At 42.9% G+C, this 236,684-nt stretch overlaps 2 protein-coding genes across 2 annotated transcripts; both read right to left on the bottom strand.

Annotated features, from left to right (window-relative positions):
- Window positions 1-10,568: 10,568 nt before the first annotated feature.
- On the bottom strand, window positions 10,569-139,254 carry LOC124796095 (sodium-coupled monocarboxylate transporter 1-like). Its single transcript, XM_047260181.1, has 13 exons — window positions 139,179-139,254; window positions 102,479-102,760; window positions 96,871-97,030; window positions 88,208-88,325; window positions 84,650-84,717; window positions 74,176-74,330; window positions 65,670-65,810; window positions 65,233-65,341; window positions 56,668-56,777; window positions 44,783-44,966; window positions 42,565-42,651; window positions 27,063-27,238; window positions 10,569-10,839 (listed from the first exon to the last, which is right to left on the bottom strand). Exons 2-13 carry the CDS (start codon window positions 102,697-102,699, stop codon window positions 10,569-10,571), a joined length of 1,800 nt encoding a protein of 599 aa, XP_047116137.1. The 5' UTR covers window positions 102,700-102,760; window positions 139,179-139,254.
- Window positions 139,255-154,742: 15,488 nt separating this feature from the next.
- LOC124796094 (sodium-coupled monocarboxylate transporter 1-like) lies at window positions 154,743-217,388 on the bottom strand. Its single transcript, XM_047260180.1, has 12 exons — window positions 217,168-217,388; window positions 210,957-211,116; window positions 209,632-209,749; window positions 200,954-201,021; window positions 194,781-194,935; window positions 189,677-189,817; window positions 183,120-183,228; window positions 178,222-178,331; window positions 171,840-172,023; window positions 166,218-166,304; window positions 163,716-163,891; window positions 154,743-155,013 (listed from the first exon to the last, which is right to left on the bottom strand). The coding sequence occupies exons 1-12, from the start codon at window positions 217,386-217,388 to the stop codon at window positions 154,743-154,745; spliced, it is 1,800 nt and encodes a 599-aa protein (XP_047116136.1).
- Between the last annotated feature and the right edge of the window lie 19,296 nt (window positions 217,389-236,684).

Raw genomic sequence — 236,684 nt, 5'->3', positions numbered from 1 at the left:
TCCATAGCATAATACAAGGACCGCCATCACTTTACAGAACTTCACAATTGTCTCTTTTTTGTACTTCATGGCGCACTATTGTGCTAATAGTACAACAAACTGCTTGGAATTTGTGTATTTTATTCACAGTGGCAGAATTAAAAATAAAAGGTTTGAGGGATTCGTTCTAAAACTGAATTATCCAAAACAAATTTTTAATGTGACTGGATATTTTCCTCGAAATGTTATTTTCGTTTTATCACTAGAAGCTTCGTCAAGATTTATTTCTGGCATATTCCGGCCAGCTGGTACACTGATCTTTGGACATGTGCAATCACAAGAACATTCAGATATTCCTCATTCGTTATCTTAATTCCTTTCTTTACTTTACATTTCGATTTAGATGAATGATATCAATGTAAACATTAAAAAGGGTAGGTAGTAATCCTCCCAGGTGACTTACACCTTAGTTAACAATTACTTCCTTTAATTTACTTCTATCTGTTTATTACAATGGGTGTATTTTTGTAAAGACTTCTACCTCTATTAGTTGATAAAGATATGCACATTGACACCGTCTTCCATAGTCTGTCGTGACTCACACGGTCAAAAGCCTTCTCGAGGTCGATAAAGGCGATATGAGTTTCTGCATTAAATTCTCTGCATTGGTCTATAATGTTCTTAATTTCAAACACATTGTCTGTGCTTAAACGTCCTGATCTAACCCAATGTTGTTCTTGAGAAATAATAGCGTCTGTGATAGTGATTGTGTAGTTTGTAACTAGTGTTTAGAAGGCTGATGCCATAATGGTTTCGACAGTTATTGCGTTTCCTTTCTTGAAAATGGAGATAAAGTCCGCTATATACCAAGTGCCTGAAATCTAGCAATTACTCCAACATTCATTTATTAACTGTGACATTGTCTTTTCTAGAGATAAGGCTCCATATTTAATTAGTTCTACATTTATTCCATCTATTCCAGTAGCCTCCTTATTCTTCATGCATTTCAAAGCCTTTTGCAACCCCTCCATAGTAACTGCATCTACTGTTTCATTGTACATACTTTCTCCAGCGTCATCTTCGGACTTTCACGTACACCATAAGTTTGTATAATGATTTATCCACTGTTCATCGGGTAAATGCTCAGTTACGAAGTGTCTCTTTCTTCTTTTATATGGGCTTTCGAGACGCTGTTTGCACATCGTTGTTTACCGTGTACGCCGTGTCCTAAGGCTCTTATGACCAAGTTCCACGGCTTTTGGTGTGCTTTTCGCACTATTCGTTTCGCAGCATTCCTTTTTATTTTGTGTGTTTCGCATCTCTTTCACATTTCTGTCTGTAAAAACTTTAAATAACCTGCTTCTCTTTCTTTGACGGCTTCTTTAATTTCTATATTTCTCTTTCCTTCCATTTACCAAGTGATTCCAAGGCTGCTTGCATGATGCAGGTCTTAACATTATTCCATTCTGTATAGATGTCTTTATTGATTGGAGGTGAAGAAAGCTTCCTTGGTGTCTATACTGATACAGTTTCTTATTACTACTGTATATTCCGACAGAGATGTACTTTGAACAACTCATGTTGTAGCTTCTTTTAGAGTTTTTTTGCTATTTTACATTATCTTACTGCCTAAAATGAAGCAGTCGTCGCCTAGTCGCTTCTTCTATAAATACGTATATCTTGCATATGCTGCATATCTTGCATAACATTCCTCCATTTACAATTAAGTAGAATATTAATTACAGACCATCACACTCGTGCACTTCATGCAAACTTGGGGATGTCTATCCTTCGGTAAAATGTGTTAGTAATTTTAAAATAATTAAAGCAGGAAAATTGGCGCAGCTCCTGTCGATTAGTGCAAAGTCTTCCCTTCAAATAATCCTAATGTTGGGGGTATGGGCACATTTCCAACACTTGCGTTACAGTCACCAGTGATGTCAGCATGGTCGAGCGTGTTAATTTTGTTCGCTGCTTTCTGTAGATCGTTTTAGAAACTGGTATCAGTATCATCGTTCGTGTCTCTTCTGGCCCGTACAGTCCTATAATGGGTTCTTACAATTTGAAATATATCATTATTCTTTCAATTATGAAGGTACATTCATGAAAATTTCATCTCCATGTGTCACTGACTAAAAATGACACTCAAGCACTAGCTCCTTTTGTTTGTGGGACGCCTCTGTAAGCCGTCTAGTAATCTGTCAAATCTTTTCTTCCTGTTAGATTTTTCTTAGTTTCTGTTATTATTTGCAATGTCTGCTTTCCTTTCTTTGAGCAGCTGACCTTACTCGTTCCTTTGTTGGTCAATCCTCGAAAATTCAAAGTGTCCAGAGACGTATAATCCGCAATATCATTTCGTTTGTCTTTTGCGATTTTATCCAGTCTTGTACCCAAGGCTGATCGTGAGTTGGCCAGTAATTTTACAACCCCCGGGCCGCATTACGAGCGCTGCGCAGTTTAAGTCCCATGATGGAGCAGCCACCTCCTGGCAGCGCGACCTGCCTGATTTTCTGTCGAGGTTGTTTCCCTTAAGGAAGCTGTCTTCCCCACGCTTCTAGAGCACTCCCAGCCCTATGTGTCGGACACACTTTGTCTGGCTCCTCAGTCGGGACCATTCCAGCTTCGATGACCGTCCCAGTAGCTATGCTACCGCCGGAAGAGTTCTCGACTTCTTCGAAGCACTATATCCCACCCACCCGGCACTGAAGGTCCCTTCTAAAAAGCGGCATCCCTGGGAGGTGCTAACGTACTCACTGGGCCAAATTTGACCATTTGGGTTACCAACATGAAAGGGCAGAACTCTGACGAGAAGAGCGGCGATATGTGTGTCGCCACATGTGTATGCAAATTGTGTTTGTATACTCGCTTTCGCGCGCACACACACACACACACACACACACACACACACACACACACACACACACACACTAGTCGAGAAAACATACAGGTTGAAAAGCTCAGGCAATATATAGGAGAAATAATGAAAAAGTAGCACAATGTAAGACTTTTTCCATTGTCAAAGGTAATCCAAATTGATAAGTGACAAGATGAAGCGGGCGATTTGTGTACTCCGTTGCAGGGTGGCAGAAGCCTGAACTACAATATAGTCGTGTTCCCACTACAGTTCTGGAGAGTATAGAGCCAAGAGACCAGGGGTGAAGCCTTAGAGGGGCTTAGAGGTGGGGAGAGCCCAGTTTAGGTCGCTTTCCTATAAATGTTAATACATGCAGGTATCACAAATACACATATCTGAACATAAATATTTCAGTATATGCGTCCTGAAAGCGAGCCTGTTTTAACTGTTGACACTGGACGGTAGAGAGGTACGGTCGGTGACGAGAAGACTGGGGTTTGATGTTCTTAGTGAGGACACGAATAAAAAGTGTAAGTAGGAATGTGTGCCATATCGATATGAACTGCACAAACACAGTGATTACTGTCGAGCAAACTGTGAACCGTGTACTGTGTGTTTTATTCCTGACTGAGCGATGTCTGGTGTGTGCACGATGTCTGATTTGAACATTACAAGAACTGTTCTTTGATGTGTGTAAGTTTTTAACAGTGTGTTTAAACAAACTGAAACTGGTTTGCGAGTGCCACGGACCAGGATGTCGTATAGGCTTGTGCACATACTGGATTTCCAGTTCCGCGACATCAGATTTCAGAAGTCAGCTGCGAATGTGAGGGAATCGTAACGTTATCGCGTTATCTCGTCAACGCTCAATTTTGCGGCCTTGCAGTGAGGTGAGACGTGTTGTTGTTTTGTTTGCGTGACATCTGAAGATGAATATATATATTCGTGACGAAACCCAGGGTTCTCTTTGCTCGAACAAATTGTAAGTAACTTTATCATCGTTTCAAATTTGCAATCCTAATACTATTTTACAAGTGATGACTGCACATTTTTTGCAGTGAAATGTGAAATGAAACTCAAACTAGTTACATCTAGTAAAAAAAAAAAAAAAAAAAAAAAAGGCTATGTAATCCACTAGTCCAAAGGAATATGAGAGCGTAAGCCATCGTAACATGGTGTCGGAGGAAACAAAATGTGACTGAACCAGGTAATTGTTTTAATTCATCTTTTATTATCCAACAGTCACGGTTTCCTACGTGGACGACATGAATTTCGACCTCCTGATCCACATTTATAAGCTTAATACAGAGGAAACTGGATATGCTCGTTACAATGTCTGCTGGCATTCATAGCCGTGGTAGTTGAAGGTCCGTTTATTCATCTTGGTTGTTAGGGCGTGTCATAACCCCCTCCAGTTTCTTCTCATAGGATTGACGTTTCGACCCCTCTCCTATGATCTATTTTAGGTGTTTGTGGTGCGTCCAGTCCGCTGAACCTCCTGTCTAGCTTTTACGACATTCTTCTAAGTCACCGTAAGTTTTACTCTCAATATACGCACAGCATTCAGTTCGTCTCTCTCTCTCTCTGTTTGTGTGTGTGTGGGGGGCGGGGCGCGGGTGGGGGGGGGGGGTTATGTGTGTGCGTTTTTGATTTTATGAGAGCAGATAAGACCTAAAAGAAACTAATCACCATATCAATTGCTGTTCCCTCTACTACGTGAAAATACATTCTCTTCCCAACAGGTACCAAGAGTACTGAATCCTGCTGCGATAATTACTAAGAAAATTCCTTTTATTTCAAAGTATATGTGATGTATCGCATTCTCATTAATTAATAATACCTATATACGTATAACCGCTACCGTTCGTTGCGGTTAATTAAATAATTCTCATTGTTTTCTCTACTGTTTCAGGTAAGCGCAGTTCGTTCATTCCAGAATGGCGCGAACCTCAGTTTCCTAGTTGTTTTCGGTAAGTGACACTCCACGCTCGTTGATACTGCCTGCGCCGTCCGTGTCTGACTAGCATTCACTTCTTGCCAGGTGACGCTGCTATCGCTTCGACGGGTTTATATTAATAGCACGTCGGTGGTCGATAGCACGGAAAACCTGAAGTACTGTCATTGCATACATTGTTCCCGGAAATAGCATTAGTAAAAGTCACATCTACCTTCAGATCTCTGCATCTTATCTTGTTGTTGCGCTTTCTCCTTTAATCTTTAATGTTGATGTTATATATATATGCTCCGTAAGTATGAGACCAACGTGTTCTTCTTACTTTACGGCAATGGACATTTTGTTCGTGAATCTGTGTTCTTTTGTTATGAGGATGAGCGTCTGTGCTCTCATATATTTAAAGTTACTGCTTTTATTTGCTTGTGTAACCAATAACATGCAATTTATGGGGTTCCTATGTGTATTGTCTGGTATTAATGTATTCCACGTGAATGTTTGATTTTAATGACGTGTCGTTGTAAATGCGTGCAAGTATTTTAACGATGGGTCTTTGGTGAGCTTATTCGGAATCTTTGTCTCATTGTGAATAATCTGCAGGTCATAGTTAAAAATAAAATCTATTACTGTCAACTGATTTCTTTCTATACGACGAAATTTATATGTTTTATACCTACAATTTGTCTCTTGCTCCGTTGCGAAACTCATGTCATTGATTGTAAACTTCGATCTACAAGATAGATATTATCTGTCTGTGCATCACATTACGCTGAAATACTGGAAGAACACAGAATTTGGACTGCATATCATGGTTTTGTGTTCTACTGGATCCTTCGATTCTTTGTTGTTCTGTGATTCCTGCCCAGGTGGTGCTGGAAAATCCGCTTTTCATACATGATATCATGAGAATATCTCTGTTATAATACTTGGGATAGTTGCGATGTATTCGGGGAAGTACATCTAATGGATATCCCAAGAAAATTTCATCACTCAATTTTACTAAGAATGTTACAGTATTTGTTGCAAAGGCAGCGTCGATGTAAGGAATAACACTATTTCATTAATTCGCAAACAACAATTACAGAGGTTTTCCGTAAGGGCGAGTGTCTTTAATTGCTACCACAGGTACATAAATTTCAAAAAATTCATTGTTACGTAGAGAAAAATATAAGTGGGAACAAACTAAAACTTCTGGTAAGAAAATGAAGTATGTTCATTATCTTAAACTACCAATTATTTTTGTTATGAGGGACAAAGTTTCGTGTGATTATCGTTGTCCAAAATTATGGTGTTTCGAACAGAAGACAAAAGTGACGCAATACACACTGATGTAACCAAGCTACTTCTTTAGAATACCAGTTTGTTGGGAAATAAAGCTCAACAGAAATTTAAATTTAATGTGTTATTATTTAACTGTTGACAACAGCACGTCCTTTCCGAAGCGGCGCGACACGTATGTAGAGATACAGTCATGTCGATTATTTTTATGGAGTTCAGAGAGCTGTTAAGCCGATGTAACATGCGACAAGATTCTTGATTGTTTTCATCTCGTCGTAATAATCTAACGTACATCTGTCTTTTACAAGAAGACAGTGTCTTTGTCTGCATTGTCTTCCAAGGGATTCTGGGTGTTCCTATCGAGCTGGAAATCTTAAGAGACGCAAGAGGCAACGGTTGACAAATGAAGTGGGAGCACATCCGATCTAGGGACGATAGAATTCTCATTAAAAACGTATCGCTTTACGAGTAGACGAGGGCAAGGAGGAACATATAACATCGAAGAGAAAAATATTGTTTCAAGGGGGTGTTCCACGTGACCCACAATTCTTTGATATTTCATAAATAATCTAAGCTATCGAAGTGAGTTACCAGAAAATAAGTACGAGCAAAGGAACGGTCCCTTCACTTCCTAGATAGTGCTGTAACTTTTTAACTTGCGGGATACTAAACTAGAATTTTCTAGTTAGGTAATTTTTAAATGAATCTTCCAGCGCAAGGTAAAGGAGTACTACGATACAAGTTGACACTCTTCTCTGCAGAGTTGGGCAAGCATTGGCAAGGACAAGTGTTCTTTAAGTGCGCTAATTCCTAAAAGATAAAATGCATTCCGTTAAAAGGAGGTGTACAGTTCCATTCATTCAAAATGTTTGCTCATCATCTAGGCAGGGAATTAGTTTAGGATTAAAACAGTAACCTCTTTGCGCACAACACATTGCCTTTACCGCTCTATTGGTTTTCTATCCGTAAAAGCAAAGCGGCAAGTTCCATTTCTGACCGTTTGTAGATTCTGTATTTTCTTAACCAAATATCAGGCTATGTGGATGGAAGCATAGGGAATTGCTATTGATAGGTTTGGAACGTGATTTCAATTAATCACATAACCGAAGGAAACCTTCAGAAAACTTTGTCAGTACTGGCGGATGGGAACTGATTTAATTCTGTGCATTATGGCCTCTTAGGTGCATGTCTGGGAGAGTTTGGTAACTGTGCGCAGTAGCTGATAGTAAGCACTCAGTACTTGAAGTTAACGATAAACACAACAAATTCCGACTATATCTACCTTCTGATACTTGTAACAAATCGAAATAAGAACAGAGGTGACATCTGATTTGTGGACTGCATATAAGACAGTTAAAACTGTCCAGAAAAAAACTGAGAACGGAAGCTTATGTTTTCATGATTTATTATTATCTGCATATGTTATTAAAATCTGCAATTCACTGCTACATTGCAAGGATTTGCTTTCTAAATGCAACAGTTTACAAACACAATCTGCTCACCATAGTATGTAATGACAGACTGTGGTAACGGTGAAGAAGAAGGTAGAAGACACTGAAATGTAGAAGCAATTACGGACTGAAAAGAAACAACAAAATGGATTGAAGAATAAGAATGGACCAACAGTAAGAGGTGGTTTACTGAGCAGCCAGAGAAATGAAAAAAAGAAAGAAAACCAAAAGTAAGGAGGAAAAACCAGTCACTGGAAATTTTGGATGTTCCCACCCTTTCTGAAGATGACGTTGATGATTAAGACTGTGAATCTACAGACGCATTGAAATCAGTACCACATGTGATATAGAGCGAAATGAGTTGCACCGCACCTGTAGAGGAGTAGGTGAAGACAAAGAGTTGTGCTACAGATATGTTCGACGTTCTGATTGGAAACGTGGAGAAGACACAGAAAAGCTGTGTTTCTGATGACTGCTTATCCAATAAATGCAAATCCTAGTTTCTGAAGTGTGAAAATTATAGTTATTACAAATTTTTGCTACTTTCTAAGTATAGTTCAATATTCGAGTTTGCTAATAGAAATCGGCATATGATTTCAGTAAAGGAAACAAAAGAAAAATTCGGAGTAGGTATTAAAATCCGTGGAGAAGAAGCAAAAACTTTGGGGTTCGCCGATGACATTGTAATTCTGTCAGAGACAGCAAAGGACTTGGAAGAGCAGTTGAACGGAATGGACAGTGTCTTGAAAGGAGGATATAAGATGAACATCAACAAAAGCAAAACGAGGATAATGGAATGCAGTCGAATTAAGTCGGGTGATGCAGAGGGAATTAGATTAGGAAATGAGACACTTAAAGTAGTAAAGGAGTTTTGCTATTTGGGGAGCAAAATAACTGATGATGGTCGAAGTAGAGAGGATATAATATGTAGACTGGCAATGGCAAGGAAAGCGCTTCTGAAGAATAGAAATTTGTTTGTTAACATCGAGTATAGATGTAAGTGTCAGGAAGTCGTTTCTGACAGCATTTGCATGGATTGCAGCCATGTATGGAAGTGAAACGTGGACGATAAATACTTTGGACAAGAAGAGAATAGAAGCCTTGAAATGGTGGTGCTACAGAAGAATGCTGATCAGATGGGTAGATCACATAACTAATGAGGCGGTATTGAATAAAATTAGCGAGAAGAGAAATTCGTGGCACACCTTGACTAGAAGAAAGGATCGGTTGGTAGGACATGTTCTGAGGCATCAAGGGATCACCAATTTAGTACTGGAGGACAGCGTGGAGGGTAAAAATCGTAGAGGGAGACCAACAGATGAATACACTAAACAGGTTCAGAAGGATTTGGGTTGCAGTAGTTACTTGGAGGTGAAGACGCTTGAACAGGATAGAGTAGCATGGAGAGCTGCATCAAACCAGTTTGAGAACTGAAGACCACAACAACAACAACTACATATGATTTAAGTGCCGACTATTTTTACTCACATATATTTGATATAAGGTTCCCTTCTGAAGAGCAAATTGGCACAGCCAACGCAGATAATTACCCCATGGGATCGGAAACCTTGAAAAATCACGTCTTGGTGATATCTAGAGCAGGTCTATTGTTTTCTAGGGTTCCGTACTTTAATCTGTAACAACGTAACCATTATAGGATCACTTTTTACCTGTCCGTATGTCTGCCTGTCTGTCCGTCTGTTAAAAACCATTTTCCTCAGGAACGGATAGACCCATACAATTGAAATTTATGTGACATACTAAGGTCTACGGTTGCTTGGCGATATAAAAGATTTGAGCTTCCAAGTCAATGCAGTGAAAAGATACAACTACTTAGGTCGCATATTTTGATACTCGGAAATTCATTTATCAAACCCTATCGGGTACTTGCTGTTAACGTATAATTACGAAATTTCGCAATAAGCAGAGTTTCCTAGCATAAGTAAAGGGAAAAATCCGAAAACGTTAAGTTGTTATTGCATCACATGAAAAAAAATTATTGTTCATGTCAGTTCATTATACGATTGTCTGTCTGACAACCTGTTAAGACACCTTCTCTCAGAAACCCATAGACGTATCAGACTGAAATTTATGGTCAAAAATTTAAGATGATACATCAATGCAGTCAAAATATCACGGCCATTTGTGTCACATATACTGATGCCCGCAATCTCACTAAAAACCTACAGACTATTTCCGGTTGACCTAGAACCACGAAATTTGGTGTGAAGCGAGGGCAATATTCATTAGTACAACGTCTGCTTTAAGTTTCTACTAGAATTTAAGTTCCTGGACCTAATTTAGAAATTCACTGTGGTTTTAAGTGAAATACCGGACATGAGAATGTATTATTATTATTTAAAAACATAAGTGAAAAATGAGCACATTGGATTGCAATAAATTACACCCTATGATCTCTAAACTTTCATTCAGCTATTTCAAACAGTATTCAGTAATATGACTCCATAATGAGTAAAATTAATGAAAGATTACTGTGGCAAATGCAAAATAAACACAGAAAAATTGAAATTTAAGTTACAGTTGAAACATTCTCTAAAGCTTTGGAATTCCTCGGATTGATTTCTTACTAGTGTCGATACCTACAACAGGCAATAATTGTCGACATTCTAGATTCCCAGGATAGATGAACTATCTATATATATAATTTGTACAGAACCCTCATAGTGCGGGTCCTACTCGCACTTGGACAATTTTTTTTCCATTTATATTGATTTAGCGCAGTAATAGTAGGGAAACTACACCACTTTCTCTCAACGTGTAGCTGTGTACATGCAAACATAAGACTACTTGCTTCACTTGTGCAGTGTACATATCTTGATGATGATCGAGGAACTCACGCTGCGTGAATGTTGTACCAGTATCTTGAAATGTTTATGAAATATTAGAGGGTGTCCTGGTTATGGGTAGAGAAGTGGTCCTCTTTGAAACTTATTTTCATCACTTGAGAATGGAGACATGTTAAGTTCCACAGGTCGGGAAACCGTTTGGTAGAGGAAGGCATTTCTGAGTGAGATCGTCGCCCCTTGTCGTGGCTCTAGGCGGCCCCCTGCGTCTCTGGCTGGTGCTTCGTCTGCTGCAGCAGCTCCACACGGACTGCCGGCTCGGCGTCGGTGGCGCCATCTTCCCGGCGCCGATGTTTAGGGCGGACCATAGGCGCCAGCAGCGAGGGCTCCACGTCCCCCGGCCTTAGAGGGCCCGTCAGCCAGCTGACCGTCCAGCCCACCGTCACCATGACAACGGCGCCCACCAGCGTGTAGTACAGGTACGACAGCCGGAACAGCAGCGGCACGTCGTCTGTCGCTGGGCTGTGGACACAGAAACTTCACTCAACACCTGTGGCCGAAAATTACACTAAATCGAAAATTTTTACCAGAAGAAAAAAACAGTGAATAAATTTCAGAATTTACATACAATAAAATGTTTGAGTCGATCGAGAAAGAAATTAATTAGAACCCAGAAGTGGTGTAGAACATTGTAATGTCACATGATGTTGGCGTACATGTGTCCTGCTCTGAACTTGCTCCCCCACCACCAACTCTTCTACCCCTACCTACTAGTAGCACTCATCTTTATGAAATCTGTAAATCTCTAACCGCGAGCAGCTGCCAAACGAAATTCAAACCTAAAAGCAACAGAAACAATGTCTCCTCAACGCCAAAGGGTGCGGTAGTAGCATGTGTTGCTACTTTGATGTTTATTACTAAGATCAGGCACTGTCATTGCAGGCTCAGTAGGCCAGACTTGGAAATGAACCTGTCAGGTTTGAAACTAGTCGCCTAATATAAATAGTGTAACAGAATACTTAATAAACGCCTTAAGAAATTTAATGAAGTTGATGCTTGCTTGTCAACAGAACGTTGAAACTGAAAAAAAGTGGTATATAATCTCCAGAATGAGATTTTCACTCTGCAGCGGAGTGTGCGCTGATACGAAACTTCCTGACAGAGTAAAGCTGTGTGCCGGACCGGGACTCGAACTCGGGACTATACTTTTATTATATAAGCTATTTATAAGAGCGCACCATGATCAGGTTCTGTGATATGAATTACCATATTGCGTCATTATGGACTGAATGCAGCGCATTGCTGCCACAGTGATTTTTGTGACGACACAATTGCCGGATGAAGTTAGCATGCAGTGACCATAAGGCAGGATGCCCAATTTCTACTTCCACGTCTGCCCTCTTCAATCACTGTTACGTCTGTAACAAAGGGTTATTTTTTCACAATGTAATTATTAGCGTTTCTTCTGTTCCACACATCGATGCACTGTGGGAGAGGTGCCTGCTTGCAGGCCGCTTTGCGAGCCGTTATATTATCTGCGGTGCAGATACGCAGCCGTCCTTGAAATATGCATTTGGAGATTTTTGTGCATATCTGAAACATCTTAGCAGACCTGCACACAGCGTCACACTGGAAAATAATGTTGAAACGATTATTAGGCCTGGAAGCTAATGATCGCACCATAGACCAGTTTGCCCCTGCGTAAGTATTTTCTAACAGCTTACATCTCTAGCAGCAGGTAAATACGAAGAATATTTGCTGTTAACGCCTTGAAAGATGCATCGTGAAGTTTTTTGTGCATATCTGAAACACTTTAACAAAACAGACAAGCGGTTTTTTTTTTTTTTTTAGTTAGCGTCACAGTAGAAAACATCTCTTAAGTCAAACTTCTCTAATTCGCTAGGGCCGGCCGCTGTGGCGCTTCAGTCCGGAACCGCGCTGCTGCTACGGTCGCAGGTTCGAATCCTGCCTCGGGCATGAATGTGTGTGATGTCCTTAGGCTGGTTAGGTTTACGTAGCTCTAAGTTCTGGGGGACTGATGACCTCAGATGTTGTCCCATAGTGCTTAGAGCCATTTGAGCCATAACACGCTGGTAGCAGATAACCACGAAAGAAATCTACATAATTATACAGCGAAACGGTACAACTACCACCTTCAAACTTCAGCCCGTTAGCAGAGTATTATTTTATTTCATTTTACGTATGAGTCCATTTCTTTTGTTACAGGCAGCCACCACCGGTGAGTGCTAGTGCAGAAATTGTGAACTATTTCAGAACAGAACAGCTGATGTGTCCATCGCATGGCAAAAAGAGAGTCGATAACTGCTGTTTAATGAGCATCCCGCACAAACATCCACTACGAGACACCCAGTAATCTCCATTCATGTCCGGCACGAACAGTTTGAAGAAGAGCCCTGCAACCGCAACTGCAAATGCAAAAGTGCTAGTCGGTCTCCTGTGTCGAAGCAAAATGTTGATCTCGTTCGGGCAGCATTGTAACGGAGACCACAGAATTCATCACGTCGAGCAATTCATGAGATTCAGACTGCAGAACCAACAGGTCAAATATCCCGCGTAAACGCTTGCACACGAAACCTTGCAGCTAGCCCAGACACTCAGTCCACGAGATTATGCTGCTCGTTCTGAATTCTGCACCGAGATGTTGACAAGCAGGGAGAATGACGACTCGGCGACGAGGTGAATTTTTAGTGAAGAAGCAACGTTTCACAGTGATTGCAGAGTTAATCTGCACAATATTCGTTTCTGGGGAACAGAAGACCCCCTATTTCTAGATCGAACACGAACGAGTTTCGCCAAAGGTCAATGAGTTCTGGGTAATATTGAGGGAGAAGATTTCAAGCGCGCTATTTTTCATAGAAATACTCTTTACAAGCATTTGCTAATTCGACGTGGTTCGTTTGTGGCTTCTTCTTCAATTGCGAGATGACTCCATCGACTTCTTCTTGCAACATTATTTTGCGCCTCCTCATTTGCACTTAACTGTACAGGAACACCTAAACAAACAGCTACCTGGACGACGGCTTGTACATGTAGATGCTAATGATAACGCGTGATGTAGAGAGCCACGGCGACAGCCAGAGTCAAGCCCTCGTGAATATTTCACAGGGTTATGAGAAAAGAAAAGTGTTTGTCCCACCCCTGTCACAATACTTTCCACAGCTACGGCAGCGAATCGAAACAACAGTAGAGTTTATCACCACCTACATGCCGCAAGAGGTTTTCCAAGATTAAAAGTATCGTCTCGACGTTCTGTGTGTGACGCGAAGAGTGTATTGAGACCCTGCAACACGTACAAAAAAATTACCTGTGATATTCTATTAACAGTAAAATGTTGGAAGCGAATAAATTTAACGTTTCGTTTAAACGAATTTTTGTAAATATAAAGTTCTTTTGCTTTCAGCCTGTATATTAACCTTCAGACAAAAGGTCCGTTTTAATAGAATGGAATCAAAGGAGCGGTAATGAGTGGAATTTGATGAACAAGTGCGAAACAAATCTTCTTCTGTGCAGAGTAATAAGATCAAAGGAAGCGACGTGCGAAAGTATTATTCACACGCAATAAATTTATACTCGAAGTAGTTTGAGCTAAATGCACACATGTCCACCAAATCTCGTGTATGGTTCGCCCTAGAACAAAGCATTCGAGAACGAAGGATACCTCATTCTAAAAACAAAATCACAAAGACTACTTTTACTTATTAATTCCGAAATAGCATGAATAACATGTTATTCTCTAAAAATTATTCTCTAAAAATAACATGTTAACTCTAAAAATTGAATCTCCAGATGCTCAGTCGCCTTCTACACACATACATATAACGGAAGCCTCTGTGTTCCATATCTAACAAAATAAAAACAATTGGTCAAATACTTATAAATTCTAAGGAAACACGAAGGCATCCTTTTTCGTAAAAGGAGCACAGATTTCTCATTAACCATTCCCTGGTAAGACAAAGGGTTTGTCGATCACATGTGGTGCAAATTAATCTGTAAAATGTACCGAACCTACCACACATTTCAGCATAACAAAACCGTAAACATTTACGAAATATAAGACCAAGAAGCCTCTACAGTAAAACACTTGCATTCACTCAAAGGACAATGACAAGAAATTCCGACCAACGTCTCTTAACTCGGATTCAAGAAATATTACAGGTACTTAACAAATTATAATAAAACATTCCAAGGCAAAGCGATTTATGTGATGAATATGCAACGTAATATACGGTAATAAATGACTAGTTGGCTGAGGGCCACATGGCTTGGAATAGGCCTTAAAGAAGAAACTTTTTAATTAACAGTTTCATGAATCAGTATACGAAAGGCGACTCAGAGAATAAACTGCAGAGATGTGTAATGATAAAAACAATGGGAACCTCTCTCTCTCTCTCTCTCTCTCTCTCTCTCTCTCTCTGCGTGTGTGTGTGTGTGTGTGTGTGTGTGTGTGTGTGTGTGTGTGTGTGTGTGTGTCGTGCAAGCTCTACGTGGCTAAAGCAACTGCACCCGGGTTATCCATGCAGTGCCGGTAAAATCTCTCTCTAGCGGTACCCTCCACGCAAGTGACTGAGCCACACACATTTCATTCTCACGCTTCCGCCTAAAGAAGCCCTTCACCTGGGAACCTAACGTAAATCACTTCCGTTTAGTCACAGATTCACCTGAGATGGACAGTAATTTGTCTTACTGGGACACAGCTAACGTGACATATTAGACCAACAATAACGCCACACTATACAACAAAGCCACAGTATATGTGTTATGAATCTTCGGTAGGACTCAACATTGGTTTCTAAAACAATAATCGTAAAAACCCAGGTCGGTCTGCTCGTCCACGAGACCCAGAAAGCAGTAGATACAGGGGCTCAGGTAGATGCCGTGTTTCTTGACTTTCGGAAGGCGTTCGATGCAACTCCGCATTGCCACCTAATAAACAAAATACGAGCGCCTGGACCAACTGACTACCAAGCACAACATAGCAAGTCTTCAGACGTGAAAATAACTTTAGGCGTATCTCAGGAACGCGTTATAGGACCAGTATCTTTCATAATATACAGGGTTATTGTAATTAAATTCCAGATGTATCTGTGTGAAATCTTATGGGACTTAACTGCTAAGGTCATCAGTCCCTAAGCTTACACACTACTTAACCTAAATTATCCTAAGGACAAACACACACACCCATGCCCGAGGGAGGACGCGAACCTCCGCAGGGACCAGGCGTACAGTCCATGACCGCAGCGCAATATACCGCGCGGCAATTAAATTCCAATTCCAAACGCTTTAAAAGAAGAAACACTGCTCAGAATGACGTCAAATTTGAATGGAATATTATAAAGAAGGGGAAAACATTACAAAATAAAAAAATCTAACGAAAATTTGCCCATTACATTGGGCTGCAAGCGTCGTAGCTTAAATGGGTTCGGCTACAAAGAACAGATAATTCGCAATTGCATTACAAACCAACCGTACTGTGTAATGTGCATGACAGCACAAGTTTTGGCACTGTTACTTAGGTAATCTCATCCATCAGGCCAGGGTCGTGCCACATTGGATGGGAAAATTCGGTTTTTTACTGTCCTGAGGCCAAATACCGCTTAAAAGCAACAATGAACAACCCTTTTAATTGCCTTGAGGCAAACTGAGGAACAGCCGTATACCTTCATGTTTTATTTTGCATATTGAGCCACCTACAGCGTCGTTTATTGGAAAATTTTCATTGATTTTCCTGTTTTGTTTCCTCCTTCTTCGATAATATTCTCTACAGTTCGACGTCATTGTGAGCGCCAGTTCTTTTACAATAGTTTGAAACTGGAATTTCATTTATAATCACCCGGTATACAAATGACACAGTAGATAACGTTGGAAGTTCCGTGATATTTTTCACGAATAATGCAGCTGAACGCACGGAAGTCGCAGTGGTAGAAAGTTGTAGCGAAATGCAGGAAGGCGTGTAGAGAGTCAACATTTGGCCCAGGGAGTGGCAAAAAAACCGCAATATAAACAAATGTGACGTATTGCTTGCACATAAATAGAAAGGTCCATTACTGCATGATTACACGATTGCACAACAATCACTGAAACCAGTTACTTCTATAAAATATCTATGAGTATGTGTCGGAAGATGTTTAAATGGAACTACCGCATAAGAGAAATCTCAGGTAAGGCAGACGCCAGAGAGACTCAATAAGAGACTCCTCAGGAAAGGTAGCCACCAATCAACAAAGGAGGTAGCTTACAAAATCTTTGTTCGACCAATACTTTAATATTCCTCGTTACTGTGGGATACATACCAAATAGGTTTGATAGAGGAAATAAAGAAGATCTAAAAACGAGCAACGCTTATCATTATGGCTTCATTTAGTAAGCGTTAAAGCGTAACGGATTTGTTCAGCCAAATCCAGTGGCAGACGACGCAAGAGAGCTATTCTGCATCACTTGTGGTTCAAAGAACTAACGTGGCTAAGAGAGTTAATCGGTCTATTGCTTCCTCCTACGTATATCTCGCGAGAAGCTCATGAAGATAGGATAAGAGAGATTCGAACCCGCACGGAAGCTTGCCAGAAGTCATTTTTCTCGTAAACAGTTCGTGAGTGGAACAGACAAACGGGGAAGTGATAAGTGGTACACATCGTGCCACTTCACCTTAAGGTAGATTGCGGCGTATAGATATAGATGAATACGTAGAAGTGTAGAAGTGAAATAATAGTTTGTGATACATGGAAGGCTCTCTTTCTCTCTCTCTCTCTCTCTCTCTCTCTCTCTCTCTGTCTGTCTGCTTATGCATGCCATATACACATGTGACTTGTGTTAAAATACGAGGGCTATCCACAAAGTACATTACGTTTTGGAATTAAAAATAAATAAAGTATTGGAATTTTTTTTATTATATACAGATGAAAGCCACACTTAAATACTACTTTTCTACATAGTTGCCATTTAAATTATGGCACTTATCGTAGCGATGGACGAGCTTGGAAATTCCTTCGTCGTAAAATTCGGCCGCCTGCGCCTTCAACCACGTAATGACTGTCTTTTGGGACAGAAAAGGTATGATTTTTGTGGATTTCCTGGAAAGACGCACTGCAATAAACTCTCAAAGGTATTGCCAAACTCTGCACAACCTCAGAAGAGCAATGAAATACAAGCGCAAGGGAAAGTTGGGCTCAAAGATCTTGCTGATTCACGACAACGCCCGGGCCCACACGGCAAATGCCACTCGTGAAGTTCTCGAATCTTTTAAGTGGGAGTTGTTTCCTCATCCGCCGTACCGTCCAGACCTGGCACCGAGCGACTTCCACTTATTCCCAGCAATGAAGAAGTGGTTGGCTATGCAGCGTTTTGATGACGACACACAGCTTCAAGAAGAGGTAACCACGTGGTTGCGACGAAGGAATTCCCAAGCTCGTCCATCGCTACGATAAGTGCCTTAATTTAAATGGCAACTATGTAGAAAAGTAGTATTTACGTGTGGCTTTCATCTGTATATAATAAAAAAATTTCCAATACTTTATTTGTTTTTAATTCCAAAACATAATGTACTTTGTGGATAGCCCTCGTAAATAGAAATATATCACATAAAAATCTAAATCTAAATATACACTGTTACTAAGCTAGCCTAATATCGGAGAAATCCTCTAAAATGAGAGTATCAAATGTGAAAAATGCAAGTTGAGTTTCACATGGTCCTTGTTTTTGGAACTTATACTTATTTGCATGAAGAGGTTACTGGTTCCAGGCCGTTAGCCCTATTTGGACTTGAAGCATGTTCAGCTTTGTAAGTGATATGGAGCGTAGCAATATCAGTAGTCAGCATTTTTTTATGTAGAGGACTGTTACTTGCCGCTTTCCCAGTCACGGGGAATATGTCACAGTTCAAAGAATCTGAGCCGTCCGGTTGCTTTTATCAATTTCTTTTGCGGTAGTTCTGCTGCTCCTTCTAACTTCCTGGATAATTCAATTGTTCTCTCGAAATTTTGCCTTCAGAGGGGGCAGAGAGCACGAGACTGTTTGGGATCGTGCGCTCTGCCGTGGGGCTCGCTTCGAGAGTGTCGTCGTGGCCAGGCGGCCGAACTCACTGCTTTTGTATGTCTGAGGTGGCTGTTACGTGTGTAGCAGCCTAGTCCGGCTCGCCACTGCCAGAGGCACGCGCGTCTCGGATGGCTCTATGAGCACCGTAAAGAGCAGATAATGAGCGGGTATGCTATATTTGAATTATATGAGGGGGGCTCTTGTGGAGTGTGCAGTGAATTCGTGACGTTGTGGCAGACTATAGTGGGAGTCTTCTAACTGATCTAGAGAGCTAAGCTATGTGCCGATGGTTTCCTACTAACAAGTCCTCCAGAAGGCGGTGAGAATTTTTGTACTACTTACAGTGTTCCCGCACCCTGGTTACATCTGACATCCGAGTTACATTTATTCTCATGTCAACGTTTGAACACTGCTGCTACCTCAAGTTAGTCGTATTTTTCTTTCTTTTTTTTTGTACATTCTAATCAATTGATGTTGCGGGTAATATGTGTATGTTTTGGTTGCGTTGGTTGCATGTGGTAATTAATCTATGTTTCAGGTGTTTCTACCAGAATGTTCCTTGCTAACGCCTTGCAAGTGTGTTGGCCCAGGCGCCCGAACACACTGCTTTTGTATGTCTGAGGTGGCTGTTACTTGATCGCTGATGTTTTGTGTAAAACGCAGAAAGAAGCCATGTGACAGTGAGGCTTGTACCTGTGTGTTATTAACTAGAGCCAGACTCTTAAGTATTCTGGGCTTTAATATGCCGTGTTGCAAGCTAGGCATTGTTTTAATTCGACAATCCGTAAGCTAGTCAATGGTAATTATTACTTGGTGTTAGTTACAGAAAATTGCCATTTAGTTCTAAGCTGTCATTGTTTCTTGGAACTACCACTGTTTCTGGTGAGGTACATCCTGTCGGTAGATACTGCTGTACTTGAGATTTACGTTATTCGGTACTTACGTATTTGATCTTTAAATTTTAATGTGTTCACTGACTCAAATTGAGTAATTATTGTTTATTCTTTTAAAATCTATCCACTGCAGCAATCTTTGCTGTAACGCCTTTCGCAAGTTTCAATAATTTGGATGGTAATTGCAAATTCTTTCTTCTGTAAATGAATTACGTGAAAGCGCGGACAAGTTTTCTAACTCAGGCTTTAAGTTGTGTAGTTGTTGGCTAGGGTCTACGAAACTGATGCCAAATTTGAAACCTTCTTTCTCCTGAGCTATAGTTAGTGTGTGAAGTATGTGGTTTCATCTTGGTTTCAAGTGGTTTGCAATTACACCGTCAAACTGTTATTATTCGTAGCACGATGTCATCATAAATTGCGTTATTCACCCTGTGGAAGTTAAAACAAGGTTTTTGTGTTTTAGTATAGAAGTTTGAATTTCTGTGTAGTAAATTATTTGAAGCAAAAAGTGTAATGTTATTTCCGTGCAGCATCCAACCACTTCCTCTTCGCCTCTACCACTTCAGAACCTACGGTAGATCATAGTCAAGGATAGAGCTAATTCACTTATAAATTCAGTATAAAACTTGACATGCATTTCATCGTGGTCTTGCACTATATTGCGGTTCAGTGATTTTAACTGTGTTTCAGCCTACTAGTATTCCAGGATGAATTTTTCATTCTGCATGTGGGAGTGCGCTGTTTTGTAATTTCCTGCCATATTAAAACTGTGTGTTTGACATAGAACCTGGGCATCTTTTTTTGAGGCCGTGTCCACCGAAGGCAAATTTCGAGTAATTCTCAGGTATACGCCTTCGAAGTGACAGGATATGGCAACCAGTGGGGTTTCTATGTCACTCGGCCCCGCTATTAAATGATGGGAGGGTTCTTTGAATTAACTTTTTATAAGAATGTTTGAATATTCAATTCATTATTTCAGATTTTGTTTAACTTTTCGATACTTCGGGCACTATCTTCTTTACAACTTCGTGGAATTAGTGTGCCGCCAATATCCTCAACAAATGAATCAGATTTCGTAGTCTTGTGAGACAGGTCAAGAGATAAAATTTTGCTACGATAGTTATTGAACACTTCGCGCGTCTTACATTTCATACAAACACACGTTTCATGTTAGATCTGACTATCCAGTGATTTTTGCTCTATTTTAAGCCGGCAGACGATGTTCCCTCTCAAGTGTCCGGTTGAATATCAGAAAGAAATTTACCATATTTAATGATTCTATGTGGTTCTAATTTTCTAGAGCTTGGCCGGGTATTCGCTTGAACTTGATCCACAGTTGAACTACGCGCCTGTGGCGCAGGCACCACCGTCATACATATAAAGCATGCACACACTTATGGGGACCTGGACGTGAAATGACTGAAATTTTCGAAAACATTTTTTGTCGCCATCTGAAATAATTTTATCCCGTCTCAAAAAATGTAATTTTTATCTAATTTTCAGTTGTTGATTTAGTCTTAAACGCTCTTTGAACAAATGTCTGCAAACCAGCCACGCTCATGCGACAGGCAAGGAATATCACCATAAACATTTCTTGCCTGCCACAGTCTTGGAAACAATAAAGCCAATATACACGGACCTTGCAGATACAAAATTACTTAGCAAATATCTATATGGCCGTACACAAAACCCTAATGAGAGTTTCAACAGCTGCGTTTGGCACCGAGTACCAAAAACAATGTTTGTTGGATATACAGTACTCAAAATGGGTGTGATGGATTCTGTCATCTGTTTCAATGATGGTGTAAAAGCAGCAGGACAAAAGTAATGGACAATTTAGGCATCCAGCTAGGAAATAATATGATAGCTGTTCTGACTACCATAGATCGTCAGCGACTAGTCGAAGCTGAAAGGGCTGTGGAAGCCACCGCTAAAGAATCCAGAGTAAGGGAAAGGCTCCTGAAGAATTCTACAGGGGATAAAGAAGCAGGTGGCCAGCAAGATTATGCTGCTGGAATATTCTCAAAAACAATGTGAACATTCTTTTCTCATAATCTCGAAACTACATTTTCAGAATATTAGGTACATATAACATCACAATGGTTTTATCAATTTCACCAAATTTCTCTCAAATGAAGAAAGGAATACTCTTTGTGTTATGCCCAATACATAGGAGAAATGATCTATGTTTGTCATTCTGTATAATTTTAGCGATATTTTTAGACAAAATATTAATGTGGTATAATGAGGGTTTTTCTGTTTCCTCAGATGTATTCCAAACTACAAAACAAGAGGCATGATGTGTTTCTATGAATGTTGACAGCAGCTTGCCACAGTTTGAATGCTATTATACTGATGATGGACCAGAAAATGTACCAAAATAGGAACGTGTATTATAAAAACATCTGTTAGCCAAAATAGTGTAATTCTTAAACTATAACAGATGGTTCAAATGGTTCAAATGGCTCTGAGCACTATGGGACTCAACTGCTGTGGTCATCAGTCCCCTAGAACTTAGAACTACTTAAACCTAACTAACCTAAGGACATCACACACATCCATGCCCGAGGCAGGATTCGAACCTGCGACCGTAGCAGTCGCACGGTTCCGGACTGCGCGCCTAGAACCGCGAGACCACCGCGGCCGGCTATAACAGATATTTCAATAAATTTCCTTACGCAGTTTGAGTTAACTTCATTGTTGGTAGAAAAACCACAACTTCCTCCGCATTGTAGATCAAGACCAACATGCACTGAGAGCGAGGTCTAAAGATGCAGCCCGTTCACGTCCAGGTCCCCTTATTATTTCGTTAGAGATTGAACGAAAGCAATACTGTATTTTTCAAACTATAAAGCGCTAAGTACAATAAGACGTATCTTAATTTTTAAGCAATTTAAAAAAAAATAGTGTTTTTAACATTTTTATTAGTTTGTAAAGTCAGACTAATAAAATCTTAGTTTGTAAACGTATCTTTAAAATCCATAAAAATTGACATCTGAACTTTCTTCTTCTTCTTCTTCTTCTTCTTCTTCGTCGTCGTCGTCATCGTCATCATCGTTGTCCTCTTCATATTTAAGATGGTCTTCATTGCCATCGAGAGGTTACTTTTACCGCACTTCTTGAACGATTTAACGGTATTGCCTTTCATCACTCCGGGCCACGACTGTATTTTCCACTGACACACTTGTTTTTTTGTAAGTTGTTTCAAAGTTCCTTCCGGCGTGAATTAATGTTGGGTTCCATTCATCATCCATTTGTTCCATTCCTCTCTCATACACACTTTACATGGTTTATTTATCGAGATATTAAGTGGTTGAAATTCTGAAGTAAGTTCTCCCGGAATAACAGCAAGTCCTGTATTTCCCTGTCTCAGTTTCTCTCACGCAGGATTTTTCAAATGACTGCTAAACTGATCTAGCACAAATAGAGAACCCTTCAATAAAGCACCTTTGCTCCTCTCCAACACCCGGTTAATTTCATACCAGCCTCGTCCATCCCACCCTTGTCATGTACGTGAACTACAACACTTTGCGTGTTTCAGAAGGTTTTGGCACTGTTTTGCGCTTGAAAATGATCATTGAATTAAGTTTAGACCGACAGCACAACATGAAAGGACAACCGAGTAGTGCATTTTTTCATGTCCCCTTGTTTTTATAGTTAGGTTTTAGCACCTTTCGTGGCAACAGTTCTGTTACTCGGAACGTCATATGTATCAGAGGAGTTTCGTCCATTTTCGCTACTTGGCTTAGTTCCACACTGGTTTTATTTTGATGTTGAATAACAAAGCGATGAAAGATAATATTTTCTCTTCATATCCTTGCGGCATTTTCTGAGATATTTTGGTTTCCGTTTTCATGATAAATCCATGACGCTTGATAAACCTGTAGCACAAACAAACTCCACCCTTAAAGTCTGTTAGGTTCCACTGTAGAGTTAGCTTACGAGCTTGTATTTGAATTTGTTTTGTGTTGAGTCTCGTGCCATTTTGACGTTGCCCTTGGATCCATTTCAATACTTCGTCTTCTAGTTTTGGCCATTTTGCATTCAGTTCTTTACTTGCACATTTAGTCCTCCTCGTTTCTCCAGTTCTTCTTTACTGGCCCACCAAATACGTATGATTTTTTTCTGTTGAAGGTGGGCCGAAATGTGGTTCAGCTACTCCGTTGATATGTGCTTCTGCATAAGCTATTACTTTTAAGTTTATAGCCCGCATCATATGAATACTTTCTATTTTTTTCCATTGGTAAACTAGCTACTAACAAAAATATTCTACTGTTAACAATGACACAAAGCACTTTCAGTTCAAGTTCACTGCCACTTTCGACTTCAATGACGCATCGTAGGCTAAACAGAGTTCTGGGTTGGTGATGGCGGGACGTGAGGGAGACAGTTTTAGCAAGCTTGTGAATCCACGCTACCCATTTTCATTACATCAGTGCATTGCTGCTGCCAGTTGAATTCAATATTGTCAGGTAGGAATAGGTTTCCCGCGGCATCGAGTATACGGCCATTTTTTAAGTCTGGCTGTGATTTTAAATAAAACACCGGGCATTTTTACATTGCTTGTTTTGTAAATAAAATCGCCTTTCTTGCTGCAGCTTAATTTATTTTTCCAAGACGCGTTTCGCCATTTTCTTGCCGTAAGGCATCATCAGTAGGATCTGTAACGATACAGTTCTGTTTTTTAGATTATGAAACAAATCACGTCCCAAATTTTTATGTAAATTAGTAATTACTTACGGTTTGCTGTGATCTGCGTTTCCTCTTATCTGCGTTTCCTCTTATCTGCTCTGGAGCCTCCACTGCCTCTTTATTACTGACACATAAGCACAATTTTCTATTCCAGACGTTTTCACATTGTTCACCGTGCTTCTCCTTCTTGTGTACTATTATTCTTTTGGCACTCGATATAGCTATTTCTTCCGACACTGTGCTATTAACAACGTACATACTGTAACTTCATTACAAACCAAAGAGGAGGAAACAAGTAATGAAGTTACAATATTTACGTTGTTCAAAACACAATGTCCGAAGAAAGTTATATCCAGTGGCAAAAGAATAATAGTACGCCACAAAAAAGGATAAACATGGTGAATAGTGTGAAAAAGTTCGGAATACAATATTGTGTTTATGTGTCGGTAATAAAGTCGTAGTGCGATATCCAGACGAGATTCCACGCAGATCACAGCAAACCGTAAGTAATTACTTATTTACACAATAAATCGCGACTTGAACTATTTCATAATCCAAAAATAACGAAACTGAATCGTTATAGATCTCACTGGTGATGCCTCAGAGTAAGAAAAAGGTGGAACGCGTTTGAGAAAAGTAAATTAAGTTGCAGCAAAAAAAGGCTGTTATATTTACAAAACAAGTATTTCTATGCTTGCTGCGGAGGATGGCCACGCAAAAAACTTGTTATTTTTATATTAATTTCGAGTATAAGACGCTCGTGAATTTTGGAGGCAATTTTCCGAAGAAAAAAGTGTATCTTATAGTCCGTAAAGTGCGGCATCAAATCACTTCCCTTAATATACAGATAGTACTACAGTGTGTGATTTCCACAATGTTCTCAGCAATCGTTACGGGAATGTGGGACTTGAGTTACTGGACTGCATATTGGCTACTGTTATGTTTTCTTATACTGTATTACAAAATATGCCTGAATGCATTATGTTTTGGTGTTTTTCATAATACTTTCGGGTCTTTCAGTTCAACAGACAGTGCTTACATAAAATTCTCTCGCTGTCTCACTGAAGATGCGCAGCAACTTCAGAATATGTGCCCATTGTACATGAGTACAAAGAAAATGAGCCAACATCAGATACATGTATTCTGTCACAGTGGATCTATGGAAAGAAAACAGTGTTTTCGAGCTGACATAATAGTGGAACGAATGCGTCAGGGAGCTTTCACAATGAATGTCGAATTTCATAAGTGTCGATATCACAGGAATACAAGCGTTCATGAAACAACTGAGACAATAACATGCTTTCTGCACAGACAGTAAGCTGTAATCGCGTCTTTATATAGACGTGTCAGCACAAAATTTATCATATCGACAAAGTAAGAGCTATGTTATTTTAGATGCGGGAACTTTCGACTCAAACGTTAGCGGGCGCGGGGTCCACGACTCTGATAATTAGTCCTTCTCCACCTCCGTCCGTCACGCAAGCATTCTGTGTTTAGGAACAAATGAGATTCTTGTTTATCACTGATTTGCCAATGTAATTCATCAATCTACCATATGACAACATTCCAGAATGCAGAATTTGGAGTTCACTGTGTCAGAAACTTTTTGACTATTAATCGTTGTTTCCCAGTAATTGAATTGAAGCAGTTTTTAATAATGCCGTTTTCCGAGCGACTGTATATTTCCTCATATAAGTGTATCATAACAAAATTAGAAAGATAATGGGAGAAAATGAGTGAAACTGACTTTGTGCCATATTTTAAAACTAGTTCATGAACCCATCATTGCCCGGGAATTAATTTTGACAATTTTCTATTACAAAGGAAAACAAAAAGGTGGTGTGTTGGAAGTGTAATAAGGAAAAAATTCATTTCCACTAATTCGTTAAAACACTTTCCAAACAGAGAAACTGTCGTACGTAGAAATGCACATAATGCACAAATGTGTAAGTACAGTATCACAATTAAGAAACGTAGTATGCAAAATACAAATTCTCTGCAATGTTTATTTAACTCAGAACTTGATTATAAACAGTATTTCTAGTTACACATTCACAGACAGCTTGGCGCAGCTGTTTCGCGTGTCTAAAATGGGATTTTGTAAACGTACATGTGGCACCATCTCTTCATAGCTTATAGAAGCCTATTGCTTTCGCAGTTAAAGCTGTCAAAAGCTCTACTAGGTGTCAGGAATTTCGTTAAGCTGAGTCAACTGTAAGAGTGTCTTAGCAAACAAGAACAAAGTATTGAAACTTCATTCATGATTCAGCATTTTATCACGCACCCCCACCAGTGTTCATGACCTCATCTCTCTTGGACTACATGTCGTACCATGATGTAATTTTGTAGTTACATTCAACAGCGTATATGGACACTGTCTGAGAAATTAATATAATAAATCTGAACGTCGTGCGTGATGTGGAACTTCTTCACGTATCTCATTGTTTATGACGTCATATCTTCTGAACTTTGGTAGGTAGGTGGTTCTTATCACACAGTGATTATTGGCTGAAAGTGAGGGGTACGCGTACTAAGTTTGGTTGAAAATGGTGCAGTAGTTTAGGAGGAGATGTGGAAAGCACACACACACAAACAAAAGCACACACACACACACACACACACACACACACACACACACACACACACACACATGTGCGCGCGCGAGCATACTTGCATAAATTTTTATAATATACATACTTATACAGACTCCTCAATTTATCCAAATCAAATCCTGCCTCAAGCGAATAACTCGACCAGTCGTCATAGACCAATATACAGCCTCATCGTAATATTAGATGACTTATGCATTTCTGTGAATTTTGGAATCGTGACAGAGAACTATATAATTCACACTCCGTATATACGTGGAACAGAATTTATATTTGACGCTAAAAAAGCTTTTCTAGATGCTACCATCCCCCAAAAACCTAAATAACCTGAGTTTGAAAGTGATATATACGACATTTATACGCATAGAATCCTTAATGCGTCAGAGGCAATCTTCACTAAAGACAAGTCTTAATTAAAAATAATTATCTCTATATATACACGAAATTCAGCGAACTGGTGTTACCACTATTGTCTGGAGTATCGCTGAAGGAATTAGCTTACCTTGCGGTACCTGTCTGAGCTACAGTTTCGATGGTAGATGTGAAATTCGCCGCGCATCCTTCGACGGAGGTGGGTAGCGTGGGATACTTCATGCGGCCCGTGGCAACGGCGTGCTGCGCCCCTGATAAAATAACTGCCACAGCCGCCATACCCAACAAGCTGCCAACAACAGCACCCTGTAATAAAAGTAGTAATGAATTGCATGAATCAGTTAATTCAATCAGCAGAACTGTAATATATAATTATGTTGACCAATGGAAATGCTGTTTCGATATGTAAATGTTCAAAAATCCGCTTCCATTGCGTTGAATCAGTTGGTGTGTTATGAGAGATGCAGAACACATCTGCTAATCTACATAAATAACAAAGTAAACGTTAATTTTTTCAAAATAGGGTGAATCGCCTATTGCAGATATTGCGGAAATGTAAAGTGCTACTGACAGGTGGTTTTCACAGAATGGATTCGCAGTCAGGGGCTCGAATTGTTAGCCAATAAACTGAAAGTGTGTATTTTTTGTGCAAACATACTTTTTTAAGTGGAACAATGCCTTTTGATATTAACGAACTAAAAGTAGGATAAATTAGAATTTCAGTGGAGTTTGTTGCAGGGTTATAGTGGGAGTCCTTTACTAGATATGGTATTTTGAAAAAGTTTCCACTCCTACACTTGTTTGTGCCATTCAACCTGCGTATTCGCTAGTTATGATTTTGTTGTGTTGGCTTTCAGTGCCCTTGTGAGTTCCTTGAGAGCACTGCGACTTGCTAGTCGGTTAGTGTGTGACAGTCCAAGCATCAGGTCGTCAGTAGACTATGGGATTTATCAATCCGGTAAACGCTGACATGCTCATGGTGTATGGAAAGAGCAAGAAGAATGCAGTTCGTTCTAGTAAGGTGTATGCGACCAGACGTCAACCATCTCGGCAGTTACTTGTGAGCCTCTTAAACCAGTTACGTGATAGTGATTGTGTAACACGTAGACAACGTAACAGAAAAAAACAAGTGACGACATAAGCGGGGGAAATTAATTTCCCTGCTGGTGTTGCAGTTGATCCGCACGTCAGCTCCCACGCAATCGCTCGAGGAAGTGGCATGAATCAGGGAAGTGTCCTACTCATTGTCCATCAACATAGATTCCATCAGCATCACATTTGTCTCCATCAAAAGCAGCATCGAAACGATTATGAGAATCGTGTTAACGTCTGTACATGGGCATTAAGACAGGATACTCCAGATGTACTATCATGTAACTTGTTGAGTGATGAAGCTACATTTACCAACCATGGCCAGGTAAACCGCTGAAATATGCGCTACTGGTCTGCTGACAATCGCCATTTGCTTCGTCAAGTGGAAAGTCAGCACCCATGGAGGGCAAATGCATGGTGTGGTATAATAAATCATTAGTTCATAAGCTCATAGGTCTGTTTTTCGTAGGCAGAACACTGAACGCGCACAAATATTGAAGACCATCTTCCACGGAAGCTAACAGACGTACCTCTACAGACTACGAGTGGCCTATGGTACCAACATATGATGGCGGAGGAGGTTCGAGTCCTCCCTCGGGCCTGGGTGTATGTGTTTATCCTTAGGATAATTTACGTTAAGTAGTGTGTAAGCTTAGGGACTGATGACCTTAGCAGTTAAGCCCCATAAGATTTCACACACACATCAGTGCACGAAGTGGAACAACGTGTGTTCACGAATTGTTTCCATATCGTTGGAATCGACGCAGAGGTCCTATGCATTGGCGGGCCAGATCTACAGATTTGATGTCTGTAGGCTTTCTTCTGCGAGGAAAGCTGATACACGGTGTCTAGAAGGACACACCATCTACACCCGATGATATGCAACGACGTATTACTGCAGCCTGATCGGACGTTTCTGCTGGAATGCTAGCACGTGTGCAGCAGTCGTGCCATACCTAACTGAAGGCGTTCACTGCCGGTGCCATTACTTATTTTGCACACAACCTGTGATGGTCAACTGCCTCGCTACTTCCCAGAATACACATAACTAATGTATGCACTTGTTGTTCATTAGAACAACAAGTACATATCGTGAATGACAAGTGCATCTCGTCAATGACTGGCACTACAATCCTGCAACCAACACCACTGACGTTCTATGTAGCCTACTTTTAATTTGTTAACATCAATTAGCATTATTCCATTTAAAAAAGTATGTTTGCCCCAAAAATGCGCTTTCTAAGCATTGTTACAATCTGGTTATTACCTAAAAATACGAAACCTTCACAACCAGTTCAAACAAATTTCGGGCTCGCAGCCGGTCGTCGTTCAAAAATTTTAAAATTCACAACTTCACAACCAATCCATTTTCCGAAAATCGCAGATCAGTAGGACTTTACATTTGCGCCATATTTGCGATACAAGTTTTAGGTTATTTGTCCTGTCTATACAAGGAATATCTGAAATGACTGTAGAAAATGAAAGGACAACCCATGTCCGCATCCCTTAGCGTCCGACGCTAGGCGTCACTGAACAACGTCACGCGCCGCCAAGATTTTTGGCGCACAATATACCATCCCAGGCGTCATGGTAGCAGGGGTGCAGGGCAAAGTTTTCAATGTATTTGTGGTGTCGAGGTAAATGAGAAGTCCAGACGAAGTTTCAAAACTTTTATTTGAAAATAGCTGCAGAAAGTGCTCCAAATTACGGTCTCCCGCTTGATTGCACTCCATGCAACAACGCTGGATTGACTGTTGCATTGTTTCAAACATTCCTGAGAGAGTGTAAATTGGATGGGAGGCTGCCATAATGTGCGCTATCAGCTCTTTATCATTTTCAATGGATGTTTAATGGACAACTGCACTCAGGTGGCCCCAGATGAAAAAATCTCTGGCGTCAAGTCTGGGGAACGTGCAGGGCATCCCACCAACCCACAGCGCCTTATCCAGTTCTCATCAAAGGGTTCATCCAAATGCATTCGCACTGGACGTGCGAATTGCGCCGGGGCGCCATGGTGTTGGCACCAAATTCGCTGTCGCTCGTTGAGGGGAACTTGTTCCATCAACTCTGGTAGACTTTCTCGTAAAAGGATTAAGTGTCTGTTTGGGTTCAGTCGTGTGGAACCAGATTATCGCCTACCGAGTTGATCTAAATGTTGACTGCGAAGCGATCTTGGTGTCCACGAACAAACGCGGCATGCGAATTTTCCCGTGCCCATACGTGTTTATTGTGGTTGTTGAACAAACCCTCTCATGTAAGGGATGCCTTATCTGGAAAAAGTACATGGTTCGGAAAGTCCGGTTCAATGGTAATCCTTCGTGAAATCCGCTAGCAGAATGCATTTCGACGTGGAAAATCGTCTGGGGGCCGAGCGGTTCTAGGCGCTTCAATCCGGAAGCGCGCGATCGCTACGGTCGCAGTTTCGAATCCTGCCTCGGGCATGGATGTGTGAGATGTCCTTAGGTTAGTTAGGTTTAAGTAGTTCTAAGCTCTAGGGGACTTATGACCACAGCAGTTGAGTCCCATCGTGCTCAGAGCCATTTGAACCATTTTTCAAGACATAACTGAAGCGATACGGGCACTCGTAGGGACCTGTGGATGGCAGTAATTATGCGTGGATGTAGCACTCAACGATTCGGAAAATGTCCAAAGTAGTTGGGTAGCGTGAGCGTTTCTATCTGCCGCCCCGTAAGTTCAGCGCATGTCTGCCTTTCCTTCCAAGAACACCACTCTATTTCCTGTCCGCTCCACACCGTGAGAAACACAAGAGTGTTCCCGTTTGATGACAAACTGACTCAGGGTGAACCAGACGCCGCAGAGTGCACAGGTGCTGCCCTCTATGCGACACCTATCAAACAGGCTTTAGCACAGCCAAAAACATCGCATTCACCTCTCAGTAAGAGGCGCAAAACCCGTACTGTTATCCCGCCTGGAATATCCGCAATCACGTCGACTACAGCGTTTGCAAATAAAGGTCATAAAATTTCAATCCGACGTCCCTTTTATCTTTAGGTCACAAATACCCTGAAATCGTTGCCTTGCAGGCCTGCTACAATGACGGCTCGCATGGCATGTTGTGTGCCTACTGTCTTGGCGGCGCCTGACGCTGATCAGCGAAGCCTAGCGCCTTACGCTAAGCGATGCGGACATGGATTGCTATGACCCACTACCACACAAGTCCTATATTTTCTACAATATATATATATATATATATATATATATATATATATATTTATATCTCAGTACAACCTGCCCTGCAACATCCCTACATATATATATATATATATATATATATATATATATATATATATATATATATGTGTGTGTGTGTGTGTGTGTGTGTGTGTATATATATATATATATATATATATATATATATATATATATATATATATGCAGGGTGATCAGAAAATGTCTGAAACGCTTGTAGGGATGTTGCAGGGCAGGTTGTACTGAGATAAAAATGTTAAGAAACAAATTCAATACGTTCTGCCGTTTCATAGTTATTTAGCATTGAAGTTAGCCAATCAGGTCGTTGCGCGCGCAAATCCAAGTTTTATGTAACCAAACAAAGCACTCGTTGCGCAACACCGCTCCTGGCAGGCCGCTTGAATGTGAGCGCGCGATGCCCCCATTGGCTCGTTTCAACGCTAAATAACTCTGAAACGGCGCAACGTATCGAATTTTTTTCTTAACATTTATGTCTGAGTACAACCTGTCCTGCAACATCCCTACAAGCGTTTCAGACATTACTGACCACCCAATATATAAAGGTCTGTAAAAATATTCGAGAACTTTGTCTACAAAAAGTTTTCTGCGTTTACTTTTTATTTATTGTGCATCGTCTCCTTCGAAATACTCTCCTGCGCAATTGATACACCGCTCCCAACGCCGTTTCCGCTTCCGGAAGTAGTCTTGGTACGTATCTAGCTGGATCGCGCGAAGCTCCGTCTGCAAATTCTCTTTTCTCTCGTATACCGTTGCAAATCTTCGCCCTTTCAACAGAGCATTCAGTTTTGGAAATAAAGAAGTCCTCAGGGCCAAATCTGAAGAGCACGGAGTATGAGGCATCAGAGTGATATCGTTTTTTGTGCAATAGTCACGCACCAACAGGGATGAATGTACGGGTGCGTGTCGTGATTCAAGAGCCAAGTATTGTCGCTCCACATTTCAAGCCTATTCCTCATCACATTTTCTCTCAGGAGTCACAACACGTACCGATCGTACGATCGATTAACAGTTTGTCCCTGTGGCACGAATTAATGGTGAACTAATCCTTAAGAGTGAAAGAAAACTATCAGCATGGTTTTTACACCTGAGCTGGCCTGACGAGTTTCTTTTGGTCTTGGAGAACCTATCCCGACCCATCATGGAGATCGTAACCGTAGACCCACGTCTCATCACCAGTTCTGGTTCTCTTAAGGAACATCTCGTTCTTACTTTCGTGATCCAAAAGCACAGATGGCGAGGTGAATCTCTCTCTCGTCTTCACTCATGAGCCATGGGATGAACATGGCGGCAACGCGATAGATTCCAAGATGCTGTGGAAGGATTTCGTGACATGAGGCAACTGAAATGACACACTCTTCTGCAATCTTTCGAATACTCAGTCTTCGATTGGCAAGCACAGTTTCGTTTACGTTCTCGACATGAGTGTCGTCGAGGGGCGTGCTGAACGAGGATGATCCTTAACCTCTGTCTCGCTGTTTTTAAACAGTGTTGACCATTCGTAACACCGAGTACTGCTTAAACACTCATCACCGTGGGCCTCCTGCATCTTTTGGTATGTCTCTATAAGGGTTGAGTTAAAATTTAATGCAGACGCGTTACTCCTCTAACTCCGCCATCTCTAAATTCGCAAATTATGCCACACAATGTCCTACTCAATACAGCGCTGAGCAGTAAGAGATATACTAGAGTCGCGCGGAGTGCCCGCGCGGTTAAAGGTGACATGTCATGTATTGCGCGGCCCCTTCCGCCAAAGGTTCCAGTCCTTCCTCGGGCATGGGTGTGTGAGTTGTTCTTGTTAGTTCAAGTAGTGTGTAAGTCTAGGGACCGATGACCTCAGCAGTTTGGTCCCTTAGGAATTCACACAAATTTGAACGTTTTTGAAGGTACAGCAATGTAACTTCCGGCAGCTATACAGGGTGACAGTTACTGAACTACATGAAATCAAATCGTCATAATTTCTGAACGGTTGGCCCAGGGCGAGATGGGAATTAGTATGCGCATTGTATGGTTTGGTTTACCGACGAAGCCCACTTTCATTTGGATGGGTTCGTCAGTATGCAAAATTGGAGCATTTGGAGGACTGAGAATCCGCATTTTGCGATGGAGAAGACTCTTCACCCTCAACGGGTGACTGGAAGATGTGTAAAGTCCAGTCACGGAATAATCGGTGCGATATTCCCTGATGGCACTGTGACTACTGAAAAGTACGTGAAGGTTTTGGAAGATGATATCATCCCCATTATCCAAAGTGACCCTGAGTTCGACAATATGTGGTTCATACAAGACGGGGCTCGACCCTCATCGAACCAGGAGAGTGTTTGATGTCCTGGATGAGCACTTTGGGAATCGCATCCTGACTCTGTGGTACCCAGAGGCCACTGGCATTGGCCTCGATTAGCCGCCATGTTCTCCGGAAGTGGACACATGCGACTCGTTTCGGTAGGGTAATATTAAAGACAAGGTATACAGCAGTAACCTCAAAACCTTTGCTGTGCTGAAAACAGACATTCAAGAGGTCATCGGCAGCAACGATGTTCCGACTCTTCAGCGGATTACGTAAAATTTCGCTATTCGTCTGCACCACATCATCGCAAATAATGACAGGCATATCGAAAATGTCCCGAATATCTGTAGTGGGGTTTACATGTTAACTAAAGGATGTGGACGCCGTAGTTTGTAATTAATTTAAGTTTATTTCACATATAGTCCAATAAGTGTCACCCTATACATTCAACATAGGTATTTTTCTTCAACACGAGGTCTTTTAAAAAAATCCATATATATATATATATATATATATATATATATATATATATATAGAGAGAGAGAGAGAGAGAGAGAGAGAGAGAGAGAGAGAGAGAATTTTCCAAATTTAAGCCGATATTTATGAACAGCCTGTGGATCAGTAAAATTGAGCCATCCGAATGCATTGCCATCTGCCAAAGAATATCAGCAATTATTTAATCCGTAATATCTTTGTGTATTCTTTTCGTAATTTCATGGTCATCTAGCCAGTGTGCAGACCAAGTGGTCAAACTCGGTATGGTTGACTGAATTAGATTGGGTTTTTCATCCTTCTCGGTTGTGTTGTTGCTGTGGTCTTCAGTCCAGAGACTGGTTTGATGCAGCTCTCCGTGCCACTGTATCCTGTGCAAGCTTCTTCATCTCCAAGTACCTACTGCAACCTACATTCTTCTAAATTTGCTTAGTGTATTCGTCTCATGGTCTACCTCTACGATTTTTACCCTCCATGCTGCCATCCAGTACTAAGTTGGTAATCGCTTGATGCCTCAGAATATGCCCTCCCAACCGATCCCTTCTTCTAGTCAAGTTATGCCACAAATTCCTCTTCTCCACAATTCTACTCAGTACTTCCTCATTAGTTACGTGATCTAGCCATCTAATTCCCTTCTCGGTATCGGCACTCAGTAAGATTATTCAATCCATCCACTTTGATTTGGTTTAATTTTCCAAACTGTCGACTTCTGATGGACGTTTTCAAACATGTTTGTATTCTGAACCATTAAATTTTGATAAATTTTGATTTAGTACATGTAATGTTTGTCTTTCGGGTTTATGGCTGTCCAACTAAAGGGTTTTGTTGCAAATTGTGCAAATGGCTTTAGATAAATGTTTTCTCATTGTTGTGACATGTGTTACCTAAAACAAGATTAAACCAAGTTCGAGAAAAAGTAAACTGAACTAGATATAGCGACCACAAAATATTGCCCATCATGTTAAAATATTAGAGTCCTGAATATCTTCTTGTAGGAAGATACTCTTAAATCCTCTATAAACCTTCCAAGTAAATACTACGAAATGCTGCAACTTGGACATTATTAATCGCGTATCATACCACAGTACAAAATACACGTAAAGGAATAATTTATTTGCTTACATAAGTAGAAATTGAAATTCCTTTCTTGACAGCGCTAGCATCATACGGCCATCTTCACTTGCGTTTTTGCAGTCGACAAACAACGTGACTTATCTTCTACTTTTGTTCCTAATAACGTAATGCATAGTAGTTAGTCAGAAAACCAACTTCAATCAGTGCTGCGGAAAGTAGTTCGAAAATTAACGTCACAGTTCCGACTAACAGCACGATTGTTGTCAGAGTAAATCTACTCAAACTGAAAAGGAAAAGCAGTGTACTACATAAGGCTGTTTTCTATACCCATGTTGGTTATTAGAAAAAGCCCCTCGTTTTCGAAAATAATCAGTAATAAATATTTTCACCTTAACAGCATGATAACTCATTGCATTAAGTACAATACTGAGTAAGTTCAACTGTTATTAACTAAGTATAGGAATATCACTACTAGATACGATTACGTTAGTTTTTGATTAACAACAAAATACACTTTTTACGGGTGAGGAAAGACTTACTTAATAAGTTAAACTTACCCCGCCAACTCGAATCTAGCACTATTATCGACTGAATCCATTCCGAACGCGAACCGACTTTGCCCGTGACTTCACAAAGCTGGTTTCGACTAAGCCAGGGATTCGGTTGATTTTTGGCCGAAATCGAAACTGTGGCTGAAACCAATACTTTCGGTCGAAACTGGTGGAAACCGAAATTTCGGACGGTCCTATACAGATATAGGGCATATGTTACTTGAAAATCTTAAACTCCGAAAGTTCTTCACCGAGAGGAGATGGACAGGGACAGCGGCTAGGTGGAAATGGACGGAGGGTAGAGGTGAAGATAGACATAGAAATGAGGAGGAGGAGATGGAGAGAGGGGGGTGAGGAAGTGGACAGAAACATGGAGGAGGAGATTAGGACATATATCCAATTTCCATACGTTTTTGGTAGTGTGCTTTCTCATTTTTTTTTCCATTCAACCAGACTGAGCCACAGGAACGCGTGGCTGGGAGCAGGTAGTAGTTATATAAACGAGCATAAAACACGTGTTGGAGACAGAGTTCGCGAAAAAGTAGCATGTTGTCACAAATGTTGATCGCAGCGAAAATTCCGCTATAGAATAGAAGTATGTCTCTCAGTGATGTTCTTTAGGCCGGGAATAATTTGTCACTCCCCCACATTCCTTTCTCTTCTCTAATGACGTCATCGCTGACGGAAGATAAAGCTCTGATCTACGTTCCTACATTTCTGGAAACATTTTAATGGATAAGATTTACCTTTTCTCTCTACTGTAGTAATCGCTATTGAGTTTATTACATATTGACTGAATTGAATAGGCTTCTTATTTTGACAACATTTGAAATCGTGAAACAGGGGATGAGAAACATGTGACGTTAGAGAAGAAAGTTAACGATTCACGTCCTGCACCACACAAATAGTGTACTTAGCACTTCTCAAAGCAAGTAACTTAAAAATACAGTGCTGGAACAACAAAATTTATATTTCGATGAATTAGTTAACTATATTTGAAAAAGCAGTAAAAATGACAGGGCTATAACTGCAAACACGTAGTCACGCAGGCCCAGAGTATCAGGCGAATCACCATTCTGATGGGTTACGACGAAGCGTTAAAGTAAGTACCTGACCGGGGGAATATTAAATCAAATATAGACAAAAGCGACGTGGGGCAGATGAAAACTGTCAGAAATCAAAATAACGGGTCCAGAGCAAAATACCATAATTATACAAATTTAGATTAACGTTATAGTCGATAATTACGGGCGGTTAAGTAATAGCAGCCACTGATGCTATGAATCAAGTAATAATCTTTATAAATTAATGGGTGTGGAAATTTTAATATTAATTGTATATTGTTTCGAGGATGGTCGAGATAATGCTAATATTATGGTATTCTGCAGATATAGGAAAACTTTTCCGTAATATTGGCGATTCGATAAATAACTGCGTTATGAAGTTATAAATTATCGCCAAGATGGAGATCTCTGTTATAATAAGTGTTTGTGGAATAAAAGACTGCCTTCGTGTACAGTAAAACACATGCAAGATTAACTTGGTGGTAAAACGTCGCCAGACTCTATCAACCTAACGTCTCAAGAGGTCCTTTCAGAACTTTTTATGTGTCGTTGTTACATTGGCCAAAGAAAAGTAGTGCCACTTTGGCAGCACAACAGTTTTTCTCGAGGAAGAGGTTTTAAATAGGGCCGGTGAAGATTCACAATTTAGCAGATCTTCACTAGAACAACACACGATTCAATGATGTATACAGTCAGAACCAGGATAAACGATTTGAAGTTACCTCCCTCGCTGGCCTCATTTCTCGTGTCTCTACCTACTTCTTGTAATTTGTATACCGCAGTTAACCGAGCAATGACTGCCAGATTTATTCTACATACATCCAAAGAAGTTTTGCATCACCTCGGTTCCGAAAGTTCCGGAACCTATAGAGAAAATTGGAATAAAGATCGACATAAACATCATTTCCGCCCTTTTTATTGCTTAGGGGAAACAACACATTGCATGTTGTACCACCATACAGGGAGATCTTCAGAGGTGGTGGTGCAGACTGCTGTACGCAGCGGTACCTCTAATACCCAGTAGCACCTCCTCTTGCTCTGATGCATGCCTGTATTCGTCGTGGCATACTATCCACAAGTTCATCAAGGCACTGTTTGTCCAGATTGTCCCACTCCTCAACGGCGATTCGGCGCGGATCCCTCAGAGTGGTTGGTGGGACACGTCGTCCATAAACAGCCCTTTTCAATCTATCCCAGGCATGTTCAATAGGGTTGATGTCTGGAGAACATGCGATGTCGTTATCCTGAAGGAAGTGGCTCACAAGATGTGCACGATAGGGGCGCGAATTGTCATCCATGAAGACGAATGCCTCTCCAATATCCTGCCGATATGGTCGCACTATCGGTCGGAGGATGGTATTCGCGTATCGTTACGGCGCCTTCCATGACTACCAGCGGCGTATGTCGGCCCCACATAATGCCACCCCAAAACAGCACGGACCCTCCAACTTGCTGCACTCGCTGGACAGTGTGTCTAAGGCGTTCAGCCTGGACGGGTTGCCTCCAAAATCGTCTCCGACGATTGTCTGGTTGAAGGCATATGCGACACTCGTCGGTGAAGAGAACGTGATGCCAATCCTGAGCGGTCCATTCGGCATGTTGTTGGCCCATCTATACCGCAGTGCATGGTGTCGTGGTTGCAAAGATGGACGTCGCCATCGATGTCGGGAGAGAAGTTTCAAATCATGCAGCATATTTCGCACAGTCTGAGTCGTAACACGACGTCCTGCGTCTGCACGAAAAGCATTATTCAACACTGTGACGTTGCTGTCAGTATTCCTCCGAGCCATAATCCGTAGGTAGTGGTCATCCACTGCAGTGGTAGCCCATGGGCGGCCTGAGCGAGGCATGTCATCGACAGTTCCTGTCTCTCTGTATCTCCTCCATGTCCGAACAACATCGCGTTAGTTCACTTCTAGACACTTGGACACTTCCCTTGTTGAGAGCCTTGCCAGGCAAAAAGTAACAATGCGGACGCGATCGAATCGCGTTATTGACCGTATAGGCATGATTGAACTATAGACAACACGAGCCGTGTACGTCCTTCCTGGTGGAATGACTAGAACAGATCGGCTGTCGGACCCCTTCCGTCAAATGGGTGCTGTTCATGCATTGTTGTTTACATCTTTTGGCATGTTTAGTGACATCTCTGAACAGTCAAAGGGACTGTGTCTGTAATACAATATCCACAGTCAACGTCTATCTTCAGGAGTTCTGGGCACCGGGGTGATGCAAAACTTTTTTGATGTGTGTATGTTCAAAACGAACGACTAAAGCATTTTTTTTTTTACTTGCTTCGGTGCGACTACATTTGTAAAACACTGGGCGCCTTTGTGTTTTTCATCGAATACTTCAGTGCACCTCTTTATGTGATTTTGAGTATTATTGTAAGCTCCACAACTGTCCTTTGATTCTAGAAGTAGCCTTAATCATGTTCATTGTACCGTAATCAATGAAAGTCTAGAGTTAATTAGTCCTGTCAGTAGTAAACGAAAGCTGATATCAAGGACGCGATGGAAAAGAGAATCTCTCGGACACTTTTCCAGTTTTTCAGTTTCCAACAGCGCGGAGGGGAGAATACTGTCGATTACGGAACAAAATATGTATTCTGTGAACATTGCATCCAGATTTTAACGTTCGTCATAAACTGCAAAGTAATATGACACTGTAACACGATTACTGTGACTGTCAACGATTAACAACAGTTGTAATAGATGTGCACTACCCAGCTATTAGCACGCTACATAGAGTAACGACGCCACTCGTTGGACGTCAGAGCAATAAAAGCAAAATATATAGACAGTTGTAAAATGGTTTCAGCAGCTTTTACGACACTGTAAATCCGGTTCTCAACAGGACGCCGTTGCAACCTACTTGCATGGATGTGTGAAACGTTCCTTTGAGAACAGGGCTGTTGTAATGCTGTTAATGTTTGCAGTCCTGACAGGGCAAGAAATGAGGCACAATAAAGTAATTGTAAGAGCAGGTTACTGCTTTGAATAAAGTAATCATAGGAATCTAAAATGGTCTGCTTGATCGTGAATACTAAAAAATTCCAATAAAATTAATAAAATCCATAAACACCCAGTTTTACCCACTGTATTTTTTACATTTTTTTCTCAACACTGCTTGAGGCGGAAACTTTAAATAGGTTAACTAACGGATCAACTGCAAAAGCTATAGTTGTTCACATACACACATAGGGAAAAACGGTCTTGAGAAATATATATACGCTGCAATGCAGGTCTCTGCACTTAATGGGGGACTAAATGCGTCATCTGAACATGTTTCAGTAGCCAATTCCAATCTAAAATTCCAACTAGCTCTGATCTTTACCTTTTCAATTGGTAGTATCTGGATCTAGTACGCGACAATCAGGGACCCGAAATCAAATTCTAGTCTAGAACATAACTTTAACTATTTATAAATAATGAAATTATGTTTCATGAGAAGACAACAGAATAACGTTGAAAAGTCAGTGATAGTATGATTCGGTGATTTCTATAGTATCTGTATGAGCAACCTGTGGATACGTTTCTTCCAGTAATTTATCTAGTTGTCATATCTATCGCGTTATTGCTGCATTATGTCGAGGTATCCTCATCCTCATGAATTTTCGTGTGCAGCTCGCATTATTGACATCAATATCGTGCATTTGTCGTGATCTTTACGTGGGTAATAAAATAGAATGTGCTCTTCAACAGTTACAGTGTTTAACAATATAGATCTCATTAATAAATTTTCCAGATTTTTACCTCTTTTTTCCTTTCTTTGGTATTCAAATTTTCTTTAATGAGGAATAGAAACGGGATAACAGAATGGTTAAAACTAACAATGGAAACGTAATTCGAGTTTGACTGAGAAATGTATGCTAGCAACTGCTGTTTCAATAAGTCGTTCTCTCATTTCGCCGCGTCAAATGTGTTCACCGACCTTAGTATTACTGAAATACGTTCATCACTGTACAACGTTGACTGACTGTTTTCACTGTTTCGTAATTTCTATTAACTGTGGCCACTAAAAGACCAATCCCATTAATAATACGTCAATTGTATTCATGTTTTTCAGCTATTTTTCTTTATTTCTTTCCCTGACGTGCACTACACATGCAGCTTACGTTACACAGTTCTACACTCCTGGAAATTGAAATAAGAACACCATGAATTCATTGTCCCAGGAAGGGGAAACTTTATTGACACATTCCTGGGGTCGGATACATCACATGATCACACTGACAGAACCACAGGCACATAGACACAGGCAACAGAGCATGCACAATGTCGGCACTAGTACAGTGTATATCCACCTTTCGCAGCAATGCAGGCTGCTATTCTCCCATGGAGTCGATCGTAGAGATGCTGGATGTAGTGCTGTGGAACGGCTTGCCATGCCATTTCCACTTGGCGCCTCAGTTGGACCAGCGTTCGTGCTGGACGTGCAGACCGCGTGAGACGACGCTTCATCCAGTCCCAAACATGCTCAATGGGGGACAGATCCGGAGATCTTGCTGGCCAGGGTAGTTGACTTACACCTTCTAGAGCACGTTGGTGGCACGGGAGACATGCGGACGTGCATTGTCCTGTTGGAACAGCAAGTTCCCTTGCCGGTCTAGGAATGGTAGAACGATGGGTTCGATGACGGTTTGGATGTACCGTGCACTATTCAGTGTCCCCTCGACGATCACCAGTGGTGTACGGCCAGTGTAGGAGATCGCTCCCCACACCATGATGCCGGGTGTTGGCCCTGTGTGCCTCGGTCGTATGCAGTCCTGATTGTGGCGCTCACCTGCACGGCGCCAAACACGCATACGACCATCATTGGCACCAAGGCAGAAGCGACTCTCATCGCTGAAGACGACACGTCTCCATTCGTCCCTCCATTCACGCCTGTCGCGACACCACTGGAGGCGGGCTGCACGATGTTGGGGCGTGAGCGGAAGACGGCCTAACGGTGTGCGGGACCGCAGCCCAGCTTCATGGAGACGGTTGCGAATGGTCCTCGCCGATACCCCAGGAGCAACAGTGTCCCTAATTTGCTGGGAAGTGGCGGTGCGGTCCCCTACGGCACTGCGTAGGATCCTACGGTCTTGGCGTGCATCCGTGCGTCGCTGCGGTCTGGTCCCAGGTCGACGGGCACGTGCACCTTCCGCCGACCACTGGCGACAACATCGATGTACTGTGGAGACTTCACCCCCCACGTGTTGAGCAATTCGGCGGTACGTCCACCCGGCCTCCCGCACGCCCACTATACGCCCTCGCTCAAAGTCCGTCAACTGCACATACGGTTCACGTCCACGCTGTCGCGGCATGCTACCAGTGTTAAAGACTGCGATGGAGCTCCGTATGCCGCGGCAAACTGGCTGACACTGACGGCGGCGGTGCACAAATGCTGCGCAGCTAGCGCCATTCGACGGCCAACACCGCGGTTCCTGGTGTGTCCGCTGTGCCGTGCGTGTGATCATTGCTTGTACAGCCCTCTCGCAGTGTCCGGAGCAAGTATGGTGGGTCTGACACACCGGTGTCAATGTGTTCTTTTTTCCATTTCCAGGAGTGTATAAGAGAAAGTGATAAGGCAAAATTTGTACAATGATTTATTATGTGTTTTACTTCACACTTTTTTATCACTGCCAGTGGAACAGAGATAATGTCTTTAGATGGAATTTGGATTCACATTCCTGCGTTAGCTAATCAGAAAAATTGAAAATTCCATTGATCGCTCGTCATTGATATCCCATCATATACGCTGTTCATAGCATTTTCGTATTACGGTTGCTTTTCAGTATCTTAGGTTTTAACCAGAGAGAGGTGTAATGAAATATCTGTAAGTGTAACGGCAGCTTCTTACCTTGGTGTTTGCTGACGGCACAAGCATGCCAAGCGTGAAGAGACCCAACAGGGCACCGTTGGACACGCCACCAATACTGTATCCCAGCTGTGGGCATTTAAAACGTTTGTTTCAGGCACACAAATTAAATGACACTTTTTGGCATTTTTAATATATGACTGCGAGTAAAATACAAGTTTTTGAATGTTACTTATTTATTTACTGAAATGACTGACTTTCGGCGTGATGTATTATCTCTTGACGTCATATCGATCACTTTGTGCCGCGAGTACCTCTTGTAATTAGTCTCTGACATCTTTCAACTGACGTACTGTGCCATGTTTACATTGTTGAAGGAGATGAGATAGGAAGGAGAGGATGAAATAGTTCGTAGTCTGGTTCTCTCAAAATAACACCAAGGACGGCAATGAGATTGGAAATGCGAAAAAGTTTGGATTAACTCTGCTATTCGCACATAATTTGGGGCTAGAAACCATAAGTCACCACCTCTCCGTCATTTGCTGGGCAAAAAAACCCCAAAGCAAATTTCCTCTGTCGCCAGTATTCGGTATCTGTATTGGCAACAGTCGGTAGCTACCTACCAGTCGAAATTGTACGAGGTATTGATAGAGACAACCGCATCCGATTATTCCAAAAATGTGGACGTGCGAAATTTTAAATTTTCACTCCCTGTCGAAATCGGAATCTTGTGCATACATACACATCCTAATAAGGGGCGAAGAAAAATAGAAAAAAAGCTAATTTAAAACAATTCGTTTAAAAAAGAAACCACTGCTGCCAAGCATCGGCTTCTAGTACCGCGAAGAGTCTCAAAACTATATGTGTGAAACACACTCTTTATAAAAGAGAAAGGTGATAGAAATTACGCAGCTAAATTGTTGTTTTACAAAGAAGTGTGTTTCCATTCGAGAAATTTACCAATGGTAGCAATTATCTGATGAGATTTGGACGTACCATCCCTGGCTTTGGTGAAATCCTCTTCTACGGTTTATCTCTTAAGTTAGAGACCCAAATTCACGTCTTTGCTTACAGTGAAGCATTATTTTAGTAAGAACTTTTAAGATCGTTAAGGAACTCAGCGATCGTAATTAACGCCGAAATAAAATGTAGCAGTCGAGATTACAAAATTATGTTCTATCCAGTGATGGTTTCGGTAATAACGACCAAACAGACCGAAGGTGTAGGTGGTGAGTCGAGCGAGTGATCACGACCTCTACGTGGTACCAGCTGCTGTCGGTCACCAACTGCTCCAGTGACAGATACTGGCTCTTATCACTCACCCCCTCTCCATCTGGAGCCACAGTCTGAAAATGATAGTAATTACCATAAGCAGTTACCAACAAAGGCGTAACATAAATTTAATTTGTAAGTAGGCTGTTCGGGTTTTTTTATTGGTAACGCCACGTAGCGATCTGTATGAAAATCACTGGCTGTGCTGTGTGCAGTCTGTGGCTGGTTAGCATTGTTGTAATATTCGCTATTGTAGTGTTGGGCAGTTGGCTGTTAACAGCGCGTAGCGTTTCGCAGTTGGAGGTGAGCCGCCAGTAGTGGTGGATGTGGAGAGAGAGATGGCGGAGTTTTGAGAGTGGATGAACTGGACAGAGACAGTAAATTTGTAAGACTGGATGTCATGAACTGATATATATATATATATATATATATATATATATATATATATATATATATATATATATATAATGGCTATTGAACACTATTAAGGTAAATACATTGTTTGTTCTTTATCAAAATCTTTCATTTGCTAACTATGCCTATCAGTAGTTAGTGACTTCAATAGTTAGAATCTTTATTTAGCTGGCAGTATTGGCGCTCGCTGTATTGCAGTAGTTTGAGTAACGAAGATTTTTGTGAGGTAAGTGATTCATGAAAGGTATAGGTTACTGTTAGTCAGGCTCATTCTTTTGTAGGGATTATTAAAAGTCAGATTGCGTTGCGCTAAAAATATTGTGTGGCAGTTTAGTGTTGATCAGAATAAGTAAAGAGAGTAATGTCTGAGTACGTTTAGTTTTGCTCAGCTGTTAGAAAAGCAAATAATGTAAGAGGTTTATCAGCACAGTCATTCATAAATTTTTCTAAGGGGACGTTTCAAATTTTGTATTTTTATATTATTTTAGTGGTAAAATTTGTGGTCACTTTTGCCTCAAGAAACACAGGTACATTGTTAAAGATTCAATTTTCACTAGCTGGCAACGGATCTCACCTCAAGCACGGTGCCCAGCTTCTCTACTACAAAGACCAAAGCTATGGTGATAGCTCCCACTACAAGCACGATGCTCTGCATGATGAGGTTCACCACGATGTCGGACTTCTTCCCTGGCATCAGAGGAAGCAAAAAGTCCTCGTAGATGGTCCCAGATAGTGCGTTAAGGCAACCAGACATGGAACTGAAAGGACAGGAAAAGTTTCGAAAACAGTCCTTTTTCTCTGACATGGAACATGCAATTCATCGGCAAATGTTAGCTAATTACACTCAGTAGAAAGATCAAGTTTAACTATTCACTTACCATTACGTAATTTTCTTCAGTATAATTACTTATCATTTGAGATACATACTGATGTTGCACGAAGACAGACTTCACATCTTGATTGGCTATTCCTCGTCATCGATTTACGCAGTTATGTAATTTCTCTGGCTGTGTAGCTCTCACGTAGCAACGTCGTCACGTATACAAATGTGGAAGGAGAGTCGTCTACTAAACCTGCTTGTAAACTGCCGAAAGTGTGTTCTATGATTTTTGGTGGAGTACAGATAAGCAGTCCCCATCACTTGTCTTGGTGAGTGTGAAAGCCATACTCAAGTTTGGAGTCGTACTACAACAATATCAAGTTAATTCGGTGGACTCAGCTGCTTTATCTACCTGACTCACGAAGCGGATCATTGGGTATTATGTTGTAAAGGGAGGTAGCCTATGTAACCCACTCGTATCAGTTATATTCAGTATATCCCTCGGATGATTCCAGTTCCTAAAACATTCACAATTGGATCAATTTTCTGCCTGTAACAGCCCTGCTAATTTGTAGCTACTGCATTAGAACATCACTTTTTACCCATGTGTCTTCGATTTTTCCCGTATATTAGGAATGCTGTCCGAAGAACGGACAGCGAGACCGCATTATTTTAATGTAACGTCTTGATTAATGAGGTAAGGTACATCATACAGGAAGAAAACTGTCCATAAATGTTGCTACTTTGTATTAGCTGGACGCATCAAGTATCTGTACAACTTGTAAAATTTTATTTGATACATTTACAGTTACCAAACGTCGAATATGTTACAAAACAATTACATCCCTGCTTTAGAGCACTGAGCACTAGAGACTGACCAACCATTAGTCAACTTTTTAAAGCAAGTGCACTGGCTAACTACGGGTTAAAGTAAGAAGAAAAAAAATTTATAACTATGGTATTAGGACTAGCAATAACCGAGACTGTATTTAATATCGCTGTGAATCAGGAATTTAGGAAAAACTGGAACTTATCGTGAGCTGTCCCCTAGGAATTTGTAGTTACTGCCGCCCATCACGGTTTGCAACAAAAAATGTACGTTCGTCACGCATACGTAAGAATTGTATTGCGTACGATATGTATAGAAAGGCTTTTCAGCTCTGCGCTAGTCATGAAATGTAATGAATTTTCAACTTTCAAAGCCTCTTGTCAGTAGCTTTCTTTGGCAGCTATAAAACGATGTAGAGTGGGTCACTTTACGTGCCACAGATACATGTTTAGCTTGTTTGTATGTTGACCTATTGGCCATCTGTCGATCACTAAACACTTCTGTGCCTTAAATTTAGTACACAAGACAGATTATTCTTTGACTGTACTCACGTTACTAGAGAAACGTAATTTGATTTAAGAAAAGAAATAGTATCGTAAATCAGTTTCAGAAATAATTTTTAATCAGACCATAGGAAAGAAAAAGGATTGTTGGGGTAGGTCTCGTAAGTCTGAGAGTGTACTCTGCGAAATTGATTAGTATTAATTTGTTGTGGACGTGTTGTTGGATGGGTATCAGATGGGTCCGTCCAGTTCGTTTTCAGTCGATAGTTAGTCCAAGATATTTTGATGTTTTAGTAAGTTGGATGAGTTGGATAGTGTATAAATCGGGACGACTAAAGTGACTGGTGGTAAATCCATTGATCTGATGGGATTGATTTTAACGCACCATAGGTTGCGCGCCCACGTGAACTTACAGCAATGGTTATGGACAAACTACTGGGAACTCTGAAGTACTGGGTGTGGGTAGGGAAGGTGTCTTGAAGCAGACAGTACGGAGCAGACTGGTTTGGCGCCAATCCTGAGACTACTGCTGCGGCTTAAGTGCGACTCTGCTGTCCGTTGCCATCCACTCCTAACGAACTTCGGCTGCCTACTTGGCTACAGATTCAGTTTATTGCAGCTGCTATAGTAATATGAGCATGGGTATTAGATTTATAAGCAAGTATTGCAAAAGGTTACTGGTTGCAGTTTTCTGTTATTATTCAAGAAAGTGAATGTTTAACAAACGTATTTAAGAAACATACAGTTCCTCGTCGTATGTAAAATAACACGCTCAATGGAGAACTTCATCGAAATATGTATATAGTTCTCCATTGCGCGTGTTGTGGCCGTGGCTGTCAGTATAAAATCTTTGCTTGTTGACAATCAGCTGGAGACCAGTTATTTTTATGGTGAGAGACAGTGGCAGTAGCGCTCTCGACGAGGAAAGACTGAGCCACGCGTCCATAGGGCATTCGTCGGCACTGCTCGGTAACAGTCTTAATGCTTTTATAGCGTTTCAGTACCGCGATCGCTCTTTGCTTACGCGTCAGCGTGGAAGCGACCCATAGCAAATTGTGGCATGTGGTTTGAAATGCTGAATGTTGGCAGAAGTGTTAACGTTTACTGAGCGTTTGGGTAAATTATAATTCATGACCTCTCAACAATCGATGTTCGCACTTGAAACAGTCATCATAGAATCCCTGGAGGAATTATTAAATGGGATTAGCTACAAAGAAAGTTTGTTGGAAAAGCAACGAAAGACTGCGGCCTAATATGGCTGGGGGGGAGGAATATCAACAACGACGTTATAACCATTGGTATCGTAACTTTGTCCAGCGACAGTTAAATTACAACATGTCATGACTCTACATATAGAAAACTTCTGTCAAGTGATTCTGGAAGCGAAAGCCTCAGCAAGTGTATCTGTAATTAGACAGAAGGCAAAACCAACCTGAATGAAAGCAATGACTCACAGTTAACAGGAATTTCCACAGAAACAGCAATAACATGAAATCCTAACGATTGCCTCTGAATTTACGATGATTTCAAGCACGGAAATACGCTATACCACTGTCGCCAAGAAGATGCACACCTCATTCTTCCCCAGAAATACCAAGTAAAACTTCAAGCTGCCGAATATTATTCACTGAGACTTAGCTTCCATTACAGAAGAGAAAGGTCACAGATAAATGTAGTACCTAATATTCCTATCGTAATAACATTTTTTGTGGCTAGAGCTGCTGTAATTTATCAATGTTTTTTACAACAAGTAGTGTAACTGATTTCACTCTATACTAATTTTCGTGGTGATTAGTCATTGAAAAGTCCTGCCAAGATTATAAAATCATAATATCAGGCGGTATTCCGATCCACACTGAAAATTAAATGCGTAATTTTGTTGGTTTTTTTATACATATTACGTAAAAGTCATATATTGTCCATGTCCTATAGTGCTGAAGAGGCAGATATGCTGTTCAGTCAAACATACCTACAAGATCTTCAAGCAGTGCGAGGCAATATCAGTCGAGCTGCAAGTGTATTCCCAGAACCTCCCAGATGTATGTACCTTTCAACCATATCGGTAAGAATGGATTGCAGTTCCAGTGGCCTAAACAATACGAACACACTTTTGCTGTGTACCAGACCCATGATTAGTAACTTTTTCGGTGGGTAAGCCAATAACCTACAGGAATTGCCTTTGGCTAGTTATCAAAACATCTTCTCTCCCGTGTTGAAAACAATTCAGCTCTCCCTTGCCACTGGGGTGGGAAACTGCCCCTAACGGTGGAAGAATCAGCAATGATCAGAGGCATGATGATGCAGAAGGTAATGAAAACCACTGTATAAAAGACACATAATACGTAGCGACAGGACAGGTGGCGGAAGATTCCGCTCTAGTCCACATTTCGGAGCTCCTGGAGGGGACTGCCAATGAGGAAATGACCTTTCGAAAAATAATGAATAATCAATGAAAGTATAACGTTCACCGAGTCGGGGCGTGGAATGTAAGAGGTTTGAACGTGGTAGGGAAGCTAGGAAATGTGAAAAGGGAAATGGTGAGGCTCATTCTAGATACGAGGGGTCGTTGAAGTGAAATGGAAAGAAAACAAGGATTTCTGGTCAGATCAGAATAGGTAATATCAACAGCAGCAGAAAAGGGTATAGCAGTAGTAGGATTCGTTATGAATAGGAAGATAAGACAGAGAGTGAATTACTGTGAACGGTTCTGTCATAGAGCTGTTCTCATAAGATTCACAGCAAACCATCACCGACAACAGTTCAGGTGCCGAAGTCGTAAGCCGAAGATGAAAAGATAGATAAAGTATATGGCGATAGTTAATGGGTAATTCAGCACGCAATTGGATATGAAAATGAAAATCTAATACTCATGGGGGACCGAAATGCGGTTGAGGGGGAAGGAGTAGGAGAAAGGGTACGAGAGAATATGGGCTTGGTATTAGGAATGAGAGAGGAGAAAAAGTAATTGAGTACTGCAATAAATTTCACCTGGTAATAGCGATACTCTGTTCAAGAACCACAAGAGGGAGAAGTGTACTTGAAAAAGGCCCAGAGACACTCGGCTACATTACGTAAAGGTGTGGTATAAATTCTGAAATGGGATACTGGATTGTAAGACGTACCCAGGAGCAGATGTGTAGTCAGATCACACTGTAGTAGTGATGAAGTGTAGGTTGAAGTTCCAAAGACCAATCAGGATGCATCAATGCAGAAAGTAGTGTGGGATACGAAAGTACTAAGGGATGAAGACACACACTTGAAAATACTGCGATAATGTCCAGTAGGAAGTTCCGTTGAAGAGGAACGGATATCTCTAAAAAGGGCAATAACAGAAGCTGGAGAGAAGATTATAGGAACAAGAAAGGTAACTGAGAAGAAACATTGGGTAACAGAAGAAATATTTCGGTTGGTATACGAAGGAAAGAATTTCAAAAATGTTCGGACAAATTCAGGAATACAGAAATTAAAGGCACTTAGGAATGATGTAAATAGGAAGTACAGGGAAGCTGAGGCGAAACGGCTGCATGAAAAATGTGAGGAAATCGAAAAAGAAATGATTGTCATAAGGACCGACTCAGCATACAGAAAAGTCAAAACAGCCTTCGATGAAATTAAAAGCAAGGGCGAGAAAATTAAGAGTGAAATGGAAATTTCACTGTTAAATACAGAGGAGAGAGCGAATAGATAGAAAAACTAGACTGAAGGCCTCTATGAGGCAGAACAATATACGTAATAGAAGAAGAAAAAGGAGTTGATATAGAAGAGATAGGGTATTCAGTACTTGAGGTGAAAAACATAGAAGTAGATATCCTCGGTGTACAAAGCATCTTAAATCATTTAATAAAGGCAAAGCCTCCGGTCCAGATTGTATTCCAGTCAGGTTCCTTTCAGAGTATGCCGATACAATAGGTCCTTATTCAACAATTATATACAACTGCTTGTTCGCAGAAAGATCAGCACCTGAAGACTGGAAAATTACTCAAGTCACACCAGCACCCAAAAAGGGAAATACGAGTAATCGGCTGAATTACAGGTGCGCGTCACTAACGTCGATTTGCAGTAGGATTTTGGAGCATATACTGTGTTCAAATGTTATAAATAGGTAATAGAAAACGATTTATTGACACATAGTCAGCTCGTATTCAGAAAATGTCGTTCTTGTGAAACGCAAACAGCTCATTATACTCATGAAGTAATGAGTCCTATCAACAGGGGATGTCAAATTGAATCCAAATTTCCATATTTCCAGAAGGCTTTAGACACCGTTCCTCAAAAGCGTCTTCTTAACAAACAGAGTGCCTTTGGAATATCGACTGCGTTGTCTGACTCGATTCGTGAGTTCCTGTCAGAAAGGTCACAGTTCGTAGTAATAGATGTAAAGTCATAGAGTAAAACAAAAGTAATATCCGACGCTTCTCAAGGAAGTGTTATAGATCCTCTATTGTTCCTGACCTATATTAACGACATACGAGACAATCTGAGTCGCTCTCTTAAGATTGATTGCAGATGATGCTGTCATTTACCGTCTTCTCAAGTCATCTGATGATCAAATGAAATGTAAAGTGACTTAGATAAGATATCTGTATGGTCTGAAAAGTAGCAACTGACCCTGAATAAAGAAAAGCGTGAAGTTATTCGCATGAGTACTAAAAGAAATCCCCTAAATTTCCATTACGCGATAAGTCACACAAGCCTGAAGGCTGTAAATTCAACTAAATACTTAGGGATTACAATTTCAAATAAACTAAATTGGAACGATCACACAGATAATGTTGTGGTTAGAGCAAACCAAAGACTGCGATTTATTGGCAGAACGCTTAGAAGGCGTAACAGGTCTACCAAAGAAACTGCTTACACCACGCTTGTCCGCCCTATTCTGGAGTACTGCTGTGCAGTGTGGGATCTGCATGAGGTGGGACTCACTGATGACATCGAAAAAGTACAATGGAGGGCAGCTCGTTTTGTATTATCGTGAAACAGGGGAGATAGTGTCACAGACATGATACGTGCATTGGAGTGGCAATCATTAAAAGAAAGGCGTTTTTCGTTGCGACGGGATCTTCTCATGAAATGACCAGTTTACTCCTCCGATTGCGAAAACGTGCTGTTGGCATCCACCTACACATGGGGAAATGATCATCACTTTAAAATAAGAGAAATCAGGGCTCGAACAAAAAATTTAAGTGCTCGTTTTTCACGCGCGCCATTCGAGAGTGGAACGGTAGAGAGACACTTTTAAGGTGGTTCATTGAACCCTCTGCCAGGCACTTTATTGTGAATAGCAGAGTAATCACGTAGATGTAGATGTAAGAGAGCTTTGTATGACTTAAGAACAAATGAGGCACAGTGAATAGATAACATTCCATCAGATTGTATGAGTCTGGCGACACACTAACTGTCTTTCGGAAAAACATCATGCACAGAACACTGCAAGAGCCGGAAAGTGCGACAACTGAAGCACAATCACGTTGATGGATCATACATCCAAGTTGCTGACAAGAATATTATACAGAAGAATGGAAAACGAAACTGGGGATGGGCTAGATGATGATACGTTTGGTATTAGGAAAGGTAAAGGTACCAGAAAGACAGTTCTGACGTTGCGTTTTGATAATGGAAGCATGACTAATTTGTCGACCGGGAGAAAACGTTTGACAATGTCAAACGATGCCAGATTTTCGAAATTCTGAGAAAAATAGGCTAGACTGTAGGGAGAGAAGGTTAAGTATACTATATGTGCAAGAGCCAAGGGGGAACAATAGGAGTGGAAGACCAAGAACGAAGCCTAGAAAGGATGTAAGACAGGGATGTAATCTTTCGCCCCTGCTGTTCAATCTGTACTTTGAAGAAACAATGACCGTGTATGACGACGGAATTTTGTACACCTTAGATGTCGGGTGCCTCAGTTTTTCGTGTCGTTTATAGTGTTGCAAGCCACTGGTTTTTCAACATGGGATGGGTTTTTGTATGTATGTTTCACTTGTTTGATATTTAATACACGTGGCATCGAGAGCGACGAGAATAACTCCCTTATGTAAATTTGCATGTTTAAGTTAGGTAGAAACAGGGGAAGCCAGTTTTAGTTAGCCACGCTGCGACACAATGGCCTGCAGAGCCGCAGCCTAGTCAAGGTCAATTGCAGGTGACGGGCACGGCAGAAAACTGGAGGAAGATCAATATATCACTGAGCGGCGCGTGAGGACGTAACTTACCACTCTTCTGGATGATGGAGTGTTAATAAGGGGGTAACATACCTGGCTGTTCACTTGAAAACCAGCCAACTGTACGACACTGTACTTTTTATGCCATTTGCTGATTGGGCAGCCACCGCTACTAGCAAAGAAAGAGCGACTGCCATTGGCTGTTCCATCCAGTGTCCAACCCCACTGTAGAGGTCAGGGAAGCTAGGCTGAGGTGACAGACACTTTCCTTTGAGACGTCGTCAAGTGTGGTCAGAGGGCATCCTTCTCTGACATGACGACGGGGAAAGGAGATACGTTGATGTGAACACTTTGTTCACCCAGTTCCAAAATTCAGACAAGAGCTGGATGAATGCTTTTCCTAAAACTCCTCTGCGGAGAACGAAAAGAGCCAATACAGTTAAATTCTTGCAAGAACAACGAGGACAGAGTAACACCCGGCGCTCCAGCCTTGCGCGTGTGTTTAGCCATTAAAAGTAGACTAGAGTGAAGTTAACGTTTTTCACTTCAAGAAAACGTAGGGCAAGTCTGTTAATATAGAATAAGCCACACTAAGTATAGGATCCTGATAGATTTACAGATCAGACGACACATGGTAGCAGCCAAGCCGACGACGCTGTGAAACACAAGGTAAAGAACGCAGCTTGCCATGAAATGTAAATGTCGTGTCACAAGCCAGTTTTTAGTCCAGTAAACCGAAAGTAATGTTATGTAGCAGAAACGAGAACAGAAAGGAGGACTAAAAAAGCAGATTAGCACTGGTAAAAAGTGCATTCCTGGCCAAGAGGAGTCAACTAATATAAATATAGGCCGTATTTTGAGGGAGAAAACCCACCATAGTGTGGTAGTGGAACGTGAAATATGGAAAAATGTGAACAGAAGAGAACTGAAGCATGTGAGATGCAGTGCTACAGAAGAATGTTAAAAATTACGTAGACTCATAAGGCACGCAATGAGGAGATTCTCTGGAGAATCCTTGATGAAAGGAATATACGGAAAATTCTGGCAAGAAGAAGGGATAGGTTGGTAGAACGTAAGTTAAGACATCACAGAATAACTTCCATTCTAGTAAAGGGACCTATAGAGGATAAAACTGTAGAGGCAGGCAGAAATTGGAATACATCCAGAAAGTGACAGAGGACATGGGTTGCAGGTGCTACTCAGATGAAGAGGTTGGCAGGAGAAGAATTCGTGGTGGGCCCCATCAAACCAATCAGAACATTGATGTCTAAGACGTATTGGACGACCTGGCCAAACGCAGAAACGTATGATTTTAACATAAAAGACGTTGACAGCAGCACGAAAGACCCAGTCAGCCTAAGAATAATTCGCTCCTCTGTTTTCATATACAAGTTACATGTAATTACGATGAACAAAATGGCGATGGCTTTCCTTCTGCCTCACCTTCTGTATCCGTCTGCCCCCCCCCCCCCCCCCCCACCCACAGATGCCCTACCATTTCATCAAAATCTTTCACCACCTCAAATTCGTAATTCATCACTGTAGATCTTACATATGTCGTAAGGTTGAAGACGAAAATTCTTCTGATTGCTTTCTAACCAAAGGATGCAATCTCACCTAGACCAACGCATCCACGATCGTTTCCATGCGTCTCAACGCACACTGTAGCTCATCCCAACGAAACTTAAAAAGGTTCCCCTTTCTTGACTTTCAATTCTGTAGCGACATCTGCCGCGCGGGATTAGCCGAGCGGTCTCGGGCGCTGCAGTCATGGGTTGTGCGGCTGATCCCGGCGTAGGTTCGAGTCCTCCCTCGGGCATGGGTGTGTGTGTTTGTCCTTAGAATAATTTAGGTTACTTAGTGTGTAAGCTTAGGGACTGATGACCTTAGCAGTTAAGTCCCATAAGATTTCACACACATTTTTTTTCTTTTTTTTTTCGTAGCAACATCTATCAACAAAAATGGAGTGCTCTCTGATTTTTGCTTTCGTGAAACCTCCAGTAGCCTGTTCAAATTTATAATGTCACAGACCAACATCCATTCCTCTCTGTTGAACTCACATCTCTTACTCATTCGTTTCGTGCTATTCAACAAGGATGCCATTCATTTAAAACTGTAACCTCTAATCTTATCTGAAATCATGTTGGACAGAAGAGTATCAATATTGGCTGTTGGCAATAGTCTTTCTCCCCTCCCCTCCTCACCCTTAAACTGCATTTGTTTCCTTTATTTACTTTACATATACCTGATATATGTAAGTGACAAGAGAAATTAATTGAACAAGTAAGAAATCAAAAAATTTGTTCACGTAAGTGGATGTGATCGCATGGGTGCAGGAAGTTTCTTTCTATAGACGACTGCTGACACTTGGTCTGAAACACAATCATAGCTACACATAGACAATCAGGCGCACTGGAAACTGGCAGGAGGGAAAATGGCCACGCCCATCATTTGCTAATAGTGTCCAAGATATATCGAAGTTCAACACAATTTCATCAGAGATCCTATGCCATTAGGTACTTTTGCTTTTCAGGTATGTGTAGCTGTTAATTACTCCTGATGGTACATTTTTTCAAGCTAAGGACAAACAGAAACAATTGCTAAGCTTTTGCAAACAACGAAAAGTCGCACTTTCTTTTATCGAACGATTTCGCTCTTCAGATGATCAAGAGCATGATCAGACTATACAATATAGAAGATACAAATTGAGATAATACAGGAAGCTTAAATCGACAGTGCGTAAAGTACATATTCTACTTCCAGTATGACAACTTACATTTAAAGTTGGTTGATAGCTTTAAAGACAGCATTTAAAGTTGTATGACCGCTCTAAAGATTAAACTGGGTGTACACATTATTTAACTTACGTTTAAAGTACCGTAAGCAGTAAATGATGACGTTGACAGCGCCAAATATGCAACTGACTGCTCAACAGTACCTGTAACGTCCATGGCATAGCGTATAATTTACAACTACAGCAAATGGAATTTACATTTTAATCTCCTCTTTTTTGGGTGTGTGTGTAAACATCTCATATCTGTGCGTATCTGCGTATCTTTCAAAACACAATATAAAGTACATATTTAGAAATTATGTGCAAAAATTCATTCAAAACTAGGGTTTTATCTGCTTATCTTTCAAAAAATAAGAGTACATCAGTAAAAATTAAAATATGTTTCGATACTGCCGTTTTTTAAAACATTTCTGGTAAGGTAATATCACAGGTATTGTATTTTGATTGCTTATCAACAGCACTTCATCAAAAAATTGGAAGAACCCATTTACAGTCAATTTAACCTTTGGCGCTGTCAATGTCATCATTTACGACTGTAAGTTTAATTGCTATAGTACAAACAGTATAATCTTTAGAGCCGTCAGCCAACTTGAAACGCAATCGTTCACGCTGTCAGCCAACATTAAACGCGAGTCACCATGTTGTTTTGTTGTTGTTGTAGTCTTCAGTCCAGAGACTGGTTTGATGCAGCTCTCCATGCTACTCTAATCTGTGCAAGCTTCTTCATCTCCCAGTACTTACTGCAACCTACATCCTTCTGAATCTGCTTAGTGTATTCATCTCTTGGGCTCCCTCTACGATTTTTACCCTCCACGCTACTCTCCAATGCCAAATTGGTGATCCCTTAATGTCTCAGAACATGTCCTACCAACCGGTCCCTTCTTCTTGTCACGTTGTGCCACAAAATCCTCCCCAATTCTATTCAATACCTCCTCATTAGTTGTCAGATCTACCCATCCAATCTTAAGCATTCTTCTGTAGCACCACATTTCGAAAGCTTCTATTCTCTTCTCGTCCAAACTATTTATCGTCCATGTTTCACTTCCATACATGGCTACGGAACGGAAGTATAATATGTACTTTACGTAACGTCAGTGTAAGCTTTCCGTATTACCTCAGTTTGTATTTTCTACAGTGTATATTTTGTTGATGCTCTTGTTCATTTGACGAGCGAAACCGGTCATTAAAAACACAAACTGCGGATATGGCTGTTTTCAAAAACTTCTTTTTAACAGTCGCTCCTCCTGCAAGGAATGCCTGTCCTTGATAGAAAATATTGCTGTTTCATGGTGAAATTGAAATAGATATGGAATCCAATTGGTAGTTATCTCACTGCCCTGCTGTTCACCTACCTTAGGGCAGCTCCAAATATTCCAGCAACGAAGAGCCCCGGCAATCCTGGGACGTGTCCAGCCACACTCATCACGTAGAAGGGCAGCAGCTGGTCTGGACGAGACACCTCCTGGAAAACATCAGCACAATCTCAGTGTCACGTCAGCATACGACCTCTAAAGAATTAGCGCTGCAGCAACGTTATTCCAGGTGAGTGCAGCACTGATGAATGCACCATTCTTAGTAAACGGCTGTACGGATTAGTATTCAGCTCCTTTGTTGTCTTCTCCTAATACTAGGGCCCAACGATGCATCCTCTCACGACTGCACGTTGTAAAATGGGTGGTCATCACGACGGTACGATATGACGTGGAGGAAGCGATACGGTGCCGGCGAGAGCTGCATCGTACAGATGGACACCGCTGGGATAGACGGTAAACCGGAAACGCGGCCAGTGCTTCAACTGACGGTTGCGAAGTAGTACATAGCACCATTAATGCCTGTGGCAGCTAGATATCTTTTCAGTATAAATAAGTTTGTTTTTAGAATGCAATATGACGGAGTGGTTAGCACACTGGACTCTCATTCGGGGAAACGACGGTTCAAACCTACGTCTGGCCATCCTGGTTTAGGTTCCCATAATTTCCTTAAATCGTGTAAAGCAAATGTCTGAATGCTATCTTCGAAAGGGAACGGCCGATTTGCTTCCCTATCCTTCCCCAGTCAGAGCTTGTGCTACGTCTCTCATGATCTCCTTGTCGATGAGACCTTAATCTCTTGCTAGTATTATCAATAATACTGAACAGAAGATTCATGGTGAGGTCTATGTTGTATAATGGTAAGCACCGTATATAAAGAGTAGATGGGAACTTACTACCATAGAAGTGTTCTTCATCTCCCCATATTTTACATGGTTCTTGTTTTTTGTTGTCTTTTACTTTGTGAGTCTTTTACAGAAACATAAATAAAGATCTCTGTAGACAGGTAACACTCATCAGTTTGCGTTATTCAAAGCGCAGCATTGACCTTTTCTTTTAGTACATGAAACTTGGGTCAGTGAGGTTCACGACTGTGTGCCAGTGGTGAGAAGCTGCTCGTTGTTTGAGGTAGCAATTTATACCATGCGTTAGGCGTCATGGAGAAAAGTATTTTGCAACTATTTCTCAAGTAATATTGGAAATGCCATGTGGCTAGGACCTCCCGTCGGGTAGACCGTTCGCCTGGTGCAAGTCTTTCGAGTTGACGCCTCTTCGGCGACTTGCGCGTCGATGGGGATGAAATGATGATGGTAAGGACAACACCCAGTCCGTGAGCAGATGAGCAGAGAAAATCTCCGACTCAGCCGGGACTCGGACCCGGGACCTTAGGTTCGACATTCTGTCGCTCTGACCAATCAGCTACCAGGGGCGGACTCAAATAATATTCATCGTAGGATAGCCTGACGATGGTGCTTGAATCCGAAACCGGTAGACGTTAGATAAACTAAACAATTGTTTCTCTGCTTGTAGTGGTCGCCGAACCAGCCGACATTATGTCATGAATAGGTGAGTTAGTGCCTTTTCTAATAGCCTCGGTATAAAAAAGAAAGCTCTGATGACGATGTTGGCGTAATTTCCTTAATTACGCCTAACTTGTGAGTGTTCCCCCCCCCCCCCCCCCCCCACCCACCCACCACTCCATTGACCCTTTCCTCGTCGTGTGTGAGTTGAGGAATTGAGTGTCTGTTGAAAAAATGGTTCAAATGGCTCTGAGCACTATGGGACTTAACTACTGAGGTCATCAGTCCCCTAGAACTTAGAACTACTTAAACCTAACTAACCTAAGGACATTACACACATCCATGCCCGAGGCAGGATTCGAACCTGCGACCGTAGCGGTCACGCGGTTCCAAACTGACGCACTTAGAACCGCACGGCCACACCGGCCGGCGAGTGTCTGTTGAGAGCGAATGACAGTGACATACGTATGTGGTGAGAGAAAAGGGTGAAACCCGGTAACGGCACATAGCCTACTACTCTCGAATAAGGTGAGTGGCTCCGCCAAGATCAACGCCTGCACCCCATGGAGGGATCACCAATGAGTTGCACGTCCTCACTGAACTAGACAGTGTGGAAAGTTTTGGAATTTAACGAAAGACACTGGCGCAAAGACAAGTAAACGCGGTCTACGCTAACTTCTCTCTCCCATTTGATGGTCAAATACTGTCTGTGCAAATTTCTTCTACCGTCAGAATTCAAACTGGCCACCTCCGATTTCCGCAGCACGCTGCTGCATTATTGGCGTCTACTACGGAGAGCTTGGGAAGCCTAGTTTCTCAAACTCCGAATCGTCCACTGGAGCTGTTTTGCAACAGCAGTTTAACCCCGTCCTCGACTCGAGTCTGCAGACATGTACGATTCCCTTCACCCTCGGTATTTTGTATTCTCCCTTTCTGGGATATTGCTAATGAAAAGGCTTTCAATGTGGGATGCGAAAATTTTGTGAGAAACGGAACAATGACACCACCCGACAAAACCATAGTCCCAAAATTGGATGCACGGTCGAGTAGGACCAGCAGGTATTTGTCCACCTTTTGCGGTTCACTTGCATCCAAAACTATTACCGGGCTATGATGTAATCCCTTTACACACTATACGGCATTCGCTTCAAACACTGTCCGTGAAATCCGCAACCCCATAAATGTAGATAACTGCGGTATGCTGACAGCAGAGATACTCGTAAGGGGTAAAAAGTAGCCATCCTTGGCGGTGATTTGCTAACACTTATATTACTGATACTACTTTGAAATGTGCCTATTTGATACTATTTGAGGTCCTTTCGGGACCACAACGTCGCCAGTGAACGTACTGCATAGAGTTTCCCCTGCAGTTCTCTTGTTGTTGCAGTGACCTTCAGTCTGAAGTCTGGCTGAGAGGTCGCTCTCCACGCAACCCTCTTCGTCTCCAAATAGATGCTGCAACCTACATCCAAGTGAACTTCCTTACTGTATTCATCCCTTGGTCCCCCCCCCCCCCTCCCAAGGTTTTTACTTCCCATGGTTTCCTCCATTACCAAATTCAGGATACTTTCATTTTTCACGATGTGTACTATCAAACGATCCCATCTATTAGTCAAGTTGCGCTATAAAATTCTTTTCCCCCACTTCGTTTCAATACTTCCTCTTAGTTACTTGATCTGCCCACCTAAGCGTTAAAACTTTTCAGTAGCACTATACTCAACACAAATGCCTTCAGAAAAGACTTAAATTTTTATTAGAGGTTAACACGTTCCTTTTCTTAAAAAAAAAATGTTTTTCGCGCTGTAGCCAGCCAGAATTTTCACATATTCTGTACTTGAACCACCATCAGTTATTTCACTGTCCAAACCGAGCAACTACCTTTAGTGTCTCATTCCCTAATCTACTTGCCTCAGAACTACCTGAATTAATTCGACTACATTCTACTGGCGTACTTTTACTTTTATCGATGTTCATTTTACAATCCCCATCCCATTCAATTACTCTCACAAGTCGTTCGTTGTCTATGATAGAATTGCAATGTCATCAGCAAACATCAACGTTTTTTTTTTTCCTTCTCCCTGAACTTTAATTTCTCCTCCAAATTTCTTCTCTGTTTACCCCTCTGCTTCCTGAATGTACAGGTTGAATGACACGGGGATAGGCTAAATTCAGTTTCACTCCCTTGTGAACCACTGTTTATCTTTCATTTATTTGTTCTATTTATTGTAACCGCCGTCTCATTTCTGTGCAAGCGGCAAATGACCTTTCCCTCCAAGTATTTTACCTTTGTAATTTCATAATTTCAAAGAGTATATTCCAGTAAACATTGTCAAAACCTTTCTCTAAATCTACAAATGCTATTAAGGTAGGTATGTCCTCCTTTAACGTTTCTTGTAAGATACGTCGTAGGGAAAGCATGGCCTCGACAGTTTTTATATTTCTCCGAGATCCAAACGTAAATTCCCCGAGACCTGTTGCTACCAGCATATCTGTAATAATTCTTGTCAGTTATTTACAAAAAACAAAAAACAAAAAATGGCTCTGAGCACTATGGGACTTAACTTCTGAGGTCATCAGTCACCTAGAACTTAGAACTACTTAAACCCAACTAACCTAAGGACAGCACACACACACCCATGCCCAAGGCAGGATTCGAACCTGCGACCGTAGCGGTCGCGCGGTTCCAGACTGTAGCGCCTAGAACCGCTCGGCCACCCCGGCCGGCAGTTATTTACAACCTTGACTTATTACACTGCTATTTCGGCAATATTCATATCTGTCGGCAACCATCGTCTTTGAAATTGGAATTATTCCATTCTTCTTGGAAACAGAGATTGTTGTTGACGCTAGGTGGACCAATTTTGTCATGGCTAGCTCTCCGAAGAAGCTCAATTATTCGTCTGCTCCAGGGTCCTTGTGTCTGAGAAACTGGAGTAATCAAAGCTCTCAAGAAGACAGATCTGTCAACGTTGGCCTCTGGTTCCACCCTCACTGGGACCGCGTTGTTAGGAAGCACCAGTGGCACATGGTTCCCATGACCCTTGTTCAGTGCATAGCTGTTTTACTATTGCTGGCCAAGATGTAAATTACTCCCCGTCGGAGGTTTGCCCCAATGAGAGGTTTGTTTCCACAGTGGTGTCTGGTGCCGGTCGTGGGTACTCTACAATTGACTTACGACGTTCCCACAGAAAAATATGTGGTACATATTATTTAGGTAAGGCATGATACAAATGTTTAACAGATGAAAGAACAGAAATAACAATGGAAAGGAAGTCCTACTGCAGTAGAGTACAGTTTTACTTCTGAAATAACACAAATTCTTACATAGAGATAACTCCCGTAAAGTACAGTCTGGTTATAATTGAACTTTCGCTACTTGAATCGGAAAAGAGGGAAATCTATTTACCGTATGGGTACCCAAATTTTTAGGGATGATGTTCAGACTATGCGTTGCAGAATTTGCGTTTCAGTAGTGTTTTTTCACTAGCGACGTTAGGCACCAGTAGTGATACGATGACGTAGGTTTGAGACACAAACATCGGTGTGCATTACAGCTGCAGGCAGTCTGGACAAGGTGAACAGGGCTCTACTCGTAAAGCTGTTTTATCAAAACAACAATAATACAGCTGCCGCTCTTAGAAAGCATCGATGCGTCAAAGGAAGAGTTTCTCTTTCCACACCGATGCTGCAGAACGATACAGAAGTATTAACGGACAATTTGGGAATTGCGCCTGGAAGAGGCCGACGGCTAATAGTGCACAAACTGTGGAAGTTACCGCTGCCGTGGCTCAAAATGCTGGAGACAATGCGCGGTCTTAAGTAGAGCACAAGCTGTGTCATGACTGCTCAATATTCCATGAACTGCGGTTCAAAAAGTTCCGCGACGAACAACGAAATGGTGTCTCTTGTGCGGTTCCAGACTGTCGTGGATGCAAACGGTCCTCACATTGAGCAACATTGGTAACCTAGAACGTAAACATTATATGCCATCAACAGATGATTCCCTTTCGTGTAGAAATTAAATTGTTATTCTTTCAATTGATTATTTCTCTCCCGCGTGCCCTTACAAATATTTCCACGAAGCTTCACTATTCTGCGGCCACTCTTCATTTTTTGGGGGCCCTCAAAAAAGCAGCGAAAATTTAACCATCACCAAAAGGTATTTTTTCTGCTTCATATAATGTACACTTATTCAGCATGTGAAATAGCTTTCGACACGAAATCTCATACAAGGTATAGTTCGAAATAAATGAACAACAGAAAAATTACGATAATTGCTATTTACAAGGGGCGTTCAATAAGTAATGCAACACATTGTTTTCTCTGGAAAAAAATGAAGAATATGTTGTGGGATGTCGTGGAACGTTTCCTCTTGAGCCCCTGTATTTCCGTGAAGTACCGATAGGTAACGACGTCATACGTGGCCTTCAAAATGGCATCTCGAACGGAGCAGCGTTCCAAGGAGAGAGCTGTTATTGAGTTTCTTTTGGTGGAAAACCACAGTATTGCAGATATTCACAGGCGCTTGCAGAGTGTCTATGGAGTCCTGCCAGTGAACAAAAGCACGTTGAATCGCTCAGGGAGGCATCTGTCATCATCGCAACGCCTCTCATAAAAAACAACATCTCTATCTTCATAATACTAATTTCTGCCCACAACAAAAATATTTTCGTTTTCATTTATTTAGTTACTAGTCAGACGAGTGAAGCTCTGTACCGTTTGAAGTTAATTGAATTAAGTCTCGATTGACATGTTCAACTCTTACTCGTAGTACTTACCTACGTTACCAATTTAACTAGAGCTTGATGCCTCAATATTTTTCATAATAAACTATCCTACTTTGCCTGGATGTGCTATAATGCTTCGTTCTTCTAAACTCTTCCTCAAAATTCTTCTTGTGCAGTACCATATTTCAAATACTTCAGCTCTTGGTATTTGTACAGCTTAATATCTATGTTTCGTTTACTTATAACACCACACTGCAAACGTTTTCAAGAAAGACTTCTTAGCACTTCAATTTATATTCACAGTCAACATATATCTCTTTTTCAAAGAACGTTTTCTTGCCATTGGTAGCCTACATTTTATATCCTCTTCACTTCTGCCCGCGTCACTTACCTCGTTGCCCAAATAGCAAAATTCGTTTACTGTTTTCGGCGTCTTATTCCTTAACCTAATTTTCTCAGCATAAAGTGACTTAAATCGACAACAGTCCATTACCATTCTTTTACTTATATCCACCTTATAACTTCTTTTCATTCCGTTCAACTGAACTGCTTTGCCGTCTCTAATAGAATTACAGCATATTTGGCTAAGCTAATTTCTTTTATTTCTTCTCCCTCAAATACAATTTCCTTTCCAAACGTGTCCGTAGTTTCCATTACTGATGACTCAGAATTCAATTTGTATGATTTGTAAGACAGCTTACGACGAAGTTTCTTTCTTTTCTCAGTTACTGCCTTTTTTCGTGTCATTTTGTTACTTCTTTCGTGTTTATCACAATTTTTAGATAAACTTCCCCTCCGTATATACTGATACCTTCACATTTCCAGCGAGTGTATTACATGAACATTATAAAAATCTTTTGTAATTCTACAAATGCTATAAATGATTTACCGTTTTCAAAACTATCTTCTAAGCCATGTCGTAATGACAGTATCGCTTCACGTTCTTTTGATTCATTCTATTTGTTATCCCTTTGTTACTGTCAAAATATTTTAACATGAGTGAAAATTCCTGTAAAATTCTGTCTCAAAAACGCAGAACACGAAAAAAAAAGAAAAAAAACGCAGGAATGTGCTTATGTACAGATCCACACATACTGCGACGAATTTGCTGTCACTGCAAGAATAACTCAGGATAGTCTCTTTGCGCCGTTTTCGTTTTTCCTTTAATGACCCCACACACGAGAAGCATATTGGCCAACTCTTCACCAGTAAGCCTATCCGTACAGCAATTCATCATTTTTAACGTGCAAATAATATTACCGCAAAAACAAACCTGAGACAGAACCATGCATTACTTCTACAAACTTGAGGGCGAAGATTAAAGTACACATTACTGCCGTGAACAGCAAATACCGTGAGTGTATGGAACACGTTTGTTTCCAAACAAGAAACACAGTGCATTCCGTTGACATTTGCTCTGTTCTGCAGGCATTTTCAGTATAATGCCGATACAAAGGTGAATGTTATCAAACGAAATCCAGTTACTGTGTAACAGGTCATCGGAGGCCAACGGCATCTTATGCGGCAAAGCTCAGAAATTATACCTGAAGAACGTCTGAAATTTTGTCGATGGTGTTCGAGTTCACCGTGTAGATGTAGATACAGGTATAGAAATAGATATACAGGTTGTTATGGATACAGGTGCAGATATTATTATTGTTGACTCAGGACAGTGTTCTGAGCACAATTACAACAGTATTTACTGACCAATAATTACAGCTATGAGGATTACTATGTTTAGGTTGATTAGTACGTCGAAGTGTAATTGACAAGATAAAGTCATTCATGTTTGTGTTACCCTGGGCTGCAGTTCAGGTGCTGAAGTGTGGATTTGTGGATGCAAAACGAGAAGTCTATGTCGACAGGCGTAGTTCACTTAGTGGTGGAGTTATGACTGTGCGGAAAATAAGCAGTAAATTATGTGACATGTTCGCAGAAAGGTCGTTAGATGCAGAATAAAGCAACCAACACACTGAAATGGCTACACATTAAGGTACCAAAGATCACAAGATCGCCGGCCGAAGTGGCCGTGCGGTTAAAGGCGCTGTAGTCTGGAACCGCAAGACCGCTACGGTCGCAGGTTCGAATCCTGCCTCGGGCATGGATGTTTGTGATGTCCTTGGGTTAGTTAGGTTTAACTAGTTCTAAGTTCTAGGGGACTAATGACCTCAGCAGTTGAGTCCCATAGTGCTCAGAGCCATCACAAGATCTGTCCTTATACCGCTAACAGCCTGTGCAGGTAGAGATGTAGATATAAATAAACAGCACCGCAAACCTAAAGAATTATGTGGTAATTCATTCTAATTTCACCTTCATAGGGCTAAAGTTGTTATTGGCTTTCTGCGTTGCATGGTACTTACTTTAGTCGCAATTGGGTCGCAGTCGTGATATGCAGCGTACAACAGGAGGCCGCAGAAAATGCTTATGACGTTCATAAGCATCAAGCCGAAAGTGAACCCCATCAGAGACCTGTTGAACGTGGAAGTTCCTCAAAAGAACGTGCTGAGTTCAAATATAATATGAAGAAACTACAAAAAATAGTGCGACAAAGAATAATCAACTGGCACTATTATGAAGGGACAAGTGGTTATGAATAGTTGTGGCAAAATAGGTGAAAGATAGAAAAATTATCTGTCTTCCACTCTGAGTTGAACAACGTTCCTAAAACCAACGTAAAATTTAAAAGCAATACGCTGGCGCTTCGTTGTCATCAGCTGATAAAGTAATTACTGTACTCAATGTAGCCCCGCGGAATTGCAAAAGGGATGGTAGTAAATACTTGACAATGATCACTTACTTTCGAGCAGCCGTCATGCTCGGCAGCGCCAGGAACTTCTGCACCATCCCCTGGTTGATCGAAATTCCGCCCACACAGGAAACTGTTGCGCCCACCACCACGGTCCAGAAGGAGCTTCGTACGAATGGGTCTGGAGTCATCCTGTGGCCAACACAATGTCTCAGATGCATTCCTTGGCACCATCTGTGTCTAATGATAGGAGAAATCATCAGGCACCAACTACCAAAATAATTGTTATCTCTGGCGACTTACACAATTATCAGCAGTTAGTGTTGCACTACGTGCATAAAGCAACGATTTCATTGGAACATTGATTAGAAGGAAACTGTAAAACGGTCAGGTGAGGTGTTGGTGAGATATAGATGACGGCATGGTGTTGCCTCGCCCTTCGAAGATGTCTGTAGGAGCTCTTTTTGTTCATAATTCAATTAAGACATGAACCACTACATCTGGGGTTCTAACATACTGTAATACTTTCATACTTAGATAAGGCACTCAAAATAAGAACAATAAAGATGTTCTGTTGCTATTACACTTCAGTCACCGAAATGTTTTTTAATGAACACAACGCAATTTGGCAATAGTCAAACGGCGGTGTGTTCATTTAAACACAATTTATGATTGTTGCTCAGCAACATCAAAAATCAGTTACAGTAGCTTCCACTTGCACTGTTACATTGTAGGCTACGCGTGTACCCCTCCACTTTGATTGCTATTTTTCCATATTTAGTTTTAACAGTAGCAATGGCTTGAGTATACAGTTTTCATACTTAAATCGCATGGTAACACATTTTATGTAGTCAACTGTAGAACATTGTTTTGGGTCTAGTGAAGGACAGTATTAAATACACACACTGTAAATACACACACTATAAATACACAGAGTGAAACAAAATCATACACACTTCGAGCGTTAGCAGAGGGTAGTGAAGGATACATTTTGAGCTTACGAACATACGGTACGTTTCAACGGAACTCTAAAATCACGAATTTTGCAGCTTCCCTTTTACACATGGCATTTGCGAAGATAATGTCAATTACAAAACAAATTATTAAATTTCTTTTAGACATGGAAATTTAAATTGCTTGCACAGACGAAACCTGAAAGGAAAGAAGACAGTCAGGTACGTAGGCAACGTATCTGTGTCATTGAAAGTTAATAAAATTATGTCGTAAGAAATGTACAAACAAGATCCCATTAAACAGAAACAAACATAAATATTTGGTAAACATTAGGTTTACTTCCATCATCACAATCGGATAAAATAACGACATCATCATCAAGGTTTAAGTTAAAATTCCAAACGTCCCATCATTTCGTCCACCATCACAATTATTATTTGGGGCTTGGTCAAAATCCCAAGCTTTCGATTATTGCTTCCATCACAGTTGTCACAGACAACGTCTGATCTAGGCCATGATGGCGACTATGCGGAATATCACACAAAATTTCGGATTGTATCCGAATCTGATGCGACGAGTTAACCGATAACATTTTGCCTAAGACCTCCAACAGGAAAGACTTTGTGGTGTAACCGAAAACTTGAAATGGGATGAAACCCACAGCCTACACTTATTACTAGCATTCTTTTTATACTCTGGAAGGGACAACTCGAAACGTGCAGACTAGTCATAACTGTTTTATAAACTACCTAATTTCTATTTCTTACCATGAGATAAGAAGGAAAGCGTCAATTACCGAATAATACGACAGGCATATCGGTGAGCGAAGACTGAGGAGAACTAAAGTTGCCGGATTGCGTTCTTCACTGTCATAAGGGCTCACCACTTACATTGCTGAAGGGCACACAACACGATCACCTATGGTTCGTAAAACCAATAATTTGGAATGCAGCCATTTCATTTATGCAGTAAACATAACCTGAGACTGTATGTAGCCCATTATGTCCTGAACTAACTCAATATATACGGTTATGAATTACTTATAAATAAAGGAGACGACTCACAGAAAGACAGAAGCATTGCATTATCGATAGTCACACAAACAAAATGTATGGAGCTCGGCTAGCTTTCGGGATGCACTTCATTTTTCTAGCTGTAGGAAAGACATGCACAGAAACACAAACACATGCACAAACACACACACACACACACACTTGACTCCCTGCATTGTGCTCAGTCAACTGCCAGCTCTTTACTGGCCCATAGTGAGTGTACAGGCATGAGGTGGTGTGGGGTGTGGTGAGAGGTGGGAGGCAAGGAGGGGGTTTGGGGGGGGGGGGGGGGAGTGTCTAGCGACTCATGGCAGAGTGGGTAGAGCCATCGGTGGACTAGTTACGGGTACAGGAAAGGGGGGGGGGGGGGGGCAAACAGCTGGTACACAAACACATACACACAACACGTGTGAAAGCAGCCATATTATATCCCAGCTCTGCTGTAACCACTGCACAGTGTTTCACATTAGTATGATAACCAACCAGTTGTCAACTAGAATGAATGGCCACTGCCAAACTGTTGCCAAAAACAAGGTAGACCACCCAGTGGCACAGTATGTGAGATTTCAATGGCTGCTTCACAACTCATGCCATCTGGATCCTCACCACCACCATCAGCTCTTCTGAGCCATGCAGATGGCAGCTATTCTTACAGCACATCCTTCACTCGCTTATCCTTCCAAGCCCTAACCGAAGGTAAGCCCTCCCCTTGCCACCAAATAGCCGGTGTGTGTGTGTGTGTGTGTGTGTGCGCCAGCTGTCTGCCACCTGCCCCCTCTACCTGCAGCCCTAGCTAGCCCAGAGACAGCTCCCCACTCTCTCCATGAGCCACTAGACGCTTCCCCTGCGAATCCCCTCCTAGCCTCCCACTTCTCCGCATCCCACCCCATACCCGCACCTCACCACAGTATACTCGTTGTGGGCCTGTAAAGAGCTGCTAGTCGACTAAACACAATGCAAGGAGACAGGCGTGTTTATATGAGTGAGTGTGTGTGTGTTTCTGTACATGTACATTTTTGCGACAGATTTTCTTGGCAGACTGTCTGCAAACGCTGTATGCACCATAGCTCTCTGGGAACATGTTAACTGGGAACAGGTAGAGGCTGTGGCGGCGATGCTGCACTCTGTTGCCCTGTGTCGATAGTGGCAGCTACCACTCATCGCTCTGGACAGAATAAAATGTTGTTGAGTGATGCTCCACCAAAAAGTGTAAGATTTGCATTTCACACTCGACAGCAATGGAGAGAAACTATCCGTTTTAAGATGATGAGTATTGTATACATTAATATGTACTGTATGAAAATGGATAAAAATGAATTACGTAAATTGTGTTCAAATCGCAATACCTCACTAAGTGTTTAATATTATTATTAATGCTTTACATCTCGTTTGTTTTCCTCTTAAAAGCGATTCTTCATGTGCTTTTTTCCTAAAGAATTCGCTTGTTTTCTTCAAGCAGCAGTGAGTAACTGTAGTGTAATGACGCATAAAATATTCCGCATTAACTGTCAAAATACTTTTATTAACAAAAGCAGAGACGCATCTTCAAGCGCTAGATTTTTTAAAAACCATGGAGCAGCAAAGTAATTATTTAGAGCGAAGTCTCATCGTTGATCATCGAAATAGAACCGGTATCATGCTAAAAGCAGTTTTCTATGCTCTAACTGACTGTGATCGCACGGAATCTCCAAGTGACAGGAAGCTTCTAAAATACGTGGGTGATGAGTTGTACTGTCCTTTATGGTAAATGAGTATGATGAAGTTTGTGAAACTCTTCCAGTGCGGGATCTATAGGAAAGCACGCACTCCGCACATTTTGAGATCCATGTATGGAATCATTGAGTACTTGATGCTGATCCAAAGTGATATTTAAGATATTCAATCGGATTTAAAACAACAGAATTGCCCATTTTTAAGCTACCCATAGTCGAAGGAAGTTGCTAACACAGGTCTCAGTAAACGTCTACAGGGTTACCTAATTGCTGCTAGAGATTTAGAACAGGGCAACGATATTAATCAGTACGTTCGCGTCATAATTATTCCTTGACATATGGGTCCTACGTGACGAACAAATATCAAATTCCTATCGCTGACGGGAGAGTCGAAGCTCTTCAGAGACGCTCGTATAGTGATCCACCCTGGTGCTCGTAAAAGACACACCTGTGACCATTAACACGGCGAGCATGTGAGAGGTCTTAATGAGCAGAAGTTTTCCTTAATGTCTGATAAAGAATTTCTTCTAGTAATTTCCTACTAAATTATATAAAAAAGAAAGTAAGAACTTTAGCTGCACTTGGCTGTACCGCGATTAAACTGACGTCTCCCACCGCCCTTGAATCGCAGTAATGTGCAGTACCACTGAGCTAAAGAAATGCTGCTGCGATTAGGTCTCTCTCATCGCAATATGGGTTGCTGAGCGTCATAACGCAACGTTTAAGATTAGATTAATTATTGCTCATATGAAGTACGGTATTACTGGAGTCCAAGAACTAAATTTTCTGTCTCAGGGTCTGATTTTACCAGAGCATCATGTAACATAAGTCATCGAAGTGGAAAGGGAATTCCAAGTGAATGTAGTGGAACATTTAAGGATCACAAGCGGAAGTAAATGCACTATCATACGGCTACTAAAAATTTGCAACGATGTTGCAGATTCTTAGCTTTACTAGGCATAGCTGTGAGGTGAAACGCTTGTTAGTGAAATGCTTGTCGTGATCATCCTGTGCGGACGATCAGTGGCGAGGCGCGTGCGTGTTTGGTTTTGATGCAACGATATCTTCCGACACCTTCTAACGTCGCTTTTCAAGCTGTCTTTCTTTAAGGCATTCAATCAGATTCATTGTAGAATTCCTCATTTTTTTAAGCTTTCCAGCGTGGGAGAGGGCTGTCAACGCAGGGGCTACTTAAATTCAGTGCAATGATGGAAAAATGGTTCAAATGGTTCTGTGCACTATGGGACTTAACTTCTGAGGTCATCAATCACCCAGAACTTAGAAGTACTTAAACCTAACTAGCCTAAGGACATCACACACATCCATGCCCGAGGCAGGATTCGAACCTGCGACCGTAACGGTTGCGCGGCTCCAGACTGTAGCGCCTAGAACCGCTCGGCCACTCCGGCCGGCAATGATGGCAAAGTTAGTGATATTATTTTCAGCCAATGCAGCATACGGCATGTGGCGTATCTAATTTTCTATTACGGTTGTAATTTCATCAAGTGCAAGCGAATAAATTTCTTACGGCAGCAGTTGGCAAAGAAAGCTTATTTCCATGGGATAAAAACTAATTGCAAATCATCCTTGCTCCACATACCACAAAACTGGAAGATATCAAAAACTTCGCACTTCGAAATCGACTGTGTCTATCTGCAGTCTTGTGACACATATAAACAGAATTCCACTTGCCGGCCGGTGTGGCCGTGCGGTTCTAGGGGCTTCAGTCTGGAATCGCGTGACCGCTACTGTCGCAGGTTCGAATCCTGCCTCGGGCATGGATGTGTGTGATGTCCTTAGGTTAGTTAGGTTTAAGTAGTTCTAAATTCTAGGGGATTGATGACCTCAGATGTTGAGTCCCATAGTGCTCAGAGCCATTTTAGAAATCCACGAGAATGTGGAAGTATGTTGATGGGGATGGGAGGAAGAAGAAACGCAGTCAACAAATTATTCGATGGCACGCAGGAATTTTTTGAGGATTCAGAAGAGAGGAAACTGAAAATTATGTACATTAACACAGCAACTAAAATGCAGATGTAGGCAATATCCAGTTCTACACTTTCATACTTTTTACACTTTGGGATCAATACATACAGCGCATTTCTTTTGTAATTTTCTCCCGGTGTTTCGTCTCTATTTGATGAAAAGAATCTAAACCCATTTCACTGATAGTTTCTTTCGAATCTTTCCAGTAACTAATCATTTGTGTTGTGGCTTGGTATTAGTAAAATGGACTACTACTCCTGCTTACAAGAGCTATGTGACCGAGGCTGCCATAATGCTTATGAATAGTAGTCGAAATATGTCACAAGTGGAACACGCATTTGATTACCCGGAATTTCCGTGTTTGTTTGGGTAGCTATATAAAAAAAGAAAGAAGGAAACCTAATTTGTCCATCGGCATAACTCATTCGAACAGCAACAGACAAAATTATCGAAGATAGTATTCCATTTAAATTTGTAACGCTGTAAGCAGCAGATGTTAAATAATACTCCTCCCGAACAGGCCATGAAGGCCCAAAGATACCGACCGGCCGCCGTGTCGTCCTCAGCCCACAGGCGTCACCGGATGCAGATATGGAGGGGCATGTGGTCAGCACACTGCTGCTCCAGACGTATGTCAGTTTCCGAGACCGGAGCCGCTACTTCTCAATCAAGTAGCTCCTCAGTTTGCCTCACAAGGGCTGAGTGCACCCCGCTTGCCCACAGCGCTCGGCAGACCAGATGGTCACCCATCCAAGTGCCAGCGCAACCCGACGGCGCATAATTTCGGTGATCTCTCGGGATCCGAAATTACCACTGCGGCAAGGCCGTTGGCTTAAGCAGCAGCTGAGTTAGTGGTAAACCATGGCCGTGGCTTCAAATTCCAAGCTTTCTGTAGCTGTGGCAGAGTCTGCACCACGTATTCTATTGTTGAGTTATAAGCTATGACGCGAATGTATCAGTTACCACCGTATTAAATCAACAGAAATTATTGCAGAGTTCTGACTGAGTCTCCGGCCTCCAGTTTTCGTCTTTTGTTTTCTTATTGGGCTTCTTATTGCCCTGAAAACGCTGAGGTAAATGTGCGTATTCCGTGTGGCGTAACATCCATCATTCCATTCTTCCTGATTCAACCGACATGTGCATTGGTAGTAAATAGTGGCTACAAAGTTCTTGCAAGTGAACGAATAGCAATGATAATTGTAACGATAACAAATTAATGATCTATTAAGTTTGTTGCATTACAGAAGAAGGTTAACGATGAAAAATAGACATCAGTAAAAACAGCTGATCGTGCAGTTGGTGCATTGTGGCTATTTGCAGAATAAAAGGAAAAATTGAAACGATACATATCGGTAGTCCACTAAGATCAAAATCAGCTTTTACCATTGCCTTCGGTCACGAGACAAGCATGGCGGCATGGAGCAGACATGCTTCCATTAGCTCTCCGTCATTGCCCTGGTTATCATTACTGTAGGCATTACAGAACATGGTAAACAAAACCAGCAGAAATTTAAAAGTGCAATGATCTTATTAAGGTCGAAATATTAAATTTTCTTATAAACGCGACAACTGTTCAGATTATTTTGTCAGGGTGGCCGGGGTAGCCGAGCGGTTATAGGCGCTACAGCCTGGAACCGCGCGACTGCAACGGTCGCAGGTTCGAATCCTGCCTCGGGCATGGATGTGTGTGATGTCCTTAGGTTAGCTAGGTTTAAGTAGTTCTAAGTTCTAGAGGACTGATTACCTCAGATGTTAAGTCCCATAGTGCTCACTGTCATTCGAACCATTTGAACTTCGTCAGTATGAAAAAAGAATATAACGAGAATTTACCAGAATCGCTCAGAAACAATCCCGAAAGTGAGTGAACTATCATGACCACCTAAAGCGTTTAATATTGAACACAGCGATGAGCGGTAGCTGGCGCTTTCGATAGAGGGCGAGAGAACGCATTGCCGCTGCCATAGCCGGTAGCGGTTGCCTGCTAACACGACCGGACACGTCTGAAGCATGCAGCGTTCACAGGCAGACAGTCTACCAAGTAATCTATGGCAAAAACGTTATTACACGGAACTGTTGTTGTAGGTGTGTCTGGAAGTGAAATACGTTGTAGCTCTGCTACGATTACACTCATTACTTTAATATTCACACAAAAGGCGCTATAAAAATTTAGCCAGTGAATGGTCTCCCTAGCCAAATATTGCATTCACAAGACGTGCAGTTTACCGCCAGACCAGGGGTGTAGTTCTAAGAGAATGGCTCGAACAGAAGACCACACTTCCTCCAGAAACTGTCGCCGGTTACAGCGTTGTCACTTTGTGCAGACAACCGGACTTACAGAATTATGAGAGTTGCGACATTATTTGATCCACATCTCGATCGGCACCTACTTAGGCTCTGTGGCTGCCGGCCGCCGGCCAGGTTTTATGCCCAATAGTATGTTGATGATGATGAGGTCCCATACTCCGAGGAGCGTAGGGGACGATGCGGGAGACCCGCACCGCCGATAGGCAAGGTCCTAGCGGAGGTAGTTTGCCATTGCCTTCTTCCGACCGTAATGGGGATGAATGATGATGAAGACGACACAACAACACCCAGTCATCTCGAGGCAGGAAAATCCATAACCCCGTCGGGAATCGAACCCGGCACCCCGTGCGCGGGAAGCGAGAACGCTACCGCAAGACCACGAACTGCAATAGTATACGTTAAGCAAAAGACCTGAGTTGCACCTGTATGTTCTTCCATTCCCCTTCATATCGCATCTTAACAATTCCGCTCTTAACACTGAACTGGGACGTTGTTTTGGGATCCTTCGTCCCGTTACTCGGTGATAATCGTGACAGCGACGGTACTCACTCGAGGATGTCTGCCCGTCCGCCTTCGCTGGCCGCCCGCCACACCTCCGAGAAGCCGCCGGCGCCCACCAGTCCCATCACGAGCACCGCTATGAAGGCCGCCAGCGTGATCCCGCTCTGCAGGAAGTCCGTCCACACCACCGCCTTCAGGCCGCCCTGCCACACCACTAAGAAGCTGCATTTCTCACTTCAAAAACCAGCAATGTATGCTTTCTGGGGGATGAACACCTCTAAATTGCTGTATGCTAGTGCGGTCTACACAAATACAAACTCCGTAACGACCAGTTCAAGGTCAACATCGTCCAGGACGGTAAGTAATACTGTAGCAACAAATGACAGAGCGTGTTCAGTAGAATTGAGTGATAAAATATTTGTGTCTGAATTGCCTGGATGTTGAGCTAATAATGTACAGGATGTTCCCGCAGCAGTGGTCGGTATTCAGGGATATGACAGTGAAAGCTATGCAGGGTGGTCCATTGATAGTGACCGCGCCAGATATCTCACGAATCCTGCCTCGGACATGGATGTGTGTGATGTCCTTAGGTTAGTTAGGTTTAATTGGTTTTAAAGTCTACGTGACTGATGACCTCAGAAGTTAAGTCTCATAGTTCTCAGAGCCATTTGAACCATTTTTTGAATATCTCACAAAATAAGCATCAAACGCAAAAACTGCAAAGAACGAAACTCGTCTAGCTTGAAGGGGGAAACCAGACGACGCTATGGTTGCCCCGCTAGATGACGCTGCCATAGCTCAAACTGATATCAACTGCGTTTTTTTGAAATAGAAACCCCCATTTTTATTACATATTCGTGTAGTACGTAAACAAATATGAATGTTTTAGTTGGATAACTTTTTTCGCTTTGTGATAAATGGCGCTTTAATAGTCACAAACGTATAAGTACGTGGTATCACGTAACATTCCGCGAGTGCGGACGGCATTTGCTTCGTGATACGTTACCCGTGTTAAAAAGGACCGTTTACCAATTGCGGAAAAAGTCGATATCGTGTTGATGTATGGCTATTGTGATCAAAATGCCCAACGGGCGTGTGCTATGTTTGCTGCTCGGTATCCTGGACGAAATCATCCAAGTGTACGGACCGTTCGCCGGATAGTTACGTTATTTAAGGAAACAGGAAGTGTTCAGACACATGTGAAACGTGATCGGCAACAAATGATGTTGCCCAAGTAGGTGTTTTAGCTGCTGTCGCGGCTAATCCGCACATCATTAGCAGACAAATTGCGCGAGAATCTGGAATATCAAAAACTTCGCTGTTGAGAATACTACATCAACATCGATTGCACCCCTACCATATTTCTGTGCACCAGGAATTGCATGGCGACGACATTGAACGTCGTGTACAGTTCTGCCACTGGGCATAAGGGAAATTACGGGACGATGACAGATTTTTTGTACGCGTTGTATTTAGCGACGAAGCGTCATTCACCAACAGCGGTAACGCAAACCGGAATAATATGCACTATTGGGCAACGGAAAATCCACGATGGCTGCGACAAGTGGAACATCAGCGACCTGGACGGGTTAATGTATGGTGCGGCATTATGGGAGGAAAGATAATTGGCCCCAATTTTATCGATGACAGTCTAAATGGTGCAATGTATGCTGATTTCCTACGTAATGTTTTACCGATGTTACTACAAGATGTTCCATTGCATGACAGAATGGCGATGTACTTCCAACATGATGGATGTCCGGCACATAGCTCGCGTGTGGTTGAATCGGTATTGAATAGCATATTTCATGACAGGTGGATTGGTCGTCGAAACGCTATACCATGGCCCGCACGTTCACCGAATCTGACGTCCCCGGATTTCTTTCTGTGAGGAAAGTTGAAAGATATCTGCTAGCGTGATCCACCGACAACGCCTGAGAACATGCGTCAGCGCATTGTCAATGGATGTGCGAACGTTCCGCTGTTGAGAGGAATGGCGTTACATGTATTGCCAAATGCACTGAGGTTGACGGACATCATTTTGAGCATATATTTCATTAATGTGGTATTTACAGGTAATCACGCTGTAACAGCATGCGTTCTCAGAAATTGTAAGTTCACAAAAGTACATCTGGTTTCCCTCTTCTAGTTAAACAAGTTTCGTTCTTTGTAGTTTTTTTCGTTTGACCCTTATTTCGTGAGATATTTGGCCCGGTCACGATCAGTGGACCACCCTGTATACACAGTGTAAATTAATTCACGTTTTGTGAGAAAATATCATATTGAAGCAGAGATGGTCAAATGTAGTATCGATTGTGTAGTAGCGTCGCTGCTCAACAGCAATCGCTGATTCAAGGTGTTATGGGTAATGTGTTACAGTAACTTTACATCGAGAGATGTATGGAGGACTCTGAAGTGTAAGGACGTGTCGTATCTGATTTGTGCTGAATATATACTTACTCGCTCGCGCAGTAAGGATTGTTTCATTTGCAAGATACTATGATATTAGCTAAATGTAAAAGGAATCTCAACAGAAGTTGGAACTCATTAAGGTAAAGAAAGCTACTTTTTTACTAATGCAATTCGCGTATTCGTAAGTGATGATTGAGACAATGTATAGCACACTTCCAATGATTTTGGAGAGCTAACTGTTACTGTATAATAAGTTTATTCAGTGTGTTAATTGAGAGCATTATTAATTTTCAAAGAGTCAAAACACAAGGTTCAAAGTTACTGCCATATTGTTGCTTACACCAAATCAACACCATTTCCTAGATCTATGTCATTTTTGATCAACTATTTTTCTCAAGAAGTTATTGTGTCATTCATATTCGATTTAATTAAAATGCCTGTTAAACAACAGCCTTGCACAATAGCTGTTTGCTAACTATACAATTTAAAGTACTAACAGAGAGCAGTGCGAAGTGCGTTACCATTGCGCAGATAAAGATAAGAAATTTCCTTACTTCACGGATAGCATTCATTAAGCACTGGGACCATTATTTTCAAAATTATCAAGTTTTGTTTTATTACCAAAGTCAATTTCAAATCAATAGTGTTGTATCTGATTCCGTTTTTGTTATGTAAATTCATGCGGATTTGGTTTGGTTTAAAGTTATTGACGGTTTATTCTTGCAGCAAAATTAAATTTACATTCTCACAGTCAGAAAAGATCAGTACAGGGCAAAGCGCATAAGAGACGAGATAAAATACACGTTCACATATCATTCCCATTCTAACAGTTGTGTTTCAGACTACTCTCAAGTTACGTAATTTCAGTCACATTTCAAACGTACATGTTTCAACAGGAACGATCATTCCAGCTCTAAAATGCATATCTTAAAAGCTATGAGCACTTCTTCACTTTCTATACAGTTAAAAGTATCTCTTTTACTGTATTATCTTTGCCTTCCATATGCTCAGAGGCGGCAGTATGGACCAAAATAAGACACAAATGGTCAGTGAACATGGGCTCTAAAGTACGTATCTCAAGATCAGTGAGCACTTGTTTATCTTAGATATTGCGAAACACATCTCTTCTAGTGAACAAATGCGCATAGTTCTTAAGGTGTAAGTTTTGGAGCGCATGTTTACTAGACAATTTTGCCTTATTTTGGTCCATACTACCGCCTCTCAAAATATGGAAAGTGGACAGCTCTCAAAAGAAGAGATTTGTTTCGCATTTTAAATCCAATGTTTACCAGACTTTTTGCTTCGTATGATCGTTCCTGTTAAATGTCTGAACACTGATCGTTTCTCCTCGCAGGCCTTATAGTTTTATGTACAAATATAAGGGTAGACATAAAGTTATAGTTATCACCTTAAAATAATAAAATAAAGTTACGTAATGAACTTATTATTTCAAGACTGCCAGAGGGTTTCAATTTTTTGCTTGTTCTGACACACAAAATCGGCGGGCCGTATTATGTGCGACACAGAGCCACATTCCAAGACATGTGCATTAGCTCTCTCCAAGGGGAAACACCAAAGAAACTCATAACAATTGATGAAACTGTGTTTTATATTCCTGTGCAATATTGATCCCGCCCTTGCGATCAACTCTCGGGTTTCTTTCATTTTTAATCTTAACTTTATTCTAAGTACACTACTGGCCATTAAAATTGTTACACGATGAAGAAATACAGATGATAAGCGGGTATTCATTGAACAAATACATTATACTAGAACTGACATGTGATTACATTTTCACGCAATTTGGGTGCATAAATCCTGAGAAATCAGTCCCCAGAACAACCACCTCTGGTCGTAATAACGGCCTTGATACGCCTGGACATTGAGTCAAACAGAGCTCGGATGGCGTGTACAGGTACAGCTGCCCATGCAGTTTCAACACGATACTACAGTTCATCAAGAGTAGTGACTTGCGTATTGTGACGAGCCAGTTGCTCGGTCACCATTGACCAGACGTTTTCAATTGTTGAGAGATCTGGAGAATGTGCTGGCCAGGGCAGCAGTCGAACATTTTCTGTATCCAGAAAGCCTGTACAGGACCTGCAACATGCGGTCGTGCATTATCCTGCTGAAATGTAGGGTTTCGCAGGGATCGAATGAAGGGTAGAGCCACGGATCGTAACACATCTGAAATGTAACGTCGACTGTTCGAAGTGCCGTCAATGCGAACAAGAGGTGACCGAGACGTGTAACCAATGGCACCCTATACCATCACGCCGGGTGATACGCCAGTATGTCGATGACGAATACACGCTTCCAACGTGCGTTCATCGCGATGTCGCCAAACACGGATGCGACCATCACGATGCTGTAAACAGAACCTGGATTCATCCGAAAAAATGACGTTTTGCCATTCGTGCACCCAGGTTCATAGTTGAGTACACCATCGCAGGCGCTCCTGTTTGTGATGCAGCGTCAGGGGTAACCGCAGCCATGGTCTCCGAGCAGATGGTCCATGCTGCTGCAAACGTCGTCGAACTGTTCGTGTAGAGGGCTGTTGTCTTGCAAACGTCCCCATCTGTTGACTCAGGTATCGAGACGTGGCTGCACGATCCGTTACAGCCATGCGGATAAGATACCTGTCATCTCGACTGCTAGTGATACGAGGCCGTTGGGATCCAACACGACGTTCCGTGTTATCCTCCTGAACCCACAGTTTCCATATTCTGCCAGCAGTCATTGGAGCTCGACCAACGCGAGCAGCAATGTCGCGATACGATAAACCGCAATCGTGATAGGCTACAGACCGACCTTTATCAAAGTCGGAAACGTGATGGTACGCTTTTCTCCTCCTTACACGAGGCATCACAACAACGTTTCACCAGGCAACGCCGGTCAACTGCTGTTTGTGTATGAGAAATTGGTTGGAAACTTTCCTCATGTCAACACGTTGTAGGTGTCGCCACCGGCGCCAACCTTGTGTGAATGCTCTGAAAAGCTAATCATTTGCGTATCGCAGCATCTTCTTCCTGTCGGTTAAATTTCGCGTCTGTAGAACGTCATCTTCGTGGTGTAGCAATTTTAATGGCCAGTAGTGCATATGTAGTTGTTCATGCAGACATCCCTCTGAAAGAAAATTCTGAGAATAAAGAGATTATCGCAACAATATTCCTTACATACTGCAAGAACAGTACCCAGATATCTAATCTGATACGATCATGAGAAAACCGAGTCAATCCAAAATGGTGACAACCGTTAGAATCCGCTGAAAATTTGAAAGGCTCCTTTTTCTCAAAAGAGGCGCCTTGATACAGGTAAGGTCCTGTTTTGCATTGGTTGGCATTTAAATAGTATGGCAAAAAATCTGTGGAACAAAGGCATTATCTGCTTTCTCTCTACCCAGAAGGTAGATCTTTGCCACTGCCTTTCTCAGCGATTGACAAAAGACCTCTTTCTTTCTTTCTTTTTTTTCGGAAGACACTAGCGGTTTTTCGCTTTCAGGTCTAGGCACTTCACGCCTAGAGTCTTGTTTCAGTTTTGCTATTTATTACTTTGAACAGAAACTGTTATTGTTGCCTGCGATACGATACCACCGTTTCAACGGTGCGCGAACAGCTGTTTCAGGCAGGAGTGTTGTAAGAGTCTGTTGTATGTTGCAAGCCACCTTCAACGTCGCCTGAAAACATTGCAGTAACTCCCATTCATCCTATCAACCGATTTTTCATGAGTGCAAAAGGTCTGTTTGATCTCTCTCTGGTCTGTGTGGCTTATAAAGAGAGATTTCCCCGAGCAACATCTGCAGAATTGGAGCTACATTCAGCTTTTTCAGTAACGGCATGTTGTGACAACTACATGTTTGGTAACACATTAATGGCAACTGTTTCTTTTTAAGTTTGTATTGTTCTTATGTTTGACTCCAATGAATTCTTGGTTGAGCCCGTGCTTTTGTGAATGATGTTCTCAGTACTGTGAGAGTTGTTTAGTCTAATGTACGAGTATATTAACGGTAACCTTTTCCACTGCATGCTGTAATCTCTGTCCACCTCCTTAGTTTCTCAGTTAAAGAGTTTAGAATCCTTAACGAGTTCTCACAAGTTCGTTTTCCTTATGTAGTAAAATTGAGACGGGACTTATAATCAATTTTCCTGCTGATAGGACCAAAGTGGAGACATCTCTCTCCTCTTATGTCTACTCTAATTTCAAGTACCATAGCACTCCCCTGGACTACGAAAAACAAAATTTCAATGAATGTTTCTTGTGAAACATCATGCAGGAAGCAAATAAATTCAAAATTTTAAATGGTACACACTGATTCCTGGAAAAGAGTTTCACAGAAAAACGTAGAAAAAAATCAGTGAAAAGATTCAAAGACAGTGGATGAAAAAGAAAGGAAGCTCATCAGGTAATTAAGCAGTATGCTAGTAATTCCCTGTTTTATTACTACAATGAAGAGTTACTGGGAGTAAATGCTTTTCAGTTTATTTAAGCCATATTCAGTGGTCAGTTTTGTTTTCTGCTCTTACATTATTATTACAAACAGATTTTCAATTTGTAGCACACTGCACTGCACAGCCCTGACGTATAATATTTTCACGTTTACATTTATTTTCTGTTGAACGTCACCCCATATACTAGCGCGCGATCAAAACAAGGTACTCGAAGTGAATGTGCATAGACAATACCATGAAACCGAGAAACTTCTCTACGTCTGTAAATCGAACACGTGTGCGTAGAAGACCCAGTGAAAATAACGCAGGAGCCGAAAAAATGACCATCGAAATTTCCTTAAATAAAATCGAAACGCTATTGGTCGACAAACGACCTTAATTAGCCACAAAAATCGAAATAGCCCCCATGTTACTTCCAAAACTAGGACTGCAGAAGGGAAACCTTAAAAACGAAAGGGTCATGGCGACGTAAATAAAGATACTGCCTTTTCTTTTTTCTTTTTTTCCTTTTTTTGAGTCATCAGTCTTCTGACCGGACTGACCCGCCACGAATTTCTCTCTGTGTCAAGCTCTTCAGCTCTGAGTATCACTTGGAACCTATATCTTCAAATATCTGCTGGATGTATTCGAATCTCTACGTCTACAGCTTTTGCCCTCACAGCTCCCTCTAGTACCATGGAAATCATTCCCTGATGTCTTATGCTACGGTCGCAGGTTCGAATCCTGCCTCGGGCATGGATGTGTGTGATGTCCTTAGGTTACCTAGGTTTAAGTAGTTCTAAGTTCTAGGGGACTGATGACCACAGCTGTTAAGTCCCATAGTGCTCAGAGCCATTTTGAACCTGATGTCTTAACACACATCCTATCATTCCGTCCCTTCTCCTTGGCAATGTTTTCCACGTATTCCTTTCTTCTCTGCTCTGCGCAGAACCTCCTCTTTCATTACCTTATCAGTCCACCTAATTTTCAACATTTGTCTGTAGCTCCACATTTCAAATGCTTCGATTCTCTTCTGTCCCTGATTTCCCACAGTCCATGCTTCACTACCATACAATGCTGTGCTCCAAACGTATATTTTCAGAAATTTCTTCCTCAGGTTAAGGCTTATGTTTGATACTAGTAGACTTCTCTTGGCCAGGAATGCCCTTTTTTGCCAGCGCTAGTATGCTTTTAATGTTCTCCTTCTTCTGTCCGTCATTGATAATTCTGCTGCCTAAGTAGCATCTACTTCAGTGACCATCAACCTGATGTTAAGTTTCTCGCTGTTCTCATTTCTGCTATTTATTACTTTCGTCTTTCTTCCATTTACTCTCAGTCCATATTCTGTACTCACTAGACTGTCCATTCCATTCAGCAGATCACGTAATTCTTCTTCACATTCACTCAGTATAGCAATGTCATCAGCGAATCGTATCACTGATACCTCTTCCCCACGAATTTTAATTCCACTCCTGAACCTCTCTTTTATTTCCATCATTGCTTCTTCGATGCACATATTGAACAGTAGGAGTGAAAGACTACATCCCTGTCTTACACCCTTTTTAATCCGAGCATTTCTTTCTTAGTCGTCCACTCTTACTATTCACTCTTGGTTCTTGTATATATTATGTATTACCCGTCTCTCCTTATAGCGCACCCCTATTTTTCTCAGAATATCGATCATCTTGCAGCATTTTACATTGTCGAACGCCTTTTCCAGGTCGACAAGTCCTATGAACTTTTCTTAATTTTTCTTTAGTCTTGCTTCCATTATCTTATCAACCGCAACGTCATAATTGCCTCTCTGGTACCTTTCTTAAAGCCAAACTGATCGTCATCTAACACATCCTTAATTTCCATTTCCATTTCCATTCTTCTGCATATTATTCTTGTCAGCAATTTGGATTCATGAGCTGTTAAGCTGATTGTGCGATAATTTTCGCACTCGTCGACTCTCGCAGTCTTCGGTATATTGCTAGACTCATACATTCTACACACCAACGTGAATATTCGTTGTGTTACCACTTCCCCTAACGATTTTAGAGATTCTGATGGAGTGTTATCGATCCCTTCTGCCTTATTTGATCTAAGTCCTCCAAAGCTCTCTTACATTCTGATTCTAATACTGGATCCCCCATCTCTTCTAAATCGATTCCTCTTTCTTCATCTATCACATCAGATACATTTTCCCTCTCATAGAGCCCTTCAATGTTCTCTTTCCACCTTCCCGCTCTCTCCTCTGCATTTAACAACGGAATTCCGGTTGCACTCTTAATGTTACCACTCTTGCTTTTTTCATGCAGCCATTTCATCGTAGCTTCACTGCACTTTCAGTTTATTTCATTCTTCCGCCACTTGTATTTTTGTATTCCTGAATTTCCGTGAGCATTTTTATACTTCCTTCTTTCATCGATCAGCTGATGTATTTCTTCTGTTACCTTCTTTGTACCTATGTTTTTCTTGCCAGCTTCATTATTGCGTTAAAAAGTAATGTAATCGCCATTATTGTGAACTGTTCCTGGAGCGAATTTAAATGTCGTTTGATGAGTAAAGGTTGTCCTAGTAGCAAACGAGAAAAATGCGTTCAACTGCGGAAACGGATGAAGCACTTCCATCCAAATCAGTTGAATATGGACTTCGAGGCAAAGTGTAAAATTGGTTTGGTACAGTAAGAAGTCCAGCAACAGGTTACTCACGTGCGGGAGAAAATGTATTATGTTTAAGGTACGGACAACGCACGGACAACGTACGACAAAGTCGAGGCGGTCCAAACTACCTCAGCTTTGCCAGTCTCTTCAGTTTCACTTAATATCTTCTATTTTCTGCACATACTTCCGCTCTGGTACAATCGCGATACATTTACATCTGTCATGCACCGGCGTATCTTTCGTTGCTACTTCACGATACAATCAAGAGGTCACGATCTTCTTCAGTAAGACATCGCAATGGAATGTGTTCAGTGGTTTGCCGTAAAATCCAGCATAACAGGGAGAAAGAGATTATCTTCTACGAAGAACGTATTAATGTTGAGTGGGCTTCTTATCCAAGATTATGTCGTTCTCTCAAGCGAAGTTACTCCGTATGACTATACCAGCTACACTGTATAGCCAGTCGTAGAAGTGTGGAAGAAAGCATTCGTATTCGCTTGTACGGAACCAGTCAGAGCTTTATTCTTTGGGAGTTTAAATTCTGTATCCACGAAATCCAGACAGTACGATCTACACATATGGCGTCAGTGTGGCGTCAATGTGACATCAACAGTCTTTAACATATTAACAGTCTCAAAACTGTTATGCAGTTGTTGCACCATGTAGTAACGCGCTTATCTCGTGATAGTATCTACAGTGTGTGAACTGATGAGAAAGTACAAATCTATGTATCATACCAGAATGAAATATTTCTTTCTTTAATACTTACTAAGCTATGATGAACTGCTCGGAACTGTAAATGGACCAGGAAGCAAAATATCGTGTTTGATAACTGGTATGGCGTGCAATAATAATCAGTTTGAGCAGTTGGTATCGTAAGAACGTTTCAGTGACTCCATTCTATAAGCTCTTTCAACACAGAATTTCTGTATGAAAGTGAAGGATTTATGACTCGAAAGCAACAGCTGTTGAATAGAAAGTACATTCATCTTTCTGTATTAGAGACTTAAAAGAACAAATACTGTTGTTACTTACCAGCATTGTGTAGAAAATGCATACTGCGCTGACAAGTGGAGTGATAAGGTGGACATTAACTCCGGAAACTGAAAACAGAGGAGAAGGAGGGTTTATGTGTCAGTATTTAATCAGTCGAAGTACTCATATTCATATGAGATTAAAAATAATGTATGGAAAGCAGGTTTTTTCTCTACTTCATTGTCTCCAAAGCATTTCTTTTATTCATTTCCAATTATTTCTGCGCTAGTTATGTAGACGTCATGAAGATGAGTGGACCTATGAGTAATTACAACCCATAATCATATTAATTACCGAGCACTAAGTGACTTATTTTGTAAAACTAATTTAAAGACATTGCTGTGGATTTACGTTTAAATTGTTCAGAACCTACCGCGCGGCAGTGGAAGTACGGTAGAATTAATGTACGACATTTCAAGGGATAATTAGATGACTACATCTAAAGAGGAGAAAAACTGAAATATGTAGGGAACAAAACAAGTCTGAAATGTCTGAAATTTTAATCTCTCCACTTGCGCCATTTTGTGAAAATGTTACGTCATGTACGTTGCCCTTCAGATGCAAGCTGATTGCATTGTCAGTATACATACAGAAACTTTGACTTGAAAACTAAAGCTGAACGGTTTCTGCTCGTGGCAATCATTTTCATACCAGCGCTTGACGTATAATTTACGTTATCCTCTGATAAACTATACTGAAGTCACGCTGAAACATCAATTTCTGCTCACATTCTGAACGTCGTGACTGGAGAAATGATACTTTGATTTCCTTTTGTAGAGTTTGCTACATACCGAATATCCATTGGATGTTCGCTTGTTGTTTACTTACAACTGCAAGGTAGCTGATTATCGTTGGAATAGATACTCACTAGCAACAACATCAGTCTGAAGATAAGGAAACGTATCATGAAAGGTTTCGTTTGGAATGTGGCCTGATACGGATGTGAAACTAGTACAATTGGAATAGAAGAGAGAAGACGGCTAGACGCCGTGGAGATGTGATGCTATAGAAGGATGATGCAGATCAGCTGGAGAGACAAAGCAACAAATAAAGAGGTGCTTTGAAGAGTACAGGAAACCGGACCTCTGTAGAGGTACATCCAAACAAGAAGAGACAAACCTGTAGGGCACATCCTACGACACAGTAACATCATTGGAACAGTAGCAGAAGGGGCTATTGAGGGAAGGAATCGGCGGGGGCGACCAAGGATATCGAACATACAACAGATCATGAATGACGTTGGATGTAACACATACGCGGAAATGAAGAGGAAGACAGACAGAAGAGAGGAATGGCGCTCTGCTGCAAACCAACCCCAGCGTTGAACACTAAAAGAAAGAAAAGAAGATACCTTGAATATCACACTTTCATTGTTGCCGTTATTCACTGCCTGATTCATATTTTAATGATTGTACTTGAAATCAAATACAGTTGCTTGTTTAGCTGTATTCACACCCAAAGATCATAAAATGGTTACATGAACTATTAGAATAATTATTACTTTCTTTCTGGTAGCATTACGTAAAGAACAATTTTGTGAATTAAAAACACTTTTCAAGGGCTGGATGTAAATGTTGTTTATTTGTATGACTCGACTAAAAAGAAATTATGGTCCGTAGTAATCTTTCCAGCTATGTTAGTCGTACAATTTACCTGAATAATGCTTATTTCCCACTTGATTATTTGAATGTATTTATACCATAATTTTGAAATAACGAGCTAAATCAATTACGCTACATTTTAGTTCATTTAAATTCACCAGATTAATCCTGCTGCGCACGCTGGGCGAATTGCGAGGCTCGTATTTCATGTGTGGAGCCGCTTTGTGGTCACCTGGTAATCTAACGCTTCGTTAGTGGTGGTAATCATTTTCAAAGGATAGTCAGCACTAGTGTTATTAACTAAGTTACGCCGCTGTCGCGGCTAGAAATTTGATACATACTGTGGTAAACTTAACGTTTACACTTGTCACACAAAGCACAACAAGCGTCTGACATAACGGCAGAACTATGTTCCTTTATTTTAGGTTTTGTCTTCTAGAAGGATCTTAACTTGGCAAGTTGCAGTAGACACTACGTATTTTGCACTGCCCAAGAATGTAGTGTTAATTGAATGAATCCCAAGATGTCTGCCACTAGTGGTATGGTCACATTTGACATAATTCTTAACGCAAACCTTGCACCTTGTAGAATATTAAGTCATTGTCATGTATGCTTTCCTCAACAACTTTGAATGCCGTATCATACCGCTCCGCGTAAGGGTGTTATTTGTCATTAGATCTTACTCAATAGTCCTAGAAATAGTTAAGAAATAAATCATTGCCACATTATGTCACATCTGTTGTTCCTGTGCATGTGACATGATTACACACAATCTTTTTGCCCTCAGATGCCAACAGTCCTTTCCCATTTAACATGTAGTTTTCGCAAAGCATAATAAACTACCATTAATTACCGAGTTACGTGTCGAGTGATACGAAATTTAGCTACATGTAAAATTCGTCTCATGACACAAGAAAAACGTAAAGACATATCTGCCAAAAAAAAAAAAAAGAAAATTTGGCGTGAAATGTACAAAATGTGACATGTTAGTAGGACGTGGCGGTCTGGAGAAAGCGTTTGACAATTCAGAATGTGGAAGATTCAGAGAAAAACAAGAATCATCATGTGCAAGATACAAGAGAGAACAATAAAAATGAAGACCAGAAACTAAATCATGGATTAGAAATGATGTAACAGAAGACAGTAGTCGCTCGTCCCTACTGAGCAACCCACACATCGAGGAAGCGATGAACAAACTAAAACGAAAAGAAAGTTTCAGCAACGGGATTAAAATTCAGGGTGAAAAGATGCCAATTATGATTCGCTGATGACACTACAATCAGTGAAACTCAAGGAGAATCATAGGATCTGTTGAATGGAATAAACAGTGTAATGAGTACAGAATATGGATGGAGAGTAAAGCGAAGAAATATGTAACTACAGAAGTGTACCAGAAATGAAATTAGCGATAAACTTAACATCGAGGTTGCTGACCACTAGGTAGACGAACGTAAAAAATTCTGCTGCCTTGGAAGCAATATACATGACGGACGCAGTAAGTAGGACATAAAAAGCGAATTACCAAAGACCAAGAGAAGATGGCTGATTTAAACCATTAGTCTTAATCTGTGTTACAAAAGGAATGTAAGTTTGGAGCACGGCATGCTACGGTAGTGAATCATGGACGGGGGAAAATCGGAAAAGGGGAGAATCGAAGCGTGTTAAATGTGGAGCTAAAGAATGACACTGAAAATATTAAATGGACTGATAAGGTTAGGAATGAGGATATCCTCTGCAGAATCGGCGAACAAAGGAAAATACAGGAAAGACTGACAAGAAGAAGGACAGGCTGATAGGGCATGTGTTAAGAAATCAGGGAATAAATTACGTGCTATTAGACAGAGCTGTAGAAATTGAAACCAGAAAAGGAAGACACAGATTGGAATACATCAAACAAATAATTGTAGAATGTGGTCAAAAAAAGAAGTGAGTGGCCATAATCGCTTAACTTTCACACCTTGGCTTAGGGCGATGGCTGGCATGTAGACGTACAGCGGCATATGGAGCACCAGGCCGATTGTGAAGAGCGCCGACGCCACGACGCGGATAGTCCGGCTGAAGCGGCGTTCCAAGTACTGAAACACAAACAGGCTGTAAGCGGCCGGAAACTGTCGGTGGTAATAAAAAGTACAACATAGCCATTCCTCTAGAAATTAAGGATGCCTTAAGCCTCATTAATGAAATGGACATGATATTGCTAACACAAAAAGAGAACAACGCGTTTGCACTATTTTCTGTGTTCTTGGTTTTCCCTTGCCATTAGGATTGCCACTTCATTTCGTTATTTCAGTAACAATGACTCTAGTCACATTGACACCACCACTACTACTACTACAATGACTACATTTAACTCTGGTACGCAACAGTGAAAGCAGCGCCACTTTCACATTTCTACACCAATATGCCGAGTCCACAAAGGCAACAAATAATTTTCTTTTCTGACGGCGACCACTCAGTCTTCTCTTTTCTGGTGATGGCCTCCACTTTCTGTTCTCTTACTGAGCCAAGCGACAGCGAAGATATTGGCTCAACTATCTAGTGTACACACACACACACACACACACACACACACACACACACACACACAGATCAGCCAGCCGGCTTGTCCGTCTTTGGCACGGATAACATCGACAACACGTCATGGCATGGGAGAAATGAGCCCTTGCTAGGTCACTGGAAGGAGCTGGCATTACATCTACACACATGAGTCACCTAAATCCTCTAAATTCCGGGGAGGGTGGGAGGGGGAGCGCTGAGCTATAACTCCATGTTGAGCCACATCCCAGATGTGTTGGGTTGGGTTCAGATCTAGTGAGTTGGGGGGCCAGCACGTCAATTGGAACTCGCCAATGTGTTCCTCGAACAACTCCATCACACCCCTGGCCTTATGCAATGGCACATTATCGTGCTGAAAAATGCCACTGCCGTCGGGAAATGTGATCGTCATAAAGGGGTGTACGTAGTCTGCAATCAGTGCACGATACACCTGGACGAGCTCCACTGGACCGATGGATTCCACACATGAATGTTCCCCAGAGCACAACGGAGCCGCCCCCAGCCTGTCTCCGTCCCGTAGTACAGGTCTCAAGGAATTGTTTTCCTGGAAGACGACGAATTTGCACCTTCACATTTGCATGATGAAAAAGGTATCGGTATTATCAGACTACGCCACGCCCAGCCAATGCGCCAATGCCCAGTCCCCATGGTCATGTGCCCGTTTTAGTCGTAGTCGTCGCCGATGCTGACGTTCTCTTTATTCCTTGAACTATGAAGGCCCATCGTTAGGAGTGGTTGGTGCACTGTGTGTTCAGACACCCTTGTTTTTTGCCCACCTTTTATGTCAGATGTTAGTTCCGCACACTTCGTCACATGGTCTATATTACCAGTCTTCGACGTCGTACACCTGTAATGTGTTGTGGCCGCCCAACCCCCGCCGTGTGTTCGTGGTTTCACCTTAGTTTCGCTACGTGTTAAAGATAGTCACGACGGCACTCTTCGAACACTCAAGGTGTCGTGCGGTTTCCAAAATGCTCGTGCGCAGCCTGCAGGCCGTGGCAGTCTGCTGTCGATGAAGCTCGGATAGACATCGTGCCTTCCCCGTTCTACACACCGACAGCACGCTCACTGACACTGTATGCACCGTGCGTGTGTCTGACTAGCAGTCATTCCTCCCCAGGTGATGCTGCTACAGCCTGTACGGGTTTATATCAACAGTAGGTTGGTGGTCATAATGTTCTGGTTTATCAGTATATTACATAGCGTGTAAGTTATCTGGTAGGCAGAGCTGCTGGTCCAAAGAACACAGAAACTGGACAGTCGTTAACTGGAGTGTGGTCTGAAGAGCAGCAGTTTTGCCATGAGGCAAGCCGCCGAGAACACCAACGGCTGAATGAGGCGTTAGACCCGCAGTGTGTGCAGGGTGTTCTTCAGCCTGGAGGTGGTACCTATCCATTTTCTCAAACTTAAATTTTACTGTAACAGATAGTTGGAAAAAGCATATTAATTATCATGTGTGTCTAAATGTGGTTATTGCTTTACTTCTGCGCTTTTCAAGTAACCGTTCGCGTTTCAAGTTGTCATTATAGAACTGACAATGATTTTAATTAAAATATATTGAAGGTCCATAACTTTGGACACTACGTCAAGCAACACTATCTCTGGGTCCAGATGGACCACAAGTTGCTCTTCCACTATCATGCGGAGTATGTCACCAACAAGGGGCAAAGGCTAACCAGGGCTTTGTACCCGCTCTTTCGCAGTAGGTAACTTAACCTGCATACCAAGCTCCGCATTTACCGAACAGTTATCCTGCCTGCCCTCACGTATGGATCTGCTGCATGGGCCGCGATTAGTGTCACCAGGATGCGGGCGTTGCAGCGCCTGCAGAGCAACGTTCTGAGACAGGTTTTTATGTTACAATACAGCATCGCCGGTCTATTGCGGTCTAACTGTTGGTGAGGCATTAAATTTCCGCAGATGGACCACAAGTTGCTCTTCCACTAACATGCTCTTCCACTATCATGCGGAGTATGTCACCAACAAGGGGCAAAGGCTAACCAGGGCTTTGTGCCCGCTCTTTCGCAGTAGGTAACTTAACCTGCATACCAAGCTCCGCATTTACCGAACAGTTATCCTGCCTGCCCTCACGTATGGATCTGCTGCATGGGCCGCGATTAGTGTCACCAGGATGCGGGCGTTGCAGCGCCTGCAGAGCAAGGTTCTGAGACAGGTTTTTATGTGACAATACAGCATCGCCGGTCTATTGCGGTCTAACTGTTGGTGAGGCATTAAATTTCCGCAGGGCATTGGCTGCGTCGCTGCAATTTACTTTGGGGGTGTGGCGGTGGGACTTATAGTCCCGTGCCGCCCTCCAACGGTGATAGTGCTGCATGAGTCGGCCAGAAGAATTTCGCCTAACATCGGCGGGTGGGGGTGTGGCGGTGGGGCTTATGGTCCCGTACCACCCTCCGACGGTGATAGTGCTGCATAAGTCAGCCGGAAGAATTTTGCCTAACATGGGGGGGTGGAGGTGTGGCGGTGGTCCCGTACCACGCTCTGGGGACTTGTGGTCCGGGGTGATATGTTACAATACAGCATCACCGGTCTATTGCGGTCTGGTTGTGTTGGTGGGGCGGTGGATTTCCAGAGGGCGGTGGCTGCGTCACTGCAATTCGGTTTGGAGGTGTGGCGGTGGGACTTGCGGTCCCGTGCCACCCTCTGGCGGTGATGGTGCTGCATGAGTCGGGCGGTGCGATTTGGCCTAGCGGGGGCGGGTGGGGGTGTAGCGGTAGGGCTCACCCTCCGCATGCCACGCTCTGGGGGAGCCGTGGCGAGATATTTGAAGCATACTCGTGCTCAACTGACTGCGAGAAAGCAGCATTACCGCTGACGCCTTATTTATTCCTTGAACTAAGAGGGCTTTGGTTCGATGTTAACTATTGTAAAAAGATGTAGTCTAGCTTCTGATCTGTATGAGTATGGACGAATGTGTTACGGCTTAAGAGAGAAGACATTGTTGCGAGACCTCCATCTTTAACTGAAAGGCATTTTCTGATTTTGTGCAAGAATAATAAGCTAATCTGACTCTCTGAAAATGCTGCTTGAAAATTCTCTTTACCGAAATCTTTTACTGGTATTAAGCTTCAGAAATGATATCGATATTTTCACAAAAACACTCGGACAGTCACTGTGCCTTACAATGGACATGATGTTTGATGGTAATTAAATTTATTGGCAGATCTGTGCGCCTGGAACACCTGTCTACTCCGCGACCTGTTGCTATGTGGAATATTGATGTGACTGTCCAAAACCAAATTTCGTTTACCGTACTTGCTACGTGAAATGCTAGACGATATCTCACCAATTTTCATAAAAATGCTTCTCAGTATACAGCACTGGATGTGCAATGCGAGCGTGTAAAAAGTCGTGAAAGTAAATGAAAATCGGGAACCAATCTTAACGACTGATAAAATATAATTATGGTTCATTAAGCCATGTCAACAGTATTGTGGTATCGATAGCTACGATGCCACAACGTAGGTGCGCTCTGTTAGATTGGCACTACGACAAACACCAACGACAGCGCACTCTAGCCGGAGCGGGAGAGGTCTACGAGCTCCGCTCCAGATTGTGTCCATTTGATCAAGAGCAGACGGATGGGACACTTCGCTTGCTATTGAGACTATGTACTACTTACGACGACTCTAAGGCTTCGCACCTCATTGCAAACTTATGTACTCAGTTAATATTGTGATGTAGTAAAACCATTTCTAAGAGCAGTACCGAGAGATTTTCACCCTTTCCTGCTCATACTCACTTCCTACATTCGGCCTACCCTTCAGTTTACAGGAGCAGACCCATGCGCCGCCTTCCTGGCAGGATACAAAAAATATACCGTTTCATTAAGATCTCACACATTGACAAATTTTCAAAGTATTTCAAAATAGCTCTCCATTGTACAATTGCCTACTTTGACTCCTATTTCAAGTATCAGATAGGTCCATGTGCTTCACTATAAAATTTCTGCAGCAAACTTCCAGCATTGCAAAAACAGACACAATGTCTGCTAGGATAGCCGAAATCAGTGATTTTACAATATTCCGTCTTGATTGCAAAATGTTTATTCATATGAGCGGTTTCGGTTCATCTAGAACCCTCTTCAGATCTGATATTTCGGTTTCAGGAGTAACCCGTCCAAATTCAGCAACTTTCACATGCTGCGTCACATGCATTTGCAATCAAGACGGATTATAAGTAACATTGTAAACCTCAAGCATACACAATATTCTAAAAACAAGAAACTACACATTTACAAATACAAAAAGACTGAATTACCTTAAAATTGGCTTTTGTTATTCTTCCGTTCATCCCATTTCCTTAATATTTTCCTCAAAACATGTTATTACAAAGTCCTTTTTAAATAATGCTTCCCCCACTACACGGTAGGCCAGCTTCCATCCTTTTCAAACCAAGTACAATGCCAGACTCACCAACAGACGCTGCTACTCCTTTCAAAATGAGCTAACCTCTCTGGTCTCTCGATAAAGGACGTAACATAACACAAGCTGAGTACAATTATCAAATTCGCAACTTCTTTCGCAGTTACTGCCAAAACTGCCTGAAAATCGTCATAGCAAACTGTTAGTGGTCAGTGATGGGAAGTATGGACAAATCACAAGTGCGCCCTGAGAGGGCAGGTGCCAAACTGCTAAGATAGCTTACTGGTAGTCTGTGGTCGGTTTCCGAAGAGGTAATACGTAAGTCCGTGTGTAAAATCTGATTTCATATCAAGATGGAACAGTTTGTTGAAAAATTACCTCTGACGACGTACTTGCGTTATCATGTGTTAATCTAGGCAGTCTACGAGTAGTTTTCGAGGTGGCAATACTGGAACGAGTGTGTGAAATGCAACTCCGCGTAAAGACGGAATCAATTGTTAAACCTCTGCACACAACGTGGTATAGAAAACCACCCGCCCGTCCCCTCTGCCTTGTATTGTATTGTATTGAACTAGGGACCTAGAAACGACGGACAGGCTTCGTTCCCGCAACAGGCTACAGCAGCCCACTCAAGACACCCGTCGGCCCACACCGAACCCAGGGTTATTGTGTGGTTCGTCCCCCAGACGAGTGTAACCCCAAATGTTTGCATGTTAGAGTAAGGGTGATATATATATATATATATATATATATATATATATATATATATATATATATATATATATATATATATAATGTGTGTGTGTGTGTGTGTGTGTGTGTGTGTGTGTGTGTGTGTGTGTGTGTGTGTGGAGACAGTGTTTGCGTAGCAATCGCCGACATAGTGTAACTGAGGCGGAAAGAGGGCAACCAGCCCGCATTCGCAAAGGCAGAAAGAAAACCGCCTTAAAAACTACCCACAAACTGACTGCACACCGGACCTCGACACTAATCTGCCGGGCGGATTCGTGCCGGGAACCGGCACCCTTTCCCGCCCGGAAAGCAATGCGTTAGACCGCACGGCTAACCGGGCGGGCTCCTCTTTGCCTGACTGCGTTTGCGCGATGTAGGTCTTATCCCCAGCTAGTGCATCTTTCTGGCCCGTCATGCTCAAGATTTTGTAGGGGTCACCTGTTCCGTAGTACGCACTTCCCGGGTGGAATTCCACACAACCTTGTTGTTAATGCCTCTCCAAACCACCTTGTTGGGAGAAAGTTAAAATACTCTCGAAAAAAGTATTTGTGTGATCTCAGGTTGATTATAAGATCATGTGAAGTATTATTGTGTTTTTTGCGGTGCTCGGGAACTAATGATTAACCACCGGGATCTTGTCACGCACAGTAACGATAGATTGGCAGTCAGAATCTTTTCCTTGATTTTTTTTTTTTTTTTTTGCTTCTATAAATGGAGATAAAATCCAGTGGCATCCCAATATCTCGTATTTCAATTCCAATAACACTGAATTATTTCCCACTTGCCAGCTCGTTATGCAGTGTTTATTCCGTACACTTTCATTCCATATACTTGTGATCCTACGACCAGTGGAGAAGAAACAGCTAGATCTTTACAAGGCTAGAGGTAATAAAGATGCCTCCAGTTATGAGGGCGGACAGTATTTACTGAAATCCACCGCGTTTGTTAATTCTGGCACATCTTTTTCAAAAAAATGGTTCAAATTGCTCTGAGCACTGTGGGACTTAACTTCTGAGGTAATGAGTCCCCTAGAACTTAGAACTACTTAAACCTAACTAACCTAAGAACATCACAAACATCCATTGCCGAAGCAGGATTCGAACCTGTGACCATAGCGGTCGCGCGGTTCCAGACTGTAGCGCCTAGAACCGCTCGGCCACCATGGCCGGCGCACATCTTTTTCATGGAAATGTTATATTCAGGAACCCACTGTGTAGTATCTGAAGGTAACAATTGGCATCTGACGTATCCTCATTAATCCTTTACACTTGGTATCTATTTTGTGGAGAAAATTAGTTTGATACAGCGGTTAATTTTAATAGGACGCTTCAGGCACAGTCTTATTGTGTACTCTGATAGATTCTGACGCGCGTGACGCCATCTGATGTCCTGAACACTGTTGGGCCACTGCATGAAGCCCCACTTGCGATCCTTCGGCGTAAAAAGCCAAGGTCGCTGTGTGAAGGAATGTGCACCGGCAGGCATTGACCTCTGCAGCGTTCCTCAATGACGTTTTCGGCTATTGGTCTCCGTCTTCCATTAACCCTTCAAGACACCTATTTCAAACACTCGAAATATATCGGTATTGTTTTGCGATACCCTTTATTAACAGTATATTATATCTTATATTACTGCTCGAGATTAGTGAACAGCTTTCTGTCACACTGTTAATTTCTTATTTTAATTGTACAAGTAATTTTTAAGGACCTATGCACACTGACATCAAATATACTGTAGGAAGAGAAAACAAACACAAAAAAATTTAATGTAGAGTGACGAAATTTCAGGAATATATTTGTCAAGGAAACATGGTTAAGTAATTAACAATGCGAGATCACAGGTTAATGTAATCGCGATTTAAGCCATTGCAAATGTGAAATGCTGGTGCATTAATAACGGGCGTAGCCTCCCCCCCCCCCCCCCCTCTCCTCCCCAAAGAATTTTGAGTGCAAGCACATAAACATGCTCGCATTGTGTTGTTTAGGTGCCGGATGTCAGTTTGTGGGACTGAGTTCCATGCCTGTTGCACTTGGTTGCTCAGTACAGGGACGTTTAACACTGTTTGTGGATAATGTTGGAGTTGTCCGGTTATGTCCCACATGTAATCGATTGGAGACAGATTTGGTGATCTAGGAGGCCGAGGAAACATGTCGACACTCTGTAGAACATGTCGGTTGACAACAAATGCATGTATGCGAGCGTTATCCTGTTGGAAGCAACCCCTGGAATGCTATTCATGAATGGCAGTACCACAGTTCGAATCACGAGATTGAAGTACAGATTTGTAGTCGGGGTGCGTGGGATAACCATGAGGGTGCTCCTGCTATCATACGTAATTGCAGACCAGACCATAGCTCCAAGTGTAGGTCCAGTGTGTCTAGTGGTTGCAGGCCCTCAGCTGACCTCCTCCTAAGCAACAAACGGCCTTCACTGGCACCGATGCAGAACCAGCTTCCATCACGAAAATACAACAATCCTCCACGTCACCCTCCACTGAGCTCTCGCTTGACACCACTGAGGTTGCAAATGGCGGCGGTTTGGAATCAGTGGAATGCATCCTACAGAGCCAAATGTCGAACACGATGGTCTTCCCTCTCGGTTGCGCCACATGGCCCACTAGAGCACGGTATTATTACGACCATAAATTTTTGTCACCACCGCTGCCAACAATCATATACAATGGCTACATTCCTGGCAAGCCTTTCGCGGCAATATCGCAGAAGCAACTTCCAGCTCGTAGCCCAATTATTCCGCCTCTTTCTAACTCACGGAGGTGGTGATAATGAGGTCTTTATTGGGTGTATTTAAAGCGAACCTGATTTGCATCCTCTAGTGGTGATATTAGCACCAATGTCACGCAAACCGCACGAATAAACTTTCGTTTTTATAGCACAACCCCTTCTTGGTGCTGCGATTTTTTTTATTCCGTCCGTATGTTTTTGGGACTTACCTCATACGTCGATGTAAGCTGCAGCTCGAAGAAGACGGGGAGGAAGATGTAGTTGGTGATGATGGAGAAGAGAATGATAGTCACACAGACCCAGGCGTAGACACTGCCGTACAAGTAGATCTCAGAAGGAACGCCCATCAGCGTGGTACCAGAGACGTGACTGTCGACAAAAGTGTCAGTGTGAGAAACAGAAGGCGAAGCCAACTGTAATGGGAGTCCAAGGACATTGCCTACCCAGTTCATGTTATTTTTAGAGAAGAGTAACTGTAGTTCGAGTACCGATTTATAACCCAAGAAAACTTCTCCTTCCATTAATTCAGCTAAGTTTGCAGATGCGAGTGCATTACAGATGAGCATAATTATCATGGGCCTACGATGGATGACAGATTTCGCCAAAATCAGTCTTACCTAATAACGCCGTGTTACAGCACCAGTTTTTCAAGAACTGAACCAAGCTGTTAAACGCAACGTCCCTATTACAACAGTCGAATCTGAATAGTCTTACATTTAATCTAACGGGTGACCGTCGGGTGTGCATACAGTTATTACTGAATTTAGCAACACCGATCTGGACTAAACTAAATTGAGCTCCGTCCGCACAGACCTCGGAATGGTGAACGGCACCGACCGACCGCCACGTCATCATCACCGTTAGGCGTCGCTGGATGCGGATGTGAAGGGTCCTGTGGTCAGCATACTACTCTCCCGGCTGTGTGCCCAGCGAGGGCCGCGATCAGACTGACCTTTGCTAACAACTGTCAGGTTTGAAGATTGTATTGGTCCAAGGTTCAGCTGGCTCCATCCTGTTCGAAGTAACTGTAGGTGTTTTCCTTCTCCGTAATAGGGGACAGAGTGTGGCAGATATGATACGCGAGTTGTGATGGAAGTCATTAAAGCAAAGACGTTTTTCGTCGCGGTGACATCTACTTACGAAATTTCAGTCACCAACTTTCTCTTCCGAATGCGAAAATATTTTGTTGAGCCCAACCTACATAGGTAGGAATGATCATCAAAATAAAATAAGAGAAATCACAGCTCGAACAGAAAGGTTTAGGTGTTCGTTTTTCCCGCGCGCTGTTCGGGAGTGGAATGGTAGGGAGATAGTATGATTGTGGTTCGATGAACCCTCTGCCAAGCACTTAAATGTGAATTGCAGAGTAATCATGTAGCTGTAGATGTAGATGTTAATGTTTCCACAAACAGTTTCAAATGTGGACAACATAACGCGCCTGAGTCAGCGTCTGATGAAAGAAGACCAAGCGCAGACGCTACACACCAAACCCCAACCTTTCCTGATCACACCAATCTGGAATCGAACTAGCGGAGATAGACGGCTCGCAACGAATAACTGAAAAACACATCATTAATCTAAGGAGGGAAGTATGAGTCCATTATTTGCACGCTGTACAATTTGTGCTCGAATTACTATATGCTAGAGGCACACGCGTTCATCACTCCTCCCACGTTATTCGCCCCTGTAAAAACCATTCGGGAACAAAGGAAATCTCTAGCCAAACATGGTCGTTTTCTACACACACTTGCCATGAAGGTCTCAGTTTCCCATAGTTGATGAAGAAATAAGAACGTCTCGAAGCTCTCTTAGAGTGCATTCTTATTTCGTAATGGCCGCATTAATCATTCACTGATAGTCAAAGTATTTGAGGTTCACTAGACAGTACTCAAAATCTTAAATTTATCAAGGAATTCCTCTCCAGGAGTTAGTGCCCACCAATTGCCTTTATTACTGGGTGAGCTTTGCATAGTACAGTTTCAGTGACGTGTCTGAATGTCTGCGGAAGAATGGTAGCCCAATCGTACTCAGCGATGTTGGACGCAGTAGTCTGGAGCAAAGTCGACGTTATAACTCATCCTAAAGTTGTTCCTATAGCATCAGGTTGGCGCTATGGGCAGACCAATCTAATTCAGGAATGTTGTTGTCCACAAGCCACTGCCTAACAAATGGTGCTTTTGGCAGGGTGCATTGTCATGCTGATACAATCATCGTCTCCGAACTGTTACACTACTTACATAGTGCAATATGACATACAAAGTGTTCATATGGTTCCACATTTAGAGTCTTCCTAAGTGTAATAAGGGACCGCGTCCAAACCACAGTACATTCCCCCATGCCATAACACCACTTCCTCCATACTTCACTGTTTCCACTACACATTCTGGCAGGTACTGTTATTCAGCCATTCGCCAAACCAAAACACTTCCATCGAATTGCCAGAATGTATAGCGTGAATCATCACTTCTAAGCACTCGCTTTCAGGCATCCGCCATCTGGTGACGTCACATTTATACCACCTCGGCGCCGCTTAGCTGTGACTACAGAAATTAGAGGTTTCTTAGGGGCTGGTCGACCATTCCACCCAATTTGTTTAACTCCCTACACAAAATTTTTGTGCCAGCTAGGCTGTTCGTAACACTTGAACTCAACTGGAACTCACGGGGAATTCCTTCTACTAATTTCAAGCGACTGTTTATAACAATCGTCCTTAACTCTCGACAATTACCGCCAGCTCGTTGTTCAGCCGTGTTTTTTCTCCCCCGCGTTTCCAGTTAACAATTACATCATCATCAGTCTTAGAACGGTCGAAAAATTCCTGATTGACTTACTATTCCGGTCGCACTTAATGACTACCCAAAGTTCTAAGTCAGTGACCTCTGATGACTAACGTGTGGAATTTGGGTAACGAACACGATGTTCATGATGTGTAATGACTGTCAAAGTTACCGATTCACATACAAACTATTTATTTATACACAGTATACGGACAGATATGATTTAAACACTTGGCGTCTAAGAACACACTGACCATGGTCCAAAGATACTGTTGTTGCAGCGATACTCTTGGGGACGGAAGGCCATAGAGCGGTTGTCCCCACAAACGCATTCTGCTGTTATCGCTTCTCTGCTGTTAGTTCAATACTCCACGCTACCTTTTATACTGGCGGGTCCTCTCTCATGACATCTGGTGGGCAATTCCACATTACGTAGGGTGTCCGGATACTTTTGATCAGACAGGCATTTATGTACGGAAATACATCATAATAGAACACTGCAGGCAAAGCATTTATGTGACAGACGAAGAAGGCAATACTAAAACTGACTAGTTAGCTGAGGACCACGTGGTGTTTGGAGACACATACGTCAAAAAAATCAGTGTCATGAATTAAATACGGGAATGATTCCAATAATTAACATAAGGGGAGATACGTAATGATAAAAGTGATCTAGTTCCCGCATTCTCTCTGATCGCGCATGTCAAATATACAAGCGATTTGTATTAAGACAGAAATGAATACAAAAATATCACACAAAAGTCTGACTTTTGACTGTTACTGAATCGTTATCACACAGGGGGAACTGTCAACTTTCCCGGGCGCTAGCCCGTAGAAAATACTTGAATCATGTTAATATCTCATCCTCTAAAATGAAGCGATTACTGTTCAGATTGCCTTCAATACTTCAGGTCGCGTTAGGAATTCAGTAGAGCCATAATTTCTGGTGTCTACCAGCTATGCTGCTAAGTACTGCAGACTGCTACATGGCTGACACATTGGCATATTTGCAGAAATGCCTGCAAAACAGTTTAATGCGAGGCTAGTCGATGTTACGTATATTTCTATATAAGTTCAGATGTATCATTTTCTTGAGAAATTACTGGTATAGAATATATAGGGAATTATGGGACAGTGAAGTAAATTACGAACGTTTATCTGGAATATCAAAAATGCTGTTGGGCTTGAGACTGTGTCACCATAAACATTAAAAAAGACTCTACTATTCAGAAAAGCTTGGTTTTACAGTTTACAATGGTACCGACTCGTAATCAAAGGAATTTTATTGACAATGGAACACTATATACAGGGTGGGGCAAATAAAAGTGGCCCGGAAGAATGGGTACGATAGGATGGGAATGTATGCATACGACCACACCCCGTGACGCGCACGACACGTGTACGCCCGTCACGTGATCCAAACCCGGTCAGAGCGTAGTGCCGGCTGTGTCAGTGTGAGTGGAGCAGTGTAAAGGGGACGATGGTATTCGTAGTGGAGCAGTGAGTGTTCCGTTGTGGAACGTTACGTGACAACAAATTCGTGGAAACGCTATGTTTCCTAAGAAGTTTATTGGTGTCAAAGTTCAAGCAAAGAGTGCCATGCAGTGCTTAGTCAGAAATTGGCGTCAGGCAGACCTGTTTTGCACAAGTCAAAAAAGTAGGTGCAGTCCACCAGAAAATGCTTCAGATTCCTGCCAAATCAACCTGACGCCTGTAGGAAGAGACCAGCGTATCACGTCGATCATGCGGACGAACAATCCACCTGGGGCCGGCCGGGGTGGCCTAGCGGTTCTAGGTGCTACAGTCTGGAACCGCGCGACCGCTACGGTTGCAGGTTAGGATCCTGCCTCGGGCATGGATGTGTGTGAAGTCCTTAGGTTGGTTAGGTTCAAGTGGTTCTAAGTTCTAGGGGACTGATGACCTCAGAAGTTAAGTCCCATAGAGCTCAAAGCCATTTGAACCATTTGAACTACACGTGGACCTGCACCTGCATCTCTACGACGTCTGTTGTTCATGTGTTAAAACGAGCAGATGCTCCTCAGCGCTTCAGTTTTGTGAGTGGCTGTTCACTGAGATAACAAACAATGAATGGTTTGGACTTCCACTTAACACCATTGCTTCATCAGACGGTTGGGTTCAAATGGTTAAAATGGCTCTGAGCACTATGGGACTTAACTTCTGAGGTCATCAGTCCCCTAGAACTTAGAACTACTTGAACCTAACCAACCTAAGGACATCACACACATCCATGCCCGAGGCAGGATTCGAACCTGCGATCGTAGTGGTCGCGTGGTTTCAGATTGTAGCGCCTAGAACCGCTGGGCCACATCGGCTGGCAGAATGTTGGAGTTTGGTGTGCCTCGTCTGCGTCCCGCATTACTGGTCCCCTCTTCTTTCATCAGACGCTGACTCAGGCGCGTTACATTGTCCACGTTTTGAAACTGTTTTTGGCAGCATTAACGGAGAAGAAAAATATCTACAGTTATTTCGAACAGGATGGTGCAACTGGCCATACAGCCGGCCGAACCTTGGAGCACATTTACACTATATTCACACCTGACAGAGTTGTTAGCAAAGGTCAGTCTGCCGGCCGTGGTGGTCGTGCGGTTCTAGGCGCTGCAGTCCGGAACTGCGGGACTGCTACGGTCGCAGGTTCGAATCCTGCCTCGGGCATGGATGTGTGTGATGTCCTTAGGTTAGGTAGGTTAAAGTAGTTCTAAGTTCTAGGGACTGATGACCTGAGATGTTAAGTCCCATAGTGCTCAGAGCCATTTGTAAGGTCAGTCTGGTCGCGGCCCTCCATGGGCACCCAGCCTACGTGATCCGTCAGTGTGCGATTACCTTTCTTGTGGGGAACCGTCAAGTCTAAGGTGTATTGAAATAAACCTCGTAATCTTCAGGTTAGTTCTGTATTTCCTTACCTCTGCTGTGTTTCTTTGTACCATGGAACTCTGTTCTCCGGGCCATTTTTATTTGCTCTGCCCTACCTTTTAAGTCAGTAATGTATTGCATGGCCCAAAACCCAGTGGAGAAGACTCACCTCGAGATCTGGGAGATGGCGACGGGGAGCACCCTCATCGTCTTGCCGCCGTGCAGGTAGTCCACCTTGGCGGTGTTCCTGGCGCGGCCGCAGATGCCGAAGTAGAGGCCGATGGCCACCGAGAGCGTCAGCATGAGCGCGAACGCCGCATGGTCCACCCAGCCGAACAGCACCTGCCTCGACGCCACATTGGCTGCCTCTGCTGTTAGATTGGCCGCCATGTCTCTCCCAACAGTCGCGACAGATGTACGTTCGCCTGAAGGCTGCTATCACCGACGGCCCCTGTGCTTTCAAGTCGCCATTGTTAGCCACGCGTCAGCGCACGACGCCTCTTTGTTGTTCGGACGAGGGAAATAGGACAAAACATGTCGTTAGGGGAAACGCAGTCACAAAGAAACTGGAGGATAATCATAAAGGAACAACTCGAACAATAAGTTCACGTATAAATCTGAGCCGTGTGCGGCTCGCGTTGGTGCCGTCGGTAGGTTGGCATCGTGTAATAGGGATAGTGGCGGCTCGTTTTCTCAAAAATGTTGAAATGTGTGTGAAATCTTATGGGACTTAACTGCTAAGGTCATCAGTCTCTAAGCTTACACACTACTTAACGTAAATTATCCTACGGACAAACACACACACCCATGGAGGGAGGACTCGAACCTCCGCCGGTACCAGCTGCACAGTCCATGATAGCTCGTTTTCTTCTTCTGTTTACTGGCGCCACTACATTTGCTTCCATTGTCTGTCCGTGAGTGGCGGCAGCAGCGTTCATCGATATCTAGTACTGTGGTACTATTTTTGGAAGGACGTGAAGTGTTTTCCGGGTCGGGTGTGTCGGTAGTTCGGTTGGGACGGAGCAGCAGAGAGGTCTAGCTGCGTGAGGACATGCCGGGACCGTTGGCGGCAACCAGGCATTGCCGGATCGAGGGGCTGTAGTGGCGAGGGCCACAACCACATTGTCCACCAGTCCCAGCGCGTGGAGGTGAGTGAACATTAGTCCAGTAGTGAAACCTCCATTTTGTGATCACGCCATTTGTTCATGCGTTGCTGCTCGAGGGTCACCGTAAGACGAACAGCAGAAAGTGGAGCGTGTCAAGTTCGTGGAATCTATTAGCCGTCTTCTACTGCCTGTTATTAGCTTTTCAATTTTCTGTTATTATTTGGTGAAGTGCAACCAGCGGTTTTTTACTGCCTAGTGGCCGCTAACGCCCCAGTTACCTGCCCCTGAGGTTAGCGTATTTTTGCGGCATTGTACTTTTCCTCGTCTTGCCGATGCTGTCCGGCATGACGAGTAGTTCGACAACCTCCTTGATTGCGGTGTGGATTGTCGTTTCTTTGGTCTGCCTTCGCTGTAGTGATTCCTTGTGCCTTTCGATATTTTAAACACCGGATTCTGAAGACGCAGTGCTCTCAGTCACTTCGCCCTTGCTTGAATTATTCCATCGCTGTACTGGTTATCACAAGTTAGGTGGATTTGGTAAGAGGATTGATCGGTGTTTAAACTGTCCCTAGTTTGAGTTGCCATCCTGTTAGGTGAGCATAACTCTTGGCTTCCTGTCTCATCACTTACGCAGCTGTAGTGACTTTTTTAAGGTCGATCCTCAGAGCACTGACTGTGGATCACTCCCTTTTTTTTATTTGGTCTGATTGTGTCAACTGTTTAAAAATAATATTTTATTTAAATTATTCCTATTGCTTGTGGCCTTCAGACAACAAATAATTTGAATTCTTCTTAATAAGGCCTTCAGCCGCCACTGTAGCTTGTGTTACAGTTAATTTCTTTATGATTGTTTTAAAAATTATTTTGGTATTTCAGTGTGTAGTTGCTTTCTCACTTGTAATTCAGGCTTTCAGCCGCTAATTGTTCTGGAGTATTGCATGTGGCCTTCTGCCAACAAATTATTTTGAATTCTTTCTTAATAAGGGCTTCAGCCATCAGAGTAGCTTGTGTAACAGTAAATGTTTTTTTAAAAAGATTGTTTAAAAAGTACTTTGGTATTTTTAACGTTTAATTGTCTGCCTCATTTGTGATTCAGGGCCGGCCTGAGTGGCCGTGCTGTTCTAGGCGCTACAGTCTGGAACCGAGCGACCGCTACGGTCGTAGGCTCGAATCCTGTCTCGGGCATGGATGTGTGTGGTGTCCTTAGGTTAGTTAGGTTTAAGTAGTTCTAAGTTCTAGGGGACTGATGACCTCAGCAGTTAAGTCTCATACTGCTCAGAGCCAATTGAACCATTTGAAGAAGATCGGCACGAGCATTTCGGAAACTGGACGACTTATTGGGTGTTGGAAGAGTGAGTGTCTTCAACATTGGCGAAACCAAGGTCAAACCACGTCCAGGCTGGTAAAAGAGGACAGACGGCGAACTGTGGTGGAACTAACATCTGACTTTAATGCTGAGTAGGGAACAAGAGTGTCTGAACACACAATGCACCGAACACTCCTATCGACGGCCTTCCGTAGCCGACGACCCATGCGTGTGCCAATGTTAACACCACGACATCGGCAATTACGACTTAAACGGGCCCTTCACCATCAGCACTGGACACTGGCGCTGCGGCATCGCATTGGATGGTCTGACGAATCCCAATAGCTTCTTCATCATGCCAATGAGAGCACACGAATCCGTCGTCTTCCTGGGGAACAGCTCCTTCACAACTGTACTGTGGGGCAGATACAAGCTGCCCCTGTAATTTAAGGGAATTTGTTGACTTGTGTTTGCTGGTGTACTGTGTAGTGCCATGTCCCTCCAGCGACCTACTGAGACCTCAGTGCTTCCATACGACGACCTGTCGCCGCTGTTATCCGTGCCAAAGGTGGGCATGCCGACTACTAGGCAGATAGTTATAATGTTCTGGTTGATCAGCGTGTATTGTATTCGAACATTAGGAATTACTTCGAAGAATACGATTTATTGGCAACTGTCATCAGGATTCATAAAATAAAGTTTTTGTAAAACACAACTAGCTGTTTATTATCACGAAATAACGAGAGCTATCGAGAGGGGATGTCAAACTGGTTCAATGTTTTGGGATTTCCAAAAAGCTTTTGACACTGTTCCTAGCAACCAACTTTGAATCAAATTGCGTGCCTGTGGAGCATCGTCTTGGTAATGCGTCTGGATTCGTGATTTCCTGTCAGAAAGGTCAAGTTCGAAGTAACTAACGGAAAGTCATCGACTAAAACAGAAGTAATATCTGACGTTTCGCAAGAAAGTGTTACAGGCTGTCTGCTGTCCCTACATAATAGACAATTAGATCAGCCCTCGTAGATTGTTTGCAGTAGATGCTGTCATTTACCGTCGTGTAAAGTCATCAGTTGATCAAAACCAATTGCCAAATGATTTAGACAAAACATTTGTATTCTGCAAGGGATGGCTGTTGACTCCAGTTAATGAAAAGTAAGGAGTCATCTACATGAGCACTAAAAGGAATCCATTAATTTACGCAATAAATGACACAAACTTGAAGGCTGTCAATTCAGTTAAATACCTATAGATAATTACGACAAACTTAAATCGTAAAAATCACATAGATGATTTTGTGGAGAAAGCAAACTAAAAACTGCGATTTAGTTGCAGAACAACTAGAAAATACTACAAGTCTACTGAAGAGACTGCTTCTACTAAGCTTGTCCACCCTCTGTAGTATTGCTGTGATGTGTGGGATCCGCACCAGATAGGATTGACGGAAGAAATCAAAAAAGTTCGAAGATGGGCCGCTCGTTTTGTATTATCGCCAAATAGGAGAGTGTGCCACATATGTAATACACGAACTGCGGTGGCAATCATTGAAACAAAGGTGTTTCTCGTTCCGACGGGATCTTCTTATGGAATTTCAATCAGTAACTCTCTGCTAAGAATGTGAAAATATTTTGTTGGTCTCCGCCCACGTAGGGAGAAACGATCATCATAAAAGAGTAAGAGAAAGAGCTCAAACGGAAAGATCTCGTAAGTGTTCGTTTCTCCGGTTCGCTGTTCGAGAGTAGAACGGTAAAGAAATAGCATGAAGATCGTTCGATAATCCCTCTGCCAGGCACTTAACTGTGAATTGCGGAGTAATCATGTAGATGAAGATGTTGGTAATTGCTTTAGTAAGCAACGAGTAATATTAGGAACATAATCCTCAACAACGAGTTTCGTGAGTCAAGCTCCCATCACCTAGTTGTCTGTGTTCTCTCTACAAAACCATGCGTTTAAAAAGCACACAGAATGAAAAAATAAAAAGTAATTAAGTTACTCGGTGCATGTGTATGTACGAGTAACACAAACATACGGATGATGGGAGCTTGATTCCCGAAACTCGTTGCTGAGGATTATGTCCCAAATGATAGTGGCTGTATACTACAGTGGTTATAATGATTATCCTCACAAGTGCTACCTCAGGTCCTTAAGGTGGACATCATTAGAAATATTAATCAGGGCAGTGTGGGAAGGAACTTTCTCAAAATATTTTGAAATAGAAAGTGCCTCATTCATAGAATTATTACAACGTACTGAAATATATTAATGCATACCACTATGGCATTTTACACTATCGAATCATTTCTCTGAAGGCCTCTAGACGTAGAGCTAGTAACATCCAGAGTGTCACGGAGACCGCAATAGCAGTTTGTGCCGGTAATTCATTTTATTACACGTTTCTTACTATGCTTAGTGCTTCTAATTTATTCATGTGAGACCACCAAGCTTTTGCATGAGAGTCTTCATCGAATAGACAGTAAGGACTGCGCTTTCCCTGAACATGGACCTTGAAGAGGAGTTTCCGACCCAGTATCACTCCTGGGTATTTTATCTGATTTGCCCAAGGGAGAATGGTGTTGTGGAGTGTGACACGATCTCTGGGTTCGGACAGACGGAGAGTAAACGTAATTGCCTGCGTCTTCTCTGAATGCAGAGTCAGGGCAGTGCAGTTTGTTGCTGTCCATAACTGGAAAAAGTGTAAGCTGACTCTGGAGGCGCCGTATCGCTGCATCGACTGTGTGACTGTTGGTAAGGATCGCTTTATCGTCTGCGAATTGCCCAAGGACGATTTTTGAAGCTAATGGCAGGTCGTTCACATACTAAATGAGTGGATTTGAGGATAGAACAGAGCCTTCAGAAATGACCTACGACAGTCGTCCAACGGTGGGCCACTGAGCATCAGTTCGGACACCACAACGCCTCTCTTGAAGATAGCTGTCAATAACCTTCGTGCAATAGTTTAGGATGTTGGGGACCTCACGCAGTTTGGTGAGAATCTTATCTTTCCATACTGGATCATATGCCTTTCCAGTACTAAGAAATGCCATCGCTGGATAGTTCCGATGCAATATACTCTGCAACCCGGAGGTGCTATAGCTTGGCTGACAGGCGGGGGTGGAAGGCGAACTGGTATGGGGGGGGGGGGGGGGGTATTATATCCCTTCGTTGATTGCTGGGCTAAGTCTTTGGAGTATGATCCGTTCCAGTACTCTGGAGAGTGTTGGCAGGAGGCTGACGAGATGATGGCTTTGCGATTGGTGATGGTCCTTCCCCAGCTCTGATAGCCATACTATGGGAGCAGTGTTGCAGTCGGATGGGAAATAGATCCTAGGAGGAGGCAACTGTTAAAAATGCGGGTTGTCAACAAACGTGGTCTGCGCGGCAACTTTTTAACTGTTTGTCTATTATACTGTTTCGTCCAGGTGTAGAGTGGCTGCCGTGTCATATAATCGTACGGACCTCCGCTGGTGTTGTTAGGAAGTATTATGTTTGTTGCCTCCTCTATGAAGGCTGTTGTCTATACGTCTATTGTAGGGAGATCGTTGTTGCTAAGGAAGGGCAAACTGGTGCAAATTTGAGGTCTGTTTTAGATGTTCCAGCGCCTTTGTGGTGACATCGACCACCTGATTGTGGTCGGACGTCAGATCGTAATTGGTTTGAAGGCGCAGGTAGTGTCTTAGATTTTTCACTGTAGATGTGTCCATCACGTCATGTGTGTGGGCTGAATTATTTGAGACTTGTGGTGGATTATCTGGCTCGAATGGATTCCTCCAAGCCATACAGTTGGTTCCCTTGCGAATTACAAGCCAAGTGCTTGGCGTTCAGGTTCCCGCAGAGCAGAATTCTTTCATGGCGAGCGAGCAGAAACAGAAGGTCATCCCTATGAACGACCTCTGAGCGCTAAGAAACGTCGCAATCAATGTAATAATGCCGAAACGGGTGGAGACGTTAGCTCCAGTTGCTTCCTGCGACATAAACTGTGACAGTACGAGAGGAATGTGCGTGATCGATCGCTTGGTATATATGGCCGTGCCATCTCCTGGGCCATTTGCTCTGTCCGTCCAGTAGCCCACCATGTCGCGTAACTTGAAAGGTTTGGTGGGACGGAAACGCGTTTCCGTCAGGAATAGAATGTCGATCTTAAAACGCACGAGGAAATCCTCGAGTTCCACCTTCTTATTTGTAAACGCCTTTGGCGTTAAATATATACAGCGAAAAGTTATCCAGACTTATTGGTCAACAGGCCGCTACTGGGAGCGAATATCTTCATGACTCCATCTGCTAAGGTGAGTAGTTTTGACAAGATGTCTGTTGCTTCAAAAAATTTTCTAAAGGTCTCTTGAATGAGAGTAAAGATGTTCTTCCAGCGGAGAGCCGCTGAAAATTCCGTTACGCTCGTGACCATCTTCATGACTTCCTAGAAGTTGAATTGTGAACGTGCGTCTGTTATAGTCGCTCTAAGTTGTTGGATCTCTGCTGCCAGCGGATGTGCGACTGGAATCTGCGAACTGTGTCTTTCTCAGATGGAAATTTGTAACATTCAGTTGTGTGGGGGCAACAAACCGGTAATTGTCTACTCTGTGCTGCTTGTCCCTGTGCTGTGTAAATCCGCAGTGCCTCCTGGAATTCGGGGCTTCATCTCCCGTTTGCTTTCACAGTTTATATTTTGCCTTCAGGTTTGCTGGTTTTTGGCAAGCCTTGGACGAGTTGTGACCCATGCACTTCACACACAGAGGTGGCAGGTGTCAATAATTGGCCATATGGGAGGAACGTTGACATCTATATTATGGAAGCCCGTTTTTTGATCAATATGTTTCAATTACCACATTGGTGTCGCAAAGATGTTTGACATCATATACTGTCTCGCTGGCTGGGCTACCGGCAGGATCACACAGTAGACTGTCTGTGAAATTATCTGGCTGCTTTCTCGTCTCCAGGTTTAAAATTATAGACCGGGACTTGTTGGAAACCAGTATTGTACAGAGTTTGTGTTATCTCCTCTTGTGTGATTTCCGCGGGAAGGTACTTGATGACAACTTTGAGAGACTCGTCGGTTGGCAATTAGTGAGTAAACATTTTTCGGGTAAATCCTTGAAAACCGCAGGCCATTCCTCTGAAGAGGCAATTATGAAAAGCGATACTTGATTGTATGTCTCTCATAATTCGCCGCTATGGGTCCTTCGATATGTTTCTTCAGTTCGGGAGTAGGTACTGCCCTGAGTATTGGACGATAGCAGGTGCTATCCTCGCTGGCGGTATATGAGGGTTTTGCTTCGGTGCGGGGATCGAGTAGCTGCTCTTTCCAGCTGCGCTCTGTTCTATTGAAGCCTCAATCTGATCATTGTCGGGATGAAGCGGTGCGTATTCGTTTGAGGTGGGCTCAGGGCGTTGTTTCGCGATGTCCTCCGGTTTTGCGAGTTTTAGCGTTTTCTTCCAGATTTTTGAAGGACAACAAAGTTGAAACTCTTCGCCCTCGTCCTGATTTGATGGCTGAGCATCGTTGGTGTCCGAAATGATCGGTGGCTCAGAATTTCACAAACGTGGTAACTCTGTCGATTCCGCTCCATTAAGTGTGATATCCTCTCCGTTATCAGTGGTAGTTAGAATTATTTCATTTCTGATAGCGAGTCCTTTACCTCTTTAATCACAGTCTTACGTCCTAGGCTGTGACACGGTGGTCTGCCGTCGACAGTCACTGAATTGTCCGGGATGCAGGAGTGTGTGGTTCTGCTGTGTTCCGGACCACGAACTGTGTTTCGAGGGCGAGGGATGACCTTAAAGCGGGGCTCCGTTATCCTCCGCGTGAGCACCTCCTTTGTGTACTGGGTCCGTTGCGTGGTTCGTCGTAAGCCGTTGTCTGTCCTACGTTGCCAGGGTCGTTGTAAGTGGAGCAGCCGATGGGCCTGGCAGCGAGGTAAGCCCCGCTGGACAGCGATCGGCAAACAGGTGAGCGGCCGAGGCTGCTGCCACAGCCGATTGGTCCATTTGCATCGAGCTGCAGTACTGTTTAAACTCTATGATCCTGAAATTGCTGGATTTTTCGGTCTTTCCAATACCGAAATCCGTCCTGCGTGGCATCACGTACTCGGCTGTTGAGATATCATTCGCTCCGCATAGTAGCAACAAAATAGTTAGGGCCCGCAGAAAGGCAACCCGATGAACAGATTTCGCAAGCGGGCTACTATCGTTGCGCCTGATAGTGCAGCAACAGCAGCAGTAGCAGCAGCGACTTCAACGAACCGAACGCACGCATTGACCTTTGCAGCATCACAAACTGTACTCATGTCGCAACTTGTAATGTGACTTAAAAGCCCTCGAGGAGATGCTCTGCCTTGTATTTTCGTGCAGCCGGCTTCTAAACTGCGGAAGTACTTCTGAATAACAGTGTATGTGATTGCCGCCCCAACGTGTGATTTTATTTCCTAAGTAATAACTGCTGTAGTTCTCCCCTTATTATTTGTAACACTCATTCGCTGCTGCCTTCATTTAACATTTTATTCTTCCTTTTTAAAACTACTGCCGCGATTCTTCCCCGCAGCGAGAACCTGCGTGTCGTCGAATTTTGATCCATGGTCACTCTCACACACTGTGTGCTCCGCCACAGCCGATTGGTCCAATTCTCTAGAGGTGCAGTACTGTTTAAGCTCTATGATCCTAATACTGCTGGATCTTCCGGTCGTTTCAATACGGATATTTACAAATGTGCACAGTTTTCAATGCAATCTTGTCAGTGCAAGTAGGTCCCAACAGTAAATCGACGATATGCAGTACACTTTCTTCTTCTTCTTCGGTTTCTATATAATCCTTGCGGCGTAAGACTGTGCCCGACATTCTTTCCTCCGACGTGTCACTTTTCCGAGTGACAGCTTTCATGACGTTTCTTATATACCTCTGGAGTACTATCCCAGATGTTGCATTATGCGGAGTACGAGTTGCTGTTGGGTGCATGTTCGTTTCGCGCGCGTTACGGCATCATTAATCAAGCCACCTTTCAGGCTTTGGTGCTCGCTCATATGAAAATTTATACGGGCCTCGTGTTGTCTGTTTCATTTCCTTACGTTGTGCCCATTGTTCCCATAATTCCCCGTAACCAGCACTTCCTGAAAACGCCTCAAGGAATGCTGAAAATCTGGACCACAGCCTGCATTGCAAATCCTAAAGTATTTTAAGTTAGCACAATGTTATCAGCAAAGAAACTAGAAACAGAAGGGCATAAAGGTATATATGAATTATAGACCTAGAAATGTATTTTGGTCACACCTGTGTGTACAGTTCTACAGCTTAGTACCTTTCGATACCTGAGTATGTATTTATCCTAGTCTTCTATTTGTCCACCTCTTTCTTCCCCTTCTCCCTGTCCATCTCATGTCCGTTTCCTCTTCCCTTTCTCTATACATTTCCTGCCTCCCATCTGTGTCTATCTCCTCCCTCCCCCCTCCCCCCCTTACTCTCTCTATTTCTTCCTCATTCTGTCTCTGTTCATCCTTTCCATCCCTGTTCATCTCTTTACTCTTTCTTTTCTCTGTACATCTCCTTCTCTTCCCTCTCTCTATCCATTTTCTCCTCCCCCTCTCTCTCTGCCCCACTGCGGGTCCAGGGGTTAGAATAGGCCAGAAGTATTCCTGCCTGTCGTAAGAGGCGACTAAAAGGAGTCTAACACTTTTCATCCTTAGGAGTTCAAGTCCCATTCTAATGTTTCACCTGCCACTTTCAAAAATCTGCAAAAGGGCGGACCATATGGGGGAGGATACCTTACGTGGTGCATGGGTTATCCATAGTGCCCTTATATTCGATCTCCTGAATCTGTTGTCATGGCTTTGCATCTCACCTGCGATTCAACTATTTGGGCGAGGACACTTTCTGTTGTACGTCATCTTCTATTTTCTCCTGTCCTCTTTCTCCCCCATGACAATATTGGATTCCTCTGCGACCAGCATCCAGCATGGCAGCCAGTCCGTTGTGGTGGGGCCGTCATGTATTGTATTGTATTGTATTGCGCTGTATTGAACTGAGGGCCTAGAAACGACGCAGAGGCTTCGTCCACGACGAAGCCGTCTATGGTTCACAACCCCACAACAGGCTACAGCAGTCCATGCACCCCACCGCCGCCCCACATCGAACCCAGGGTTATGGGGCCATTTGTTGGTAGCCCCATGACAACAAAGGGAGCTGTAAACTCCCCACGTATGCCAAGGAGTAGATGTCTGTTGTCCTGGGGCATCAGGACCCCCACCATCGGCCATCTTGCCAGTTGGCCTTTGTTGTGGCTGGGTGGCGCCTGTGGAGAGAGCCCCTGATCGGAGTGGGTGGCATCAGGGCGGATCACTCGCAAGTGGACTAAGTCATCTCTTGCTGGTGACTGTATGGTACCAGCAGTCTCTAAGAAGGGAAAGATCGAATCAATGCCGACAGGTATTACCCTAAACCGTTTCCCTCCCTCGCTACACCATGGGAGGAACGTAGGGATACAGAATGGAGAAAGCCATATTCACCTCGGTTTTTAGTCTGTAGAAGAACTGATGGAGACTCCTTTCTACCTACAAAGCCTCAAATTTTCGTTGAAGACCTTGAGGATAAGTGTGGTGTCGAAGATGCGAAACGGCGCAGTCTTGATTCAGACAGCATCCTGAGCCCAGTCCCGAGTGTTACTCGCCTGTGACAAGTTGGGTGATATTCATGTTTCCGTCACTCCCCATAAAATCAACATAGTCTAGGGGATCATTTTCCATCACGATGTCCTCTTGCAGTCTGACGACAAGCTCCGCGCCACTTTAGAGCGGCATGGTGTTCATTTCATTCAGCGCGTTTACAGGGGACCCAAAGACAACAGGGTTGTTACCAGTGCCTTCACCTTGGCCTCTGAGGGCGATTCATTACCTGAAAAGGTCACCGCTGTGACGTTAAACAATACGTCCCTAACACTATGCGGTGCTTTAAGCGCTGGAAGTTCAGGCACATGTCTTCCCGCTGCACTTCCAGCGCCACATGCTGAGACTGTGGAAGTCCACTGCACTTAGATACTAAATGTGCACCTCCTCCCACCTGCATCAACTGTGAGAGCACCACTACTCATGGTCGCCAGACTGCCCAGTACTCGAAAAGGAGCTGAAAATCATGTAGTACAAGACCGTGGACCAGTTGACTTACACAGGGCCTAAAGGTAAATTTGAAAGATTACACCCTATTTCGTTGACGTCGACATATGCTGCAGCTACATCACCATCGCCGTCCCAAGTGTCTGCGGTTCCTCACTCTGTACCCCCTTGGTGGCAGGGGGCTAATCTTCCTCCATTGCTCCCAAAGCACCGACACTCGCTCTGTGCCCCCTTGGTGCTCCCAAAGCACCTGCTTTGATAGCAAGTCCCTCCTAATTTAGGGGACATTGATGCCCTCCCCCCTGCCAGAGAAGCAACAGCCTCCTCCGGCTCCTCTTACGTGGAAGGGGCCCTCTCTCCCAAGGTCTTCACTAATGCCAAGGTGGACAAGGAGACAAAAGCTGCTGTACAAAGAGCTTCGCCGTCTTCCTCCATGCCTGAAACTGCTTCAGGGAAATCTTCCCAGCAATCCCCTAAAGAGAAGCGAGAGAGCAAGCAAGCTAAGAAGTAGTCAGCTAAGAAGCCCCAACACCACCACTCCCTATCAATTTTACATCTGAGGATGTGGTGGATATCTTAGTGTCCCCTGTGGACCTGGATCTCACTGATGCCTCATCCACCAAGGAAATAGCTACAAATACTCAATCGGTGGCAGCAGGTGACCCTGAGGCGTAATCTGCCTCCTTGCGTGCGTCATGCCTTTCCAGCCTCACGATAACGTCATCCTCCAGTGAAATTGCTGCTGTTTTTTCCACCACTTGGCTGAGCTACGGCAACTCTTAAGCTTTATACCTCCTCTCTGAATTGCCCTTCAGGACACTTGGTTTGGCCGGCCGCGGTGGTCTCGTGGTTCTAGGCGCTCAGTCCGGAACCGCGTGACTGCTACGGTCGCAGGTTCGAATCCTGCCTCGGGCATGGATGTGTGTGATGTCCTTAGGTTAGTTAGGTTTAAGTAGTTCTAAGTTCTAGGGGACTGATGACCACAGATGTTAAGTCCCATAGTGCTCAGAGCCATTTGAACCATTTTTTTTTATACTTGGTTCCCGGAAATGCAGACCCTTGCCCTCTGTGGTTATGGGAAATATTACAAGAACCATATTGACTATAATAGAATGTGTGGAGTTTGTGTCTACGTCCTGAACTCAGTATGCAGTGAACCTGTACTCCTTCAAACCCCTCTTGAAGATGTGGCTGTCAGGATAAGGACGATGCAGGAAATAACTGTCTGCAATGTATATCTTCCTCCAGATGGTGCAGTACACCTGAACGGATTTGCTGCACTTATTGATCAACTCCCTAAACCTTTCCTACTCTAGGGAGGTTTTAACACTCATAACCCCTTGTGAGTTGGCACTATGCTTACTGGCCGAGGCAGAGATGTCGAAAATTTGCTGTCACAACTTAACCTCTGCCTCTTAAATACGGCACATATTCGGCCATTGACCTCTCTGTTTGCAGTCCTGGCCTTCTCCCATCTATCCACTGGAGAGCACATGACGCCCTATGTGGTAGTGACCACTTCCCCATCTTCCTGTCTCTCCCCCAGCGTCAGGCCCACAGACACCTGCCCAGATGGGCTTTAAACAAGGCACACTGGGACGCTTTCACCTCTGTTGTCACCGTTTAATCTCCCACACATGGTAACATCGATGTGGTGGTTGAGCAGGTAACTACAACGGTCGTTTCGGCACCGGTAAACGCGATCCCTCGTTCTTTAGAGTGCCCCCAGCGAAAGGCAGCGCCTTGGTGGTCGCCGGAAGTAGCTGAGGCAGTTAAGGAGCGTCGGCGATCTCTTTTCTGAGACCCCCAGCCTTTCGCACCCTCAAATGGCGGATGGAAGGTGAAGTCCTCTCGTTCACTACAAACCACAATGAACCCTATAACGCCTCATTTACAGAGTAGGAGCTCCTCAGTGCCCTTGTTCATTGCGACGACACAGCTCCTGGGCCAGATCGGATCCACAGTCAGATGATTAAACATCTCTCGTCCGACTACAAGCGATATCTTCTCGTGATCTTCAACCAGATCTGTTGCAATGGCGTCTATCCATCGCACTGGCGGGAGAGCACCATCATATCAGTGCTCAAACCCGGCAAAAACGCGCTTGATGTGGATAGCTATAGGCCCATCAGCTCACCAATGCTGTTTGTAAGCTGCTGGAAAGTATGGTGTGTCGGCGGTTGGGTTTGGTCCTGGAGTCACGTGGCTTAATGACTCTGTGCCAGGGCAGTTTCCCCCTGGGAAAAACTCATAATCTTGTGTCCCTCAAGTCTGCCATCCTAACAGCCTTTTCCAGATGCCAACACCTTTTTGCCGTCTTTCTTGATTTGCGAAAAGCGTATGACACCACCTGATGACATCATATCCTTGCCACATTATACGAGTGGGTTCTCTGAAGTCAGATCCCGATTTTTATCCAGAATTTCCTGTCACTTCCTACTTTCCGTGTGGAAGTTGGTGCTTCCCATAGTCACCCCCATATCCAGGAGAATGAGGTCCCGCAACGCTATGTATTGAGTGTATCTCTATTTTTAGTGGCCGTTAACGGTCTAGCAGCAGCTGTAGGGTCGTCAGTCTCACCCTCTCTGTATGCGGACGACTTCTGCATTTCGTTCTGCTCCACCAGTACTGGTGCTGCTGAGTGGCGCCTACAGGGAGCCATCCACAAGGCGCAGTCACGGCTCTAGCCCATGGCTTCCAGTTTCCGGCCGCAAAGTCGTGTGTTATGCACTTCTGTCGGCGTCGTACCGTTTATCCGAAACCAGAACTTTACCCTACTGACGATCCCTTCACTGTAGTGGAGACATATCGATTTTTAGGACTGGTTTTCGACGCCAAATTGACTTGGCTTCCTCAACAACGTCAGCTTAAGCGGAAGTTCTGGCAGCACACCAATGCCTTCCGCTGCCTGAGCAACACCAACCAGGGCCCACATCGCTCTACGCTGTTGCACCTCTACAGAGCGCTTGCTCAATCCCGCCGTGACTGTGGGAGTCTGGGTTATGGTTCGGCAGCGCCCTCAGTGTTGCATTTACTCGACCCAAAACACCATTGTGGCGTTCGACTAGTGACGGAAGCTTTTGGGACGAATCCTGTGACTGGCGTCCTGACGGAGGCTGGAGTTCCTCCTTTGCAGGTCAGGCGTGCACAACTGCTCGCCAGATACGTTGCACACGTTCGTAGTTCTCCTACGCATCCGAAATACCGTCTCCTTTCTCCACCCACTGCGGTTCATCTCCCGCATCGGCGGCTCAGGTCAGCGTTTAAAATGGCAATTCGCATCCAATCCCTTCTATCTGAACTGGAGTCCTTGCCTTTACCACCTATACTCGAGATCCATTCGCGTACTCCTCCATGGCGTACATCTAGACCGCGGCTTCGCATGGACCTTTCACGTGGCCCTAAGGACTCAGTTCACCCCGCGGCTCTTAGCAGTCACTTCCTCTCGATTCTTGACATATACCGACGCCATGAAGTGGTTTATACCAACGGCTCGATGACTGTTCGTCACGTCGGCTTCGCGTAGTCCATGGAGGACATATTGAACAGCATTCATTGCCTAATGGCTGCAGTGTTTTCACTGTAGACTTGGTGGCTATATCTCGTGCTCTTGATCACATCCATTCATTCCCTGGGGAGTCGATTCTTCTGTGTACTGATTCCTTGAGCAGCCTACAAGCTATCAACCAGTGCTACGCGCGTCATCCTTTGGTAACGACCATCCATGATTCCAACTATGCCCTAGAATGGTCCGATCGTTCAGTGGTGTTTGTGTGGACCCCAGGACACGTCGGAATCCCAGGCAACGAACTTGTTGACCGGCTGGACAAACAGGCTACACGGAAATCGCTTATGGAGATAACTGCGTTCGGTTTTACGCCGCCATGTTTTTCGGCTGTGGGAGAAGGAGTGGCACATTCTCAGTATGCGCAACAAACTGCGTGCCATTAAGAAGACTACAAATGTGTGGCAGTCCTCCATGTGGGCCTGTCGCAGGGACTCTGTGGTCTTCTTCTGGCTCTGTATTGGCCACACTTCATCGACCCACGGCTACCTCCTGCGCTGTGAAGACTGGCCGCAGTGTCGATGCGGTGTCTGTTTGACAGTGGCCCACATTCTGGTGCACTGTCCCACTTTGACTCCCCTCTGACGAAATCTTTAGTTACCGGACTTGTTACCGTTAAATTTATCTGACAACACCTCATTGGTTGATTTGGTTTTACGTTTTATTCTTGGGGTGGGTTTTATCATTTGATCTAAGTTTTAACACATGTCCTTTGCCCCTCTGTGTGCTCCACCCTAGTGCTTGTAGGGTGGAGGTTTTAATATGTTGCAGAGCGGCTGGCTTCTCCTTTTTATTCTCATGGTCAGCCAGCGACGGTAATCTGTTATGTCATTTTAATCTCTTCTACCTGTTTCTTGGGTTTTTGTGGTTTTCTTCTCCCCTTTTGTCCATTTAAGTGTTTGTTGCCCTTCCATTGATGTTGTCGTTTTTCCTTTCTCTCCATTTTGTGTTGACAGTCTCACTTGTTTTATTGTCACCCTTGTGGCATTGTTTTATTCTGAACAAGGGACCGATGGCCTAGCAGTTTTGTCCCTTCCCCCCTCTTTCTGTCCACCTCCCCCTCCCCCTCGCCATCTGTCTATGTCCTACCACCCCCCCCCCCGCCATTTGTCTCTGCATGTTATCACACTCATTCCAGTAGGACGCTGGTGTTTCTTCCACCCCCAAGTATTTCTTTCCAGATCGTTGGTAATATGTGTATCATATTCGGTTGAAATCTATTCAGGGGTGTTTGATGAGCTTTTTGCCTTTGGCTTTGACCATATGCGACTATTTCAGAACTATTTCACACATATTTAACCTATTTCACACGTATTTGCAGACATATTTGACCCCTGTCTCTAGCAAAATTCACCCTTCAGTTTCATTTTCATGCAGCTTAAAGTTTATGAAGTTGTATATCCAGAACTCTGTACTGTAGGGATATAATTTTGCAGATACGTTTAGTGAAATATGTGGCTGCTCTCTGCAAAAACGATTGTGAATAGAATTAATAGGAAAAAAATAATTAATTAAAACACCTTGCATGATGTAGTAGTTTTTCACGCATCTCAGTGTTTATGATGGCATACGAGGTGCGACAATAAAGTAATGAAACTTCCTGGCAGATTAAAACTGTGTGCCCGACCGAGACTCGAACTCGGGACCTTTGCCTTTCGCGGGCAAGTGCTCTACCAACTGAGCTGCCGAAGCACGACTCATGAGTCTCGGTCGGGCACACAGTTTTAATCTGCCAGGAAGTTTCATATCAGCGCACACTCCGCTGCAGAGTGAAAATCTCATTCTGGAATAAAGTAATGAGACTGATTTTCTTTGCAATTTGTGGAAACTCTGCAGGCTTGCGTAGGCACAATATCTTTGACCTTGGTCTATAAGCTGCTTCTAGTCCAAGCGGCACATCGATGCAGCTGCTCAGTCATGAGTTGTGCTGTAATTAGTTAACATGTGTTTTGTCTCTCGTCACATAAATGAAACTGCATAATATTGCGCAACGGCATGCCACTTCTTTTTTCGTTAAATTGGGTGAAAATGCGATGATAACTTACGATGAGCTTCAGAAGGCTTTTGGAGAGGAGATTATGTCAAGGCTCAAGTTTTTCGCTGGCATAAAACAGTTCTTCTTGTTCGTGCCAACATTGCTGATAATTGGATTCTGCATCACAATAATGCGCCATCCCATACTGCTCTGCCAGTACAGCAATTTTTTGCCTCAGAACAAATTTAAGTACTACAACAGCCACCTTATTCGCCAGATATCGCTCCGTGCGCCTTTTTTCTATTTCCAAGAGTCAAAACGGCGGTCAAGGTACACTATTTTGAAACAACACAAAATGTCCAAAAAGCTGTGACGAGGGTCTTGGAGGATACTACAGAAGATGAGTTCCAGAAATGTTACCATCAATGGGAGAAGTGCTGGAAAAAGTGTGTGCAATCAGAAGAGATTTACTTTGAAGAGACAAAACTAAACATGACTAAAATGGTAAGCAATTTTTTTTTAACATCAGTCTCATTGCTTTATTATCGCATCTCGCATATCCTGAACTATATGTCATAAAATGATATAATTTTGCTGGTACATTCAGTGCTATATGTGACTACTGTACGCAAAATGTGTCGCGAATACAGTTAATAAATAAATGACAAATTAAAACGTCATGCTTCGTGAGGTAATTTTACTACATGCACGGCGAAAATGTAGAAGACATCAACTTTTTTTTTACTTCCATCATTTTGTGGGAGTTGTCAGCGAGATAAAGCTTTTTAAAGGTTTGAAGTTATGTGGAAAGTTTGTTCCAAGTCAGTAAATGCGCTCATTCTCTATTCACTGGAGGACTAAAGTATGGCTATTCGCGCGTCGTCGGCTACACAGCGTTTTCACGCCCAACCATTGGATAGGTATGTTGTTCTTACCCTCGCAGCGACGATTTCCAGAGAGTAAGTAGTATGTGTGCCAAGTTTGGTGGAAATCAGACGACTGGTTTAAGAGGAGATGTGGAAGATAGGTGCATACGTACATTGATTTTGATAATATGCCTGGATTGTTTAGCGTATCATACTGGCTGCAAATAGCGCAAGGAGCAAACAAAACGGCGTAGCTGTAAGACACTAGATTAGCGTTTACAAGGATGATTCCAGGCATTCGGATTTTTTCCGTGGCGAAGACGAATATCAAGATGGTTCTTTGAAAATAACGGTACCAGTACCCCCTCGCTGCTCTACGCTGTCCGAGCTTGTACTCCCATGATCACGTCGTTGATGGATTGTTAAAATAAAATCTTACTCCCTTTTTATCACGTAAAAGACGTAGAGTTTGTGTGATTGTGCAGACCTAGTATGACTTCCCGTCAAAGCAACGAGAGGTGCCAAATTAAAAAATTCAAGACTACAAAATGCTCTTCCAAATTAAGAGCACTGGTGTTCCTAGAGAAAAGACAAAAAATTAGCAAATTTTTTACTATCCAAGGCGCACTGATATATCTTTTATATACGACAAACATCTAGGTATTAAAATTCAGACTCAGAAGGCACAGTATTAGAAACATCTCCCCAAGGCACATTACAAAAGTGGCCTGATATCCTGGGATCATATTAATAGTTAAGATGATTTTGTTACAGTGAATATTGCAAGACACATGGTAATTACTTTCATAAATCGCTTACCAGATACACCAGAGAAAGCCACAGAATTCTCTTCTGTTTTATGAGATCTGGTCACTCTGAGAAGCTATACACGAAAGCATGTAATTTGTCCCATGTGATTTTACGTGGAGTAGCTTTAATTTCATTTTATTGAAGCGAAACGCTTTCTTTGATGTAACTAGGCTTGTTTGGCGGCCTTTAGTCTCCTAGAAAATGGAATACAAGTTTGCTGCTGTCCTCCCCGTAAAACCTTTTACGTGCCCATTTCCTTCCAGCTGCTATGAAGCTCCGAAGAGATCCATTCTGGCAGTAACTGTGCCCGTCAGAGCAACTGGGTAGTCAGTAGAAAATACATATTTACGGGCAACTGAGTATTCCTTTTATACGAAGTGGTGATACGGGGCTGCCTCTCGTTGTGTTGGAAAGGCGAGTCACGCGTCAGGTGCCGGACAAGTGTAGCAACGCAAGACGGTAAATTACTCATATCAGGTATGTGATGTTTCATTCACGCATACATACAAGTCCCGTGTTTTTGAATTTAAATGTGAAATAAAATATTGCAGTTTCGGCCTGAAAAGATTCATTGTGAAACACATGTTACTGCCACGTGTATCATGAACCCGGATCATAGCCATAAACTGCAACCACACCAGAAGGCATGAAATGCAAATAAAGACGAGTAATTTATGACATCCGTTAAAAGCGCGAATAATAAACGATCCAAATCAACTACTGTGCTCTTTCAAAGGTATGACTAATATTTAGACTGATGAAATTACACAGTGCAACACTATTAGGGGATCACTTTCTCAGTACACAGTAACTGTCTAACAATGCAACGAGTATGTGTCAAATTTGGCTTGAAGGTGCCTAAAACCTTTCTCTGCAATGCTAGAAAATCCTGGTGCCCAGCGACCTCACCCTCCGGCATGACGATGTTTGAGACGGCTTGAAACAGGTCTACTGGGAGTTTGCTATTTGCGATTCTTGAATTTGTATATACGCAAGGCGACAATTTTGAACCTCTTATTGTTCGCGCGAAGTCTTTGTTCATAGTAGCCGTGTCGCCGGAAGATGTGCTTGTTTCTGTCGCCGCTACTTGGGAGCAAGGAGTCCAGGAGTTCTATCGTCAGAGGATAGCGAGACAGACGCCGAGCAGAGAACTCGTGGCACTGTAGACGTAAAGTTAAGTGCACCTGTGTTTAAGTAAAATGATTTGTGTTTGGATATTGTGAAACAGAGGGGAAAGATTTGATTAGTGATTTAGAGTGAAAAAGAGTATGAAGAAGAATGAAGGTAGTATATTTTTTATTTAGGGACACTGTCGTCGCGCGTAGTTTGTAACCATTCTTGAATGAGACACCCACATCAGGGAACTTCACATTTTTCATTAAAGAATGTGTAGTTATCACTGAAATATATATCATATTTATCAATTACCTTTTAACATTTGTGAGAGTAAGAGCTTGATATTAGTACCGCCCTTTGTCAGTCTTGATGAGTGTTGTAACATAAATTTCATACAGTCAATAGCGTATCAGATAGTTATAAAAAAGTTCGTTATTACTTTAACGAGCTATTTAGGCAGCTACTTACTGACACCCTTTCGATGCCAGCTGCCTGCCTGCAGGCGTCTGGGGCTACATTTCATGTTCTCTCTGTAATGCCGCATTTTAAAATTTTCAAAAAATGTGGACAGGTACCACCGAGGGTGTTGCCAAAATGAGGGGTCTTGGAGGGACTCTTTGCCGTTTTATCCGAACATCTGTCACTTTTGCACCCATCTGTGATCGCACTACGGGAGAGCATGAAGCAGGAGGGTTTGAAAAAGCAAAAGACTGTTTGCTGCTCCAGATCATGTTCAGATATCCTCGAATGATTTTGAAAGGTGCTTCGTGGATCCACAATGTACATGACAGCAAAATTTGCTGTCACGTTGCACTACAAAGAGGTGCGATCACATTCAATGGGAGTGTAGTCAAACTATTTCCTTAGAGAGGGGTTGGAAAGTAAGGGCTGGCAGCAGCATCATAGGTTGTTGAGGACGTCGTTCTGTTGCACATCGTTCTGAAAAATGTCGTTTGCGACAAGGACAAGAGTGGTTTTATCGACACCATTTACGTCACTCCCTGAGGCCTTTTGGTGCCGATTCTGAACGAGGTGTGTCATAAATCTTTTCCCCGGCCAGTGATAAAAAACTGCGTAATTCCTACGCTGTGTGTAGCCATTTTCATCTCTATGGCAGAGGCTTCAAAAGGAGAGTTGAAATGTGGTTCAAAAATGGCTCTAAGCACTATGGGACTTAACATCTATGGTCATCAGTCCCCTAGAACTTAGAACTACCTAAACCTAACTAACCTAAGGACAACACACAACACCCAGCCATCACGAGGCAGAGAAAATCCCTGACCCCGCCGGGGATCGAACCCGGGAACCCGGGCGCGGGAAGCGAGAACGCTACCGCACGACCACGAGATGCGGGCAGTTGAAATGTGGGTAAGGGGGGTGGGGGTGTGGTTACTTTCCTACCGTGTGAATTGTCCGCGAACTCGTTAGGCAGTATTGTGGTGAAATTTGGTACCAATGTGACATCATTAACCTATCTTACACGTCACATGAACTTCTCTCTGTTTTTTTCCCGCATGTTTCGACAGTTAGCTTCAAAATTTCCTTTAGAAAATCTTTTTGTTTGATTTTGAATTTTTGAACTCGCACTGGGTTGGTTGGTTGGTTGTAACTTCGCTGGTGTTAGGCTATGGATGACTTCACCCAAGAGCATTGTCCACTTCGTCGATCGAAGTGATTTGTATTGAAAGGAGTGTCTCACTCAGTGATGGGTATAAAATAGTTTCCTTGTTGCCTGGATCATAGCACTAAGGTCTCGGCAAATGTAGTTAGAAATTAGCAGCTGACACACAGAGAGCAACAAATACCAATTACTTTGCGAGGTACGACGTTTTCGTATATTTGCTACGAAAATATCAACGCACAGGGACCATTTCATGAACGGCATTATTAGGCAGATTATTAAAGCAGAAAGACCACTTTGTTTAATTAAAAAGATTAATAGTTAAGTTCATTATTTAATCAGTTTTCACATTATTTATAAAGATTGTAAAACAGGGCCAAATTCATGTTGCATCTCGCAGACATAATATTTGGCTTCTCTCGCAGATGGATATGCACAACCATTCTTGGCCAAACAACAGCAAAGTTACAACCAACCAATCAAGCCAGTACGAGTTCAAGAAATCAAACGAAAAGAATTTCTAAAGGAAATTATGAAGCTACGTGTCGACACATGCAATAAAAAAAGGAAAAAACAGAGAGAAGTTCATGTGACATGTAAGATAGGTAAATGATGTCACATTGGTACCAAATTTCACCACTATACTGCCTAACTCCACTGTGGACAAGTCGAACGATGGAAAAGTAACCCCCCCCCCCCGCCCCCTTACCCACATTTTAACCCTTCTTTCGAAGCCCCTGCGATAGAGATGAAAATGGCGACGTTCTGCGTTGAAATTATGCTGTTTTTTATCAATGGCCGGGGAAAATATTTCAGACACTCCCTCGTTTAGAAACGGCACTAAAACGCCTCGGGGTGGCATAAAGGGTGTCGGTAAAACCACTTCTGTCCTTGTGCGGTTGATTTCCACTCATTAGGCTGTCGAAAAATACAGTTTGCAGTGCGATGGGCAACAGAATGACGCGCACAACAACCTTTGATGCTTCTGCCCCCCACTTAGTTTCCAACCCTCTCTAAGAAAACTGTGTGCCTACATTCCCACTGAATGTTATCAGACCCCTTTGGAGTGCAACGTGACAGTATATTTTGCTCTTGTGTACAGAGTGGATCCATTAACGGCAGTTCAGAATAATTCGACGAAATCTGGACATGATCTGTAGCAGCAAGCAGTGCTTACACTTATTCAAACCCTCCTTTTTCATACTCTCCTATGGTGTGATCACAGAGGGGTGCAACTCTTACAGATGTCCGAATAAAACGCAAAACGGTCCCTATAGGACCCCTCAGTTTGGCAACACCTTCGGTGGCACCTGCCCACCTTTACTGAAAATTTTTAAAATGTGCCATTACAGAGAAAACTTGAAAAGTATGGTAGACGCCTGCAGGCAGGCAACCTGCATCGAAGGAGTGTCAGTGAGCTACTGCCTCAAGGCTCCTAGGGTACTTGGCAGGGTTTCTCTGTGAAGGAACGTTTTTAAAATTCTCAATAATTACGAGCATGTTCCACCGATGGTATTGCTGCAGTGGAGTTTCTTAGAAGGACCCTATGACGTTTTCTTCATGCATGTGTCATTGTCGCACCCTTTTGCGAACATGCCACAGGAGTGCGGGAAGCAGGAAGGTTGAAGAATCATAAACTCCCTCTGCTGCGTCAGATCTCATTCAAATTTCGTCGAATAATTTTGAATAGGATCTAATGTTACACACCGCATAAAATATCAAAATTTGCGGTCGCCCTGCACTCCAAAGTGGTGCGTTCACTTTCAATTGGGATGCAACCCCACAATGTCTTTAGAGAAGAGTTAAAAAGTCCTAGTGTGTCAGCAGCATCAAAGGTTGTCATTTTCGACCGCTAAATGAATAGAATGAACGCCACAAGGAAAGGGATGACTTCATCGACGCCCTTTGTGCTACCCCCCTGGCGCCTTTTCTTTTCAATTCTGAGTGGCAGCGTGTCTGAAATCTCTTCCTCGGCCACCCATTAGAAATTCGCGTCATTTCAAAGCTGGTTTTGACCTTTATTGCACAGGCTTCAAAAGGATGATCGAAATGTGGGTAGGAGGGGTTATGGTAACCTTCCCATTGTGTGGGACGTCCATTGTGGCACTGGGAAGTATATTGGTGAAATATGGTGTTAATGTGACATTATTTAACTTATCTTACATGTCACATGAACTTTTGAGCTTTGACCTTTTTTCGCATGTGTCGATAGTTAGCTGCTTAAGGTTGTAAGGGGGGGGGGGGGGGGGGATGTTGCAGGACACCATTACAGAGACAGGTTGTAGGCAAATTTGAACCGAATTTCAAACATATACCTCGTAATGGTACCTCACAATGGTACATCGTAATGGTAGACAATTGCAGGATTTCCAAAGAGTGAACCTTTAATTGTGTTGCGCAATGTGGTATCAACGGAATATGGGAAAAACTGGAACGCAGAATATAAAATAGTGGTACGTGATTAAGCGTGTAAAACTTGGCTGTTGCGTAGATGATGTTACTGAAAGTAATATTTCCAAAGTAAAACTATTTCGTCTCTTCAAGCGAAGTTGCCATTTGCTCGTAGGTACCACGAGAATATTAACTGTAGTGAAACCCGAGTGTGTACTGGCCACGCAAACGTATTCATTTCCAGAACCCGGATAATAGTGGACAGTGATGTAAACTGGGCATCCGGTGGACGCGAGTAAGTGGATCCTCCCAGTTGTCCTGAGGTGCCATTTCTGGTAAATGACATTTGAGCACGGCGAAACACAAGCCGGCCGGAGTGGCCGAGCGTTTCTAGGCGCTACAGTCTGGAATCGCACGACCGCTACGGTCGCAGGTTCGAATCCTGCCTCGGGCTTGAATGTGTGTGATGTCCTTAGGTTAGTTAGGTTTAAGTAGTTCTAGGGGACTGATGACCACAGCAGCTAAGTCTCATAGTGCTGAGAGCCATTTGTACGCTGAAACACGACTCCATCGCACCCCAAAGATAATTGCTACGTAAACTGTCAGGCGGAGGTGCCTTGTTATCATATCATTTAAATCGAGTTGTTTTGATCCACTCGCCAATAGAAGAACAACTGTGTTTTTCTCTTTATGAACTGGAAGGTCTCCGACTTTATTACACGAATATTTCGTGAGATACGCATGGGATAAAGTGATACCTGTCTCTTCCGGAAACGTGAGCTCTCGGTCTTTTGTATTTTGACAACATGTCCGTGAAGCACGAAGTTTTGTTGTAGCATCTGTGGTAGGATGATTTCGCTCTGTGACAATCTCGCACTTATTGAGCGTGTTCAACGTAAACAGACATATGCACAAGATTTTCTATATCCTTTCCTACTTTCATTTTTAAGACATCAATGTTTCTCAGTAAAGATGAAAATTAAAATGATGTCTGTCTTCATCTTAGGCCAAAAAAAAAAATGAAGACAAGTAGACGAAAAGGCCATTAACATTTCGCCTGTGTGACAGTGATCGAAAATAAAGCGAAGGAAGTATAGTGAAAGAAACTCGGAAACGTCCGCTCTAACAGAAAAGTGAAATTTGCTCTGTCTCACTTGAAAGAGATGACTTTGTCCTTTTAAATACTTTCTTTAGATTTATACTGTAAGTAGGAATTTACCACTGAAGCGTGCAGTAGGGGTGGTTAGAACCCACACCGGTGTTTTAATTTCGGATAAACAGGTACTTTTCTTTATTTGTTTGGTTTTATTTATAACACTTTTTTTATTTTTTTAAGTTCCACCTACAACTGAGCGCCCAGCACTCTCCTACTCCAACAAAGCAGTACAGTATCTTAGGTTCTGTGGTCAAGCACAGTCAGCGATTCACACTATCGAGCCTATCAGAGACATTCATTGTTTATAGTACACTAGCTTCATTTTAATTTATTAATATTATTATCTTATTCTGGTGCCCCATAAAGTGTGCCACGGTATACTCCCTTCAACGTGAGGAGTGAGGTGGTGCACCAACAAGCTGAAACCACGTTTCCTAACGGAAATTCAATGGCACAGACTCCGAGAATGGGTGCAATACGTTGTTTAGGAAGATCAAGTATGCAGGACCAGTTATCTTGAGTGGCCCAATCACATAATCGTTCAGAATACTTGCCAACACATCAGTACCAAACAGGTGCTGAAATCCCTGAACATGCATGGCACGAGGGTTTTTGGCTGCCCAGACCTGGTTGTTTCGCGAATTCAGAACACTGTCCCTAGTGAACAGAACTCGTCGTGGAAACGCGTGTGCGGCGATGTAGCGGTGCAGGAACCGAGTGCAACTGGCAACGCGTTTTGGAAAATCGGCAGGACCCATAGCCTGCTAGAGATGTAATTGTTACTCACGCAGAACCTCCCAGACGATACTGTGACTAATACCCATTGCACACGTAATTGTTCGAGTACTCGTTGACGGGTTATCTTCAACGCGATGCAGTACATTGTCTCCAAATTATGGCGTGCGGCCTTTCCTTCGAGCACCACAGCCCTGCCTCGTCAAGGTGAAGGTAACTGTTTCTCTGAGCTGCTGCGTAGCTTGAACACACAGTCAGTGCGATGGCATGCTACGCTGCTACTAACAGCTATTCCGTGGCTAGGCGCAAATTGAGACAAGTATAGCACGTGTGACGTGACACGACACTACAGCGCGACACGCACGTGCCCCACGAGTCGCGCGGATCCAGCGCATATTGCGACGCGTACACCATACTTAGCACACGCCGACTGGTGAAGCTCGGCGCTGACAGAACCGAAGCGCGCGCAACCTGTTATCTTCCTCAAACGATTTTACAGAAACTATTCACTGAAAATATTTGATTTTTGCCGTACTTGTAGCGTTATATGTCAGCTTCGTGGCGAAGTGCCCATGATCATTCTTATTGTGATGTACACATTTTAGTAAGACACTATGCAATACTCAAAAAGTTTGCAACGAAAATTAGAGGTCGCTATGATTTTGCGTTTGGTGCGTATTGCACCATATGTTGCTGCGTATGAAATTTAGCTAACATGTTGAATTTTTGTTTAGACTTGGGAGGAGGTCTCTATCTGCCTCCGTTCTCGAGAAAATGGATCCTATGTAGCGCGCTCACTTCCGATCTCACGCCCGCGGGGATGAAACACTCGCAACATCTTTCATATCTCCTAAACCACTCGAGACATCGAAATGAAAGTATGGTGAATGATAGCACACAAGGAGGAGAGTGTTATGCCAGTTCTTAAACGCACGGAACTTTCTTATCTATATATCAGTACTTTTACTTCCCTTTTTATTTATTTTACTCCAGCGACTGTAATTTTTAAGAGTTATCGACAGCTAGCGAAACAAGAGCTTACTAGTATGAAAATAAACATGACATTTCTACTTTTATGTTACTGAAAACAGACAGTATGAGGTTTTCCGTAACCTATTGAGCTCGGAGATTGCCAATTACTTGTTCAATGAGGCACTCCGTTTCGGAATTCTGTCTCAATAGCTGCTGTGAGATGAGTTTGGCAAATTACACTGTAACAAAGAAAGTACAATTAAACCACTCACCAAGAGAAATGTGGCCGTTACTCACAAACGGTCATGCTTCTTAGAATGAGAAAAGGTTAACAACTCACACAAAAATAGATTGTCAGCTCTGTTGGAATTTTGGTGGAATACCCGTGATCCATCGTATTTTTAACACTGAGCGACTGGAATGAAAACATACGAAAGTATTTTATTCCTCTTCATCTCAGAGTAGCACTTGCAACCTACGTCCTCAATTATTTGCTTGACGTATTCCAATCTCTGTCTTCCTCTACAGTTTTTGCCTTCTACAGCTCCCTCTAGTACCATGGAAGTCATTCCCTCATGTCTTAGCAGATGTCCTATCATCCTGTCCCTTCTTCTTGTCAGTGTTTTCCACATATTCCTTTCCTCTCCGATTCTGCGTAGAACCTCCTCATTCCTTACCTTATCAGTCCACCTAATTTTCAACATTCGTCTATAGCACCACATCTCAAATGCTTCGATTCTCTTCTGTTCCGGTTTTCCCACATCCATGTTTCACTACCATACAATGATGTACTCCAGACGTACATCATCAGAAATTTCTTCCTCAAATTAAGGCCGGTATTTGATATTAGTAGACTTCTCTTGGCCAGAAATGCCTTTTTTGCCATAGCGAGTCTGCTTTTGATGTCCTCCTTGCTCCGTCCGTCATTCGTTATTTTACTGCATAGGTAGCAGAATTCCTTAACTTGATCTTAGCAGTATTAAAATAATGACAAGCGGAATGATAGGTCCTTTCGTAATAATACCGACCATTTTCTTCATTTGTGTAGCCTGTTGTATAATTAATTTATTTATGCTGATAATGTGCATGCAAGAATTGAAATGATTTTTCTCATCACGGCGAACCAATTAAAACATTGTTATTTGTGACTGCTTTTCGACTGTTTCTCGCTTGCAGTGGAAATTTTATGTTCACATGCATGTAGTACAGTGTGTCATATTATATTATTACATCCATATCAAGTAATCACAGTGAGACTTCTACACTTCAGATCTTGGACGCTTTTTTCCAGGAGCACCAAGGGATCGCACCTGTGGAGATTATCCTTTTCTAAATTTTTGTAACAGATCTTACAGATTCGCCAGCTTACTAGGCAGCGAAGAGATAACCTTGTTTTACTTTCCTGCCTTGCTTCTTAATCACAAGATTTTATAATATTCCTTGCTTCCTTATTCACTACGCTCTGTCCCTTCTTGCGATCTGAAAACATCGTAGAAGCATATGAGGCAATTCCAGCAGCCAATGGCTCATCAGTTACTGAAATATGCATTTTTCTTGACAGAAGAAAAACAAAACAAAACAAAACTATACAGATACAAAAAACAGGAAAGTATAATGTACTAACGAAGAAAGCTGGAGCGTTTAAATGGGGAAAAACGAAACACTACCCGAAGGCAATAACATTTAGCACACAGTAAGGCAAAATTTATCTTATGGGCAATATTACCACTGCTCATATGCGGCGTTCCGATGTGAGCATATGGCCGGGCTACTTTTCCGCTCCCCGCCTCAAATTTCCCACGGTGCTAGCGAGGCACGCGCGACGCGCGGCGCGAGAAACTGTGCCACAACCACAACGCCGCGCGACCTGGCGCAGGCGCGTGTCGCGTCCCAGTGATAAGTTACAAAAATGCGCGCTGCGCTGCGTCGCGCCACACACGCTATAAGCGTCTCAATTTGCGCCTAGGCTTAGCTTGAGCTTCACCGTGGACAAGGAGCATGTATGCGTATTCCGAAAATGTGTGCCGAACCATGTTTACTGCATCGGAGACGAACATGCGCTGAATAGTCTCGCAGCAAGGCAAATGTCGAGTGACATCAGGTGATCACTTAACGTAGCACACGTCATCCTGTCTGCCCTACTGCACACCAGGATAAGTAACTCTGAAGGCGCGTCCACACTACTCGTGCTCATCATACTGGTCTGTCAGGAGGCTTGTCAAACTGGTCTGACTTGCCCTCTTGCTGCTTCTGTCTTCGTCCACTCTACTCCAGTTGTTTGCCAGGCTTCGGCTCGTGAGGATCTGCACCGTACTCGCAGTCGTGACCAGCGCCAGTTTCCTAATTTAAAAATGGACGTAATGGTTATAGCAAGTGCCAACTTCCTTGTGATGCGTCTTTTAGTTGAGGAAGAAGACAGAAGAAGACGCTACAAAGACTCAAGAAAACGCAGGTGGTGCATCCACAGTTTTCAGAAGCAGAAAATAGTGATTTAATTGATGACTTGGATGTTGAAAACATACATTTCAAGACATTTTGCCGTATGTCCGCATCAGATTTTGAATATCTGATAAATTTGGTTGGACCGAAAATACCTAAGGCTGACAGCAAACTTCTGAAAGCTATACCGGTTACTGACCTGTTGGCACTTACGCTCAGATACCTACTAATTGGCGATTCCTACACCAGCCACAGCGTTTTTATTTAAGGTCTCCAAGCAAGTGATGTCAAACATTGTTCCTGTAGTATGTGCAGCTCTTACTGACAGCTTGAAGGAGTTTGTAAAGTTAAGTTAATAAATTATACAAATTTTGTTATTAATGAACTTTTATTCATCAGTTAATAAGCAAAAGAAATAAAAACATTTAGATTTAAAGAATGAGGAACTATTAAAGATAAAGATTATTACTTTTAATTATTATAAATCAAGCAGATCCAGAAAATGTGGAGAGCCTTGTTCGGTGTTGTCAGAAGTAAAAGTAGATGTCTGTTAAAAATTGCTTTGCATTTGCTCATGGGCATTGGATGAGAAAGTAAATTTATTTGACGTACTTATAGTTTTATTGACGTGCGATAAACATGGGATATTTTTGAGGTTGCTTCAGAATGAAAAACTATTATCCGAAGTCGTCGGCTTGTGACTTTCCACTCCCGCTCTCACCACATCCGACTCTCTTACCCTCGCAATCTTTTTGCTGCAAGTAATGAGATCGATTCCCGCCGCAGCCTCCACCTATATCGATCGCGACCTCCTACTTCTTCACCTTCATTAGAATCTTTCAATCTTTGTTTGAAGTCTACCGTTATTACTGGAAGTAGTATCAGCAAAACCTGAAAATCGGTTATTTCGGAAAGGTTATTTTGATAAGTTTTAACAGCCAGATTAAAGTGGAGATTAAAAGAACCTGGTCTTCAACGGATGCAGAACACTTTCCAACTGTAAATTTGTTTACATTTGAAGTAGATGGAATACAGGAAGTATCAGATCTCCTAAGGAGCGTGTATGCTCTCTCAGGGCGTTACTCAAGTCACTCAGTTTTTCCATTGACATAAACGTCATTGTAGCTCTAAATGACATACAATTTTTCCTTATGCAATCCAGGCCTGCTCTCACATATTTATTTACTTTCACCCTGATCAGTAAACCAATGTTGTACGCGCCATTTGTTATTATTCCTTTTTCGTAGTAAAGGAAGAAATGGAAGTATAATCTTTAGGCAATTGAGAAAACTTGAAATTCGTTTCTACGTGACGAACGTCTGTATCACTTCTCAAGTTGTCAACCCATGGCTTCTCAACAATAAAAGAAGCTTTCGTACAGAATCAGGATGGCAGTTTTTCAAGTTCCAGCCTTTACTACAAATTTCGTTTCCGCGGTTGATTTTCTAAGCATTCAATATATAAGGCACTCATCATCCTTCCCTCAGTTCAGTGTTCACTTAAGAATACAGTAGGGGTACTCTCTCTTTTTTTTCTCGACGGCATACTTTTTCAACTACTGACGTGCAGATCTAGTCGCCGATTCTCTAATGGCGCATTATAAAGTTCCTCCATGTTCGGGAAGAAAGAATTTTAAATTTATTAATTGTTGAAGCGATTGAGCAGACTGCTTGCAAACGTCATGAAATTCTGATGTATTTCCTTTGGTGATATATACATAACAGGTCGTATTCCGGTTTACCTATTGGAATATAATATTCAAATCTAAGTTTTTTGGTAAGCCGAATGAATCAAATTCTTTCTGAAAACACGCTGACAAATTCCGTTATTTCGTATCAATCAAGCTAAACTAAATCTGCTAGACATCAACACCATATCTGAGCCAGGATGAGTAGTTACACGTTTACCACCGTATATGCGTGTTTTTTGTGAAGGAACAAAGAGCTATGTTGGAAACATGAAACTGTTACATACAGGATTATTTGCTATCAAATTGCCGCAAATTTGCTATCAGTTTCTCTCAAAAGTCTACAGTGATTCTGACAGCTGATTCATGGGGAGAATACTATACTCACTCCTCTTTACTGTGAACATGGCAGGCCACGCTGGTTGGGTATAATTCATACTGCTCCCCAACACTCCCACAAAACGAGGTTTGTTAGTACTGCCGAGCTGCGTTCCAGCGCCTGCAGTTTCTCAAACCTGTTCGTGATCTGTTGTAAAGGGTAACAGCAGCTTTAGGGACTTCTTGATACCCAATACCCGACGTCTCATGACGTTGTTTACCGCAGATACCATCTTTTCGGCGTACACAGAGGCTTTTGTTGCGAGAGGTTTGAGTGACGTAAGCACTCCACAGGTCTTAATAGCGCCCGAAGAGGAGCTAAGCGTGGCAGGTGTATTTTCATGCTTCAGCTACAAGAATGTGTTCAGCCTTAACGATATGCCTGAAAGATGACTAAAACAACAGTGCGATTCGGAAACATGAAGCTCTCTTGTAAATAGTAACAATTTGCTTACGCACGGCGTACGTGGTCCAGCATTGCCTCAACCTACTTTCAGACGGCGCCACACCCTAGGATAGCTGCTTTAGTATTTACCTCGTGATTTGCTTTATAATTATATTCTGTTTTTGTTTTGTACCTGTGATTGCGTTTATCTGTACTACTGAATTTTGGAGTCTTCTGGATATTCCACCTTATCCGTAACTTACCTTTACGATGGTCTAGTCTTCATCTTTACGATGGTCGTCTTGTCATATGTATTGTATCATGTTTTATATTTTTTGCATTCCATTATTTTACGTGTGACTGTCTTACTCTGTGACTGTAATTGAATTTTTGTAACTGTATATACTCGCGTGTCATCTGCCTGTTTGTTTCGCAACCTTCCCGTTTAGTTTACGCAAATATACCGAGCTGTTAGCCCACTGTAATCTTCGAATAAGTAGCAATCACAATTGACCTGCTTGGACATCAGTATATTTTACATACATTAATTGACAAGTTACTTAACATAACGATGTTGTGCACAGTTTTTTATCTTATGTTGAAAAAACGCATTTTATCCGTTAGTTTTTAAAAAGAACTAAAAGTGTATCGGATTCGGTCGTGGACCTATCTTCACAGTATCTAAGGCATAAACAGATCAGATGAATACATAAATCGTTTTCTTTTCTGACTGATAGAAAATCCAAAGCCTCACTACAAGTATAAGAAAAGAACACAACATGCTCCACAGAAGTCTATCAGAAATGTTTTGTATGTGGACCCTTCTTCACAAGATATAAAGCGAAAATAGAATAGGTGAATGTGTAAATCATTTTCTTTTCTGACTGATAAAAAATCCAAAACGTTACAGTAGATACAAGAAAAATCCACATGTACAACAAAAATCTGCCGCAGCTGTGACCGAGCGGTTCTAGGCGCTTCAGTCTGGAACCGCGCGACCGCTACGGTCACAGGTTCGAATCCTGTCTCGGGCAAGGATGTGTGTGATGTCCTTAGAGTAGTTATAATAGGTAAAATCTAAGAAGGTAAAACACTATTAAGGTCCAAATTAAATCAGCTGATAGTTAAAATGCGTTTTTTGAATTACTCAACTGTTGTTGAATGTCACCAATTCAAAACATGTCATCTAATTGCTGCAAAGTGACGAAATCGTTTTCCTATTTAAAAAAAAAAAATGTACCAAGTGACACATGGGGCATGGATCCATTAGAGTTGCAAGGGGTCAAGGTTCATGTCTTTAATTATGACCTTGACCTCTTGTAGTGGACAAATGATATCTACAGAGATAATACACTCCTGGAAATGGAAAAAAGAACACATTGACACCGGTGTGTCAGACCCACCATACTTGCTCCGGACACTGCGAGAGGGCTGTACAAGCAATGATCACACGCACGGCACAGCGGACACACCAGGAACTGCGGTGTTGGCCGTCGAATGGCGGTAGCTGCGCAGCATTTGTGCACCGCCGCCGTCAGTGTCAGCCAGTTTGCCGTGGCATACGGAGCTCCATCGCAGTCTTGCGCCTGATGTACTCTACTAGGAGCCTTGCAGGCTCAACACAAACCGTTAGCGTCATTACCTTATTACTTTTACCACGAGTATCCTTTCATTAGCAACTTTGAGCCAAGCACAAAATCAGTTACCTCTCTATTGTATATCGTAAATAGTTTAGCAGGCTGGACATGGAGGTCTTAGTCTTTGTTTCTAGCTTTAACGTACCCTAATCTCTTCTAGTTAAGGTAGTTTTTAGGATGGTAGATGTTAAAGGCATGGTGAGCAACGGCCAGCGTCTTGAGGGTCATTCCAAGACCCGGGCCGCCGCCCACAACCAGGTGACGGGCCATATTATACCTATAACTTCTCTATTTAGTTCTCTTCCTTCCTTCTTTCTAAATATTTAATTTCGTTTTGTTTATTAATATCTTTTGTATTAGTTATAAGATTTTCTAATGCTGCACAAAAAAAAAAAAAAAAAAAAAAGATAACAAATGGATCTAAACAGAGCCCGCCTCCACGTGGCGGGACACGGGCAACGGTGTGAGTGGGGACGGGAGCCGGTGTGGTGCTACTTTAAGTCACTGCGGACCCCGGACCCAGTCACAGCGGCTAAGTGGCAATATACGACCCACCATAAGAAATTAGACGGTGGGTCATAAAATATAAGCAGCTAGTGAAAAAAAAAAAAAAGTCTTTAACACTGGTAGCATGCCGCGACAGCGTGGACGTGAACCGTATGTGCAGTTGACGGACTTTGAGCGAGGGCGTATAGTGGGCATGCGGGAGGCCGGGTGGACGTACCGCCGAATTGCTCAACACGTGGGGCGTGAGGTCTCCACAGTACATCGATGTTGTCGCCAGTGGTCGGCGGAAGGTGCACGTCCCGTCGACCTGGGACCGGACCGCAGCGACGCACGGATGCACGCCAAGACCGTAGGATCCTACGCAGTGCCGTAGGGGACCGCACCGCCAGTTCCCAGCAAATTAGGGACACTGTTGCTCCTGGGGTATCGGCGAGGACCATTCGCAACCGTCTCCATGAAGCTGGGCTACGGTCCCGCACACCGTTAGGCCGTCTTCCGCTCACGCCCCAACATCGTGCAGCCCACCTCCAGTGGTGTCGCGACAGGCGTGAATGGAGGGACGAATGGAGACGTGTCGTCTTCAGCGATGAGAGTCGCTTCTGCCTTGGTGCCAGTGATGGTCGTATGCGTGTTTGGCGCCGTGCAGGTGAGCGCCACAATCAGGACTGCATACGACTGAGGCAGACAGGGCCAACACCCGGCATCAAGGTGTGGGGAGCGATCTCCTACACTGGCCGTACACCACTGGTGATCGTCGAGGGGACACTGAATAGTGCACGGTACATCCAAACCGTCATCGAACCCATCGTTCTACCATTCCTAGACCGGCAAGGGAACTTGCTGTTCCAACAGGACAATGCACGTCCGCATGTATCCCGTGCCACCCAACGTGCTCTAGAAGGTGTAAGTCAACTACCCTGGCCAGCAAGATCTCCGGATCTGTCCCCCATTGAGCATGTTTGAGACTGGATGAAGCGTCGTCTCACGCGGTCTGCACGTCCATCACGAACGCTGGTCCAACTGAGGCGCCAGGTGGAAATGGCATGGCAAGCCGTTCCACAGGACTACATCCAGCATCTCTATGATCGTCTCCATGGGAGAATAGCACCTGCATTGCTGCGAAAGGTGGATATACACTGTACTAGTGCCGACATTGCGCATGCTCTGTTGCCTGTGTCTATGTGCCTGTGGTTCTGTCAGTGTGATCATGTGATGTATCTGACCCCAGGAATGTGTCAATAAAGTTTCCCCTTCCTGGGACAATGAATTCACGGTGTTCTTATTTCAATTTCCAGGAGTGTAATATCGTGTGACTGGGGCCTCCCGTCGGGTAGACCGTTCGCCTGGTGCAAGTCTTTCGGTTTGACGCCGCCACTTCGGCGACTTGCGTGTCGATGGGGATAAAATGATGATGATGATAAGGACAAGACAACACCCAGTCCCTGAGCAGAGAAAATCTCCGACCCAGCCGGGAATGGAACCCAGGCCATTAAGATTGATATTCTGTCACGCTGAGCACTTTTTTTTGCGTTTGGTCTGGGTGGACGTCACAAGACATCCGTTCAAGCTGATCGTTGATTCCTTGACTCAGTTTTTTTTTTATTACAGAGGACGAGCAGCCCTCTGACCGAACACTCTGAGCTACCGTACCGGCAAGATGAAGGGGAGACAACAGCACCCGGTGTTGCCAGGTGGTCACCCATCCAAGTACTAAACGGGCCCGATATTGCTTAACTTCGGTGATCGGAGGCCATTCTTACGAACCTTGATGTCTGAGCAGTATTTCAGCTACATAGATGGAGAATGTAATTACTTTATGCGTCACGGGAGGACGCTCTACGTTATCATGTTTACAATGGGGATCAATATCCAGGATCTACAGTAAGGAGAACAATACATTTCCGGCTTCAGTGCTGGAATTAAGCTACGTCAGTTGCCTATGAGGCAATATGATTGAACACTGTGAACAGAAACGACATGACAGTATGCGGTACCTCTAACAGACAACATCGGCTTTGCTAATGAGAGGATGGTCCACGGTTTAGGTAGGTGTTTTTACGCCATTTTACGCGATGACATAAAATGTCGCTTCCCAGCTCGTATTAAAATACCAGGTTAGTGGATCCATGAGGTGATTTAAGGTAACCAGATTACGCAGCTACAGCATTTTTAACTGACTTACGTGCTCTATTCTTTTCTGTTGCATTTTTCTGTATTTTTTGTTTTTGAGAAAATTTATTATATTACGCAACATTATTTACAAGAAAGTCTTCAAAGTAACTGAATCAGCGCCAACGACTGTTCTGTGGTACGCTAGTAACCGAAACAAAAAGTCTAAAAATAAACACCTGAAAGCCACTGTGTTACCTCACTCCATATATCAATATTATAGAATTTTCAATTATACTGAGAGACTGGGATGGGTTTCCATCGTTGCAGCAACTTCCCTTCCATCATAGCGTTCCACTGTTATTAGTTAAGATGACGAAACGTTGTGAGAAAACTTATACTGCGCCTGAATATCTACAAATTCACCTAGACGGTACACATTAAGAACATTCAACAAAAACTTTGTCAGTCCCCTAGTAGGACCACAAAGTTCTTTTCCATGTGGTTTTTTTCATCGGTTGCTGTAGGAAGGAAAAAACGAGCCTTGTTATTGGTTCTGAAACGTTTGTCGGATAATAGAGATGCTTGTGGAATCTACTGCGAAGCACCATGACTGTTCTCAATTTTCAATAAACCATAATGGGGTCGAATAATACACCTGGGAACGCAACAAATCGCTCTGAGCACTATGGCTCTGAGCTTTATGGGACTTAACTGCTGAGGTCATCAGTCCCCTAGAACTTAGAACTACTTAAACCTAACAAACCTAAGGACATCAACACATCCATGCCCGAGGCAGGATTCGAACCTGCGATCCTAGCAGTCGCGCGGTTCCAGACTGTAGCGCCTAGAATCGCTCGGTCACACTGGCCGGCGGGGACGCAACACTCCAGCTTCTTCCCAAATGTACTATGTTATTATAGCTGCAGGAAAATTCATCACTTTGTCGAATTAATATCATTATCAGGTTTCCTTGACACAGGGACAGAGCAGAGCAGATGGACGATGACATCGCTTACCGAAAGACAGTGGCGTTGAGTGCGGTGTATTCCGAGAGGCAGTCAGTAGGTTGTTGATTCTCGGCGGTGTCACCTGTACTGCTAGGAGCTGAATGGCCACCGAGAAGTTTAGTTGGCGGTGTTGCAGCTTCTTGCTAGTATGACAAGGACACGGCGATTAAATTTGTTTGCAGGAGGAGGACTACCCACGTCTGGCACGATAAGGAGACCGGTGTTAGCTACACATCACGTGAGGTTTGTACGTATCTTTAGGAAAATAGTTACCGGATGATCACGAGTCCCCGTTTGTGGAGTGACAACTGACGCACTCATACTCCACTCAGCGGCGGAGGGTGTTGCACCAGCTGCGCTACACGGATAAGAAATGAGGAGTTTGGCCCAGTCTAACGGCAGAGTGTTCATTTTTGCGTAAGCACTGGTTACATGTGTCCATTTTGACGCTTATAAGCTATTCGTCCTTATTTATAAAGTATTATTCGTTTCTTCCGACACGACCAATCTTTGTTTCTCTTAATTTCTGCATTTTCTACCTTTTCGCTAGTAATATTTCAACTTTTAGTGGTGTGTCCGGCATTGTGTAAAAGCCAATATCCGGTTGGCAATCCTAATCAATCATATTCCTCAGACTACGTGCGGCATGGTGTACCACTTTTAGCCGGGTGAGAGTGGCCTCGGAGAAAACGATTTCATAATTTAGTATTTGATATCTGTATGTCAGCATCTGCTAACAGAGCTGCGCGCAAAACTTACACTAAAATCTTACAAAATAGTGCCCGGCCAATTCAGATACTTGAACATTTCCTTTGGTATGATAGTCCAATAGAGCTTCTTTTTTAGAAATATTTTACTAGCTGTACCTGACTACTCCCACACTCTACATTATAGTAAGCATTAATCTTTTCATTATTCAAACAGCCGGAAACGGTAGCTGCATGAGCATTTTGGAGGAAGTAGAAATTTACACTCGTGTGTCAAAACATCCAAATAACGTCCTACAGGGACAAACAGAACTTGGAAATAAAATAACATGTTGACAATACCAACAAATTTCTTATGGGTTGATTATAATTAGGTGCTGTTTGAAAAGGAGCCACGCTCGAAACGGAAATAAACATCTCTGGTGGGGTACCACTAAAATGTGATTTTTTAGCATGGATTCATTTATCGGGGTGAATGAGCAGCAAGTACAATACACAACGGTCTTCTGGAAATCAGCTGCTGTCTGTAATCTGCTCACAACATACCACCTCCCACTTACGCTGTTATAGACTGTGGTCATGTCGTCCTAAGTCAACGGTAATACGTCTATTCCGAAGAAAATAAACGGAAATAATGAGGGAAATTGTACAACCAATTGTTAACAAGACACTGCATAAATACCGTATGTGTTCAAATATATATAAACATAAAAATTAATTTTTAGTGGTTAACAGACTTCGTTCTTAACTGAAAATTGTAGGCTATATGTAAAAAATAGTAATACTGTCGCCAGGGATAAAGGGGACAATTTATTCCAAAAAACCAATTGCATCTGATTGACTTCATGCTTACGTACTAATCACGACTACACTTATGGGCGACAATGGAGATACTGTCGTAGACAGGGCTGCCAAAGCAGAGTTACTAAACGCAGCCTTCCGAAGTTTCTTCGCCAAAGAAGACGAAACGAATATTCCAGGATTCGAATCAAGGACAGCTGCCAACATGCGTAACATAGAAGTAGATAGCTTCGGAGTAGTGAAGCAACGTAAATCGCTTAATAATAGCAAGTCTTCTGGTCCAGACTGTATACCTGTCACTTTCCTTTCAGAGTATGGAGCTGCAATAGCTCCCTACTTAACAATCATATAAAACCGTTGTTCGACGAAAGATCCGTACCCAAAGACTGGAAAGTTGCACACGTCACATCAATTTTCAAGAACGATAGAAGGGGCAATCCACTAAATGACAGGCCCATATCATTAATGTCAATATGCGGAAGGATTTTGGAACTTATATTGTGTTCGAACATTATGAATTACCACGACGAAAACGCTCTATTGACACACAGTCGCCGCGTGGAGTGGCCGCATGGTTTGAGGCGCCATGTACCGGATTGCGCGGCCCCTCCCGCTGGAGGTTCGAGTCCCCCTCGGGCGTGAGTATGGCTCTGAGCACAATGGGACTTAACTGCTGTGGTCATCAGTCCCCTAGAACTTAGAACTACTTAAACCTAACCAACCTAAGGACATCACACCCATCCATGCCCAAGGCAGGATTCGAACCTGCGACCGTAGCGGTCGCGGGGTTCCAGACTGTAGGGCCCAGAACCGCTCGGCCACACCGGCCGGCGGCGTGGGTATGTGTGTTATTCTTAGCATAAGTTAGTTTAAGTAGTGTGTAAATTTAGGGACCGATGACATTTTTTTGACACACAGTCAACATGAATTTAGAAAACATTGTTCTTGTTAAACATAACTAGCACTTTTCTCGCACGAAGTGCTGAGTGCTATTGATAAGGGATTTCAAATGGATTCCGTGTTTCTAGATTTTCGGAAGACTTTTGACTCTGTACTACACAAGCGGCTAGTAGTGAAATTACATGTTTATGGAATATCGCCTTAGCAGCCACGGCTGCAAAATACTAACACGAATTCTTTACAGACGAATGGAAAAACTGGTAGAAGCCGACAGCGGGGAAGATCAGTTTGGACTTAACTAAGATTATGGAAAGGCAAACCTACGTTTGTAGCAGTTGTAGACTTAGAGAAAGCTTTTGACAATGTTGACTGGAATACTCTCTTTCAAATTCTGAAGGTGGCAGGGGTAAAATACAGGGAGCGAAAGGCTATTTGCAATTTTTGCAGAAACCAGATGGCAGTTATAAGAGTCGAGGGACATGAAAGGGAAGCAGTGGTTGGGAAGGGAGTGAGACAGGGTTGTATCCTGTTCCCGATGTTATTCAATCTGTATATTGAGCAAGCAGTAAAGCAAACAAAAGAAAAATTTGGAAGAGGAATTAAAATCCATGGAGAAGAAATAAAAACTTTGAGGTTCGCCGATGACATTGTAATTCTGTCAGAGACAGCAAAGGACCTGGAAGAGCAGCTGAACGGAATGGACATGGTCTTGAAACGAGGATGTAAGATGAACATCAACAAAAGCAAAACGAGGATATTGGAATGTAGTCGAATTAAGTCGGGTGATGCTGAGGGAATTAGATAAGGAAATGAGACACTTAAAGTAGTAAAGGAGTTTTGCTATTTGGGGAGCAAAATAACTGATGATGGTCGAAGTAGAGAGGATATAAAATGTAGACTGGCAATGGCAAGGAAAAAATTTCTGAAGAAGAGAAATTTACTAACATAGAGAATAGATTTAAGTGTCAGGAAGTCGTTTCTGAAAGTATCTGTGTGGATTGTAGCCATGTATGGAAGTGAAACATGGACGATAAATAGTTTAGACAAGAAGAGAATAGAAGCTTCCGAAATGTGGTGCTACAGAAGAATGCTGAAGATTAGATGGATAGATCACATAACTAATGAGGAGGTATTGAACAGAATTGGAGAGCAGAGAAATTTGTGGCACAACTTGACTAGAAGACGGGATCGGTTGGTGGGGAATATTCTGAGGCATCAAGGGATCACCAATTTAGTATTGGAGGGCAGCGTGGAGGGTAAAAATCGCATAGGAAGACCACGAGATGAATTACACTAAACAGATTCAGAACGATGTAGGCTGCAGTAGGTACTGGGAGATGAAGAAGCTTGCACAGGATAGAGTAGCAGGGACAGCTGCATCAAACCAGTCTCTGGACTTAAGACCACAATAACAACATGTGACTGGATTCGTGATTTCTTGTCAGACAGGTCACAGTTCGTAGTAATTGACGTAAAGACATCGAGCAAAGCAAAAGTGGTTTCTGGTGTTCCCCAAGGTTGTGTTATATGCCCTTTGCTTTTCCTTATCTACATAAACCATTTGGGAGACAATCTGAGCAACTGTCTTAGGTTCTTTGCAGATGACTCTGTCGTTTATTGGCTAGTAAAGCCATCAGAGGATCAAGACAAATTGTAAAACGATATGGAAAAGATATCTGTATGGTGTGAAAATTGGCTGTTGATCCCAAGTAACGAAAAGTGCGAGGTGATCCATATTAGTGCTAAAAGGAATCCGTTAACTTCGGTTACGCGATAAATTAATCAAATCTAAAGGACGTAAATTCAATCGAGCATCTAGGAATTACAATTGTGAACAACTTAAATTGGAACACATAGAAAAAGTTTGGGGGAAGACTAACCAAAGACTGCGTTTTATTGGGAGGACACTAAGAAAATGTAACAGATCTCCTAAAGAGACTGCCTACACTACTCTTGGTCGTCCTTTTTAGAATACTGTTGCACGGTGTGGAGTCCTTACCAGATAGGATTGACAGAGTACATAGAAAAAGTTCAAAGAAGGGCAGCACGTTTCGTATTGTCGTGAAATCGGGGAGAGAGTGTCACTGAAATGATAAAGGATTTGGGATGGACATCATTAAAACAAAGGCGTTTTTCGTTGCGGAGGAATCTTCTCACGAAATTCTAATTACCAGCTTTCTCCTCCGAATACGAAAATATTTTGTTGGCGCCACCCTACATAGGGAGAATCGATCACCATGATAAAATAAGGGAAAAAGGAGCTCGCACGGGAAGACATAGATGTTCTTTCCTTCCGGGCGTTATACGAGACTGGAATAACAGAGAATTGTGAAGGTCGTTCGATGTACCCTATGCCAGGTACTTTAATGTGATTTGCCGAGTATCCATGCAGATGTAGATGTAGATGGTCATTAGTCATGCTGGCGCTAATTTGTTGAGGCACTTGATCACAAAATTAGTTAACCACGTCCAAGAAGATACTCAAAACTATAGAATTACTTAAAAACTTACAGAAAAAAAACCGAATGAATTATTCTATTACGCACCCGCTGTAGCAATTACAAAGCGTAACCTCATGGTAAACTTTACTGTTACTGATTTTGATTAACCAAACCTTCCACATAAGTATTATTCCCTTTCAAGGCAATGGCAGCTGAACGCGAACATCATCATAACAGGAACTCAATAAATACCACGGCAACGCTGAAATACGACAGCCAAGAAATCAACATATAAATTTACCAAAACACATAAAAATAAATAATGTGGTTGAATAGAAGTTAAGATTCACTGCCTTTTGCCACGATCAGTAATATCAACTGTTACCAAATATTACCCTTAGAAGTAAATTAAGATCACCTTAATACAGAAGTTTCGTAAGGACTTTGATTAATCGTATGAAATAAACTTTTAACTTAAGAGAAAATGTTATTATACTCTCTGACCAAGGCAGTTTGGAGAACATTTATCCACACAAGCGACTTATCATTCCCCCCGCCGTTTCCTCCTCCCGTCTGTTTCCGCGTCCACTTCCACCTGTGTGAGATTTCGCTACTAACTGTGACACAGATTCTCTACAAAAATCTTGCACTTGGCGCCATTCTCAGTTTCCAAGATCCACAACGAAAATATACAAATAGTAATCCATTTTTCCCTTGCACTACTCGTTTGTAGTTGTATCTATCCGTGTCAGAGGTGAGCTTATGTTTCGTGACAAAGATCTTTTTAGGGGATTGTGTTGCCATCCCAACGCCCAACACTCCACCTCGATCTGGGCTTTGGTCCAGAAACGGCTGTTGGAAAGCAATTGACCCCAGGTGAAGATAAGGCTTTTTAAATGCCTCTGCCGATGAAAGTACTACGTTTATAAGAGAAGTCAGGATTCTGAAATGATAATTATTGTATTAACTGCAGTCTTCACTGCACTTGGTGTTCTGGGATGGGTTACACTACTGTCTTGTATGTGGTTTCCTTAACAGCTGAATCGGTTCTCTTAGAAAATTCCCAGGACACGTAAATTTTCCATTCGCATTTCTTATTACAGATTTCATATTTTCCTTCCATTTCACATCTCTTATTGGGGTTACACATAGATATTTAGATGGTGTCAAACGTTTCACGGAAGGTGTTCGTGATGATTCGGTTAAGTATGTCGAGAGCAGTAATAGCCATAACACGAATTGCTTCAGGCCAGTGTTACTTTTGTTAGTTTCCCACAGCGTGTTTCTGTATAAAATTTAGTCCAAATTTACCTCTCACTCTATATAATGTCTACGTATAACCGAAACTATGTTCCCACGAGCTGTTCTCCAACTTAAACTCGTATGCAAATCTTTGACTAAACAGAACCTAATCTGAATTAAAATGTAACTGGTCTCAATACAGCTTGCCTTTATATTAAATGTGCCACTGAAGTGAAACAATTATCTGGCCCTAATCAAAATTTCCGCTTAGCTCACGGCTTGACAGCATTGTTGCAGATTTCTCGAAAGCACAATAGCAAACAGCTAGCAGGCAGCAGCCAAGCCCGGTTTACATATTTAAATAAAATTTCCAAGCAACATTCAGACTGTTGCGTACGACATGGTGCAACGTGTTAATGCGTAATGATAAACCTTCTTTAAACAGGGGGGTGGGAAAAGTAACTAATCCTATGAAATTATATTCCAAGACAACGATTTTAGAATGAAGTATGTTTTCAACAAGGCAGTATAAAATTTCGCTTGATCTTCGCATATAACATTGGCCTGAAAAGTTCTATGCTTAACAAAGAGAATAATGATCTGAAAAGGGTACGATGTTAACAGAATATCTATAAAAATCAAACAGCTTAATTAGTTGCTATATTAATGTATCACTCAGGAAAGTGGGGTGGTCTTTCTCTTAGCTCCACGCAAGTGAACAGAGTTAACTAGCTTACAAGAAGCAACCCGACAACCTCTTTTCGCGTTCCTAACGCAAGTCAACACAGCACTACTGAATGCGTCCATCACCTACCACACTACAACTAAGAATTTATCCGACTGTGCAGAGGCAAAAACTGTGCCACAGCAAGACCGAAGATACTTTAACAGTAACATAACTTGCTTTCTCTCTGACGTGCACGAAAATCAAAATGACATGCCCACCTTACACTTTTGCTTGCGTTCAATGTTCATCACTCGGCAGTAGGTTCTGAATTCGCGAGAGTAAGGATACGTTTGTAAGTAAAAATTCTTCCTCTTACTCCCTCTTGTAAATATTACAGCTGTCTAGAAAATTTTAAGGTTTAATTAATTAACGTAATGTAGAATAAAGGAAAGATGGGAATAGAGTATTACTGTTACCACAGGAAGGCTCTTTGATACTAGCCCCCAGCACGTTCCTATAACTTTAGTTCAAATGTGACACCCGTCGGGGACACAGCAGAAATTATGTGCACAAATGACATGGATTCAACACCAATTCCTACAGTAAGTAATTTATTTCCAATACTATCAATGGATTCATTCCTCGACATTCCGTTTGACAAAACGTTCTCCTTTGAATGGTAAACTGCTACGTTCTTTTACTTCAATGACTGCTGTCTTATTATACGCATGAAAAATTTAAACAAGGATACCACGAGGATTAATTGTGTGGAAGGAAGAGCTACATTTTTCTTTAACATTTTGTCTTTGTAAAATATTTAGCGAACGGAATGTATTCCTAGTTCACCTGGTCTTTAAGCAATATATATTGTTATAGCTATCAATTCAAAATGGCATAATAAGGCGAAATGTAGGTCATGGTGAGTAAATGTCATTATACTCCAGGCGTTAAATATAGTCCTTGCTACCATATTCGAGGACTGTGGACACAAGTAAACACAAAACAATAATTTAATGTTAGATCTACACATTTAGAAAAACAAAACATACTGATCTAAACAGAAGCGTTATCGAATAAATTATACACAAAGAAGGCAACATAAACAGAGCTGCACGTTTCAAATATCTAGGTGGGATCCACGAACCTACTGGATGAGATAACACTTCTCAAAAAACTCGATTACAAAAAAAATGAAGAGAGCGTATGGCAAAAATACACTCCTGGAAATTGAAATAAGAACACCGTGAATTCATTGTCCCAGGAAGGGGAAACTTTATTGACACATTCCTGGGGTCAGATACATCACATGATCACACTGACAGAACCACAGGCACATAGACACAGGCAACAGAGCATGCACAATGTCGGCATTAGTACAGTGTATATCCACCTTTCGCAGCAATGCAGGCTGCTATTCTCCCATGGAGACGATCGTAGAGATGCTGGATGTAGTCCTGTGGAACGGCTTGCCATGCCATTTCCACCTGGCGCCTCAGTTGGACCAGCGTTCGTGCTGGACGTGCAGACCGCGTGAGACGACGCTTCATCCAGTCCCAAACATGCTCAATGGGGGACAGATCCGGAGATCTTGCTGGCCAGGGTAGTTGACTTACACCTTCTAGAGCACGTTGGGTGGCACGGGATACATGCGGACGTGCATTGTCCTGTTGGAACAGCGAGTTCCCTTGCCGGTCTAGGAATTGTAGAACGATGGGTTCGATGACGGTTTGGATGTACCGTGCACTATTCAGTGTCCCCTCGACGATCACCAGTGGTGTACGGCCAGTGTAGGAGATCGCTCCCCACACCATGATGCCGGGTGTTGGCCCTGTGTGCCTCGGTCGTATGCAGTCCTGATTGTGGCGCTCACCTGCACGGCGCCAAACACGCATACGACCATCATTGGCACCAAGGCAGAAGCGACTCTCATCGCTGAAGACGACACGTCTCCATTCGTCCCTCCATTCACGCCTGTCGCGACACCACTGGAGGCGGGCTGCACGATGTTGGGGCGTGAGCGGAAGACGGCCTAACGGTGTGCGGGACCGTAGCCCAGCTTCATGGAGACGGTTGCGAATGGTCCTCGCCGATACCCCAGGAGCAACAGTGTCCCTAATTTGCTGGGAAGTGGCGGTGCGGTCCCCTACGGCACTGCGTAGGATCCTACGGTCTTGTCGTGCATCCGTGCGTCGCTGCGGTCCGGTCCCAATTCGACGGGCACGTGCACCTTCCGCCGACCACTGGCGACAACATCGATGTACTGTGGAGACCTCACGCCCCACGTGTTGAGCAATTCGGCTGTACGTCCACCCGGCCTCCCGCATGCCCACTATACGCCCTCGCTCAAAGTCCATCAACTGCACATACGGTTCACGTCCACGCTGTCGCGGCTTGCTACCAGTGTTAAAGACTGCGATGGAGCTCCGTATGCCACGGCAAACTGGCTGACACTGACGGCGGCGGTGCACAAATGCTGCGCAGCTAGCGCCATTCGACGGCCAACACCGCGGTTCCTGGTGTGTCCGCTGTGCCGTGCGTGTGATCATTGCTTGTACAGCCCTCTCGCAGTGTCCGGAGCAAGTATGGTGGGTCTGACACACCGGTGTCAATGTGTTCTTTTTTCCATTTCCAGGAGTGTAGTACATATATAATAAGTAATGCATGTCACACCAAGATCAAACACTACAACACACTTACCAAGCAAGATATACTAAATGCAAGTGAGACACTAAAAACCAATATGAAAAGCGATATGGAAAGCATACTGAAGTAAGAAGAAATAGTGAGAAAAAGTATGTGACCAAAATGAGAAAAGAGGGCTACAGACTACTAGGAGAATAAAAGAGAAGATGTCAAACCTAGCAGCTGATGTAAGTAAAAGGATATTAACATATATACAAGGAGTAAAGTCAACAACACTATGAATAACAAATGGCAGACTTGACCTAGAGAAAGCACAAATCGCTAAAATAGAAACTGAAGAGAGAAACACACTCAAAAACAAGGTACACAAATGGAATGTGCGGTCAGGGAATGAAGTTCGAAAGAAACCCGGCGCAAAGTGGACTGAAGACGGAAAGAGACGCCGTGGGGAAAAACGGGAGGATCGTGAAAGATCAGAAATAATTCTCAAACGAGACGGAATGCTTTGCGTAATCCTGCAGTGTATTGATGCGAATGACAACGATAATAATACTAATAATAAAAATAATAATATTTTTAGTTCTTGCAATTACAGCACACATTTGCCGTGATCACTAATCTTATAAAACAGATTAGCTACATTATATGTTTCAAGTTTAACCCACTGTTACTACTAGCTCTAGGATTTATTTTCTTATTCACAACTGCTGGAGTAACAGGTCTATTGTTTATAAACTCGTGTCTTGATATTCTACTTCATGATACCATGTAGTATCACATTTCCATTATGTATTATGTATAGGAGCAGTTTTTGCGATTATAGGAGGTGTCATTCAATGATATCCATTATTTCTGTCAATGAATTAACATAAAGTAGATACTACGAATGGCCTGTAAGAAAAGAAAAAAGCAGAGAGGTGCTATTCATCGCCTGCGTAAACCACACGCTTGCTGCATCTTATTGTATCCAGTTTTCTTCTAAATAACTGCGTTCAAAATATAAATTATGTTTTGACTACTGGCAGAAACTAAAGCACCATTGAATTTTTTTACATAATGGCATCAGTGCTAACGATGAATCCTAGGATGGTGACAACCAAAGAACAAAGTGGCCACTAAACATTTTAATTTCTGATTTTTATTTTTGGGATTTCGTGAAGTGGGTGACAATGTATTTCATTTGATGCTGTAGCCCTAGTAATCTTAAAGCAGGGAATACATGGGTAGCAATAGATACTGCAGCTTGCAACTGAGTTGGTATTTTTAGCTGGGCGTTTTCCTCTTTAACTGGCTTGTCTGCTATCCCTGATACTACACGCTGTTTTTTTTTCTTTTTTTAAACTCTTATTATGGTTGTGAAATGTACTAATTTCTATAATTCTGTTAGTAGTTTTTATGCTTTCGTGAAGTTATATTCTTTAGTTAAGAGAGTTCGTCATATTCCTTTCTCTTGTCAGATAGTTGCAGACATTGATTCTTTGGTATTTCGTACCCATTTGTCTTTGTAAGACACGTGATATCCGTTGTGAAGATAATATGTTCCTTGGTATACGATATTTCTGGGTGAGTGTGTGTGTCGTGATATTATAACTCAACGAAGATGGGTATAACAGTGTTTTGATAAGATTCTTCTCTTGCTTTGTTGTGTTATCGAGTCTGTAAAAATAACAGTGAGTAATAATCGACACAGCTTCCAGCGATGGATGACTTTAAACTTACACACTAATTTGCTGAAAGTGTTCATCTGTTGAATGGGCTACAAGTCAGTTTATTTATCGCAGTTCTTTCAGCGCTCATATAACAGCCATTACGAATCACTTCTTTTGCTCGTGATTTGTGGGCGACGTAAGACCTTTCTGATATTCAGTTGCTGTCTTGTGAATTCCTGCATTGTGGCACATTCGTTTGCAGCAGAGTAGTCAGACTTCTTGGTTATGACGTCAGGCGTAAGGTATTTAATAAAGGAGGTAAAACTGAGTTGGTAACAAATGAATTACACACATTTAGTATCCAATACAAAACTAAATACCACAAGGGCGTCATGTCAGCTCTCAGATATTCCATTATTAAATTTTCTTAACACTTCTTGCAACAATTCCGTCATAATAGGCGTTATGTAAGGACATCCACGGTCTTATGAATCTGTCTGTGCAAATTATAATGTAATTGTTATTGGAAAGAAAATTTAACTCCTAATACGAGACAAAAAATTTTTTAAAGATGCTACTACAGAAAGATGAAGTAGAAAGGAGTAAAAGAAGGTAAGTAAATAATAAAAAACTTGTTTATTTTTTTGTTTTTACATATTTTCCTGCTACAAGTTGAAAAAGTAAGTGCAGTTGCTCTATGTTCATTATTATATTTGTTGAAGAAGACAAATTTTTTGAATAGTGTTGTGAAGAAACAGTTCACATTCCTCAATCGAATGGAAATTGCAGTTGAGGAAGGTCAAAAATCAATTAATACATTTCTTTAAGCAGATATAGTACACTATGGTCGCATATTTCATATTAGTATGGCTTTACCAAATCCATCAGCTATAATGAATAACAAGAACTCTGCTAATTTCTGTAATTAAGAAAGTTGGTTAGCTGAAATATCGAATGCAGTAGTCTTAAGCGTTTGCTTGTAGTCAGAAAATTCGAATTTTGAGCGATGAGGTGATTTCTTTGTCAAAGTAACAATCTTAAAGCTTAAAGTTTAAATTAATCGTAGGTGACTGAAATCGCGAATTCTTGTACATATAGATCAAATATAGTGATACAGAGAGTGTTCAGTAATCACATAATATTCCTCGACAGAGTAAAGGCAAACTCGATCGCATAATTATAAGATAATGCACAGTTAGCAAGGAGAAATTACATTTTAAGGTTAATACTCGTAATTCTTCTGTCTAGCTTGATACTGCAGTGACCATACGAAAATAACGATTTACTTTTTGGAGTGGTTCGATAGCATGTGGCAAGAGGAAAAGAGTGGGACAGCGTGTTTGTTACCATTAATAATAACTGAATGTTGCTCAATGGCTCGGAGTAAGTCTTACAAGGGGAATCAAATGAAAACAAGTCAGATAGAAAAAAGTAAGTACACAATATTCTTGTTTCAAAAGTAATCGCCATAACTGTTAATATATTCATGCCACTATGAGACAAGACGGTCACTACCTTCATGGAAAAATGCTTGCTTGTGCCTACGAATCGACGATTGTGCCCAGGCGTGTACCTCTTCGTCAGAAGCAAATCTACGGCCACGAATGACTTTCTTCAGGGCTCCAAAATTGTGGGAGGGATCGGGACTGTAAGCGAAACTTTTGCAGCGTGTTCAAAACAGCCTTGAGAACATATGGGTGGGCATTTTGTTGGCAGGTTGTTTCGACTTTGCAACAAAAGTTTCGCTGTTGAGCCCTTACACAACCTCCACACAGCCCCGATCTCTTCCTATGCGGTCGCCATCGGTTTCCTTCGGACGAAGAGGTGAAAGCTTGGGTACAAGCATCCTACCACAAATCTTTTATGTGGAGGGGCTGACCGTCTTGACTCATTAGCGTAAATGTCTTAACACTTACGGTGAGAACTTTCGAAATGATTTACAGCTTACATACTTTTGCCATCTGTCTCGTTTTCATTTAACGGCCCCTTCTATTTGGACGCCACTTCGGCGACCTGTGTGTCTAATGTACCCTAGTTATCCAGCTAAGAAAAATGGACCTACAGTTTAACATGGGGCCCAGGAGTCCGAACCATGTGTCTTTCCTGGCTACTTCGAACGTCCTTGAGAAGAAAAAGCTAGATTAAGGGCAGATTGAAAATTTCTATTGTCCAAATGGGATTAGACAGCCAGACCTCCCGATTTCCAGGCACACACTTCGCTGCCAGACAACCAGACCCGAATGTGTTATCAGTAAAACTGTCAGAAACTCTTAATGTGAAATATGCCAAGTGAGAAAGTCAAGTCACTCAGTTCACTGAGGTTTCAGCTGTGTTTGGCTAATTTAAAAAAAAAAAAAAAAAAAAAAAAAAGAGTGTGAAGAAGAAGGATCATGAAGATGCACAATGTATTGACGCTTCAACTTGACATTTAGCGTACACGCCTATTTTTCGAGTGGTTTCATTGCAAGTATTAAGGGCAGTCAAATTAAAACCAAACACGCTCTACAATCGGTCCATGGAATAGTCCTACTCAAAAGCAATCACTACATATTTTAACACATTTATCCCAGTGGCAGACGAGAGGATCAACTCCTGTTGCAAAGAACGTGGACGGTCGCTGATCGATCCACAAACGCATTCTCTCCTGCAGTTTTTTCTCCGAATGAAACAGACGTCCTCACAGGTCGCCAAATATGTGATAATTTCACCTTGAAAGATACATGCTGCAGTGTTTCTCAACCAAATCTCTAAAGTGTAGCCATCGTTCGGTTGGCAGTTTGAAGGCGGGGGTTGTCATGGAACAGGATGATTCCATCCGCTAGCGCGATGGCGAATGGCAAAGCCAACATCCCAGGTCCCCCCGCCCCCCCCCCCCTCCACCACCAAAGAAAGCCACAGCTGTCGACGCAAGTTCATCTAAGCTCATGACAACCTTCTACTGTGATTGTAGAGGTCCACTGCTCGTCCAGTTTTCCTCGTTCGTCGAACCAGAATCAGTTTGCAACGCTATGAAGACACTTTGCAGAAACTTCCATAAAGTTAGGAAAGCTGTGGGATGGAGTCATCCGTTGCACGATAATGCCCACCACCACACTGACAACCGGACGAGAGCTACGCTTTGGCAATTTGGTGAGGAAACATTGCAACATCTTCCGTACAGCCTGGATGCTTCTCTGCGTACTTTTTCAAAATTTTGGCGACCTGAAGAAAGACATCAGTGGAGATCGGGTTTCGTCGGATGAACAAGTGTGCGGTTGTGGATCGTGCCAGTGATCGTCCGCGATATACGAAACCGGAATTGATCCTCTTGCCTCCTAGTGGGATAAACGATTTAATGCCTGTGGTGATTACTTTTGAGTGGAACCACTCCATGGTCCCACTGTGGTGGATGTTCAGTTCGCACTTGATCGCGCTTATGGTTGTATTCGTTGTATGTGTAATGTCTCTTGCAGCGGTCTCTCCGCGATATTTTCAGAAATTTTATAAATTATATAACTCAGTACATATCTCGAAATATCTCTTCTTATCTTACCGATTCCTAAACTTTAATATACGATGACTATCAATGCAAAGTAGTTTCAAGCCCTATTATTCCTTGGAGCGTGCATTTGCTCCATGGAATAGCTTCTCTGCTATCTATGTTTTCTCTTATGAAAAGAATGATAGAGATCTTGCCGATTAGCCGTGAAAGAAGGAAGATGTATATGTATGTATTGTTGAGCTAGTCGCCATCTTGATGAGATTCTGTATGAGAAGAAATTAAATACATGAACTAAACTAAAGTAAGTATGTTTGCGTATTATTTAACTGATTATTATTGACAGTGTCTGCTTACTACGCTGTGTTGCACGGGATCAGTGGGGAACGTCTGATTTACACAGGACGAACCTGCCGATTTGTACGCTCTAGATATCCTGTTTATTACTTTCAATAAATGAGCTAACACGGTCTTACCAGCAGATCTCCGGTCTTCCCCATGTGATCACCGAAAGTTAATAATTATTACAAATGTTTTCAGGAGATCGACTGACAATTTTCGTCGCACCGAGACTTCGAAATTGCTTCACTGCCTTATGGAATTTAAGTTGAGCTCAATTTAATCAGGATAGAACAGTATTGAACTGTGTGAATGTGATAAGCTTGCTTTGTGAATGAAAATTCCCTTAATATACGCATGTTTTTTACTATCGTGATGAGTGAAGCTACATCAGGCCGGTGTGAGAGAGGTTTTTAAATTTCAGATCCCACACAAAAAAATGTATTGAAACAGGGTACCACTTTTCACCAGGTATTGGAGATTTGGTCCACTTATGAAGAATTTGGAGTTCCCGAAATTTGAGCAGAAAAGCGGTAGTCTCTTAGTATTTCTATCTAGTACACTGAAAGACACTAATTTCTCGCGCATGTAACTTGTGAGATTGTTGCTCATAGAAATACTAGGGAGCACACGTCAGGCAAATGGCTGGTAGAGTAACGGAACACTCAGCGACCTCGCCGCCGCCGTGCCGCTGCCTGTAGACGCTTTAGGCCGCTCCGAGTGTCTCAGACTGCTGCTTCGCCTTCTGGAGCAGCTCCACTTTGACCACCGGGTCGGCGTCGGCGGCGCCATCTTCTCGGCGCCTCTGTTTAGGACGGACCATGGGCGCCAGCAGCGACGGCTCCACGTCCCCCGGCCTGAGGGGACCCGTCAGCTGGCTGACCGCCCAGCCCACCGTCACCATGACGACAGCGCCCACCAGTGTGTAGTACATGTACGACAGCCGGAACAGCAGCGGTACTTCGTCTGTCGCTGGGCTGCGGAGAGAAGCAAGGTGAACTTGATGACCATTTCGGTTATGAAACTAAAATCAATAGCCTGAAAAATCAGCAAAAATAAGTCGTATTACTGAGAGTGAAAGCACTGCATGGTGTAATGGCTCTGAGCACTATGGGACTCAACTGCTGAGGTCATTAGTCCCCTAGAACTTAGAACTAGTTAAACCTAACTAACCCAAAGACATCACAAACATCCATGCCCGAGGCAGGATTCGAACCTGCGACCGTAGCGGTCTTGCGGTTCCAGACTGCAGCGCCTTTAAGGGGATACGGAATCGGATTTTGGGTTAAGAAATCGAATTTTTTTTTATTGGCGTATTATATTCTGCCATGTTTCTTCTTTAAAATGACGTATCATACATAGCTCTACTACAATTATAACTATTTTATTTTTATATATTTGTGAGATCGGGTATTGCGCTTTAGTTATACACGTCTCTCGTGGCTGACCATGAACTTTTTGGCAGTACCTTTAAAGTGACATGAATTCAAATATCCCGGTTTCCAGCGACTATTTATACACTAGTTGCCCGAAAATGTTTCTCTCTGGTTTCCTCAAGTTACTCTTTGACTTTGTGGCGGGACTGTTTTGTAAACAGTGTGATATAAGAAAGTAGTTGTTGTTGAGTTATTTCGTATTTAGTGCTTCATTTTTCGCAGTGAAAATGCCTAGAGCTAAAGCAAAAGTATTTAAAAAGCGTGTGAACTGGCAAAAGAAAAGAAATAATGATTCATTAGCAAAGCAAAGCAGTTCATCATCATCACTGTTGGAAAATGTGAATCCACTTATTACTGATTTGCCGAACGAACTTACACCAAATGAAAACAGTGCTTCTCATAAAAAACTAAGAGATTTGGAAGAGAAATATAATTTACTTGATAGAGGGAATGAAGTTTTTGAACTCATTGATACGAATATATTGTGTGAAGCTCTTGAAAACAGTTTGTGCTGCAAAAAATGTCATGGAAACGTTTCTCTGAAAGTAGAATCCCATGTTGGCCTGGCTGCCCAGTTTAATTTAATATGCAGTGTTTGTAAATACAGCTGTAAGTTTCCAAGTTCGGTTTCAGTAACTGTAAATAATGGATACAAGAAAACTGAACTTTATAGTGTAAATATTAGGTTAGTTTATGGATTGCGAGCAATTGGTAAGGGCAAAGCAGCTGGTGATATGCTATGTGGTGTTCTAAATCTTCCAAGTGCACCTTCAAAGTTTGAAGCTTACAATTATGTACTAGGATCTGCAGTTGAAGATGTAGCACAGAAGTCAATGCAGGTTGCTGTGGAAGAAGCAGTGGAAGAAAATGACGGCAGTCGTGACCTCACAGTGGCGTTTGATGGCACGTGGCAGAAAAGGGGCCACACCTCCAACAATGGTGTTGTAACAGCAACTAGTGTTGATACTGGCAAGGTTATTGATGTTGCAATAATGTCTAAATACTGTAGGTGCACAGGCAGGCTGAAAAATGAACACAGTGATGACTGTATTGCTAATTATTATGGTAGTAGTGGTGGCATGGAGGTTGCTGGGGTGAAGAAAATTTTTCATCGCTCTTCACAGTGGTATAATGTTCGCTATGTCAAATATCTGGGAGATGGTGACTCTAAAGCATTCAAAGAAGTTTTGGAAAGCAAACCATATGGGAACAGTGTAAATATAAGCAAACTTGAATGTATAGGACATGTGCAGAAGAGAATGGGTGCCAGGCTGAGAAGGTTAAAATCAGTTATGAAAGGGAAAAAACTAGATGATGGGAAAACCTTGGATGGCAGAGGAAGATTGACTGATTCCATAATAGACCACATTCAGAACTGCTATGGCCTTGCAATCAGGCAAAATACAGGCAATCTTGAAGAAATGAGGAGAGCTATATGGGCTTTATATTTCCACACCGCATCCACGGATGAGCATCCACAACATGGTTTGTGCCCCAAAGGTGAAAACAGCTGGTGTAAATACAATAGGGGACTAACAACAGGAGAGAAATACATTCACCACCACAGTCTACCATCAGCCATCATGGCAGAAATAAAGCCCATTTTCAGAGATCTGGCTGACAGAAGTCTTCTGATGAAATGTCTTCACGGAAAAACGCAGAACCCCAACGAGTGCTTGAATAGTGTGATATGGCATCGTCTCCCAAAAACAGTGTTTGTCGGAATTAATACACTACATTTTGGTGTGTATGATGCTGTGGCAACCTTCAATCTTGGAAATATAACTAAATGCCAGGTCCTTCAAAAGTTGGGTATGTGTGTTGGTTCCCGTACGGTACGTGCTATGTTCTTTTTAGATCAGCACAGACTAAGGCATGCTGATAATATAATCAAGACATTAGTGAAAAAAGCAAGACAGGTGCAGAGGGGTGCCAAAAGAAGACTTGAAGATGATTATGAAGACTGTGAAGGGGGTATTAGCTACGGATCAGGAATGTTTTAATCTTCTTTCTCCGTTTCCCGTAAGTTTACTTTTTACTTCATCTAGGAACATTATCTCAGGTACTGGTCAACCTAGAAGTCTGAAATTTTTATGACGTAGTGACATAGGTCCCTATTACATACTGAAACAACGATTTTTTAATTACTTGATTTACAAAAGACTTAGGGGTGATAGTCTAGTAAAAAGCGATGGAAAAAATTTACTTAAAAATAAATGTACAATATCTCTGTAAGAAAATACTTTGACAATAAACTGTTGTTTCAGTATTGTTGTAACATATGAATGCACATACAGTAAAATTTTTACCTCTCTGTCTCCAGTAGTTTGTGAGAAAATGTTCCCTATAGTAGGCATATATTAACATTGCGGGGATAGGTGATTCCGTATCCCCAAAGACATCACAAACATCCATGCCCGAGGCAGGATTCGAACCTGCGACCGTAGCGGTCTTGCGGTTCCAGACTGCAGCGCCTTTAACCGCACGGCCACTTCGGCCGGCACTGCATGGTATATGCAGCAATGAACAAACTAGTCAACCTACTGAACAAACATCAGCTTTTAATGCAACACAAGAACATTTTGTACGTTACTTGACACTGTCATTGTACGAGTGTCACTCCAAAAGAAATGCACAATATTTTTTTTAAAAAAATCCATCTTTTATTCTACATGTTTGAAAGTTTTACAGTGTGTAGATACATCCTTTAGGTACAATATTTTAATTTCTCCACATAATTTCCATTCCTCTCAACTGCCTTACGCCATCTTGGAACCAGCGCCTGTATACCCGCACGGTAAAATTCTCGACCAACCTGTTGGAGCCACTGTTTCGCAGCGTGCACAAGGGAGTCATCATTTTCAAACCTTGTTCCACGAAGAGAGTCTTTCAGTTTCCCAAAGAGATGATAGTCACATGGAGCCAAGTCAGGACTGTAAGGCGGGTGTTTCACTGTTGTCCATCCAAGTTTTGTGATCGCTTCCATGGTTTTTTGTCTGACATGTGGCCGTGCATTGCCGTGCAAGAGCAAAACATCTTGCTTATGCCGATGTGGTCTTACACGACTCAGTCGAACATGAAGTTTCTTCAGTGTCGTCACATATGCATCAGAATTTATGGTTGTTCCACTTGGCATGATGTCCACAAGCAAGAATCCTTCGGAATCGAAAAACACCGTACCCATAACTTTCCCAGCAGAAGCTGTGGTTTTGATTTTTTTTTCTTGGGTGAATTTGCATGATGCCATTCCATTGATTGCCTCTTCGTCTCTGGTGAAAAATGATAGAGCCATGTTTCATTACCTGTCACAATTCTTCCAAGAAATTCATCTCCATCATTCTCGTCTCGTACTGTTCCAAAAGTTCGCTGCATACCGCTTTCCTTGTTTCTTTGTGAACCACTGTCAACATCCTAGGAACCCACCTGGCACAAACCTTCAACGCCAACACTTTCAGTACTCTGCAAACACTTCCTTCCCATCTCCCAACGTAGCGTGACAATTCGTTCACTGTGATGCGTCTGTCAGCAGTCACCAATTCGTTAACTCTCTGCACATTGTGTGGAGTGTGTGCAGTACGAGCCCTATCGCTGCGAGGACAATCCTCAATATTGCCGTGCCCGCTTTTATCGCGTAACCTGCTTGCCCACCGACTAAGTGTACTGCGATCGACAGCAGCATCTCCATACACCTTTTTCAACCTCTTGCGGATGTTTCTCACTGTCTCGTTTTCAAAGCACAGGAATTCTATGACAGCACGTTGCTTCTGACGAACGTCAAGTATAGCAGCCATCTTGAAGACATGATGTTACGGTGCCACTCACGGGAACAGGTTGAACTAAGTTTGAAAACAAGCGGGAAGGATGTATCTACACACTATAAAACTTTCACACACGCCGAATGAAAACAGTATTTTTTACAAAAATAGTGTGCATTTCTTCTGGAGTGACCCTCGTATCATCATATCGATTACATCCTATACAAAGGCCACATGTACAGTCATTATTTAACTGATCTTCTTATATGTCATGTGTGCAGACAAGGGCGTGCTGAAATGTAATGCCTCCGAATTTTTTATGTGAAAACAATTTAAAACTTTTTTAACAAAACCAATTTTCTTTAGTCTTCATATTTGCAGCCCCCTGCCTCCACAGGGCTCCGAATTATACGAGGAGCGTTCAACGAGTAATGCAACACATTGTTTTCTCAAAGCAGGTTGGTTTTATTCAGATTACTGATACACTATATTATTCCCCGAATTTCTGGCTACACAATCCTGTTTTTCAGCATAATCTCCAATACACTACTTTACTGCGAGGGCCCATATGACCCCATGGTACAACTCTATTTGTCAATGTCGGAGCCAACGTCTTGCTGCATCAATAACCTCCCCATCATCCATATACTGCATCTCGCGGAGTTCATCGTCCATTGGACCAAACAGATGAAAATCGAATGGCGCGAGGCACGGGCTGTAGGATGGATGAGGAAGAACGGTCCAATGAAATTTTGTGAGCTCCTCGCTGGTGCAGAGATCTGTCTGGAGAAGCAGAAGTTCGTTTGCATTTTTGTGGTGACGGTCACGCTGAAGTCGTTTCTTCAGTTTTACGAGGATAGCTCAATTCACTTCAGAGTTAATCGCTGTATCATGATGGACGACAGCGAACATACCAACAGCTTCAGAGTCCCAGCCCCCGTCGCCATGACGTTACCGGTTGAGAATTTTTATTTATTTATTTTTATTTCTTTATCTCTCTATTTATTGCCAAAGTATAGACCACACAGCCCGCCTTCGGCAAACATTAGTATTGTATGAAGTGTGGATGAAGCCAGACCGACAGACATTACATGCATTGATCAAAAATGATAGTGCATTGAGAATGGCTAGTATCTAGCTGAAATCTAGATCTGCCAATAAAATTTCAAAAGGACGACTGATAGCTGAAATCTATTATTTACAAGCCAATATAACAGTCACTGCGTGCAACAGCCTTCTGAATGGAGGGTAACCTGAAGAAAAGAGTTGCCTTACTTACTGAACACGCCTTTTCGCGTTTAACGTCGGGATGTGTAACGTAAGTATGTCGGTGCGTGGGAAGCAGCGTGCCTGTAATCGAGTTTAAAATTCGGAGAGTTCGTCCACATGTCGAGTACTCTCTCCTTCGTCATGACAATGCCAAAACCCACAGAATCGCTGCGACATCTGCAACAATTCTATACCTTGTGTTCACTGTCATCTATCATCCTTACAACTGCTACTTGGCTTCATCCGATTTTCATCGGTTTCCTAAACTTAAACAACCCCTGCAAGAACCACTCGATAGTGATGGATCGCTGCAAACGGAGATGATGTTGTAGCTCTGTCAATAATCGTTCTGTACTGACGGTATCAGGAAACTGGTCTCTCGTTGGCGGAAATGTGATCTTCGCTAGGGTGACTATGTTAAGAAATATCTATGCAGGAATGAAGAATAAATATATAGACTGTTAATAACGTTTGTTTTATTTAAACAGCTATAAGACTTTTTGCATAAAAAATTCGGCGACATTACTTTTCAGCATGCCCTCGTAACATCAGCTTTGTCGAGCTAACTTGTTTCGTATTGCGAGGAAATGGTGTACTGACTTCGTCAAAATTTTAACGTGTAATTTTAAACAAATGATCTTTACCTGCGTTATCGTAGTACTATTTGTCACTGTTGTCTTATGTAAATCAAGTAGGGAGAGTAAAACGCCTTTTACTTTGATGTCTTTTCTTACGTTGAAGTAGAATAATAGAGGGACAGTTGTAGGTCAATCGTGGCCATAGGTTGCTGCAGTAAGGTGGCATTGTGATGCCTGTAGCGAGCCGTGGCGATGGACAGTAAATAGCGTTGCACAGTGTTGAACTAAGCGGTCAGATGTGTTTAACTACAGCAGAAAGTCGTCTCTTTTCTGTTGTTGCTTCAGATGTGACATTTTTCGGGTATAAAATGTTAATGTTGCTATCTCCGCTGGTTTAGCAATATGGCGGGCTGCAGCTAGAACTGTGGTAAGAGTCGTACAGTTTCCAGTTCTGGCAATACTACAGTTTCGTTACAAGTGCCATTGTAATTTATTGTGGACTAATAGTTTCCTGCGACCTACAGCGTTTCCGAAACTCATGTGTTGCTTTAGAACTACAGTAATTTTGTGTGTGGATGAGTAACAGAACAGTAATCAAATGTAGTGCAGTATTTATGAGAGTGCACTCTGCATAAAGCAAAAGTGTCTTGTCAGCATTAAAAGAGCAGACACTGTGATCATTCATTGTAAATCATAGTTAGTGAGTTTTACATCACTAATAACTTAATTATAGCTTATTTTAAGTGGTGTTACAGAGCAGAGTCACATTGCTACCTTTCTCGTCTGCATTGCTCACGCAGCTGTAGCACGTCAATGTTACAGTAACGTCACGAAACTTTATAGGCACGATTGATTCGCGAAAACGAACAGTTGAAAACAAAAATATAACTAATAAGGGTCGTTACAAGCTACCGGCAAGTTACCTCATGAAAAGATGCTGTGGCTTAGAGCGAATGGCTTAGAGCGAATTGAACTGAAGTGTCGAAGAGGTGGGACGAGCAATGGAGGCGGAAGGAGAACCGAAAGGGAATATTTACAGAGAAATACACCTATGATCCGAACACCTTATTTGTATTCCAGTCAAATTAATTTAATCGTGAACGTTTCAAAATTCACCATTATCGACTGGGACTGATGGCAGGTAATCCCTTGGTAGAATAATGCCTTAGCACTACACCACGACAGCGTTAAATGACAAACAGTATCCCTTTAAAGCCGACGATGTTCAATCTACGCTTTTCCTGGCACGTTGCCACTTCTCGAGTAGCCCCTTTTGTAATATTGATACAATCAGAACTCATCCCCGGTGTTTATGTGCAATGGCCTAACTCAGTTGCAATACTTCCGCTACTACCTCCATATAGCGGGGTTTATGAATGGATGTGACCAGTCGGGGAACCCAGCCGACGGCGGCCCTTGTCTGTATCAAAATGTCTGTAATATATCGAAGAACGGATACATACTGATTTTCAGCTTTTCCACTATCGAGGGTCTCCAAGCAAGAAGGCCACAATTTGCTGTTTTCTGCTTTTAATAGACCGATAGGCTACCATTTCATTCTTCGTCATTCGGACTTGCGCTCATCAGTGGAACTACTATCTGAACCGTCTAACCACTCTGTCACATGACAGTTCATTGGCGTACAGTTCCACCAACGTAACCATTTACAAACTCAGCGGGATCTACGAGGCCAGAGAGCATTTTTACTGCTGCAACTGTAAGAACCAATTTATTCTTGATATATTTGTGTCCTGTATATGTTTAGGATGAATATTACAATTAGATCTATGATGCATTCGTTAAAAAATATAAAAAATAAAAAGACATATGGGTTTCTGGGAGGTTCCCACTTGGTATACTACGATACGTATTTTGATAGATTATTTTGTTATTTATTACAATGTGAACGCTACAAATTTTAAAAATAGTTAGGAAATTAGCCTCAGATGATGGAACTCTTGGCCGGCCGCGGTGGCCGAGAGGTTCTAGGCACTTCAGTCCAGAACTGCGCGACTGCTACGGTCGCAGGTTCGAATCCTGCCTCGGGCATCGATGTATGTGATGTTCTTAGGTTAGTTAGTTTTAAGTAGTTCTAAGTGACTGATGACCTCAGATGTAAAATCCCATAGTGCTCAGAGCCATTTGAACCATTTTTTGATGTAATTCTTGCGATGCTGCATGAATCTCATTTCGTTGATCCGATAGATGTCTTGAGCAAAGTTGATGAGGACTTTGCTTCAGAACAAGGTGCATCAGAATCGGAAAATAACCTTTAACTGAATTCTGCAAGAAACGACATTCCCGTCGAAAATTCTTATGTGGATTCCGGGAAACCAGATAAGTCTATTGTTTACGTTATTTATGCAAGGTAGGAACAGGGCCAAATCTGATGCGACACCGTCTATTCCCGTCGAATAGCACCAAGGGAGCCACCGAAGGACATATCAGTACGAACACAGACACACGAACACACCTCTTGGAGCGAGGCAGAGATGCTTGGCATTTAATCCAGTAAAGTGGCACAAACTCTTGATTACTACTTAATTCTAGGACCTCTCCCCCCTCTGCTCCCCAGATGTTCTTTCAAAACACTTCTTTCACCGCCAGGATTAGAACTGTCTCCGAACAGGAATTAGCTTACCTCGGAGTACTCGATGTGGCGACAGTTTCGATGACGGACGTGAAGTTAGCAGCGCAGCCTTCGACGGAGGTGGGTAGCGGAGGGTACCTGATGCGGCCCATGGCGTGCGCATGTTGCGCCCCTGTCAGAATGACTGTCACCACCGCCATACCCAATAGGCTGCCGACCACAGCACCCTGTAATTAGAGTACGAGTGGATTGCAATGCGCTCTATCCACTACTAAGTGTCATTCCACCTTCCATTTATTACATATATGAAAACATCGTTTTGAAACATTCGTTCTCCAACACCGAAAATACTCAAGTAGCGCTGGGTCGGATTCAGCAGAATGTTTACAAAGTAGAAGCAATGCTAAAAGTATCAGCACATTTTCCTCATGACATGGGTACGCACTGACATCTAATGCAAATAATCTGCTAGTGGTATAGACATTTGTTTTCGGCGCGCGCTCGTGCGTGTGTGTGTGTGTGTGTGTGTGTGTGTGTGTGTGTGTGTGTGTGTGTGTGGTGGCTAATGAGAAGGAAAGTATCATCATAGTAACATCCCTGAGACTATAGTATACTCCGTCTCTGTGATAATTGTCAAACACGTGCATTACATCATGTCAACAGAGCAATACTTTCTACCGTATTTCATTGCAGTGTGGTGTTTCTGAGAGGAAGAACCAAATCACACTGGGCTGCTCCAGACCGAGATAAGGACGTCCATTACACCACCTTAGAGGACCACGGAAGGCGTAGGAAAGAATTCGTGGAGAGGTGAAATTCCTAACCGGTGCTTGATAACGTACTCTCCAGAAAAGGCAAACATCCACTTTCGAGCCCCGGTCAGGCGCATAGCTTTAAGTTGTCACAAACCCCTCACTCTGCATATACTATCCACATCATGCACTGTATTATTGAAGTGACTAATGCATACATAGTTGAACAGTACTGATAATTCCCATCCTCAATAATGCTACAATTCCTGTGCACATTACAAATAATTATCCGACTTTTGAGGATAAAACAGTACACCATTACAATATAGCAATGAGATGACACCTCTTCGTATTCCACGAATGCCTAGTAGGCGAGGTAGCGCCTGCACCCAGCGGTGCAGCAAGAGTGCATTATTCGTGAGAAACTTATCCGACTTGAGAGTTGCCCACGTAAGGTTTTAGTCGGCGACCACGAGGAAGGGTCACCGTATTGTGCACCAAGCACATAGTGACGGGTTCTCAAATGGCTCTGAGCACTATGGGACTTAACATCTGTGGTCATCAGTCCCCTAGAACTTAGAACTACTTAAACCCAACTAACCTAAGGACATCACACACATCCATGCCCGAAACAGGATTCGAACCTGCGACCGTAGCGGTCGCGCGGGTCCAGACTGTAGCGCCTAGAACTGCTCGGCCACTTCGGCCGGTGACGGGTTCACAGCTGCACCTGTTATCCAAGAACAAGTTATGGATTCACTGCACAGTTCTGCGTTATCCGGAACCATTGATCGGAGATTAGTAGCAGCCGAGCTAGGGAGTTGCTATCTCATGCGTAGGCTGCCGTTAAGACGACAACATAAACGGCTGCGTATGGAGCTACCCCGGGTGACCGTCAACGGCAAGTACGGTGGCGACCTCAGGAGAGATCCCATTCTTCCAGTCTTTTCGAGAAGCACAGGGTGTTCTGACATCGTCGTGTAGGGAGCGGTTTCTTATGACTTCACTTCATAATATATTTTCAGGACATGGTGTACCGCAGCTTTTATATATTTGAAAAAGTCATTTACCGCCTTGAGCTGCTGGTAAAATACATCATTCACACAAACAGTTTCAGTCATATAACCAACATTAGGTCCATAAAAGTATTCACAGAATCATGTTAGGTGAAATATAAAATTGTGATAAATCCATGAATTATACAATGTTATCTTGTCGTAATACACGAAATTACATCGCCAGTCTACAAAAACACTGCTAGGTATTCATTCATGTAATCGGCGTATACACTGTGTTGGTAGTGATCGTGTGAACTCTGACGCCACACTGCTAATTGACGGACATCTTGCATCATCATGTGTTACATTTGTGTTTGATGGTGTCGGGATTGCACTTTTCAACAAAATATTGCTCGTCCACACATAGCACCTGTCCTCGTGTCCTGCGTGTTACTCTTGTCGCCCGTCAGATACCCATATCTCTCCCCGATAGACCAGCTCGGACGCCTATATCCAGTATACCAAGGGCTGTGAGCCGGCCTGTGTCAGGAGGGGATACCACGAACCATGGCTTTAAGACGCCCTTCCCAACCGAATCAGTGCATGGATCCAAGTCGTGTCTTACTGATAACTGGGCTCATACTGCCAAGTTCTTTGTAAATTTTGCTCGATTTCCCAATCACTGCAACAACATTACATATCCTGTCAAACCGTAAAGTTTCATTTCGTTTCCTCCTCCTCCAGTTCTAGGAGCTTTACTTATTGTTTCAGACAGTGAACTAAGATGTCTAACTAATTCTTACCTTGGTGTTTGCTGACGGCACCAGCATCCCAAGTGTGAAGAGTCCCAGCAACGCTCCATTCGTCACACCGGCGATACTGTATCCCAGCTATGGACACGAGAAACGTTTATTGTACACACAGAAAGTGAACGATAATTATCTGGCGTTAGAAATATTTTATGGGTGTGTTGCTGTACAGCTAGAATGAATGTTGAGAGCTGCATTATGCAGTCCACAGCTGTAGCCGTATATTTTATTAGAGACGATCGGTCTGGAATCAGACCATCATCGGTCCAAATGCCATCTCAGCTGTGCTCTGCGTAACTAGAATAGCTGTTAACAGTTGTTGATTGTTCCTTCACTGACAGTAGATGAAATCTGGTATCGCAGGACAGAGCGGATCAGGTTGTGGAAAGGGGCCAAGATCTATTACACAAGAACAAATACAACTTCATTCCTCAAACCAATGCACGTTTTCTCTTTAAAACAACAAAGATCAGTTCACGGCTGAGGACCCAAGTAACTTCTTCAGAATAAGTATAAATGATTGCTTTTAAAACACTAGGATTTAGAGTAACAGCTGAAGGCCTTACTTAAGTAAAATTGAAATAACTTCTCGGCTAAAAGCCGAAATAATATTTCAGATCAGCTAAGGACATTCTTTAAAGGCCAAGCATTTACAAATTCCTGCTAGAGGCCATATTAAGGAAAATTCAAGTTAATTCTTCGGCTGAAAGCCCAATTAAAAAGAAATTCTTTACTAATAAAAGAGAGACTTAAAGATAAGCTTTTAGACAGTAGAACAGAAAAACATCTTAAGAAAACTTGAAGTATCTTGTCGGCTGAAGGCCCAATTACTCAAGAATAATTCAAGACAACCTTAAAATAAACATGTACAGTACGCGACAGAAGGCCGTTTGAAGAATTCCATACAATTAAAGAGAAACCTTACAGACAAGGATTTACATATTAAAGCCACAGATTTTGAAACAAACGCGGCTGAAGGCCTAAATACAGAGCTAGAACAATTTTAAATGAAACGCGGCTGAAGGCCTAATCTTAAAAAAGTTGTCATGAAATTCGACTGAAGGCCATGTACATAACATAAACAGACAATATTAATATATGGTTGAAGGCCTGGGACAGTACCTGCGACCAAATAAAATGACAATCCCAAACAACAAGCAGTCGTGCTCAGAAGTGTTCCAAGGGTCGACCTGGGGAAAAGCTCTAACAACACTTCAGGTGATACAGGCATCCAAGCGTAGCACTGAACAATCGGGTTGCAACACGACCTAGGGACGGGTGAAGAACCAACCAACAACCTAATCCATTCCCTCTGTCGCAACCGACCAACTGCCTACTCCAGTACTCAGATAGCATTCATCTGTCCAGTGGAAATCAGACGCTACACACGGTTCCACGTAAACACACTTGCACAAGAACTCGAACAATCGTAAAAGCAATCACTGTGGAACAACAAGGACGAATCAATTCGACACACGGAGACTTTCCACAAGCGGTCGGCAACGAAATACACGTCGTTCGATGAGACGACCGACCGAACGACCAACCCAGGTCGTTCCCACTGAAGTTACGTGTGTCCACCACGGTCGGGTGAGTCTTGGCTGTTCGGAGTGACTGCAGCTCCAACCCGACTCAACTCCATGTCCGTCCGGAATTCGGAGACACGGCGACCCGGTCACACTGGCTCGGACCCAGCCAAGCAGAGCTAACTCTTGCTCACTGGCAACGACATCTCTGCACAAGGAAGGAACCGACCCACGCCCGGCAAGAGGACCAACTGACGAGGCCCAGAAATAGTCAAAAGACCAAATATACGTCGACCGATGAGACGGTCAACCGAACCACCAACCAACGGTCGTCCCGCTCCCATCTCCCTCCATCGGACAGTTCATGTGTGTCGCCAGCGGTCGGCGAGCACTGGCTGTCCGCACCTCACTGGCGCTCCATCCCCGACTTCACTGCTGCTGCGTCCCGACTGAGCTCCCAACTGAACTCCAGGCACACGACGACCTGGAAATACTATCGGTGGCTCCAGAGATGGTACGACGGTGCACTTGCCGATAAGTTCTACTGCTGCCACTCACGAGCAGGTAAGGCAGGAAGTTAGCGACGCCAGTAAATGGAATAAGAAAACGAGGCGGCAGTACCGTAAGATAAGATGACAAACAATAAACGGGATTAACACGAGCCGCGCACGGCTGAAAGAACATTAGGGACTATGTCTGTTTAATCTTATAGATGATTATGAGGTAAAAATCGACATAATGTTGCGTTGACCACAACATGTTGCGAGAGGCGTACGCCAGTATAAATGGAGGCAGGGGGTACTACCAGTAGTAGAGAAGCAATAACAGCAAAATGCGACGGTCAGGAGAGCTCAGTTCACTGGATGTCACCTGAGCAATAAATCAGTCAAGCACATAACAACTCTTCTGAAGATCCCCAAATCGACTGTTGGGGATCTGACTGAAGTGGCGATAGCAGGCAGACCTTGTGAACTGACGAACAGGGACCGTCAAGCATTGGGGAGGGTGGTTGTAAGGAATATCATGAAATTAGTGGGAGGAATCAATTTCGAGTTCTACAACGGTACCAGCAGTCTAGATAGTAGAGTAGGGAGTTGAAAACTGGATACAGTGGCAGAGAAGCTGGTCATACGCCACATAAAATGTTAAGCGATGCGTGAAGTTGTGTAAAAAGCTGGACATTGTATGGCTGGAAAAGAGTTCTTCTGTATTCTGAATCACGCTGTACTCTGTGGAAATAGTGGTAGGGTTTGGGCTAGGAGGATTACAAAAAGGCCTTGTTTTTTAAGTGTAGTTGCGTGAGTAAGACATAAAAATAGTATTCATTAACGTTAAGAGTAATCATGTATACATATCCCGTAAACTGATTCGTTCCACGTAAAGCAATAAAAGAATCTTTCAAATGATCTATGGAACACGTAACCAACTAGCGTAATCACCTGTCATAATATGTACTGTGAACGGTAAAGTAACGAAAATGTGGGTGCTATTCGTGTGAGGGCGTGGTCCACTAATTGCACAAAAGAAAGTGTTAAATTCGAAAGGACATGACCACATTTTACAGTACCGTGTATGATGCAAAGTAGAGGAAGGGTTGTGAGACGACGACTGTGTCAGCATGAAAATTCCCCGTATCATAAAGCAGCAGTTGAGAGGCAATGTTTGTGGACGATAACATTCCTGAAACGATCTGACCTGCCCAGAGTCCCGAACTATGCAAGGTGGAACACTTCGGGAATGACTTGAAAGTCGAATTCGCTCCAGACCCAAGTGTCCGCCAGCCGCTGTGGCCGAGCGGTTCTAGGCGCAGTCCGGAACCGCGCTGCTGCTACGGTCGCAGGTTCGAATCCTGCCCCGGGCTGGATGTGTGTGATGTGCTAAGGTTAGTTAGGTTTAAGTACTTCTAAGTCTAGGGGACTGATGACCTCAGATGTTAAGTCCAATAGTGCTTAGAGCCATTCGAACCAAAGTGTCCTAGGTCACTACCTACTCTGGTTTCACCTCTTAGGATGAACATACTGCCGTTCTTCCAGACACTCAGGCACCTCTTTAAATGTGTCCCCCGGCAGAGCTTAGGCCGTCATAGACACGAGGGATGGATGCAGCCTATGTTAATATTCACTGGTAGGTGTACAGACACTTTCAAAATGGTTCAAATGGCTCTGAGCACTATGGGGCTCAACTGCTGAGGTCATTAGTCCCCTAGAACTTAGAACTAGTTAAACCTAACTAACCTAAGGACATCACAAACATCCATGCCCGAGGCAGGATTCGAACCTGCGACCGTAGCGGTTGCGCGGTTCCAGACTGAAGCGCCTAGAACCGCTCGGCCACTCCGGCCGGCCGACAGTGGCAGAAATAAGAACACTCGCGTTTCAGCGTCCGACCAATAACCGCACAGTACTCTCCACCGCACGATACGAGTAATTGTAGTGTAGTTGTACTCCTTGTCCTGAACTCCTGATAATATCACGGAATTGCGTCGTGAACGAGCGGGGCGGTGGTTGCAGCAACATCACACCTGATCGGCATAACATCATTACGAGGACAGCCGGCTGGGGACTCAGTTGTTGAGCAGAAGAGCGGAATAGGTAATTGCACGAACAGCCTTGCAATTTGTAGAAGTTAAACGGGTGGCCATTGACCTAGTGAACATTGCAGCAAATTCTAGTATTTCGTTTTCTGAACAGATTTTGGTGGAAAGAACGTGACCTAGAGTCTTGTGCTGTCATTCAGTTAAGGGGAGTGGCAATCAGCTTTCATAGCTGTAAATTTGTGTTGTACACATTTCTCTCATTGAGATATTAATTTTTCACACTCAAGAGGCATTACCTCGTTAATTCGAATTTTTAATATATGTTGCCACTGAGAAGAATTGTGATTATTTTTCCCGCTATTTCAGACTACATATAATGTAATTGAAACCCTTTCCTACGACAAAGTCACAAATTTTAGTGGGGTTAACTTTATGTGTATAATTTCCACGCATAACTACTTTCTGTGAGGCAAGTGAGCTCTCCCAATCCGATTCTTCAACAGAGGAATAGATTTCATAGTCAGACGTCATTAAGAGCATAATAATCGCATTTGGAGAATTAATAATAGAATTACGAGTTCAGTAAATCGTTCATTTACGTATCACCTAACGCTAGCAAAGGAGAAATCGGAGGTATCTTCCCAAATATATTTCATTCTCCGATATTTCGACTTCTAACCAAGACGAATCGGATAATGAATTGAACAATACGAGACTGGAATAGAAGGGAGAACCGATAGAGGTACTCAAGGTACCCTCCGCCACCCACCGTCACGTGGCTTGTGGAGTATGGATGTAGACGTAGATATAGATGTAGGAACCATGATACAGTGTATATAATAGCATCAAGTGGTTTTAAGTCATTCATCGACTCGCTCTGAATATGGCTGTGCGGATAGTAGCCGAAATATCAGAAAATGAAATTTGATATTCTGGGTCACGTTCAAAATTTGATGGAATATTCTGCCCGTCGGAAAACTTATGGAACGTCTGTAGCCTGTGTTACCTAACTTGTCTGCAGAAGTAAACAGCTTTGTGGCAATGACACAGCCAATGGCATCGATCGCCTCGCTGAAACGGACGTGGAAAATCTCGTACCTGCACCATTTATACGGCGATAGACCCATCGATAACATGGACCAAGAAACGAAGAAATAAAAATCGGTACTCGCAAAACGGTCATCAGTCTGAGAAATCCACCGCAACCAAACATTCGCCTTCAAACAGTAAAACGACTCTGGACCTGCACATTTGCATTTTTGTTATATAGGAATGAACGTTTCAGTAGCAGCAGAGTGAAATGTTAATTTTGTATCTTAATACGTTATCATAAGGAAGTTGTAACCTATTTAAGTTTATGCCAAATGGGATCTGGTAAGGCGATCTCTACATGAGAGCAAATCTCATCCATCACGCATCTCGTTAGTGGCATCCGGAGACTTTGAGGCAAAGGTTAATAACAGCAGCGAAAATTTTAATCGTCTCGTTTCCTTAGTGATCGGATTTATCTACTTGTCAAAGTCATCCATTTCCCTACCTTGCTACATGTCTCACCTCAAGTACGGTGCCAAGCTTCTCGACGACGAACACCAACGCTACGGTGACTGCGCCCACAACCAGTACGATGCTTTGCATTATAAGGTTCACCACGACGTCCGACTTCTTGCCAGGCATCAGAGGTAGCAGGAAATCCTCGTAGATTGTCCCGGATAGCGCGTTAAGGCAACCAGACATGGAACTGCAACAACAACAAAATATTTAAAAAAACGGCTCTGAGCACTATGGGACTTAACTTCTGGGGTCATCAGTCCCCTAGGACTTAGAACTACTTAAACCTAACTAACTCAAGGACATCACACACATCCACGCCCGAGGCAGGATTCGAACCTGCGACCGTAGCGGTCGCGCCGTTCCAGACTGTAGCGCCTAGAACCGCTCGGCCATCCCGGCGGGTAAAATATTTCAAATCCAAAATACCTAATTTACAGGCGCTAACATTTTGTACAGCGATTATCCACGAAGTTCCGAGTATTTCTTTCCGAACGCGCATTGATGTTGCGGAAGGATAAGAGTTGCATTTCAATAAACGAGAAGTTGCACAATGTTTGCGGCTACTTTTTCTTTATTCTTACGGGTGATTGGTGCGGCGGAGATGGGGAACGATCTGGCATTTGCCTAGGAGGGTAATAAGAAACCACGCAAAAGCCACAGTAAGTCACTAGTGTACTAGCCGAAGGGTTTCACCTGCTGACCGGGCTCTGACCCTGTGTGGCTCATCTGCTTGCCATACACGCATACTAGAGCTCTGCGCATTATTCTGTGTGAACAGTTCTTCAGTTTGCGTATGCCCCTGCTTTTAAGTATGTTCTCTGTAGGTTATTAGTGAAAAAAAGAACCTAATACAAAGTAATTCGGAAATAAATGGAATTTTTTAATTACAATACTTCAGCTTAACAGTGCTTAATCCAAAATAAGAGATACGTACTGCGTTAATATGTCTGTTTTGAACCTATATTCGTTCATATTCTTCATTTTTATAAATTTACGATTACTTCCATTGATGCGGGCCGTGAAAGCTCATTATAATAGTAATTCTTATCTCAGTAATTACACAAGGTATCTGCAGGTTAAAATAGTTAGTTCTGGTTTGAGAAAAACAAGAAAAAATCTGACATTAGTCCCTTTGTCTTGTTGGATGATCTTTCTCAGATCATGTGAAACCTATGAAATTAAATTTGGCGCAGATACAATTGCCGTATATTCGAGAAGGAACTAGTTTCAGTAGTTATTTTATGCATTAAGCCCAATGAAAGTACAAACCTAAACATTACTTTTAAATCTGCTGCACTGCGTCACTTTCGACAAATGGAATGAGACCAAAACAAATTTTCAATTACGATAATAAGAGAAATGGACTGGATTGTCTTTTATCTCGCTGTGAAGCAGGAATTAAATTAAAAGTCAGAGTTATCCACGAGATGCTCCCAGAGATAGTTCCTAATGATGATTTCGTAAATACTGCTATCCAGAAACTGCTAGAAACAACCGTACGCCCGACATGCAACCGTAAAACCTCTATCGCTTCCTATACGTCTGGAGTCATACGTTCCACGGGCTTTCTTGTGTTTCACACTGAAAGCTGGACTCAGTTCATTTTCAGGCAACAGGTTTCAGTTAACGATAAGCAAACTAGCGGTACATTTTAAGTCGTGTGTTGGCTGCCAAAACAAATTGCTACTTTTACACTCCGGGAAATTGAAATAAGAACACCGTGAATTCATTGTCCCAGGAAGGGGAAACTTTATTGACACATTCCTGGGGTCAGATACATCACATGATCACACTGACAGAACCACAGGCACATAGACACAGGCAACAGAGCATGCACAATGTCGGCACTAGTACAGTGTATATCCACCTTTCGCAGCAATGCAGGCTGCTATTCTCCCATGGAGACGATCGTAGAGATGCTGGATGTAGTCCTGTGGAACGGCTTGCCATGCCATTTCCACCTGGCGCCTCAGTTGGACCAGCGTTCGTGCTGGACGTGCAGACCGCGTGAGACGACGCTTCATTCAGTCCCAAACATGCTCAATGGGGGACAGATCCGGAGATCTTGCTGGCCAGGCTAGTTGACTTACACCTTCTAGAGCACGTTGGGTGGCACGGGATACATGCGGACGTGCATTGTCCTGTTGGAACAGCAAGTTCCCTTGCCGGTCTAGGAATGGTAGAACGATGGGTTCGATGACGGTTTGGATGTACCGTGCACTATTCAGTGTCCCCTCGACGATCACCAGTGGTGTACGGCCAGTGTAGGAGATCGCTCCCCACACCATGATGCCGGGTGTTGGCCCTGTGTGCCTCGGTCGTATGCAGTCTTGATTGTGGCGCTCACCTGCACGGCGCCAAACACGCATACGACCATCATTGGCACCAAGGCAGAAGCGACTCTCATCGCTGAAGACGACACGTCTCCATTCGTCCCTCCATTCACGCCTGTCGCGACACCACTGGAGGCGGGCTGCACGATGTTGGGGCGTGAGCGGAAGACGGCCTAACGGTGTGCGGGACCGTAGCCCAGCTTCATGGAGACGGTTGCGAATGGTCCTCGCCGATACCCCAGGAGCAACAGTGTCCCTAATTTGCTGGGAAGTGGCGGTGCGGTCCCCTACGGCACTGCGTAGGATCCTACGGTCTTGGCGTGCATCCGTGCGTCGCTGCGGTCCGGTCCCAGGTCGACGGGCACGTGCACCTTCCGCCGACCACTGGCGACAACATCGATGTAATGTGGAGACCTCACGCCCCACGTGTTGAGCAATTCGGCGGTACGTCCACCCGGCCTCCCGCATGCCCACTATACGCCCTCGCTCAAAGTCCGTCAACTGCACATACGGTTCACGTCCACGCTGTCGCGGCATGCTACCAGTGTTAAAGACTGCGATGGAGCTCCGTATGCCACGGCAAACTGGCTGACACTGACGGCGGCGGTGCACAAATGCTGCGCAGCTAGCGCCATTCGACGGCCAACACCGCGGTTCCTGGTGTGTCCGCTGTGCCGTGCGTGTGATCATTGCTTGTACAGCCCTCTCGCAGTGTCCGGAGCAAGTATGGTGGGTCTGACACACCGGTGTCAATGTGTTCTTTTTTCCATTTCCAGGAGTGTATATGTGCTGCAGTACATGATTATGCATTCACCAAACAGATGCAAACTAAATAACACGACAGAGCGTTATAGTAAACCACAACATGAAACCAAATAATAAGAAGCTCCATCATAGCAGAGTCGAAAAAACCGTCCTTTGTGAATTTGTCGCAACGTTTCTGAGTGTTTTATAATGACTCTCAGCACTTTCATGATCTTCTTTAAACTGCGGAGTAGTGTGTCTCCTAGATACGTTGCTGGGTTACTGTCGTTATGAGACGTGTACTCAGAAGTACACATATGCAGCAATTTAAACGAACCGTTTTGTTGCGACATTTAACTTGAATCGAATTAATACGATGAAAACATCATAAATCAAAACATATTAGATTTCCCTGAAGCAATGTACTCAACTCGATTTCCTATCACAACAAATGTCGATATGCACACTTACTGCATGTACTGTGCCCTTCTGTGGCTACCTCTGCAGAGGAAAATGCTCCTCCAGGCGGTCCAGATTCGAGGTCAATGCCGTTTGCGCTATGTCCATTTCCCATATGCTTTGCATAAGTTTACCAGTTCCCAGTTTTCTATTTCTGGAATTCTAGGAGGTTTTAATTATTTTTTACTCCAATTCGAAATGCGACTATTAACTTCAATACAATTTATTCAGCTAAAAACTGCACTTGGAATTCATTTATACACTCCTGGAAATGGAAAAAAGAACACATTGACACAGGTGTGTCAGACCCACCATACTTGCTCCGGACACTGCGAGAGGGCTGTACAAGCAATGATCACACGCACGGCACAGCGGACACACCAGGAACCGCGGTGTTGGCCGTCGAATGGCGCTAGCTGCGCAGCATTTGTGCACCGCCGCCGTCAGTGTCAGCCAGTTTGCCGTGGCATACTGAGCTCCATCGCAGTCTTTAACACTGGTAGCATGCCGCGACAGCGTGGACGTGAACCGTATGTGCAGTTGACGGACTTTGAGCGAGGGCGTATAGTGGGCATGCGGGAGGCCGGGTGGACGTACCGCCGAATTGCTCAACACGTGGGGCGTGAGGTCTCCACAGTACATCGATGTTGTCGCCAGTGGTCGGCGGAAGGTGCACGTGCCCGTCGACCTGGGACCGGACCGCAGCGACGCACGGATGCACGCCAAGACCGTAGGATCCTACGCAGTGCCGTAGGGGACCGCACCGCCACTTCCCAGCAAATTAGGGACACTGTTGCTCCTGGGGTATCGGCGAGGACCATTCGCAACCGTCTCCATGAAGCTGGGCTACGGTCCCGCACACCGTTAGGCCGTCTTCCGCTCACGCCCCAACATCGTGCAGCCCGCCACCAGTGGTGTCGCGACAGGCATGAATGGAGGGACGAATGGAGACGTGTGGTCTTCAGCGATGAGAGTCGCTTCTGCCTTGGTGCCAATAATGGTCGTATGCGTGTTTGGCGCCGTGCAGGTGAGCGCCACAATCAGGACTGCATACGACCGAGGCACACAGGGCCAACACCCGGCATCATGGTGTGGGGAGCGATCTCCCACACTGGCCGTACACCACTGGTGATCGTCGAGGGGACACTGAATAGTGCACGGTACATCCAAACCGTCATCGAACCCATCGTTCTACCATTCCTAGACCGGCAAGGGAACTTGCTGTTCCAACAGGACAATGCACGTCCGCATGTATCCCGTGCCACCCAACGTGCTCTAGAAGGTGTAAGTCAACTAGCCTGGCCAGCAAGATCTCCGGATCTGTCCCCCATTGAGCATGTTTGGGACTGAATGAAGCGTCGTCTCACGCGGTCTGCACGTCCAGCACGAACGCTGGTCCAACTGAGGCGCCAGGTGGAAATGGCATGGCAAGCCGTTCCACAGGACTACATCCAGCATCTCTACGATCGTCTCCATGGGAGAATAGCAGCCTGCATTGCTGCGAAAGGTGGATATACACTGTACTAGTGCCGACATTGTGCATGCTCTGTTGCCTGTGTCTATGTGCCTGTGGTTCTGTCAGTGTGATCATGTGATGAATCTGACCCCAGGAATGTGTCAATAAAGTTTCCCCTTCCTGGGACAATGAATTCACGGTGTTCTTATTTCAATTTCCAGGAGTGTATTATTATAATTGAAAGAGTAATAATTTGCTAGAGTTATTAGCAAAGTAAACCAATTACAAATTTGATAATCAAGCTTTGATATTACCCTATCGATGAATTAGTGCATTATACAAAGGGATTTGTATTGGAGCTTAAGCTTACTTTTTATTGTGGTGATACAACATGAACCAAATCTTACGAACAAGTCATTGCATATACATATTACCCACGATTATAGTGAAACCTGAACTAGAAGCAGATGTATTAGTAGTTCTGTACAAGCTGACAATGTATTATTGTGCGAATTGCGTCCGATCCAAACGTACGTTAAGTTACATTAAAACAAGTTAATTGGTCATAATATATGCATATGAGTGCTACATTACTGTAAAACGGTCTAAACCAATGCGATAAATTCGCATACAGAACAAGAGAGCTGTGATGCAGTGAACCATTTGATTTTTGACCTGGAAGTTTTTTTCTTGGAATCAATTTCCTGTCATTTATCTTTCTGGAAATCTGTTGGAGAAGAGTCATCCACACAAGTACACACCACTCTGTACATACATTATCTTGAACTAAAGTATATATTGTATTTTTTTATTGTTTCTAAACACTGATCCCGGCAATTCAGTGGTAATGGATCAATGTTTTTAATCACGATTACCGTGAACACTTGGAGAGTGCTTTTAGGATTCCCAGTTTCTGCAACAACAGCCATAAAGAGTTATGATAGCTCTTTTCTGAAAAAACCACGGCGAAAACCAGAGCGATGTATAGAATTATTACTATCTGGTCAAATTCAAATAAAATAACCAAAGATCTGCTTTCACAAGTTGTGACACTTATTGTGGACAGTCACCCGATAGTAAGATGACCAGTGCTCGGTTAGTACGTAGAATCTTTAACTATTCACTTGCACGAGACAGTAATATCTGTATCCACTCTCAGGAATCTATAATGTGCGTCTCCCAGGTTACGAAAAGTGGTTTTTGCATTAGTCTTACGTCAAAAACTAACTCTGTGTTAATGTCGTTGCTTCGATAGCACTGGAAATATGGAGAGCAAAAATGAGTTTCGCTGTTTTTCTTCCCCTCAGCTGTGTTTATTGCTTTCATTTATTTGCTATCACTTTCGAAGCACTGCAGCTCGTAGTCGTCAGGCACGATACTGTTACTCAGTTACCTAAGTGCGGCTCCAAATATTCCAGCAACGAAGAGCCCCGGCAATCCTGGGACGTGTCCAGCCACGCTCATCACGTAGAAGGGCAGCAGCTGGTCTGGACGAGATATCTCCTGGAAAACATCAGTACAATCTCAGTGTCACGTCAGCGTGTGACTCGAGCAATCTACACGCACGCCATTCCAGGAAATAGAACAATGAATATGTGATGAAGTAGGCGCGGCGCATCCATCTGAATGTGAAACGCTGAACGAATGTATGTCGTGAGGCTGTTTGCTGTGGACGTGTTAACTGCTGATAAATACATCATCTTAACAGCACATAAAGAATGTACGTTTATTTTTGTGAGTTTATTTGATTATTCTTTATCTGCAGATATGTTCGAAAGTCTCCAACATACCTTCGACGACTAGGTCATCAGAGAGTGTTGGGAGAAGTAAAGGGAATTAAATTGGGGCTGAAACCATCCCAACACTCGCCATAAGTGATTTAGGGAAATCGAGGAAAACTTAAGAGGTAGATGGCCAATGCGGATTTTCACTGTCATCATCCTGAATATAGGTCCAGCACTTGATCACTATACCTCCTCGCTCGGGGCGATTAGTGTGAACCTATTATTTATTGTGAGACTTCTTCTTTTAAGCAGATTGTAGAATGTTAATCTTGAAGAAATTTTGCTATCATCAGTTGCTATTTCGTCAGTTTCATACACACTTGTTCATTTTACCACTAAATATCAAAATACGATCTTAATAATTACCAATCAGTGACTTAAAGTAACACAGCGCATACAACTACGTTGACGGAAAAAAATTACAATACCACGAAGAATTTGTGCGATACAAACGAAACATAGTAGGCAACTTCCTACAGCTGTGATAACTATTAAAATTTCGCGCCATTCGCGAGTGGCATTGTGAGGATGCAAATCAGGGTGGCCTTAGATACACGCTGCAATGGTCGTGACAGTTAGTTACCTTTGAGACAGAACTTGGTGAGCTGATGTTACTCAAAAATGCTTTTAAGAGGACGAAGGTGCCATTATCAGCACCTTGCTGAGTTTTAACAAGATGAGAAATACGGCTACGGGAAGCTGGGTGTTCTTCCTGCGTTATTGTAGAAAGACTTATCAGGAATGCAGCCACTGTACATGATTTCTAGCAGCGGTGGTCACAAGAATATATAGTCGTAAGAAGAGCGGGTTCCAGACGGTCTCGTGTCACTATCGAAGATGAAGAGTGTTCGGCGAATGGCTCTGGAGCATTCTGCATTTGCAGCAGCACATTGAGCAGCAGTTGCCACCTTAGTGAACAAAAAACTGTCACAAATCGGTTACTTCAAGGATAGGTCTGAACCAGACGTCCTGTAGAGGGCATTCCACCGACCTCAAACCACCGCCACGTGCAACTGCAGTGGGGTCAAGTGAAACCACATTGGAGGGCATGGTGGAGGTCTGTTGCGTTTTCTGGCGAAAGTTGGATCTGCCTCAGTGCTAGCAGTTACAGTGTGTTGGCAAGGACGCCAGTTGAGAGCCTCCAACCAGTTTGTTATGGTCTTGGGTGGTATTCCGTACGACAGGAAGAGAACCCAATCTGGCTGCAAATTTGTACGTCAGTCTGGTGATTCGACTGTTGTGCAGCTCTACAGTGTCGACATGTTGCCTTGCCATGCCCGATCACCAGATCTGTCTCCAATCGCGCACATATGGGACATCATCGGACGACAGATTCAGCGTCATCCAGAAACAAAATCTGGAAATTTGTCTTAAGGTCTTAGGGGACCAAACCGCTGAGGTCATCGTCCCTAAGCCTACAACTTTAACTTACGCTGTGGACTACATACACACCCATGCCCGAGGGAGGATTCAACCTCCGACAGGTGGGTGGGGGTGGGGAGCCGCACGGACCGTGAGAAGGTGCTTTAGACGGCGCAGCTACCCCGCGCGACCAGCCACAAACAGCATTAACCGTCCGTATATTGATCGATCACCAGAAGCTCACACCCGGCACCTGTGGAACACCGCCGGCCAAAGTGGATGTGACGTTTCTTCTTCCTTCGATGCATAGGTGTGACTGGCTCGAAGATTACCGAGTCGTCGTACCGGATGCAGCTGACTATGATATACTAGATCAACTCCCCATCTTAACTGTTACCCTAAGTTCGAAATCACGTTGTACCTAATTAATACATTATTATTACCATAGTCCAGACAACACTTGTAACAGATATACCCACACGCAAAGAAGGTATAAAGGGACTGTCACATCATGTCTAAGAAGGGGAGGCCGCCAATTGTGAAATTCAGATTCGATTCATACTGCGCATAATAAAAGCTCATGGCCAGAGGTGTAATGTGGCAAAGCACCAAGATGCACTTCTCAGCCGTTGTAGAGAAAACCGACAGTTAAAAAGAAACCGTTGCCGTGAAATACTCTCTACGATTAATAATTTTCTACAGCGTTGTGGCGCAGCGGTAAACGCTCGGGTTTGTAATCCGAAAGTCGCCGGATCGAATCTCGCGCCATGTAGCTTTTTTTTTAGTATTTGTTTTTTGTAATTCAAATGTGTATGTATATACACACACACATATATATAATTCCCGGCAATCAGTTGCAACAATTATGCATATAATAAGTTGTTGAAAGTCGTTTGTCGTGGAAAAACTGGCGACTTCGAACATCATTATGTTTTCCGCAAACAAGGTTGTATTTCACAAATGTTATTGTCTTCATAATGTTTACCACGTATAGTTAACGAAAGACGTAGAAACGATATTCCGAAACGAATACGTATAGCCTAAGTCAAACGTTCGAATTAGAATAGAGACCCCACGAACTCAAATTTGCTGTGGCAGGTATGAAATATAAACTCCGTTACTCGCTCGTTACACTTGATGGACAGATGTTGAATGGGCCGAAACGAGCCGCCGCATAATAGCGTAGTTGCCTGCTAACTTCGAAAGAAGGTAGATGCTGTACCTAGCGCAACTTATAACATCGTCGAAAATCAGTGCGGGCGTGAGAGCTTTGGTACACCCTGTTAAACAAACGGAAAAATGGAGACGGTACAATTGGAGAGCGATACGCCTTCACCAACATGCATAAGCAATTCATTAATTCGCGGCATGCAACTTTTTTTATTATTAGTTTTTTGTAATTCAAATATATATTTGAATTACAAATATATATATATATATATCCGGCGACCTTCGGATTACGAACCCGAGCGCTTACCGCTGCGCCACGACGCTGTAGAAAATCATTAACCGTAGAGAGTATTTCACCACAACGGTTTCTTTTAACTGTCGATTTTCTCGACAACGGCTGAGAAGTGCATCTTGGTGCTTTGCCACATTACACCTCTGGCCATGAGCTTTTATTATGCGCAGTATGTATCGAATCTGAATTTCACAATTGGCGGCCTCGCCTTTTAAGTCAAACTGCCATCTCTTATTTCGTTCATTAAATACACGTTATCTTTTAATTTAAAATACATCCACAACCTATTGTGTATCTTATTTATTATCATTATCTACGTTGGCAACAAATTTAAGCAAAATTGTATTTATACACCTGTGCTTTTGTAACTTTATTATATCGCTTTGTAAAATTCTCAAAAAATGTCATAGTAATAAAACTGAATTTGTACGTGAACCGTCCAATTCCCGTCAGTATATCATTGCTCCGACAGCAGTCACAACACACGCTTCTACAACACACGGGACGCTCGTAGCTTATGTTCAACACCTGTGTTGAAACAACTGTCTACTGTATGAATTTTCAATCAATCATCTGTAACTATTTTAGTTGTGGTTGCCCCCGCTTTAAAATTATCTATTATAGCCTTTCCTGAATCTAATGGCAATGAAATTTCTGTGCACGTATGCGGTGTGTAGTATCGTGAGCCAGAAAACAACTACGATCTACCGAAAATTAGTTCTCATCTTAAAAGTCGTGTCTCATTGCAAGCTGTCGTATTCTTTATCATACTCTAAAGTCATTTTAGACTGTACATCTAATCCTGAAATCCTATCGTGTGAAATAATAGTCCAGTCTAATGATCACGTTGACCAATTCTGAAAAGAAATACTTCTTTAGCTGAGCAACAATAGTAACACATTACTAATCTAAAATGGCCATACCACTCAAACAGTAATTGAATTTCTTACAAATTACACAATAACCAGACCTCGATCAGGTTTTTCAAGACGTTGATGTTTGCGCTCCTATTCGGAAGCTAAGGTTCGATAGCTCGCGAAATGGAAACTACCGTAAAAATCGAAAATGTTTTATTTGCAGTAGTTAGCTACACCTTTCAGCTACTTCTCTGCATAGTCGCCGCTCCGACTTAGACATTTGTCGCAACATATTACCAACTTTCGTCATAGAAGGCAGCCACCTGAGGCTTTCGCCAATTCTCTACGCTCATCCACAGTTCGTTGTCCGTGTCGAAATGTTGTCTTCATAGCAAGCGATTCATGCGAGCTGGGATGAAACTCAGGACGAGCCAATTATGAATTGTGCTGTGGGTGATCAAACATTTCCCACTGAAAATTCTGCAGGAGCATCTTCATTGGCGCCGCAGAGTGCGGCCGTAAATCTTCATGAAGAAAGAAACGGATGACAGTTATGTCACGTGGGCTGCACGACATCAGGCGAAATCTCTCACCAGGCCCTCATAGTGGGCGGAAGACACTGTTTTCTAGGCAACTTTACGTGTACCCTGAGCACTCTGAATTGAAGAGAGAAGAGTGCCGCGATCAATGGGTGTGCTAGGGTCACTACCCAACACTTCTGTCCAAAACTTCATCGGATTTTCACGGTGGTTTCCATTTCACGACCGATCGGAACTTATTTTCGAAATAGTCTTCGTATGTGCAAGGTGAACTAGGTATTACTTACTTTAGTCGTAATTGGGTCGCAGTCTTGATACGCTGCGTATATCAAAAAGCCGCAGTAAATGCTAATGAGGTTCATCAGCATTATCCCGAAAGTGAATCCCGCCAGAGACCTGCAGAACGTTTAAGATATTTAGTATTACAGACAAGAATTCAAATACATCAAAGAAAGGAAGAATGGATTGCATGTTATAGTATGAAGTTCCTGTCTATAGTATGAATGTTGACAGGCTGAGAAGAGAAACGAAAATGTGATATGCAATTAAAAGTTCTTCTCACTGCGTTGTACATAGTATACAATAAAAGAGAATAATAACCAAGTCGAGAGAGTACAAGCGTTCCGCAGCCTAACATTTTAAACTGTTATACGAGAAAGTAGTCCACTGTTCATATTTTCCAAATGACTACAGCGGTTTGAAACAAAATGTAGGCAGAATCTTTCTGAAGTAGACGTCTATTAAAGCGTTAAAACAAACAGAAATTTCAATGCTGCAATAATCGAAGTCGATAGCTCTCAGTCGCATTTAGCTCGATGTCGATCACTCTTTTGTGCTGTTTTATTCTAATTGGAATCTATATTTACGTATTGCAAGCAATGGCTGCCTGTTTCGGTTCTACTCCAGATACTTTCAAATCTACAAATTCTGAATTAATGTAGCGGTTGTAGTTTCCCCCTGATTTCAGCCGTTTACACTATCAACATTGCAAGGCCACACTGGTTAATGTCACAATGTCAAATCAGTCAGTTATCCAAACTGTTGCTTTAAAACAAATATTCCTGTCTGTTTTCTGGGACCGTAAGTTAGTCTGGCCTCTCACAGATACGCCTCCGCTGTAGTTCCTTGAGACGTGACTATATGTGTCGAAGTGTGCAAGGTCCGTGGCGAAGAGGCTTGGGGGAGAGGGCCATTTCTGTACATGTGGTCATCAAAGCTACTTTTCCATACTCTCAGGGATCCTTTACCGCAGTTTTTCCTCATTATTCGAAATTACTTTGTATAATGCAATAAAAACTTCAGTTTACCCCGTACTGCAACGTATGAGTTCCAGAAATTTGGAAAGAGTAATTTTTTATCCACATAACAGACTGATGCAAAGTTGATTTGGAGATTATCAGATCGTAACAAATGGAAAATCAGGACGTTTTAGACAACTATAAGCGCTGTATCTCCATCTTCAGAACGAGGAGTTTAATAAATCAGAATTTGGTGCAAATTATTACGCAGGGCACAATGTCTGTGGTTGACACATCATTGCACTCTGCTACACGATGGTGCCTCTGCGTACCTTTCTTTTATGGGGTATAATACCAGCACTTATTGTCGCGCGAAGTTCCGTTCCTATAATATCGCGGCCCCAAAGAAATCATATGGAAAGAGATGAACATTCAGTACTGAGCACAAAACAATATGACCTCGTCTTGACCTGTGTAACTCCTAGTAACGCAGTCGAAGGCGACTCCGAGCCTAATTACTAAATGACGAATCAAGAAAATACTCTTTCCTTTCGTCACTCCAGATAACTGTCACTTTTACACTGTCAAAGAGGTTGATGTAGCCTTTGACGCCACAGCATTTTTCTTCTTTTTTATTCACTTAGCTGCCCTTATTCCTATGCTGGGTCGTTATCTATTTGTGGACGAAGCAAAACATCCTTTCAGCAAAGATTTGTTTGCCTGTCTGTCAACATGGTTTCATTGCCGCAATAGTCTTTTACACAACAGCAGAGAGGTTATATATTTTTTGACAACTGATACTTTAAATTTTGCGACCGCTGTATTTTGAGAGAACAGTATTTTTCAAGGTAGCTCTCATTCTCCTTCCTGTTTGTAATACGTCCGACCGCGGCCACTTTCGCGAACACGCCGCGAGCGGCCGAGCCGGACACTCTGGGGCGAGATCCCGGCATCTTTGTCTGTGACCCCTGGTGCAGCCATTCTGCAAGGACACAGCGAGAAGCCGAGGCGGAAACTCGCACCTCGCTCAAGGAGGAACACGACGCAAAGGGCCTACCTGACACCAAGAAGCGTGCCGTGCTGAGAGCTGATGGACACCTGCAGCCATTAGGGCGAGACGCCAAGAACGTGCGCGCGAAAGCATCGGAGTTCTTCTGACCCGACGGCAGTCATTTTACCTGCCTTGGAGAGGAGGAATGTGCCGACAATTCTAGCGCCCCGCGGGCACAGGGAGGAGTGTACCAAAAAGCGTGGGGAACTGGCGCAGAGAGGCGTGTGAAAGAAGGCAGCATTCTTAAGAAGATGTTTTTCTCGACAGTGAGGACATTCCTTATAACTGACGGGTGCCGGCAGATTTTGTAACGGAGCCCAAACATGAGTCTCTCCAGAGCTCACGCAGAGAGAGCAGTTATAAAGGAGTGTTGTGGAGCTGCTCTCCCAACAGCCTCAGAATCCGGGAAAACATCTTAAGAACGTGAAATGGCGAGAAAGATGTCAGTTCACGAGGCACAAGCCAACCCACACCAGATAGGAAACATTCACCCCGCGCGGAAATGTGTGGCGATGAAACGGCCATCTGTCATTGGGCTGCATTGAAAATTTCGTCTGCCAATGACGACGCGGAAAGGAAGAATATTTCGAAGAGGAGTTGAGCTGAGAGATGGAGGGGAAGCGAGAGGGAGAGTCGTGGAGACTCAGCGGAAGCAAGAGGACACGGGCGCTATTCCACCCATCGCCAACATCCGCCTTCCGACGCCGTGGTAGCACAGCTTCGGCCACGCAACCGATAACGGGCAACAACGCGGAGATCGTACCTGGGACCCGCCGCAAATCCACGATTGCTGATGAGGGCAGCCGACTCGCGCAGCAAAGCTTCGAGGCGACGTGTCGTACCGACGCAGAGCATGCGGCCGACAGCGCTACACGACGAACGATGACGAAGATTGGTGAGACGATTTGTCCCCTCATCCTTCCCCTTAATAGCTGAGTCGTGTCGACGCCCAGTCAAATCAGCCCTGAGATTTATAATTTGTTTTGGTTTGTGTAAAAAGCACGAAAATAAATACTTTTTTCATGTTATGATCCTATAAGCAATCTTTTATATTCATACATGAACCCCTTAATTTGGTACCCCTTGTGTGTGATTTCATTTAATTATTGATACCAATTAATTGTTGGGTCCTAACGTGGAGCAATCGCATCAGTCATCTGCTCGTCATTTCATGTCCGACAGCAGAGAGAACATATTCACAGAATGAGATTTTCACTCTGCAGCGGAGTGTGCGCTGATATGAAACTTCCTGGCAGATTAAAACTGTGTGCCCGACCGAGACTCGAACTCGGGACCTTTGCCTTTCGCGGGCAAGTGCTCTACCAACTGAGGTACCGAAGCACGATGACGCCCGGTACTCACAGCTTCACTTCTGCCAGTATCTCGTCTCCTACCTTCCAAACTTTACAGAAGCTCTCCTGCGAACCTTGCAGAACTAGCACTCCTGAAAGAAAGGATATTGCGGAGACATGGCTTAGCCACAGCCTGGAGGATGTTTCCAGAATGAGATTTTCACTCTGCAGCGGAGTGTGCGCTGATATGAAACTTCCTGGCAGATTAAAACTGTGCCCGACCGAGACTCGAACTCGGGACCTTTGCCTTTCGCGGGCAAGTGCTCTACCAAGTGTTCGCAGGAGAGCTTCTGTAAAGTTTGGCAGGTAGGAGACGAGGTACTGGCAGAAGTAAAGCTGTGAGTACCGGGCGTGAGTCGTGCTTCGGTAGCTCAGTTGGTAGAGCACTTGCCCGCGAAAGGCAAAGGTCCCGAGTTCGAGTCTCGGTCGGGCACACAGTTTTAATCTGCCAGGAAGTTTCAACATATTCACAGTTCACAACATTTGTGACGCCCAACGTGGGGAGATCCCATTGGTAATGGTTATGGTATCTGATGTCATAAAATAGTTTCTCGAGTTCACTACATGCTTTTCTGTTTGATCCTTAGATATCGCAGATAATGCAGTTTGTTAAAGAGGCCAATCTAAAATCAAGTTTGTGCTGTTATACTACTACTCCAGTAGTAACCACAAATCATTAACATGACTTATTAGCCAAGATGTTTCAAAGACGTTTCGTTATAAAGCGATGATTCATATTGTCTGTCGGAAAGGTGAACTCCAATGTTTCTTTTAAGAAATTTTAACATTTATTATTTTGCAGAAGACTGATCATTTTTGTTCTGAATGCTTGATACGCTAAAGAAGGTCTGGTTTTCGCTCGAATACAGAGTACATATTTGAACTGACAAACATTTAGGGGTTGTACACGGACACTGAAACAAATTTATTTCTCTAATGTCATAGTTTCGTATGAGGATTTTGCAAACCGGTAAAGTTTCTCTGGATGAAAATTAACTAAACTAAGAAACTCTGGGAGATTGCCTGTGACAATGAAAGCACATTTTTAATGGGTTCTTTATTGCCAAGAGACAACAAAATTAACACAACATAATTACTTCATTTACATTAGAGGATCAAAATTGCCTCCACTGATTTGTAAGCAAAAGCTACAGCGGTGAATAATGTTCTATCTAAAACAGTCAAAGATGGCAGGAGTGTCCTCAAATCCCTACAGACACTGGTGCTATCGGGCAACCAAATCCTCTTCTGATTCAACAGTGGTTTTGTAAACAACGTTGCACATCTCTCGTCACACAAAAGAGTCCAGGGGATCAAAAAGAAAACTGAGTAGGCCATGGAACAGGACCACCATTGCCAACCCACTTTTCTGGAATCTGGCGGTTCGAGAATCGACGCACAGGACGACTGAAATTTGCCGGTGCTCCGTTATACTGGAACGACATACGTTGCCTTGTAGCGAGAAAGACATCATCCAGAAACTCTGGCAATGCTCTGGCGAGGAAACTGTAATAATGCCTGTCATTTCATGACCCAGTTAGAAGGTACGGCCCAGTTAAACAGCCACCACCAACATCTGCCTACACATTCACGAAGAACTGCACTCGATGAGCGTGATTAAATGTGGTATATGGATGAACCTCACTCAAAACATGCAAATTGTGGATGTTTAAGACCCCACCTCATCCGAACTTTGTCTCATCTGTTAACAGCACACGGATCAGAAATATAGGATGCATTTGACCCTCATTCAAGTACTACAGTGAAAATGGCGCTCTGAGTGGATAATCATTTGATTCCATGTTGTGCAATTGCTCATGACTGACATTTACATTCGTTTGATTTTTCCTCGTGTTATGAGCAATTACACGAGTGCTGAGAGCTATTAAACCCTCTACCGAAAAAAAAACAGCTGATAGGTAATTATGAGACTAGAGAAAAACGTTTGCTATTCTGTTCCTTGTAACCTCAATGTCGCGGCCCTTGAATGTTGGAAACGAACTTTTTTTTTTTTTTTTGAAATAGTGTATATTTCAAACTCTAGTGTCTACCCAGGAATTTGTAGCCATAATGTAATTCAGTACAGTACGTAATGATGTAAGCTTATTTGTCCGTCGCTGCCATACAAGACCTCAAACCTTCTTTCTTTCCAGTCTGGGCAAGCTGTGCAGTGACTAGATTACAAGTAAAGCTTACTGGGACAGGGTAAATGCTAGCTAAAATGAAGTCGTTGATTAGATTGTAATACTGGAATTTTAATTTGATATTTCCCACAACTGACAAAATTTACAAAAAAAATGTTAATTTCTTTGTCCGTCCACACACTCCTGGGAATGGCACATTAACAATTTGCAATTATGCGCCGCTGTTACCAGCAGCTACGTTGATAAATACTCAGTACCTCGCAAGGATAACTACCAGATCAAGAATATTAGGTAAGTTGTTGGAAGTGGTTAAGCGTTGGTGAAAATCTCGCTTCTGAGCACACAAAGAGCTCTAACCGCAGAACTCTGCACGGAACACGCGTTGGTGCAGTGCTGCGATACAGACCGTATATCTCCCTTCGAAGGCGATGGCCAAGAAGCCGTCTCCAAGTCCCTACTGCTCGATGGCTGAAGGCGAAGTCCCCTCTCTCCACCTTTCTCCCGTCTCCCACGCATACGAAAACGCGGCTGAAGAATACTCAGTTTCGGCCAATGTCGAACGCTCTATCATCGCCGAAATCCCTCCAGCGGCATTTCTGAGATGTAGCCAATGATCGAGTAGGTCATAACGCCCCTAGGCAAACGAAATTCCCGTCTACGCCACGTGTGGCCCAGCACAGGTGGCTACGGATGCCGGCCTATCCCCAAAAGCGCCGTATTGTTCCGCGTTTCCGGTGACCGGGTGACCGCTAGGTGCCGCTCACGGCGGCCCGGCGAGCTACGGGCAGCTACAGACTTTATATTCCACAATTCTCAACTTCCTCCACTTTTCACCAACGCTTTAAGTTAGTGGCTCAATCATGCAGACATGCAGGGAATACTGCTGGAGAGTGCATCATGTTTGTCATAATAGAGTCATGAACTGATGCCCTTGCCAATCCATTTATTATTAATACTAATGTTGGTAAGCTAACGTGTAAGTTCCCATGCCCCGGCACCTTACAATGAATCATCGTGGAATGACTAAAACTACAATACACTTTGCCGAAGAATACTTACTTCCGAGCAGCTGCCATGGTGGGCAGCGACAGAAACTTCTGTACCATCCCCTGATTGATGGTGCACCCGCCTACCCAGGAAGCTGTAGCGCCGAAAACCACAGTCCAGAACGAGCTGCGGACGAATGGGTCCGGAGTCATCCTGTGGGCAAAAAAACACCTCGAATCCACTGCTACACTTATTACTTCCCACGAATTCCACCAATGTTGCTAGTAAGGCAGGAAATAAGTGAAATATGTTGATATTACCGTACGACATTCAGGATAAGTTGATGGAGAAATCAAACAACCGAACAGTCCTGGCGTACAAGTGATACGCTGTGTACTTTACGGATTGAATACATTTTAGGCAGTGGGTTGGTTTTTGCTTCGGGGGAGGAGACCAGGCAGCGAGGTCATCGATCCCATTGCATTAGGGAATGATGGGGGGAGGAAGTCGGCCGTGCCCTTTCAAAGGAACCATCCTGGCATTGGCCTGAAGCGATTTGGAGTAATCAAGGAAAACCTAAATCAGGATAGCCGGACGCGGCTTTGAACCGTCTTCCTCCCGAATGCGAGTCCAGTGTGCTAACCACTGCACTACTTAGCTCGGTTTTCACAGTGAATGCAGCCTTACGACAACCAACTAAATCCGTTACCACCGTCTGAAATTGCTTCGGAAAGTTTAACGAAAAATACATTTCTTATATGCAGATTCAAAGGCACCATTCCTCTATTTGACTTGAATGATCACTTACACAAACAAAAATCAAGTGGCTACCATTCTTTCGAATATACTTTTTAACTCCCTTCAAGAAGATACCCAAAACTCGATCCAATAGGTGTTGATGAGTTTAACACACCTATTCGTCAATTACAGCGTTATGAGCCTATACATGCCCCCACAAGAAAAAATCACAAGAGAACAAGTGTAATCATCTTAGTACCCGCGGCGCGTTAGGCAAAGAGAAAATGAGGAGCAGCACCCTGCTGAAAATGATAAACTCTTCATGACAATCTTTCATGACTATATTCGGACTTCACTATCATTGTTACGTGGTTATCCTGAAAAATATAGGTGCGATTACAAGAGCAGCAACTACGGGACGCCAGAAAGTCTGACGTATGAAGATGTAACGCAATGACTTATTCAAGCACATAACCGAAGTGTCGAGGCCACAGCTTCGCTCCAGACGAGTTATCACCATAAAGGAAGAGAGAGTAATAAAATTAATTCTTTAATTCTGATCACAGATTCGAACTCCCAATAAAATTCCGAGTAACTTGGTAACAATCAGAGACCGGTCGGTCAATTAATTAACAAGTCGTTAGCAATTAGTACTACTAAACTAATTTTTCCAGGTACGCAGAAACTACCGAGGTAATGTCTACATAGAGGATCATCCGTTGCGGGTGGGGGGGGGGGGGGGGGGAGGATAATTTTGGCATTGTCCGTTAACTTAAATAGAGAAAACGCACAAGATGGCGAAATGTAGCATTGTTACCTGGCCGTTATTTTGAATCGTCGTTTTGAGGCCAAGCTGTGACGGACACATACAAAGCCTCCAGAGTTCAGGGTATCTGCGCCAGTTCGGGCTATCCAACCCGAAGGCAAGAACTCTGCTGCTTCAGTAGACCAGAACTTCAGGAATAGTTATACCTGCCACTTCTGTTAAGCTGGCTACCAGGACATTTTTGTATACTGTGAAAGTGCAATGTGGTTCGTCGACCGAACCTTTAAATAGTCTTAAGAGCAGCTCTTCACCACATTTTCTTGCAGTTACTAAGGGTGTAGACATCGTGAGGTTCATCGTGCAGAAGAGAGTGCCATTTTGTGGCAACTGTTGTCTTCTATTACCTCTGGAGCAGCCTTGTGTTAGCTATTCTCGAGTTGCTGTTTATGTTTGTAACAAAGAAGCTCGCTGCAACTACGATGGTTGCTTCTGTGCTGTCTTTATATATGCGCAGGTGGTGCAGATCGACATGTAGCGCGGTAGGCTCCATTGTCCGACCCCTGTTATTGTGACCACGTTCTTGACCTATGGCTAGCTTAGTTGTTATAGTGATACATATTAATCCATTTTGCTCCCTCTCTAGGGGTTAGTTTTCATACTGATGACGTTATTGTTTGTGCGAACTTCTGTTCTTTTGACTTGTCCTACAGCAGTGCTCTTCTGGTGGCTGCTTAATTATGAGTGATGCATTAGGAAACTTGCAACAGGACTGTCTCTCATTTACGTGTCCATTTCTGAATAGATGCATTGCCAAACTTTTAGTGGTCTCCAGCTTCTCTGCTATCCCTTTAATCATTTCTTTGCTAGACGACGGAACAATTGCTGTAAGAAACGAAGTCCAACGGCAGGGACAGATCAACAGGTAAGAGGTCTGCTAGCGAACACTGATAGTTGGTACTATCAGTCCAGACTTAAGAGGAGAGATGACAGAGATATCAGAAATAGCTACAGTTAAATCACCCAATCATCCAACACACGTGCTAAAAAGTGAAGACATGGACGTTCATTAACTATTCAAGGCTTTCCACTAGAGCTAATATCGACAGTTTTCTATTTGTTTTCTGCTCCTTTAAATAAACTGCTCGTCACCGCTTATGGACACGACTACATTTGAGGTGTGTTCAAAGAATGTTGGCAAAAGTTTCTCGTTTCTGGGATGCTTTGCCTCTGATCTTCTGAACCACCAGCTTTTTTTATGTGCTGTGTCGTCCGAACAAGACACAGCCAGGGCAAATGCACCACAGGCGCAAAGATGCGAGCTGGGGCCACTGCCATAGAGACTCGTCACTTGAGTGAGTTCCACCAGTGCCATGTTACAACACATGACTCAATACTGACCCAATGACTTACCTTAGAAAATAGATTAAGGAAAGGCAGGCCCACGTTTCTAGCATTTGTAGACTTAGAGAAAGCTTTGACAATTTTGACTAGCATACTCTCTTTCAAATTCTGAAAGTGGCAGGGGTAAAATACAGGGAGCGAAAGGCTATTTACAATTTGAACAGAAACCAGATGGCAGTTATAAAAGACGAGGGACATGAAAGGGAAGTAGTAGTTGAGAAGGGAATGAGACAGGGTTGTAGCCTATCCTCGATGTTACTCAATCTGCATATTGAGCAAACAGTAATGGAAACAAAAGAAAAATTTGGAGTAGGAATTAAAATACACGGAGAAGAAATAAAAACTTTGAGGTTAGCCGATGACATTGTAATTCTGTCAGAGACAGCAAAGGACCTGGAAGAGCAGTTGAACTGAATGGACAGTGTCTTGAAAGGAGGATATAAGGTGAACATCAACAAAAGCAAAACGAGGATAATGGAATGTAGTCTAATTAAATCGGGTGATGCTGAGGGAATTAGATTGGAAACTGAGACACTTAAAGTAGCAAATGAGTTTTGCTATTTGGGGAGCAAAATAACTGATGATGGTCAAAGTAGAGAGGATATAAAATGTAGACTGGCAATGACAAGGAAAGCGTTTCTGAAGAAGGGAATTTTGTTAACATCGGGTGTAGATTTAAGTGTCAGGAAGTCGTTTCTGAAAGTATTTGTGTGGAGTGTGGTCATGTATGGAAGTGAAATGTAGACGATAAATAGTTTGGACAAGAAGAGAATAGAAGCTTTCGAAATGTGGTGCTACAGAAGGATGCTGAAGATTAGATGGGTAGATCGCATAACTAATGAGGAGGTATTGAATAGAATTAGGGAGAAGAGAAATTTGTGGCCCAACTTGACTAGAAGAAGGGATCTGTTGGTAGGGCATATTCTGAGGCATCAGGGGATCACCAATTTATTATTGGAGGGCAGCGTGGAGGGTAAAAATCGTAGAGGGAGACCAAGAGATGAATACACTAAACAGATTCAGAAGGATGTGAGTTGCAGTAACTACTGGGAGATGAAGACGCTTGCACAGGATAGAGGAGCATGGAGAGCTGCATCAAACCAGTCTCCAGGCTGAAGACCACAACAACAACAACATGTACTGTGATGTTTAGTTGCGATTATTTGCACTTAGCCGTTGAGGGCCTTTACTGTGTTACCTTTCTAGTAGTTTTGCAGACTTCTTATCCAACTAGTCACAGACACAAGTAAACGTTTTAACTGATTTGTGTGACTTTGTTACTAATTTGTGGAAGTGTTGTAAAATCTTCGTTCTCCTATCCTGTTACTCGACCCTGGGGTAGTAGTGGAAGGGAGAAAGTGTCTTAGCGGTGTACTGCACCAGAAACCGTTACACTAACCGTAACAACAGTGGCAACTCCGTCTGCACAGCAGTGGTGGCGAGGTCTTAAAAAAAACTGGCGACGAGGGTTTACAAGATTGAGCCTGGAATTTTCAAACGTAAAAGTTTTCTCACACACACTGCTCGTCCGCAGGCGTCGTACATTTTGGCGTGTGGATCATGTCGGACACCAAATGACAGCCTCCCTCAAAACGGCAGAGTTTATAGGTGTCCTCGCTTCTTTATAAATATTTAGGGGGTTAAAAATGTTTCATTTTTTTCGGAAAGCTGTAACCCATAGTAGCTTCCTCTTCTGGTGCTCAACAGCAGTTTTTTTTTTTTTGAGTCATCATTCTTCTGACTGGTTTGATGCGGCCCGTCACGAATTCCTCTCCTCTGCCAACCTCTTATACTTGTTAAACATTACTCGCGTTGCGACTTGGAGCTGTGTGATAGAAATGGCGACAAAATTCGCTGAACTGCAACGACAGACTCATCATTTACGTCATAGGTATTGTAGGGTGAGACTCACCGGAGTAGAAACACCCCTCTGAAGACGTCCAGCACAGCTCTGGACGAAACGTTAGGAGCTGAAGTGTTTCATGGACCACGACCTTACGTCCCGGAAGGTTTACCAGAAGATATGTCATCCGGTCGTGGAAGCTTTCATACTTTGATATTGTAGGGTAACACACGATGCTTCGTTGTCCACTATTGTATTGCTGCTGAAAATCCCTGAAGTCACGTATGCACCGTTTCCCTTCCAGCGCTGACAGTAGCCAGTTTAAAAACGTCCCTTTCTTGAACGTCATCGCTACATTAAACTGAGGCCTTGTTTTGGGTTGCTTCATCCCGTTACTCGGTGATAGTCACGACGGCGACGGTACTCACACGAAGATGTCTGTGCGGCCGCCCTCGCTGGCCGCCTGCCACACCTGCGAGAAGCCGCCAGCGCCCACCAGCCCCATGACGATCACGGCTATGAAGGCCGCCAGCGTGACGCCGCTCTGCAGGAAGTCCGTCCACACCACCGCCTTCAGGCCGCCCTGCGAAATCGACGCAAACCCACAACTGCTGTACTCGTCTAATCACATTTCACAGCAACAAGAAAGTACGAAATCTGTCCAAAAGAGAAGCAAATTTCTTCAAGATTTCTTAACGACTCTGCAATCTAGACTAGTAACAAATTAAAGTTCTTGTTCTATAATGATAGATGCTGAAAAAACGAACTGAAATTTGTGTCACGGCCAAGACATGAATCCAGGCCTCTTGCTCAGTCCGCAGATGTGCTAGACATTACATCATTGGAACTGTGTAGGTAACAGATCTGTACGGACTACCAGTTCAGTGCCATCCACAACACAAACATCAGTTCAAGCCTTCAACCTATTTTCCCCTTCTAAAATCGTCAGTATTGCTGAGGCTCTACAGTACTGGAATAGCACCCCTACTTTGTATGTAAAGGGGAAATCCGACCTGTGCCTCAGTTGTAGGAGATCTGATGAAATTAAATTTTTCATGAGACATATGAGTCTTATCTTCATCCTCAATAATGACAGAAACAGAATAAATACACTAATGGCCATAAAAATTGCTACACAAAGAAGAAATTCAGAAGATAAACGGGTATTCATTGGACGAATATATTATACTAGAACTGACATGTAATTACAATTTCACGCAATTTGGGTGCATAGATCCTGAGAAATCAGTACCCAGAACAACCACCTCTGGCCGTGATAAAGGCCTTGACACGCTTGGGCATTGTCAAACAGAGCTTGGATGGTATGCACAGGTACAGCTGCCCATGCAGGTTCAACACGATACCACAGTTCATCAAAAGTAGTTGGGTTGGGTTGTTTGCGGGAGGGGACCAAACAACGAAGTCATCGGTCTCATCTGAGTAGGGAAGGATAGGAAAGGAATTCGGCCGTGCCCTCTCAAAGAAACCATCCCGGCATTTGCCTGGAGGGATTTAGGAAAATCACGGAAAACTTAAATCAGGATGGCCGGCCGCGGGATTGAACCGTCGTCCTCCCGAATGCGAGTCCAGTGTGTTAACCACTGCGCCACCTCGCTCGGTCAAAAGTAGTGACTGGCGTATTGTGACGAGCCACTTGCTCGGCCACCATTGACCAGACGTTTTCAATTGGTGAGAGATCTGGAGAATGTGCAGGCCAGAGCAGCAGTCAAAAATTTTCTGTATCCCGAAAGACCCTTATAGGACCTGCAACATGCGATCGTGCATTATCCTGCTGATATGTAGGGTTTCGCAGGGATCGAATGAAGGGTAGAGCCAAGGGAAGTAACCCGTCTGAAATATAACGTCCACTGTTCAAAGTGTCGTCAATGCGAACACCGAGACGTGTAACCAATGGCACCCCATACCATCACGCCAGGTTATATGCCAGTACGGCCATGACGAATAGACGCTTCCAATGTGCCTTCACCGCGATGTCGCCAAACACGGATGCGACCATCATGATGCTGTAAACAGAACCTGGATTCATCCAAAAAAATGACGTTTTGCCATTCGTGCAACCAGGTTCGTCGTTGAGTACACCATCGCAGGCGCTCCTGTCTGTGATGCAGCGTCAAGGGTAACCACAGCCATGGTCTTCGAGCTGATAGTCCATGCTTCTGCAAACGTCGAAGAACTGTTCGTGCAGATGGTTGTTGCCTTGCAAACGTCCCCTGCTGTTGACTAAGGGATCGAGACGTAGCTGCACGATCCGTTACAGCCATGCAGATAAGATGCCTGTCATCTCGACTGCTAGTGATACGAGGCCGTTGGGATCCACCATGGCGTTCCGTATTAAATCTCTGAACCCACTAATTCCATATTCTGCTAACAGTCATTGGATCACGACCAACGCGAGCAGAAATGTCGCAATACGATAAACCGCAATCGCGATAGGCTACAATCCGACCTTTATCAAAGTCGGAAACGTGATGGTACGCATTTCTCCTCCATACACGAGGAATCACAACAACGTTTCACCAGGCAACGCCGGTCAACTGCTGTTTGTGTATGAGAAATCGGTCGGAAACTTTCCTCATGTCAGCACGGTATAGGCATCGCCACTGGCGCCAACCTTGTGTGAATACTCTGAAAAGCTAATCATTTGCATATGACAGCATCTTCTTCCTGTCGGTTAAATGTCGCGTCTGTAGCACGTCATCTTTGTGGTGCAGCAATTTCAATGGCCAGTAGTGTAAGTTAAAATTTCAGAAAAAGGCTGAAGGCGTGAAGTTTGTGGTGTGAAGGGCATTGTACTAGTGTATTCTGTGCATCCGTGTTAGCCATACTGCTACCGTTGTGCAATAGCTAGCATATCTGCCTCGTAAGTAGAAAACCTAGATTGAAGTCCTGGCTGTGGCACAAATATTAATTCCACTTCTTCAGTTTATATCAATACCGAATATAAAGGTGAGACTCATTCGTCTCAATGAAAATTTAATTTCATCAGATCAATAAAGTTCTTGTGGTACAGGCTCGTAGCAACAAAGGTAAGAAACGTTCAGTGGAAGTAAGTACACGAAATTACACTCATGAGCCAAAATATTATGCCCAACTGCTTTATAGCCCGTTGGTCTACATTTGCAACAGAATATGGCAGTGATTCTGCATGATGTTGATTCTAAAAGTCGTCATAATTTTCCAGGCGAATGTGGCACTAGGTGTCTACGCACAGGTCACGCAGTTCCCCTAACGGATCGGCAGTTTGCGGGCGCAAACACGGTGCCGTATAGCGTCACAGGTATTTGTCGTCGTGTCAGATATGGTGAATTTTGTGGCTTAGGCGTCATCGTTTCACTACGAATCTAATCAGACAACTGCACCACATCTATGGCCTTGTGAGACGAACAGCTGTTCTGCCGAAGGATGCCACTACCGTCAGGGAAGACTTCAAGAGTGAACGAATAATGTCCATGTTGTTCACAGCTGCCACGGTGCCTTTGATTATTACCATAGGTCACATAGGAGCCCTACTATATGTCCGCCCTACTATAACACCGTCCCGACCGTTCTCTTCGTCCATGGAGCGTTTTGCATTTCGAGCTCCAATTCCTTTGGACGACTGTGAAACCGTACACGACCATCGACCGAGTGTAACAAGAAACGTTGTTCAACCGAACAGGCGATTCGTTTCTATTGACAAACGGTACAATCCTAGATGATTGCATGCCCACTGCGGTCGGATGACATCGAGTCAACTTGGAAACAAGTAGTGGTCGTCTGCCGAGGAGCATCGTGTTCAACAATGCATGCTAAATGTTTGCCCCGAAGCGCGCCAATTCCATCATGGTACTCTGTTGTCACGTCCGCCACACACAGCCGTTTTGCTTCCCAGAATGGCCAAGCCCCAGACGTCCACATTTTGTGATGAGGCATGACCTTATAAGCTACTCGTGGTTTCACCCATCTTCAGCCACCTTCCATACATGGTAGCGACTGAACAGCCGAGCGGTTTCGCTGTTTCCCTGGTGGTTGTTCCCAGACGCTGGGCCATAACAATCGGCTTACTAAGACACAAGAGAATTAATGACATTTTGGTGCTAATGGGCACTGACCTACAGCAATGGGGAAAAGTGAAAATTCGTACCACACCGGGACTCTAACGCGGGTCTCCAGCTCACTATGCAGATCCTCTGACCACTAATCCATTCGGACAGAGTGGTCATCACAGCTGCCCAGGTTTCCCTAGCATGCCTCCTGTCAAACCCAAATTCACAACTTACCCACACACAGCTGGCGTGGAGCACCCGTCCATTATCTCATTACTCACTGCGTATCGCCGATTCCATCAAGAGTTACAGCGTTGTGTTCCTTTGCACTGAAGAGATCAAAGGCCAGTCTCGCCTTAATTACATATGTGGTGTCTGTTCTTTCGGACTTGTCCTAAAGAAGTTATGCAAATTGGTCTCAAATTGATTTTCGTACAGGTACCGACGGGAAACGCAAAACTGTAAACTTTGGCAGCCTGTAGATAAATGTGTGACGCTGCAGCTGGCAAGGATAGTAAATAGGGACATGCCGATACTAGGGCATAAAGTCTTTGCGAATTTCAATCCATGTAATCACTTGGACAGTAACCATGCCTCGCTGACAAACGCGCGAACAATATACGCAAATGTCAGCTTTTGAGAGAGGACGTGTAGTTGGTCTCAAAGTAACTGACTGGAGTAATGACGCCGGCCAGAGTGGCCGTGCGGTTCTAGGCGCTACAGTCTGGAGTCGAGCGACCGCTACGGTCGCAGGTTCGAATCCTGCGTCGGCCATGGTTGTGTGTGATGTCCTTAGGTTAGTTAGGCTTAATTAGTTCTAAGTTCTAGGCGACTGATGACCTCAGAAGTTAAGTCGCATAGTGCTCAGAGCCATTTGAACCTTTTTTTTTTTTTTTTTTTTTTTGAGTAATGGCGATTCACCCGAAATTTGAGTAGGAGCGATGCTACTATTCAACGACGTTGGCAGAAAAGAAGGAAGCGATCAACTTAGAGAGACGGCAAAACGTGAGGACCGAGCAATCGCTGTAGAGGCAAACAGGGCCCCGAATTCATCATTATCATCATTGCGACGTGCTACAGGTGCTTCAGTGACCTTAAGGACCATTACTGGGTGGCTCACAGAAAAGGATATGCGCTCCGTGCGACGCTTGTGCCGACTACCACTGGCCTTCGTAAACTGACAAGCCATTTTTCAGAGGTGTCGGGCCTGAATCTCACTGTCTTCAGTGACGAGACCCGCTTCTAACTGCGATCCGTTAACCAGCAAAGACGTGTCTGGATATGCCGCCGACAGCGGCGGAATACCTTCTTGACTGTCACCCACCATACAGCCCAACAGCTAGGATTGAGGGTCGGGGCGCCATTTCATTTCATAACAGGAACGGGGTTGGTTGTACCATACGGTACTGTAGTCCTGAGTTGTTCAGAATTAAGATGTAATGTTCCCTTAGACATGGATGCAAGTCAAAAGAAACAGTCATGATATACGCGAAACGTTATCGAAGTTTGCGAACACGAATAATAGAATTGTGATAGAATAGCGACAGTAAATGTTTGTGTTGAATCAGGACTCGGCCTTTGATTTCCCGCTTATCGCGACTGGTCGATTACTGTACCTTCCATACGCCGTCAACCATGTGTCTATAACCTGCACTCGTGTATCCGTTATCTATATTCCCGTACAGTGGAGACATTTTAATTGAAAGTTGTTAGCCCGGTGTTGGTGAATAAATACGATATTGTGGTGCCTGTGTTGCTCAGAATTACGATTCAATGTTCCTTTAGTTATCACCCGCGGCAACCTTACACACCGCCGTACGTCGACGGTACTCTACGCCCCCTTTGGGTGCCCTTCATGGCAAGCCATCTTTGGCTTACATTTCAGCAAAATAATGGCCGCCCACACACGGCGAGAGTTTCTACTGCTCTTCTTCGTGCTTTCCGAACCATACCGTGGCCAGAAAGGTCTCCAGATCTCTCCTCAATTGACATAGTTTGGTGCATTACGGACAGGCTTCTCCAATCAGCGCGGGATTTTGACAATCTAAAGCGCACAATATCCGTCAGGAGGACGTCCAAGAACTCTGTCAATCAATGTGAGGCTGAATAACTGCTAGTGTAAGCACCAGAGGTGGACCCGTACATTGTAGTTGATCAGCTTGTGAAGCTCTTTCTCGTGAGTACATCATCCATTTTTTTCTGAAATTGTAGTCATTTCTCTGTCTCTACATGTAAATCACTTCCACCTATTTCTGTCCCATTCGGATTATTCCTTCGTGTTACATTGGTTTTTTATTCTTTTTTCTCTTAGAGTGTATTTTACGGACCAGTTTTATTTTAAGGAGCCTATATTACAGTGTGGTTATTCATGGAACAGGGGTCTACGGACCTGAGTACCATCCCTGAGTCCACATAGTAACTTCCTGCGATGCAGCCTTTCTGTGTATATTACTCTTCATTAAAGATGTAACACCAATAAGTTATGTATGAGTTGCTAAACAGAAATCAGCGTTTACATACTTTTTAATGGATAAACGCATACTATTTTTACTTACCAACATAGTGTAGAAAATGCATATCACGCAGACAAGCGGTGTGATCCAGTGGACGTTCACTCCAGAAACTAAAAAGAGAGAAATGTAAAATATACTATTTCATTACATACACAATCGTTTCTTGTAAGTAAAGCAGAACAGAGCCGCTAAGAAACAATGAGTAAAACAGTTTTGAATGTTAATACCTTCAAACCATGTTTTTTTCACTATTTGAAAATGATAAATTAGTTTTCTGAAAATATATTTGTTGGTTAGGTGTGTAGCTATCACAAAGTTTGAAAGATTCACAATGGGCTAGTGAATATTTTCAAGATGTAATCACATTAAGCGCCGAACATAAACCTAATAATTTCGGTTTTTAACTACAGATTTAGTAAGTTGCAGTGCCGATCGTTTTACCTGAATCTCCTTTCTGGTTTGTAAAATGCTAACACAATTCTTAGATGATACTCAGATGACCATTAGCATCACATTTAATACGAGGAATTCGATTTTTATATGCCCTATAGGTTGCACATCAGTCACGCCTGGAATATATAAATACTCTGATTTCCCTTCAAACGAATAAATAAAATATACAAATACTGTGTTGAAAACTGCAGGCGGTAGTCAGTGGATAAATGGCTCTGTTTCCTTCTCGCGTTAGATGTACCGGGTGATCAAAAAGTCAGTATAAATTTGAAAACTGAATAAATCACGGAATAAAGTAGATAGAGAGGTACAAATTGACACACATGCTTGGAAAGACATGGGGTTTTATTGGAACCACAAAAATACAAAAGTTAAAAAAATGTCCGACAGATGACGCTTCATCTGATCAGAATAGCAATAATTAGCACAACAAAGTAAGACAAAGAAAAGATGATGTTCTTCACAGGAAATGCTCAATATGTCCGTCATCAGTCCTCAACAATAGCTGTAGTCGAGGAATGAAGTTGTGAACAGCACTGTAAAGCACGTCCGGAGTTATGGGGAGGCAATGGCGTCGGATGTTGTCTTTCAGCATCCCTAGAGATGTCGGTCGTTCACGATACACTTGCGACTTCAGGTAACCCCAAAGCCAATAATCGCACGGACTGAGGTCTGAGGACCTGGGTGGCCAGGCATGACGAAAGTGGCGCCTGAGCACACGATCATCACCAAATGACGTGCGCAAGAGATCTTTCACGCGTCTAATAATATGGGGTGGTTCTCATAAAACCCCATGTCATTACAAGCATGTGTGTCAATCTTTACCTCTCAATCTACATTATTCCGTGGTTTATTAAGTTTTCAAATTTATACTGACTTTTTGATCACCCGGTACATGTATACTGAAGCTTTCAACGAATTTCTCTGTCGTCATCATCAGGTCAGTCATCCTATTATACCTTGTGGTGGTACTTTCGCTTGTAGTCAGCCGAATTATACCATGGAGATGTCACGAAGTCGCGAAAGTTCCGTATGCAACCCAAAAATATTCTCTTGTCTGTAATCGAGGATCTCCAGCAGCGATGCTGATTCGGTCAGTTATTTCAGCTGATTTCTCCGTTGCCTTTCATGCACCGCTAAGGATAAAGCCACTCTCCCATTTAAACTTTGTTGTTGCACATTTTGATGACATAATCCCAGTAGAGAGACGCACTGGGTTAAGACTTTGGTTTCATCAGACATGACAGTCTGTTTATTTGTAAACTGTATCCGACAACAGCAGAAAGCCCGCGGGTAAAATACTATGCTATTTACAATCGCTTATGATTTGTGCAAGATGGATTCGAAAAGCATTACGAAGACTTTAAACTTCTTGACCGACGCTCAAATCTCATCTGATCGCTGAGCTGTTGGGGACGTACAAGGAGGGGGGACCTCGTGTACATATCACCGCTCAAGGTAGTCGATGGTATCACACAGAGTTGTTAGACGATGACATACTGCGCAGAGGGTGAAGAGCGGTACCTATTCCATAGTAGCACTTCTAAACGTTCCGATTGCAAGCAGAAATGCAAAACACGCACTAAAGCTCCGATGATTCTTAGAATTCTCCAATATTTCCGATGATCGTGTGCAGTGTGTAATGTGGTTATCTCGGATAAAACGTGTGCTGAGAGGATATATGCATAAGTGAGTCATCAGTCCTCTGACGTCTGATGCGGCCCGCCACGAATTTCTCTCCTGTGCCAACCTCTTCATCCCAGAGTAGTACTTGCAACCTACGTCCCCAGTTACTTCCTGGATGTATTCCAATCTCTGTCTTCCTCTACAGTTCTTTCCCTCAACCGCTCCCTCTAATAACATGGAAGTTATTACCTGATGTCATAAGAGAAGTTCTATCATCCTGTCCCTTCTCCTTGTCAGTGTTTTCCATATGTTCATTTCCTCTCTGATTCTGCGCAGATGGTCCTCATTCCTTACTTTAAAAGTCCACGTAATTTTCAGCATTCGTCTATAACATCTCATCTCAAATGCTTCGATTCTCTTCTGTTTCAGTTTTCCCACATCCATAGAATGCTGTGCTCCAAACGTACATTCTCAAAAACGTCATCCTCAAATCAAGGCCTATGCTTGATACTAGTAGACTTCTCTTGGCCAGGAAGCCCCTTTTTGCCAGTGCTAGTCTGCTTTTGGTGCCCTCCTTGCTCCGTCCGCCATTGGCTATTTTGCTACCTAGGCAGCGGAATTCCTTCGTGACCGTCAATCCTGATGATAAGTTTCTCGCGGTTCTCATTTCTGCTACTTCTCATTACTTTTGTCTTCCTCCATTTATTCTCAATCCCTATTCTATACTCATTAGACTGTTCATTCTATTCGGCAGACCCTGTAGTCCTTCTTGACTTCCATTTAGGACAGCAATATCATAAGCGAATCGTATCAGTGATATACTTTCACCTTGAATTTTGATTCCGCTCCTGAACCTTTATTTTATTTCCATCATTGCTTCTTCAATGTACAGATTGAAGAGTAGGAGCGAAAGACTACATCCCTGTCTTACATTCTTTTTAATCCCAGTACTTCGTTCTTGGTTGTTTACTCTTATTATTCCCTCTTGGCTTTTGTACATACTGTGTACCTGTCCCTCCCTATGGCTTACGCCTATTTTTCTGATAGTTTCGAACGTCTTGCACCAGTTCACGTTGTAGAACGCTTTTTCGAGGTCGACAAATCCTATGAACGTGTATTGGTTTTTCTTTAGTCTTGTTTCCATTATCAACCGCAACGTCAGAACTGCGTCTCTTTTGCCTTTATCTTTTCTAAAGCCAAACTGATCGTCATCTAACACACTCTCAATTTTCATATTTGTTTTGTAAATAACACTGCCATTTTCTGCTGCTACTTAATTTATCTATCCCATACGCGTTTCGCCTTATCGTGTTCTAAGACATCATCAGTTTTGATGGTTTTAGATTACTAAACAGTTCACATCGCCATTGTACTTTTTGTGAAAAAGAAATTACTTACGATTTGCTGATCTGGGTTTCCTCACATCTGGTCTGGAGGTGATAGTGTACATGTTGGAACCTACGTTTAACAGTCATTTTTTTCATGTTTTTGTTCGTGCTATCCCCTCCAAAAATATGGGAGTAAAAGAGCTTGCGGAAGAAAATATGTGCTTCACAGTATCGAAGAAGAACCAGTACTCATAGCTCTTAAGGTACGCAATTTAATTCCTATTTTTACTGGACTTTTATCTTGTTTTGGTGGGTACTACCACCATTCAGAATGTACGACACTTTTTTAATACCCTATCTCTGTAGATATCATACAAAAAGCGTAAAACGAATTAGGTTGATTCATGCCTACTGGCATTCATACAAGCACAAAATTTTCTTATTCATGTGGTGTGTACACTCATAATTAACACCGCAAGACTAGTCATATGATAATTGGGGTAGCGCTCATGATATGGAAAACATATTTTTACGGGGCAACTAAGACAGACGTATTTAGATGTGGGAATATTTAACATTGGTCTTCATTGTGCCTTGCACCAATGGGGCAGAAAACTGAATAATTGTTTCACCTTTACCTGTAAGTCACGTCAGTAGTGGTGATAAGCCAACCACTTGTGGTTTGTACTGTTGTAGGAGAGATTTTTACGTACACTCCTGGAAATGGAAAAAAGAACACATTGACAACGGTGTGTCAGACCCACCATACTTGCTCCGGACACTGCGAGAGGGCTGTGCAAGCAATGATCACACGCACGGCACAGTGGACACACCAGGAACCGCGGTGTTGGCCGTCGAATGGCGCTAGCTGCGCAGCATTTGTGCACCGCCGCCGTCAGTGTCAGCCAGTTTGCCGTGGCATACGGAGCTCCATCGCAGTCTTTAACACTGGTAGCATGCCGCGACAGCGTGGACGTGAACCGTATGTGCAGTTGACGGACTTTGAGCGAGGGCGTATAGTGAGCATGCGGGAGGCCGGGTGGACGTACCGCCGAATTGCTCAACACGTGGGGCGTGAGGTCTCCACAGTACATCGATGTTGTCGCCAGTGGTCGGCGGAAGGTGCACGTGCCCGTCGATCTGGGACCGGACCGCAGCGACGCACGGATGCACGCCAAAACCGTAGGATCCTACGCAGTGCCGTAGGGGACCGCACTGCCACTTCCCAGCAAATTAGGGACACTGTTGCTCCTGAGGTATCGGCGAGGACCATTCGCAACCGTCTCCGTGAAACTGGGCTACGGTCCCGCACACCGTTAGGCCGTCTTCCGCTCACGCCCCAACATCGTGCAGCCCGCCTCCAGTGGTGTCGCGACAGGCGTGAATGGAGGGACGATTGGAGACGTGTCGTCTTCAGCGATGAGAGTCGCTTCTGACTTGGTGCCAATGATGGTCGTATGCGTGCTTGGCGCCGTGCAGGTGAGCGCCACAATCAGGACTGCATACGACCGAGGCACACAGGGCCAACACCCGGCATCATGGTGTGGGGAGCGATCTCCTACACTGGCCGTACACCACTGGTGATCGTCGAGGGGACACTGAATAGTGCACGGTACATCCAAACCGCCAGCGAACCCATCGTTCTACCATTCCTAGACCGGCAAGGGAACTTGCTGTTCCAACAGGACAATGCACGTCCGCATGTATCCCGTGCCACCCAACGTGCTCTAGAAGGTGTAAGTCAACTACCCTGGCCAGCAAGATCTCCGGATCTGTCCCCCATTGAGCATGTTTGGGACTGGATGAAGCGTCGTCTCACGCGGTCTGCACGTCCAGCACGAACGCTGGTCCAACTGAGGCGCCAGGTGGAAATGGCATGGCAAGCCGTTCCACAGGACTACATCCAGCATCTCTACGATCGTCTCCATGGGAGAATAGCAGCCTGCATTGCTGCGAAAGGTGGATATACACTGTATTAGTGCCGACATTGTGCATGCTCTGTTGCCTGTGTCTATGTGCCTGTGGTTCTGTCAGTGTAATCATGTGATGTATCTGACCCCAGGAATGTGTCAATAAAGTTTCCCCTTCCTGGGACAATGAATTCACGGTGTTCTTATTTCAATTTCCAGGAGTGTATTTTGATAATTTTAAGTGCTATTTTATCGTGGTCCAGGGATCGGATTTTCGTTTGTGACAAAAGATGAAACTTTCCACTGTGCAAAACATTGTCCTTCATTGTACGGAACAGCCGGCATGTTAATAATTTTACAAAGTTAACGTATCATATTTGGTGGATTTCGTGGTTATACTTGAGTCTTACGAAAGTATGTAGCTTAAGTGATACACTGAATTGATTTCTTCAAAACACTTCGGTCTTTTTTTTTTTGTTTAAGTGTCGCATAAATAATGTGTCGTAGGTCGACTACCATCCTACAGATGTTGCTGTTATGTGGTAGCTGATTATGGAAAGGAAAGAAGATAAAGTCTGCAAACTTTTTTATAGAACGTCGGCCCTTTAGTTCCCATTGACATGTGTTACAGCCTTCCATAAACTGAGGGAAGTGACACATTGGTTATCACACTGTACTCGCATTCAGGAGGACGCCGGTTCAAGCCCGGCCATCTTGATTTAGGTTTTCGCTTCAGGCAAATTTTGGGATAGTTCCTTTGAAAGGCCACGGCCGATTTCCTTCCACATCCATACCTAATTCGAAGGTGCTGATAATCTTGCTGTTTGATCCCCTCCCCAGATTCAACCAACCTTCGTTGAAAGTTCATTTCTGTACGAAACTGGAATACAACCAAAGCTCGAGGAAATAAAAGAAGCTATATTAACCAATCTTACATTTATCTAGCGTATAATATGATGCTATATCCGCCTCCCCCGAAAAATGTTGCTAAATCGCTTCGAAAGTCCTTTTGATATCATCAGATCAAAATTTTTCTTGAAGAAAAAGAATCCTCTGTGGCCCATTCATCGATATGCTCTACAAGCAGAACATCAGCATTTGAAATTAAGGAAACCTTCCTGGCGCGCAGCAAAAACACCTAGTTTAGTCCTCTTACAGCGTCAACCTCATGGAAAATCCAGTGACACCAGTCAGTATCTAGTCGAGAACCCTTCCATGGGAATTCAAAGATTTGATTTCCCGACGTGTCAATGAAGGATTATGAACTGGGTTCGAAACAGACAAGGGAGATGTGGTTATCTACTTCACATGTGGTTATGAACTAGTTCTGCAGATTGTGAACGTGGTACCTGCGTACAGTGAATCCTCCATATTGTCGCTGATTGTCCTCTTCGATCATAGAATGGAAAAATGATGGACATTCACCACACACTGGGTGAAGTGATGAAATGGATCAGGGAACGAGAGTTTGAGATGTAAGATCGGACAAGCTTGTGATTGCGGAGATTTATCCACAGATGTTATACATAAGTATTTCTTTTCATCATACAATAAGTAAATAAAATAAAAAGTACCACACTCTCCAATAGACACAAGGTGAGAAGTAATAAAAAAACTAGTTTCTAGTCAATAACGTTTACCACGCTTTTCTAAGGTTGAACGCGATGCATTATCGTCTTCTCCCTACAGTGATGCTTGGTCAGGTGATGAAAGTTTTTGTACCAACTGTATTACAGTGTCATTTAGGCCAAAGGGAAACGCTCAAGCATTACTGCCTTGCCCGCTTAGTGTATTGTTCTAGCCACGTGAGTATTATACTGCTGTAGATCTATAATACAGATAATGTAGACGTGGAAATAGCATTGGCACTTAATTTCACAGTCCATAGATATGTTTTAGGTGCTTCTTAACATACTTTACGGCAGTGATGTCATTACCCATAAATATTTTGATAAGCATTACAGAAAATTTAGATGTGAGGTTAACTCTATGGTACTTAACTTGTGGGCACATTTTGGCTTTCACCAATTAGGAGACATGGATCGAAATTTACTCATTGTGGAATGTGCCTCAAGTGTTGAGTTTAAACAGCAGTGGCAATAAGAGAGTCCCATTTGCCTGGCACTACTACTGAACAATTTAGACATGTAAATAACATTATGTTATTTGATTTAAGGGTCAATTGTGTCTTGCACTAAGTGGCGTACAAAGATCAAACTGTTGTCGATGTCTGGTACAGCTTAAACTGCAAGCTGGATCAGTAACGCCAACAAGCATGCTACGTGTATATTGATAAATTATGCAGAAAATTTAGATGTGGAATTACTTAATTTTAAGGCCCATTGTGCCTTGCACCAAGGGGGATACAAATATTGAACTTGATTCGTTGCCAGGTGGGATACTGAGATTGAGATGACCGACTGCATTATATACCAATTAGCTGCTTAGATTTAATGATCCGAAAACAACTGGGAGGTCTAAATGTGTGTGTGTGTGTGTGTGTGTGTGTGTGTGTGTGTGTGTGTGTGTGTGCGTGTGTGTGTTGGGTTAGAAGTTCTCTGATATGCTATTTCCAAGAACATGAATCCGCTTAAGACAATAAATGAGCATGACAATGTCAACTTGTCACAGCTGCAGCCCTTCCCCTGCACGAGACATATAGGGAATCTGGGAGGTTCCTCTCACATGCTAGTCACCTGGAAAGTGCCCAGAATTGGCAGTGTCCTCCTACTCTAGGGGGTTAGACTATTTAGCTAGAAAGTGGGTGCTTCAGTATATTGCTATGCCAACAGTGTGATAAGCCACTAACATTAAAAATTTCTTAGAATTTGTTGGCCCTAAAACAGTACATGTCGGTGTTAGGAGAGAGGGACACAAAATAAAACCATTCGTGATTACTTGGGTAGAAAGGCTTGTGTGAGGCCTTTTTTTTTCCTGTGTTTGTCAGTGAAAGTAGACGACACTTCTACATGCTCTGTTTCTTTCTGCGATCACACTCAGTCCGTCGTTCCGGGATTACTGATAACCACGACGCCAGGAGCCTGTAGTCATCCTGTGTATTGATGTTCGTATGCTTTTCGTCGGTGACGTTATGACACTGTTAGAAAAGTAATATAATGAGGTACCCACTCCTCAATTAAATTAGTCTACACCATGAGGATTGCTGCCGCAATATGGCTGAAACGTCGAATATTCCAGAAGTTTAAGATTTTAAGTATTTTATCTCCTGGAAGTACACCCAGAAAGGTTGTGACAAATCCTTCGATTCACAAAATACTGAAACCTGAGTATCACAGAATTACGTTCTTTTGCTCTGGAGGGAATGACAACTAAATGAGAGGCATTCAAAATGTAATTACTGAAGGAGTTAATGGTTTACAAAGGTACAAGCGCATCGACGCACCTTGGCTGAGAGCAATGGCTGGCATGTAGACGTAAAGCGGCATATGTAGCACCAGGCTGAGAGTGAACAAAGCTGATGCCACAACACGGATGATTCGACTGAAGCGACGTTCCAGATACTGAAACACCAACAGACTGTAAGTGGACAGAAAATATTAGTGTTTACGAGATGCACATGAATTAAATTGCAAGGGGAACTTATACTAACACACATCATCATACTTCTAGTATAGTTTAGTGGATACGCAGTGGCATGTAGTGATAAAATGAGTGCGGTATCTAAAAATACTCAAGTTTCGGATTTTTCGCTGTATTGTAAGAAGCTTTACTCCCTTTTGTCTATATCCAACTACTCCTTTCTGAAAGCTGAAATGTCAGTGAAAACGAAAGAAATTTAACGCTACAAACTATTGTTACTAACACAAGATTTTAATTCACAATTACTGTTGCTGCTGTTGAGATCTTCACTTAGAAGTCTGGTCTGATGCAGCTCTTCATGCAACTCTACCCAGTGCAAGCCTCTTCATCTCAGACTAACTGCACCTCACATACTTTTCGACCTGCTTACATTGTTCGTCTCTTTGCTTTCCTCTCCGATTTTTACACCGAACACTTAACTCTAATACTAAACTGATAATTTCTTTATGTATTAGACTGTGTCCTATCAATCGATCGCTCCTTTCTAATTACATCACAATTTTCTTTTCTCCCAATTACTGTTCAGTACCTACTCATTAGTCACACAATATTCCCATCTGTTCTTCAGCATCCTTCTATAACATCACATTTCAAAGGTTTCTATCCTCTTGTCTGAACTGCGTATAGTCCAAGTTTCGCTTCCGTATAAAGTTACAATCTAAACCAATACATTCAGAAATCACTTTCTACCAGTTAAATTTTTTAAAATGTTTAATCGTCAGAAACGCTTCTTTGCCACTGCCAACCAATATTTAATATCCTCTTTACCTCTGCAATCAACAGTTACATATTAGAGTGAAACAAACATAACTGGAAAAGAAAATGAACTGCACCACCGGCGTTATCGAGCATAATGGACAACCAGCCTGTGGTGTAACAAAGTCGAATGGCTTTAATCACAGTGAAATACACTAATTTCATCCAACGGCAGTTTGGAAACGTGTATTCACTACATGTTTTGAGGCTAGCATAGATATTCTTTAACATTCGTACCTAAAAAAAAGAAGGAACATAACAGCTAGTAGCTAGGAAACAGATTTGAATCACAATGCTAGTTCTCTAAGTCGTATCTAGAATTCTTTCGTGGACCATTTCAGGTTTTTCGCACAGGACACTTGAGAAACTTACCTCGTATGTTGATGTGAGTTGAAGCTCATAGAAGACGGGGAGGAAGATGAAGTTGGTGACTATAGAGAAGAGAATTATGGTAACGGAAATCCACGTGTAGACCCCGCCATACAGGTAAACCTCTGAAGGCACACCCATCAGCGTGGTACCAGATATGTGACTGTTGAAAAAAAATGCGAGCATAAAAGACAAGTATTCTTGATGAAATAATTTACCAACAGCCGTATGTATTTTAGAAATTTATTTTATGAACTTCTTATGTGATACCAGTTTCGGCATTACATTGATGACATCATCAGGATCCACATGTCATAGTCGTAAAATCGCTATACACGGAAGGAGCCATATAACTGGATCCGTGGATCAAATAGTTATGCAACAGCTCTTGGTGAGCAGGCGACACAGACTGGCTAGAATTGTGAATCTCAGATTTCCTGGTAAGGGCTATCAACATAAAGTATTCTTGCAGATTTGTTACCACATCATAACACCATTTTTGTGGGATAATTGATGAGCATAAAAATAAGTTAAATGCAGTCAGAAAAAAAAATCTTTTTCTGGAATTTCTGTGTTTCATTAGCTATTTTGCCATTTTGAAATTTCAAATATTAAGATTCTTTTAAAATTAGTAATAATGCTTCATTATAGAAGAATCCTGAAGCAATGCAGACCTTCAACAACGGAAATTGCTTACAATACATTAGTTCGTCCAGTCGTGGAGTAATGTTCGTCTGTATGGGACCCTTACCAGTTGGACCTGATTCAAGAGATTGAGAAGGTCCAAAGAAAAGCGGCAAGATTCGTGACTGATACATTTATCCATCGCGAGAGCGTTACAAATCTCATAGAAAGTTTGAAGTGGGACGCACTTGCAGACAGACGACGCGCTAAACAGAAGGACTGCTCACTAAATCCCGAAATCCGATCTTCGCCGAGCATGTAGAGCATATATTATTACCACCAACTTTCAAATCGCGCAATGATCACCATTCAAAGATAAGTGAAAATAGAGCTCGTACTGAGGCGTTCAGACAGAAGTTTTTCCCTCGCGCGATCCGCGAGTTGAACAGAGGGGGGGGGGGGGGGGGGATATTATTTTGGGGAGAATTGTGCTCTCCACCACACACGCTTGGTGGCTAGCGGAGTATGTATGTAGATAGATATTTAAGGGCAGTACACATGTGTAAATTTGACTTTAAACGCTGTTCAAAACGATTTCTGCTTTGTCTTAAGTTCAAAATTGGCATTTGACTGCCTAAAGGAATCTCAGCAGCTTGCACCTGCTGGGCTGATCTCCGTGTTCAACTTCTCATTTAATCTCCCGTTGAATATCATTGTTGACCCAATTTGGCTACAGCGGATTCCCAGAAAACTACATGACTGTGAATAAGTGTAATCCTCCATTCTCAGTTCAGAGACCACGGACAAGACTGACAAGGCATACGAATTAGGTAGCTGGAACAGTTAGACGCGATCTTATGTAACAATTTGTAACTGGGGATATTATACTTAATTAAAAATTTGTGAACTTTATTTTGAAATGGTAAAATATAAATTTATTCAATTTCCACACTTCAACATTAAAAAGTTATGTTTTTGCATCTGACTCATTTTATAAGATTTTCATAATTTTCATAAGCCATGATAAATTTGCCAACATCAGGAAGATTCAATTACGTTAACCAGTCGGGGAAACGCACAGAACTTTCGAGGCAGAAACTGCTCAGTTTTTGAAGCTCAATTCAGCAACAGTATATCTTCTCATTTGAATTTAGGAAGTTAATTTGTTTCCTTCAATATTTGTTCTCCAAATTCCACTTAATGTGATTCAATACTAATCATCCTTGAAAGTGTAACCAAACGTCGTGGTACAGTTTTCGAGAAAAATGTTTTGGAAGGTACGCTCTGTAGGTTGTTTGGAAACATCACTTACAAATTTCTAGGACTTGTTGAGGGTACGCAGTACACAGCACTAGAGTAGGAATGTATACCCAAAATCGTATCGTTTCCATTATACAGGCATTCCAGACTACGTATTTAGTTCATCCAGTGAAATAGAGAATTTCTTGGATTTTCCGGTTATGGTATGCACACAGTAGAAAATATGATAGGTACTATTTTAGTGAGTCACATAATGTTTTTATGTACGCTGATTGTCCGATGTATAGCAACAGGGATGGTCACTGAACTTTTTCTTTTGTTGTCCTGTTTACGAGACTCTTGTAAAGATGGAAGATTATCTGCCGGCACAAGTTCCGGGCAACGCACGACAAATTGACGAGACATCAGCTGAGATGGAGAGAGATTCCCCGAAGTGATACGTAGGCTCAATTGTGCAACAGTCGTTTGAATTCTCCACTGATATATTGCGTATTTTTTACTTTTACTACAGATGGAATTGTTAAACTGGTAAACGGATAAGTCTCTTTACTGTTTCGTTGGAATTGTTACCCAACTGAATATGGTTCAGACAAAGGTAATGCACTGAGTGACACCTAATTACATTCCTTAAAGACAGGGCTGGCTGAGCCGTTAGAGTAGAAAGGTTTCTATCCCAAGTACTGTGTACTGTGCTTCTTCTCTAAACCCTAGAGATATGTAAGGCAATTACCAAACACCATTTATTATTACTACCTTGCAGTTCTCAGTTAATACACGAGGGGACTTGAAAACTTATGTTACACTTTGTTATGGCAGGCCAAGTAACTTACTGAATACTGCACTGTGGCTCAAACTGACACACATGCAAGACACTACTTTTCAACAGTCGCCAGTCTCTGTAAACAACCGCTGAAATGTTCTACTGATCGTTCTAGACGATGGAAATCGCTCCCTCTGTCGGAAAGCCATTCGGGAACCGAACCGGTTTTATGAATGTCCTCATCGTTGGCAAACCTCCCTCGCCCCCCCCCCCCCTTTTATTCGTTTAGCTTGTCGAAAAGACAGAATTCCCAGATGCAAGACCAGGACCCACGTCTGTGCGGCATTGGTCAGGTTGTTGGCACAATTTCGCTACGGCTAGACGCAACGTAGCACTTGGTCCAAATACTGCCAGAATTTCACAGTGAATCTCTGCAGTTTAAGGCATTATGGCCGCAAGAATCGTTCCGTCCCGCGTACTTTAACCACGCACTACGTTTCCTCATCTTGCGAAGACCATTTCAGTCGCACACTGCGATTCAGCAAAACTGTGTCTGCAGGAAACCCGCAGCATTTGCTCTTTTCTGACACTAACCCACTCGTGATGCACAGTGATCTTGGCCTGGTACATGTGTATCGTAGTTTCTGAGGTCCCAGTGTAACAGTTCACGGAAGGATATGAGTCATATACACTTATCAGCCAGAACGATATCGGATAAAATAAATAGACTATTTAAGGAATCAGACATTACGATAGCCTTTTCCTCTAACACCCTGGCAAATAACCTTAGACATAGCATAGGAGATTTTAAAAATAAAATCTTCTCTACATCGGACGTGTACAAACTAACTTGCAAAGACTGTAAAAGAATCTACATTGGACAGACAGGAAGAAATTTTAAAACTAGGTTCAAAGAACATCCACGGGAATAGAACGCAATAAATAGCTATTTGGACAACACCTAGATGCCGAGAAACACACAGAAATTAATATAGAAGAAAATCTAAGGGTATTGCATGTAGCCCAGAAGGGACCCATGATGGACATCTTGGAAAATTTAGAGATCTTCCTGCACAATAAACAGGATCCAAGGGCAATTTCTAAAGTTTTTTACTGTGATAATAATTATTTAGAAATCTTCGCAAATATTATTAGTTCGTGGCGATATTGCTTCTCGTTGTCAGCTATATTAATATTGTATGACGATGTATATTGTTACTAATTTTATTATAGTGTTTTAATTTTGTAATGAAGACCTAGGAAGTTTAAAGGTTACCTTACATAAGTCCTAAAATATTAATACATAATTCAGAAACAACTTTGTGGATGAGTATCCGGAATATAACGACCTATGTGAATCAACGGCAGCGTGATGAAGGGAGGATTGTAGTACACCGATGGTATGATATCGAATGCCGTGCTACAGCAGACGACACGTACGAGGAGGCCATTATGACGACGGAATCCTAGCCAAATAGGCTAAGGTGCACTTGATATACTTCTTTTTTCTAATATGTTAATTCTATAAAGGAGAATATACTGATTTTAAAGTTATTTGCTAATTACGAGGAACAACTTTTACGGATAGCACCCGGAACACACCACGACAACGCATGCTGTGCAAAGATAACGCCGCAGCAGAAGACCATATGGATTGACAACAACATGGCGGAAGAATCGTTATGATACGGCGTTATCATAACAACGAACGCCGCGCAAAGATGATATTACAGCAGACGACTTATACGAAGCGGCTAGCATGACGACAGCGTCCCAACCACACAGGCTAGGGGGCGCTTAATATATGCTATCGCCCATGGCAACGGCGTCCCTACCATAGAAGATAGAGGGCTCTACTCTATCCACAAATGATGTGAAAAACGAATGGGACAACAGATACGTGATTTTAAATAATACTAAATTTCTCGAGAATTAATTAGTTATAATTATTATTTATTATGTATTATATTACAGCTGGAACAAACTTTAAAATTTACGATTTCTTGCTTAAGCATGTAACTAACGTTGGTCACCATGGAAGGTGTTACCGTCTGCCCACGTGTTGTTGGCCGTTATTTAAGCTCATGCAGAGAACCAACCATGCATACCCCCCGAATCCTTTTGTATTCCGCTCCTCTGCACTTCCACACTCCCTGTCGCGTCTGCGCAGCCCTCCCCCCCCCCCCCCTCCTCTTATGGTCCCTCGTCCTCCATCTGCTCCTTTCTCCCTCCCCCCCCCCCCTTTTAGTTCCCATCATCTGTCCAGTTCCCCCCGTCTGCCCTCGGCTGTGGTATGTCATATTTGTGCCAACTTTTTAGTGCAGTGTTCAAGTGAATGTTCAGTGTTGTTCGTCTTTCTAAAGTGTTACGAACAGAAATCATGCTGTCGCTGGGTGTGAATTTTATGTCTCTTGCGAACAGAAACCAGACTGTCGCCGTTTTTTTTTAATTGCATGTGTATTATTTTACCTGTCTGCTTCATATGTATTTTATTAGCATCATCAACCCTTTGTTCAATGTTTTAAGTTCCACGATTTTCCGCCATGTTACTATTTAAGTCTCCGATTTTATCGCCTGTTTTTATTATTTATTATCTTCATCTTTTTAAAACAAATTCTGTAGGCTGAAGAGCGGCGTAATAAGCTGCTGCCAGCCCGCCCCCTTCGGGGGGAATCGAAACTCAATAAAGAAAAAAAAAAAAAACCATGCATAGTTACCAAACGTGCACAGGCAGGGTGACGACTCCAGCGAGCCACCAAATGGGTATAAAAATCTGTTTATTTATGTAACTTTGACTAATTGCTTGTAGAAGATGTGCATGATTACTTAGTAATATTTTAACTTTACAATGTAAATTGCCCTGAAGATGACCCAATCGCGCGTTGAAACTGGTTGACGGCAAAATAAATAATGCGATTGTGACTGTCATTTTGAACAATTGATTATAAGTAAATTAATCGTTGTTATCTCCACACAACTACGTTGTCTAAAAATTATGACCAGGTGATGTACTACATATATAAACCCGTCCAGGGTATATCAACACCACCTGGCGATGAGTGACTGCTAGTCAGTCCCACGAACGGTGCGTGCAGTGTCAGTGAGAATTCCGCCCGTGTGTAGAATGGGGAAGGCGCGCGACCTGTCTGAGTTTGACAGAGGGCAGATTGCGATGGTTCGGAGGCTCGGCGTGGGCACTTACGAAATTGCAGGACTTGTCGAGAAGTACTGTGGTGAGTGTCTTCAACACATGGCAAGGCCAGGGCTGAGCACACTAATAAGACAAGAAAGGCAGCGAACGGTAGCGGAACTAACATCAGACTGTAATGCTCGGCAGAGAACAAGTGTATGTGAACACACAGTGCACCGAACACCCCTAACAATGGGTCCCAGCAGCCGAAGACCCATGAAGGTGCCAAAGTTAGTACCACGACATCTAGAATTACAGCTGAATATGTTACGAGCGTCACCCCTGTTATCCATGCCAAAGGTGGACATACCGTCTGTTAGTTACATGTTCATGTTCCGGCTGATCATTGTATAAAGAGGCGCAAGATGGTAAAGGCTCACCTCGAGATCTGCGAGACAGCGACGGGGAGCACCCTCATCGTCTTGCCGCCGTGCAGGTAGTCCACCTTGGCGGTGTTCTTGGCGCGGCCGCAGATGCCGAAGTAGAGGCCGATGACGACGGAGAGCGTCAGCATGAGCGCGAACGCCGCATGGTCCACCCAGCCGAACAGCACCTGCCTCGCCGCCATAACTGCAGCCTCTGCTGTTACGTTGGCCGCCATGTTGCTCTTAACAACTGCGACGGCTGTATGGTCACCTTGAGGCTGCTATCGTTGAGGGGTCCTGCAGTTCACGTCACACGTTAAAGGTTCAAGGTCTCCGTAGTGTATGGTAGAACAAATTGTTAAAGAAAACTTATGGTATTGCAACAATTTCAACTTCAGTTACAAGTGTCCATACAGGGCCGTTTATACCATTAGGCAGGACGAGGCGGCAAAATGTTAGGGGTGGCAAAGAGCGGAAAATATTCATTTCAAATGAAACAGCGAAAAAATGTGCAAATGAGGACAAAATTAAAAATAAGTACACTACTGGCCATTAAAATTGCTAGACCAAGAAGAAATGCAGATGATAAACGGGTATTCATTGAACAAATATATTATACTAGAACTGACATGTGATTATATTTTCACGCAATTTGGCTGCATAGATAGTGAGAAATCAGTACCCAGAACAACCACCTCGGGCCGTAATAACGGCCTTGATATGCCTAGGCATTGAGTCAAACATTGACGTCTACAGGTACAGCTGCCCATGCAGCTTCAACACGATACCACTGTTCATCAAGAGTAGTGACTGGCGTATTGTGACGAGCCAGTTGCTCGGCCACCATTGACCAGACGTTTTCAATTGGTGACAGATCTGGAGAATGTGCTGGCCTGGGCAGCAATCGAAAATTTTGTCTATCCAGAAAGGCCCGTACAGGACCTGCAACATGCGGTCGTGCATTATCCTGCTGAAATGTAGGGTTTCGCAGGGATCGAATGAAGGGTAGAGCAAAGGTCGTAACCCATCTCAAATGTAACGTCCACTGTTCAAAGTGCCGTCAATGCGAACAAGAGGTGACCGAGGCGTGTAACCAATGGCACCACGTACCTTCGCGTCGGGTGACACGCCAGTATGGCGATGACGAATGCACGCTTCAAATGTGCGTTCACCACGATGTCGCCAAACGCGAATGCGACCATCATGATGCTGTAAACAGAACCTGGATTCACCCGAAAAAATGACGTTTTGCCATTCGTGCACCCAGGTTCGTAATTTAGTACACCATCGCAGGCGCTCTTGTCTGTGATGCAGCGTCAACGGTAACCGCAGCCGTGGTCTCCGAGCTGATAGTGCATGCTGCTGCAAACGTCGTCGAACTGTTCGTACAGATGGTTGTTGTCTTGCAAACGTTCCCATCTGTTGACTCAGGGATCGAGACGTGGCTGCACGATCCGTTACAGCCATGATGATAAGATCCCTGTCATCTCGACTACTAGTGATACGAGGCCGTTGGGAGCCAGCACGGTGTTCCGTATTACCCTGCTGAACTCACCAATACCATATTCTGCTAACAGTCATTGGATCTCAACCGAAGCCAGCAGCACTGTCGCGATACGACAAACCGTAATCGCGTTCGGCTACAATCCGACCTTTATAAAAGTCTGAAACGTGATGGTACGCATTTATCCTCCTTACACAAGACATCACAACAACGTTTCACCAGGCAACGCAGGTCAATTGCTGTTTGTGTGTGAGAAACCGGTTGGAAACTTTCCTCATGTCGGCACGTTGTAGGTAACGCCACCGGCGCCAACCTTGTGTGAATGCCCTGAAAAGCTAATGATTTGCCTATCACAGCATCCTCTTCCTGTCGGTTAAATATCGAGTCTGTAGCACGTCATCTTCGTGGTGTAGCAATTTTAATGGCCACTAGTGTGTATATTAGAACATCGAATTATTTTCAAAAACGTAGGGATCAGATTTCTAATACATCGTTACTTAATACAGCTTTACTTGCTTCGGTATAAGTAAACACGTCGCCTCCACTAAGGACTAAAGTAGTCGCTACTGTGTAAGAAATGGAAACAATCATGACCTCGATTCATCTCTGTCAAACGCTGGAGCAGTGAACATGTACTGGCTTGCGATCACGTTTCGACTTGATAGCATACCTCCTTCAGTCCCTCTTTTTGTATTTGTTTCTGAATATCATTTGCCAAACATCTGTTTTATTCAGCGGTTCTGTTGCTGTTTTTAGTTCTGCTAGTATGTCCTGTGGATAATCGATCACATTTTCGCATGCTGGATTTTGTACTTTTCTTTGAACTTATCTAAAAGACATTAGAGGTAAGCCCAGTCCATCATACCCACAAAATAAAAATGAGTCGGTGTGCGTGTGTGTAAGGAGACACGCATTGTTGCACCGATGGCTATTTATGGTGGGGAATAGGGGCCGATATAGGATAGAGGGATGGTATTAAGAAAGAGGGAGCGCCATTTTTCAGTTCTCGACTATGGCGGCAAAACATCTAGAACGGTTATGTGTCCATGCAGAAACATATAAGTTCGCCAAACAAACAGCTCGAGTAAATGCAATAAAAGCTACATAATAAATGCGACTGTGACCTAAAGTAAATAGGGATGCTCGATGGAAGGAAAATGTGAGAGAGAATAGATTTAAACTACAAAACGGGTCATAAAAATACCCTTTCTCTGATTGTTCGACATCGTCTTTCAGTTGTTACCATTGTCATGTAATCGAATTCTGCATCCACGTAAATATTTAGATAGACCACTAGAAAATTCTGTTGAGTGCAACTGTGCTTGAACGATCTTGATAAATTTCATAATGTAGCAAATGGAGCAACACACAAATAATCAATAACTATACAGAAATTGTGGTATTTTTATGTGTTACTGTGAAAAATTCCTTTAAAATACTTTGAAGCTTACTGAAATGTAATGTTATGAATATAATTAATCGTGTACTATCATCCATACAATTGTAATTCTGTATATTTACTATTGTACGACAGTATCGTATATATTCTAGATTGTATCGTCTGTTCTATTCTTAGCCATCTCAATTAAATATAAACTCTGTGTATGATATATTCATTCTAACAGTGGCTGGAGAACCATACATTTGTTCTGCGCCATCACAAAACGACACTTATGTACTGTCATGAGCATAATTTACTGTTAACTCAGAAAAATGTGACAAAAAAATTCCGTACATGTTGTCCCATTTTTCTCGACCACACCAAATAAGTTATATCCCAAAAGAAAAATAAAAGATATGGCAAAAACTTCTTTCTAGCTAGCAAGGGGACATTAGCTTGCATGACTGTCTTTCTTGTAACTTTGTTTCTTACGAAAATGTAATGGTCGAGATAAATACAACACCCTGTAGAATATCAAATGGAATCAGAGGAGAGGGTGTCAGAAGTAAACACATGAAACCAGAGTCAATTAAGATATAGAAAACGAAACCTCGCAACACACAAAAATATTATAACTTCCTCAATAATCAACTTCTTTTCAAAATGTAAGAACATTAATATTTCAGGCGAAAAAAATCAAAATTGGAAATAAATTTTTCAAGTTCTATTTGTTGAACAGTTGCAATAAGATTCATTTAAATAGAAAAACGTCCATTGGTATAATGTTCTTCCTTATATTTTTTTCCATTAAATACTGTTGTATTACATGGTATCACTTCTTAATAATGAATTAATAGTAATTTAAAATGTTAACTCGAATCAGTACAAGATGTAAAACGGTATATCATCTATTTCTGTATCCACAATAATACTAATAAAAACAGTAAACCATCGTATCTGTCCGTTTGTTTAAACACGCTCATCTACAAAACTATTAGACGAATTATCATGGGGTTTTCGCAATTAACTTGAGCGTAGCTGGGGCAATGTGTAGGTGGGCTTTATTTCATCAAAATCGGATCACGGAAAGAAAATTAGTCTAAATTTAAAGTTTTATCTAAAACTATAGAGTCTGTTTGAGCACGCTGATCTGCAAAACTTCTAGACGAATTTTCATTGGGTTCTCACAGGTAACTTGAGCGTAGCTTCGGGTAACCTGTAGGCTTTATTTCATCGAAATCAGAACATGGTAAAAATATATCGTACTTTAAGATTTTATCAAAAGTCAGCTGCTTAGCTTAGTGGATCAGATGTTTAAGCATCACCAAATAGTACATCAAAGACCCAACAGACAGCGCGGTTAATTTCGTAGTACACCAAAGAACCAATATATGCTGCTTTTAGTTTTCATAATTCAGTTAAAGACGTATTTTCGAAAGTCTACATCAGTGGTAGAATTAAGCAACAGAAACTTATCTTCACAAGTAAGAAATAATATAATGTACTTGGCTTGCATACACAGATTTACTGATTGCGCTTTGCATATTAAAAGCTTAACATCATTGCTTTGCTTCTTTCGATAGGTTCTGTTTATAATCTTCGCTAGGAAAAACAAGTTTATAAATCTACATTGTGATTCGGGTGCCAGCTCACTATGTTTTGAAGTTGTTTTGTTTACGAATAAAAATGGCTCTAGAAGGTCTGGGTGTTTCAGAATGCACCATAACAGCTAAAGGACTGTGGACTAATCAGGTCTCAAGAATCCAATGAAGATCGTGAGGCAAGAGTGGCCTTGGCTGGAGGATGTCAGACTTGAACTCATTCCTATCAAACTCCTTCTGCAAGCTATAAAAAAAGTCCAATCTCAGACACTGCGTGTTGCGAACACAAACCTAAGTATCTACTGCTTTTTGGACAATCTCTTCATAGCTCCCTTCCATTTTAGTGAAGCAAACAAGTTCTTCATTCAGATCCAGATCTTACTACTTGAATCTTTCTGTAAAAAGAAGCTTTATAAGTCAAAACGTATTTTCCACATATACAAAGTCTCGGGCACATCTATAAATTAATATCTGAGCAACATTGGATTTCTCACCTAGTTTACTAATAATGTTTCATTCATTCTGCTTTAATTTCAGATTACCGTGTAGCTGTATCAGATCTACGTGATCACAAAGGGATTTTCTCTGCCTTGTGATGACTGGGTGTTGTGCGATGTCCTTAGGTTAGTTATGTTTAAGTACACTCCTGGAAATTGAAATAAGAACACCGTGAATTCATTGTCCCAGGAAGGGGAAACTTTATTGACACATTCCTGGGGTCAGATACATCACATGATCACACTGACAGAACCACAGGCACATAGACACAGGCAACAGAGCATGCACAATGTCGGCACTAGTACAGTGTATATCCACCTTTCGCAGCAATGCAGGCTGCTATTCTCCCATGGAGACGATCGTAGAGATGCTGGATGTAGTCCTGTGGAACGGCTTAACATGCCATTTCCACCTGGCGCCTCAGTTGGACCAGCGTTCGTGCTGGACGTGCAGACCGCGTGAGACGACGCTTCATCCAGTCCGAAACATGTTCAATGGGGGACAGATCCGGAGATCTTGCTGGCCAGGGTAGTTGACTTACACCTTCTAGAGCACGTTGGGTGGCACGGGATACATGCGGACGTGCATTGTCCTGTTGGAACAGCAAGTTCCCTTGCCGGTCTAGGAATGGTAGAACAATGGGTTCGATGACGGTTTGGATGTACCGTGCACTATTCAGTGTCCCCTCGACGATCACCAGTGGTGTACGGCCAGTGTAGGAGATCGCTCCCCACACCATGATGCCGGGTGTTGGCCCTGTGTGCCTCGGTCGTATGCAGTCCTGATTGTGGCGCTCACCTGCACGGCGCCAAACACGCATACGACCATCATTGGCACCAAGGCAGAAGCGACTCTCATCGCTGAAGACGACACGTCTCCATTTGTCCCTCCATTCACGCCTGTCGGGACACCACTGGAGGCGGGCTGCACGATGTTGGGGCGTGAGCGGAAGACGGCCTAACGGTGTGCGGGACCGTAGCCCAGCTTCATGGAGACGGTTGCGAATGGTCCTCGCCGATACCCCAGGAGCAACAGTGTCCCTAATTTGCTGGGAAGTGGCGGTGCGGTCCCCTACGGCACTGCGTAGGATCCTACGGTCTTGGCGTGCATCCGTGCGTCGCTGCGGTCCGGTCCCAGGTCGACGGGCACGTGCACCTTCCGCCGACCACTGGCGACAACATCGATGTACTGTGGAGACCTCACGCCCCACGTGTTGAGCAATTCGGCGGTACGTCCACCCGGCCTCCCGCATGCCCACTATACGCCCTCGCTCAAAGTCCGTCAACTGCACATACGGTTCACGTCCACGCTGTCGCGGCATGCTACCAGTGTTAAAGACTGCGATGGAGCTCCGTATGCCACGGCAAACTGGCTGACACTGACGGCGGCGGTGCACAAATGCTGCGCAGCTAGCGCCATTCGACGGCCAACACCGCGGTTCCTGGTGTGTCCGCTGTGCCGTGCGTGTGATCATTGCTTGTACAGCCCTCTCGCAGTGTCCGGAGAAAGTATGGTGGGTCTGGCACACCGGTGTCAATGTGTTCTTTTTTCCATTTCCAGGAGTGTAGTTCTAAGTTCTAGGGGACTGATGACCATAGACGTTAAGTCCCATAGTGCTCAGAGCCATTTGACCCATTTTTTGATCACAAAGAGTGAAATATTTGAAAACAAAACCCTTACACAGGAAAATGACTTCTAAATGATATTACGTCGATAGAAACCCACCACAAACTATGGATCTTGGCGAAGTGGAGCGGCTTTTATGCCTATTCGATATACATAACCATACCAAAAGTGCAGCTACATCACGAGGAGATGTATGTAGAGGCCAAAAATACCAGTCACCACAGTTCCTGAAGAAATCCGGCTGCCTTTTCAGTACTTGCAGGTGCGCCATTCTGGGTGAACGTAACACTTAAGTTGTAACACTTACACCGTGACCTCGTTCTGTTGGTACTGCCTGAAAACAAGGGGAACTACAGGCATTACATTTCTCTAGGGCATGTAGCTCTACTGCATGGCTTAATAACAATGGTATCTTGTTGGGTGAAATTTGATGATGGTATGGCAGAATAGTCCCCCATTCGCATTTCTTGGTAAGAACTACTCACTAAAAATAGAATGTGGTAGAAAGGAATAAAAGAGGAAGTCGCCTGGCATAAATTGCACAGAAAAAAAATTAATCACCGCCAACACTTCGCTTACGCTACTCGAAGTAAGATTAAACTGACCTAGAGACAGTGGTAAATTTCAGATATACTCGAAATGCACTGCTTAACCCGCAGGACAGGTCAGACACAATAAACTGTGGAAAAGGGCCAAAATAAGGGGCTGTCAGTTACACACGAACATACAACTTTATTATTTGATCAAACATTACAAGAACCCCCCCCCCCCCAAAAAAAAAAATAATTAATACACAGCTTCAATATTTAGGACTTAAATACTGGCTGAAGGCCTCTTCAATTTAAAAACGACTGAAGGCCAATGGCTTAAAACGCAAACAATCAGAAATTTAAAAAGCAAGCCTTATCTTAAAACAGTTCTTCAGTTAGGCTAAAGTAAACAAGTTAAGCTCAAACCGACTGAAGGCCGAAGTCTTAAAAATTCGAAATTTTTTAAAATGCCAAAGGGCATACGTGAAACAGTATTTTAAACTAGGCTGAAGGCCTTCAGAGTAAACCAACTAATTTGAAACACAAGACCGGCTAGAAGCCATACAAGTACCTACAAGAACAAATTTTAAAGAAATAATGTGGTCCACACAAGAGCGCCCAGATGTGGGAGGGTCGGTCTGTAATTCAAACGCTAACGCTTGCCTAGGTGAGACAGGCAGTCGGGCCAACCATTCACGATCCGACGACAACGCAACCAACCGACAGTCAGCGGATCCACCGACAAGATAACCCCCACGTCACCCGACCAGAGCACAACAAGGAGTTCAACGGAACGTAGAAGATATTGGCGCCCACAACCAATCATACACGGAGCTGTCAAACTACACACCATGCTAGTTAGTAACAACACGATGACGAAACTACACTGCCTGAAATTTACGTCAACGCGCAGGACAGATAAGTGGAACGTTAACGGCCACAAGGCAGAAGATTCCGCTGGTACACTTGAGTTCAAATCACCAAATACAGTGAAGCTCCACCGGAGGGGGGCTAAAATTTTCCAACTCGAAAACCACGTTGTTGCTCGCCGGAATATCCCAACAGCCGACAACAAACCCCAAACAACACTATGTGTACAGTTTTGACTTGCTCGTAGGTTCAAACGAAACTCAACTTTCGTGTCCAGGGTCGGTGAACCACGGACCTCGTAGGCATGGGAACAGCGCCACACTCTCCAACACCGCGTAGAAACCGCCAGCGGGCTCCGGCCAAACTACGCCCCGCCGAGAATTCCTCACTGTTCCACGCCAACCGACCGACTCTACACATCAGCACGGACATAGCACTAAAATAACTGAACAGTCGACATCACAAGCTACACACAGTTTCACGAACACTTGCACGAAGGACTAGACAATACTAACGGCAGCGACTATGCAATAATAAGGACGAATCACGAGTCAGCATACGCAGGCAACCCATAAGCGATCGCCGGCCAACATACACGTCGTCCGACAAGACGACCAAACAAGGTGGTCCGCACTCAAGTGATGTGTATCGGCAACCGTCGGGCGAGTTATGGATGACCAGTCCTCACCGCAGCCACGCCCCGACTGAACTTCTGCCGCGTCCTACGTCAAACACTGTCAGGTCCGAACTGCGAACTGCACTGCTACTGCCTCCCAACTCACTGGCAGATCCGAACACCCCCGTAACACACGACAACCGCGAAGTAATAGCCGTCAGTAAAGATAATACGCCTGGGCTTAGATCGATAAGCGCCGCTGCTGCCGCTCACGGGCAGGCAAGGCGGCAACTCAGTGACACCAGTAACTGAAATTAAGATAACGAGGTGGTAGTACAGTAAAAACAGGATGTCAAATGAGATATGTCAAGAAGACGAGCCACGCACGGCTCAATACTGTTTAATGATACGACAGACATTGCAAAACCATAAAGTACTTCCAGAGACTGAAGTGGGCTCCAGCCACAACTTATTTGTTAATGAATTGCACATACAGAAGGGTATTAAACTGAGATGAGACCTAGGAAATTTGAAAAACTCAGGTTGTTCAGAATTACAAAGACAGCAAAAGTCAACGACTTACCGAAACAGGGATATAAACTCAACAAAAATCGAGTGGATAGCGGAAATAGAGAAAGCAGTCGCGAATCAAATAAATAAAACTATACCATCCACTATAATTCCTTGGATAACTCACAGAGATACTGAATTTATTTGACGAACGGAACAAATATAAAAATGCAGCAAATGAAGCGGATAAAAGAGAGTACGGTCTAAAAAAATGAGGCACTTGGGAAGAACAAAAAGTAAGAAGGAGTGCTTGGATTAAAAAATAAATGTAAGGCTTTAGATTTACACGCGAATATGAATTTTTATCAAGATACTTGCGAGTGTATCATTACGTAACTTCAGTAATATTAGTTGAAACTGAACTGTGGTTCTAGTGTATAATCGTGTTTACCGACAGTAACAGGTTGCGACAATATTCTGAATGGATTCTTTTTTTTAATTTGTGGTAAGAGACTGTGTGACCAAACCTCTGAGGTCATCTGTTCCCAATATTATACACTACTTAATCTATTTTTAACTTACGCTAAGGATAACACACACACCCGTGCCCGAGGGAGGACCTCCAACGGCTACACCGCACGATTTATTCTGAACATAATCGTGTGGGAAAGAATAATCGATAATTCTGGTTATAATCGTGCGATTTAAAAAAAATTGCGCTGAGCACTATGGGACTTAACTTCTGAAATCATCAGTCCCCTAGAACTTAGAACTACTTAAACCTAACTAACCTAAGGACATCACACACATCCATGCCCGAGGCAGGATTCGAATCTGCGACCGTAGCGGTCGCGCGGTTCCAGACTGTAGCGCCTAGAACCGCTCGGCCATCCCGGCCGGCTGCGATTAACAGTTGTGAAGTATAAAGTGCGACTGTTTTCTTTCACTGAAGGAGTTTCCAAATATACGCGAGTGTATTTTCGAGTTTGTGCCATGTTATTCGGAAACTGCCTCGCTACTTACGTAGTTAGTTAACACCTTCAAGTACGATCAGTTTCTGTGAGTTGACAGCGAACGGTCAGTGCCTAAGTACTCGTGCCATGAGTAGGTGAGTGACTGGTATGTAAACTAGTTTGTAAACTGGACATAATGAAGATACAGATCGGTCCCGCACGTTTCTTTTCGTAATGCGACACGTGCAGGTATAGGTTACAAGGTCAAATATCATAATAAAAACAGTATAAATACTCCGAATCAGTACGAGAGGCGCTTACTACTAATTTCGCCACTCTACTACTCTATCGTAAAGAATTATATCAAGTTTGATACCCAATGTTCGACATGTCTCTATGATATTTACAGCGGTAATCGTGCCTTTGGCTCCCGCAGAAGTTTTTGTTGCAAGAGATTAGAGGACGTAAGCATTGGCCTAGGCTTATACCGCTCCAACAACGGTGAAGCGTGCAAGGCATAATTCCCTCCTTATGCTCCTGCTTCAAATAGAATCTGCCGTAACGATGTGTGTAAAACGGGACAGGAACAACATTAGTTTTCTGAAAGTCCCATCTTTTTCTCAAAATTGTTACATGTTACGTTTTTAGAGTTACAACCTGTTGGTAAGTTATCTCGGGACTAAATGTTTTAGTTGAAAAGAAGCTGCACTCATTTTTATAATGAAATCATCAATACCTCTCAAAAATTGCCAAGCTTCTCACTGTTATTTCTCATTGCTCTACCGTGAGAACCCCGCCATTTGTGTGGTGGTTAAGACCAAAGTATTACAAAAATTTGCTTCTTTTCTTTCTACAGGAGAGCTTAGTGTCAGTATAGTCCACTAAGATTATCACGTGTTGCAACAGCACTCAGTGAGACGCTGCATCAAAGTCTTCTGGTAGTTTTTTAGTTTCATAGTAGTCTACCGGACAGATAATACCTTCGATCCCTTTATGGTTATACACTGAAGCGCCAAAGAAACTGGTACAGGAATGAGTATTCAAATACAGAGATATGTAAACAGGCAGAATACGGCGATGCAGTCGGCACTGCCTATATAAGACAATAAGTGTCTGACGCAGTTGTTAGATCGGTTACTGCTGCTACAATGGGAGGTTGTCAAGATTAAGTGACTTTGAACATGATGTTATAGTCGGCGCACGAGCGACGGGACACAGCATCTCCGAGGTAACGATGAAGTGGGGATTTTCTCATACAATCATTTCATGAGCGTACCGTGTCAATCAGGAACCCGGTAAAACATCAAATCCCGGACATCGCTGCGGCCGGAAAAAGATCGTGCAAGAACGGAACCAACGACGAATGAAGCGAATCGTTCAGCGTGACAGAAGTGCAACCCTTTCGTAAAATGCTATAGAGTTCAATGCTGGGCCATCAACGAGTGTCATCGTGCGAACCATTCAACGAAACATCATCGATACGGGCTTTCGAAGCAGAACGCCCCTTCGTGTACCCTCGATGACCGCACGACACAAAGCTTTACCCCTCGCCTGTGCCCGTCAACACCGATATTTTACAGTTGATGACTGGAAACATGTTGCCCGGTCGGACGAGTCTCGTTTCAAATTGTATCGAGCGGATCGACGTGTACGAGTATGGGGACAACCTCATGAATCCATGGACCCAGCATGTCAGCTGGGGACTGTTGAAGTTGGTAGAAACTCAGTGATGGCGTGGAGCGTGTGCTGTTGGAGTGATACGGGACCCCTGATACGTTTAGATACGACACCGGCAGGCCGCACTTACTTAAGCATCCCGTCTGATCACGTGCATCCATTCAACTCAAGTAGGACAATACGACACTCCAGCCGTCCAGAATTGCTACAGAGTGGCTTCAGGAACAGTCTTCTGAGTTTAAACACATCCGCTGGCCACCAAACTCCCCAGAAATGAACATTATTCAGCATATATGGGATGCCTTGCAACGTGATGTTCAGAAGAGATCTCCACCGTCTCATAATCGTACGGATTTATGGACAGTACTGCAGGATTCATGTATTCAGTTCCCTCCAGCATTACTTCACACATTACTCGAATCCATACCACGCCGTGTAGCGACACATCTGCGTGCTCGCGGGGGCCCTACACGGTATTATGAGGGTGTCCCAGTTTCTTTGGCTCTTCAGTGTAGCGTCACACAATCACGTGTTTTAAGTATCCCTCTAAGCGGTCAGCGCTTCCGTAATTCGAAGGCCCGTGGTACAATTCCCGGTACTGCAAGGGTTTACGTAGCGAAACGCTCTCAGCCTCTGATGCCGAATGAGAAGGTTTCAAGATGCTGCTCCAGGCGGGTGTAAAATGAATGTGCGCAACGGGAAATACTGAACGCGGAAATCAAGATTTGGCCCTGTCCGGCTACCCCCTGAAGCAGATCTTAGGATCTCTTCGTTGTGATATTATTTCCTCCTTCTTGCTCTTTAACATTAAATTACAAACTAAACATAGGTGAATGATTAAGGGGACTAGTAACTACTAAATGATAGATGTTGTTTCTGCTTATACATTTATTGTAGATTAAAAACTCTTTTTATATTACAGATGTTTATTTTTCCTAAATAAATAACGCGAGATGACTGACAGCATCTATGTACCAAACACTAGAAGACACTACTTTCAAAGATGGTGTGAAAACTCAGTGGAAATAAATCTTACGTGATCACAGCTGTTTAGCTTTATAGCCGTAACAAGCCGAAACAATTAGCAATATCACCATATGTACTGCGCCCAATGCGTCGGAGTGATGGTTTTTGTACACGTCTGCGACGATCCAAGAACTCTAGCCACAAATCAAACCCTTTAAAGCACTAGGACGGCAGAAGACGGTCCTCTGACTAGTATAACCTAATACTGTCATTTCCTCTCTGTGTTCTGCAGACACGAAACGCGAACTTCCCACCCACAAGGACGGAATCCGGATAATGACTCTACGTGAGTATGGACAGAAGAAATGCTCTCAATCAGTGTACGCTGCGTACTCAACTACGACTCCCCACCCGGAGGCGAAGACCAGAACAGTATAAGGTCGCAACAGTACAGTGTCTAATCGTTATAACTATAAAATCTCCTGAGAGCAAAGGCAGCAAGTCCGTCTGTACCAACAAAGGCTGACACTGAGCGACCATCAAACACGGGCGCTCAAGATGGAAGACCTCTTTCTATGCGCCGCTGGCTTCCCAGCAAAGCTCAGCTCCCCTCCCTCGTATCTGCAGAAGGTGAATCATATTCTCGAAACCACGGAATATTCTCCCTCTCTACAGATTCTTCCGAACGCTGACCAATCACATTTTAGTCTTTTGTCGTCCAACGCGGAAAGTTTGCAAGGAAATACCTATCCTAGTTAATGAGGAATTCATACAACGGTACGCTTTTCAGAGTTAAAATCCTCTGAAATAACCCAGTTGCGTGATTTCCGAGGTAAGGCTTCCTCGTTCCTCTGTGCTGCATCCCAGATTTTCGGTTTTTCCGAAGTATTATCCAGCTATCCTTCCAGTCCTGCTACAACACTGGCCGGCCGCTGCTGTATTGTGCTTCAGCGCTCACATGCCCTGACCATCCGTCTTGGCTATTTCCTGTGTTAAGAAAGGCCAACACACCTGTGTGGGTTTTTCCACCCAGGGCTTAATTTACTCTTGCCGTTTCACTACCATTGGCGTTCCAACCTCTACTAGTATCATTCATTACGCCGTTTTGATAATCAAGACAATCCATCAACTTTCATGTAATAAGCGCTAACAACTATTTACAGGGTGTACGTGACAATGTCAGTCTCCTTTAAATATTCATATATACGATGTACAACCTAGCAAACGATACCTAATTCCGTTTGTAAATCACAGCAAAGTATGTAGATGAGTACTTGCAAGGAGAGAAATTATAGCCACCTTACAATACCCCCACATAGTGAACTATTTTGTACTAGGATGGTGTAATTGTGGCAGTATTATCTCAACCAGAACAAAATAATATAACCATCAATTCTCTGTACGAGCGAACTAATAATAATATGAGGACAGAGGAACAAATGAATCATGATATGTTCTTCTACAGTCATTCTGCGTTCATTCATGGGTTCACTGCCATAAATTTATTTACTACATGAAACTTCCTGGCAGATTAAAACTGTGTGCCCGACCGAGACTCGAACTCGGGACCTTGCCTTTCGCGGGCGAGTGCTCTACCAACTGAGCTACCGAAGCACGACTCACGCCCGCTACTCACAGCTTTACTTCTGCCAGTATCTCGTCTCCTACCTTCCAAACTTACAGAAGCTCTCCTGCGAACCTGCAGAACTAGCACTCCTGAAAGAAAGGATATAGCGGAGACATGGCTTAGCCACAGCCTGGGGGATGTTTCCAGAATGAGATTTTCACTCTCCAGCGAAGTGTGCGCTGATATGAAACTTCCTGGCAGATTAAAACTGTGTGCCCGACCGAGACTCGAACTCGGGTCCCGAGTTCGAGTCTCGGTCGGGCACACAGTTTTAATCTGCCAGAAAGTTTCATATCAGCGCACACTCCGCTGCAGAGTGAAAATCTCATTCTATTTACTACATGTTTATTATTTAATCTTTCTGTTCCTTACGTTAGGAACAATTTTTCGAGACGTGACAATTGGAATATACAATAACAGGCAAAATACCCCATGTTATCAAACGAAATTTAAGTAACATTGCAAATTTTTTATGCTCTTTCAAAAATGGCAGTTCCTATCTTTCTTTGGACTTAAGGTTTATGCTCTCTGTCATTCATCCATGCCTAAGAGACAGGTTGAACAAGAAATATTAAAGTTTCCTAATCTTTTCTTGGCGGTCATCAAATACATTACACGTGCTTAATTTAGGAATTAAAATACAAAACAAGCAGCTGCATCAATTACTCTAGAGCTTATCTATTGGTCATTATACAAGTGTATAAAATTCTGTGAAACATCCTGCATAATTTTACTTGGTCATTTTTAAGCTCTTGGCTTACATTAAAAAAAAAATTCACAAACTGATTGTCCCAGTCTAGTGCTTCCCTAATATTTATACTCTTTAAACATTTCAAAAACCTTATGTTCTAAAGTGTTCTTTGACAGACTGTCACAACTAATATTTGTAATACGAGTTTGGATCGACCACAAATTTTAACTACTGCTCTTGTTGACAATGTATAAAGATGTAATATATTAAAAAGGTTAAAACTCATATTATCATTACCAAAAGGAAGTGACAAACAAAAATTTTACATAAATAATTACACAAATATATAAAAACGTTGAAGCACATAGCATTATTATCAAAGTGAACGACAAACCATAATTTTTCATGAATATATACACAAATATTTTCTTAAAACTACCCTGAAAAATAAGTACAAGACGTTTACAAAAATGATAAATATGTCGGAAACTGTTAGTTTTTGGGTGTAACTGTTCAGTATTGATCAAATTATACACTTTTTTTTATCAAGAGTCATACACTGATTTGGATTTCACAACACACTTTCATCTTCATTTGTGTACGGGGATTGAAGCTACAGGTTTTAGAAGTTTAGGAAGCGAAGATTGGTTCAACAACTTGTTTTAGATAGGTCATGGTGGCTTTACAATTCAGTCATTGGACCCTCAGTCCATTTTTGACCCCATCAGGTTGCAAGTCTCTTGCAGAGTTGATGATGTGGAAGAATCCTCGGAATATACAGCAAGGTAAGTGTGTGTTTGTTTTAAAAAGCCAAGTTTTTGTCGGATTTGCACACATTATGACGGAGGTACAGCCAGGTAGGATCTTTATAGGTCACCTAAAATTCTTGTGCGTCAGCTAATGGAAGTGTAATGGTATCTAGTCTTCAGTTCTTCTTTTTACTATGTTTGTGTTCCTACTCTTCTGTCCTTCATGTCACTGCTTTCTCTTGATATAAGTACTGTATTTTGGATGAGGATATCGGTAATTTTGGGCAGGTAGGTTATCTGTTTGGTGACATTATACATGAAACTTGGGACGTAGCGTGTCTCTCAGATTCCTCGGAAGTCAGTGCCAGGTGACTGACTGCTACAGATTATGAAGTTAATCAGCCGCTGCCTGGCAGAGAACAGCAGAAGGAAAAGCAAATAGAGTTCACAGTTCCATGCAGCTATTAGCAGTTGCGCTGTTGGATTAACTGTATCATGTGTGAAGTTTGCTTATCTCTTCTCCATCGTGTCATACAATAGTGGAGCCAAGTCAATAGTGGTCTTTTAAACACCCCTATTGACCTGACCCAGCAGGTCTGCTGCAGATTGTCACATACTACCTGCTCAATCGTCGCCCGCCTCCCGACTTCTTCAGGTAGCCGCATTTTAATAGGCCTGCTGTTTAGCAATACATAACACAAAACCATTGACATGTTTCGGTATCTAGTCTTCAGTTCTTCTTTTTACTATGTTTGTGTTCTTACTCTTCTGTACTTCATGTCGCTTCTTTCTCTGGATATAAATATTGTATTTTGGATGAGGATATCAGTAATTCACTCACCAGAGAGGTCATTTACCTTTACATTTATTATTGTTCTAGTTGTACAATCAGCCGAGACACTCACTTATTTACCCTGATTTTTCTGATCAAAATTTCATGCACAAAGTTAATGTTAGTTGTAAACGAACATATTCCTGAACCTATGTAATTTAATTATTAAATGTCTGTCGGCACCTGTATACCTGTGAAAAAAATACACATGGCAGTAGAATTATGATCACCACCAGATCCCAAGGTTAATAATTGCAAATACTACTTGTTAAACTATTTTCCAGTAGAATGTTTATATTAGTCTAACTACAGCCTCATTCAAAGTACTACACTGTTGTTGAATACCACAAGATCGTCTGATCTCACGACTCTTTGTTTCGTCGTGGATGTCGTCGTGAATATCTGTGAAAAGAAAGTGCATGTCTGCACAAACATACAAAAATGAATGATTAGCCAAGCCTCTTCTTCGTTTCAATCTTCAGCTTGCTTCCTGTGGATAATCATAAACTGCATAGCAATTTTAATACAAAATTACTGATAGCTTCTTTAATCACACTGTCACATACCATCTTTCGTGTTTTTACTCAGTAATACCTTCGCTGTCACTGTCCTTTCTCCAGAGCTGCTGCTATTACCTTTATCTGTCATTAACTCTTCATTCTACGTTACATTTTATTTTACTAGTGGTACCTGACAAATATAAAGATTTTAGTACATTACATAAAGTCACCGCTCATCACCACGACTGCTATGCCCTTATGTATTACCCACGATGTCACGTGCTTTGAACGGATAACATTTCGTACTTTCCTTTATTAATTTTTACGTGTCGGTCATATGGTATTCCGAACAACTAGCCACCATGTACACAATTTTTCCGTGTCTCTGAACAGCATAAATACAACACTTCCATATACGATAACGTTGGAGCACGCCACCTACTGAATTCTCGTCTCTCTGAATGAAGACAAATCGTACTTGGAAGACACTCATTTGTGATCCCATTGCCCAACATGGAAAATACACACTCATTTCATGAAGTAGCTCGAAACATTTTCAAAATGCTGACGTTCTCTGCTAATATGTTCCACATCAATTGGGTAAGAAACATACCTATTCACACATCTTTACAACATTTTTGCAGCAACACACGTTTCCCATTTTTACTTTATTCCTTCATGGACATATAGTACATCTTAAACTTCAGACATCATTTAAATTGTACGCTCTGCTTGCTGTGCGTGTAGTTATAGCCTACATGGAGAAACATACCCTAATTTTCTCACTCTCGACAACGTACCCTTTTATGCATTGTAGTACCTCTTTTTAACATGATAAGAACACAGAAATATTGGTAAATCTACGTATCCCTTCAGTGCAATAACTTCACTTAATTGCTAACTATAAACAATATACTTTACTTTCGCCATACAAGCTCACTTTAATTCTTCCTACTTCCGTCCGTCTTTGTAATGATGGAATTTTCGTACAGGGATAAAAAGCTTAGAATCGAAAATTTCATTAGAATTTCTTCCCGTTCGGCCTGCCACATTCTCACTTGGTACTAACGTTTCCGGTCCACCATTACTTTGGGCATCCTCTCTTCTACTCCCTGTTACGTTTTCGTCAGTGGAAAAATGACCCATGGTGCGCATTATCGGATAACAATTGTGTATATGAAATATCTCATTGTCGTTCTCCATATTCGCAATTTGCTACCCAGTCGTGCCCTATGTAGACGCGGGGGCCATATCTCTATCGATATGTCGTTGCTCTACAGATATATTTTCTGTTTCTAGTTGACGAGAATCTCTTACATTCGAGCACATTCTAGTATCGTCTGGGCTTGAACATTATCGTGCTGAGTTTGAACTGGCTCTTTCGGCTTCTGTATTTCCAAATTGCATAATATTTCTTTTCTGAGAGGTGATTTTTTACTAGGTTGTGACCTGACTTCCTGAGATAATTGCTTAATTTCGCTTTCTATGTTTCGTTTAAATTGTGAGAGCTCCGCAGTCAGTGCCTTATTTGACTCAATTTCTGCGTTGCTGTATTGTTTCTACATGTTTCAAGCGCCTCTGCAACTTCGTTAATGCACCTCTACCTATAGTATTTTCTATCTTCTATAATGTTTCAAGAGCAATCCGATTTGCGCTCTTCGCTAGTAATCGCGCCTCGTTCGCGGTTCTTCCGATTTCCGCAATCTCTCGTTCTAGTTTTGTTCGCAGCATCACTACCTCATTTTTCATTTCCCTCGGTTCATGTTTTATCGACTGAATCTCGACACTACGTTTTGAATTTTACTTCCCATTTCAGAGCGTACTTCATCATTCCCCTTTTCTATTTGGCTTCCCAATTCATAGCTGACCTTTTGAATTTTATTTCTTATTTCGGAGCTGACCTTCTGAATTTTACTTCCCATTTCTCTTGCAATTGCTTTTAGGTATGCAAGGATGTCCACCACACCTGTGTTATCTAAATCTTCTTTTCTATTGCGACTTTCTCTTCCTCTACTCTTAGGTGATCTTCTGCCCTTTTTCCTTTCTATTGGTTGATATTCAAGAAAGTCATCACCACGCGCCCCTGATATGCTGCCTCATGACGATGTCACTGAAGGTGATCTGCCATGGTTCTTAGTTGTTCCGCGTTCACTTGTACTCCCTACATTATAGCCCTGTATCTTTACGATTGCCACAGTGTGTATCTGTTCCTTATCTTCGCTATCAGATTGCCCACTACAGGCTCGAATGTGTCTATCATCCTCGAAAGGTTCCCTTGGATTGGTATTGTCCTCACCTGTGCCTTGTGCTGCCAACAAAGCTCTTTCTCATCCCGTAGGTTTTCTTGAGTACTCTGTGTATCTGACATTTCTATATTGTTACAACTAGCGATCTGTTGTGC

The sequence above is a fragment of the Schistocerca piceifrons genome, chromosome 4 (assembly GCF_021461385.2).
Source record: "Schistocerca piceifrons isolate TAMUIC-IGC-003096 chromosome 4, iqSchPice1.1, whole genome shotgun sequence".
Taxonomy (NCBI): domain Eukaryota; kingdom Metazoa; phylum Arthropoda; class Insecta; order Orthoptera; family Acrididae; genus Schistocerca; species Schistocerca piceifrons.
Note: the sequence above shows the minus strand (reverse complement) of the source record. Positions and strands in the feature narration are given on the sequence as shown.

Bases quoted from the DNA above. Each gene is read 5' to 3' on its own strand.
- LOC124796095 (XM_047260181.1), bottom strand. From the start codon at position 102,699: ATGGCGGCCAATCTAACAGCAGAGGCAGCCAATGTGGCGTCGAGGCAG. The intron at 65,811-74,175 runs GTGAGTACCGTC...TGTTGGCCACAG, and splicing joins GGACGGGCAGACATCCTCGA to GATGACTCCAGACCCATTCG. The intron at 10,840-27,062 runs GTAAGCTAATTC...CTGTGTCCACAG, and splicing joins GCTCAGACAGGTACCGCAAG to CCCAGCGACAGACGACGTGC.
- LOC124796094 (XM_047260180.1), bottom strand. From the start codon at position 217,388: ATGGCGGCCAACGTAACAGCAGAGGCTGCAGTTATGGCGGCGAGGCAG. The intron at 163,892-166,217 runs GTAAGAATTAGT...CTCTAATTACAG, and splicing joins TGCCGTCAGCAAACACCAAG to GGTGCTGTGGTCGGCAGCCT. The intron at 155,014-163,715 runs GTAAGCTAATTC...TTCTCTCCGCAG, and splicing joins GCCACATCGAGTACTCCGAG to CCCAGCGACAGACGAAGTAC.